General features: G+C 38.7%; 1 protein-coding gene across 1 annotated transcript; it reads right to left on the bottom strand.

The window, feature by feature from the left end:
• Nucleotides 1-128,731: 128,731 nt before the first annotated feature.
• On the bottom strand, nt 128,732-132,494 carry LOC116576939 (ATP-dependent RNA helicase DDX18-like). Its single transcript, XM_032319494.1, is given in 3 exon segments — nt 128,732-129,537; nt 129,540-129,662; nt 132,470-132,494. Coding segments are annotated over 3 exon segments (954 nt in total).
• Nucleotides 132,495-288,358: the final 155,864 nt, after the last annotated feature.

Raw genomic sequence — 288,358 nt, 5'->3', positions numbered from 1 at the left:
TATCTTCTCTGTTTAGTTTTCTTTCTCAGAAAAAAACATTTGAATGCAATCATATAATATGTAGCTTTTTAACATTATGTAATACATGCATCTGAGATTCATCCATGCCATTCCACCTGACAATAGCTCATTCTTTTTCATTACTGAGTAATATTCCACTGTATGGATGTACCTCAGTTGTTAATCCATTTATTTGTTGAAGGACATTTAGGTTGCTTCCAGTTTTTGGTGTTTCTGAGTAAAGCTGCTAAAACCATTCACGTACAGGTTTTTGAATGATCATAAATTTTCATTTCTCTTGATTAAATACTTAGAAGCACGATTACTGATTCCTATGGTAGGTATATGTTTAAATTTATTAAAAAAACTTCCAAAATGGTTTTGCCTTTTCATTTTGCACCCACACCAGCAATGCATAAGATTTTCAGTTACTCTTTATCTTCATTGCACTTGGGAATGTTAGGTGATTGTGTTTGTTTTGTTTCTTGCCATTATAATGGTTATGTAGTCATAGCACTTTGTGGTTTAATTTGAAGTAATCCTTGAGATTTTCTAGGTAGATGGTATGATCTGTGAAAAAGAGTTTTATTTCTTCCTTTTTGAAATCTGTATTCCTTTTATTTCTTTTTCTTGTGTTATTTCATTGGTCAGGATTTCCAGTGTAGTGATGAATAGGAGTAGAAAGTAAGTACATCCTTACCTTGTATCCAATTTTAGGGAGAAAGAATCTGGGTTTTCACAATCGACTAAAATAATAGCTTGTGTTCTTTCTCCTTGTGGGTGCTTTTTTTTCCTGTTTAGGAAGTCCTTTTCTGTCCTTAATAATGAATCTTTTAAGCCTTATCAAATGCTTTTTCACAACTATTAAGGTCATTAACTTTTTTGTTTGTTTGTTTAACTTTTATTCTGCTAATATAGACTTTTGTATGTCGAACTGGCTTTGCATTCCTAAGATAAATTTTATTTGGTAGAGTGACTTATAAATTTTCTATATACTGAATTCAGTTTGTGGTATTTTATTGAGGTTATTTCACCTATGTTCATGAGTATATTGATTTATGGTCTTTCTGGCTTTTAATATTTTTATCTAGTTTTGGTATCAAGGTAATGCTGGCATCATAAAATGTGTTGTACAGTGTTCCCTCCTTTCTCATTTACTTAAATATACTGTGCAATGTTTGTGTTATTTCCTAATGTTTGGGAGACTTTACTATCTGGGCCTAGAGTTTTCCTTATTGGATGATTTTAGCTATGAAACAAAATTAATTCCTCTCAATTCTGACATTGACTGGTGTGTCTAAGGTCAAGGTGTCAGCTTGGTAATAATTTCTTGAGGACCCTCTTCCTAGTTTACAATCAGAGCCTTCTTACTGTGTCCATACATGGTAGACGGTGCAAAGGATTTTTCTGGCACCTCTTCTATAAGAGTACGAATCCCATTAATGAGGGCACCGTCCTCATGACCTAACAACCTCCCCAGACTGTACCTACCTATACCATTACTTTTGGCAGTTAATATTCAACATGTGAATTTTGGGAAGACACAAACATTCAGATCATAGCAGGTATTATTTAGGTAATCTATGTATTCTCCAGTAAGTTTTGATAGTTTGTGTCGTTCACATGATTTATTAATTTTTTTTAAAGATTTTATTTATTTATTTGACAGAGAGAGATCGCAAGTAGACAGAGAGGCAGGCAGAGAGAGAGAGGGAAGCAGGCTCCTTGTTGAGATCCCTATGCGGGGCTCGATCCCAGGACCCTGAGATCATGACCTGAGCCAAAGACAGCGGCTTAACCCACTGAACCACCCAGGCACCCTAAGACTTAGACTCTTATAAAATTTGAGTTGAGTTGAGTAGGTGAAAAGCAGATCTCTGTTACTTACAGCTTCAAGTTAGAGAAGGCTACTGGGCAGGGCCACACAAAGACTTGTCCCTCGGGTGCAGGGTGACAGGAAACCAGAGCTGTGAGGGTCAGCTTCTGTATGGCCAGTGGAGCAGGATCAGGTTGGTTTCCTGGGTTCTGTGGACTGGGTCATTTGAACAACTTCATGGGATACTGGATATATTTTGTACTAGTTGTTTGGTATCGGACTCTGGTGATAAAGACAGGTGAACAGCAGTCGAAGGTATGAGAGCCTCGCAAGGAGGTGACTGGAGCATGGTCTCCATTGGCTGCAAGGAAGGAAATCAACCAGCCTCTAGCCAAGGCCTCAGACTGGGTCCAGACAGCATTTTATTTTAAAATATATGCAACCAATAAATCATGGAACATTACATCAAAAACTAATGATGGGGCGCCTGGGTTTCTCAGTGGTTAAAGCCTCTGCCTTCGGCTCGGATCATGATCCCAGGGTCCTGGGATTGAGTCCCACATTGGGCTCTCTGCTCAGCAGGGAGCCTGCTTCCTCCTCTCTCTGCCTGCCTCTCTGCCTACTTGGGATCTCCGTCTGTCAAATAAATAAATAAAATCTTAAAAAAAAACAAAAACAAAAAACAAAACTAATGATTGTCACTGTAGGGTGACTAACATAACATAATAAAAAATAAATAAATAAAAAATGCTCATCTCAATTAAAAAATATATATTGTTCCATTTAATCTAAGCTGTTGAATTTGTAGGCATAGTTGGCAGTATTTTTTATTGTCCTTTCAGTGTTTTCTGTAGATAAAAGTCTACAGTATATTATTTCATCTTTGAATCTTAATTTTTATATTTGTGTCTTTTTTCTTCTATTTCCTGATCATTCTGGGTAGGGTTTTATTAATTTTATTAGTTTTTAAAAAAAAATTCAGCTTTTCACTTCACTGATTTTTCTCGGTTATTTTTCTATTTTAAAATGAAAAAAAAAAAACCCACTTAATCTCTTCTATATTACTTCCTTCCTTCTACTTCTTTGGTTTTTATTTGCCGTGCTCTTCTCTAGTTTCTTAAGGTGGTGACTTAATTTTGTTTTTTGTTTTTTTTTTTTTTAATTTCAATGTTTTTTCCTAATGTAAATGAAGAAAAATATTCATGGATCTGCATTACTTTTTTTAATGTAAAATTATATTACCTAAGTAATTTCGAAAAATATTTAGCTTCTACCCCATAAAGAGAGAGGCTGCAGTTAAATGATGCCTCATTTAATAGATACTCAGACAAGAGAAAGCCAAATTCTAGCAACTAGGAGTGGATACCAAAGCAAAAAGGGAATCATATGAACCAGGGCTGCAGCAGCCTTGGCTATCTGGAATCCCATGGCTATCTGGAATCCTGTGGCTATCAGGAATGCTACAGCCCACTACGAGGTAGAAGATATGGGTTTGGAACCACAGAGCGAAGTTGATTCTGAGACTCCTACATAACCCAGAAGGCTGGGAGGAATGTAACCCTTATGAATTGGAAACAGGCAAAAGTTCATCCACTAGCACACGTTGGGACAGGAAATTTGCTGTCTGTCTGGACCTGGGTAAGGAAAAATTCTCCCATGAGAAATTAAAATTACGCCTGTTAATAAAATAAAGATGCTTGCCCTAAAAAGTATAGTCTATTAATAAAAATAAATTTTCCCAATATCCTATGTCCTTTGGGAATTGTAAATTAAAACAAAAATGAGATACCACAACTACACGCATATTAGAATAGCTAAAATCTAAAAACAACTACCAGCACCCAATGCCGCAGATAATGTCGGGCAGTCACAGTGCCCATTCTCTTCTGGTGAAAATGAAAGTGGTGCAGACACTTGGGGAGACAGTCTGGTGGTATCTTATAAAACCAAACATACTCACCGTACAATGCAGCAGTCACATGCTTCTTGGTATTTACCCAAGGGCGTTGAAAACTAATGTCCACAAAAGCCTGCATACAAATATTTGTAGCAGCTTTATTCGTATTTGCCCTTAAGTGGAAACAACCCAGTAGGTGAATGGATAATCAAATTGTGGTACAAACTATACAGAGGCACATTCTTTCTCAGTAAAAATAAATGAACTATTGAGCTATGAAAACACATGGAAGAACCTTGAATGCATATTGCTAAGTGGAAGAAGCTATTCTGAGTAGATTATATAATATGGGATCCCAAATATGAGACATTTTGGAAAGGGCAAAACTATGGAAAGAGTGAGAAGATCCATGGTTGCTAGGGATCCTGGGAGAGGGAGGAAAGGGATGAGTAAGTGAAGCACAGATAAACTCCTTCGGTGTGAAAATGGAACACTGCACACTTATCATTATGCATCTATCAAAACCCACAGAACTGTACAAAACCAAGAGTGAAACTTTATGCGAAGTATGGATTATAGGAAATGACAATGTACCAATACTGGTTCGCTAATTGTAACAAAAAATGTCACCCTGGTGTAAAATGTTAAAAATAAAGAAAATTGCATACAGGATTGGGGGTGGAGAATATATGAGACCTCTACAGAGAATCTGCTCAATTATTCTATAAATCTAAAACTGTACTAAAATTAAGGTCTATTAATTTTGTATCAGCTTAAGAGTAGACAGTTAAGAATAAAAATACAATGAGCATAGGCACATGAATTAGGGGAGTGAACTGGGCTTATGTGGATAAAAGTTAAGAAAGAGAAAAAAAAGAAACAAAAGAAGTATGGTAAATAGAAAATGCATGTAACACGACAGTTTAAAGGTCTGCAAGTGTATCAACAAGCACATCACCCACAAACAAAATAGCTCTTCTGTGAAAGGAGTAATTTTAAAACTGGAATAATAAAATGACCTAGCACTTTGAGAGGTTTTCCTTAAATATCTTGTTATAGTGAGATCAAAAAAAAAAAAAAAAAGATATGGAGAAAAACATCACTGGGAAATAAGAGGCAGAAGAAAGATGATATGTCACTATTAATATTGGAAAGTAGATTTGGGGGTAAGAGGAGAGTCATGACAACAAGAGTAAAAAAGCTATTTGCTAGGAACATAAAACAACATTAAATGTATATGTACCTAATAGTATAGACCCAAATGTATAAAGTGGTCATTGACAGAAGACCAAGGAGAAATTTAATTTGCAATTATGCATTCTGTTCTGTAAGAATAATTAAGTAAATCAGGCAAAAAGTAGATGATGGGGCAACTGGGTGGCTTATTTCGTTAAGTGTCTGCCTTCGGCTCAAATCATGATCCCGGGGTCCCAGAATGAGCCCCACCTCAGGCTCCCTGCTCCGCGGAGAGTCTGCTTCTCCCTCTCTCTCTGCCCTTCCCCCAACTCGTGCACACTCCCTCTCTCTCTCTCTTCCCAATAGATAAACAAAATCTTTAAAAAAATGATAGATTTCAACATTATAAATGATTGGCTTAATTGACTACACTACATTTGATCTTAGCCAAAAGGCCAAGAAGCGATTGGTTGGAGAACAAAACACAAGGCTTTTATAAAATACAAATTCTTTTCAAGAACAAATGGAACCATAGACAAATTGGCTATATACTATGTTATAAATATCCACATGTCAGTTTCATTCAGGTCAATGTTTTAACTGAAAAGTCCATACAATAGAAAGAGAATGATAGATTTAAAAATAGATTTTAGAAACTAGAAGTCCTGTTTTTTCAGTAATTTATGGTTCAGATATGAAATTATATTGATTATAATAAACATTAGAGAAATTTTAAGAAATTAACAAGTATTGGTTAAGATGTTGGTGAGAAATTCTCCCACTGCTGATTGGATATAAACTGGTAGAGCACTTTGTGGAATGAATAAACAATATATAAAAAAGATGAAGATACACATACCCTCTAAGACAACAAAGCCATTTTTAGGTTCATACACACAGAAAGTTTTATTCCTGTGTAAAAGGACACACGTATAATTTTTAAGCATTGTTTCTGATAGCAAAAAATACAAAACAATGAAATTTAGTTTATTAAGTAACGAACACATAAATAATCATGTATTTATAAAATGGAAAAGCATCAGTTGTCAAAATTAATGAGTTACCTAGATCAAGTTTATTTTTTTAGTCCTTGCCGGCCAAGGTAAGTTCAGGATATTGTATAGGTACTTATATAGTATGAGAAAACAAAACAAAACAAAACAAAACACACTGATTTCCATATTTTTTTATGAAATTCCAAGTATAGTAATAAAAATTAAGTATTTTATTTTATTTTGTAATACAGATCTACTAATGAGAAAAAAATAGGGTTCCCTTTTTGGGGCTAAAATTTCATCTAATTGAGGTTCAAAGTTAATGTTTCCTATCATCAAATTGATTGAAAATGTTCATAAAAAAAAAAAAAAACTTTTTTAGTTTGAAGGCAGCATAAAAACAGGGGCAGGATCAGGTTTTGGCCCCTGGGCCACCGTTTTCCAACCTCTGAACTAGATCGATGTATCAGCGTAATAGGGAACGTAAACACATCTTGGTATCATTTATGCAAGCTATTTTAAAAAAAAAAACATTGTTATTATTATTTACGGACATAGATAAATAGTAGAAGTATAAAAAAGCATGAACAGGAAGGGTATATACCAACTATAGGACAGGGTCGGAATGCAATATTTCAGGTTAAACTAAAGAATCCAACATTTGAGTACTAGTATGCCTTTCTGGGCTCCAGAAAATGGCCTGCTGGATAGACCCCCTGGGGCTGGCCACAGGAATTTAGAATTGGATGTATCCAAAAATAAATGGATCATTTCCCTCTCCCCCAACTCTTCCAAGACTTCCTGCCGAATTATTCTCTTCCTGACCCCGTAGAGATTTTCCTCAATAAATAAGAACACCATCTCTCAGTCCTCTTCAGTCTGTCCTTTTTCCCCCCAAATATTACTGTTCCCTCCCCAATTCCAGTCCTTTTCATTTTACATCATCCTTCTCTGTCTCCGTGTCTCTTCTGTCCCTTTCTCTCTTCTTCTGTCCTCTCTTGCTATTACTGTAAAAGCCTCATGACTTCTCCACCAGAGAAAGCTTTTGAAATCCAAATGGAATGGATCCAGCCATTCATTCCATTTTTTTTTTTTTTTTAATTCTCTGATGCCTCACCATTCTGGATAAGAAAAAATTCAAAGTCTTTAAAGACTTATTTCTGAATTCTGAGTATTTCTGAATTCATATTCTTAACTTTTAAATGTTAAAATCTTCACTTTTAAATCTTTTAATGCTTAATTTTAACCATTGCCCCCCCCACACCCCCCCCCCCCACACACACCTTTTCACAATCAGGGTTCCCAAACTACTAGGATGACAGCAGGACGCTGATAGGTAGGAGGCAACAGAAGGTTATTCAAGGAATAAGGAATGTGTTTTGTTTTGCAGAACCAGCAGTTCCAAACCAGGAGAAGCCCAACTAGGTGTTTCCCCTGAGAGCCCCTTACGTGAGCCAGTTTGAGCCAAACTGGAGCTGAGAACTTACTCTGCTCACCTGAAGTTTAACCTTTGGCTTATTTCAATACTAAGGTCTCCTCCTATGGGTAGAATTTTCTGCATTTTTTTTCTTTTTTTGAACATAGGATGTACACACTAACTTGTTGACGTGCTAAGGATGTACTACTGAACCAGAAATGCCTCTGCAAACTCCTTCCCTCCAGCCCCCGACACACTGACTAAAAGCTTCCTGGGTCACCTGGGTGGCTCAGTTAGTTAAGGGTCTGCCTTTGGCTCAGGTCATGATCCCAGGCTCCTGGGATGGAGACCTGCATCCGGCTCTCTGCTCCGTGGTGCACCTGCTTCTTCCTCTGCCTGCCACTCTCCCTGCTTGGGTTCTCTCTTTCTCTCTCTGACAAATAAATAAATAAATATTAAAAGAAAGAAAAATCTTCCTGTACGAACCCAATGGGGACACAGTGCTTTGAGAATGTTCTCCCTGTCTCCTTCCTTGTAAAAAGTAATAAGAAGTTACTTGCCTTCAGTACTTCCTTGGGCTGCTTTCAATTTGATGCACCCCTGTGGGGGCAGGGAAGAACCCCTGGAGTTTCATTACAATGCCCCTACCAATATTACATGTTAGGATTATTCCCCAATATGATTTCATTTATTTCAAATACCAGCATGTTTGTGTATTTGTTGACAAGGACAGTATTAAATACACTTGAAAAACATTTTTTTTTAAATATAAGAGCCATTTACATCTTTTAGTGTTAACAGCATACATAAATATCTTTTTGTTCTCACTGATACACGAGGAGTAGCTACACTGCAAATACTGTATTTGTTAAGTGCAAGTGATAGTATCTACTGCTACTTCTGACCCGTTCTATCCATGAGCATATGCTCTGGGTCGTGCCTGCTAATAAGAAGGGGATTCAGTGCTTTTGTGGAAGGGCAGCTTCTTCAGTTCCCATCCTTTTATCTCCTAAATCAAGACCTAGTTCAGGCAGTTGTTTCTGTTCTTTCTTTCTTTCTTTCTTTCTTTCTTCTTTTAAGATTTATTTATTTATTCTGGAGAGAGCTAGCCTGTGCTCCCATCTATGAGAAATGGAGGGGATGGGCAAAGAGAGAGGGAGAGAGACAATCCTCATTCGGACCCTGCCCTGAGCAGGGAGCCCCGTGTGGGTCTCCATTCTAGGACCCTGGGATCATGATCCGAGCGGAAATCAAGAGTCCGCCGCTGAACGGACTGAGCAGCCCTGGCACCCTTGTTTCTGTTCTTTCTGAGTTGGTGTCTTCTTCCCCGGACTTCTCTTGCATTGTTTCAAACAGCATACAAACATTCTGTAATGTTTTCTATCTAAAAACCAAGACAAAAAAGCATTCCAGAACTCTAATAGCTCAATATCTCTGTTCTGTGGAAGAGATTTTGCTACCCCCAAACATGTCTCTTTGGCATACTTTTACCTTGAGCTCATTCCTTTTAAGAAAGAGCAGAAGAGGAGAAGCTCTAAAAACCAAATTGAAGTTACCCTTTTGTAAGACATTTACATTTGGGAGAGTGTCTCTCTCTGTACCAGGAAGTGAAGAAGGACTAAATCTCTGGAAACTTCTCAATGGAGAAGACAAACAAATTAAGTCAACACAACATCCTCAATATTGTTTACTGTGCTTTGGCTGATAACCTCCCATATTCTGACCTCCCTCCCACTCCACACCCCTCCCCCCCACTTCTTTTGTCTTTATTTGTAGATGGTATTTAAGGGAATGTCTTGGGCCATTTTCTGATGATTACAAAGGTTTCCTGGGTATCATCCATGTATTCAAGAGATTTACATGCTACTAATCTTCTTGGGTTTTTCTCTTGTTAATCCATCTTTTATTGCAAAAGGTCTCAGCCAAGAACCTAGACGGGTAAAAGGAGACTTACTTTTCCTCCGCTATGTCCTACTTTATAGCAAAGTTCTTCCAAAATGTTTCCTATACCCTCCCTGTAATGCCTCCTTCACCTTGAGCGCGGCCCCCACTGAAATAGCTCTTTCCAAGGTTACCAGTGACCGTCACAAATGTAAATCCATCTCCTATTTCTTAAATACTTGACCATTCTCTCCTTCTTGGGTGGCCATTCCCTCCTCCTTGACACACCATCTCTACCTGATGCTTGGGAAACTCTTTCTTTCTTCCTTCCCAGCTTACCTTCTGACCCTGTGTTTACTTCGCTGTTTCGTTCTGTGCTCTCCAGACTTCTAAATGACAGAGTATGCCTTCCATCATCCACTCAGGCATCATACACGTGTAGCTGATCTCATACATGCTCATGGCTTTCCATCAAATCACTGATGACTTATAAATTTCCATCTCAAACCTGGCCCTCTCTCCTGGACTCCAGATAGTTCTAGAAACATGAACTTGATACCCCTACCTCTATGTCTGTGGGGCATCTCAGATGGAGCAGGTCCCAGCCCAACTCCATGTTGCTCCCTTTCATGGCTTCTCCTTCATTTGTCACCATATCTGTAAATAAGAGCTGTAACCTTCCCTTTGTACAGTCTTAAAGCCATGGAGACAACGTAACTTCTTTCCTACTTCACAAAACACACCTAATTCATTAATAAATCTTTTTGACTGTACCTCAAAGCATCCTATTTCTGATACCTGAGCAACCCCCTTACCATCACTGCTGCCATTCTGGTCCTTGCCATCATCACCCTCCCCCCAACCTCCCCCCACCACGTTATATAATTGAAGTACCCTTCTAGGGATTGTCCCTTTATCCCCACAGAGTCTGTTGGCCACACAGTACTTAGAGTCATCTACAGTCATAAGGTAAATCAGACTATGCCTCTCCTTTGCTCAAAATACTCCTTGCAGATCCTTGAACATATCAAGAACATTCCTTGTCCTGCCCTTTGTTTGGGGTGCTCTTTCCCATAATGTCTCCACAAGTAGTTCCTTCATTTCTTTCATGTCTCTGTTCCTTGAGCCCCTATGGACAGTACATACCTCTCTGCCCACAACATTCCTTATCCCCTTACTCTGCAAATCATCACCTCCTACCCAATGTAAGCACTGGAAGGTATATATTTTTTAAGTTATGTATTTGTTTACTGTTTACCTACCACCACCAGAATATAACCTCTCTGATTCTGGGGCTAATGTATTTCATTGACGGTTAGGTCCTCAGAACCTAGAATGACAGACCAGTTGATAGAAAGAGGCTGGCAGATTATTTTCTTTTTGAAAATGAATGAAGAGCAGATGAGTACATGACTGAACAGATTGGTTCTGATTAGCTTCTTGTTTTTGACTTTAGTATGTCTGTGATGGCTAATTTTATGTGTCAACTTTGCCTGAACTGTGTTTTCCAGATGTTCAAACACCATTCTAGTTGTTACAGTGAAAGCTTATCATTACTATTATTATTATTATTATTATTTTGGTGTGGTTACTGTTTAATTCAGTAGACTTTGAGAAATATAGCTTATCTTCCCTAATGTGTGTAGACATTTTCCAACCAGTTAAAGATGTTAACGCAAAAGACTGAGGTACCCGGAGGAAGAAAGAATACTGCCTCCAGGCTGTCTTTAGACTTGACAGCTGCAACATCAACTTTTTTCTGGGTCTTCAGTCTGCGGGTCTACCCTACAGATTTCAGACTTACCACCTCCACTAATATGTGAGCCAATTCCTTAAAAGCTCACACGTCTGCATACATGTCTACATACATGTCTATATACATGTCTACACACACATCTACATGCATGCATGCCTACACACATATACAGACACTCATGTATCTGTTGACTTTATTTCTCTGGAGAACATTAATTAATACAATGCCTGATAGAAACTTTTTTCTCAGGCAAAAGCATTTGTATCTCTAACATTTTTCTTCTGTTGATTCCTACAGTAAATGTAGATGTGATAGCAGTTGGCCTTATCTGGTTTTATGTTGTAGGCGCTGTTCTAAGATATTTACAGATATCAGCTCATTTAATGCCTTCTACAATCAGTGAGGAATATGCCCTTATCTGATTTTGAATAAGGAAACAGAGGCCCAGAGATGTCAATTGTCCCAGTGCTCAATCACACAGTTAATAAGTGGCGAAGGTAGAGTAGGGATTCATAGCAAGATAGTCTATCTGTGGCTTGTGGCCATTTTGCAAATCTTGGAGTGGTTTAAAGCAGTCATTGCAATCTGCCGGTCCGTCTATTTAAATATATTTCAACTGCGTATTTTCACAATGCCTTGCAATTATCTGAGAGTAAGAGGATGATGACACTTTGGCACTGTGGAACACACACCCTTGTCTTTGGATGCCTCTCGGACTGCACATGACAGGTGGCCATCTGCTACATACCGATACTGATCTATGTGTTATAACCGTAAGTGACACATGACATGGGGAGACACCCATATACAGCTGTATATTAAGTATTAGCAAACATTAATTTCTTCATTTGCAAATAAAAGGTAGGCATGAAGACAAGTTCTGTTTTCCTCCTATACTCGGGATTGGGCTGCTTACCACCACACCCCACTTTGAAGATACCTGCTGTGATCTTGGGGTTCTCTTTCTTTCTAACAGTGCACAGGGGTTTGAAGGATAGAGCAAAATGTGAAAATTAAAATTCTGCTTGTGAGGATTCAGTTGGACAGACAGATTCTAAACAGATAACAAAAGTGTGAAACAGTGTCACAGCATAGAGCAACACTCCTGTGGCCTTTTTCTGGATAAACAGTGGCCATGGAGCTCCTGAACCTTGCCTACAGGCACAGTCTACTGGGGAAGAAAGATTTCTACATGTTGCAGCACCTTTTTTTTTTTTTCCCTATACTTCTCTTGCAGAAATAATCTTGCAATCAGAATTAGATTTGAGGCTGAGTATGTCACTTTCCTCTAAAGCTTTTTAGTTTAGTGGGTAAATAATAATCACACTGGGTTATTTTTTACTATATACTCGATCCCCTAAAATAAAATAATAAAATGAGATAAAATAAAGTGAAATGAAATGAAGTGAAATAAAACAAAATAAAGTAAAAATGAGATTGTGAACGTTTTACTAAATTTACTTACTCTACAGATCATTTTAAAGTTTACTCCCAAAAAAGTAAATATATATATTTATATTTATATATTATGTTTATATATATGTATTTATATATATGTTTATATATATAAATATATTTGATATTTAAATGCTCAAACTAAACTAACTGGATACTAATAACTCTCCCACCCCAAACATTATGTATAAATACAATAATGGCTCTTAAAACTTAAAAGTAGTATAGAAATGTATTGTTTTCTTCACAGAGTCAAATACTCAAAGAAAATACAGACAAGAGGAGTATACAACAGCCAATTATATCGCCAAAGCTCAAACATTAAAATTAAAGCAGTCATATTTTTCTTTCTTACAACCACAACTCTGTTTGACACCTATTACCGTGACCATTTTTTAAAACTGCGAGACTGGAATGGGTTCACATTTCTCACACCTTTATCTGCTTCACGGCAGGTGTGAAGGAAAGAGTAGAAGACAAGTGTGTGGCTAAAACCGAACTCAATTTTGAATGTCAATTTTGAGAAGGGGAAATAGTGCAAAAATGAAGCTGATTCATTAAATTGAAACCACCTTTCCCCTTCCAATTAAAACCATCTCCTACCCTACACCTTTTTCAAAAGTTACCTGCTGTATTGCATGGATATGAAATGGTTGCTAAGAGTAAAGCAACATAGAATAAAGCATTAAAGCAAGAACATCACTGATTGGAATAGGAATTTTAATGCTTTGTTGTAGGAAAATAACTACAGGATATGCAAATCAGGTATCAAAAAGTTAATAAGCTTCCCCATTCTCCTACTTTTAAAGATAGAATCCATGGGTTATATAAGATTGATGAATCACTGAGCTCTACCTCTGAAACTAATAACACATTAATTAACTAATATTAATCTTAATAATGTTAATGTTAATTAAATTTAAGTAAAAAATTTTTAAAAAATAAATGTAGATAGAATCTGCCCATAAAGCAATCACAGTTGACCCTTGGACAACACAGGTTTGAACTGCACAGATCCACTTTATAAGCAAATTTTTTGAATACATACAGGAGAGTACTATAGGGGTGCTTGGGTGGCTCAGTTGGTTAAGAGACTGCCTTTGACTCAGGTCATGATCCTAGAGCCCTGGGATTGAGTCCCGCATCCAGCCCCCTGCTCAGCGAGGTGCCTGGTTCTCCCTCTGCCTTTCCCTCATGTTCTCTCTTGTGCTCTCTCAAATAGGTAAATGAATAAAATCTTTAAAAATAAATAAATAGGGCACCTGGGTGGCTCAATGGGTTAAGCCTCTGCCTTTGGCTCAGGTCATGATCTCATGGCCCTGGGATCGAGTTCCGCATCGGGCTCTCTGCTCTGGGGGGAGCCTGCTTCCTCCTCTCTCTCTGCCTGCCTCTCTGCCTACTTGTGATCTCTGTCTGTCAAATAAATAAATAAATTCTTAAAATAAATAAATAAAGGAGAGAACTATAAATGTATTTTCATGATGATATTCTTTCTTTCTTTTCTTTCCTTTTCTTTCTTCTTCCTTTTTAAGAGAAGGAGAGAGAGGAGAAAGGCAGAGGGAGAGAGATCTCAAGCATGTTCCATGTCCAATGTGGAGCCTGATGTGGGGCTCAATCTCACGACCCTGAGATCACAACCTGAACCAAAATCAATAGTTGGATGCTTAACCAACTGTGCACCCCCAGGTACCCCTTCCTTACAATTTTCCTAATAACATTACTTTTCTCTAGATTACGTTATGTAAGTGTATGGTATAGCATACATATAATGCATAAAATAAGTGTTAATCAATTGTTTATTCATCAGTAAGGCTTCTGGTCAAAAGTAGGAAATTAGGAGTTAAGTTTTGGGGGATTCAGAACTATACATGGATTTTCAATTTTCCGGGGTGGGGAGGGTGTCAAAGTCGCTAACCCCTGCTTAGTTTAAGGGCCAGCTATATTTCCATTTTGTTTTTAGATTTCAGAGAATCAGTGAAAGTACATATAAGAGCAGGGCCCATATGAACTTGTGTGTTTAAGTTGCATAATTAAAGAAAACTTTTCTTCCTTCAACCGTTCTACATATGATATTTAAACTAAGTTGCAAAGATACTAAATGCTGAAAAAATTCCTAAAAGCCAATATTGCACACATAATAACCATAAAATATATTTTTAAAATGTATTTTTTGTGTGTAACACAAAATAATGTATTACTGGAAGCTTACAGTGCGGGTTTTTTCACTCTTGAAATTTACTCTAAAATTTGCTGATTTCCTTATGAGCTAGGTCTTAAAATGAGTTCTTTTATGTCCAAGAATCACATACGTCATTCTTGAATTATCACGAATCAGTGCATTTCTGTTATAAAGAGGCTTTAGGACACGTAATACTCGAGGTAAAATCTTCCCTAAATGATACCAAAAGGACAGGCACAAAATTAACCAGTCATAGGTTGTTTATATGATAAACAAGTCATATAAGTAATTGAATAGTTTTAAACTTTGATACACTCACAAGCATTTGAAATTACTAAGTTATTTCAAAATTTTGATATGTTGATATATTAATTGATATATTAATCAACAATTTAAATGATTGCATACCCATTATGCATTATTTCCGCCCCCAACCAAAAACAAGGTACATGTGCATGGCTCATTCTGTCTACGTGGGAGCGCAGGGTTCATGAACAAGCTCTGAAAGAAAGGATTAAAACCAAACTCAGGTGGGAAACTAATAAGGTCATGAGTATTTGGACAGGAGAAGGAGAAAGACCGTTATTTAAAGGGTTATTCAAACAAGAAAAATAAACTATTTTGTTGTTGTTTACAACTTTAAAAATAAGTAATGTTCCTGTATTTAATCATGTTAATGCTAGGCTTGTTACCAGGATACATTTTGTGTGTGTGTGTGTGTGTGTGTGTGTGTGTAAAGAATTCAGTCTTTTATCTACCAAGCATATAATCTGCCTTCGACTCATGGATATGGACCAATTTATCTCTAAAACTTATTCTTGTCCCCTTGGTCAAAAGAATCTGTGATGTGGAAGGTTCTGGAAAATTTTCTTTGACAGAAGCCTGAGTATAGCATATTCAGTGCTGGGCAGGCAATGTGGATTGAAATGCTCCTCGTGGTGTAGTTCTGGCATTGGAATTTTAAGAGAGTGTCAATACCCTCACTCCGAACCAGGACTAAGTGAAAATTATATAAAATTGTCACATTGTGTATTGCAATGTAATGTAAAAGCATCTGAAACCTTGTAAAACTCTTACTTTTTTTTCCCCTGTGCAGCAGCAGTTTACTTGTAGAAAGAGACGTTGGATATATTCTAATACGTTTTGAAAACTGCAAATCTGGGTGAATAGCAGAAACCACGGCAGAGTTGACCCCGGAGGGATATAGCAGTGCCGGGGCTTAGTTGTCCTTGTTAAGGAAAAACGACACCTTGGCCTTATAATTATCTTATACCTTTTACTTTGATTTCCTGAGAAGTAGGTGAATTGATATGGAAGCCAGCTAGCTGAATGATTTAGTTGTCATTTATTTCACTGGGGCCAAAGGAAATACCAAAGATGACACAACGTTTTAAAAGGAGGCATTAGTTAGGTAGTTCCGAAGGTGCATTTCGCTTTCCGACAGTTGGCTGATACCAACCTAGTGATAATAAGACGTCTTTACAGAAACATAAATGTCAGTTCTGTGCCTGCTCGTAACCTGAGAAGATGGATGAAAAGGTAGCACACACATCCACACAATTTAAACCTGGTAAAGGAGCTTTGGACAGACTCCCTTGGTTTGTGGTTTCAGGATCCAGGGTACGGACCACTGAATGTTTCTTTGTGGGTGTTCAGGCCAGCAGAGGCTTATCTACAGACTCACATCCCCACCCTGTGGCTCTACTGGACCCATGATGCTGGATTAGAAAGATTCTTCTACCCGTGACTTTGAGCCCTATTTCAAAACAGGTCCCTTAGAGCAGCATGTTCAGTCGGTACCAGAAAAGGGACTTTTTTATTTAACTTAACTTCTGTAATGAAAAATCCCATGTCTTTCTAAACCTAATATTTCACCTAAATTATTCTTGAAACCATCCTGGAAGTGTAAAAAATAAGTCGTTCTACCCTAAGCAGGCCAAGCCTCACTAATGTGCATCCGACAGTAAGCATTTGTCCAAATGAGAAATAATTCAGATTTCATTTTGTGATGTTAACTTCTGCTTTCTCACTGAAAGGAACTGATGATGTGATAAAGCTAGGAACTGAAGCAAGTACCAAAGATACAGTAAAATAAGAGAGTGGAAAGAGAAAGATAGGACTTACGGAATATTGCTGTAAACCTTAAACTCTAGTTTGGTTCTTTATTTCATATCTGTCTTTCATAACAGTCATTTATTCCAAACACTTATAGCCAAAAGTATGACTAACGTCTTAATTATCAGAGTTCAAATGAATAACATTTATTTTAGTGTGATGTTTCCCATTATTCTTCATCTAGACAGAAGTCTTTTAGAGACTAATACATTGCAATGTGATTTAATTTTCAGAACTTCCTGACTTAATGCATCCCTTTATATGCCATTTGGTTAGTCTACCTATTTATCCCATCTGTATCCCTCCATTGTTTGTCACGGGGACTAGGAAGGTCTTCTCTTTTATCCTGACTTGGATCCAGAAGTAAAGAGTTTTAAAGTATATTTTTTGATGAAGTCTTATACCCCTAACATGATCTCCTGCTCCACAAATCTCCTACAGCAACCCAAGTCATTAAGATGCTTACCTGATGATAATCATGAATGAAGTGATTTTAGTAAAAACTGATACAGAGAGGAATTTGATGTGTTCAACAAGAATCTGTTATACAGTATGAGAGACACTTCCGTTTTTTTTTTTTTTTTAATTTTATTTCAAATCCTTAAGAAGAGAAGCGTAATGTAAATCTTAGATGAGCACTAAAACATATAGTATTTGACTTCGGCTCCCTTTCTTTCCCTTCTCCTTTCTTCTGTTACTCTTGGCCATTTCACTGCTCATTAGCACTATTGACTGAACCTTGACCAGAGGGAAGGGCAAGAGAGGGAAACTCAACCTGGTTATTTCTGCTCCTGCTATTGTAGCCTTAGGAGGAAAAAGTAGAGGGCAGATTGCTGTACCAAGGTGAAAAGAAGGTTCCGGAGCCTATCATGAGGTTGTATATCTTTGGATTCCTTCCTCCCAATATGTCTTCCTGAATAAGAAACAAGTTAGAGGCACCAGGGTGGCTCAGTTGGTTAAGAGTTTGGCTTTGGCTCAGGTCATGATCTCAGGGTCTTGGGATCAAGCCTCTTATGCTCCCAGCTCAGCATGGAAGCTACTTCTTCCTCTTCGTCTCCCTCTGCCCTTCCACCCCATTCATGCTCTCTCAAGTAAATAAAGTCTTTTTTTTTTTAAATAAAAGAAACAAGTTATACTCAAGCACTCACACATGTGACTTACATTCTGAGATAAACAGGAAGCTTCATTGGTTTGTTTGTCAATTACGAATGAAGCAGGAAGACGCAATCTAGCATTTATCGAATGCTTACATGGAATTCCCCTATAAGTAATCACATTGCCCCAATCCTCATTACTACTCAATGATAAGGGAAATGCCACCATACTCCAGAGTTTTCTTCTCACTTGCAAGTCATCCTTGAGACCTCTCTTCCTGTCATGTCCCTACCCGAGTGGACTGAGTCCATAATCAAGACTTACTGGCTTTTACCTTCTAAATACCTGTCACAAGTATCTATTTATTCCCAAACTCTTCACCCTGACCCTAGGCTAAAACTACCACCTGTTTTCCCAGTAGCCAATAGACTTCCTAACTCTGTGCCACCACGTGGACTTTCAAATCTTTAGGCTGGGACCACATCTGCTTTGGCCCCTCAAGATCTCATATAAGACCTGGTATTTAGTAGGGGTAAGAAAGTGACAGTGGCTATTGTTAATAAATTAAAGAATATAAGCAGATAAGATTATATTTTTAACACCTTAATTTCTTTATTTACTAACAACAACAACATACCCAGCCTACAAACACTTATTTTTCTGTACACAGACTGTGTGGAACATCACTGAAGGGCCACAGTGGACAGGACCACAGATCCTGAGACCTCTGGTTCCAAATACTACCACTAAGTATTACCTCTGCCCTAAAAACAAAAACAAAAACAAAAACAAAACTCTATTCTGATGTGCTTTGCCCAAAACTATTAAGTTGACCTAAAATGAATGGAGACAAGACTCTTTGGTCCCAGCAATAGGTCTCTATACCGAGTAGTGGATGACTGGCTCCCACTTCTTGGGGTCAGCCAGTTCTGGGAGCTCAGAGCACTTCTCCCATGGATAACGTGCAATCTTAAACAGATCATTTCAGCTCTCTGAGATTTGATTATTCTCTTGTCACATTAGAATAAAAATACATAACCTCCAAGGATTTTGTGAGGGTTGAAGACAGTATTTAGGAAGGGCCAAGCATAGAAGAGATGCCCAATACATTTTAGTTTGAATTTTCAAATAGCAATCTCTTTAAGCTATAAAATAATTTGTGCTGATCTTCCTGGCAAGAAAAAAAAAAAAAAAAAGTGCTGTTAGGGCACATTTTTAGTGTTTCCAAAGGCCATTTGCAACCATCCAAGAATCTGCTTAGATACTACCAAGAGGCTGGCAGTACAGCTACTATTAGTCCCATTTTTTTAAAAGAAGGATCTAGAGACCCAGGTAGTTGTATGACTTGTACAGGGTCACAGAGTAAGTTAATAATGAAACTTGGAAGGTGGCCTAGACTTTAGGATTTCAAATCTGTTTTTATCGCCTGCCCCCGCCCCTCCCCCAACCATTGTAAGAATTTAATTAATTTCTGAGAGGGTCAGACTGTGGGTGTGACTTTTTTTTTTTAATTTAAAGATTTTTATTTATTTATTTGACAGAGAGAGACCACAAGTAGGCAAAGAAGCAGGCAGAGAGAGAGGGGAAAGCAGGCTCCCTGCTGCGCAGAGAGTCTGATGCGGGGCTCAATCCCAGGACCCTGAGATCATGACCTGAGCCAAAGGCAGAGACTTAACCCACTGAGCCACCCAGTGCCCCTGTGGGTGAGACTTGTCCAACGTACCAAGGATTTTTGGAATTGTCAATAATAAGAATATTTTTAATTTTGAGAACTATTCTACTATTTTACTACCTGGTTAGTCCAGCTCTTCTGGTTGAGGCTTTGCTTGGTCCCACGTTTGTTTGTTCCTTTACTCATTAAAGGTTGTAGAGCCAAGGCATGATAAAGAGATGCAGGAACAGTGTGCTCCGCTGTCAGAGACTCTGCCGGCCTCCTTATGTCATAGCCAATAATAAACCTGCTGAAATGCCCAGCAGCCAAAGAGTGGGTGGAAGACCACCATTAGAGGCGCCCTCTCCCAGTGGAATCCCATGATACCACCTACCTCCTAGAGATGGGTGGTAAGCCTATGGCAGTGATAAAATAATTTGCCTTATACCAACTGCCCAACCCTATTATCATAGAAAGTCAAATGGAAAGAATCTCTAAAGAAAAGAAAACAAAACAAAACAAAAAAGAAAAGAAAAGAAAAAAAGAAACAACAACAACAAAAAAAGAGCTAGATAGAAATGAGATCCAGAAAATATTTCTGGGTGGTAGCATGTTGAAGTCCAGATGGAAATTTAGCATTAATTTGGCTAACGCTATTTTAGTCACAGCACATTTTCGACTATTTATTTTTATACTGAGCCTCTCCTAGTAAGGTGGGTATCGAATGGAAATTTTTTTTTCTAAGGTGGCATTTCAAATAATAACAATAATAATAAAATCCTGGATCAGGAGCCATTTTTCCATTAGATACGTAAAGAAGCACAGCAGGGACCTTGAATGGGCCTATATTTTTTGCTAATTTAATCTGTGCATATAAATGACATCTTTCCATGTCTTTTTTAAAGAAGCCTTGTTTTTCCATCACTTTAAATGATTGGCTCCAACTTGGAGATGCTTGTTTCTTGAGTGTTGCTACGCAGCTCCAAATGCGTTCCTTCTCACGTACATCGGGGGAGAAGGAGCGCGTAGTATGAGAGGAGGATTTTATCCATGCCACGGTTCCATATATAGAAAATTGATTTTCCAACCGTACCAAATGATAAAGTCCATCTTTGATATATTCCTGTCTCGCTGCTTTCCAGGTCTTAAGGCATCTGATCTCAGGTCAGCTCCCCTCGGAGTGTAATTCAGAACACAGTCCCTTCCCTTCGGAGATCCCATGCCACGGGGCACGGGTATGTTGTTTTTGGCTGGGACAGACCTTATGAAAGAAATTATTCTGCCGCCTCACTGACAGAGCTGGGCATGGGGTACTGAGAAATGGAGCCTCTCCCAGTGGCCCTTTGCCTGGAATTTGTCCTAAAAGCATGAAACTGAGCAGAATTTGTAGCAGACAGATGTGGATAATATATGCACCACCTTTCCATTCTGGTGTCTGTTTGCATGAGAATGAAAAACTGCAGGATTTCAAATGTGGCCTTAGGTGATGGTGCAGCGGTGAACTCTCCCAGAGACCGGGTGGCGGGTTTGACTGGGAAGGTTGCTGGGGGTGGATCCCCAGCCAAATCAAAAGGAAACTCCCTGTGGTGCCCTGTCTGCTGGCGCAAGTCTTTTCAGGGCTAATACCCTAAAAATTTTTAGTAGCCCATGAAAAGAAGATGTGATTTAAACAGAGACAGCCGTCCCTTCCAGGAGCTGGCCCCCACAGTTGCTTGTCCTGAAACTTTACCTGGAAACTGGGGATATTGAGCAGGTCACGGGCGTTTATTCAAAACCCTCCCTCTGCTGTGTAGTTCTAAAACGAGGGAGAAATGACTGGGTCAGCATGTTCACCTAGAATTATCGAAGGGTCCAAGAGTTTGTGACTTTGGTTCTGTTTTTATTTGGGGTGAGCTTCCAGGAGCAATTAGAGCAAAACAGAATCGTGTAGTGGAAAGGGCCCCCTCTTGGGTCATATGATTTCTAGTCTCGCCCTGCATGGATTTTGAGCAAACTATTCTACTTTGGTGGGACAGCAGTTCCCTCCTCTAGAAAAAGAGAGGATCTAAGTGATCTCTAGCTAATGTTTTGCTTTATAACATTCTAACATCACCGATGAAGATTGGCCCGTCGTAGCAAACTGAAGGTAAAGTAACTGAAAATCAGCCATTTGTCCTTGGATTGCCTGAGGATGAGTGATTTGAAAGAAATACACATTATGGATTATATTTTGATCACATGTTATTTAGTTTTTCTCCCTGGAGTTTGAGCTAGAGGTAAAGCCTGGAATTTGGGGTTGACCTCCAACTACCAGTACCCCTTCCTCTAAGCTAAGAACTGCTCTTCTTGTCTGAAGCATGGTCATGAGGTTAGCTCTTTGCTTGGAGCAGAAGTCAGCAAACTATGGCCCCCAGGAGGAATTTGGCTCAGACAACCTGTTTTGTAGGACCAAAAGTTAAAAATGCTATTTTCTTTGTTTTCAAATAGAAAAAAAAATAAAATAAATAAACCAACATGGAAAGATGAATGATATTTCAGAACATGTGAAAATCACATGAATTGAAGATTTCAGCATTCATAGGTTTTACTGGAACACAGTCGTGCCCATTTGCCTACAATTACCTGTGACTGCTTCCATGCTGTAATGACAGAACTGAGTGTTTGCAACGGAGACCGGGTGCTTATGAAGCCCAGAATATTTACCATCTAGCTTGTTACAGAAAACTATGCCAACCTGAGCTTCCAATAATGGAAATAGCCAGAGAACTATAAGTCAAGATGTGCAAAGGAGGAAGAAAACCCAAGAAGAACATGAAAAGGAAAATAATCATGATCACTAAATTATAATTTCAATAGTGTTAGCAGTATCTTTTTAGGGATGATACTATTAACGTTTTCAAAATATATTATTTTATTTGACCAGGCCCCAAATCATGAGGAAGTAATACAAGTAAGATGTTCTCCATTTTACAGAATGATAGCAAGGCCCAAAAAGATGCAAGGACTTGTCCAGTCACCCAGCAGGTTAACCATATGGCTAAGGATTAAAATCCAGTTTCCTTCAGACCAGTAGAGCTAACTCATACTGCATATGTCAAAGAAGGCTGATCTAAGGGGAAGGATCATTCTGGGAAAGTGAAATCAAAGCTTTTTGTAAGACTGAATTATGGGGTGCCTAGGTGGCTCAGTTGCTAAGTGCCTGCCTTTGGCTCAGGCCATGATCCCAGGGTCCTGGGATGGATCCCTGCATCAGACTCCCTGCTCTGCAGGAAGTCTGTTTCTCCCTCTCCCTCTCCCCCTGCTTGTACACCCTCCCTTGTTGTGTCTTTCTTTCTCAAGTAATAATTAAAATCTTAAAAAAAAAAAAAAAAGACTGAATTGTAATTCTTCCTAATAAATACATTTAAGACCCTTAAGACCCCGGGTTGGCCATATTATCTCATGTGTTGGTTCTATTAAAAGTAACAGGGGCACCTGGGTGGCTCAGTGGGTTAAGCCTCTGCCTTCGGCTCAGGTCATGATCTCAGGGTCCTGGGATTGAGTCCCGCATCAGGCTCTCTGCTTGGCAGGGAGCCTGCTTCTCTCTATCTATCTGTCTACTTCTGCCTACTTGTGATTTCTGTCTCTGTAAAACAAAACAAAACAAACAAAAAAAAAACTTAAAAAGAAAAGTAGCACACACACGCATAAATATATGTAAAACTTTTATTTGACATTGGGGAGTTGCATTTATCAAAAATCATGATCACACAAACTGTTTATTTTAGGCAACACTATATCCATCCCCCATAGAACTACTCAGGAATTTTATTAGAAGTAGCGTATTATATGTATCATCACTATATATAGTGTTATTATAGTTATATATATTTAATTTATATATTGATATGATCGGAAGGATTATGCATACCTAGGTCAACATAATGGAATATAGAATGCCATATTATTATTTATAAGATGGTATGAAACAGAAACTATAATCAAGTTAGATCTCAAGGTGTTTATCTTTTATTTTTTTTATCTCTTCTCTTAACCAAAGACCAAATTAAAAAACGAATGAAATAACCTACATAGATCTAATAAATTCCATGAATGCCTCAACTGGCACTCCCTGATCCGGACGTTTTTGTGAGGACGTAGCCAACAAATACAGCCACTGCCTCTCCCTCCCCAGCTGTCCCCATCAGCCCCAAGTGCAGAGCAGCTGATACAATTTAGTGGCACAGGAAGAGACAAACACGTGTGAAAGCCAACCCTGAAAGCCCATTGGATTCCACAGTGGAGACTTTTGTGATAAAGGGAACTTAGTTTTACAACTCAGTTGGGCGTGGGGTGGAGGTGGGGGTGGGGAGAAAAAGGAAAGGAGAAAAATCACCCAGGGTCTCCTTGGTTAAGTTATTTTGCAGATTTATTGAAACGTGCACGTGGTCGAAAATGACTTCCAGAAGTCAGAATCTCAGCTAAGCCATACTGTGGCTGGCGGCTCTCACGTGCAAACATGGCCTCGCGCTCTGAGGTAACGTGAGGTAACTGTTTACAGGCAGGGAACACTTGACAATGTGAATTGCAGGATGCCTCAGGCCCCGGGGCTGGCACAAGACTCCTGGGTCCTCCACTCTGATTAGAAATTTGTGAAATGGAACACGTCTTGCCAGGTCCACTCACATTTGGGTCAAGCCATTTCTACCAAGTAAAAAGAGGAAGAGAGTATCATGGAAACACACAGACACACGCATGCACACGTATGCACAAAGTGGGTCATAGGGGCCAATGCTGTGTCGACACAAGCTTGCCCGATGACCTCTTGTAACTGATCACGACACTGAAAGTGATCAAGTTTGGTTATACTCACTCCTGGCTCTTAATCAAATATGCTTTCCCTGTGGTCACTGTTTGCCGAGGAACAGAGAGCCATGCTTACTGATAGCCGGGAACACTTTATTAAATACTCATGTACTGATGAGTTTAAGCAGTTTCACTAATTCCTTGGCTTCCCAATATATAGCCCCAAAGTCAACAAACAGACATTATTATCCGAGCTATGCCGACAAGAATCCAAAAAAGCCCATGAATTTTGTTTAATGCATTTCACCACTTTGATTGAATTCACAGGTGGTTTAGTGTGAGTCTGGGTAGAAATAGACACAAATTTAATTCATCATCAAACAAACAAATGTCAATTTAACCAATCCAGTGGGGAAAAATGGAGCCAGGCCGTTGTTTGCTATAAGGCAGGAGATAACTTAGTACAAGGTCGTAATGCCTTTCTGGCGCTCTGTGATGCTGGAAATGATGTCTTCTTCTGGTGGAATTTCTTAGCATTTCATATAATACTCTTTTGTGAGTCAGATATTACCCAGGTAGAAGCATTTTGTGTTATTTTGCCTTCCCTATTAATTTATAATTTTCTCGAAGTAAGGGACCGTGATGCATTTTTGTATTACACACAGCAAAATGTCATCCACAGACTAGTTGCTCTAGAAATACGGAATGAAAATAAATTTAAAAAATTAATGATTGAGAGGCAAAGTCTCTCACATTTCTCTGGGCTTTTCTGTTGTTGCTAATTCATTCCACACATGCTCATAATAGATATATCCTGTGTTCCAGCCCTGGTCCTTGTCACTGAGGCACTAGAAATAGGAACAAGGTACACACTCCCTGCCCACAAGTAATGTAGGGGGAACATAGTATGAGAACAAACATTTTAATTTAATACGAAATACAGTATAACTTATTAGAGAGGTCAAAAAAAAAGTGTGGGGAGGAATCCAAGCTAAAGTGTCATTATTTTATTTATTAATCTACTCTTCATTTATTAAATGCATATGCCTTTTGGGGAGCCACTGCAAACACAGTACTATTGGTAAGGGATAATAGTACCTATCACACCTGTGTAGCATTTGCTCTGTGCTATAAGCTATTTTCAGTATGTTACAGGTATGAATTCAACTAAGTCCTCCCAAAAAATTGATGAGGCAGGTCTTACTATTTTCCCTATTTGCCCAATGAGAAAACTGAGGACAGAGAAATTAAGTAACTTCCCAGCTCTGTGTGGGAGCCCAAGAGACACACTGATCAAATAGTTTCCTTTAATGGGAGAAAAACCCCAAGGTACGATCCATGACTGTAGCAAGCTATATACCGACCAGTGGAGTATGAACTCTACACTGATATTTCAGGTTCTATTTTGGACATCAGCTTATCTCAAGCATATCCTAAACTGACCAGGACCTGTCAGGTCTAGGAAATGAGTATGTAATTTAGGATCTATAAATGTGACCATAATGATAGTGGAACCAGGCACAAAAGTACTTACATTAGAAAATAATTCAATATAATGCAAACCATGCTGGTCCTACACAAATCCGTGTCATCTATAATTAAAATAAAATATAGCTGTTAGCATAATATTTATAATTACAAAATGAGATGGGGAGAAAAGCCTAATATTCGGGGATGCAAGGTAAATTCTGTGGCTTAAGTGAATTTCTCAGAAAACTAACAACATTTTATCTCTTATATCAAAGAAGTTTCCAAATAAACTTATCTAGCTTATGAGAAGAATAATTTTCTTCCTTGACTGCTTTTTAGCAAAGAATAATCTGAAGACCCCAGTATAAACTTCAAAAGTCTCACAAAATTTTGTCTCTGCTGTAAAATAGAATAAGATAGCCAAGCTGAATTAATTTTATTTGTAATATGTACTCGGAGTATGGCACATATTCCAAAAAAATAGAAACTTGAGACTAATTCTTATTGAGTGTGTGTTTTGAATCCTGTGTAATAAATACATAAAGAAAATTTCCATGAGTTGTGAAAATCATTTTCTTCATTTCAACCAGGAGATTTGTTCTTTAAAATGATAATGTGGTGTTAAAAGTTTGATTGCAAAATGGCCTTGCTCTGGGGGCAGCTCCTGTGCTGCCTTGTGGTTTCTGCTGATATAAATTTGATATTTTACAAATGCAGAATATGAAATATATTCCTAACATGTGTTTCATACACTTATAATACACCCAAATGAAAAACAGCAGAGGCTGGGAACATTTCTTGGCTGTGTGCTTAATGCGCTGTATCTGGAACATGTTAAATGTTATTATAGAAATAATTGAAACATTTCACACAGGTTCATGTAGTGAATTTTGCATGTTAAACTCATACTTCTTCCTTCAGTTATAGAGGACGCTACAGCACTGATACAAATGTTTCCTGTAGAATCGGGAACACGGGTCTGTGGAGGGTTTTGTTGTCGTCGTTGCTTGTTTGTTTTTTAGAAACCCATGTTAAGTAAACTTGGGAAGTATTTCATACTCGATTTTGCCAACAGCTGCCTACCCCTGAAGAGATTCATGAGGAGAGGTTTTTCTTAAAGCGAATTATTGAGAAAACATAGACAGGATTTTACTTTCACAATTGAAAGTGACATCTTTTATTCCTCTTAACTTTATCCCTAATTTTCCTTCTTATTTCCTTGGTGAATTCTCTTTGTTTATGCTGGTAGCCGAGCCTTGTCTTTTCACTGATGAGCTCTAAATACTTAATCATCCAACTATAACTCCTTTAATTCTGTGTGCCGAATGTGGTCCATTTCTAATGAGATTCCCTCTTTCAACTTATTCAGGTTGAAAGCTTTTCAGTTCCTATGGAGAATTCAGGAAGGAATGGCCCTGAGAGTTCATCTTTTTTCTTTCTTTTTAACCTCAAGTTACATCGAGTGCGTGAGTAGATTGCTGGTAGCTACAAAAAGACTTAGTAAGTCTGAAGTTATTCAGTAATCATAGCAAATTATTTTGGGATATTAATCTTTTAGTTTGTTCTGTGAACTGAATGTAATAATTACTTATAAATCTATTAGTAGCTACTTAATATGTATTTTATTCATCGATCTAACAACAAACTACACTATTTGTTTACTGAATATTTGACTACTATCACTAAAGTACATTAGGGGCTTATGTATATTTCATTAATAGTGCCCGTTCTAGTGCAGTGATTCTCAAAGCAGGGTCCCTAGAGTAGCACCAACAGCAAGTCTCTGGAACTTGTCAGAAATGCAAATTCACAGGCCTTGCTCTAGACCTATAGAAGCAGAAACAAGAGCCTGGGAACCTCTGCTTAGACAAACCTTCCAGATGATTCTGAAGCATGATCCAGTTTGAGAACCATTGTTCTAGAAGGATCCATATATTTTACTGCCTACTAAGATAATGAAAATCCCTATTTTGCTAGAATCTTTGCCCAATTATAGGGTCAATTGCAGGCTGTAGAAGAAATATGCACATTAAAGTCAAATAAATATACCAGAAATCTATCATTTATTAGGCAATAGATAACCAATCTTAAGATGGTGGATAAACCAGGTGCCTGTGTGGCTCAGTGGGTTAAGCTGCTGCCTTCGACTCTGGTCATGATCTCGGGGTCCTGGGATCGGGTCCCACATCAGGCTTTCTGCATGGCAGGGAGCCTGCTTCCCTCTCTCTCTGCCTGCTTCTCTGTCTGCTTGTGATCTCTGTCTGTCAAATAAACAGATAAAATCTTTAAAAAAAAAAAAAAAGATTGTGGATAAACCTTGCTTTCTCGCATTCTCCCCAATGCCCCATCTTTCCTCTACCAAAATATACTCACATCTGCACACACACACACACACACAATCCCTAAAGAAGCCAAGTAAATATAAACTTTTTTTCATTTTTATTTTAGCAAAGAAATTACTTAAGACCATCATAGTTGAATTAATTTGTGTATGTGTAGAAATGTATAGTTTAACTCATGGAAAAATGATTTATTTGATTTTTAAAGATCCTGGAGAATAAAGCATTACATAAGTTTACCTAAATTTGTCCGTACATCTATCTGAAAATCGTCAATGGCAGTAGAATGTAGTATTGTGTGTGGTTTAAGAAATAGGGTTCTGAATCTGAGTTTTACCGGTTGTTAGTTTTGTGACTTACGGCACCTGACATAATCTGCCTGATTTTCAGTTTTTCTTCATTGTAAAATGGCAAAAATAATAAGACCTACACCATAGTATTATTTGGAAAAAAATAAACAAGATAGTGTACACCTAATGACGCACGTAGTACTTATTCAATAAACGTTAGGTATCATTACGCTGGATTTTCATGGCATGTGTTTCTTAAGGTCACATCCTCAACCTTACTTTATTTTCTTGATTAATGTGCTAAAACATTACCTTTGGAAACATACAGTGTAAAATTTCCTTTCCACTGAATTTTCAATAAATTATGAGCTCTCAATGTAATGATATGCGTTTACCTTAATGCCCTCCCTTTAAAAAAACTCCCCTTAACATTTATATTAATGAGTCTTTTCAGTAGTTATGAGTCTGGACTAATCTCTTCCAAAGAAGTTTCCTCATAAATTAGCATTAATTGATGTCCAGTTTTTGGAAAATGTTAGCACACGTTATTTATGGCACGTTCTGTTCGTGTGGCGCCTCTTAATGTGAAAAAAAAAAAAAAGAAGTTTTTCAAAAGAGGTTCAAATGCTGTTTCCTTTGCTTGCAAAATGGTGAAAGCCACGGCCTTTGCGTGTTTGGCAAACCCTGAGCAATATTTCTAGTTAAAGAGCATGCAGGCGATCTAAAGTCAAGGGTAAACGTGTGATCACTCTTGTACAGCAGTTCTTTCCACATTGACTTTGAGCCTGCAGGAGTTGTGGATCGTATCAAGATCAAGTGACTGAGGCACCTTCCTCAGACTTCAGTAAACATGCTTTCTATCTAAAATGCAGCAAACTTTCAAAAAGTTCGCCACCCTTCTCCACATCTTACGTTCAGAGAATGATACATACGCTCACAGATACTAAAAATACTTCGTTTTATTGTTGTGCATTTGTGTGTGCACACTTACACTGTTTGCACTCTAACAAAGTATCTACATAGACCAGAAAAGAAAAAAAAAAAAAAAAAGACATGACACCATGATTCCATTAAAAAAAAAAAAAATGGCTACAGTTTGGATATGCACTTGTAAATCTACAGGGAAAGCATGATGTAAGATTGTAAGCAGAAATGTTCCTAAAAGTTGGGAAGTTTTTTCTGCACATTAAACACCTTGAACTCATGGGTGCTGACCGACAGTTCACAGAGATGTGCTAGAAAACTGAACCTTAGGGATATGTGAAGTGGGTGGTTGGACTCCAGCACATAATAAATTCTTAATAAATTGTGCCTGTTGTTTTAATTTTTTTTTCTGGTCTTCAATTGTTAGTGATTTTTTTTTGTTTGTTTTGTCCTCTTTTCAAATCTACTGTGTGTTTGCTGATTTGGGGGTAACACAAAGCTTAAGTAGAGAAGATTCTCCCAATTAGAGACAAATCTGTTTTCCACGAGAAGAAAATCCGGAATTAGTCACTTCCTTTGATATAATCAGTCATGTAAATACAAACTTATACTGGCTTTTACTTAGGAAAGATAGAAGTCAACTAGGTATTTTCATGAAAATTCCGATCAACCAAAAAACACGGGGTGCTTTTTGCATCAAATTATAAGCCCTGATTGAGTAAATAAGTCAAATAAAAGAATATATTTTTAAGTTCCATTGTGAACCCTGTTTTAGAGTAATAAGTGTGTCTACAGATACAACCCTTTCTTCAAGGAATTTATACTTTTTTTGAGGAGATGCTATGCACCCACGGCAAATGAGACAACTAGAAACCCAAGAGACTCTGCAGTTTGCTGCCTTGTTGTACACAAGCTATTTAAGCATAGAAATTCATGTAACTAATATTTGGGGCATTCTACAACTCTTCAAGATTTGAGTCAGAAGAAGACAGGTCCCAGGAATAGGAGACCTTTCCCAGAGGGACAACTCACAGAAGATGGTCTAGAAGTCAAGGAGGAAAAGAAGTATTAAGAGATAGCAAATCAAGAATACTTAAGGAGAGAGAGAGAAGACAGTTGTTCCTGAGTTGAAAACCAAATGATTGGTTAGAAGGAGAGAAGCCAGACCCTCCAAGGGTTGTTGGTGGAGAAGCAGCAAGTGAGTGGGTCTGAGAAAGCACATGGCTGGGGGGAAGAGCAGATTTAAGAACAGGCTCCTGACATAATTTTTCAGAAGCTTAACTAAACACGGCTGTTAGCACATCTGAGAGGATATGGGCAGGTTTTAGACATAGTATAAGGAGGGGGTATTAAAAAAACAAAAAAAACAGCTTAATTGGTGGAAAAGATACAGTTCATGCGTCAAATTCTGTGAGCATCTAAGAAAACCAGGATAACATAGAGATTTTGTAGGCATAAAGACTTGGACTGGTGGTGTCCTCTGCTCCAATTTTCACCAGAAATGGGAACTTCATGAAACATTCTTTTTTTTTTTTTTTAAAGATTTTATTTGTTTATTTGACAGACAGAGATCACAGGTAGACAGAGAGGCAGGCAGAGAGAGAGAGAGGGAAGCAGGCTCCCTTCTGAGCAGAGAGCCCGATGCAGGACTCGATCCCAGGACCGTGAGATCATGACCTGAGCCGAAGGCAGCAGCTTAACCCACTGAGCCACCCAGGCGCCCCATGAAACATTCTTGATCTTCTGTTTTCTTATCTGTGGTATAGGGATAATAATACAAAATTCACAGAATTCTTCTGACTGGGAGCGATGGTAATACGCACTGTTACCACGAGATCTAACCCAAGCTGTGTTTTTAGTAAATAATACCTGTGGTTCCTATTTAGCTCAATTTCTTACCCAGTGCCTCAGCAGTCCCAGTAACGTGCACGTCAATTTGCATCATAACCAGGGCTTGAAGAGTAATGAGTTAGAATCATCATAGTTGTTCTTCTTTTTGTTTTAAACTAGAAGACTTCACTCCATCTATTAGAAAATCTTCCACTCTGTTAAAATATCCTCAGCCTACAGTTTTTCTGCACTGGTTCCAGGTTAACCATGGATAACCCATAACCCTAAAGTTTCTTTTGCACAACAGCATCCAGGTTCGCCTATGCTATCAAGGTTTCGCTACCCTTTGCTTCTGTAGGTGGAACATGCCTGTTGTCTCATTACTGGAGGGAACTCCGTGCCACTCTCTCTCCCTCTGAGAACCTATTCTATCTGAGAGAGGGAGTTTTCAACCAAGTGTGGTGTGATTTGACCCACACAGAATAGGTCTCAAGAGTTACCTCTCTTGCTCCTACAGAGTACCCTAGTAAAAGATAGTCCAAGTCACCAGATTTTGACAGCGACATCACAGATCTGTGAGAGCAGACAGTGATCTCAAAGCTCTTTCTAGGGGATAATCCATAAGTCAATTCTCCTGCTGACTGAACCATGTGAGTTTGCGTTCATTCCACGTACATGCAGAGCGAAAAGGCATTTCTCTCAAATTTACAGAGATTTGAGGAAAGTCAGAGATTCCCTTTTGCACCAAGTTCAGATAGTCCCAGACCCCTGACAGTTGATATGTGAACTCAGGTGGCTGTCTTTGGTTTAGTTGGGTTTTTCCTGGGGCCCAACCGTGCAGATGGCATTTACACCATTTCAGCATCTTCTGGGAAGTCAAATAATGAAGAATTCACTACTTAATAAGAGATTGTAGAGACAGGAGGGCTTCTAGAATGTTGTTTATATACTTCTGCTCTTTTAATTTATTTTCTCTGTGTTCCTGCTGCCTTCTCATTCCAGCGTCTGTTTTCCCTTTCGCTTTCATGACTAGCCATGCAAAAGGAATCCAGTAATTTCAAATTTTAGTAAACTGCACTTCAACAGTAAACAAGCAAAAGTGACCACATCAGTGTCATGTTCCCAATAAATATTAGAGTCTGACGTAGATTGGGTTTTCCCCTGACTGCTCTGGGGACTCTTGAAGTTCCAGTAATCAGTCTTTCCTATATTCTTTGACTTATTCACTAGATGTTCGGCACTCGACTTTGAGCGTGGGGATTGTACTCACCCTGAAATGACAGGGCTAAACGTTCAAGTAGAAATCTACAGCTGTAACCCACCTAGAGGAAACAGAGAAATCCATTCCAATGAATTGTATTCTCTATTATCAAATGTGAAAAATGTCAATAGAACAAAGTATACACAGTCGATTTCTCACAATCTGTTACCCCTCATGCTTAAGAATAAATTTTCTGTTAAGAAAATAATAAATAGAAGCGCCTGGATGGCTCAGTTGGTTAAGTGTCTGACTCTTGATTTTAGCTCAGGTCATGATCCCAGGGTCATGAAATCCAGCCCTGCATTGAGAGTTGAGAGCCTGTTTTACATTCTCTCTCTCTCTCTGCTCCTTCCCCATTTCTATAATAATAATAATAATAATAATAATAATAATAATAATATTGATTTATTCTGAAGAGTTTCAGAAAAGCTTCACATTAAAGATATCGATCTGGGATGCCTGGGTGGCTCAGTCGTTAAGCATCTGACTTCAGCTCATGTCATGATCCCTGGGTCCTAGGATCAAGCCCCACATCGGGCTCTCTGTTAAATAAATAAATAAAATCTTTAAAAAATTAAAAAAAATTAAAAGGTATTGATCTACTGGTAATGGAATTTTTTTTTTCTTCTGTAACTCTGATTGTTTTTTCAAAAGCTGAAAGCAAATTGCAGAAGAAAACACAGGCAGTTATGTCACCAGGAGAAGATGCAGGTACACTTGAAGATGATTTTGTATTTTCAATTCAAGATGTATGAAATCCATTACAATATCCAAGACCCAAATTTTTTTTTTCATCTTTAAAAAATATTTTTATTTTTTAAATAAACATATAATGTAGTATTTGTTTCATGGGCACAGGACTGTGATTCATCAGTCTTAACACCATTCACAGCACTCACCATAGTATACAACCTCCCCAATGTCCATCTACTATCCATGTTATCCCTCCCATCCCCCTCCCCTCCAGCAAGCCTCAATTGGTTTCCTGAGATTAAGAGTCTCTTATGGTTTGCCTCACTCTCTGGTTTCATTTTGTTTCATTTCCCCCTCCCTTCCCCTATGACCCTCTGTCTTGTTTCTCAAATTCCTCATATCAGTGAGATCTTATGACAATTGTCTTTTTCTTTTTTTTTTTAATTTTTTAAATTATTTTTTAAAGTTTTTTTTATATTTATTTTTTATTTTCAGCATAACAGTATTCATTATTTTTGCAACACACCCAGTGCTCCATGCAATCCGTGCCCTCTATAATACCCACCACCTTTGCGACAACATGGATGGAACTAGAGCGTATCATGCTTAGCGAAATAAGTCAAGCAGAGAAAGACAACTATCATATGATCTCCCTGATATGAGGAAGTGGTGATGCAACATGGGGGCTTAAGTGGGCAGGAGAAGAATAAATGAAACAAGATGGGATTGGGAGGGAGACAAACCATAAGTGACTCTTAATCTCACAAAACAAACTGAGGGTTGCTGGGGGGAGGGGGTTTGGGAGAAGGGGGTGGGATTATGGACATTGGGGAGGGTATGTCCAAGACCCAAATTTTTGATCCTTCTTCTTTTAAGAGATCTATCTCCCATGCTATTTAATATCCCTATTGCCTGGAGTCTAGATCAAGCCATAATGCCCAATTTAACAAAAATGTTAACATAAGGGAAAAACAAACAAACAAACAAATGACACTTTCTAAGTGTTTGCAGAGGACAGACTCCACAAGAATTTCACTGATAAGTATGATTACTCATTAGTCGGTGCTCCCTAAATAGCTTGCTTCCAAAACTTTGGAAAGTAGTTTCCCTTGGATTTGATGATTTCAGAGAAAGAGAACTGAACCACAGAGCAGATGGAACTGAAAAGAAATTAGGTAGGAAACACTCAAGTACGGAGTAAGGGAGGGGGGACTAGAAATCTCAGTCACGAGCCATTTTCAAAGTGGTGTTTTATTTCGTTAGGGATGCACAGTAACAGGAACAAGAGGCCAGTAATGTTACCAAGTAGGAACACTAGCAGACAAGCTGGAAGAGATAAAATGTAACTACAAATAAAATAGTGTATTAGCTACACATAGGTAAAGTTGGTTTTAAGAATGACGAAAAAGCGTCTTTTTAAAATCATCTGAACTTTTTATTCCCTAACCCAGAATATCAATTTTTAAGATGACACAAACCCAAACCCAATCCGTTCTCATAATACGGAAATCCAAATGAGTGCAAAACAAAGTAGCTTTTCACCCCACATTTACATTTTTATTTTTTATTCTAAAAAGCAACATCGCTAAGAGCAGGATGCCATGAACATACACGTTTTATGGATGGAGGAGTAAATGAGAGTAAACCAAATGCTATTTGCAGTAACGGCACGAGCAAGAGGACTTGAGAGACCTTTGGACCGTAGATGTATAAAATGTAATTTAACACACGATTCCTCCTACCTTTTCTGGGGTAGTCTCCCCACTCTGTGCTTGACAGCTTCCCAGGAGGAATTCCTTCTTGCAGCATTTCTAAGCCTACCCAGCATCCATTAATCAAGGCTGCTAAGGGTGATGGTTAAAGGCATGAGCTTTCCGGGGCGCCTGGGTGGCTCAGTGGGTTAAAGCCTCTGCCTTCAGCTCGGGTCGCGATCTCGGGGTCCTGGGATCGAGCCCCCCACGTTGGGCTCTCTGCTCAGCAGGGAACCTTCCTCCTCCTCTCTCTCTCTGCCTGCCTCTCTGCCTGCTTGTGATCTCTGTCTGTCAAATAAATAAATAAAATATTAAAAAAAAAAAAGGCATGAGCTTTCCAAATCCTGGTATCGCCATGTACAACTGTATGACCGTGGGCAACTTACCTTCTCTCTGCATGTTTATAAACTGGGATAAAATAGTACTTATTTCCTTCCCCCAGCCATAGTTATATGGATCAAATGAGACAATTCATTGCAAAGTTTAGAGAAATGTATGACTTATTTTAAGTCTTAAAGGACTTATTTACTGTTTGTCTTAGCCACATAACCTAGAAAAAGTACCCTAAAGTTTTTTGGCATTTATCTAATAATGTTCACTATTTGCAGAGTATTGTGCCCACAGTACGAGAAATGCAGAATTTCATACAGAAATTTTCTGTATTTAATTAATTTATTTATTTGAGAGAGAGCAAGTATGAACAGGGGAGCGGGGCTCAGATGGAGAAGGAGGGAGAGAATCTCAAGCAGGTTTCACGCTCAGCACGGAGTGTGAGGCAGGGCTGGATCTCACAATCCTGCGATCATGACCTGGTCCAAAATGAAGAGTCAGACACTTACCTCCTGAGCCATGCTGGTGCCCAAGAAAGTTTCTATAATTTAAAGCAGTTTTTTTCAATTTAGTAGAAAAAACAGAAAATGTCTGAAAAATCTGTAGGAAGGGACCGTTGATTGAAACTGCCAGCCAAAGTTTTTGGAGCCATGTAGGTATCATTTAAAGCAAGACCAGCCTCAAGTCCTGAAATTTACCAGGCACAACCCTGGTGCTCACTGAGCACCTTCCAACTGCCAGGCGCTGGGTTGGATGGTCAAGACACCATGTAAATAAGAAATGGGCTTCATCTCAACTTACTCACTTAGCCAAGCAGACAGATCTAGGGGCAAACATTCATTAACTCATTGACAGACAAACTAGAATCAGGACGTGTTCAAGGGAGGATGGAGAGAATTCTTCAAGGGGGGAGGGGAGAGGATCCCATTTCAAAGATGAAGATAGGCGACTTGATCCGGAGGAATGAGTGGAAGCAGTGTCAGGCCCCGTAGGCAGGTGAGCTCTGCAGACAATAGAGGCCAGAGTGCGGTGTGTTTAACACCTGTCAGTACCCCTGCCTGGCTCAGAGAAGGGGAGCAGGTGCAGGACACGAATCTGGGAACACAGAGCCATCGCAGTGACTATTCATAATTCACATTCCCAATCCCTGCAGGTGTGGGACACTGATGACAGGCGACTGGTAGAGGAATTATATCCGTGTGTCCCGTAGTGCCTAAGCCTCCATCGTGACCCCACCTTCCCTGGGAGCCATCAGTTGACTCTGTCTTTTCTGATCTTATTCAAATGGAGACCTTCTTGCTTCTTCAAAACACTTGTAGGAAAATAGAAATTATTATGAATAAAATTCTTCAAAATTATTCTCTTCTTCAAAAGAAGCGCTTGATGTGCTGTTCTTTTAAGCCACTTTAGTTTTGGCAAGACTTTTAGAGACGTTCGCCTTTAAAAAAAAATATGCTTTTCTTCCTAGAGGCACAATACTCAGACATGAGGAAATATCAGTCAAGAAGACAAAATAAACATGTAATTCAGAAAAGCCTTGAGCCAACTGTGTGTGTGTGTGTGAGAGAGAGAGAGAGAGAGACAGAGGGAGGGAGAGACAGAGAGACAGAGGAGGAGGAGGAGGAGGAAGAGGAGGTGAAGGTCGGGAAGGAAGAAAGAAGGAAGGATGGAGAGAAAGAAGGAAAGAAGGAGGGAGAGAGAAAATCTCCCTCAAGATTTCTGGTCCACTGTGTGGATTGTTCAGAATAATGATAGCCCCATTCTCTCCCAGACTATAGCAAAACAGTGTTAGTCATCTGACGGTCCCTCAAGGGATTGAGGGTTGGCAAATGATTGTTGCTTTAGGTTTGGCTTTGTGGTCTGACTCAAATTAAATCTATGCACCGTGCATGTCTCTAGTTATAATAGAATCCACCATGAGTGCTGTTTCCACACAGAACAAATAGCATCACTGATGTTGCCCAGAAATGGAAGAGCTGAGATGGGGTGGGAAACTGAATACGCAAGAAGTCTTTTTCCTCATTCCAGACAACTCTAAGTTCCATGTGATCATTTCTATTAAATTTTATGGCAGTCTTATCTATAAGGTAACTGTGCGCTTGAAAGACATTTTGGGGAGCTTTGGTGTAATGTAGGTAATAAAAACCTTAAAATCTATGGAGGCCACTGTCTGCCTTCACCAATCCCCTTAGAGGATTACTCATTTTCCTCAGAGAAAATCATCTATGTGGGGACACAGAGGGCACCTTGAACCTGAACAGATCACTGTCCTTGGTCAGAGGAGGAAGGAAGATTAATGCCAGTGAACACCAGCACATCCCACGATTAGAGGATCCTGTGTTACTGCACGGGGCTAACACATCAGTTCTGTTTTGGGGAAAACAGCACTTTAAAATACAGAGAGAATACAGGAAACAGCAGTGCTTAATGAAGAGAGAACAGAATTTAGAATCGATGAAACACAGGTTTACTTTTCAGTTCTGCGTGGGGGCCGTCACCTAATCACAAAGGCATATGTTAAAGATCAGGCAAAACTTAGGTCAAGTGTCTATCGGATCTCCTAACACATGGTTGGCCCAAAGTGCTAGCTGTTCTTCACACAAATAATGAAAAATTGTGATGCAGGATAAACCAAACTCCAATGCATAATTCCTTTTCCGTGCTGGAAAGTCAAGGAAAGATGGATTATGGGGAATACAGGAATCAATACAAAGGCGAGAGAATGACGCTCACGCAAAAGGCAATTTCAGCAAGGCCCAAGAAACTTGCAAAAACAAGGTCAGAGACAGGTCAGAGACGGTAGGTAAGCTGTAAGGACTGACCACCTTCCACTCCCCTACCCTGCACAAGAATCTGCAGTTGCCTAAAGGAGCTTGACTCCTGCGTGTGAAATGTCTTTCCTTCAAGTTTTATTTCAGTGGCAAGTGGGGCGACCTTGAGGGACCCCTTGGGTGTGTCAGGAAAGTGCTGGTAGTGCCTCTGACACACAGAGCGTGCAGTCCCTAAATTCAGGGCTTCCTAGCATGAAGTTGGCCATTCATTGGTTGTATGGTTTGGAAAATGTGATGGCGATTTAATTTTTCAAGCCCTCCCATTTTTACCTGTCAAATGAGGAGAATGAGTCATGTGATCTAAACTCCCAGGGAGTGCTAAGAGAAGATGACAGTGCTTTTAAGGATCGGGAAGGAAAAGGATGAAGCAGGTGGCATAGGAGTCTGTGTACAGCAGAACTGACAATGAACCAGCTATTAGTCAAGGGTAGCAGGCTGCTAACTACCCCCCCAACCTGTGCACCCACAGATAGTCTTATGGTGAGAAGCCCATCTTGTCATGTACATGGGATATACACATACCAGTACATAGCATACATTATGTGGCCCAGAGTCCTATCTGAATGTATAGAATGTGTTCAGTTGGTAGGAAAAAAAAAAAAAAAAAGAAAAAAGAAAATATTCCGATGTGTTTTGTTTAAAAGAGTTAGACGTTTCTCTTATTTATTTATTTTAATTCAAGAGAAAAGCAGCAAATTCAGCCAGACAGTAGCTGTGTCTTTTGGCTATAGAAATAATCTAATAGAAGCATCGCCTTTCAAAAGGAAGGTGGGGGGGAGGAGGAGAAGAAAGAAAAACCCATCTCAGACATTGGTAACGTCATCTCAGCCCCAAATATATTTCACTGCAGGTTTGTATTTTTTGGACTCGCTCAGCTTACAGTGATTTTTACCCTAAGTTCATGCCACCAGAGTTGGAATTCATAACACAAACATTGAGACCAGGCAGTGATTGACAGTCCTGACTCTGTTAATACCCCGTAGTAGGTCTTCTACCTTGGTCAGAAGTTAAGATTTATTTTGATAAGTTTTCTCCTGGTTTTGTAGACTAGGAACTGTATAATGAGGGTTATCCCATGACTATATACATGGTGTAAATTATCTGGATCCATAGCAAAATGGTAGACAGCCGCCTCCCCTGTGTACCAGAACCCACAGAGCCTAGAATTAGGTTTTTAATAAGTCATTACCTTCTTTAATGGGCAGGATGTAGATCTTGTTTTTGGGATGGAACCAGACAAGAAGTGATAATTAATGTAAGCTTCTCAATTAAGGAAGTTTCCTTGCAGGGGAATTAGGAAAAAAAAGAGAAAGAGAGAGAAAAGAAAGAAAAAGAAAACTTAATTTTTTCCTGTGGTCACAGTTGATTCCTTACCTTTGAAAGCACATTTTGACATCCTTTTCAAGAAGAGGGTTTTAGATAGACTTTGAATTAAGGCTGCCGAGATTTTTTAAGAACGGTTAATGAATGCGATGTTTCTCAAAGTGATGATTGAAGAGGCTTCCTTAGTAGAATATCTGGGTTTTTAGAACAGATTGTAATGTATAGCTGGGTGGAGAAAAGAGGCCATATCATGATTCTTGTAGTCAGAATATGCATTCATTTCTTTTTAACGTAGGGGTTCTAGTCTTTAGTAGTGTTTCCATCAAAAATGCAGTAAAGTTCTGCACGTGTGTCTATGTGTGTGTTCGACTTAGTCATAACTTAGTCCTTCGAGGAAATAACCAGTCTTTACTCTTTACTTCTCAGACATGTGTAACAGTCTATCGTGGAAGTATCCAGGGTCTGCTGAGGGGAGAGCCCAATGGTGGAAAAGGAAAGTGTTGCTGGGGCTTCTTCTGCAATTGTTGGGTATTTATCACAAAATGGACAGGCATGCTATGCTCGTGAGACCAAGAATGTGTCCTTAAAAAAAAAAAAAAAAAAGAATTATAAATGTGTTTAGACAAGATAATCTTCAAGATTTCAACCAATCCTGAGTTACAGGATTCTAAAGACTCAGTAAAAGAGACTCAAGAACACTTCATAGGTTTTATCAGCCTATCAGTCATCAGAATCCATTTCTTCATATAGAATCAAGCTAATAATCATTCAGTAGTTCTTTAAAAATATTTATATCGGCCCTCTGTTTATTTGTAGGCTCTGCATCAACTTCTGGGAGTATATCCCAAACATACGGAGCTTACAGTTTATGTGGGGACACCAAACATTATGAGCAACAAGTAAGAGCTACAGACTGTGGGAAGAACTATCAGCGACCCAGACGAAGTGTTATAAAAGAGAGTAAATGAGGGAGGCTAATGGAAAACCAAATAGTTCAGAGAAGGCTTTTCTAGAGAAGGTAAAAATGAGCCAACTCTGAGAAGATCTCAAAGCCTGCCATCCAAGGAGAAGCAGCGGCCAAGATGAGTTTCTGAGAGAGAAAAGGTGGGGCCAACTTGAACAAGAGACACATGAGACTAAAACCGAGCTTGCTGGCAGGGGAGTGGTCAGCAAGCACAGGTCCAGCCTAGAGACGCAGGCTGGACCCAAGTCACTCAGAGTTTTTTAGGCTGATGTAAGATTTTGAAAGAATATAATTTTAGTATCACAAGAGGCCTTTGAAGATTTTTGAATGAGGGATGATAGAATTTGATTCTCAGTTTTAAGTGTCACCCTAGATACAAGAGTAAGACTGGGAGTAAGGAGATTCCTAAGAGATTCTTATTTCCATTCCCTTTCAAATGATGGTGGTTTATTCTAAAACGCTAGCAGGGCATATGAAAATGAAAAGCAGATTTAGTACATATCAAAGAGATAGAATTAGCAGACTTTTGATTAGATGTAAGATTATCATTTAAATTTATGCTAATTGGGCACCTGGCAGGCTCCATAGGTAGAGAGCATGGGACCTTTAATCTCAGGGTTGTGAGTTCAAGCCCCACACTGGGTTAAAAGCTTACTGAAAGACAAAAACAAAACAAAACAAAAAAATAACAACAAATTAATATCAATTACTTAGTGCCCTAAACCAGGAGAAGTTTGATACTGGCTCATGTAAAGTTCAATCAGTGTAGAGAGGGGTAGGGCTAGGTTTGAGGAGCTATTCTTACCTTAGCCTTTCAAGGAAACAAATTGATAGAGACTCTAAGATTGTCAAAATAAGAATCTCTTATGACCCTGCCATTGCACTACTGGGTATTTACCCCAAAGATACAGATGTAGTGAAAAGAAGGGCCATCTATACCCCAATGTTTATAGCAGCAATGGCCACGGTCGCCAAACTGTGGAAAGAACCAAGATGCCTTTCAATGGACGAATGGATAAGGAAGATGTGGTCCATATACACTGTGGAGTATTATGCCTCCATCAGAAAGGACGAATACCCAAATTTTGTAGCAACATGGATGGGACTGGAAGAGATTATGCTGAGTGAAATAAGTCAAGCACAGAGAGTCAATTATCATATGGTTTCACTTATTTGTGGAGCATAACAAATATCATGGAGGACATGGGGAGATAGAGAGGAGAAGGGAGTTGGAGGAAATTGGAAGGGGAGGTGAACCATGAGAGACTATGGACTCTGAAAAACAATCTGAGGGTTTTGAAGGGGCAGGGGGTGGGAGGTCGGGGGTACCAGGTGGTGGGTATTATGGATGGCACGGATTGCATGGAGCACTGGGTGTGGTGCAAAAATAATGAATACTGTTATGCTGAAAATAAAAAATAAATTAAAAAAAAAAAGATACCTTACAAAATTACTATGGGCTTCAACATACAACTATGGAACAGGGAAAGAGAACCAAGAGAATGCATGCCCACTACTTAGCAACGTCATCCCCAAAGTGACATCCACCATTTTGCTCCCATCTCTTTGGTGGGAAATAGCCATTTGACTTTACCCAGATGCAAGTGCAGGTGAAAAATACAGTTCTTGGCTGCACAGTTGCTCCCACTGATAACTCCGCACTATAAATTGGGGTCATAAGCCATTTCTGCCGCAATGAAGAAATACCTATCATCATTTTCTGAGTTCTGTGTATTTAAAAAAAAAAATCAGGCAGAGAAATTTTGATTTAAATTCAGTTATGCCTGTGATATAAAGTTGTATAATTTTCAAATTGGAGAAGTTGTTTGTGTTAAAGAAGCACATTTTGAACACTTAGCCTGAAAAGGACTTCAAAATAATAATGCTCAATGCTGAGAACTTCTAGCTGTGTGATACCATAAAGCTATAATCCTTAACAAGCTAATTTGCCCATTTATTACCACAATTGTTTTATATCAGAATCTATTGCATAAATCCTAAGCCATCATAGTTGTTCAGTGAGAAATTTCCCACCATTTTAGTAGGCAAATTAGACTTCACCTCTCGTCACCAGGATATAGGTGTAGGTAAATATAAGTATTTACTGAGAATATTTCAACGCTCAATGTAATTGGTCCCTTATCCCCTCTCTCCATTGTCTGGTTAGATTACTTGGAAATAAACAGTGTAATTTCATCAGATTATAGCCAGCTAGCCACTGATGGAATTCTCCTTTGTTATTTCATTCATAATTTTATTTAAACATTGTTTCATGTGTTGAGTAGCCAATAAGCAATATAAGTATAGCAGTCCTCAAAAGGATAGTGGAAGGTTTATTCCTTACATTACCAATCTTAATATAGACATGATGCTTTTCAGTAATTTTTCTGTTGTCTCTTGGCTAGAGGTTTCACATATGCTAAGATTACTGTGATAAGATATTCATTGCATAAAAACTTAAATACACCTGTTGGGGTTTTTTGTTGTTGTTGTTGTTTGTTTGCTTTTTTTATTGCTTTTGTCAACCATAGTTAGGTTTTCTATCAGCTCCCAAAACATCTGAGCTGAGATAAATTATAATTCATTTCCTTAAAAGGAGTTTAAGTACTGCTAAAGCTAGGATGATGTAGTCCTAGAGTGACCTTGACTAATGTACAGTCTAGAGTTTCTACCTTCCTCTTTGGAAGGAAACAGAGAGAGTTGATTTATTTATTTGTTTTTCATACCAAGGTATTAAAGGTGTATAATATGTTTAAAATACTCTTCTTAGAACACATAAAAAAGAGGGCCCTTGTAATTAAATAAGGTAATGCATGCAAAGTACTTAGCTCAGTTACTGGGCTCTGTACGGTGAACTAGATCTGTTGTGATGCTAACATGGGTTTGTGCCATAAAGGGTTAATAACTGAGCTTGATTTGCTTCTTGGATTCTGAAGCCCCGGGTGGAATATATATATGAAGACGATCCCTTTCTCCTCCCTAAATCACTTTGAAATACTTTGGGGTTTAGGGAGGTAACAGTAAAGGTGCTTCTATGAAGACAATACTGCCATTAAGGACTGAATTTCTTGTCCACAAACAGTGCTGTTGGGGAAGTTAACTAAGTGGAAAAAAACCAGAAACCTATGAAAAGGAGCATTGTAAAAAGAAAAGGATCACTGTAGATTTTAGCTGTAAGTTATATTGTAGAATGGTTTCTACTTTCATATATACATAGCTATATATAATATATATTATATTTAACATACATACACATTATATATGCATATACTATATATTACATATATAAGATATATAATACATATGTAATATGTATGTATACATGAATGTAAATATATAGTATATTTACTGATTCTAAGAAATGAGAAAAATAGTCTCAAGTTTTCAGAGAAAAACACATCAATTTATTGTATTTTAAATGTAAGTACTTTCAAAATTTTTTAAAATTATGAAGTACACATAACATAAAATTTACCATCTTCACCATTTCTTTTCTTTTTTTTTAAGATTTTATTTCTTTATTTGGAAGAGGGTGAGAGTGAGAGAGATAGCACAAATGGGGTGAAGAGCAGAGACAGAAGCAGACTCCCCGCCAAGCAGGGAGCCTGATGCAGGGCTTGATCGTAGGACTCCGGGATCAAGACCCAAGCTGTGGGGCACCTGGATGGCTCAGTTGTTAAGCATCTGTCTTTGGCTCGGGTCATGATCCCGGGGTCCTGAGATCAAGTCCCACATCAGGCTCCCTGCTCAGTGGGGAGCCTGCCTCTTCCTCTCTCACTCCCCCTGCTTGTATTCCCTCTCTCTTGCTGTGTCTCTCTCTGTCAAATAAATAAGTAAAATCTTTGAAAAAGAGAACAAACAAACAAACAAACAAACAAAAAAGACCTGAGCTGAAGGAAGTTGCGTAATGGACTGAGCCACCCAGGGACCCCATTTCTAAACCTACAGTTCAATGCCATTTTTTTTTTAAGGTTTTATTTATTTATTTATTTATTTATTTATTTATTTATTTGAGGCAGGGAGGGTTGGAGGGAGAGGGACAGGCAGACTCTGCACCAGGCATGGAGCCCAAGGGAAGGCTTGATCCTACAACCCTGAGATCATGACCTCAGCTGACACCAAGACACTTAACCACCTGAGCCACCCGCACACCCCCAAGTATCTGCACATCGCTGTGGTACTGTCATCACAACCCACAGAACTGTTTTCATCTTGAGATATTGAAACTCTGTAGCCATCAAAGAGTAACTCACCATCGCTCGTTCTCCTATGCCCCTGGCAACCACCACTCTACTTTCTGTCTGTGAATTTGACTACACTAGGTACCTCATATAAAGGGGATAAAATAATATTCATCCTTTTGTGACTAGCTTATTCTGTTTACTATAATGTCTCCAAATTTTATTCAGGTTGTAGCAGATGTCAGGATTAACATCCTTTTTTTTTTTTTTTTAAACAAAATTAACTTCATTTTTAAGGCTGAATAGTGTTCCATTGTATGTGAACACCACCTTTCACCTATCAGTTCATCCACTGATGGGCACATGATTTGTTGCTACCTTTTTGGCTGTTGCAGATAATGCTACCATGAGCATGGGTCTATAAACATCTAGCCAAGTTCCTGCTTCCAGTTCTTCTGTGTAGCTCCCCTAAAGATGAGTTGCTAGATCAGGTAGTAATTCTATTTATTCAAATTCTTTTGAGGAACTGCAATGCTGTTTTCTACAGTAACCACCAAAGGTACAAGTCTCCAACTTCTCCGCATCTTCTCCAACACTAGTTATTTTCTTTTTTCTTTTTAATTATTTATTTATTTATTTGACAGAGAGAGATCACAAAGTAGGCAGAGAGGCAGAGAGAGAGAGAGGAGGAAGCAGGCTCCCTGATGAGCAGAGAGCCCGATGAGGGACTCGATCCCAGGACCCTGATATCATGACCTGAACTGAAGGCAGAGGCTTAACCCACTGAGCCACCCAGGCGCCCAAACGCTAGTTATTTTCTGTTTGATTTTAGCACAGCCATCCTCAAAGGTGTGAGGTGGTATCTCATGGTTTTGACTCACATTTCACTAAATGCAGAGTATTTTTTCATGTGCTCTTGGGTCATTTGCATATCTTCTTTGGAGAAATGTCTGTAGAAGCCCTTTGCCCATTTTTTAGTTGTTTTTTTTTTTTTGGCTCATTTTTGTTATTGAGCAATATAAATTCTTTGATATAATCTAGATATTGAAACCTTATTAGATATTTGATTTATAAATATTTACCTACCCATTCTATGGTCTCTTAACTCTGTTGATTGTGCCTATTAACACATGAAAGTTTACAATTTTGATGTAATCCAATTTACCTAATTTTTCTTTTCTTGCCTGTGCTTTTGGTGCCATAATTAAGAAATCACTGCTAATCTAATGTCATAAAGCTTTTTCAACATTTAAGTCTTTGATTTATTCTGACTTAATTTTTATACGTGACGTAAGGTCAAAACTTTTAAATCATTAACTTGGATTGGCATCTAAGATCACGTAATTCACAAATGGATTGAGTTTAAATACCATTTGATTTAATGCCTGAACTAACAAATTCTTTCTAAAATAGTCATAGAATATTTTTTTCAACTAAGGCTATCTTTGACTTTCCTTTCAAAATTCAACTGAAATGTTATCTATTCTGGAAGTATTCCAGAACACCTCCCTCTTCAACATACACTTATCTTGAATGGATTTAAGTGACTCATTTCTGAGCTCGTCCTAAAGTACTCACCATAATATACTATACTTTTAATTCTCTTTGCCTTTCAAGAATATTTTAGTCCATAAAGCAGAAATTATATCTTAACTTTCCTTGTATTCCCAATGTGTACTTGTCCAAAAAAATGAATCCAGAGGGTAATTTTCTAGCTTCCTTGCCTTATAAGAGGAACTATTCTTTTTTGGCTGAGTTAAATTACAGCAACATATTTTTCTTTACTACACTTAAAATATTGTTCTTAGTTTGGCCTTAGATCAAGTAAAGGTCATCTTTTATATAAGAGTCTTCTAATTATTTTGACATAACCATCATGGCCTTCCCCGATGCGGAATCTTCTGATCTAAAGCAAACTTCTTCAGATCCTTAACTGACCCTTAATCACTTCTTCATTCTGCTATGACTTTGTGTGTTGAGAGTTGGGGGTGGGGGTGATAAATCCATTTTCTTTGGAGTTTCTTATAGGAAAAATACAGGAACCAATGTAAAATTCTCATAAAAATTCCACAAACTATTCAGAATCCCTTCAGAAAATTAGTTCTGAATCAGGAGATGAGAAACTATACAGAAGATATACACGCAATTATTCTTAGTTTGAAAATGGGGCCAGGGCGAATTTTGCAGTTCGCACATCTCTCCCCCCAGGAATGTTTAGAGCACATCTCGACTCTGTCCATACCTCTTGGGTCACTCTGATCTTCTTTTTTTTTTTTTTTAAAGATTTTATTTATTTATTTGACAGAGAGAGATCACAAGTAGGCAGAGAGGCAGGCAGAGAGGCAGGCAGAGAGAGAGAGGAGGAAGCAGGCTCCCTGCTGAGCAGAGAGCCCAATGCAGGACTCGATCCCAGGACCCTGAGATCATGACCTGAGCCAAAGGCAGCAGCTTAACCCACTGAGCCACCCAGGTGCCCACCGATCTTCTATAGGTACACAAGCTTCTTTAGAATTGTCCTGCACTCTTCCCAAGAAATGAGCTCATTTTCCTGATAGAAATTGCTAAGATTTTTGCAAACACACACATAGAGACTCCTAGCCTTCTTGATTGCCTAAGTTAAAGGGTATCATAATATCAGATTCTTGTTTTTCATTTCCTCTCTTCTCAGTCTTTCCATGCCACCCCCCCCCCACATGTTTGTCTCTCTCTCTCTCCTTGATCCTTGAAGCAGGTTTGAACTGTATAGGTCCATCTCTACATGGAGTTTTTACACTACAGCACTGTAAATGCATTTTCTCTTCCTTATGATTTCCTTCGTGACTCTTTCCTTGAGCTTGCTCTATTGTAAGAGCGCAGTGTATAGAATGTGTGTACAAAATAGATGCCGATCGACTGTTTATGTTATCAGTTAGTCTTCAGTCAGCAGTAGGCTATTCAGTTTTGGGGGAGTCAAAAGTTATACACGGATTATGGACTGTGCGGGGGTTGGACCCTGCATTGCTCAAGCATCAGCTGTGCTCTTTGCGAATGAGATGTATACGTTAAGGAGCTCCAACTGAACTAAACCCGGCCCTCATATTTCATTCCCAGTTTTTATCCTACTGCTTTGGGAGTAAAAAATACTGAGTTCTAAGTTTGCAATGACAAATGTAGAATTCATCTCGAATTCATGTATGGGTGATATTTGCATGTTGATTTCCTTGCCTTCCTAATGGTTAAATTTCAAAGCACATCTTTCCTTTTATCTTCAGCTGAATGAGACATCAGAATAAGGGCCAGATAAAGGCGGAAGTCCTTTGTCTGAAACTTCCCAGGCCTGGCCAGCTGTGATGAAAACTGTCTGAAGTTTCACAGGCTTCTTGTCTGGCCTCAAGCTGCTGTTTGCCTCTTTTATTTGGGAGATTTTAAAGGAATATTGCATTCTAGCATACCATGTCACAAGGGACCACGGGAGTCCCATTCATGGTGGCATCTGAATGTATGTTAGATTAAATCACTTATTAGATAATACACCACTAATTACACAAGGGATATGTGCTGGCTCTTACTGTAATCATGTTAATTTCTAAGGTCAACCTAGTATTAGGTTATAGCACACTCTGAGCCCCACGGAGATTGTTTGTCCCTCTTACTGATACATCTAACCTTTAATTATGTTTAATTATCTGATATCCCTATATAGGGGATGAGATCATCTGTTTTGCTTTAGGTTGTGTATTTTTAAGTATAAAATCTGTTAGCAGAACCATCAACAAACAAGATGCTATCTGATGATAGAGGAGACGGGTGAACACACTGATTATATCAAATTACACGTTTAGTCCATTTTGAATAAGAAATAACGGTGGTTTGGTCTAAGCAGCAAGTAAATTCAGACAACATGATTTTAAAAAGTCAGACAATTATGTCAGAGAATGATATTGGCATAATTAAGACTCTAAAGTATTCCTTCATTTTTTTCCCTCACATTCTGTGTGTATATGTGTATATATATGTGTATGTATGTATATATATATATATAGGACATCTCTGGGAATAAAAAAAAAAATTCTGTGGTTATCTAAGCCTGTGGCATAATTTTTGTTGTCTAGCATTGTTTTAGAGAAAAAAACATTTATTATTCCAGAATACTTTTTTCTCTGAAATAGTGTAAGGGCGAGTACACATAATCCATCATCCAATATCTTGAATCCAAACAGGTCAGGAGAATTTGATAATTATACACAGAGGGTCTTGAACTATTTTGGATCAAGCTCCTTGAAGTGCTAGTCACTAAATCAGGCCGGCCCACTTCCTGGCACCCTTCTAAGCACCCAGTCTACTTAGCCTGACCTCGAGGCCTGGCACTCTGCCTCCAATCTAAGTTCCTCCTCCCTCAAGTCTGCCTCTTGTCCTGCACATCATACACCTGTCAACCTGCACTACTCAATTGCCCCAGAACCTCCTCTGTGCTTTTTCACGTCCCTGCCTTTGTTCGGGATGTCCGTCCAGCTGGAAAGCTCATCAACACCATCTCTGTTACAGTCCCCACTGTTCTGTGAGTCTAACCCAATTGTCTGGTCCTTCATGAAGTTTCCCATTAGCCCTCTTTTCTTTTCTTTACGTCATCATAGACTTGTTTGTGAGTCTCCCACAGCCATGATTTTGTGCTGCATCTTAGCTAGATCTTCTTAATAACCTAATAAATAACCTTGTCTATAAAGCCAGTGTTTTCTTAATAGGAGAATCTGCAGTACAGCCCATCTAGTGCCTTATAAATGTCAGAGGACAAAGGATGACAGTAGGCACCTGAGTCCAAAGATGATGCCAAATATTTTAGGTCTTTGTAATGGCAGCAACTCGCTCCCAATTTTTCTTTTTAATTTTTTATTTTTTATAAACATATATTTTTATCCCCAGGGGTACAGGTCTGTGAATCACCAGGTTTACACACTTCACAGCACTCACCAAAGCACATACCCTCCCCAATGTCCATAATCCCACCCCCTTCTCCCAACCCCCCTCCCCCCAGCAACCCTCAGTTTGTTTTGTGAGATTAAGAGTCACTTATGGTTTGTCTCCCTCCCAATTCCATCTTGTTTCATTGATTCTTCTTCTACCCACTTAAGCCCCCATGTTGCATCGCTCCCAATTTTTATTTCAGTTATCAGTTGCGGTTTAACAGACCAGCTCAAAACTGAGTGGCTTTGAAGAGTATTTGTTGTTTTTTATGACTCTGTGCTTTAACAACAGGGAGAGTTTTTCTGCTGACCGTTCCTGGGATCCCTCATGTGACTACAGTCGTTCATGGTTAGGCTAAGGCTGGGAGTTCCAAGATGGCGTTGGTCACAGATCTCTAAGCTGGGCTTCCTTGGTTTTCTTCCAGCCAACCTCTCATCATCCATTAGACTTGACTTAACTTCTTCACCTTATTGTGGTTTCAGGGTTCCACACAGAAATGGCCCAAGTGGTCTATCCTGTGAAGACCTGGGGTTTGGAATTCATACAACTTTACTTCAGCCACGTTATAACAGGCCAAAAAATTCACCAAGCAAATTAAGGGGAAGGTAAGATAAACTCCACTTCTTGATGCAAAGAGTTGCTATGTTCTCAAATTAACTTCTTTTTTAAAATTTTATTTTATTTTATTTTACTTATTTGACTCAGAGAAAGAGATCACAAGTAGGCAGAGAGGCAGGCAGAGAGAGGTGGGGAAGTAGGCTCCCTGCTGAGCAGAGAATCTGATATGGGAATTGATCCCAGGACCCTGAGATCATGACCTGAGCTGAAGGCAGAGGCTTAACCCACTGAGCCACCCAGACCCCCCTCAAATTAACTTCTTATTCTTGAATCCCTTCCACTTCCCCCCCTTTGCCCAAATTTGTAAGAGTTAACATTCTGCTGCTCCCAGAACTTCTCCTGCTAGCTCACCCAGTTAGCAGCCACTACTTCCACCACCAGTAATAATAATAAGCCCTTGACCCTTGCTCTGTTATACTCCAGTTCTTTACATACATCATCCGTATTCAAAAACTCCATTAAATACATATAATCATTAAACTAAAAAATATGAGATTTATACTTTTTAGGGAGCTGGGGTATATATCTGGACGTATCTGTAGAAAACTGTGTTGTCTCCACTCTCTCTAAGGGGATCTACAGAAGGATTTGGTCAAAAAATAAATATTTACTGAGCACGTGCAAGCACGAGGCAGAGAGAGTACGAAGCTTTAGTAGAATGTCTGGTCTGGCTCCAGGCTTCCCACTCATTCCTTGCCTTTCCTTGGCTCCTCTGTATGTCAAAAACCCAAACCCTTCCCTATAGAATCACCCAGCTGTCAACAAATGTTTCAATTTGTCACCTTTAAGCCAGAAAACTCAGAGTTTAAGATCTGTATGTTATTTTTTTCCTCTTCATCTTTTTCTTTCTTTTTTTTCCTTTCCTTTTTTTTTTCTTTAACTTAATTTTATTTTTCTAACCATGTGATTTATTTGTATTTAGGACTGGTATTTAAATTTAGGATTGATGTCTATGACAACATGTAATGCAGTTCAGTCTTCTGGGGGTTCGTTTTGTTGTTGCGGTTGCTTTCTTGCTGTTGTTTGTTTGTTTTGAATCAGTGTAATTAGGTGGCTGGACCATCTTCTAAGATGTCTTCAGACTCTAGGCTGCTACTTCCGGGACCCGTATTATGAACTGCTTCTATGAGTGGAAATGGGGAGGAGAACAGATGACCTATGCAAAGGGCCAGTGGTAAGTTAATGCACATAAGTGACAAAAGATAAAAAAAGAGGAATAAAGTGTCCACAGGAGAATTTTCTTCTCCCTCATCTCTCTCCTTTTCAGTCAAGGAATGAAAAAATCATTTAGGCATCTTTGGTATCAGCATCCTGATCTCTTTGGATTTGCTATTCTGTTCACTTGGATTTAATAAAGTCTTACATATCATTTTTCAAAAGGCACAGAAGAGGAAATATGGCAAAACGACAACCCTTCTAGGAAATTCACCTTAGACTCAAAATTTAAGATAAAACAAAGTGGAGACGCACAGAGTTTTCCAGTGGATTTGATTTGAATGTGAAGGCCCTTCAAAACAGTATTTTTTTCAATAGTTATTTGAGCACATGAAAAAGGAGAAGGGAAATGGTTTCCAAAATCTCCTTGTTTGACACCTTACACCCCTGCAGAAAAGACTCATGCAAAATGTAGTAGGAAATACCACGAATTCCATCTCCACATCCCTCTCCATCCAGTGGGTCCTGCTGTGGAGGTCTTAACTCTACCTGATGGGAAGAACACTCCAGAACACTGGGAGAAACAGAATAGGTTCTGCACAGCAGGGCCCACTGGAAGGCGGTGGAGATGAAATTCCCGTTATTTTACAATGTTCTTTGTATAACAGAAGGCTGATTTTTCTCAGTGAGTGTATCAGTCCCCCCCCATTCTACTATTCATATGTAAACACACATGCAACATCACCAAAATGGAAGAAAAGACTAAGTTTCTCTATATTTTGTCTATATTTTTTATATATTTATATTTTTTATATATTTCTTTATATTTTTTATTACCTTTTATAAGAAACAACTAGATAAAGGAGGGCTACCGGATAATAAAAACCAGAAAAGCTAAAGCCCTTTGTACCTTACAATAGTTCTACATGGTTGTTCCTAAAAATTGGTTTTATCCTCTTTCAATAAATAAGAGTATTCCATCCTATGGAAATGGCCATTCCATCTTATTGAAAACCATGGAAATACTTAGCAATGCGGCAATGTCTTGAAGAATGGGCAGGCTACCCTCATGGACACGCAAAATGGAAACATTTCATAGTGGAAAGAAAGGAAACAAGGATATAAACATCTTGTGGGCCCCAAGGAGAGGACGTGCAACGTAAACAGTTTTCCCTATTTCTCTCTCTGGGGATTTACAGGCTTTTTCCACTGCTTCATTTTGTGTATTGATTTTATTTTTGTCCTCAGAACGGCTTCCTCTCAGATGCCGGTTAGAGTCTCCGAAAGCTAATTTTAAATTCTCATAAAAGAGAATCTCATGGGTCTAACTTGGGCTAGATTTCTACTCTGGGTTCAAAGGAGTTATGGGTGCCTAATGCCCCTTCAAAAGAAATTGGGATGGAAGCTGGTCAGAGAAAAAAAGTATATATATATATATATATAATGTGTGTATATATATAATTAAAAATATATATAATTATATATATATAAATATATATATATAATGTGTATATATATAATTAAAATATATATAATTATATATATTTTTAATTATATATATACACATTATATATATATATATATATATATTTTTTTTTTTTTAAGGGAGCATAGAAAATGAAGGAAGTAATTGGTAGAGAGTGTCGTGGTTATCTCTGGTACATTCTACCTTTATATTTTCCCAGGTACATGTTTATTGCTAAATGACAAACTAATCCAATGCATAGAGCCTAAAAGAGAAGTGACATGCTTACTGTGTGTGCAGGAGTCAGGTGGTCGGTTCTGTGGCTCTGGGCCAGGCTTGGCTGATGTCACCTGGGCTTATTCGCACAGCTGCTGTCAGCTGGCAAGTTGGCTGGGAGCTCGCTGGTCTGGGATGGGCTCACCCCTCGCCTCCCCATGTTGCCCGTCAACTTCCAGCAGAGTACCTGTGCTAATGCTCAGGACAGATGGAAGGGTCTAACAGAGAGAGAAAAAGCACACAAAACCTCTTGAGGTCTAGTTTCAGAACTAGCATTATACTGTTTCTGAGCATTCTATTGGTTAAAATATGTCTCAAGTCCAGCCCCACTTCTTGGCTAAGGAAATAGACTCTTCCTCTTGGAAGAAATTCAGAGTCACATTTTGAAGGGAGGGGCTACAGGGAGGTCCTGAATTGGTATCACCATTGTAAGCATCTGGTACTTTTGTATCTTTATTTATCTCATCCACTTATCACTTAACCCAACCAACTCTCTCTTTTTGCCTTTCTATTCTTTTTTCAGAAAGGGCATGTCTTCTTGGACCCTCTTCAGGATGTTAAACATTTTCTAGTTTTTGTTTTTGTTTGGTTTTTTCCCCCTATTATCATGGTTCCTTTACTACATCATTTTCAGACACATGGTCTTCCTAAAATTTTCAGGGTGATATTTCTTTTATTTCATCCTACAGTATTCATACTTTTTTAAAAAAAATTTTTTTTAAATTTTATTTATTTATTTGAGAAAGAGAGAGTGAGTGTGAGAGAGAGGGAATTCAAGCAGGGAGAGTGGGAGAGGGAGAAGCCTGCTTCCTGCTGAAGACCCTGAGATCATGACCTGAACCAAAGGCAGATGCTTAACTGACTAAGCCATCCAGGCATCCTTAAAAACATGTTTCTTACTTCTTTACTTGTTTAAAATCATGGTATAAGACCTTCATAGTTGGGCTGCCTGAGTTTAAATCATAGCTTCACTACTTACCATCATATAATTAAATTCAGGAGAATGGGGATTTTTGTACCCACCTTCCTGAGTTTTATGAAGATTAGTAATTAACTATCTCTTAATGGGAGGCATAGTACCTGGTCCCATGGTAACTTCTTTGTAACTTTTATTATTATCATTACTTTCATCAGATGAACAAGAATGTACCAGACTCAACACTTTGACTGAATGGGCCGACCCTTTGCTTGTCATCTGTTTGCTGAACAAAATTTAACCTCAGGGATATAGCTGAAGACCTGGGAGATGTCCAGAACTCCTAACATCTCTGTGAACACTTAAAATCCACCTTGTGCTGTGCCTTCTCCTGAAATTTATTTGTGGGGTCTATGCTACCCAGGGGTTTAACATTTCACTGTCAGCCCACGCTTCCCTTGGTCCCCTCTCTCTTATTATACAAGTAGTTTTGGAGTTTCTGTTTCTAGGAGAACATACACGATGATTGGGCTGAGGAAGGAGGGAAGAGAGAAGAGCATCAGCTATAGTCATTCATGGTCCGTGTAGGTCCTGCTTCTCTGCCTGAGCCTGGGGGGCTGTGGATCAGGTTCTCTATCTCTCCAGCATCTCTTATTCTGTCAAGGCTGATCTGTTTCACGCGATGACACACACAAGGGCACTGATTGGTTAATACACTCAACTCTGCCTGACTTCCAATTATTGAAAATTCCTTCCAGATCCAGGCCTTGGGTTGTCTGTCAATCTTAGTTTATAAGGTCATAAATTTGCATCTTTTCTGTCTTTACATAGTTCTTTTAGTGGGAACTTGGGAGAAGCTTTGTACAGCGCTTCGAGACAAAGGCCATTTTAAAACCAGAAATTTTGTTCACCTAATTGCCAAGTTTATTTGGCTCTTGTTTTCATTCAACCTAAAAATTGCGATGTGAACATTATCCAAGAATAACTCCTCCTTAAGTAAACATGGTATGTTATTGAATAAGAAGCACATCGAATTTTAAACTAAGAATTCTAAGGTTTCCAGAAAATAAGTTACCTTCTCATGGAGGTTTTTTTTTGGGGGGGGGCGGTAGTAAGTGACTTGTGACCTCCAAATGAAAACAAATTCTAAGATCTAAATGGTGATAGTTGGGTATTATTTTTGTTTAAGAAGTTTAAATATTGTAGATATAAGATTCTTATAACACAAGGAATATTATTTAATATTTGCATATGTCTGTATTATGTTTTTTTTCTTTTCTTTCTTTCTTTTTTTTTTCTTTTTTTTTTTCTTTTTTTTGTTTTTGGAAGTAGAGTTTGAGTCAATAAGAGATGGAAAGATATTTCTTCCTGGATGAAAAATAAAATTTGAAAATAGGTATTTTGAACTTGTGCAGTTTTTATTTCCTAAATCTGTCACTAACCAGGGAATCATTTTGTGTGTGGTTGGCTGTTATTTATGAATAAGTTATATTTTATGAAATTTTAAATTTGCAAAATATTATTTGACATGTTTCTTTGGAATGCTCTTTATTCTGACCCCCCCCCCCACTTATCAAACAACTCATGAAGGGACAACTTTATCCACAAAAAAACCCATTTGTAAGATGTGTTCCTAAATTGTTTAAAGGAAAAGCTAACACCCTAATAGTTCCACCTGTTCATCTAAATAAGTGATAGAGTGCGGAGTCCTGCATGTTGAACAGATTACTTGGTGGTCCTGGTTACCAGTGTTTCTCCAGTGGCAAACAAATCACCTGGGAAAATTGATGTACCTACCTCTCAAAGGTATGTATTTGTTAAATCCGACTCAGACATGGGGCCATTTGCAGCAATGCAAACAAATGCTAACAAATTGATGAGTCTGATTAAATTCAGTGAGTAATTTAGCTGTATTTTAAAAAGCAATGGCATATAGCATCACAGACTAAAAATAACATTGTCATCAAAACGAAAACACTAACAACCAGCCAGTTTGACTGATTAGAAAATAAACTCCAACTTTTCACTGACTTGGTTCGGTTTTATGACGAACCCCTTTTTTATACCTATTGTGACGTATACAGCCAGTTAGTAGAACTCCATCTCTGTAACCGACATGGACAGGATCTAACAGATTCATTTCTGAAAGGGTCTAATCGTGTTTGTCTACTGGTAATAAAAGTGATTGTAAGAGTTTTGGAGTTTTGAGAAGTCCATTCTTGTGTTTCCCCATTTCGTTAATAGTTTCTCTGTGAATGCCAGGTTTATTATATTGTCTTGTGAGAGCATCTTCACGAGATCCCTATTAGGTAAGGTTAATACACTAATCTGTTCTCTCACATACACTCCCCCATCCCCAAATTGCTGATCCATTTTTCTGTATCTTCACACTTTGGATTCTCACTTAGAATTGTATTTGTCTGTCCCTTTGGTAATAATTATATTTAAAGTTTGTCTCCTATCTGAACCTTTACTCTCATTAATCACCTTGTCTGAACTGTTACTTTAATTCTCATACTTTGGTGTGTGTTATTCTGGGAATTATCCTAATTTTCACAGCTTTGGAAATATTTTAGATAGTACTTTGGTATTCAAACTTTTTTTTTTTTTTTTTTTTTTTTTTACACAGGGGTCATAGTTTCCAAACCAAAAGAAAAACCATTTTTATACTTGGGCAACCATACGTGTATTTCTCGGAACAATAGGGGAGGATTCTGAAGCTGGAATGTGTTGGGAAATCTATACTGTGTAGTCACCATAATTATAAGGTTTGGTCACCGAGAACAAGCGGCTGACTGACCAACAGGCTTGTAAACCATCATATTGCTTGCATTAGTTTCTGCTTGGAATCTGTTGATAGAGGCTACAGCTCCTGGAAGAAATGATTTAATGTGGATTCAATGTTAGAACAAAAAATAATTTTTGACCACCATCCCTGTGGAAAAAGTTATCCCAAAGTCTTGGCTCCCCCAGGTGCTGCTTCCACACTGTATTTCTGACAATACAGATGAAGAGATAAGAATAGTAACATAATTGGGGTACCTGGGGGTTCTGTCAGTTAAATGTCTGCCTTTGGCTTGGGTCATGATCTCAGTTCCTGGGATTGAGCCCCGTGTCGGGCTCCATGACCTGCAGGGAATCTGCTTCTCCCTTTCCTTGTCCTTCTGCCTTTCCCCCCAACCTTGCTTGTGCTCACTCAATCTCTCTCTCTCAAATAAAAAAAATCTTAAAAAAAAAATCATGTTAAATCAAAGGCAGGCACTTTTCAATCTAAAATACTCAAAGCAAGATAGCTTGGAAAGAATAACATTTTTCACACACACACACACACACACACACACACAGAGAGAGAGAGAGATAAAGAGAGAGACTGCAAAAACCTACTGTACCCCCTATCTTAGGGCCTTGGACTGTCATTTATGTCAGTATCATTGAATCTTCAAATCACGGGGAAGTGGTTTCTTTATGGTGGGCACTGGCTATGTGAAGCTAAGCTTCTTTAAGTTACAGAAAAATGAAATAGAAGTAATACATAATAGGACCATGGAATGATGACTTTGTCTCATTCTGGTCTAACAAATAAAGTGGTTTCTCTTGGAAAACAGTGTGGACAAAAAAAATCCAATTCCAGTGTGGACCATAATATTTTAGATGTATTGTTCTACAGAAAAGCAATACTAGTTAGATAAATTAGCATAAGGATTTGATTTCAGTCTCTCCCTGTTTTCATTTGTGTTTCTGGAATGCGGATGGTTCCATCTGATATTTTTGTTTTGGGGGGATATTAGCTTTTTCTCCTCAAGCCTCTTTTATATTCCTGGGGAGAAGGACATTTCACTTCCCTAAGCACCAAGTTTCAAGTGAGTACGAGAAAGTATGTACTATAAAATATGCAATGACTTAATTGATTAGGGAGGTGGTCTTTCCTTTTTCTTTTTTTTCTTTTCTTTTTTTTAATTTTTTAAAAATTTTTTCAATTTATTTATTTTCAGAAAAACAGTATTCATTATTTTTTCACCACACCCAGTGCTCCATGCAACACGTGCCCTCTGTAATACCCACCACCTGGTCTTTTCTATTCCTTTGCCAAAGAAAGCTCAGACTAAGAAATCTTATGTAACATCATGCATCAACAGCTCTACCCCATAATAACAGACCCAAACCTTTGTAACTTAGAAAGATGGTGTGAGAGAGCATTTGTCTCTTATATCTTGTCATCAATCTTTTCATCTCTATTAGAGTTGAATCTGGGGAGTTCATGGTTAAGTGGAAACTACAGATTTTCCATGGATCTCACTGAAGTTAATGAGTTTAATCTACTTTCTGTCAAACTTGAATCAAGTTGTTAATTAGGAGGTAAATTGGCCAATTTAATTTTCCCCTTTTTCCCCCCCTCCCCATTTTCTGATCTCTGGAATATAAATAATTATGGATTAGGCAAAAGGTCGAGAAGAGAGTTAAGGAAAGGGACTTGAATCTTTCAGGGACCATAATCTAAGACGTTGAATGAGCAAAAAATAAATTATCTTCTCCATTTTTTTCAGTGATGATCAAATTTCTCATAAAGACAAGCCCTCTTAAAAGGGAAACGACAAAAATCAAAGCTAAAAATCCGGAGAGCTTTGTTCTAATTTTCCAGAAATTAATTTTCTTTTCTTTTTTTTTTCATCTTCCAGATGCTTTACTTTTAGGTTTAATATATTTTTGTAATTTCCAACTTAATCTGTTCCAAATAGTTACAATGTGTAGGTCTGGGTAGCTAATTGCTTTTCTTGATTCCCTTTCAGGTTTTCAAACAATGTTTACAATTAATCACTTTTTTTTTTTTTTTTGCCGTCACTTGTTTGTTCTACTTCTTTGCCTTTAATGCCCCTTCCTTAGATGTCTCAGCCAAGAGCAGCATCATAGGGACACCAGCTTAACTCTCATGAATGCAAGCTGGTTTTCCAACCCATTAGTGCCCTCCACCAGTCAAGTGTTGGGCAGCTAGAAATGAAGAAGCAGAACTTTGGTTTACATACGTTGACATGAACGACTCAGTTGCACCCGTTATGAGAGTAACTGCTTAGCTCATGATGAGTGACTAGGTTATCCAACAAGAAACAGAGAACACAGAAATGGGCCCTCTCTGGGAGCAGGGTAGCAAGGTGCTGACAGCTTAATGAATGACTTGTCTGTTATGACAGTGGGACACCTTGCAATGCCAAGTGCAAATATTTGAAAGAATATGCAATGCAGGAAATGTATATACATTCTACATCGAGGACACTTAGATTGCCTGTATCACTAACAGATGGGCAGAGTTTGAGAAATCTTATTTTATAATGTGCAACATCACCTTTGTCAGATACACTTTGAGATGGAAAGAGAAATGGAGCATGACACTCAAAATAAAATGGGAATTCCACTCTACGTACTTTGGGACCGGGTGTCTTCGGGATAGATGAGATCAACATAGAATAGTACCCATAGTTTTTACAACTCTTACTCTGTTCTCATTTATGATTTAATCGTACACAGCACTAGGCACCATCTGAGATGAAATGGGTAAGGAGGGGGCGCCTGGGTGGCTCAGTGGGTTAAAGCCTCTGCCTTCAGCTCAGGTCATGATCTCAGGGTCCTGGGATCAAGTCCTGCATCGGGCATTCTGCTTGGTGGGGACCTGCTTTTTCCTCTCTCTCTCTCTGCCTGCCTCTCTGCCTACTTGTGATCTCTGTTGGTCAAATGAATAAATAAAATCTTAAAAAAAATAAATGGGCAAGGAGATCATTTTGAGAGATGCCTTGAAATAAAATTCAATAGTGAAAGCATGACTAAGGAGCTGACAGATCAGAGTCATAAGAGATTCCTTTCCTCTTTCTGATCAGGAGATTGCCTGCATCAATGCTGAAGAGCATGCAAATATCTGAGCTCACAAGAAATGGCATTATTTTTCAACAGACTCGTATTAGTGTTGTAACTCAGATAATATTCAATGAAACCAGTGTAGGTCGATGACTGGCTGAGGTCTTTGAATGGATCCCGCGACTCTCATCCATGCTTGCATACCTTCTTGTAAATGCATTGGTTGCCCATAATAGATAATCACGGAGACAAGAAATTAGATTCACCAACTGCAAAGATTAAGGGTCATTTTAACATCTGATGGGTGAAAGTGTACACAAGGTAGACTAGTGCGTGTGACATGTTTGATTAAAGAAAAAAAAAAAATCAGGGGATGGGCAACCCCCGAAACCTGTAGATACCCACATTGTTGAATTTCATTAATGCCAACTCATTAGCCAGATTAAAGCCATGGAGAAGCCTCCCTCTTGGCTCATTGTTACGTGCGTGCCCATTCATTATTCATCAGTTTTACTGGCAAATGGCTTAGTACCAGGTGCTTTGCTGAATGTTCTAGCTTAATGGCGTACTGCCTTCAGAGATGTACTGTATCAAAGCCCTAAAAGCAAACCTACAGATTGCTATTCTTAGCTTCCCATTCATTCTCTGGCAACTCTCCCAGCAACACTGGCTTCTGAGAGCCTCGCTAAGACGGCATTTCTTCCTAGCCACAAAACAATTCTGTAGGAATAAAGGGTCCAAGACAATAGGAACTCACATCAAGTTGGTGAAATACGGGTCCCCTGCAGCTGGCTAGACTGCTTTGTCTGTGTACCCAGGTCTCAAAATCTGGTGGAAACTACTTTGCTGAGGCAACAGAGTAATATATCTGGCTTTCAAATCATCAGAGCACCGTCATTTGGCCTAATGAATTGATCCAATTAGATAAGGAATCTCAATACTATTGAAGCATGGCTATTATAACTTACTACAAAATAGTATGTCCCTATAGTGCAGGCTACGTGGTCTGCTAAATGTTAATTTCTCTTAGACGGTTCTCAAAACTTTTTGATATATGACTCAGCTGCTTGTAAAAATGAATCTATAATTGAGCACATAAAAATTGTATGTGAAAAATGTGCCTCTGGGCTTTCTCACTATCTGTGCTTCTCAACTTCCCACAGAAACATATCCACGACGGCCCAACTTCCGCTCTCCCCACTGGAGCCATTCTGGATGCATCAATCCTCTATCCTTGTACGTTTATCTGATCAGCCTCTGAACACTGCTTATGGGCAACTACTTCTCCTTCAAAGGCACCCTTCATTTCCATTCTATATGCTTTCATTTCAGGTCAGGTCTTCATAATCAGTGAGTCATCAACATTATATATCATAGTTTCATTGAAAACCATGTCCCAAAACCCTAGTTGGAGAAGAATGTGTTAGAAGCCTCTTTCCTTTTGCAATTAAGCCAGTTGGGAATGTGAGCCATATAAATGTAAACTCTATGACAAGTGAGCAAGATGATGGTTCTTCCCTTGATGGAAGTCGGTTGACTCTCAAAATATGGCAGAAGCTTGGCGCTAGAAATGGAGGTGAGCCATGGAGGTATGTCAGAGACACCCTGAAACAGATGCCCCCACTCAGTGTCCTCATCTAGTAATAGAGGCTTATCTTTGAAAACTCTAGAAAGACTTGTTAAACATTTCAGCCCGAAAGGAAAAAAAAAATAAGAAGTATACGAACAAAGTCAAGTGATAGGCAATGCATTTGGTAACACGACAAGGAAAGAGCTGATTTTCTTAGGACAGAATACTCCACCAAGTCAGTCAGGGAAACCAAACATTCCAGTGGAAATATTGTCAAAGGACAGGAACAGATAGCTCCTAGAGCTCTAAAGAGAAATTAAATTAAATTTAAATGTGAAATGTTCAAGATTAAAAATAAAACTATATATTTTTAAGTAAATTAGGTTAGTAAAGATCAGAAAGTGTAAGATCAAAGAGAATGTGCAAAAATGCTTTCACATACATATATGGAGGGAATATAGACCCTTCCCCAGCACAATTTGTGAAAAGTCTTCAAATTCTACATGAGCATATTCTGATAAAGAATTTTATTCCTATGGTCTTGATTATAGATTAGAGGTATGCAGGTATGTAGGAGCAAGAAGGTATCTGTGTCATTGCCTAGGAAGGTAAAGGGCCCAGAATGATATTTAAGTGCAGTAAGAGAGGGGTCAGGGAACAAAGACTGGTAGTTTCATCCAGCGGAGTAATAGAGAACTACGGCTGTCACAAAAGAACAAGGAAGGTCTGTATGTTTCCATATGGACCGACTTCCAAGAGAAAGTGAAAATGGAGAGTGAAAGAGAATGTGTACAATAATCCAAGTTGTATGAAAAATAAAGGTTATACACACGTTGGCACAGACCCATATATTTTTTTAAAGATTTATTTATTTATTTATTTATTTAACAGAGAGAGACGGAGATCACAAGTAGGCAGAGAGACAGGCGGGGGGGGGGGGGGAATCAGGCTCCCTGCTGAGCAGAGAGCCCAATGCAGGGCTCGATCCCAGGACCTTGAGATCATGACCTGAACCGAAGGCACAGGCTTAACCCACTGAGCCACCTGGGCACCCCTGGCATAGGCCTATAGTCTCTGTAGATTTTTACATAAAACCGTTGTAGTAGTGATTGTGTTTGAGGTGTGGAAATAGGAGACTGAGAGTCATTGGCAGACAGAAAACATGATTGGCACTGAATATCTACTTGTTCTCTTAGGGTTTTTCAATTTTGGATAAATTAATCTTTTAAAAATAAAAATATGTATGTTATGTATATATAGAAATATATTATATATAATATGTACTCATTATATATAATATATAAGTATACCTAGCACATAAATAAAGTATATACATTATACACATATACACACACATACATACACACAACTATCTGGAATAATTCATCTAGGGATTAGGAAGAAAAGAGAAAATAATCTGATCAGAAAAAGGTACCACAAGATGGCTAATTTTCTACTCCCTCAAATCCAGCCAGTTGGAACATTTCTTTCAAAAACAAAACAGTCTCGGGATGCCTGGGTGGCTCAGTGGATTAAGCCTCTGTCTTTGTCTCAGGTCATGATCCCAGGGTCCTAGAATCAAGCCCCGCATTGGGCTCTCTGCTCAGCGGGAAGCCTGCTTCCCCCTCTCTCTCTGCCTGCCTCTCTGTCTAGTTGTGATCTCTGTCTGTCAAATAAATAAATAAAAAATCTTAAAACAAACAGACAAAAAACCAAGCAAACAAAACAGTCTCTAATTGATAGAAATGTAAGCTAGAGGAGATAATTGGTGTCCCTGGTCAGAGGGAACTTCTGTGGTTGATATATTCTGCCTCATCTTTGAAAACCCTGAGGTAAACAGGTAAGTGAGGTTTTGATTCTTTGCTTTTATTTTTTGTTATTATTTGGATGTGTTGGTTCCATCCGGCTCTTTTCCTATCCCGAAGGAAGATTTGTCCACTAATCTACTTCTCTTCTGCTGGTTTCCTGCTTGATTCAGTGAGCATTCCAATATTGCTGCATCACAAAAAGGAGTCAGATGGAATTCAAAGAGAGAGGGGCTGCCCTTCATAAATGCTACTGTGATTTCGGGGCGGCTGCATTCATCGGATGGCTAGCCTGAGTCAGTTCAACAAGCTGTCCCTAGAGTGATCCGAAGGGGCACATGCACCCGAATGTTTATAGCAGCAATGTCTACAATAGCCAAACTATGGAAAGAACGTAGATGTCCATCAACAGATGAATGGATAAAGAAGATGTGGTATATATACACAATGGAATACTATGCAGCCATCAAAAGAAATGAAATCTTGCCTTTTGCAATGACGTGGATGGAACTAGAGGGTATCATGCTTAGCGAAATAAGCCAAGCGGAGAAAGACAACTTTCATATGATCTCCCTGATATGAGGAAGTGGAGATGCAACGTGGGGGGTTGGGGGGTAAGAGAAAATAAATGAAACAAGATGGAATTGGGAGGGAAACAAACCATAAGTGTCTCTTAATCTCACAAAACAAACTGAGGGTTGCTGGGGGGAGGGGGGTTGGGAGAAGGGGAGTGGGGTTATGGACATTGGGGAGGGTATGTGCTATGGTGAGTGCTGTGAAGTGTGTAAACCTGGCAATTCACAGACCTGTACCCCTGGGGATAAAAATATATGTTTATAAAAAATTAAAAACTAAAAAAAAAAAAAAAGTTAAAAATAGAGCTACACTATGAGCCAGCAAAACAAACAAACAAACAAACAAAAAAAAACAAGCTGTCCCTAGAACATGGAAGCCCAATTTGTACAAAACCATACTTTTCAGGGTGTACTCTTCCGACCTTAGACCCTGAAGTGCTGTCCCAGAAAGCAATTAGTTCTCTTCTCTCTCTCTCTCATTCTCTCTTTCCCCCTCCCACGCTCCCTCCCTCTTTTTCAAAACTAGTTTGTACCAAATGCACATGACAGTCAGAATTTCCATACTATCTGGATATTCAACCAAATGACTTTCATGGCTCTTGTGATAAGTCATGGACCCAGAGTGCTCTGCCTTCCTTTATCTCTTCCTTCCTATATTCAGTTCCTTATTCGGATATAATACATAATGTGAAAAATGATCATCAGGCTCGTTTTAACCTCACCCCCCCGCAACCCACCGTAATTCATCTTCTTCCCAGTGAACTGCACACTTTAGAGCCCCCACGCCATTGATCCCAACTGACCTGCATTTTCAAGGTCAAGAGAAGGAGTTCTCCTTTATGTAATTGAAATACACCACAGCCTGGTAAGACGACTTCTCCCTTAGGCTCATCCTCTTTCAGGCCCCGGAAGCGCTGTAGCAAATGTCCTTGTCCTCACTACCCGCGTCAGTATTTCTTCAGGTCATTGTATCTGCAGTTAGCCCCCTCTCTTGTCCTCCAAACCTCCAAACCCCCAAGCCTTCATCCCTTTCCCCAAGCCCGGCTCTACTCACTTGCCTCACTTGACATCTTGCTCTTTGCTCCCTAACTTCTTCAACTTCCTGCCCTCTGTCCACACCATGAAGTGCATCTGTGTCCCTTCTTCCCTGTCTTGGAAGGACTGGATCCCCTTTGACACCCCAGACTTAGGTGCACACCTTTGCTTTCCATCCCATTCCTTTCTGAGTTCAAGAGGCCCTTCGGGACCTAGTTCCATTAGTAGAGTGTCTCATTCACGATGTCTCCTCTTCTGTGGCTCTTTTGCTTCTACTACTTAAACAAACAAATGAATGGGCCAAACCAAAACCACAATAATCAAACACATGGTTGGGGATGGAGGGGACATCTTTAATTTTTTGGTCTCCAATTTTTTGAGGCAGAAATCAAGCCTTCTCACTGTTTCCTCTGCTGGCTTATGCACAACATCCATTCCTTATCTGCTTTTATAAACCAGTGCTTGTCAACACTGAAAGCATTCCTGGATATCCCACGTGGGCAGGTCTGAGGTAGGGCCAGAATGTCTGCATTTCTTTCTTTCTTTCTTTCTTTCTTTCTTTCTTTCTTTCTTTCTTTCTTTCTTTCTTTCTTTCAAGATTTTACTTACTTATTTGACAGACAGAGAGAGATCACAAGTAGGCAGAGAGGCAGGCAGAGAGAGAGGGGGAAGCAGACTCCCTGCTGAGCAGAGAGCCCGCTGCGGTACTCGATCCCAGGACCCTGAGATCATGACCTGAGCCTAAGGCAGAGGCTTTAACCCACTGAGTCACCCAGGCCCCCCAGATGTCTGCATTTCTAAGAAGCTCCTGCTACTGCTGCTCCCCGGCTCACCCATGCTTCTGAAGACCAGAGATGCTTCCAACCCACTCGGTGGCATTTCAGGAGCCCATTTCAAAAGAAGGCGCACGATTATTTCTCACAGCTTTTCTCCAATGGCTTGGAGAGAGCAATCGAATCCTAGCATTGATAACGCAATCACCATCATCTCATTGATGTAGGTGTTATGTTAGGTTTATTGACCTATCTTATGTCATTGGTCTTTATAATACCTGGAGTCTAGATGAGGAAACTGGAGTTTAAAGAGGTTGGATGACTTGCTTGTGTGCCAACTTGACACAAAGGAGAAATGGTTCCAATCACCATGGTTTGAATAATCAGTGTCTATGCCTCTTGAAAGATTTTGAATTTATACTCCAGTTTCACTTTTGTTTATTACCTAACTTTCTTATCCTATTTTTAAAAATATTTATTTATTTATTTTAGGGCCCCTAAAATAAATCAGGGGAGGGGGCAAGAATCTCAAGCAAGAAGACTCCACACTGAGCACAGAGCCCAAAGCGGGGCTCCATCTTACCACCCTGAGATCACGACCTGAGCCAGAAAGTTAACCAACTGAGCCACCCAGGGACCCCTTTTCTTATCTTATTTTGTGTCTCTGCAGTAACATAACTGGGTGTTAGGAAGTAACTTTAGTCTTAAGAGAAAAAAAAATTATTTTCTATTTCTCTACAGAAAAGAAACACAAGGAATAGAGCATTTAATTTGGCAATCCCCTTATAAATAACAGTAAAATTTGGTCCTGAGATCAGACCCATGGGGTTTATAACATGTTTTTGCCTCCTAATTCATGACCAAATTATATAACTTCTCTTTACCTCAATTTTCTTGAAAAGACAGGGAAATATTACATTTTTTCTTCAAGATTGTGACAAAGATGAAATGAAATAAAGTCTCTTATAAAATAAGCTAGCACCTGGCAAATGATGAATGCATGTCAGGGAATTACTATTTGTATTATCATTACTGTTATTATTGCTATTATTATTATGGATTTTAAAAAATTTATTCCTGAGATGATGACGATGATTACCCTACTGAGACTGAAAGATATAATTCAGCCAAATGATTTGTCATTTTGGTTTGCTAGTTCTGTCCACAGCTGAGTCTGCAACAGTCCCCTGATGCTTGAAATTCTGCAGACCAATTTCTCCACCATCTCTTAATCCTCTCCAAGAAGATAGAGTAGTGAATGAATTGGCTTGATCTATCTCCTTAAGCTTTACTGTCATCAGCAAATTACCCTAAAGAATATTATAAATGGACTTTACAAATGAGAAATCATGACCTTGAATTACTTCCTTCCTCCTTCTATTCCCTCATTTCAAAAATTTACAAACCTACTACCCATCAACGTAGCTCTGTCAGACAAAATTTAATCAGGCATTTTGTTATTTAAAAACTCATTAGTAGCACTTGTAGTTTTGTTTGCTGGGATTACCCACTGACTTCAACCGTAAAAATTATTTAAAGGGGAAAACAAAACCAAACCAAACCACCTTGATCATCCTGCCATCGGAGGATTGTTATAGGATTAGGATATCAGGAGTCATGGATATTTTGAATCTCTGTGTTGCTTGTTGATTTCATTTCATAAATTGCCTGAATTAATATAACTGATGGACAGATATTTATTTTTCCATGTAACTGTATAAAGAGGGTTTATATATGTCCAAAATATTTTTTATACTTACATAGATATAAAATTTAGCAATGGTTCTATTGGCAAAGCAGAAAGGTGATTTCTTTATGCTGACACAGTTAAATAAGTTCATATTTTCTTGTAACAGATGATACATTTATAAAGCTGGGATTGACCTTTAAGGTAATGAAATAAAAGACTAATTTTTTTCTTTTTTTTCCATTCAGTGAGCTTTAGAAAGTTAAGTGTCTTGCCCACTGTCATGGAGGGACAGTTAGGACAAAACATAGCAGATCAATTTCTTTTTCACTGGAAGAAAGACACCTCTGAATGAATGCCTACAATTTAATTTGACTTCATTGTAGTGATCATCCACAGTTTGGGATAAAATTAACCAGCAAAGGAATGCATAATTACCATATGTCACTTGATTTTAACAAAGTTGTGGTTTATAGTATCGTTTTGCCAGAAACGTTTTGTTTACAACCTTCTTAGTTCACTTACAACTCCCTATACAAATATCTGCACAAGAAATAGAGCTCTGTCGTGACCGAGTCTACTCTGGTTCCGATTTCAAATGCTTCTGCCTATGTAAGTTTCCTCTGCATAAACACCATGGAGAGTGGAGGCTGTGCCTGGTTAAAGAGAGAAAGAAGATCATGTACATACACTCTTCTGCCCTCCAGATGCCTCAGGATAGTAATTGCATGGAATAAAGGAGAGAAAAGGAAATCCCACAAGAAAAAAGAGAAAGGGTTAAGACAAAATAATGTTAGAATGCTAGCAATCTTCTTACGATTGACTACTGCAGGTGCATTCTCCGGAGTGAGTCAAACAAGTGAGATCTGGCCTGGGAGACATCAGTTGACAACGAGGACTTCATCTGGAAAACAGAGGTTGATTACAAGTTTATATTGTGAATGTTTAGATTCCTGGCTTTCCACCTCACTAGCTCCCAGAACGCTGGCAGCAAGTTTGTATTAACTCAGTTCTGCTGGATCACAGAATACAAACAAAACAAAGCAAAGCAAACAGTGTTAGCATTTCAATTGAAATAGAGATTGAGATCAATAACATTTTTCTGTAAGAGGTCAGGTAGTAAATATGATAGAGTTTGCAAGTCATGGGTCATCTGTTGCATATTCTTCTTGGGAGGATGCTTACTTTTACCATCTTGTACAAACTGGAAAAGCTATTCTTAGCTAACTGGCTGAACAGAAATAGGCTGCAGGCCAGATGTGGCCCAGGTTTGAACTGTGGTTGGCCAACTCTTGGCACAGAGGGTCACACATGCCACGTATCCTACCGCCATGACAAATATTGCAAAAATATGACCAAAGGGTATATTCTACCTGAGAAGTATGGGTAAAATAAACTCCAGACATCTACCTGTGAACGCACCAGATATGAAGGCACTAAGTCCATAGGCAGCTCACTTCTTGGGTGAGCAATGACCAACAGCTGCTTCTTCCCTTGAGCCATCGTCCATGACTAGGCACCTGCTGGTAGAACACTGTGCCTGTGAAAGGCAGAGGGTATCTGCCAAAGTAAAGAGGAATCTATAGACATTTGAACAACCACAGACTGGCTACATTCATTCTAATTGAATGTAGAAAAATCTTAAATCAAAATGGATCCTCTTTACCCACTGGATGAAAACCATAAGATTTTTCTCTGTGCAATGGAGGGAATGAAGGGTAAGGCTTGTGTTTGGCTAGAAAGGCATAGAGAACTCTCTAGCAAACAGTATAAAACCACGGGGAAAGAGAGAAAAAAAGGAGGGAAGAGAAGCCACCCCGCCTTGACTGGAATAATGCAATCAGCTGGCAGGACTTTGAAATCTCTAGTATAGATGTATTAAAGAAGAGAGAAAAGTATGTACACAAGGAAGAAAAAGATGGATGGAAAATTCCAATAGAGAAAAGGAACTTTTTAAGAAAGCATCAAATGGAAACTCTAGAATTGAAGAAAAATCCTTACATTAAGAGCTTAACAACAGATTAGATACTGCATAAGAAAGAATCAATGACCTGAAGCACAGGTGAGTAGAAATGATCTACACTGAAGAGCAAGGAGAAAAATGTATTAACTACAACAACAACAACAAAACCCAAAACCAAAACACCAGAACCGATGTGAGAGACATAGGATAATAATAAACAGGGTGATAGAGATGTGATTGAAGATACAAAGGAAACAAGAAAGAAAAGGATCCAAGGGCGGTTTTGAAGTTGACTTTGGGATACCATATGATTTCACTCCTATGTGAAATCTAAAACAAAACAAGACAAAACACATGAATAAACAAACAAAAAGCAGAATCAGGCCTGTAACAGAGAACCACCTCATGGTTGCTGGAGGGAAGGGGTGGAGAGATGGACAAAATGGGAAATGTGGGAGACACAGGCTTTCAGTTATGGAATGAATAAGTCATGGGAATAAAAAAGCATATGGAATATAGTCAAAGACATTGTAAGAGTGTTGTACAGTGACAGATGGTAGCTACACTTGTGGTGAGCACAGAATAAGGCAGAGAACTTTTGAATCACTATGCTGTACACCTGAAACTAATGTAATATTGTGTGTCCACCATACTCTTTAAAAAAAAAAAAGAAAACTAAAATAAACATAATAATAAAATAGAGGGAGGAGTCAAGATGGCGGAGAAGCAGCAGGCTGAGACTGCTTCAGCTAGCCGGAGATCAGCTAGACAGCTTATCTAAAGATTGCAAACACCTGAAAATCCATCGGCAGATCGAAGAGAAGAAGAACAGCAATTCTGGAAACAGAAAAACAACCACTTTCTGAAAGGTAGGACCGGCGGAGAAGTGAATCCAAACCGACGGGAAGATAGACCCCGGAGGGAGGGGCCGGCTCCCGGCAAGCGGCGGAGCAACGGTGCACAAAATCAGGACTTTTAAAAGTCTGTTCCGCTGAGGGACATCGCTCCAGAGGCTAAACCGGGGCGAAGCCCACGCGGGTTCAGCGTGGCCTCAGGTCCCGCAGGGTCACAGAAGGAGCAGGGGTGTCTGAGTGTCGCAGACCTTGCGGGTATTGGAACGGGAAAGCCGGCTACAGAGACAGAGCCGACAGTAAGCTCACAGCTCGGTGTTACCTTGAACTGGTCGCAGGCTCGGAGAGCTCGGAGCGCGGCTGGAGGTCAGGCAGACGGGAGTAACTGGGCGCTGTTCTCTGAGGGCGCACTGAGGAGTGCGGCCCTGGGCTCTCGGCTCCTCCGGGCCGGAGACCAGGAGGCCGCCATTTGTATTCCCGTCCTCCAGAACTCTACGGAAAGCGCTCAGGGAACAAAAGCTCCTGAAAGCAAACCCGAGCGGATTACTCACCCCGGCCCCGGGTAAGGGCGGTGTAATTCCGCCTGGGGCAAAGACACTTGAGAATCACTACAACAGGCCCCTCCCCCAGAAGATCAACAAGAAATCCAGCCGAGACCAAGTTCACCTACCAAGGAGTGCGGTTTCAATACCAAGGAGAGCAGCAGAATTCGGAGGAGGAGAAAGCCAAGCACGGAACTCATGGCTTTTTCCCTGTGATTTTTTTTTAGTCTTGCAGTTAATTTAATTTTTTTCTTTTTCATTTTTTTTTTTTTTTTTCTCGCCTTCGGGTAAAATTTTTTTTTTAACTGTTACCTTTTTCTTTTTTAACGATTTTTTACTAGTTTATCTAATATATATATTTTTTCTTTTTTACATTTTTCTTAGGTGTTTTCCTTTTTTTTTATTCTTTTCTTTTCTTTTTTTTTTTTTTTTTTTTTTTTTTTTTTTTTTGTTCCTTTTTGAACCTCTTTTTATCCCCTTTCTCCCCCCTCACGATTTTGGATCTCTTCTAATTTGGTTAAAGCATTTTTTCCTGGGGTTGTTGCCACCCTTTTAGTATTTTACTTGCCCCTTCATATACTCTTATCTGGACAAAATGACAAGACGGAAAAATTCAACACAAAAAAAAGAACAAGAGGCAGTACCGAAGGCTAGGGACCTAATCAATACAGACATTGGTAATATGTCAGATCTAGAGTTCAGAATGACAATTCTCAAGGTTCTAGCCGGGCTCGAAAAAGGCATGGAAGATATTAGAGAAACCCTCTCGAGAGATATAAAAGCCCTTTCTGGAGAAATAAAAGAACTAAAATCTAACCAAGTTGAAATAAAAAAAGCTATTAATGAAGTGCAATCAAAAATGGAGGCTCTCACTGCTAGGATAAATGAGGCAGAAGAAAGAATTAGTGATATAGAAGACCAAATGACAGAGAATAAAGAAGCTGAGCAAAAGAGGGACAAACAGCTACTGGACCACGAGGGGAGAATTCGAGAGATAAGTGACACCATAAGACGAAACAACATTAGAATAATTGGGATTCCAGAAGAAGAAGAAAGAGAGAGGGGAGCAGAAGGTATACTGGAGAGAATTATTGAGGAGAATTTCCCCAATATGGCAAAGGGAACGAGCATCAAAATTCAGGAGGTTCAGAGAACGCCCCTCAAAATCAATAGGAATAGGCCCACACCCCGTCACCTAATAGTAAAATTTACAAGTCTCAGTGACAAAGAGAAAATCCTGAAAGCAGCCCGGGAAAAGAAGTCTGTAACATACAATGGTAAAAATATTAGATTGGCAGCTGACTTATCCACAGAGACCTGGCAGGCCAGAAAGAGCTGGCATGATATTTTCAGAGCACTAAACGAGAAAAACATGCAGCCAAGAATACTATATCCAGCTAGGCTATCATTGAAAATAGAAGGAGAGATTAAAAGCTTTCAGGACAAACAAAAACTGAAAGAATTTGCAAATAGCAAACCAGCTCTACAGGAAATATTGAAAGGGGTCCTCTAAGCAAAGAGAGAGCCTACAAGTGGTAGATCAGAAAGGAACAGAGACCATATACAGTAACAGTCACCTTACAGGCAATACAATGGCACTAAATTCATATCTCTCAATAGTTACCCTGAATGTTAATGGGCTAAATGCCCCTGTCAAAAGACACAGGGTATCAGAATGGATAAAAAAACAAAACCCATCTATATGTTGCCTCCAAGAAACTCATTTTAAGCCCGAAGACACCTCCAGATTTAAAGTGAGGGGGTGGAAAAGAATTTACCATGCTAATGGACATCAGAAGAAAGCAGGAGTGGCAATCCTTATATCAGATCAATTAGATTTTAAGCCAAAGACTATAATAAGAGATGAGGATGGACACTATATCATACTCAAAGGGTCTGTCCAACAAGAAGATTTAACAATTTTAAATATCTATGCCCCCAACGTGGGAGCAGCCAACTATATAAACCAATTAATAACAAAATCAAAGAAACACATCAACAATAATACAATAATAGTAGGGGACTTTAACACTCCCCTCACTGAAATGGACAGATCATCCAAGCAAAAGATCAGCAAGGAAATAAAGGCCTTAAACGACACACTGGACCAGATGGACATCACAGATATATTCAGAATATTTCATCCCAAAGCAACAGAATACACATTCTTCTCTAGTGCACATGGAACATTCTCCAGAATAGATCACATCCTCGGTCCTAAATCAGGACTCAACCGGTATCAAAAGATTGGGATCATTCCCTGCATATTTTCAGACCACAATGCTCTAAAGCTAGAACTCAACCACAAAAGGAAGTTTGGAAAGAACTCAAATACATGGAGACTAAACAGCATCCTTCTACAGAATGAATGGGTCAACCGGGAAATTAAAGAAGAATTGAAAAAAATCATGGAAACAAATGATAATGAAAATACAACGGTTCAAAATCTGTGGGACACAACAAAGGCAGTCCTGAGAGGAAAATATATAGCGGTACAAGCCTTTCTCAAGAAACAAGAAAGGTCTCAGGTACACAACCTAACCCTACACCTAAAGGAGCTGGAGAAAGAACAAGAAAGAAACCCTAAGCCCAGCAGGAGAAGAGAAATCATAAAGATCAGAGCAGAAATCAATGAAATAGAAACCAAAAAAACAATAGAACAAATCAACGAAACTAGGAGCTGGTTCTTTGAAAGAATTAATAAAATTGATAAACCCCTGGCCCGACTTATCAAAAAGAAAAGAGAAAGGACCCAAATAAATAAAATCATGAATGAAAGAGGAGAGATCACAACTAACACCAAAGAAATACAAACTATTATAAGAACATACTATGAGGAACTCTACGCCAACAAATTTGACAATCTGGAAGAAATGGATGCATTCCTAGAAACATATAAACTACCACAACTGAACCAGGAAGAAATAGAAAGCCTGAACAGACCCATAACCAGTAAGGAGATTGAAACAGTCATTAAAAATCTCCAAACAAACAAAAGCCCAGGGCCAGACGGCTTCCCGGGGGAATTCTACCAAACATTTAAAGAAGAACTAATTCCTATTCTCCTGAAACTGTTCCAAAAAATAGAAATGGAAGGAAAACTTCCAAACTCATTTTATGAGGCCAGCATCACCTTGATCCCAAAACCAGACAAGGATCCCACCAAAAAAGAGAGCTATAGACCGATATCCTTGATGAACACAGATGCGAAAATACTCAACAAAATACTAGCCAATAGGATTCAACAGTACATTAAAAAGATTATTCACCACGACCAAGTGGGATTTATTCCAGGGCTGCAAGGTTGGTTCAACATCCGCAAATCAGTCAATGTGATACAACACATCAATAAAAGAAAGAACAAGAACCATATGATACTCTCAATAGATGCTGAAAAAGCATTTGACAAAGTACAGCATCCCTTCCTGATCAAAACTCTTCAAAGTGTAGGGATAGAGGGCACATACCTCAATATCATCAAAGCCATCTATGAAAAACCCACCGCAAATATCATTCTCAATGGAGAAAAACTGAAAGCTTTTCCGCTAAGGTCAGGAACACGGCAGGGATGTCCATTATCACCACTGCTATTCAACATAGTACTAGAGGTCCTAGCCTCAGCAATCAGACAACAAAAGGAAATTAAAGGCATCCAAATCGGCAAAGAAGAAGTCAAATTATCACTCTTCGCAGATGATATGATACTATATGTGGAAAACCCAAAAGACTCCACTCCAAAACTGCTAGAACTTATACAGGAATTCAGTAAAGTGTCAGGATATAAAATCAATGCACAGAAATCAGTTGCATTTCTCTACACCAACAGCAAGACAGAAGAAAGAGAAATTAAGGAGTCAATCCCATTTACAATTGCACCCAAAACCATAAGATACCTAGGAATAAACCTAACCAAAGAGACACAGAATCTATACTCAGAAAACTATAAAGTACTCATGAAAGAAATTGAGGAAGACACAACGAAATGGAAAAATATTCCATGCTCCTGGATTGGAAGAATAAATATTGTGAAAATGTCTATGCTACCTAAAGCAATCTACACATTTAATGCAATTCCTATCAAAGTACCATCCATCTTTTTCAAAGAAATGGAACAAATAATGCTAAAATTTATATGGAACCAGAAAAGACCTCGAATAGCCAAAGGGATATTGAAAAAGAAAGCCAACGTTGGTGGCATCACAATTCCGGACTTCAAGCTCTATTACAAAGCTGTCGTCATCAAGACAGCATGGTACTGGCACAAAAACAGACACATAGATCAATGGAACAGAATAGAGAGCCCAGAAATAGACCCTCAACTCTATGGTCAACTAATCTTCGACAAAGCAGGAAAGAATGTCCAATGGCAAAAAGACAGCCTCTTCAATAAATGGTGCTGGGAAAATTGGACAGCCACATGCAGAAAAATGAAATTGGACCATTTCCTTACACCACACACAAAAATAGACTCAAAATGGATGAAGGACCTCAATGTGCGAAAGGAATCCATCAAAATCCTTGAGGAGAACACAGGCAGCAACCTCTTTGACCTCAACCGCAGCAACATCTTCCTAGGAACAATGCAAAAGGCAAGGGAAGCAAGGGCAAAAATGAACTATTGGGATTTCATCAAGATCAAAAGCTTTTGCACAGCAAAGGAAACGGTTAACAAAATCAAAAGACAACTGACAGAATGGGAGAAGATATTTGCAAATGACATATCAGATAAAGGACTAGTGTCCAGAATCTATAAAGAACTTAGCAAACTCAACACCCAAAGAACAAATAATCCAATCAAGAAATGGGCAGAGGACATGAACAGACATTTCTGCAAAGAAGACATCCAGATGGCCAACAGACACATGAAAAAGTGCTCCATATCACTCGGCATCAGGGAAATACAAATCAAAACCACAATGAGATATCACCTCACACCAGTCAGAATGGCTAAAATCAACAAGTCAGGAAATGACAGATGTTGGCGAGGATGCGGAGAAAGGGGAACCCTCCTACACTGTTGGTGGGAATGCAAGCTGGTGCAGCCACTCTGGAAAACAGCATGGAGGTTCCTCAAAATGTTGAAAATAGAACTGCCCTATGACCCAGCAATTGCACTATTGGGTATTTACCCTAAGGATACAAACGTAGTGATCCAAAGGGGCACGTGCACCCGAATGTTTATAGCAGCAATGTCCACAATAGCCAAACTATGGAAAGAACCTAGATGTCCATCAACAGATGAATGGATCAAGAAGATGTGGTATATATACACAATGGAATACTATGCAGCCATCAAAAGAAATGAAATCTTGCCATTTGCGACAACATGGATGGAACTAGAGCGTATCATGCTTAGCGAAATAAGTCAAGCAGAGAAAGACAACTATCATATGATCTCCTTGATAGGAGGAAGTGGTGATGCAACATGGGGGCTTAAGTGGGTAGGAGAAGGATAAAGGAAACAAGATGGGATTGGGAGGGAGACAAACCATAAGTGACTTTTAATCTCACAAAACAAACTGAGGGTTGCTGGGGGGAGGGGGTTAGGGAGAAGGGGGTGGGATTATGGACATTGGGGAGGGTATGTGCTTTGGTGAGTGCTGTGAAGTGTGTAAACCTGGTGATTCACAGACCTGTACCCCTGGGGATAGAGTATTATGCCTCCATCAGAAAGGATGAATACCCAACTTTTGTAGCAACATGGACGGGACTGGAAGAGATTATGCTGAGTGAAATAAGTCAAGCAGAGAGAGTCAATTATCATATGGTTTCACTTATTTGTGGAGCATAACAAATAGCATGGAGGACATGGGGACTTAGAGTGGAGAAGGGAGTTGGGGGAAATTGGAAGGGGAGGTGAACCATGAGAGACTATGGACTCTGAAAAACAATCTGAGGGTTTTGAAGGGACGGGGGGTGGGAGGTTGGGGTACCAGGTGGTGGGTATTATAGAGGGCACGGATTGCATGGAGCACGGGGTGTGGTGCAAAAATAATGAATACTGTTATGCTGGAAATAAAAAAAAAATAAAAAAAAAAAAAAAAAAAAAAACCTGGATATTAAATGTGGTAGTAAATGGAAGAGTGCAAGGTCAGCTGGAATGTGTTGGTAAATGTCGGCTATCGCTGTTCACCCACATCTCCCCAAATGAGGTGAGGCGTTTTACACCAGATAAATACTTATTTAACATGTGTTTTGGATAGGGATTAGGTGCTTTCCTTATGGTTCAGGGTTGCCTATACTTAGCTCAAAAGCAAACAAAGCACTGCCAATCCCATCTCATCCCATCCTGTGCATTATTATTTCTTCGGTGAGCCTGATTGAATTGAAGGCAAAACAAGCAGTTGTGGCTCCTGTGATTGTCAGTCTCCCATCATGTATTTCTTGTCCATCAGATTACAGCTTTAAAAAAAAAATAAAGGCATTTTGAAACAGAAAAAAAAAAAAAAAAAAAAAAAAAAAAACAAAACAAAAAAAAATAATAAAATAAAATAACTTGGTGTTGGTAGAGAATTTTCCGAAATGAATCAAAGTCTTCACATCAAATATCCAAGAAGCTTGGTGAACTCCAAGAATACAAAACAAAACAAAAGCACCTAAAGACATCACTATAAACCGGCTGAAAACAAATCTTAAGAGGAAGAACAGTATGGACATCTGGCTGGTTCAGTTGGTGGAGTGTGCATATCTTTAACTCAGGGTTGTGAGTTCAAGTTCCATGTAGAAATGACTTAGAAAAATAAAATCTTTTAAAAAAAGAGAGAGAAGAAAAGAAATAACAGTAAAATAAGCACAGTGCATTCAAGGAAATAATGCTCATATTGAACTGTAGCTCCTCAGCAGAAACAATGAAAGCAGGAAGATATGAAATAACATCTTTAAAGTATTCTAAGGAAAATAAGAGAAAATAATACAAAAAACAACAACAGACCAAACTCCCTGCCATTCTAGAATTATATACCAAAACAAAACAAAACAAAAGCCCTCAAAATGATGGTGAAATGAGGACTTTTTCAGAAAATAGAAACTAAGAGAGATAGAAATATCCCAAACGCGATTCTGCTTTTCTTTTAGAATAGCTTATCCTTCAATAAATTTCTGAATTTATGGCATTGAAACATTTGTTTGGTGGCTGGCAGGCTCAGTCAGCAGTATGTGAGATTCGTGATCTCAGGGTTATAAGTTCCAGCCCCCACCTGGGTGTACAGATTATTGAAAAATAAAATCTAAAAATAAAGATTGTTGTAAATAATGATTTTAAATGAAGAATAAACTTGTTAGGAGTGGTAAATCTAACACAACACAAGTAGTAAAATGTGAAAAATCTGGAAAAAAACTGAGTGGTAGCAAAGATTTAGAAGTAGCGTCTTTTATGAAGCCAAATGTTTATTCTTGTCAAAAAAGTGTATCTTTTCCATTATGTTAAGTGGGGTTTATAATAAAGAATTTCACTGGGTTGTGAATCCCACTGGGTAACCCTCTTCTTCCCCCTCACACACTGAATGCAAAGAACCAAAGAAGTATTTTGACCAGTTGGTATTCTAATGGATTCCGCGCATCTAAAACACCTGGGTTCTTTGGGAGAACTTGTGTTCCATTTTAATGGATAGAATTAACCAGGTAATTGCCTCTTGATCACAACATGAGACAAGTTTAAAACCTGGCCTCGGTCTTTACATAACTTGCTGTGGTTTCTTTCCAAATGGCCACTTACTACCTAGACTGTTTTAAGATGCCTCAATGTTTTCCATTCCTTAATGTCTCTACTCACCACACCTAGGAGAAACCATGTAAAGGCAGCCCAGTGAGAGACTTGAAGGGGGGTGTGGGATATGAGACTTTGGAGTCCTTTTGAGCTCCAGAGGCAGCTCAGGAGACCAGTTGCTGGAGTCCCTTCTTTTATTCTGTATTTTTTTTTTTTTTTTTTTTTTTTTTTTTTTGGTGGAAGAGACATGGGTTGGGTCTCCTCCAGCAGAAGGCAAACATCTGGAGTTGATCTTTCACAGTTTAGGAAAGAATTGTTGTCAGCAATTTGCAACCACTCATAAAAGTTTTATGGAAGATGAGCATTACCTCGAAAGTCTGACTAAAGCTCCTCATACCAACCTGAAAATGGGCTTTTCCTTCCTAATGAGACCTTGTTGACTGTTAGATGCACTGGCCTGGCTTTTGATGCAGTTTATATGAATTCTTTTGAGAAACTAAAGGCTGGAGGTCATTCACTGCTTGCGGCATGGAAGAGTGGCTGATTTTGCAGGAGATGACCCAGCAGCCACATACCTCCATACACTGCTATTCATGTTCTCGTCAAACCTCACCTTTGATGTGATGACACAGATATCATCTTCCAAAGATCGACCAGAGATGATCTCCTACTCCCCAGGAGAAAAGAACAGCATTCTATTTGGGCATCCTCAGCTACAAGCTTGTCTAATCTTCACACACCACCATCTCGAGCCTGTGGGACAAGGACTATCAACAGGGCTGGGCACTGGTAAAGCCAGCATCCCCTCTCGGGCTGATAATGAGGAGACGCATGAATTAGCCTTTTCAACCAACCTCATGGTGTCCAGCCAGAGCTTATCTTCAGTTTTAAGGAAGGAAAAGCTGAAGTTGGCTAAAAGCTTTTCTTTATTCTCTTTTCCCTTGATATCCTATAAGTCACCAGGGGAGCTGAATATTGCAAAATCCTGTCATGGAACAGCAGGCTGATAAACTGAAAAATAAAAACAGATGTGGAGCAGAGAAGGCTTCTGGACGTTTGTTTCTTGCTTTGGACTGGTTCAAGTACTGAAGCTCTTTAACCCTACTCCTACTCAGAAAAATCTAATATTTCCTCTGCCTCTGACTATCACAATCCTTGGATAATTCACATCTTTGGATAATCACCTCTCCCACATTGAAGTCAAAATAAAGTAATGGGAAAATGCAAAATAAAAATGCTAAGTGACATTTATTGCATGCGTATGTGCCAAACAGTCTGCAGGCAATCGTGCATTTAAGCACAGAGCGGGGCAGAGAGCTCAAACTCTAGAACTCAGTGATCCGGAGTCAAATCCTAGCATTAGCTCTTCATAGTTGGGCGATCTGGAGCAAGTTGTTCAGCTGGTTTGTGCCTCAGTTTTCTCACCAGTATAAGAGGACTAATAATACATGAATCTCCATCATTAAGCGTTAACACTTACACAGTGCTTGGAACAGTGTCTAGCACGTCGTAAAACCTCAGGACGCATGACGTATTAATCTTACTATAATGCAATGAAATAGGTAGTCTTATCCATCCTCGTCTTTCACAGGAAGAACTGAATCTCGGGGAGACTAAGCCACATGTGAAATATGCAACATTCACATCAAGCAAAGCCCCGGTCTGTTGGACGTTATACCCAAAGTAGTGAACCGGAATGCCGTGTAGTACAAGTTTCAAGGCAAAACCAAAATGGAGAACCCCACCGACCTAGGAACATCATGATGATTTATACATGTGTGTGGGCGATAAAGAGAATTCAGGCTCCAGTCTCCGATGTTTTCCATTCATAGATTTGGATACAAATACTATGGATTTCTTCAACTTTCGACTTATTTCATGGCAGGTACAACTTGTGTTATCGTTCTGGGATCTGAGCGATAGAAAAGACATCAGCTTTGCAGAGGGACTGATCTCTACCCTAAGAATGATAAAACACACACATTAGCTCATCACACGGATGAACTAACTGGAGAGGGTAGGCATGTATCTTTACCCTGTTTCACCTGAGGTTTATCACCTGGGACTGTACTGGCTGCAAGTGGCAGATGACTCAATTCATAATGAATGATGTGTAAAGTACTCATTATCTCCCATGGCAAGAATCCCCAAGAGAGAGCGTTTCCAGGTTGGGGTGATTCAGTAGCTCAAGGATGTTAATTCACTGACTCAGGGATTTCCATCCTGTCATCCCATCACCTGAGCGGATTGCCTTTTGGTCCCACTCTTGTCCTCATAGGATGGCTGTAGCATCAGCCCGATTTGTAACGTGGCCCATGATCTAAGCTAGCTTAGATACGTGACTCATTTCTGAATAGCATATGAAAGTGACACATATGGGGTGCCTGGGTGGCTCAGTGGGTTAAAGTCTCTGCCTTCGGCTCAGGTCATGATCCCAGGGTCCTGGGATCAAGCCCCACATCGGACTCTCTGCTCAGCAGAGAGCTGCTTCCTCCTCTCTCTCTGCCTGCCTCTCTGCCTACTTGTGATCTCTGTCTGTCAAAGAAATAAATAGAACCTTATATAAAAATAAATAAATAAATAAATAAAACCTTATAAAGAAATAAATAAAACCAAATAAATAAATAAAAAACCTTATCAATAAATAAAACCTTAAAAAAAAGAGAGAGAGAGAAAGTGACACATACAACTTTCAAAAGCAGCCTTCCTTTCTCCCTCTTCCTTCTTATACTTATTAGGGATGATAGAGTGGAAATCTGGAAAGAGCCTGGATTCCACATCAACGGATCTCCCATGTCAACACGAAATCGCCCACTATTACATAATAGGAAACGACATCGTCCTCTCCTTTAAGCAACTGCTACCTTGCTTCTCTTCTACTTGTGTCCCAGTCAATATCCTAATGATATTCCTGCTCATTTCCCTAACAACCTACACTCAACACAGCAACTGGAGTGATGGCTTAAGAATTAAATCAGTCCAGGGATGTGGCTTAGTGGGTTAAAGCCTCTGCCTTCAGCTCAGGTCATGATCCCAGAGTCCTGGGATCAAGCCCTTCATCAGGCTCTCTGCTCAGCGGGGAGCCTGCTTCCTCCTCCTCCTCTCTCTCTGCCTGGTTCTCTGCCTACTGTGATCTCTGTCTTCAAATAAATAAATAAAATCTTTAAAAAAAAAAAAATCAGTCCATTTCACTGTCCAGCAGCTACCAGTCTTCTCACTGCACTGATGCATTTCCTAGACCCTGCTTATGTTGATCCACATCTAGCAATTTTGACCTTCTTTTTGTCCCTAAAGGGAGAAAATCTTTATCCTCTCTCCAGGTCCCTATAGTTCCTATTATTTTTCTCTGACTTCTCTTCCCAAGGAGCTTTACATGGTCACCTTCTCACTCAGGACCGACCTCAGATACCGTCTCCTGAATGAGGTCTTTCTTTGAGCATCCTTTCTAAAGGACTCTTCATCACCACTCATAACGCTGCTTTATTTAATCAATCGTTCCTAACAGGATCTGAAATTTTCTTTTCTAATCTTTCAGTTACTTATTGGTGTGCTATGCTTTCTACCATTAAAATGGAACCTCCTACAAAGCTAAGACCTCATATACCTAGACACAATCACTTTTTTAAAAGCACAGCACTATGTAATTTGTATCAACCGCTTTTAGCTTAATTTTCTGGATCCATTTTTATGCTATTCCATAAGTATTCAGATTGCTTGAGGGTACCTGTTAGCTGGGGCCTTATTCTGTGAATAATTTTGTATTCTCCCTCTACATGTGATGAAGACTTCCAATAAACCACATTTAGATCCCTCTAGTAATCAGAAACTAAGAATTCTTAAATAAAATCATAAAGAAACTTAAAAGGATTAGTCACAAAAAAAAAAAGAAAAAAAAAAGAAAAAAAAAAGAGAAAAAAGCAGCTAATTGGGACAATAAACATCCAAAATGGTGTCTAATTTGGTTGAAAATAACCAGGGTCTACTGTCTGACCCTGGGAAAGATCGCTGAAGTGCTTGACTTCTGGCTTAATTTGCAACTCAATCTAAGGAAGATTGTTAAAATCTTCCCACGTTGGATGGACACTCTCTAATAAATGCTTCGCAAATCTCAAGGTACAACAGTTGCAAGTCAAAGCCTGGGAGCTTTCCTGTGTGTTTCCCTTTATCTTTAAAATTTTTAAAAAGGCTCTGCTTGTGGCACCCTTGTCTTGTTGGTGAAAAGAAACGCTCCCAGCAAGTGTTTGTGTGAAGGCAAAACAAGAGTTTGGAAAGGAAGAATGAAAAATCCACTTTGTCACTTATCTGCGTAATGACAATCTATCAGCTGTACTGATTTTCAAAATCGATTTTATGATTAACATAAATTTTAAACCAGCACATCTTGAAATGCTGCTTTTCTTTATTCAATTGTCTTTTGCAGGCTGTGTGACTGGCGACAGGGAGGCAAAGCGTCGATATTTGGATGAGGAAGATATGAAGGGATGTTCAATGTCGAGGAGATGTTTTTCCTTGGAAGTTTGACATACCTGCATGGGTCACATAATTCTGTAGAAGTTCTCTGCTAGCTTTCTAATGTTTCAAGCCTGTTTTCACTCTATTATTTTTTTTCTCTAAGTAGACTTAACCTTAGAAACCAAATAATGACATCCTTCCTAGAAGGAAAAAAAAAAAAGTTTCCTCAAATTACTCGAGCGGACTTCCGTCGATGTTTTATTTTCAATAAACCTTGAGGCAAATAGCCACTTTTGAACCTTGCACTTTGCCCCCTGAGTTTCACAACCTGGCGAAAGATCAATACCAGAGTCAAAAGTGTCAGCAAAAATGAAAATGATATGCACAAATTGTTATTTATACAAGTCTCCTGATTTTGTTTACTGAATTTAATATAAACTTTGTCTTTTGATTAAAAGCAAATGTTCAAGTTCTCTGCAGGGACCTGCTGTTCTAGATGATTATATCTTTAAAAAAAAAAAAAAAAAAAAAAAAGCAAAAACCTGCACAGGGCAAGAATTAACTGAAAAAGGCAGATCCCTAGCAGGAATTCCTTTGGTATTAAATAGCAGAAGATAATGACTAGGCCATGTGAGTATGGGGGCCAGAAAAAGAAAGAGAAGATCACAAAGCACATAATTTTTTACTTATGAAAGTCTTCTGAATTATATATCATTCAAAACAATTGGTGCAAAATACCAAAGTTAATAAAGATTGTCCTTTTGAATTAGCTTTTCTACTTCTATAAATTTATCAAAATAAGATAATCAAAGAAGCACACCAACACTGTCCTTGGTGATCACGGTCCTTTGTTTTTTATAGAAATTACAAAATTAAAAGTAAAAAAAAAAATAGGGCAACAAAGAAATGGTCATATTCATTTATTATAGAAAATAATTCTACTTGCAATATTTTATAGAATATTTAATTCAACGAGAAGATGTATTCGTGTATGTAAAAATAGCGAGGTACTAAAACTACGCATACAGTGTGATTCACCATTTGTCAAATCTATAAACTATATAGACATTAATGTATACAAATAAATGGCCTATTTCTCTGGTGTTGGGTCAACAGACAGTTTTCATTTTCCTTAGTAAAAGCTTTGATCTGAATGTTTTGAATATATATTGCTTTTATAATTACACAGTAATGGTTAAAACGGGTTCTACATTGTTAAGATACTGTCTAGACACAAAAAGAAAATCTATTGAATTTTTCAAGACCCTATATGTTTTACAGAGCCTAAGGAAGCAGATGGCAATGAATTCTAAATTCAATTGTTTCTTGCTCCTTTTTGTGATTTCCCACTACCAAGAGAATAAATCTCAACTCTTCAATCCAAAGAATTAATAAACACCTGTGACAAATTCTGTCCTGGCTCTAGATGTTGCTAAGAATTTCAGTAGTCTATAATTCTTGTCCTCAAGGAGTTTACAATCTTGCTCAGGAAAACAGACTTACTATTTGAAGTATTTACAGAATAATTAATGGACAATTTGTGTGGTCTTTGCCAATTGTGAGGTCAGTTTCCTGAGTTTATTCCTCTTCTCATATGATGCTAAAACATAAGAGAGTGGGAAGGATCTTGTGAATTATTTAACAAGAACAAATACAGTAAAGCCACAATTATTATTTTTTTTTTACTTCGTATTCACTGCAGCTCAAATTGTCATTTAAAACATGGAAGTGAAATACATATATCTCCTTTTGTTTATTTATTTATTTCAGTTGTCAGGGAATTAAAATTAAAACATCCAGGCTGTATCACTTAGCACACACCGAGGTATTCCAATGAAGACAAAGTATTAAATCAAATAAGGATTCAATCTCAGACTAGACACAATTTAAGCCCAACCTACTGTCCAATGTTTGCTGATTTATTTGTATGACAACAGCAATGTTGTGAGCCAGTGAAAAGAATGCCTTCTATAAGCAACTCTTCTGAATCCTGCCCTCAGTCTTATTGTCTATGTGTCATCTTCTCACGAGTTCTAACTTAAAAACAAAACAACACACAACAAATTGCATGGTGGAAAAAAAGATGGAAATAAAATAAAAATTAGTAGGAAAAAAAAAAGGTCAATATCTGTAAGTAATTAAATATCACATTGGTTCCTTGGAATTTAGCAGGCGAGAGATCATGTTTCACTCCATTAATTTGTTCTTTTTACTGCCCACTATGGGAAACAAGAATGGAAACCAGTCCCCAGATTTCCATCTTAAACTCATAGCATCCTTACCAGTAAGATAATCTTTCATTATTGATTTTTCGATCAATGATTGCAACTGCTCTGGTAATGATGTCAAGAAGAAAAGTTTCAAAATATAACCACCTTAAAACAATTGTGGGTTGACCAGTCGTATAGCTGGAGTGTAACACAAAAAGATTGCCTAATGACAATTTCAGAAAAAGATACCCCACGTGTTACTCTGCATAGAATTTCAAAGGGAATGATAGCATGTGTATCCAGCAACCAGTTACAAGTACATGAGTGCCTTTATTTGCTGAGTTGTCATATTTTACTTTTAGTGTACATATATGTAGGGAAGATTTACTGCCCCAATAATTTAATAGCTTAATATTTCTCTTTCTTTAACATTTTTATTTTTCTATGTGAGAAGTGGTAGTGTAATTATAAACATGCACCCATACACATATTTCACGAGCCTTTAACTTACATTTGATTAAACAGAAGTCACTTCCCATACTAAACAATAAGTCAGTTGCTCTACCAAACGGAAGGCTGAAAATCCGTTTCATTTATTTCATTTATATACTTATTTATTATTTATTATTTTTTTTAAAGATTCTATTTATTTATTTGACAGATCGAGAGAGATTACAAGTAGGCAGAGAGACAGGCAGAGAGAGAGGGGGAAGTAGACTCCCTGCTGAGCAGAGATTCCCAACACTGGGCTCGATCCCAGGACCCTGGGATCACAACCTGAGCCGAAGGCAGAGGATTTAACCCACTGAGCCACCCAGGCACCCTGTTTCATTTATTTTAAGTGAAATGGCCAACTGGATATTCCTAAGAGTGATATTAACGGATCACAAGCATTAGGTGGCTGGGCTGTCCAGAGAAAAGCTTTTCAGTTCTCTTGTGAATGCCTCACTTTTATAAACCAGAATCCAGTGCTCCTTTCCTTACAGAAACAGGCCAAAGGATATGCCATAGTCTAAAAAGATTTCTATACTTTTTTTTTATTCCACTTTCATTTGACCAAAGTCAGAATTGACTTTAGGAGGAAAAATGGAGTGCTAGAGATTAACCTTATGCAAATAAGCTGGAAGAGAGGGCCATGTCATGCCCACTGCAAGTACCTGTGGGTACCTAATTTTTCAGTATTGCTTTGCCTTTTACTGGTAAGAAAGTTGCTTGTAAAATAAACCACACACACAGTCGGAACTCACAATTGGAACATTTAAATGATTATTTGCTTCTCTTTCTACCAGCTTGTAAAACATTATTTTCTTATTCTTCCTTAAATAGCCTGTGCTAATTACATACCATGACCCTTGCCCTCCAAGTGCCTTCATTTATGGCAGCACATTCCTTTCCAGGGCAACACATTGGCTAGGTTTATAGGATGCGGCTACCAGGCCTTCCACCCCTGGCTTCTGCGTCCCTGGGTCAGAAGTCTAACTCACCACATACAACTCAGCAAAAGAATTCATTTCTTCATGAGGAGAACATAACTCACCCGACTCCAGGGGAATAGATGCAGAATGATGGGACTGATCTACCCTTTGGCATGCCAAGCGGATCAGTTAAGACATCCTTTTGCGATTTGTTTCTTCCCTCAAAGAGAGTGAGAAAAATAGCATTTTAACCTAGGAACCGGTAACCAAATTACCAATGTGGGGCCATTTCTAGGGGGGATTATAGAAACAACTCTTCAGCTGACTTCCTTAACAAGCTGCAGGATGGAAGTTTAGAAACTGTTCAGAAGTCCCCAGTCTCAGGTTGGTATTACTCCAAGTGGGCCAACAGGAGAGAAGATGGGAGAGGGGGCCCCTGTCAGTCGCAGAGAATCCAAGTAGAATGTTTTTAAGTTAATGCCATGCTTATCTTTCATTTTCTTCATACTGAATACAAATTTCAAGCTTTTGCTTATTAGGCATCTGGCCAGTTACTGAATTTGGCACCCCTCAATTTACAGTAAACATCTAAGTAGTAGGATTGATTCAGACAAATAGAGATTATTATTCAAACAGAACTGCACAACTGAATTATTCAGGGACAAACTCAGCATATCTATGCAGAGGGTATGTCATTTATTTTGGTTTATTTAGTTATTTATTTTTAAAAAGATTTACTTATTTATTTGTTTTAGAGAGAGAGGGAGAAAAAGAGAGCTGGGGCAGAAGGAGAGGGAAAGTGAGAATCCACAGAGTCCCAGCTGAGTGGTTGAGCATGAAGCCCGAGAGGAGGTTCCATCCCAGGACCCTGAGATCACAACCTGATTCAAAACGGAGAATTGTTTGCTCAGCCCACTGAGCCACCCAGGCACCTCCAGAGGGGCATATAATTTAAACCATTATTTCTGTCACTCAAATTCCGAAAATTGTATCCTAATTAGTTGTTTATTTCAGATTAAGCTGTCTAAGGAACTTGAACATTCAGATAATTACTTATAGCCCTTAATACATTTCTGGAACTGAATATATCTACAGCATAAGCTGAGCAGAGAGAAGCATGCAGGGCTTGATCCCAGGATCCTAGGATCATGATCTGAGCCAAAGGCAGATGCTTAACCAACTGAGCCACTCAGCCACATTGGCACTTTTCATGCACCTATGACTGAGAAAGAAACATATAGCAAAAATAGAATGAGTTTTGGCATCCTGTTGTGTTGATATGTGCTAATATATTAAAATTATATAATGTTTGTCATTTTAATAAAGTTTCTATTATAACTAGTACCTTTATTAAGAAAACAAGGATGTGAGAATTGACTTAAATTTAAATAATGAAGCTGTTTTATACAAAAATAATACAATTAATATAAAAGTATGTTCATGTAAGTATGTTAAAATCCAGGTTTATACACATAATAAATAAGCACCAGGTAATAATTCATTTACAAAAGGGTCTCTGTGGGAGCACCTGATTGGCTCAGTCGGTTAGACATCCAACTCTTTTTTTTTTTTTTTTAAGATTTTATTTATTTGACAGAGAGAGAGAGAAATCACAAGTAGTCAGAGAGGCAGGCAGAGAGAGAGAGGGGAGGAAGCAGGCTCCCTGCGGAACAGAGAGGTCGATGCGGGGCTCCATCCCAGGACCCTGGGATCATGACCTGAGCCGAAGGCAGAGGCTTTAACCAACTGAGCCACCCAGGCACCCCCGACATCCAACTCTTGATTTCAACTCGGGTCATGAATTCAGGGTCATGAGATCAAGCCCTGCATTGGGCTCTGTGCTCAATGGAGTATCTGCTTGAGATTCTATCCCTCTCCTTCTGCCCCCACCCCCACTCACACACGCACTCCCTCTCTCATTCTCTCTCAGATAAATACATAAATACATCTTTTTAAAAAAGGATCTCTAGGTGATTTCACTAAGTAGTTAATGTTTAATATATATTTTTATATATAGTTATGAATATATCTATATATATATATGGAATATTATACAACCTTAAAAAAGAATGAGATGGAGCCATTTACAACAGCATAGATGGACCTAGAGTGTATTAAGCCAATTGAAATAAGTCAGATGGAAAAGACAAATACCACATGATTTCACTCATGTGTGGCATCTAAAACAAAACAGAACAAATGAACCAACAAACAAAAAGCATAATCAGACCTACAAATACGGAGAAAAAATTCATGGTTGCCAGAGTGGAGCAGGTCGGGGGGATGGGCAAAGTGGTCAAAGAAGAGTAGGAGACACAGGCTTCCAGTTATGGAATGAATAATTCATGGGAATAAAAGGCCAACATAAGGAATATGCTCAATGATATTGTAATGGCATTGTATGGTGACAGGTGGTGGCTACTCTTGTGAGCCCAGCATAAGGCACAGAGAAGTTGAATCACTGGGTTGTATACCCGAAACTAAAGTAACATTGTATGTTAACTATATTGAAAAAGAAAAGAATTTTTAAAAAGTATATGTACATAGATACATGTGTATATTCTTTTTTTTATGTTTAATGATATTATTCATTTCCTTTTTTTAAATTTATTTTTTATTTATTTTCATCATAACAATAATCTTCGACAAAACAGGAAAAAACATACAGTGGAAAAAAGACAGTCTCTTCAATAAATGGTGCTGGGAAAACTGGGCAGCTATATGTAGAAGAATGAAACTGGACCATTCTCTTACACCGTACACAAAGATAAACTTAAAATGGATAATCCTTCAGAATCCTAGAGGAGAACATAGGCAGTAATCTCTTCGATATCAGCCACAGCAACTTCTTTCAAGATATGTCTCCAAAGGCAAAGGAAACAAAAGCGAAAATGAACTTTTGGGACTTCATGTGTGTATTCTTATATACAATTCACCACGATTTGATTTAGAAGTATATTTTCCACAAGGGACACTACATACCTGTTAAATATCTTCCTTAGGGCCTTTGATGCTGCCTTAAAATCTGTTTTCATAGATTGTAACATGTGATTGTAACATTGTAGCATGTGATGACCCTTCCTTGTATACTCCAAGGCATCTCCGATCGCCATCTCCTTGAGTATAGTAAGAAGGACAAACGTTAAAATTCTGGAATGCTGTTCTTCTTTATGATGGCTGGCGGTCCTTCTCCCCACCCATGTACGAGCAATGTGGGCTCTCAGAAAAGAGACCATTTACTTGCCCTGTTGTCAGCGCATCTGGAAGCCTTGTCAAAACAATACAATTTTACTTTGTAACTTTTTGACATTGGTATTTATTGCACCTGTCTTTGGGCATGATTTATGACCTGTCTGGTGAATATTTCTCCTCAAGTTGGAGTTTACAATATGAGATAAGTGAACCATTTAAAGGTCTGCATATGCTTCAGAACGGCAAACGGACATTTTGCATACACCCCTCACCTTCTCTCCTCCCTCTAAACTTCATCGTCACCACCTAAACAGCCACTGAGATACACCATTCATTCAGTTCCTTGGAGAAAGAAAGAAGAGAAGGATTATGTAAGACTTCATTTTGCAGGGGAATTATGTGTCGATTAATTCTAATGAGGGACAAGAAAATTCACTATAGGGAAGGCATCCAATGGAAAACATGTGTTTGTTGCCAGGAGGGCCCCATGACCCTTTGTCTTTGTAATGGTATCCTGGCTGGGACTCATCAGTGTTCCTCCCTATCACCAGAAAACACACTTCCCATTGGCAAAATTGCACATATTTTAAAGGCAGCCATTCTAATTAAATTGCTTAACTAGGCTGCAATCAAGAAAACTTTCTTTCCCTGACCATTCCCTCTGGGTCTTGGAACTGGGTCTTGATATTAATTGACTGTTGTTGAGCAAGTCTACTTAATCTCATAAAGGACACACTCTAGATATGTGTTTGTGTTCTATGTTTTTATAACAAAACATTTTAAACCCTTCAATTTTTATTCTATGAATTTCATATGAACATGATTTATTTGGGGGAATTTCTACAATTACTAATAAAATCTGACATTTTTCAAAAAAGTTTGAAATAGGTACACAGAATTTGTTTGTCTGTTTCCTTGGATCTGCAAACATTCTTTTTTGTAGAAACTCATGGAAAACACCATCCTCTTAAAATAACATTAAATGGCACTCATGTCCTTGTACAGGTGTGAATTTTTTTTCACTTAAAAGTTAAGGAAAAATTAAAATGTAAAGCTTTTATGTGATAAATTAGAGAGTTTTCTCTTTATCTGTATGCGATGTTCATATAAAATGTATATGTCTAACTTTAAATTAATAATGCTTTTGGATGCTTCTGAGATGTACATAAAAACTCATAATTGTTCACCATGTCATTGTTATTTCAGACCAGTGACAGTTGGCATCAGCTCCTACAAGTTCCCCTTACTTTAATAATCAGATAGCAAGTATACACTTTAATGTTTATTAATTGAATATACTTCAAAAACTCATTACAGAAGGCAGTAAATCATAAATAAGCTGATCTTCATTCGCTCAAATGATTGAGAACTCTGACACCATTTTTGTTTTTGTTTTTTAAGTAGGCTCCATGACTCAGGACTTGAACTCACCACCCTGAGATCAAGAACGGAACTGAGATTGAGAGTTGGATGCTTAACCCACTGAGCATTCAGGTGCCCCTCTGAGACCAGTTTTAAGTAAACAATCAGAATCTGAACTCCTCATGTTCCTTTACTGCTCATCTGTCCAACAGAGCCCTAAGTATTTTAACATTTTAACCCAGAAATGATAATGTAACCCGTTAATCATTTTTGTCGTACTCCTTTGAATCTTCTCAAACTTCTCCGTGATATTTATTTACCATGTCTGTTGTTGTGGGACCCCCCAAAAAAGGATAAATGTCTCAGGGTTGAGGGTCCATGGATGATTCTTACAGTTCCTGCATTCAACACTTAGGTAATAAACCAGACCTTGTTGCTCATGCCTCTCTCCGTCTCATTCAGTCCGACTCCCAGAATTTTCTCTGGACAGCTAAGCAAAGACTACTCCCAACCATCTTCTTTTGGTACAATTCTGTTTTACTCCTATGAAAACTTCTGCAACATCTTGTTTTTCAGGGACTTTTTTCTTGACAAATGCAAATGAGACAGGGACACATTTGTAAACCATAGTCCTTCTATCACTGCCGTGGAAGATATGCCAGGCATTCCACTGTCAACCCTTGCTGTTTTTCGTTAGCCCACCTCCAATCTGGAAAAAAATGAGAAGTCCCTCTCCACTCAGTGATACAATTTCCTTCTTGAACCTACTCATCCTTAACAAATTGGAGTCTGCCAATGGGTTGCCAAGCCAGTGACATCAGCACTGGCAGGACATTAAATCGAGATTAGAAATGGCCCCATGACATCATCCTCTTGTTCCTATCGAACAGATGGTTTCTGTATATTGTGCAATTTTAGATCATTATTCATGGTTTGGGTCAGTATAATTCAGGAAGCCAAAAAACTGCCAAGAAAAATTGACCTGGAACCAGTTCAAAGACTCAAAATTATTTTATTGATTAGATGCCTGAGTTTTCATTTTCCAGAAGGACATCATGAATCATCAATACATGATAATACCTGAGTCATTTTAGCATTTTTGATGTTTAGAACTTCAAAACAAGATAATCTCTGAAGGGTTAACCTTAAAGAAGCATGATAATGAGATATCTAAGGAACTTTGTTGGGTACAACTGAACCAGGGCCAGAAACTATTGACTGAGGCAAGTGGTTTGTTTGAACTGGATGGCTATTTATTTTCACCTTATACTTGTTGACTTCATATCCTCCCTTAAGCTCAGCCCAGAGACAGTGAAGAGGTACGTTTTCAGCGAGCCAGACAGGAAGCTATTTTGAAAGACCTTGTTCAGGCATTATACCAAAGCAAGAAGATAAAGCACAGATTTGGCGGGCTGAGGGCTTGGAGAACAAAATCATGTTCAAAACAAAACGAAACCTAAATGTGTTCACAGTAAGCTTTATAAGAGACCGCAAACGCGTATATTCTTTCCCAAAGGATCTGGAAGGAATTTCAGTAATCATGTGCTTTCTTTAGAATAAGTATTAGCTATTTTTGAAAGATATATCCCATTATATTATCACTGCCACAGGGCAAATCTCTTGCATGGGTCACTGCAACTTTGTTCCCCCCCCAAATCAGTGCTATGCCCAAACCTCTATCGATTTGAGTTTCCATCAACCATACTTCCTGCTGTTCCGCAGTTTCTGATTACATTACAAGTATCTTACTTAAAATTATTAAGACTCTTATTGCCATCCATTTCTTTGAGTATAAATTTTACATTAAGAAAATAAGATCTTTGACCCCTTCTGTGCAGGGAAATTGTGTTCTTCCAGTTTCCCTCAAAACTGATATTAGGGATAAATCTCATGATCTTTACGAAGGTGTTCAATTCTCATGGCTCTATTTACTTTATGTTCACTGGTATTTTTGCAACTAAGCCATGTAATATTATACCCATTTTGCAGATGGCTGTGATAACATAACAATGAACTGGAAAGGAAGATAAGAATTGTGATTACAATTTAATCATCCCACTGTAAAACTTTAAGTCTTTCTCTCTTGCTGTCTTTTGAAGTTCATTTCCAGGTCCTGTTAGATCAAAATGCTGCTGGTTATGGAAATCTTTGAAAGTAAGAATACAGTTTCTTTTTTTTTTTTTTAAGATTTTATTTATTTATTTGATATACAGAGATCACAAGTAGGCAGAGAGGCAGGCAGAGAGAGAGAGAGAGAGGAGGAAGCAGGCTCACTGCTGAGCAGAAACCCCAATGCAGGAGTCGAGCCCAGGACCCTGGGATCATGACCTGAGCTGAAGGCAGAGGCTTTAACCCACTGAGCCACCCAGGTGCCCAAGAATACATTTTCTTATAGGAATGTTGAAAATATATTTTATGCACTTACGTGAATGGAGCTGTAATCATAGATGATAATCAGCAATGTCTAATTTTTGTCACAGCATGACACATCACCTCACTCTAAGGTATTCCAATCAAAATATGCTGGTAACTTTGTCAAGGAAACAAACAATTTAATCATTTTGATAGTTCATCACCCATGCACCTGCCCCCCCGACCCCCGTCATGCCCAATGATATAAGCAATAACAGCATTACATAGAATTCACTTAAGTTCCAGATGAATTAAGTCTGAAAAAGAAGCAATTTTTTTTAAATGGTAGTAATGACTGGGGAGGAGTGTAGGAATTCTAGTGGCTTCTTTACATGCTCTTTTTCCAAAGGCTGCCCTAGCTAATGAGAATTCAGCATATGCTTACGAATAAATTTTCTTTTGTTCTTTCTTTCTCCTTCCTTTTTTAAATCATTTGTGGCAGAAAGGACACAGTTGGGCTGGCCTCATCTTTCAGCTCTGTCCCTCTCAACACCACAGGTTGTTGGAGTTACTGTTAGAAATGACACCAAAAAAATTATTTTTTCCTGGAATGTTCTGTTTGTGTCTCTGGAATATAGAGGTCTTGTGTGTTCATCCATGTCCTTCCTAAACCTTTAAAACACTTCCTTTCGGTTGTATTTAGGTGGATATGGGCGTGATGTTCCTTCCCCATGCTTCTGGAGGAGGCGAGTCCCCCGTGAAGCTACCTGCTTTGCGACTACAGATAGTCCCTGACTTCTGGTGGTTTGCTTTCACCATGATGCCAAAGCAATAAACATTCAGTAGAAAACCATACTTCAAATTTTGAACTTGGATCTGTTTCTGGTACTTGCTTTGGCAGCATATATACTAAAATTGAACCCATGAGTCTCCATGGATCTGCCTTTGAGCTGGCGAAGTGCGCCGCAGTCCTGTCCCCAGACGCTGGGCATCGCCGGCCACCCTCAGTCAGCCCCAGTGAGCATGCGCACAACCTCTCTGTCTGTAGCTTGCGGTCTAGGGCACAATTTCATGAGGTCCTTAACATTTTGTTATGAAGTAGGTTTTCTGTCAGATGGTTTTGCCTAACTGTAGACTCATGTAAGTGTTCAGAACATGTTTAAGGTAGAAGAGACCCTGATGTTGAGTAGGTCAGTAGTGTTAAGCACAGTTTTGACTCATGACACTTGCAACTTAGGATGGGTTTATTGGGACTTAATCCCACTGTAAGTCAGTGAAGGTGTGCATTTATAAACTCCCTAACTGCTATTTCCTAATGTTCATGTGTTTCCACTCACATGACATGGGCCTTTCAGTCTTCAAAACGTAAGGGACACTGCATGGACACAGAACTGTCTTCCTCGTTTCTGCAGAAGTCAGATCACGAAGAAAGGTTGTAGTAGCCCAGGAGAACAGAAACATATTCCTTAGTTGCTAATGTGTTTTGACCAAGAAACAGGTGAGAAAAGAAAGAAATACACCGAAGAGGTGTACCTGTGAAAGACTTGCTCAGGAAGCTTTGCTGGAGATGCTCTAAGGATGGAAAATTCTAGGCTCCAGGGTGGGTAGCTGTGTACACATGCTATTTTCACCCTGAGTCCTAACTGATAAGCTCTAGTCCGTCCTGCGTGCTGTCAGACTTCACATTTTGAGGCTTAAAAAGAAAAGGTTAATAGAGGAGTGTTTTATGTCACTGCTCCCATAGATCATTGAATAAATAAATCCAAACTGTAACACTTTCCTTCCAGGAGCCAAAGAAAGGCCCTGATATTTTGGAAAAAGCCTTGTTCACAGTCACATGTCTGTGGAGATTGAAGTATTCCTTGAACGGTCAAAGTAGATAAATATTTCATTACAGGAGGAAGCTTCTCAAAGATACCCTGCTTTCTATTCTATTCCAATCCATACTCAACATACAAAGAGATCAGGGGGGACAAAAGAAAGAAATAAAAGAAAAGAAAAGAAAAGAAAAGAAAAGAAAAGAAAAGAAAAGAAAAGAAAAGAAAACCGAAAAACCCCAAACCCAAACACCACCCAAACCCACTTCTCCCCCTTCCTCAACGACCAACTGCAGCCAAAACATGTCTGTGTGGAGGAACGTATCTGCAACCTCCAGGAGCTTTGATACAATCAAGGCCAGTGAGATGTGCCAGACCCTTTCCCTTTTTCCCAGATGGTGGAGTTCGCTACTTTCACATTTGGCTTTTAATGGACAAGCAAGGGAGCCTGCCAGGAAAGCAGCGAGCGAGCTAAGAAAACAAACAAACAAAGGCAATCACGCCCTGGACGTGGAGGCCAATGACAGGTATGATTGATCAGGTGTCCGGCTGGAAGCTGTCACCACCGAGTTGAGAGAAACAGGCAGAGCTTGGCGTGTTTCACGGGCCAAAGATTATCATGGGGTATTAGGTAGGTAGCATTCTTCAGCAAACAAAGAAATGGAAAGGATGCCATTGGCTTTGCCTGCGCCACACGCCTCACAGAGATGAGAAAACCATACTGCACACCACCGTATTCTTTTGTCTGGGCGTTTGTTTTCCAACGAAATACTTCTTCATGTTAAAATAAATGTACATTTTGACATACGATCACGTTAGCTGCGTGCAATTGAGAAGTATGCTTGGATCCAAAGACTTGCGTCCTAATTACGGCACAATTCCCTTGTTGCTTAAATGAGGAAAATAGAAATCCTGTCCACTCTACAGCATTGTCTTTAGAATCAGCGGCCATAATAGCATATTTCCTTGATTTTAACATGCCATGGATGCTAGCAAGGCTTGTAGACAGCTTTCCAATAAAGAATGCCATTTAGTATATTAAGGAAGCACATAGATCTTCAGAGTCATCCAATTATTTGAGAAATATCAAAATGTAAATAGAAGGTACACGTTGCAATCAAGGAAATGAGATACACATGAAAAACATTTTATAAGCCACATACGGTGCTGGAAAGATGTATTACCAACAATTAGGTCATAATGAAAACATGTTAAGGATATGACATTATTAATATCCTGCTTATTATAGTAGCTTTGAAGAACAGAAAGTCTTCACACACTCAAATTGAACTTGAATTTGCATATACTAACAGAGAAAATAATGAAAAAGACATCCCTGACGAGTTTTATTTCTTCTGAACGTAAGAAAACATCAGTTTAGCAGATACCTCCAAAAAATTTCAATCTGATTTCAATTTCACCAAAACAGACGCACACATCTTGCGGATAAATTATAGAACTCATGCAATCATATTCATTCCTTGTTTCTGACAAGCACAGAGTTTATATTGATGAGTGCAGAATATGTTTTCAAATCCTCAGGATCAAAAGAAGGTAATTCAGTGACACTGTGTGATTGACTGTGATGTTGGTTATTCTCTTGACCGAATTTGTCTAGTTTTTGCTTTTTAACTATAGATAAAAAAAATTGTCTCCCCAAATTTGTATGAACGAGGATTCACACAAATGATGTAAATTCTGTAACAAACCTCAGAGTTGTCAAGGTTTTGTACTGTTAGCCGTTTCTCCGGGAATCAAAAAATGACAGTGATATTAGGTGAGTGGTCATTTTAACTGCCACTTCATAGCTTTACAAATAAAATGGCTTCCTTATCAGTAGTTTGAGAGTCAGCACAGGCTTTTTGTAATATTTAACACACCCTAGCAAGTAGACAGCGTGGGTTTGGAGGAAGAAGCCCTAGATATGTGTTTCCTTAACTCTCTCTCCAGGGCATGGAGCAGGCTGAAAAATGCTTGTTTTATCTTGAATTTTGTCTCTGTCCTTTTATGGGATATAAGGAAATTATTGGAAGTGAAAGTTGAAGAAACAGTTCATCAATATCTTTTTTGCATGACCAAATTCTGATCTCTTGCCAAAATATTTGGTTACATATTGGTAAACTGGAGGCCATGGGTATATAAGAAAACTATTTCCATAGATCAGGGGTTTCCAAACTTGGCTCCTCCCCAGAATCACCTGAGACCGATGAAATCTAGCCAGAGTTTTTGGTCTACTCTGGAATATTCAGAGCAGGAGGTCTGGGAGGGTCCCAGGAAAATGTGTTTTTAAAGTTTCTCAGGTGATTCTAATTAGAAGTGGAGACTGCCGCCGTACAATTCAAATGAACTTTCTAGACTCATTAATAATGTAACAATATGGAAAAAATGTTATTTCTTTAGCAGGAGAATTTTTTTCTTAGTCTTTTATGTTACAAGTATATTTGATAAACCACTTGGCATGGGTGGAATAAATGCTCAAGGGAAATGTTTAAGGAACAAAAGATGGTCCTTGGCTACCTTCCAAGCTTTCGTCTTGCCAAATGGGGTACATAAACTAAGGGTAAGAGATGAATTATTATGGAAGAAAAAAGAGAATTTTTAAGGGATTTATACAGGAGGAAAGTAGGGGTAAAGGCAAAGGGTTCTTAGTTAAGGTAATTCAGCATCTGGTACCTAAATATTTACTAAACTTGGTAACTATTGGAGGTATTACTATTATTATCTCTAACGTGTATGGATAAGGCACATCAGTAATATATAAAGGCCTAAAGATCTAGTTTAGAAGTTAACATTGGCATTTACATTAATTAAAACTACAGTCTTCAAGGGGATTAAACCTAATAATGAGCAAAACTCAATGACTCTCAATTCCAGTGGCCCTTGACCCTGCACATAGGAGGCAAAGATAGAATAAAATAGAAGCGTTTTCTCTAGGTAATTTGTTTGAGCAGTCAAATGTCTTTCTCAATTCAAACTTGAATCACAACTACCCCAGGTACTCCAGAACAATAATGAATGAAAATGGCAGAAGACGTTTTACAAGGAGCGATTTCATGCTTGATTGTCTCCAGGAACCTAGAGTTAATGGTAGTTTAATAAAAGTTACATGAATGTCAAAGGATAGAACAACTGCCCCCCTTTTGATATTACTAATTTCCTTTCTTTTTTTTTTTTAATCCCAAGTGAAAGCTACTTCATTTTTAACCATCTAATTATATTTGGGGAATAAATTCTCTGCAGTTTTTAAACCTCCAATCCATAAACCGCTAACTAGATTTTAGGTTCTAGAAACCAGAAACTAGTACATTGAGAATATAATCCTCATAGAGCAAAGAATAATAAAAATTTTCACACTTTTACTGACCATTAATCAGAGTTATGTGGTTCTTTTCAGGGAAGAGGATGCTACCCATATTGATTATCTTGTGACTCTTGTCATTCACATACTTCAGATTCCTGGAAATATGATTATGGTGTTGTATATACACCTGTGAGTGAACAGAGCCTTTGTTGTTAAGACAAAATCAGGGAGCAAAAATATTGTCAAAATAGTGTTTTTCAAGGTGTATTTATTTTTATTTTTAATGGAACAAAATTATTCCCAGCTGTGCAATGTTCTCAGTACACCCATTACTTTTTAATGAATCTTACAATAAGATGATTAATTCTATACACTCAGAGGCTTTCGGTGAATGTTGTCGATTAAGCAATTACATTAATCCACTTCTGCTTATTTTTTTGGAAGCCCAGTGATGAAGGTAATTTTTCCCCCTTTGGAATAATCTCTCTAGAATTATTAGGCACGTGTGAAAGGAGTTTTACACACATTTCCAAGGACTACGCTTGTTATGATTAACCAATTTTAATCTGCAAACCACAATCAACCTGTTTTATTCCAACTGATAAAGTTCATGACATCATTTGGTTTCATTTTTCAGCCTAGGCATTGACATCATTCATTGGCATGAAAACATTTATCATAATATTTGGTTCTGGAATAAATGAAATAAAAACACAATAAGAAATGAGCAACTATTTGACTTAGACAGTGAAGCACGCACAGTTTTTATTTCCAAAAATGATGAAGAGTTTGTGGAAAATAGTACAAGTAAAGGCTCCAGAGTAAGTAGTAGAAAATGTTAGGAGAAGGAACATGGTTTAGAGTGAGGAAGTCTGTTTGGGTGTTGAATGGTTGCCTGTGTGGGTATACAGAACAGTCAAGATGTTCTGACAGGAAACAGTATGGAGATTCCTCAAAAATTTAAAAATAGAAATACCATGTAATCCAGTAATTCCACCTCTGGGTATTTACCTGAAGAAAACAAAAACACTAACTCAAAAAATATAAACATCCTTATGTTTATTGCAATTTTTTTTAATAATAGCTAATATATGGAAGGAATCTAAGTGTTCATGGTTAGATGACTGGATAAAGACGTGGCATATATATATATATATAATATATATATATATTTTATAGCTGTCAGATGTATACACACATATGGAAACAGATATATACGTGTGTGTATATATTATAGCTATAAAAAAGAATGAAATCTTGCAACAACATGGATGATTCTAGAAGGCATAATGCTAAGTGAAATAAGTAGGCAGAAAAAGACAAATGTCACATGAGTTCACTTACATGTGGAATCTAAAAACAAAACAAACAAAACCAGAAAAAGACTTGTTTTTTATTTTTTTTAAAGATTTTATTTATTTATTTGACAGAGAGAGATCACAAGTAGGCAGAGAGGCAGGCATAGAGAGAGAGAGAGGAGGAAGCAGGCTCCCTGCCGAGCAGAGAGCCCAATGCGGGACTTGATCCCAGGACCCTGAGATCATGACTTGAGACGAAGGCAGCAGCTTAACCCACTGAGCCACCCAGGCGCCCCTAAAAGACTTGTTAATAGAGAACAAGCTGGTGGATGCCAGATTGGAGGGGGAGTCGGGCAAAACAGGTGAAGGGGTTTAGGAGGTACATACTTCCCATTACACAATCAGTAAGTCATAGGAATGAAAAGTTCAGTATAGGGAATATAATCGATAATATGGTGAGAACTTTGTGTGGTAACAGATGGTAACTCTCGCCTTTCACGGTGACCAGTAGGTAATGTATGTAATTTTTGAATCACTATGTTGTACATCTGAAACTACTGATTCAATTAAAAAAAAAAAAGATGTTCTGATAGGATATCTGGATAGGACAGGCAAAAGGAGAGGACTCTGTCTTAAGTGGAGAGTCACCGGAACACGTGGGTGATAAGACATCACTTAATAATGGAGTTAAATAGCCTCCATATTTCTGGAGAAGCCAGATGTGCACTTGCAGCAACAGAGGATTGTAAAGTGATGGATGTAAGACAGGGGATTAGATTATTTGACGCCAACTTACACATTATTTTTTCTCCTCTTGCTGTAGAAGACCAAAGATGTAAATAGTTGGTTTCTTTCTGTACCTTGTTGTATTGAGCTGAATCATATGAAAGAGCCAATATTTGGTCATTTTCAACTAACTGCGATGGCTGTTTGTGTGGTTTAAAACAATAGAGACACAAGTAAGCCTGTAAGGTGGGTGTGGTGCCTTCTTACTTGGTTCTTCATGTTTCCTTGTCACTGTTACTATTACAGGATAAAATGTATTCATCTTTGAGAGTTTCTAGATTTTTCTGTTCTCCTTCTGATCATAGAGAACTGTCTAGACTGCTGTTTTTCTTGAGAAGGGTCTGGACTTCAGTAGTGGAGAGCTAGGAGGGAAGTGAGAAGCTCAAAACAGCAAAGCACTCCATGTGTAAAGGTTAGATGTCTTATTTCAGTGGAGTGGAAGAGTGAAGTGAAGTCACAGCCATGGTGTAGAAGGGAATTGGACTATTGAAGCAAAAATATATCTGATGCTCAGCAGTTCCACTGAAGATATAAAATACTCATTCCTTAGCTTAAACACAGAAGTGAGGGGGCACCTGGGTGGCTCAGTGGGGTTAAGCCTTTGCCTTTGGCGCAGGTCATGATCTCGGGGTCCTGGGATCAAGCCCCACGTCGGGCTCTCTGCTCAGTGGGGAGCTTGCTTCCTCCTCTCTCTGCCTGCCTCTCTGCCTACTTGTGATCTCTCTCTTCCTGTCAAATTAATAAAATCTTAAAAACAAAACAAACAAAGAAAAAATATCAGAAGTAAGGAATTTGAATGATACTGACTTCAAAGAATGCACTTACTAAATTTGAAAGGAGTTAAACTGTATATGCATGAAATTATTCCCTCCCCTTTGTCATATAATTTAAAATAATGTAAAATTAAATGTCCATTGTCTTATTTATATGATATGTCTATATCCCTGTAGGATTTTGTATTCAAAAATGCATATTACAATGGAGGGCTTAAACCTCAGATTGTGTATTGTCCTAATGATGGGTGATTTAGGGGGTTGTCATGAAAAATTTATGTAGTTTGCAATTACTTTTGGTTGCTTAGACTGAGTCCTTCTAACTGTGACACTGCTCTGGGACAAAGCTCCATAGGTTATGTGTGGCTTTACAAACATTGTATTTTCCCAACCAGAAAATATTAAGCATAATAGTCATTATATTCCTCACACATGTCTTCTTAATTGTTCTGCATCTACATCCACCTTGTAATCTTAATCTTCGTGGAATTGATGTAGCCATAGTGATTCCTTTACTTGTTATTCATATATGCTTTTCCTCATTCTTCAATATGGTTTTTTAAATCTATCTATCTGTCTATTTCTACTTAAGAAATTATAATGCTATGTTTAAGGCAATAGTAGCATGCTTGTATATGGAAAGGAAAAGGGAGCTAATTTTAACCTGAAACTCAGCAGACCAAACAATGGTCTGGGCTCCAACCATGAGCCTTCCATACCTCGGTTGATTTCATGAGGAATAGGCACTACATAGATTTGAACTTTGTTTTTTAACACACACTGAGGCAGCCAAACCCAAAGCAAAATAACCAACATTTCAAATCTGCACAGTGTTGCCTCATTCTCCAGAACATAGTTGGGCCCATCAATGTGTAAGTACGTGTGTGTGTGTGTGTGTGTGTGTGTGTGTGTGTGTGACATAAATAATCATACAATATATCTTTCCCTTCCTAAAGGCTTTGGGTTTTCTATTTCACATTAAATCCTCAAATTTGTTTCACACTTGCCATTTTAATAGTCTCCTAAAAGTGAGTATTTATGTTCTCTAATTTGAAAATAATAGAAATATTAAATGTAAGAAACAAATGGAGATAGTCAGTCACAGAGATGCTGTGCAACTGGAGTATCATGGGCCAGGCTGACATCAAATCATCACGCACTTGGATGTTTAAGACCTCTTGTATTGCAGACATTCTGTCATGGGTGTTGACATAAAACACAAAATGTTTAAATTCTCTCTCCCATTGGTCTTTCCATATCTCTTTTCCCCCAGATTTTCTTGTCACCAGGTGTATTAGTTTCTTAGGGCTATTGTAACAAATCACCACAAACTGGGGTGCGGGGGGGGGAGTGGTGCTTAAAACTACAGAAATTTATGCTCACACAGCTCCAGAGGCCAGAAGTCTGAAATCAGGTTTGGGAGAATGGCTTCGTTGGAAGGTTGTGTGGGAGGAATGGTTCCAGGCCTTTCTCCTGGCTTCTGGTGGCTGCTGTCAGGTCTTGGTGTTCCTGGGCTTGTAGGTGTATCGTCCCAATCTCTGACTCTGCTGTCTTTCGATTCTTCCCTCAATGTCTGTCTGTCATCTCATAGTTTATCCTTTCTGTCCATCTCTGTGTGTCCTCCCTTCTTCTTATGAGGACTCCTAGTCATCGGAAAAGGACCTACTCTAATCCAGTACAACCTCCTTTTAGCTAACTATATCTACAAAGACCCCATTTCCAATCAAAGTCACCTCCGAGGGTGTGTGCAGACCTGAATTTAGAGGGGATATGGTACCTTAATTATTTCCTATTTCTCCTTCCAAACTCATGATTAACCAGCTACAGTGAACCACCAGCTGTGTGTTGGGTAACTTTTTCTTTCCCTCACAAAGTGGATGGCCATGTTCACTGCCTGAAGTTCTACCATTGGTTTTCTCTCATCACTGCCTTGTGGGGCCATTCTTCCGTAGGGCTGTGGTGTAGCACCATCTGTTTTTGTCTTGTGCCCTCATCCTGAGCTGACAAGTTTATGAACAAAGAATAGCCTTTGTTTCTCTGGTCCAGTGAATATTCCAATCCTTACATATCTGCTCCAATCAGTATGGTGCCATTGAGTGAATGATAGAGTTCTGAAGGAAGACCAGAGAATGCAGTGCTCTTCAAACTGTGTTCTAAAACAGGCTAAGAGAGGTAATGTGTCTGTGAAGCAAGACTGAGGTGCTTATTGTTCCTTATCCCATGTGCATTTGAACTGTTTCTGAGCTTTCTGCTTGATAAGGATGAAAGAGAACACATTTACAAAACAAAAGGTTGCTGCAGGTACTTAAGTCCATTGTAATCTGCTCAAGCATTGGTATTATAGAGGAAGCATTTATTACAACCAGAATTCTTATTTGCTTAAGTAATGGCATTTCCCTGTCACCCAGAAGGACTGTCTGATTTTTTTTTTTTTACCTCTTTTGGTCATTAAGGGTAGTGCCAATATCCGTCTTCTTCCTCCTTGAGATACAGAATTGCATTGGACTTACCATCTTGGCCAAGCTTCGCACTTCGCACCCCCCATGGTAATGAATCTTACTAGACATGCCCCAAAACCAATGTAGATAATTTGTCAAATACCAATTATGTCTATTTAATTATGCCTTTGGGAGCTGTGGCTTGGTATTGGGTAGGTCCATGGATATTTTGGGCTCATTGCGATGTGCACGTCTGTGAGAATTCCGTGGGAAGCCATGATGAAGCTTCAACTTACTGGGTGTTAATGTCGTCTTAGACCCTCTGCCCAAAACTCCTTGAAATCCTTGAAATGCCTGATCATACATTGACAAAAGTGTTTTAATGACCTGGTGAGAGCCCAAATTCTTCTTCTGCCAATGGCTCCTGGATCCTCAGAGTGACTGGGCAACATATTTCCCTACCAGGTTCCTGGTCATCCATCCATCCTTTATTTTTTTATCGCGAAGTCTGAACAATACTTCTTTTGGTTCCCCATCTTCCTATTCTTATTGGAGATAGTGATTCCCATCTGCACAACCTTCTGTAGAACCCTAGATATCACTTTCACTTTGCTCTCATTATAATAATTGCACCCATCTTCCCTCTGGTGATTGAACAACCTCCCACCCCTTTTATTTTGACATTCCACCAGTCCCATTGCCATCAACAGTCAAATTGTCTAATAATATCTCCTTTTATCAGAGGACAGCGCCCTCTCTACAAAGGGTGGTCACCACTAAGTTTCTCATAATGGTGATGCTCCTATGTCTATGGAAAACTCAGTGTTTCCTCTACTTTCACACTACAATTTACTTCTGACACCAGTTGTGTGGGGTTTGCACCCATTGAACCCTTCTCTAACTCTAGTCAGGTGTATTACATTCAATCCAAATCTGACTCTATCTCCCTAGAGTAACTGTTAGATCCCACAAGTTAAGGACTCAGTATTATAAGATTGCCCCCTCCCCACGTCAGATTACTGTCAGAATTGGGAATGCTTTTATCTACTATTAATTTCTGTTTTCTCTGCATTTATATGGTTGTACACCAAAGACTTTAAGGTTGTGTTTTACCCCCATAAGTCAATATTGGTTGGTGATCTCCTTCCCCATTCCTATTTTATTGTTGCTAACCGGACATTGTAAATGTAGGGTTTTTTAGCTCCGTAATGATTATTTTATTTAAATCACCAGGAGTAATATTTTAGCCTTTGCCTGTATTCTTAGGAAGGAAAGGTGAATGCCTGGGAGAATTAGAAAGAGAATAGTATTCCCTTCCTGAACACAATTCAAAGGCTTGCTGAATCATTGAAGTAATATTAGAACCTGTGAAAACCCACTGGGCATCAGAAGGTGTTGAAGGGATAGGAAAGGAGTAATGGATTTGAAAGCTTTCTTCCCATCTGGAGAGTCCCCCAATGACCAGCCTAAAAGAGGACCAAGAAGAGAGAGGGCTCAAGTAATATTATGAGAGTAGCGTTTTCCACCTAAGTGCAGGAAACCACTGAGACAAAAGGCCCATAGCAGTAGTCACATGGCTGGGAGGCTTTTAAAAAACATGCTACTTTCCTCTGTTGTTTCCTTACAATATTAGTGCCCAATCTCTCCATTTATTTTTGTAAGGAAATAATTAAAGACACGGATTTTTAAAATAATGGCCTGTCACTTTTTTAAAAACATAGTTTGAAACTCTCTTCTACTGGCATTATTTCAATTCTTTGTGTCTTTCATGAAACAAAAGTATCGGTCTGGGCCCTGAAGAGGAGATTGGTTTACACCCTTTTAGAGAAAATATTGAAGGAAGGTCTGCCGGCTTATCTATTATTAGGAGATTTTTACATTTTACATGTGGTTACAAGGTTCAAGTTCACATTAAGTCAAACTATTCTTTCCTATACCGATTTTGATCTTTTTTTTTTTTCAAAGTGAAATTCATAGTTTAAGTTTCTTATCCCTGATCGTTTTTTTCCCTTTCTTTTTTGTTAAATATTAATCTTTGTTAACTGGTAACAGAGTAAATGCTGAGAATACTGAAAAATGATATAATTTTGCATCATGTGTTTATTTATTAGGATCTCTCATCCTTGGGGCTCCTCGGTGGTTCAGTCGGTTAAGTGTCCTGCTCTTGATTTTGGCTCAGGTCATGATTTCAGGGTGGTGAGACCGAGCCCAGGTTGGTTACATGCAATCCATGCCATGCCATCTCTTTCTCTCTGCTTCTGTGCCGACCCCCCAATCACATGCTTCTCTCTCTTTGGAAAAAAAAAAATTAAAAGATACAATCTTTTATTCTTTCTGGGATTTAACAATCTCTACAAACATGTATTTCTCGGCTGAAAACTATTATAGAATACAAATACATAGAAAAGTGTCCTCTCCCCAATAAAGTCACTACATTGAAGATAAAAATCCCATTAAAAGTTGGTGGTCATTGAAAATATCACTGTTGTGTGCAATACCAAGTCATGCAGTTTTAGAGAGAAAAAAATATGTCTAAACATTTCATTCAGAGATAAGACTTCACATTAAGTTGAAAAAAATAAATTTTCATATTATCTATGCTTCTTTCCATCTAAGTGCTGATCTCAAAGAACAGCAAAAACTATGGAGGGATTTGGTTTGGTTGCTTTACTTCTCAACAACAACAAAAAAACTAGCTTTTCGTCACCCGAATACATATTGACCCATTATTTTAGGAAGTATTTCTAAAACAAATATAAAATAAATTTTCCCTACTTTTTGGTATGTTTATTTTTGGCTTCTGAAGAGAAATTGGAGTCTTTCAAACGATACCTTCCCTCCATGAATATTTCATTTCATTTTTTCCTTCCTGCTGTTACTTTTTTTTTTTTTTTCTTGGCTTATAGTTTTTAGCACTTCGGTTGTGATGTGTCTGGGAGTGGATTTTTTTTTTTCTTTATCTTATTTTTATTTTTTTAGTTCATCCTGTTTGGGATGCAAGTGAACTCATCTCCCAGTTCACTTTTCCTGTCACTCGACAGGGTGCTGACAGAGCAGGCATGTGGATGGTAGTCTCCTGGCCTCACCTCATGCAATCAATCAGAAAAGAGCACATTTGAAGCTGAAAGATAATAGTTTCCTAAATGGCACACCCTGTCATGACTCTTTGGTGGCTTCTGGCTTATGGGCGAATGCTCGACTTCGTTTGGGACTATTATGCGTACCCTGCTGGTGACACAATTTTAAAAAGAATACACTATGAGTAAATAAAGACACAATAAATTAGAAAAAATGGTAGCGAATTTGGGCTGTTTTTAATGCAATTTACCTCTTACTGTGTTGGGTTGTTGAATTCAGTGCAATAGCCTGCTTGGAACTCCTTTTGAGTGGAGCACCATTATAACTTTCTAGTTAAGGACATGCTCCCAGGGAGATGGTCCACATTTGTCTTGGGCCATCATCTGTTCCCTCACATGGTTCCATAGGCCACAAAGGTGTACAAGCAAGGCCTTAAGGTGATGAACATGAAATTCATATATTGAAATGAATCCCCAATGTGATGGTAACTGGGGGTGGGGCTTTATGGAGGTAGTTAGGTCATAAGTCTCATGAATGACATGGGTGCCCTTATGAAAGAGATTCCAGAGAAATCCCTTGCAGCATATGAGGACATGGCGAAATAAAGGTTGTCTGAGAGCCAGGAAACAGGTTCTTGCCAGACAGGGAATCCACCAGCACCTTGATCTTGGACTTCCAGTCTCCAGAATAATAGAAAATAAATTTCTGTTGTTGATAAGCCACACAGTTTATGGCAATTTATTTTAGCAGCCCAGACAGGCTAGGATAGAAGGCTTGCCTACTCATGGGATAAAGGATGCTTTATTTTACTTCAGTATCAACAAATAAACATTAAGAAAGAGGAGAGGAAATATGACCTAGTTCTGGACCTTATTTGGAGAGCACCTGTTGGCACAAGAGCACCTCACTGGTAAGGCACATAAGAAAATGGAAGCTGTGAATACTTTATCCATTCATTTTCCCAATCATTGACTCACTTAACTGTCATGCACATATCTACAAACTTGACCATCTGAATGTGATCTGCTTTATCATCTAATGATGTCTCTTTTACCTCATTGCTTCATTATTATCCTTTTCTTTGTATGTATTCTTCTTTATGTAGGACAGATCCTGTTTCCAAGAGTCCAAAATCTCACACATTTCCTTAACACTCTGGAAGTAAATATCTATCTAAATAAGTCACAATTATTATTTCTCAAAGTATAATGCACAATAGAGCATGATTTCTGTGCTTCTAGGTCAGACCTTGTGCCTTTTGTCCTCTCAAACACAGGATGGAGGTTCCATCTCTGAGAACAGCCCCACCCCCACTGGCTGGTCCTCAACCTTCAGGTCTCCGCTCAGAGGTCACTTTTGATGAACGATCCTCAGAATCTCTTAGGTTGGCCATCTCTAGTTATTTTTTATTTTATCATCACCTCATTTTCTTCATTTTTTAAAGATTTTATTTATTTATTTGACAGAGAAAGATCACAAGAAGGCAGAGAGGCAGGCAGAGAGAGAGAGAGAGAGAGAGAGAGGCAGACTCCCTGCTGAGCAAAGAGCCCATTGCGGGTCTCAATCCCAGGACCTGAGATCATGACCTGAGCCGAAAGCAGCGGCTCAACCCACGGAGCCACCCAGGTCCCCCCCATTTTCTTCATTTTAACTATGACATTATGAAACAACCCTGATCATTTGTTACCTGTTTACTTTTGGTCTTCCTTCATGAGGCTACAAGTTCTGTGGACACACCAACCTTGTTTGTGCTCGTTCACCACTGAAGCCTTGCAAAATAAAGCTGGGCTCGTGGGAGGCATCCCAAACCCATTTTCTGGTGAAATTTAGTATAATATACTTTGCTGTGGAAAGCTTATCTCTTTGCCCAGCGAAGGTGTTTGTTAGGCAGAAATCCTCCCGGATCCTTACTCTCCTCAGACTTCTCTATAATCACATTGTTCCCGAAGCTCGGTAACTGACATCAACACACTTTGTTCTTAATTCTGGTTCTTGTTCTGTGTCGCTGATGAGGACGAGATGTGGGCAGGCAGAGTACACAGTGGAGTTGTGATGGGATCTTTTCTGTTTTGTTTCTTTGTGGATGAAGAGTTAGGTGTTGCCTAAAATCCCTTGAGGTGTCCACCGTGGGTGTGGTCCTCTCTCGTAGCTTATCACCCTGAAAAATATCTTCCCTATGTTTCTCTTCTGTCAGTTTCACCTTTGCGTGTCTGAAAGGGGATGTAGGCCTATATGTTGAAGCTGTTCCCCTACAACCCATCTGGCAGGCAAACCTGGGAGTTCAGCTGTTGCTTACAAAATTCAATCAAACAGAAATCCACAGTTTCTGACTTAAAACGTGTCCCAGACCTTTGCAGTAGCACCTGCTTGCTGAATGCCTTTTAGAGGAAGTTTTTCCTAATATTCTATGTCAACGTAAAAAAAATTAAACTAATTTTTAGCACTAAATCTTGATCTGTGTCTTCTTTCAGGATAAAACATCAGAAAGAATTGGGGTGATAATCTCTAATTCTACTTTTTAAAATCTGTGGATTCAAAACATAATTAGTTGATTAATTTGTTCAGATTTTAAATTGTGTGGGCATAATATTTTGGGGGGAGCAATGTGGTGGGTGGGATATGAAACCAACTAGCAAAATAGTAGTTGTTCTTTTCTTTTTTCTTCCTCGATTATCCTCAAATTTGACACAAATTAACCACTTCGCATTGTTCAGAAAGGATTTGTTTGTCAGCATTTCAGTTATAGGCAACAATCTATATATTCTTCTGAAACAATGTATGGTATATGTGTTCATGTGATCCGTGCACCTGAATTAGTACCATAACACTTGTTTGTGAAAAGGAAAACATAGTCTGTATTAAAGTATAAGAATATGACTATGCGTGCGCACACACATGCAGACATACCTATTATTACTAAGATCAAGTTAGTTCCCAGGTAAATCTATATGTAACTTTTCCAGCAGGCTTCCACTATAATAAAATCGTCAAGCCATTTTTCCTTAACAATTACTGACTCCGGCTATAAATCCCTAAACTGGTCAATAACCTATAACCCAGCGCCTCTCGAAATGGAATGTGGGATATTTATGTTCCCCCTGAGAACAGCTTGCATATAAAGTCCCAAACAGCAGTGTGCGCTGACCAGGACCACCTTTCTTGAGCAATAACACGAGCACAATGGTACTGGCTTCTTCCCTTCTGTCCTCCCCTCCCCCACCCATACTGTCAGAGGCCACTTTTCTCTGGAGGCTTGAATCACGCCCAACTTAACATATTAGGTGCTAGCTTAGCACACAACAGCACTAAACCACACGACAGCTCATTAACCTTTAGACTATAAAAAGAAGAAAAAAACTTGCAAAAATGTCAGCTTAACTTTCCATTTCAATAACAGGGTCTAGGGTTAACAAAGAAGAAAAATACAAACCCTGATTGTGTGGTCATTATTAGGGATCGTTCATTTCATAATTATTTGCTCTAAGTCATAAAGGAAAACACACTAAGAAAATTAGCTTCTCGTTGTATATTTTATTTCAAATTCATTATGTTGTGCTGTACAGAGATATATTAGACAGACATGTGGAGTGTGTGAAACTGAGTAATTCTTTTTCAACATACTCAAAACTTTTCCCAAAGAAATGAAGTTCTCATAAGACCTTTTTCCATTGTGTTGTTTTGGAATTTAACAAATACTTATGAAGCACTTATTATGTCCTAGGCACAACTTGGGAACATTGGAGAGTAGAACCGATTCAGGTTGGAGTTCCCATGGAGTTTGTATGTGTTTCAGTGTTTCCCATTGCTCCCTGCTCTACCCTAACATGTGCATATAGCTTTCCCTCCAGGATCAAGGTCAATCTCACAATATCCCAAATACTGGGATGAGTGATTCCCCTTGCGGTGTGTCTGACATACACCTTTCCTAAAATAAAATCAAAGTTTTGTATATTACAAGTTAAAGTATTTATGTTATCCGAGAAATGTAAAGATAAGCAGTTATGATTCAAGTGTCCAAATACTTCTGACTTGTTCTCTCCTGTGACATCATAGACTGGGGTAAGGGGTAAACACGTCTTCCAACAGAATGAGTGTGTCAGCTCCTCAACTCCAAAAATTTGTCAGGAAATGACACCTATCACACCGACTGAGGCTGTGTGTGTGTGTTGCATTATATATATTTGGAGAGACACAGAGCACTTACTATATATCAGGCACGGTATCAATTATTATCTTTGCAAAGGAAAAAAAAAACAGGTGAGTCAAGTAATTCTTAGTCAGCTGGGGAAGCCATAATTAAAGAGATAATATTCTTCATGTGTTGTCATGACAGACTTTGACACGTAATAGGTAAGGGAAGTCTTTCAAAAAAAAAAAAAATGATGCTCAGTCGGAATCTTTTTAAAAGATTCAGCTTGTCATTTTCTTTTGTCCTTATCACCTACTGTGTGTCAGGCTCTAGGCTGAAGGTTGGGCATTCTGTGATAAACGAGATAGGCACGGTCACTGTCTAAAACTAGTCAGCCTAAAACTTAGTTGAGGAAGTAAGATGCTAGCAGTGATGGGCATTTATATATGGAGTTCACCGTGCTGGGAGCAAGCTTTGACCAAGTGAGGCGTGGGCCGGGGGGCTTCCTGGCAGAGGGGACAATTTGAAGAAAGCATTGGAAATGATAGACCTGGACAGATTGGACAGATGAACTTCGGGGCTCATGTGTCACTGCAAAGCAAGAGATGCAGAGATTTCCTGTATCCTTGACAATATTCTCTCACACAGGTAAAAAGAACCAGAGTGGGGGCGTCCAAAGACCTGAGTTCTGGTTCCGGAGGAAGGATCTTGAGAAAATCAGTGCAGCCTTAGGGAGTGTAGGCACGAAAGGATGGTATTGGAAGAGATTCACACTTTTTTTTTTTAATTTTATTTATTTATTTGACAGAGACACATCAAGAGAGGGAACACAAGCAGGGGGAATGGGAGAAGGGGAAGCAGGCTTCCCACTGAGCAGGGAGGCCGATGCAGGGCTCGATCCCAGGAACCTGGGATCATGACCTGAGCTGAAGGCAGACACTTTACCCACTGAGCCACCAAACTGCCCCAATCTGAATATTCTTAATTTGACCCATCAGCTATGCCTCTCATTCCAACACACCGGATAAAACAAAAATGATGAAAATAGTCTTTATTGCCAACTTCAGATGGTTCCAAAAATAAAAGAGTTAATGTGAAAATAATTCAAATACTCACCAATGACTCATTGTTGGAAAATGATACAGCAAGAGATTAAGATTTCTATGGAGAAATTTAAATCTGGTTTGTGGAGAAGGTTAAAAAAGACTAACTCTCAAAACTCCAAAACATGTTCATATCTGTTGTGTCCTTCCTTGACTACTCAAAGTCTGTAAGCATAAAGATGATGACTTTTTTTCCAGGATAAAGAAAAAAGCATGTCCTTCAGAAAATTTATTACAATTTTGGGTTTTTTTTTGGTAACTGAAAGACAAAAAAAATAAGACTTGTATATATAAAATATCCTTGGAAGGGAAGATAAAATAGGATAATTTTGCCAGTTCTCCTGATAAGTTGTGTATTAGATGCAATCTTATTTGAGACTCAGAGGAATTTTACCTATAACTTTATATATTTTTACTAAATTGCATGTGGAAGAAATAAGGAATTTGAAATATCAAAGTTGATTCTAAAGGATAAATGATTAATGTGTGTTCATATAGATAAGAAATATAAAATGACCATTTGCCAAATATTTATGAATGGCTCTCTAAGCTTTCAGATTGCCTTTGAAATCAATATATTCAAAAGGGACTCTTTTGTTTGAAAATGACTTAAACTTTGTTAAGAAAATATTAAAATCCCAGGGAGGGGGAGAAATCAAACAAGAGATCAAGAAAAGATATACATTGCAGGGATGCCTGGGTGGCTCAGTTGGTTAAGTGTCTGCCTTCGGCTCAGGTCATGATCCCAGCATCCTGGGATCGAGTCCCCACATCAGGCTCTTTGCTCGGCAGGGAGCCTGCTTCTCCCTCTGCCTCTGCCTGCCGCTCTGTCTGCCTGTGCTTGCTCTCTCTCTCTGACAAATAATAAATAAAATCTTAAAAAAAAATATATATACATTGCAAATTTTGCCTCACTTACCAATAATGGTAAATGGCCTTAATAATGATGGGGCACTCTAGCCCCATTAAAGTGACAAATTAAAAAGTTAACTCCAACCAAGCAAGGTTACATTTATATGGTATGTTCCTATATTATTTGAAGAGTGTAACCTGGTATAGCCTTTTGGAAAGTAATTTGCCAGGATGAGGTATGGGTAACAGTAATGATCACCGTGATTTGAACATTCCAGGAGTGTTCCCTGATGAAATCATCTTTTTAAAAAATATTTTATTTATTTATTTGACAGAGAGAGACACAGCAAGAGAGGGAACACAAGCAGGGGGAGCAGCAGGCAGAGGGAGAAGCAGACTTCCTACCCAGTAGGGAGCCAAACATGTGGTTCAATCCCGGGACCCTGGGATCATGAGCCCAAGGCAGATGCTTAACGACAGAGCCACTCAGGCGCTCCCCCTGACGAAATAATCTAAAAGGGAAAAAGAAGTCATACACATGAAGGCATTGATTATGACATCCCTTGGAAACAAATGAGAATCGAGTTTGCAAAGGTAGGGTGACACTAAGGTAAGGTAAGGTGATATAATTAAAATACAGTGCAGAGCTTTTTACTCCATGAATTTTTATGTGAGCACTAATGGAATAATAACTAAAAGCCTTACTCACATGGAGATGAAGGCATAATTTAAGTGAAAAAGTAGAATGAAAATAATACATGGACTGTTAATGACACAGTGAGGTGCAGGGGCTCTGCGTGTATGTCTATCTGTTGTCTTCTCACGCACACCCATACACATCACACTACCCACACACTGGGATTGAAGCAACATTGTATATAATTGCACACTTGTATTCTCACCTGTACATGATGACAAGACACAATACATTTTTAAATACAACAGTTACGTTAGGGTTGTTAGTTCAATTTTGACTTTCTTCCTTCAAACGGTCATTTTGTTGAGCATTCCCCATCCTCATGTGCTGTTTGGAAACTTTCTGCATCCCCAGCTCCAGGGCACAGATCCTGATTATTCTAAGAATCCATGGTAATTGGCATGATACTTCCGGTACTTCCTGCATTTAATGGGCTCAGTCGTGGGCATGTGGCCTAGTCCTGGCCAAAAAAAAAAAAAAAAAAAAAAAGTCTTCTGGGTTTTAGTGGGGTGTTAGGGGATTTCCGTGGTAAGATTTCTTAATTTAAAAATGATGCCTATAGAGAGAATCTGTGTGTTGGTGATGACAGTACCTAGCCACACTAGATGGGTATAAAAGCAAAACCAAAACAACAAACAACAAACAAACCTCAAAAGACTGTGACTTAGAAACATAGCACTCTATGTCTTTCCCATAACATGGCTCACATCCTCATCCCATTGCCCAGGACCTGGTCACTCAGTTGCAAAGAAAACTAGGGGCTGAGGTTGCCCAGTGGAGTTTCTCACTGTCTGTGACTGTGTAAGAAGAGGACGTGTGTACTAGGGGGAAGACCCGTAGCCTCCTGCACAGCCTCCCTTAACTTCTGGAAGCTGTCAGGTCAAACAGTAATGCTGAGTGGTTGGGATTGCCTACTCTCCTAAGGCCTTGTTTTAGGATCAAGCCAGGAACCAGAAGACTTATCAGTTAAAGAAAGTGAGTTCTTGGTGATATTACTGGGCTTCCAGTGCCTGGAATGCTGGGGGATTGACATCTCTGTTTTTTATTTTAGTTATCGAAGATGTTTCCTATTTTTTAAAAGTCAGGTTTAAGTCAGAATTTCTTAACTGATTAAAGCATAGATTGTTTTTGTTTGTTGCTGTTTTTTGTTTTTGTTTTTTTTACAAAAAAGTGATGTGACTTTATAAAATTTGTTCTCAAATTTTCCTAAAGTTCTTTGGACCACATAATAGATCATTTGGTTAATTGTGCCCCTTATTCAGCATGTATCACTCCAGTACTTTTATAGCTCACTTGCCTGAATTAACAATTAATATTAATTTATTTCCTTTTTTTTTTTTTGGCTATCGAACTCCCCCCCCCAAAATTTTTTTTTATCTACAAACTCTTACTACAAAGCAAGTAGCCTATGGGAGGACATTTACTTTTTTGTTGTTTTTAATATTTAGAATGACAATATAAAGATTTTCATTTTTATGGGAAGTAAAAAAAAAAAAACAGAAAACAAAAAACAGAAGATGTAATGCATTTGGATAGAATACCACTAAAAGGTTGTAACTTATTGTCTCAAAGAAAATCTGCCTCTGTGGAGAAAAGTTTGACCCAAGGTCTGAGAAAGAAATATATAAGATAAGCTCTAAAACAAACAAAATAAAAATTTGTCTTAACAGAAATCAAGGATGCTCTCCAAAACTAGCGGGTTTTTGGAAAAAAGACTCAGAAATCAAACTGTACTTCAAGTAATAGAAACATTTTAGATATGTTTATATCCATGAGTTTGCAGGGATACTAAAAATATAACTTGTCTTTGGAGAAAAGCTAGAGAAATAAAAACTGGCAAATAAGGAAAAAGTCTCCAGTATTTGTCCTGACACTTCTATACAAATAGTACTTGGGGTAATAGTGACAAATTTTCATCTAGAAGTAATCCAGGAAACCAGGAACTCCATCAGGCACTGTGCTGTATTCAAGAACTCTGAGGTCAATATTTTTTTAAAAATATTTTATTTATTTGTTTGACAGAGAGAGATATCACAAGGAGGCGGAGAGGCAGGTAGAGAGAGAGAGGAGAAAGCAGGCTCCATGCTGAGCAGAGAGCCCAACGTAGGGACCCTGGATCATGACCTGAGCCGAAGGCAGAGGCTTTAACCCACTGAACCACCCAGGCGCCCCTCTGAGGTCGATATTAGCTAAATTTAAGATCTGTATTGCTCTTAGTTGCAAAAAAATAGAACTACAGTAGCTTTATTCATTTTTTAAAAATTTAAATTCAATTAGCCAACATACAGTACATCATTAGCTTCAGATGTAGTGTTCAGTGGTTTATCAGTTGCTTATAACTCCCAGTGGTCATCACAACACATGCCCTCCTTAATGTCCATCGCCCAGTTACCCCATCCCCCTTCCCACCTCCCCTCCAGCAACCCTCAGTTTGTTTCTCAGAGTCCAAAGTCTCTCATGGTTTGTCTCCCTCTCTGATTTCTTCTCATTGTGTTTTCCCTCCCTTCCCCTATGTTCCTCTGCACTATTCCTTATGTTCCACATGTGAGTGAGACCCCATGATAATTGTCTTTCTGTGATTGGCTTATTTCACTTAGCGTAATACCCTCCAGTTCCATCCACGTTGATGTAAATGGTACGCATTCGTCCTTTCTGATGGCTGAGTAATAGTCCATTCCTCTTTTTCCATTCATCTGTCAATGGACATCTCAGCTCCTTCCACAGTTTGGCTGTTGCGGACACTGCTGCTATGAACATTGGGGTGCATGTGCCCCTTCTTTTCATTACATCTGTATATTTGGGATAAATACCCCTTAAGCAAAGAGAAATCAAGTAGATCAGGGGCTGACCCAATTGATGTGAACAGGCTAGGAAATATACCAGACAGAGGCAGCCGAGAAGCAGGAGGCCATACCTAGTAGGAGAGACATTTTGGCCAGGTGCTATGACTACAAGACACTCTCCCTGATACCTCTGCATATGAATTGTAACCTGTTCTTCATCTTTGTCTTACTTGCTCAGAATCCAAATCCTGAGGAGTATCCGATTGGTTAAGCTTTGAGGTCATGTAGCCAGCCATATGTTGCTCCTGGAGGCTAGGGGAGAAAGCAGAGGGAGGCTCTGGTCCCTCCTGACTCTCTGGAACGGGGAAGGAAGTTCCTTATGCCAGGATAGAAGGGTCAGTGTGTTACTGTGGCAATTTAGTAATGGAATATCTATATATGTTTATATCAGTAATATATAATGTTAACATGTTATTTATTTATAAGTAAGTAAGCTGTATGTGATGTAGTAAAAGACAACAGGAGAAAAAGAAGGAACTATATACGTGCTACGGGCAAAGTCTGCCACATCTCTTAACTTTTCAGGGAAGACATTTTTAATACCTTTCAGATAGCCTCATAATTCAGGGGAATAAGTGAGGTCAGTAACGTAAATTAGTAGGGCCAGTGTTTAAGCTAACTCTTCATGACCACAAAATTCAGCTACCATGAGAATCCAGGAAGAAGAAATCATGTGCAATCAGTAGATCAGTGAAACAGATGGCATTTGTTTTAGACCTTGAACGCTGGGTACGTTCTGACATCTACTGTTGATGTCAAAGACAATCCCCGAGAGAGGGAATAACAGTAAGCAAGATTAGAGAAAGGAGTACAGTTTGGCAATAATGGAAAAGATATTGGACAGGCATTAAGGTGGAGCAAATGAAATCTTGGATGCTTTGAAGGTCAGTCTAGGAAAGAAATTCCGTCTTTAGTCTTGGGAGCATTAGTTGTTTTTTTTTTTTTTTTCTTACCTGAATGCATACTATTGCTACAACTGTACTTCAGGAACATTAATTTGATGACATTTCACTACATTACGAGTTGATATATGCTATTCTTATCAAAAGAATACAGCCATGCTTTCCTTTATACAAGGACACATAACAGGGTCCATTATTTTGGGTATTAAAGTAATCTTTGGATAAAAATATTCCTGTAGATGATTTTAATACAGACAGCCACCTTTAAATTTGTATTAAGGCAAAAATATCCCACATATGGCAAAATTGCTTTCTTCTCAACAGCTAATATTTTAGGTACATTAAAATGGATATTTTGAGCATACAACAACCTCAAAAGGTGCTTTGTGTTTAATGCCCATCCAGTAGTTACTGAGAGAATAAAAATGAAACCAAGGCAGAACAAATGACTTTAACAATGTCAAATTATAAAATTCGTGTCAAAGATAATAAAAGTCAGAGTTAGCTCTCCCGACTCTGACTCCAGCTCTGCCTTCTGCATTCACCAGGTGATTGCTGTCTTCTCTCCTGGCTTCGCTGGAGCAAAACCGTCTCACAGAAACTTCTGTAGGTAGCTGAGCCTTCTGTGTGTTGGAAACATTTACAGTTTTTAAAAAGTCCTTCATATTTATCTGGAATTCTCATGAAAATTGACAAGGCCACCATCTTGGAAACATCAAAGTTGATTTGTCTCCCAAAGCTGTATCTTGAGACGGGATTTCTAAGTTGTGAAATTATCAGTTGACCAGTTAGAGGTATTCCAAGGAGAGATGGCAAAAAAAAAAAATCATGTGAGATGATATGATTTTTTTACCTTCCTGTATAGAAAGAGCAGAGAGATTTATTTTTGAACCACTAGTTTCTTAAAACACACACACACACACACACAACAACAACAACAACAACAACTCAAAGTAAGGGTTAAAGGAGCATTTTAGGGCTTTTTACAGAAATCATCAGTAGGATCAGTCCACATGACTGATTCCTGCTTCAGTCCTATTTTTCTTTAAAAACAAAAGGAGAAATCAAATCATGCTTATTTTTCTTTGCTTTGCTTTCTGAAAGGGTTAAATAATTTCCTCCTCTTTGGCACATTTTTTTTTTCTTTTGTGTGTGAGGTTCCCCACTAACCATAGCTCTGTCCAAAAGGGAAATTAAAATGAAATACATCAGGCATGCTGGGACTTCACACTTCAGAGACTTACGAAGCAATATGGCCTGTTTAAATTGATTGTCACTTTAACTACCACAGCTACTCTTCAGGAAGGGGGCTTACGGTTTTACTGTTCTTAACGGGACCATATCCCTTTTCCAATGGCTTAATTTAGGTTGTGCTGAAATTCCTATTAAAATCAGAGTCATTAATATTTCATTAAAAATACCCATGATGTCAGAAGTGGCCATTCCAGGCCTGCCAAGTTACAAAGAAAACTACCCTTTCCCCCTAGGGTTGTGCTAACATCCTGATATCCAAACCTACATTTTACATTTTTTCCATCAACCTGAACAAAAAACAAAAAATGAGAGAGGGGATATATCAAGTGACGGCCGTCGTCTGGTGCCTTCAATGTTTTGATGTCTTCAGATGGTGAGATCGTAAAACCTGACTTCAAGGATGTAAAATTATCAACAGATCAGCAGTCTGACCATGTAGATATCTGTTTGGCACCAGAAAGCAGAGCGTTTGACAAACGGATATTGGGTCTCCCTGTGTCAAGGGCACTGAAAAAGATTTTATACAAAAAAAAATACCATAACCGAGGCCACCCTGTAATCACAGAGCTGCCAAAGGAATGGAGTCTATAAAATTTCAGTCATAACTAAAACTCATTGTCATGCGCACGGTCCTTTGGAGAAAACGTCTTGTTAGAGTGTGGTTTGAAGCGTTGATTTTTAGTATTTGCTTGTAGAGAGAAAATGAGAGCCAAAGTGGCCAGATGAAATGGGACGGATCTCTCACTCAGCCGATGGCGTGAGATTAATTTTAGGATTTCCTACGTAGGACACATTCTCCAAGCCTACCGGTGTAACTTCCCCTCCGTCTTTTTCCTGGCAAATACTTTCAATTTATCCTCAGAGCTCTCACACATGCCTTTCCCCCTGGTTTTTAAGACTCATCAAACTTTCAGAAATTGGAAAGCAAAAATTTTGCCTGTCACTGTACATCAATCTATTAAAAAAGCTCATTTAGCTCATCAAAACCTGTTTATTGCCAAACTAGGATTTGCCGGGGATAATTTAGTTTATATTTACTGAGACGGCAACTCCAGGTAATATATCCTTTTATATTAAAATTATGATCTTCTTATGAATATTAAAATTTGGAGATATGTCCTTTTTCCTTTTCCCCCACAATTTTAATGTATCATTCTTCAACATGTGTTACAACTTAACACATTTGGGGGTTCTTTTATTGAAAAATAATTTTAAACAATGCAAAACCTGTTGGATTATCTATTTTAGAACTGTTCCCACTTTGTGTTGGGCTGCAAATAAAGCTTCTTTCTCTTCAGACCTTTCACTGGTAGGACCAAGAAGGTAAATAAAGTTTTGTCACAGTACAGATGGAAACCATATTTTTTTACTTTTTTTAAAAAAGATTTTATTTATTTATTTGTCAGAGAGAGAGAGTGAGAACAAGTAGGGGAGCATCAGGCAGAGAGAGAAGCAGGCTCCTACTAAGCAAGGAGCCCAATGTGGGACTTGATTCCATGACCTAGCTGAAGACAGATGGTTAACCAACTGAGCTACCCAGGCATCCTGAAAAGAAACTTAAAAATATATATATTTATTTATTTGAGAGAGAGCGAGAGAGAGAGAGCATGCACTGGCGGAGGGACAGGGGGATGAGAGGGAGAAGGAGAGAAAGCAGACTCTGCTGCAGGGCTCCATCTCACAACCCTGAGATCTTGACCTGAGCCAAAATCAAGAGTCAGATACTTAGACAACTGAGTCAGCCAGGTGCTCTCTCTTTAAAAAAAAAAAAAAAAATTGAAAGAGAGAGAGAATATGCAGGGGGTGTGGGGGAGCAGAGGGAGAGGACCAAGTAGACTCCCTGCTGAGCACAGAGCCCTATACAATGCAATGGGGGCTCAACGTGTTGGGGGAGGGGTCTCGATCCCAGGACCCTGAGATGTAGGCAGATGTTTAACTGACTGAGGCACCTGCTGCCGCAGGAAAGCAAGTTGAATGTGTAGCTTCAGAAAGGGACAAAAGATAAAAAAAGAAAAAGAGAAAGAGAAAGAAACCCTTTGACTTCCATGTGCTCATTTCAAGATATCCTGATGCCAGATTTGAGGTTCTGCATCCCAGGTTTGGAATTTCCAATGTTAGTGTAAACAGAGCTGATGTACACTAAGACGAATATAGTTATTTCCTCTTGCTGGTCACTACTGTCACCTCCTACTTGTCATTCTTCATTTGAGTGTATTTAAAAGAAATAAAAAACCCTTTTTGTAACAACTGCAGTTCAAAAATCAATAAACCGTTTTTTTTTTTTTTTTTTTAAGATTTTATTTATTTATTTGACAGACAGAGATCACAGTAGGCAGAGAGGCAGGCAGAGAGAGAGAGAGGAGGAAGCAGGCTCCCTGCTGAGCAGACAGCCTGATGCGGGGCTTGATTCCAGGACCCTGGGATCATGACCCGAGCCGAAGGCAGAGGCTTTAACCCACTGAGCCACCCAGGCACCCCCAAAAACTGTTCTTTTCAAGAAACAAAAAACTGTCTTAATCTGCTCCTTGATTTCTAAATATTCCATTTTTCAATATGATAACGTTCTCTATAAAATTCTGTACAATTTCCTATTCTATAATACACTCCCTCCACCACCACCTGTGATCTCAGAGCGTATCGTGTGTCCCGCATAACATCCTGTGATTGCTCTCAGGACATTGGGATGTCTCTAGGTTGTCTCCCACTATATCCTCAGCACGTGCCAAGGGACCCAGCACACATTAGGTTTTTATTAGAGTTGGTTGCTCTCAGTAAACCTAATATAAGAGATTCAGAAAACAGAAGTCATGGATGACTTCCTTTACTGAGAAATGAACAAGACAGGTTTATTTCCAGTAAAGACCACAGAGTCACCAAAAATCTCCTACCAACAGAAATGTGCAAAGCATATTTATACCTAGGATGACTTTACAGAATGGAAACAGTGACAGATAAGGAAGAAATCTAAGTAAGGGTTGAGTTTGAATTCTTATAAAACATAAACAAACACCTTTTTTTCCTAGGTCCCCCATTATTGTCTTAATTGATTTAAGTTTCATTTGTAACTTCATCATTCCCTTGAAATTCCTTTTTCAAAGGTCAAGAACAATTGGTAGAAGACAAAGTTATATAACTGTACTTCAAATTAGAGTACTATGTTATCTGAGTATAAATCATTCATACTTTTAACTAGGGAATATTGCCCAAATTTTTCAGTACAGTTCTACCATTGCCCATATAATCTCTCATGCAGACCCCCAACACAACATCCTCATTTCATTCTCAGAAAATATGTAAGAAATTAGACATGTTAACTCTTCCAAATATTCCATAGGATTACCCTAAATTCGAAATTTGATTCAGAAATTTTCCACTGTACATAGATAATGAACTCTACATGTTCACGTATTCTGACATATCAGCCCAGAGAAGATAATTTCTAAAATTTAAAGCTTGGATTTTGCCAGTATGTATCTGAGCAAGGAGGGGTTGAATGTGATATTAGAACTTTCAGATTATTTAAGTAATACATGATGATTCCAGAAGAAAATACTTAGTACTAATAATCTAAAAAATAAATGATCAGGAATAATTAGAAATCTTACTGCCTACATACAGCTACTTTTAATATTAATGCAGAGCCTTCTCTAGGTTCTGAAGGGTGTGTGTGTGTGTGTGTGTGCGCGCTAATATACTTGTTTTCTCTTTCTGTTTTTAAAGTCTTCTTTTAAGATTCTATTTATTTATTTGGCAGAAAAAAAGAGAGAGCAAGAGCACACACAAGCAGGTAGAGGAAGAGGCAGAGGGAAAGGGAGAAGCAGACTCCTAGCTGAGCAGGGAGCCCGATGTAGGGCTCCATCCCAGGACCCTGGGATCATGACTTGAGCTGAAGACAGACAGACGTGTAACCAACTGGGCCACCCAGGCACCCCTTAAAGTCTTTTTTTAAGCAGTGAGAACAAACTATTAATACTACTTTGAAATCAGCAATTTAAAAATGTTAACTCTGTGTTACTACTTCAAAACAATTTAAAGATACAAACACACACAATACAAAAAAAAATAACAGTTAAGAGGCATTCTGTTGTATGAAATTAACTATAATTTATTCAATCTATTTTTGTTACATATTGTGTCGCTTCTGTAATCTTAACATGAGAAATAAAACTTTGATGAGCTATTCTGAGCTTCACTTTTGTCCATATGACCAATTACCTTTTTAATTTTAATTATTTATTTATTTATCATTATTATTATTACTTAAGGTGAGAGGGAGTGTGAGCAAGCAGGGAGGTTGGGAGTCATAGAAGGAAGGAGAGAGTTTTTTTTTAAAAGATTTTATTTATTTATTTGACAGACAGAGATCACAAGTAGGCAGAGAAGCAGGCAGAGAGAGAGGAGGAAGCAGGCTTCCCGCCAAGCAGAGAGCCCAATGCAGGGCTTGATCCTAGGACTCTGGGATCATGACCTGAGACGAAGGCAGAGGCTTAACCCAGTGAGCCACTCAGGCACCCCAGGAGAGAGAATCTTAAGCAGGTTTCCTGCTCAGCACAGATCTCGGTGTGGGGCTCGATCCCACAACCCTGAGATCATGACCTGAGCTGAAATCAAGAGTCAGATGCTTAACTGATTGAGCCACCCAGGTGCCCCCGATTACCTTTTGACTATAGGTTTTTTTAAAAGGACTGATAGATTGAATAATATCTATGTTTGATTTTTAAAGTTCCATAAGCACTCTTAGATTTACTTTCTGAAGATCTGAACAATTATGACATTCTTTCTTGGTAATGTCTTCATAATTCAAACATAGATCAAAGAGAAATTGTTCACATTGCTGATTTATTTCCTTTTAATCATTTCTTACTAGTTTAAAATGTTAAAAACTTGGATTTTTAGAAGATAGGGATTCATTTTTGACAATGTTTCCAACATTTTTGCTGAAAATAATCTAGTTTTCCCAAGTGAATAGGAATTGCATATTATCATTTGTAAAATATGAACATTACCAGAAAGTCTATTTGCAGACCCTATTATCTTCCACTGAGTCTTTTTCCCAGAACCAGTGGCAAAAGTATTTGACTCCTCATAGCATTGTAATGTATTTAGTAGTCTGAAATTTGTTTTTTAATTTTTTTCATGTTTGTTTCTTGCTTCTAAAAAAGAAGTGAGTCATATAGGTGTAAATGATGTGAAAATAACATCTGTGTGGAAAATATATCAATGAAACTTGAAAAAATATCACTTTTATAAGATCTGTATGCTTCAATTATCTGTACTAGTGAGACTTTGAGATAGGTATTTTTATATGAGGAAATTTAGAGAAGTTATGGTTGCCTATGAGCATAAAATTGGTAAAAAGCAGAAACAAGTTTTAAACTCAGATCTTACTAAGTTAAATATCAGACACTGGCTACCATGTCTCATATGTCTCTCTGGCACTGGAAATATTAATTTCTAGATGCCCATATCCAGAAAAAGAAAGCACTCTGGTTAAGAGTCATTTAGAAAAAAATGGAATAAGGAATGTATTTAAAAAAACAAAGCAATAATATTTACCAACTGAATTCTGAAGGAGAAGAGAACATAAAACAGAAGAAGAAGAAGAAGAAGCCAGCCCACATACTTTTCTGGTCCAAGCAGTGACTCAAAAGTAGACATGATGACTATCTGCAACTATTTGAATTATATAAACACTAGACGAATAGAACAAATGTTTAAAACAGAGGAAATTAAGTGACACAAAATAAAATTTAAAAATACGGTCTGAATAGAATTGGGGGGTGTATCTTGATGATATGTTTCCTTGTTTTTTTTTTCTGTTTTATAAATAGAAATTAAATAAAACCATAGTTTTCATAATTTTTAGATTTGAACATGTGGATGTTGGAGAATGTCTAAAACCTGCCAAATTGATGAACCAGCCAGCCAAACATCTCTTTATTTCTAAAATGGCAGGGCAAGAGTCCACGAAGATCCTAACTGGGATTGTTTTTCCTGTTGATGAAAGAGGAAATGCTCCTAAGTTTGAGAAGGACAATATACCAACAAATGCTCCATTTCATCTCTAAGGCCAAAGACATGCAGATAAATTTAGATTCATCTAAGAAAGGATTAGCACAAGGCATGATTGAACTGAAGTGAAGATACCAGGTCTAGACTCCTCTGCCTAATTTCTGGCAGTCTGTCCGTTTCATTGTACCTTCGCCAGGGCTTCTAATGAGTAGAACATCTGCTCAAGTATATTTTGTATTGTTGCAAAATCAAAGGGGATATACTGGAGGCAGAGATCACATTCAATGACGTTCCAGGTTAGATACAACTCTACATTTGCTAATAAAAGAAAGGAGAGAAAGAAGAGGGGGAAAAGGCATAGAGTACATAGCGCAGATAAAAACATAACTTAGCTTGGGACGCCTGGGTGGCTCAGTGGGTTAAGCCGCTGCCTTCGGCTCAGGTCATGATCTCGGGGTTTCGGGATCGAGTCCCGCATCGGGCTCTCTGCTCAGCGGGGAGCCTGCTTCCTCCTCTCTCTCTCTCTGCCTCTCTGCCTACTTGTCCTCTCTGTCAAATAAATAAATAAAATCTTTAAAAAAAAAAAAACATAACTTAGCTAAAATGATTTAGAACACATGGGAAATTATACTAAATACAGAATCTTTATATATATATATATATATATGTATTAATTTCCATCTTTACTGGGGTCCAATTGATGTATAAAATTGTAAGCCCTCTGAAATGTGCATCCTGGTGATCTGATATAAGTACACATTGTAAAAGGATTCCCCTCACCTGGTTAATTAACACATCCACCATCTTCTGTATTTACCCTTGTATGTGTGTGGTGAGAACATTTCCGTTCTATTCTCTTAACAAATCCAATGATACAATAGAGTGGAACCAATGATAGTCACCATGTTTTGCATTTGGTCCTCAGACCTTATCCATCTTATTGCTGACAATGTGTCCCCTTTTACGACTTCTCCCGATACCCCCTGCCCCCAGCCCCTGGCAATCACTTGTCCACTCTCAGCTCCTATAATCTTGACATTTCCTCTCTTTATTACTCAGAATCTTCATTTTAACACTTTCAGATTAAATCTTGCTTTCTTAAGATGCAGGTATTTCACAAGGGCATCGTTGTCTTCTAACAACTAATAAGTAACAATATGGTTTACTCCAGGAGTAGCACACTTTCTCTGCAGGGTTGTGTGTTATTTTGGATTTGAAGGACAGAAAAATCTCTATCATGATGATTCAACTTTGCTGTTATAGAGCGAAAGCAGTCACGGACAACAGGTTAAAAAAAAAAAAAAAGGACATGGTTGTGTTCTGAATAAAACTTTATTAACAAAATGATTCAGGCCAAATTCACCCACATAAGATGACATAGCCAACTATCCTGGTCTAGGGAATGACCTTTATTAATATATTATTTAGAGAATTGGAATCCACAAAACTTGATGATCAAAGGAGGGGGAAACTAGTATTCATTACATACTGACAAAACCAAGTAGTCAAATTTCACAATTTCAAACTGAGACTCAAAGAAATTGAATCACATACACATGGAAAAAGAGCCAGTGAATATTCGAAGGATTCTAACATGACTTGTAAAACTCCAAAATCTACTCTTTTGTAAATTCATCCTGTTACTCTTTTTTAAGTCATTGCCCCAAATCTAATAAACAAATCAGGAAGTAATTAAGCATGCCTACTTAAACATTTTGTTCAGGACTCAGAACAGTTCACAGAATTCAGTTCAAATGTGCCATTTTAAATGAAAATTTTCACGTGTACGAAAGAATACACATAATTTTTTTTTCCTCTCCTAAATATGTTTCCCAGTTTATTGCTCACCATTCACTTCTGTTTTGATATTTTTAAGATACCAACTTTTTAAACCTTATATATTCAAAAGATTTTATCATTTCTATGATGATTCCTTCCTTCTTCTGTTTTGTAGGGAAAGGCTTCCCTCATCGTGACCAGATAGATATTCACAAATAGTTTATTCTAAATCTGAAAAAAAAAAAAACCCAATGTATTCTTTAATAAACTTAAAATTTATTTTGATATATAATGTGAAATGAGAATCAAACTATTTGTTTCCCATAAGTAAGCACTAGTTGTGACTGTTGAATAAATTGTCCTTTTCCAAAGGATTTGAAAGGCCATCCTTATCCAAAATGACTTCTGTATACACTATTCGTAATCTTTCTTGGTAACCTCATTTTTCATTTTATTAATAAATAGGCTTTTTTTTTTTTTATAGCATCAAAACTTTCAGTTACTAGAGCTCTACATTAACCATCCCTCCTCTCTCTGAGCTTTACTCTTTTCACCTGTTTACTTTTCAAACTGTGTTCTAGATTTGAGTTGAATTATTTCCTCTTCTGCAATCCCTTTAACCTACATACAGAACAAATGCTTTCAGCGTAACCTCAAGTTGAAGTATGAGTGCTAAGATTGATATGCTTAGTCAGCTGAAGGGAAAACAAAATAGAGAAAGGTCAGTGCACTGGCTTTGTGGGAGACACCACCATGCTCCTTGCCCTGAATTGAAGTCAGTGTCCTGCATTGAGGTCCACTCTTCTGAACCGATGTCCTGTCCAGTCCCATAAGGATGAGACTTCCACCTTCTTGCTTCAGAGATTAGGAGGTCTTATGGATTGAAATTTGTCACTTGGAGTAGCTGAACAATTTTTTCTCTTTTTCTTACAATTTTTGTTTTCTGCTAAAGAATTAGAGCTAGGGGATTATACTCTGGTCTCCCCCAAGGTTACCATTTTGCCAGAGAGTAATGGGGTTCGAGTGGGGAGGTGAATGTGGACTATTCTTCCAGCTTTTGTGAATGTGCTTTATGTAGTTGATGGTTTTTCCAAAGAGAAAGAGAGCAAAAGAGCAAACTCAAAGGAGAATATCTTTCTATTCTTTGTCCAAATTACTGCTCATACTGCCACTCTAGTTCCACTAATTTGGAAAGGTAGCAGTACAATTTTTTAAAAGATTTTATTTATTTATTTGACAGAGAGAGAAAGATCATGAGTAGGCAGAGAGGCAGGCAGAGAGAGAGGGGGAAGCAGGCTTTTCGCTGAACAGAGAGCCCGATGCGGGCCTCGATCCCAGGACCCTGAGATCATGACCTGAGCCAAAGGCAGAGAGGCTTAACTCACTGAGCCACCCAGGTACCCCTAGCAGTACAATTTTTTTTTTCTTTTTGAAATATAAAATGGATGTAATTATTTAATGACACAGGAAAATAACATGAAACAAGCTGGTTACAAGCAGGGAGTTAAGGATGACTTCACTTCTGATAGAAAATTTTAAAGTACATATTCAAAACCTCTGATGGCAATGTATGAAAATACTGAGTCTTTACTCTCGCTCTGTGATTAAAGAGTCTTCCTTTTGTTTTCGTGTGTTTTTTGAGACATGATTATTTCTAAAAAAAAAAAAAAAAAAAAAAAAAAGTTACTGAATGTCTTAGGTGAAGCATTCTTAAGTGCCATGAGTCTAACAGTCAAGGCCTGAATCTGAGGACAGGTCTGGCCAGGGGACAACGGTCGAACCCAGAACACAGAGGATCACTTTTTTTCTTTTTCTTTTTTTTTGAACTACTGGGATGCTATTTGTATTAAGCCGTTTCCACCACATTTGATGTTCTTAGTGTATTTGTACTTAACAGGAGACTATGAATTTTAACTAGCACAACAGCAAAACAATGCCAACAACTTTGCTTTCAAATTGATCAAAATGTAATAACCATTTTATAGTTATAAAATGCACTGGAAATAAAACAAGACATACTAAACACTGTGGAAGTCAAGAATTCCTACAACAAAAACCCCATGTGATGAAACCCCCATCTTTGCTGCTCTTTTTGACTGCTGTTCATTTCCAATTTTCATCATAAACCTATTTTCATTTCACAGATCTGGAAGGGGCAATTTTTCCTCAAAAAATGTTCTGCCTCCCTGAATACTCATACCCTTCACAGTCCTAACATTTGTTGGAAACAGTGGGAACCTGAAATTTTTGAGCCTCATTTACACCAATATATGTGTAATAATCTGTTATTTTCCCTTTAATAACTTAACAAATATCTTTTTGCAAAAGGCACATAATGATGATACCGCTCATTCAACTTTGTTCCAAGTGGTTTGGATTTTGTTGAACCCTTCTAACTCTGCAGAGTATTCAGAGGTTGTTTCTTGGAACTTAACTATAGCTCTTGATCTCCCCTGAAAATGCTACTGTGGCTAGGAAGCACGTTACATTAAAGGAGGCGTTGGTTTTTGTATACTCCAGATTTTAAAGCAGTGAGCCTTTCCTATTTTTTTTTTCAAGAGCCCACAGGGTAGGTTATTTTTCATTTCTTTTTGGCTTTCTGGTAGCCAAAGCCACCGCCTCCTCCTCTCTTTATAAGCTTGCCGTCATTGCTGTTCACGTTCAGATCAACAAAAGGAGGCACTTTGAAACCAAACGAAAGAGCAACCTGAGGCAAATTTAAGTTATTAACATTGAAGATCTGTTTCAGAGAGTGGGAATCATATGCTCGAATGTAGGACTTACATGTTTCCTGGGCTGACTTATGAAGGAAATAGTTCTTTTCAATCAATTTTTCAAGCTGAGACTGAATGTCAGAAATTTGGGGCCAGGAAAACTGAAATTCACTTAATGGAACCTTGGATTGCTTCAGGTAATGAAGGAACCCCAATTCTTCAGGGTGTAAAATGAGCAAGGCATGCTCTCTCCTGTTTAGGCCTCTGGCTATTCTTCCCACACGATGAATATGTTCCTTGGGGTCACCTGGAGGGTCATACTGAACAATCCTGTCGACTTCAGGAATATCCAGCCCTCTCGCTGCCACGTCAGTACATAATAATATCCCTGAATCTGCGTTGCAGAACTGAAAGAATGTGGTTGTACGCTTATTTTGCTTCTGCCTTCCACGAATGGCCAAGACAGGCAAATCGATGTAGTTCGGCAACTCATAGTGGTATTTCACGGACTTACAGGATGAAAAGAAGACCATCAGTTTCTTCTTCTCGTTCTTCTTAAGGAATGTAAAGAGTAGGAGGAATCTCTTTTCCGAGGGAACAAAAACATAGCCGTGCTCAAGACCATCCACTGCTTCATTAGCTTTATTGTCATCAACACCAACATACAATGGCACCTTTTCAAAGAAATCCTTGCCAAGTCCTCAACTTTTCTAGTTTGTGTGGCAGAAAAGAGCATGGTTTCCCTGCGTGTTGGCAGAAGTTTAATAATTTGTTTTAATTCCTCTCCAAACCCAACATCTGATGCGGGGCTCAATCCCAGGACCCTGAGATCATGACTTGAGCCGAAGGCAGAGAGGCTTAACCCACTGAGCCACCCAGGCACCCCTAGCAGTACAATTTTTAAAAATATCTCACTTGGCTCTTTTCTGCTCCTGCTTAAGTGGGACATCTTTTGATTTGGTCCAATTTGTTCTACACCTTTATGTAGAATATAAAAAATAGCAAAAACTGATTTTTATTATTTATGTTTGGCTAAAGGCCTTTAGTTTGTTTCACCATCCATGATATCTTCTTTGTTACCATTACTTCATAAATCTTATTTTATTATTTTTGTAGAGGAGATTTTTACAAATCCAAATTTTCATACTATCTCGTATCTTCCAAGTTTCTGGATTGCATTTTTGATTTATAAGAGTTTTTATCTTTTAATAAAGGAGTTTTAACTCATTTATATTTATTGGCATCACCAATAATTTTGTTAGTTGGATATCAAGTTTTATTAATTTCACTCTTGTGGTTTTGTCTTTTTTACTTTTTCAGTATACGTATTTATCTCAAATTTTTGAACAAGTAACATTTTCCTTAATGTTAAAAATGCTCACCTTTTATTTTTTGGGAAACACACACACACATACACACACTTGAACTTAATATTTTCTCTTTACCAATGTCAGTGATAAAATTGTATTTGTTGGTCCCACCCTATTTAATACTAGCATATTTAGCATATTTTACAAATTAGCATATTTTATTTGCTTCTAAAAATCTCAGTACCTCACTTTTGGGGATATGATCTGGGTTCTTAGAACCTGCTTATGATCACCATTTAACATCACATATCTGTTCTTATGATAATTAGTTACACTTTTTTTTTTTAATTGGCTCCATGACCAGAGAGGAGCCCAACACAGGACGTGACCCTCAGATCAAGACCTGAGCTGAGATCAAGTGTCAAACACCGAATTGACTGAGCCACCTGGGCTCACCAACTAGTTGTTTTTTAAAAAATAATCATACTTTTTGTACTTGATTTCTCATAACTAGTTTACATGTTTTCTACTAATGTTATTTTAGAAACGCTCACTTTGAAGCTTTTGGTTTTGTTTTGTTTTTTGTTTTTTGTTTTTTGTTTTTTTTGATCCAGTTAGCTGAAGAACACCTCAATGAACACTTTTAGAGAAAGGACATGAGTACTCTTTCTTTTCATGTTTGACTCCTACTTCATGATTAAAATATCTGTTTGGAAATGAAAATCATTAATAATAATTCATTTCCTTCAAATCTCCCATCGCATTCTTGTGTTTAATGCTGACGAGGCATCTGAAGGCAGTCTGATTTCTTCTTCCTTTGCTGGTAATAAATTTTGTTTTATTTCCATTGTTTACTTGCCACTTTCAAGTTCTTTATTTTTTTAAGGTGGTTGGCATATACTGGACTATTTCAATTGATTTCCCCTGGTGTTGAGTTCATCTATGCATTCTGCAGACCCAGTTCCATTACTCAAGGATATTATTCTATTTTGATTATTATTTGTGCTCCTTATTCCCCAGTGTCTTCTCAAAATTAAGTCGAGTCTAATTCTATCTCTCCTTCTTGACTTTCGGTAATTTTTCCTTAGCACACCTCCTTTAAGCCACACTTACTTGGATCTTCTGCTGGGCAGCCAAAGCTAATAGGAACAGATAGAAAAGATATGCATTTTCATTACCACTTCAGCAATACAAAGTGTGGACAAGTTAGCATTTCCAGCAGTACCATTTTATCTCTGTGTGCTCGGGGAAGCTGCCTTGCTGGGGACAGCTATCAATAAAGTCTGTTCTGTTCTGCCTGCCTTCAGTCCCTGGGCACAATATGTCTATGCCTGATACCCTTTCTGGGGCCACTGCCTGAAATATCACTGACAACTTCTGCCTGATCAAGAAAAAACCTCACTGTCCACTGGATTTTCTGCCTGGTGTATCTCTTTCACAGATTGTTGCAAATGCTTCTGGTCCAGGATACAAAAGGAAACCCATTTGAAGCATTCAGTATCAATCCCAAGTCATATCTTGGCTGTAAGTCTTAGACTCATTCTTCCTGAATTTGGTACATTAGCAGGAATTTTACCAATACTTCTTCAATTTAATTTCTCCTAAACAGCTTTATCAGAAAGAAGATCTGAGATGTTCCTTTAATCTTATCATAACTTCATAAAAAATATTGGAGGAGATTTTTAGCATATGGATAGAATTTATCTCTCACCATACATCGGGGTTGTCCCATATAGAGTAATATAACTTTATGTATATTTCTTTCTTTGGATGTTTTGATCTACGTTTTAAACCTGGAATTATTTAGATACTTGTGCTCAAATTACTGACCTACCAAAACTCTTGACCCTAATAGTAATGAGCAAATCTTGTTTTTTCAATTAATAATGTGTCTGAGATTTTTTTAAAAAGAGACACTTGTGGAGTGCCTGGGTGGCTCAGGGGGGTTAAAGCCTCTGCCTTCGGCTCAGGTCATGATCTCAGGGTCCTGGGATCGAGGCCCACATTGGGCTTTCTGCTCAGCGGGGTGCCTGCTTCCCCTCTCTCTCTGTCTGCCTCTCTGCCTACTTGTGATCTCTGTCTGTCAAATAAATAAAAATCTTAAAAAAAAAAAAAGAGAGAGAGAGACACTTGCAAATAAATGTGTGTTTTTAAAAGGCCTTCCTGCTGTATCTTTATTTTTATTTTTTTTTTACTTCTTAATTTTTATTTTACATCCTCTGGGGCATGGCTCAGACCCTCCCTCCAGACTCAAGAACTTTAATGGTTCAGTGCTGTTGTCTGCTGAAAACTCACAGCGAGGTCTCACTCTCTCGGGCATTGCCCCCCGTGGAAGGGAGCTCCTCTAGACTTCCTTCAGGGGTGGTCCATATACCAGGACTGGCCTAATGCAGAGCCTGACCTCTTGCCTCCATTTGGGACATCTCTGAAGGACAGTGATAGATCAAGTGCTGATCTGATTGAATGGTGCTATAAATGTAAAATATGCCTCCGTCTTTGGGGACCAAATGTAAAATTTTCTCATTAATAATTTAAAAATGTTGGACCCCATATTAAAATGATAAATTCTAAACACATTAGGCTCTGTTAAGTATATTATTATAATTAATGTCACTTAGTTTTCATTATTATTTTTTTAATTGGGTCCTAAAATATTTAAAGCCACACATGTGGCTTTCATCTGTGGCTCACTTTTTTTTGGGGGGGGGGCTCATTTTTTCTTTCCATTAAGACAAGCTCTTGGTCGGAGAACTAGCAAAGCAGTTGGCATGTCTAGGATGGAATGAGAGCAAGAGAGAAAAGGAAAGAAAGCCAGACAGAGGGTTAATGACATTCTAGAGCAAGAAGAGCTCTGTAGGTGGTTGTAAAGATGTACCTCCTACCTCTGAAATTCAGAATAAAAAGCACTGCGAAGTCTGGGGTGGAGAATATTCTGACAAATTTTTAAAAGGTTGCTATATTGAGCCTGGGACAACAATGAAACAACAGTAAAGGCAGGAAATTTTGCTGAGAAAGCATTATATTAATTTAGGCAAAAGGCGATGGTGACTTCGGCCAGAGTAATAACAGAGCATTTCGTCCAGAGAGCAAACATAGAAAAAAGACGAAAAGTAGGAGAGAAGAGATAATAAAAACAAGGAACTCTGGAAGATTCAGGGAGGGGATGAAATAAATGAATAGTAATAATAATAATAATAAGTCAATTTCCCAGACTTGAAAATTAGTCTTCACTTTGAAAAAGGCACGAATTAAAACGGTAATCAGCCATAGATCTATTGTTGTGAGATTCAAATATAAAAGAATAAAATGGATACACTAAAAACTTGCAGGAGAAATAAACCAGACCACTGGCTAAGAATCTAAAATTAGATTTTTCAACAGAAACTTTGAATACAAATAGAATATTGATTACTAGTAGTATTTCAAGTGGAGAAGTAAAGAAAGGTTAATGGGTTTGCGTGAGGAGTAGAGAGCATCAGTCCAGACAGAAGGATACAAAGCTGTGGTGGTCCGGGGGAAGAGGAAGGGACGATGACTCTGAGGTGCTTTGTTGGGGACAGGAGGTGCAATTAGTAGAGTGCTGGGATCTTTACTTGGACACCAGGAAAAATGAGTGACGGGGTCAAAACACTTGTCAATGTCTTTTGGAACATTGAAAAATAGAAATAGGTACAAAGAGACTATAGGAAATTAAAAAAGTATTATGTAAGCAGTGAATTACATCAATAGCATCATATAAACACTGGCAACGGATTAAACCCCCAAATGATGATGAATTATATTGATATCATGGGAAAAGGGAAAACATGGATGAGTGTTCAACAAGGCCAAGCTCTTATTTAACTGTTACAGGAATTGGAGAATGTTTCAAACTGATAACTATCTACTAATACCAAGTTACATTACACAGAAACGTAATATTTACTGAATGTATTGGATGGATGGTAGATCAATAGATAGATAGATGAGGCAGATGGATAAAGGTGAACACCAAAAACAACAGAAAATATTTATCTCTTGCATAGCAGAATTAGGTGCTTGGAAGGAGAGTGATGGGAAAGTACTGATATTTCTTATATGCATTTGGTACTGTTGTTAACGTTATGTGATGGATTCGATTCTTGTTGTCAGTTCTTCACTCCTCTAGAGTAACTACAGCTATGACCGCAAAGCCTCCCACAGAGACACTTCCCTCAGCTTCTGCTATGGGGCTTGAACCTATGACTGTCTGAATTGCTTTTGGCGATGGAACTGCAGCCAACATCAAACACACACAGACACTTAGAACACACTTCTATGATTTGGTTTTCCCAAGCATGCCCAAAGTCCACCAGGAATAGAACAGGAAAGAAACCAGTGGGGTCAACTTGAACCCAACTCAAACCATGAAGCCCAAGACCAGCTGCTCCGGGTCAGGTTCTGTGGACCCACAGCTAACCCATGAGCAGGGAGATGAGTGGTATTCTGTCTAAACCCCGAAGAAATGCAATTAGTGGTATATGTCACCTTGAGCTTTGAGGTTGCTGAGTTAATCAAAAGTTAACGAATTCTCAACATTTATAGTATATATCCTCGAATAAATTCAAAAAAATATTTTTAAACTAATTAAAAACAACAGTAATAACAAAGAGGAACTCAGTGGAAAAGTTTGGATATCATACACTGGAATTCCTCTTTGTCTGCTAATGTCATCTTATACCTACCTGTTTACTCTAAGTTGATAGCCCTAAAATCTGTTTTTCTATTCTCGAGAAGCACAAATGACTTAGCATGAATTCCATGTTGGATCACTGTCCTCCAAGAGTCTAGACTCATCCATGAGACAGCATCTTTTGCTTGAATCAGTTTTTGTCCCCTTCTAAAAAAGCCACTCTAAATCTGAAAGCAAGCAATGCTTACCCTTTAAGACTTTCTCAATTCTTTCACTGCCTGCGTCTCAGTTTCCCTGTTCTGGGAGAATCGCTATCTGCTTCTATCATGTGTTCCCTGATACCCTTAAAGAAAGGAGAGTCGGTGTTGTTAGCTCAGAGCAGCATGAGATCACGAGTTGAAGAGGTCAGGGAAAGATTCATGGGCACAGATCATAAAGGGATTGAGTGGGTTTTGAAGAAAAGATAAGCTTTGGCTGCATAAAGCAGAGTACACAGGGGTCTCCTTTCTAGCTTGTGAAATAGAAAATCACTTTTAGGACCCCCAAAGGGAAATCAATGGCTTCCTCCCCCATGGAGAAACTTTCCTGTCTTAACTGGAACAACATAAATAACACTTCTATTATAAGAAAGGATCGGACCCTTATTAAGACCCATAAATCAATGGTTATTTTATTTTCACAAAGCAACCCCCAAATGTAATTTTAAAGTGAAAGCATATTTTAAGGGCATGTGGGTTTATATAATTTATATTTCTCCGTGTAAATATGGTACTGAGATATCTACTTACATTTGAATAATTATTGGGACAATACACTGTTTCGCTATGTATAAAAAGCCAGAGACAATGTGTAAAATATGGGGCTTTAAATTACTATCAGTTCATAAAAGTATCATACGTGAGTGTTGAAAAAGCTTTAGAGTCAGAAGGCAGGGATTGAAATCTAGCCTGTGTCTATTATAAATGGTGTAATTATGACTTTAGTTGTTGTTGTGGAAACACAATTCAAGGTTTTTTTTTTTAATTTATTTTGAGAGAGAGAAAGAAAAAGAGAGGGAGCATGAGTGAGGGGGAGGGGCAGAGGAAGAAGTAGACTCCCTGCTGAGCGAGGAGCCTGATATGGGGCTTGATCCCAGGACCTTGAGATCATGATATGAGCTGAAGGCAGATGCTTCACCGACTGAGCCACCCAGCCACCCTGGAAACCAAATTCAAATTACTAAGGAAGAGGAGAGAGAAAAGGGGATTTGAAGACTAAGCCCTGTAAGTGTCTGCTACATTATGATATTACCTTTGGATTATCCATGACTTTTTGTGTGTACTATAGGTATTCATACTCTCCGGGAGTTAACAGTCTTTAGAATACTGCTGGGAAAGATAAAATTATGTCTGTTTATTTCTGCTTAAATTTTACTCAAGATTTTAATGTGTTACTTTCTCGAAATAAAAAAGCCCATCCAGTTACCATTTAAAACAGATAAAAAATAACATATTTATTAACTATAACTATAAGAAGTCTTCGATTAAAGTGTGTGAAATAGGACCAATCTGACATTTAACTAGATAGTTTGGCTGGTTTTTTTTTTTTTCCTTCTTTATTTCATATTTTCACTCCCCACTGACCATGAAGTTTCCAATTATGAGGAAAGCCTTTCAATTAAGAAAACTCCAAAATCTACCTCAAAATGATTAAATTGTTGTCTTTATGTGTTCAAATAACTTAAGAGCTACACTTCAACGCCTCTTCATTCTCTACATCATCCCAGAATGTTGCCAGAATGACCATATCTTATAAGACGAAAAGACCACATCTATTCAGGGAAGGAAAAGCAGAAAAACTGCTAAGCTAGTTATTGGGAATAATAAAGGCAAAAGAAATAGAAACTATTCAGTTAAAGAATATATTTGTTAACTATGTGTATTCACATGGTCTAGAAGAATCTAACTGTCAGCCTTAAATATATCTTCAAAAGACAAAACCAACACAAATGTATACAGGGTCAAGTATGAAAGTACGTGCCTCATGACTGCAGTCAAATACTTAATTACCAGTCTAATTTCTGTAGTCTAGAATAATGGCAAGAGGGATCACACAGTTTAGAGCTGCAAGATTTAGAACATATTTCACTTTATGAATACTGTAGGGTGTCATAAAACGGCATCCATATAAATCAATTTCTTTTTTTTTTTTAAGATTTTATTTATTTATTTGACAGACGGGGATCACAAGTAGGCAGAGAGGCAGGCAGAGAGAGAATGGGAAGCAGGCTCCTTGCTGAGCAGAGAGCCCGACGCAGAGCTCGATCCCAGGACCCTGGGATCATGACCTGAGCTGAAGGCAGAGGCTTTAACCCACTGAGCCACCCAGGCGCCCCATAAATCAATTTCTTTAGAAAGAAAGATTACATTTTATTCAGGCATTTTGAAGCCTCGGAACACAAAGTGTTAGGGAAAAGTGCATCCATTTATACCTATACTCACACATGCTCCAGCAGAAAACATGCTATGTGTCCCGAATCCGTCCCAACAAATAAAGTTTATACAGATATTCTGCCAGTCTGATTCTGTGTGGCAAGGTCAATTGAAGGGGAAAGCTGAGATTCTTAAAGCTAATTAGTTTCCTGAAAATTCCCCATTCTCTCTTTCTCGGAGCCTCCTTTGAGTAAATCTCTCAGGGATCCAGCAAACAATGATGACATTAGGTGTATTCTGCTCATCAAGGTGGGGCGAAGTCCCAGGAAGGGTCCTTGATGCTGGTTTCTGATGGAAGTGATGGAGAGAAAGTCCTATCATCCTAATACAATAGTCACTCCCTCCCCACTGTGTATGTGCATTGTTTGCGTTATAGTATAAATGGTCCTGATCAGTGAATTCCATTGAGTCTTATATATAGTTTGCAAATACCAATTTTCATAGAGTCTATTTAGGGTGAGAGATGGCGGTGGGTTGGGGGGAGCGGTGGGAAGAAAGAGGACCTCGGAAACTGGTCCCAGTTGAAACTCAGAAACATAAAACTCTGTCTATTGAATTAGAATTGCCCAAAACTAAGGTCAAATTTCAGAAAAGGACAAGTGGAATTTGTAGTTTAAAACATTCAAAACATATATGTCCATATATATATATCTGTATATATATATATGGAGAGGAAGAGAAAGTCATAGACAGGTTAATTAGTAAATTCTGCAAAACCCTTAAGAAAGAAATAATATAGGGCACCTAGGTGGCTCAGCTGGTCAAGTGTTTGCCTTCCACTCAGGTCTGATCCTAGGTCATGGGATCAAGTCCTGCATCTGGGGCCCTGCTCAGCAAGGAGCCTGCTTCCCAGCCTTTCTCTCTCCTTCTGCCCCTCTCCCCTGCTTGTGCTCTCTCTCTCACTCTCAAATAAACAAATAAAATCTTTAAAAAAGAAAGAAAGAATATATATTATAGATGAAAATAAATAAAAGGGAGACCATACCTCACACCTTATGAGACTTTACCACATTTTATAAGCCCGGCAGCTGTCTTGATACTCAAGCCAAAAAAGATAATTATAAGAAAATAACAGATCAGTATCTCTTATAGACAGACACTCAACTTGTGTCACCCCAAAATTCACACTGAAGAGCTAACTCCCATGTGATGGCATGTAGAAATGGGGCATTTGAGAGGTAATTAGATTTAGGCTCATTGGGTTATGAAGGTTGGTTCGTGAGGCCTGATGTACAAATAAATGATTATTGTTTTCAGCCACTAACATTTGGAGTTATTTGCTACTCAAAAACTGGAATAAAGGAAGAATATCATGTTGCAAAGCTTCGAATACAAATGGTGCCCTACCTGGGGCACCATCAGGGCTTGCAAAGCCACGTCACTGTATCCTGAAGATTTTATTTTTGTGTATAGCCTTTCTCCTCTCATGTTTATAAAAAACAATTTGAGTGCCCTTACACTAACTCCCAGTGCATCAGGATGGTATATTAATATCATAATATAATCCCATCAGAATAATTTTCATTATCTTTTCTGAAATAACTCGAGAAAGCTCTTTCACTTCTTTCTACCTAGAATGGAATTCTTAGATCTCACGAGTTGTTGCCCATGTAGCTCAGAGTCCGTATCTACACCTACCTGGCTCAGAACACATACGTTTCAAGGTATTGTTGTGTCCCAACTGGGTTATTTAACAGGCTTGATGACACTTCTAAATTCTATCTTTTATGTTCACAGGACATAGAAACACGCTTGCAAATGGAATTCCTAGGAAAGCCTTGAATTTCCTAGAGTAAGTACACAGATTTAGCTCAATAATTATATTAGATAGGCCATATGGATTTGCACAGAGAAAAATTTTCCATAGGTAAGTATTCTACCCCAAAGCCCCAGACTGCCTTCTCACAAACATGTAAACAGGTATAAGAAGAAACACGAGAAAGTGTGAAATGTGAACTTAATGAAAGCTTATCTTTTTTCAAAACCAAAAGGAAAATTACTTCATTATTTATTTACTTCTAGTTTTTTGGGGTATTTTCCCCAAAAGGCATTTGAAGCTGCTGAAAAGTGAGGATTACGGTAAGGAAGGCCATCTTTTATCATAATTGTTTTGTGGGTTGTAATAAATCAAGTGTGTTCATAACAGACATGTTTTTAGTTTACCCCAAAACAAAAGCCATCAGACTGGTGATATTTAATTCATTAAAAGAAAGAATGTCAAAAATGAATAATGTCAACAGATATGGAACTATGAAATAGGTGAAGGTACAGGTAGAAACAAAGTTATAATACAATCAAGGAATGTGGAAAAAAAAAGCCTCTGGGGCAGCATTTTGAATACTTACCTTTTCATGTATCCATACTAATGGCTCAATGTCTCAGAAGTAGCCAGAAAGTCTTTAGCTACCTCTCATTTATGCCATATCAACATTTATGAGAAAGTGGGCTGCTCTTTTTAAGACATGTCAAACAGAGGCTGTGTTCACATAACAAAAACAAAGTAAATCTTAATACCAAAGCTTACAATATTTATTGGCAAATACCATTGACAATTCAACAAAGTATCTTTGATTGTAAAGTAATTCCTCTTTGCAGCGACACTTCCTGATGTTTCCGAGGATTTGGTTAATGATTCCATATTTCCGGGATCTTAACAGAAGTGAAGAGGGAAGATACCTAAACCTTGTTTTGCCCTAAAGCATTGAGGACATGTTTTATTTACAGGATTGTCATAGCTGTGCTTTCCTTTATAACCAACCTGACACCTCCAGGGAAAGAATTAGTGAACCTGAAGATGGGTAAATAGATACTAAACAGACAGAAATGCAAAATGTAGAAAGGGAAAAGCTATGTAGGTCATTCAAGAACTGTGGGACACGATCAGATGGCCTAACACACGCTCAAGGAAAGATCCAGAAGAGAGAGAAGGCAGGATGTGAAGAGATAACAACTGAGAATTATTCAAAGAGTATGGATTAAAAGGCAGAGATTATCTAAGTGGAAAAAAAAGTAAGACCCAACTCTATATCACCCATGAGAAAGCCACTGTAAGTATAAATCGCGGATGGTCTAAAGTAAAAGGAATCCCACCATAATCAAAACAAAGCTGGAATGGCTACTCATATCAGATACATCAGATTTCATGAAAGAAACATTACCAGAAATAATAAGGGAACATGACAAATTGGTAAGGATGTTTATTCATCAAGGACATAATTTAAACATGTATATTTCTCAAAACAGGTTTTCAAAATACATAATGCAAAAAACAAAAACAAAAACAAAATGATAGAACAGGAGAAAGAGGTGTGTCCACAATTATGTTGGAAACTTGAGTGTCCTCTTTCAGGATTTCATGACAAATTAGTCAGATGACCTATTAAGACACAGAGGTCCTGAATAGCACCATCAGCCAACTTGACCTCGCTGATGTCTGAGACCTTTCCACCCAATACAACACAGAATACACATTCAAGGGCACATGGACAGGCCATATTTTTGGCCACTAAACAAGGTGTAAAAGTCATGCAAAGCTTGTTTTCTGTCCACAGCACAATTAAACTAAACATCAACAATGGAAAGATATCTGGGAAATCCCAAATATTTGGAAATAAAATAATACACAGCTGAGGAACTGAAGGGTCAAAGACAAAATTGAAAGACCAATACATTTTTTTAATTTAAACCCAATTAGCCAACATAGAGTACATCATTAGTTTCATGTGTAGCATTCAATAATTCATCAGTTTTGTAGAACACCAAGTGCTCATCATATAATGTGCCCGCCTTAAGGAGAATGGCCATATACAATTACTGCGATGCAACTGATACAGTGTTTCATGTGCCCTTGTGGTTCACAGGCTGAGTCTGGCATCTCTTTGGCTCAGTCACACAGCATGACCTTCCCTTTCTGGTCTTTGATTTCCCTACCTCCATTTGGGATATCTGTGTCAATTGCTCAGAAATTCTTACAATGAGAAAAATGTGAAGGTGTGAGGAAGCTGGGACTCCACAGAGAGACTCATGAGGTCTGGAGGCAACAAATATCCGGTTCTAACCCTCAGGAAATAACAGCAAGGTAAACTCTACACAGTTATTCCAAAGGTCCGCAAATAAGATTGATATGCAGTGGGAAATTATTGCCATCTGGAAATGCAGGATTGATAACATGCCGTATGTCCCCTCTCAATTTCCTTCACATCATTCCTGTGTTTCCACTTTCATTCATTCAGATCGATTTCCCAAACAAACCTAGAGGCAAGCCATCTCCAAGGCTGTGTTTCTTGGAAGAATTCAGGGCAAGAAAAAAATTACAAATGTTTTCATTTTGTTAATTCTTTCATATATTGCCCTTCTTTGTTATTTCCAATAATGTTGCTAATATTGTGGCAAGCATCAATATACACATTATCTTGACCACACAAAAATATATACGGATGGATTCCTGGAACCAGTATGTTAGGTAAAAGGATTCACATATTGCAAGTTTAAATAAGTAATGCAAATTTTCTTTTAATGATTGGTACTACTTTCTCACCAGAGTTCTGGGAGTCACTCTTTATTGGAAATGTCCTTTCCTTCCAACACCATGGCAGATCGCCTGGTAGCAGAGACTAAATTCACTAGGTCATACCCCTGTATTAGCCTAGTATCTACTAGAAATATGTTCAAAGGTTGTGCAAAAACAAATACTATTTCTATGGAAAGAACAGGTAGAATGCAAGAATCAAGCATTCTAACTTCAAGGAAACCCACAAAAACAGAGCGGGCCAGTTAGTGGAGGGTCACAGTCCAAGTAATTGGCCAAGACATTTACGAACATTCTTAGTCTCCTGATATTCATGTAATTGAAATGTTCATTCAACAATTACAAACATACCAAATAATACAGAAAACAATAAAATGGCTTTGGAATTATGCACCTTCTTATGAGATAGTCTCATAGTTTAATCACCTAGTTTTTTTTTTAATTATTTATATGGGAATAGAGTAATACAGTAGTAGTATTTTCACAATATACTTGATGGGTGGGTAATTCTCTAAGAAAAATAAAGGCCATAAATAATGAAATTTATGAAGTCTCCATTGCTCCAAACTTTTCTATTGCAGAAAAGTAGTTAAAATCTTAGTTGCTGACTTTCCCCCGGGATAAAATTTTTACTGGAAAGGTGGTTGGACTATGGAAACATTTACCAGCTGCAGGTATAATGCTCTGTCTGTTGTCAGACTCACAATTTCATTGGTTTATTTCTGGAGGATTATTTAGATGGCTGTGGTCTTATATCCAGGCCCCAAGGAAAGAAAAAAAAAAAAAAAAAAGGAAAGAAAGAAACAGGAGTCTATGAGGTGTGCCTTCGCGCTACAGAATAGTGATTTGTTATGCATTTGTCTAAGTTAAATATAGAAGGCAGTCATCTTGCACAGTCCTGTATTATATTCTGCTCACTAAAAAAAGAAACACTTGTTTGGATAGTTGAAGGAGTCTCACTAAAAACCACAGCTCCCTTCTCCACTCCTGCATTTATTCCAAGTAGATTTGCAGCCCTTATGATGGTGCTTTCACCCATTAATCAATAAGAATTGAAACTTGTTTGACTCATGAATGCCACCATCATCTACTCAGATTTGTTATTATTTTAATGATGGTGATTTTGAATGTGACATTCCTATTAGAGTAGCAATTATGTGGAAGGGGAGGTAGCTGACTGTTGGCTCCCTTGGGTTATTAATCAATTGGTGGGCTGAGGGGCAAGAATTAATTAGGGATTACAAAAACCCTCCTTCGTTATATTAAATGGCTCATTGAAAACAAATAACCTCACCTGCATTAACTCTATGAGTTCAAAGATTAAAGAAACTGAATCGAATTCATTACAGGTGATTTTCAGTCCCCAAGCTGAGACCAATATAATGTTCAGAGGCGGTCTCCGTCTCAAAGAAAGCCCAGGACTTCAAATTATCGTGCTATTTCTAGTCCCCCCAGACATTTTCTAGATCCCACTGTTATGGTTTGATTCAAACTACCATGTTTTCAGGCATTGGCAGTATTTATAATGATGAAAGTGGGAAGAATCAGGTCTTGATATCTGTTTACTATTGTGAAATATTTGGTAATTTAAATCACTGATAGCAGAATTCGAAAGTTTTGCTGATTTCTGCGATATGGTGGGATATGTTACATTCTTGCATGTGCATATTTTTTATGGTTTTCAGGAGAAAAACCTGTATCCTGGACTAACTTGTCACAATTTTTTCTTAGAACAGATTGCAAATATATTGGTCTCACAAATCAAATATAGCACAGAATGCATTTTTGTGTAACACTGTACCTGCAATATTAAGAAAAAAAAATCACTCTCTTTTGTGTATCTTGTTTTATGGAAGATCCAAGAAAGCTCTGAGTGGGCCTGTCATTTCAGTTTTCTTTCTCTTCTTTTTTTTTAAATAAATGTTTATATATTCTGTCATAAAAACAATTTATAAAACATATTATCTTCATTATAGAATATAGAAATAGGATGACGAGTTAAACTTAAGTAATTTAAGACTTTATTTTATAATAAATTTAAGACTACAAATATATATATATATGTACACATACATGCAGACACACACGTGAAGTTATCTTTTGCAGAATTTCATCTCGATTTAAAAATTGATTTCACATTATGTAAAAATGTAAACATTGGCTTGTTTCCTTTAATTTTATATCATGAGTATGTTGTCATTACTTAAACATTTTTAAAAAATTACTTCAACATTGACTTAATTTTGAAATCCTCCTTTCTAGGCACTTTTCCCTTTTATTTTCCTGAAGCCAAATGAGCATGTTGAGATGTTAGATTTTTGGTGTGTTTCAGACCTGAGCCAACCGTATGATTTCTATCTCTAATTAACTCTATGATCATTGTCAAGTCTTAAATCTTGACCGAATTTCCCAGCCTCAGTTTCACGTTTGCAGAATGGGGATATCTTCTTTTTTAAAATGTTGTGAGGAGTCCTTGTAATATTATATACAAGCATTGAACATCGTATCTAGAATGCAGTGATTGCTCAATAAAATAAGCCATTACTGGTTGTATACCAAAACTTCTCAATGTTATCCACGAGGTCTCTAAGGTCTCAGCATTTGGTAACAAACTCCAGTGTCAAAGAAAACATGTTCTTTCTTCCACATATGTAAAAATCAGCAGGGCAGTAGGAGCATCTCATGATTGGACGGCACTGATGAGCATCTACTTCCATTTTGAAAAAATTACCCTGCAGATATTTTCTTTTAACAAAGTTGCATTTGGCCTTCAGCCAGCCCCCACTTTTTGCTGGTTCTCCAGTTACTGCTCTGGATTTGTCCACATTTCCTTGTCCTATTACATTCACCACTGAGAGCTGTCGCTACCCATGGCAAGGTAAGTCCCTCTCTGCAGAGATAGAATTACATGCCATACATTTTAAATGAAGGTTGTTTAATTACCTAGATCCCAAATATGCTTACTTGCCATATCTTTAAATAAAGTCTAGATATTCTGTTCTATACCTAACACACTTGACTCCGAGCTTTCTGTCTCCAAAGAAGGAATGGAGAAAAGTCTTTCAAAAACAAGTGGAATGGCCCCAAACGTTTTATTTATATTATTGCCTTTGTGTGATTTTAGGGCCCTAGCATCATCAATTATGGAGGTAAGTATTTAAAAATATCTGGCCATGTGGAAATAACCATGGACAAGTGCATAGACATTGACCTGCTAGAATGCTCAACATAAAATTGTTCATGAAATTAAAAGATTAAAGGCAACATACATCTCTAAAAACATTAGAGAAATTGAGCAATAATTTATGATTTTGCAGAACTTCATAAATGAATAATGCTATCAAAAAAGATTTCTTGAGGGAGAAATAAAATAGGAGTTGTAAAACAGATCTGTTCATTGTGGTCCAATTTTGTTAAAATAGGAAAGAATACGTATATAAATCCAAGGAATTTGTTTGCCAATTTATTTATTTTCCAATTTATTTGTTTTCCTTTTATCTGTACTTTAATATTATGTTCAGTCACAATGCATAACTTTTCTAATAGCTAAAACAGAAGTTTTTGTTTTGTTTTGTTTTATTTACTTTAAACACAGTGAATTGGAAATTCAACTTAATCTTGCCACATAAACTAGGTTTACGTCATCAGCACATTGCATGGACTCTGTCATTGTCAGGAATAAATATTTACATGACTCTTGAATTCTGTCTCTCTATCACTGGCAAACAGAGCTATTTGGATAAAGAATAATATAGGTCAATATTGAAAACCTTCTTCCTTTGTATGATAGGCAGAGTGATACCTCCTCCTGCCCCCAGAGCCTGTTAATATGTTATCTTCCATGGTGAAAGGGATTTCACACATGTGGTTAAGGTTTCGGTGGGGAGGCTCTCCTGGATTATCTAGGTGGTGCCATGTTATCACAGGAATCCTTGGAAGGGAGGCAAGAAGTCAAAGAAGGAGTAATGACAATGGAGACAGAGGTCAGAATGTCTGAAAGAGGCCATAAACCAAAGACGGTAGGTAGCCTCCAAAGCTAGAAAAGACAAGGAAATGGATTTTCCCCTGGAACCTCCAAAAGGCATGCAGCCTTCCCAGTTTCCTGATTTGAGGACTTTTGATCTCCAGAAATGTCAGAGAAAAAATTTGTATTGTTGTAAGTCACTAAGTTTACGGTCCTTACTTGTTACAGCAGCAACAGGAAGCTCTTACCCTTTGCAGGACAGCATTTGCTGCTGAATTGCTTGGCAATTCCAGGATAAAAGCAGGTCAGACATTCAGAAAGTACTCTCTGGCTTCTTTCTCTTTCACTCTCTAAGAGTGGCTTCACAAAGTTCCCTAAAAATAAGCATGCACCATTTCAGTCATTAAAAAAAAAGATAGTTTCAATGATCAAATGGTATAACAAAGAAGCCATGAATGCCCACGTTTGCAAGCAATGCAAAGGAGACGTGGGACTCCTATCTGGAAGGTGAACATGAACGGTCCCTCACCAGAGGTATCATTTCAGGCAAGGCTTCCCCGCGTTTCAGTCCGCTGGGTTCCAGCAGTTGAAAGCACCTACCACGAGAGCAGGTGAAAATGTGGTTATAAGCTCTGTGCTGACAGTTTTTCCTACTTTGAGAGTAGGAAAAAAGAAAGAGAGAAGAGAGAAAAAAGAAAGAAAAGAGAAAAAAGACAAGAGAGCAGAGCCACTCTTGTCCATGTGTTGCATGGGGGATGCTTTTCGCTTTGTACATCGTTACAGTGGAGCTGGGCACAGTTTCTAAATGCACCACAATAATATAAGGAAAAATTATTTTTTCTCTTCCATAACACAGTTATCCTCTTCAGTAACAGTTGTAATCACAGGCAATACCTAATCGGGGATGGATCTTGGAAAATGTGAAAAAGCACGTAGCAAAAATAAATCCCCTGTAACGCACGGTTAACATTTTACCTTTTCTCTCGCTCTCTCTCTCTCCACCTCGCTCTCTCTCCCTCCTTTCTTTTCTATTTATTCATACACTTCACCAACAAAACAAAACAAAAATAAACCGATCTCTGCTGTGGTGTCATACTGTGTTATACACCACTGTCCGTTCTATTGTCCGTCAGCCATTTCTTATTAGCTGCCAAGTCTCTGGTTCTCCAACTCTGGCATGTCCTACAACCAATTGGAGACCTCATTAGAGGCACACGACACGGGGCTCCGAACCCAGAGTTGCAGATTTAGTGGGTCTGGGGCAGGACCCCTAGCATTTCATTCTAACAGGCTCTCATGGGGGTGTGGATATTGCTGACTGGGGCCACGTTTTGAGAACCACCACTTTTTTCAGAAGATGAGTAGCTGCCATTGGAAGATACTGTACGCTCCTCTTATCTCTTCTATTTCCGATTATATTTAAGTGTTTACCATGCCCACTCAGTACATTTGGAGGTTTACGGGATGATACACGAATGTTCAGTAAGCACGCAAGAACAGACGTTGTTCAGAAAATTCAAGAACAAAGAAAATTTGCTTCCACTCTATGGATGGTTCTGGTGTTCGAGACATAATAAATAATTGACATAATTTGGCTCCAAGCGCCAACTAACTCTGCACGTATAAACTGAAATTTTATGTACGATGGTACTTGTTTCTCAAGGAATCCCATTTAAATACAATTTTCTAATCTTATGTGTTTTCCAGGTAGTTCCTGAAACCGGTCTTGTTTTTTTTTTTTTTAATTGAACTTTTTTTTTTTTTTTTTTTTTTTTAATGGATTAACTGAAAGGGCTGGCTGGAAGCCTTGGAATGTAGGAAACCCAAGCTGTTCTGGTTGCACCATCCAAATGTAAACAGCCTTCCTTGTCATTTGCTGGCATAGTGTTTGGGACACCGAGTTATTTCACTTTATTGAAATTTCTCTCATGAAAAATGCATGGAACAGGCTTCACTTCTGCCAAACCCTCATGTATTTGCCTCACTGGGTGCAGTGAAGATTTGTGTGTAAACATATGGAAAGCCCTTGTACTGTCTGAGTCAAGCATAGAACAAGAATTATTCTTACTGCCCATAGGAAAAAAGGGTAACATAGATAAACTTTGCACTGGCATCCACTTTCGTCTTAAACTCTTTCCAGAACATTCCTGCTTACCTGTGCTTCTGCCCAGGGTGACAAGGAACCCTCTTGTTGGCTTAAACCTGGACGGGACAAATGGAGATTTTTATGGCCCTAAGGTACAGTGACCTATTCCTTAAACTCAAAACGTAGGACAAATTATTCATGGACTCATCTCTGAATTGCAAATTTAGTGATTGGATATGTCTTATAAAGTCATAAATGGTAAATTAAGTTTGGTTATCTATTTAAAAATTAATCACCTTGACTGAATAAAGAAGATTATGTGAAATTAAAACTAAGGCATGAGACCTATGGCATAGAGAATAATATAGTAGCCTGTACTACTTTTGACATTTTGCAGCTAAAACTAATTGGTTAGAGTGAAAATGTGCAGCTATAGTCCTAGGGTTTTAACACAAAGCAAAACACAAGTCACAGAGATAATTTTTAAATTTTACTTAACACATACCTCCAACTACTCATGTAAATAAGCTCTGCGTTCTGATGCCCTGTCCATTCAGTCTGCCTATCTCCAATTAACATTGACATGACAATTAACTCATAGGGCATCCTATGGGTTTATCCTGTGGCTTTCTGTCACCCACAGCCTACAAGGGGTACATCACAAGTGCTGACAATACCAGATCTGGATGCAGACAGACCTGGGCCCAGACGAGAGCAGACGCTGGAGAGTTCCGTGCACACCCCGGGCTTGCCACTCGGTTTACATCTGTGCCAACAACCGTTGTTGCTCTCCTGGGAGCCAGCATCTGCGTCTCTTGGCCAAAGGTCAGTCCTCAGGCTCCGTCAACCTTTTATAAAGTGCGGTGCCCTTGGTGCAGCAACTTTCTTGGGAACATGTTAGAGATGATAAAAAGTCTTGAGTCCCACCGCACACCTACTGAATGAGAAAATACAGTTGAACAAGACGTCATGGTGCTTCTGCCGCTGCTGACATCTGAGAGCCACTGGACACAGAAACGCACTTACTCTGTGGACAAGGAGAGCCTCTTTACTTAGGATTTTTGTGGACCCTCTTGTCCTCCTGACAACTTTTTTTTTTTTTTAATGATCTTGAATTTTGTTTATTTATTTACTCCCTCTCCCCCTTACTTACTTACTTATTTATTGGTGGGTCTCTGTGGGACTTAACCAAATACCTGACTCTTAGGTATTTTATTTCCCCATCTCACTTCCTTAGTTCCCCACTGGTGTTTCCTGAGGAATACTCCTTAAGTACACAACAAAAGCAAACAAAAACAAAATTCCCAAAAAAAGACCATGAAACTAGCATAGTGTTATATGTTAATCATACCTCAATTCCCTTTTATGGGAATCCTTTGCTTTAGGGGACTCCAACTGAAGACACTTGCTTATTATAGTGTGCTATCCCCCTCAAATTACTCCATCTTTGGCGCCCGGGGTTCTGAGCTGAGAATACAGGTAACACCATCACTGGGTACTTCAAATGGTCTCGTGCCTGCTTCTGAGAGACAATAAGACCACTCGTGGGGCTCGGTCAGCGCTCACTGAGGTGCTATCCCTATCCCCTCCTCTGCTTTGATCTCAAACCCTGTCCTTTCTTTTGTTGGTATTTTTAGTATTATTGCCTTCAATTACCATCAGTATTCTCAGTAGAGTCAGAAATCGTACTTTGAAATGAAGATGGGTCATGATAACATGGACAGGACTGGAAGAGATTATGCTGAGTGAAATAAGTCAAGCAGAGAGAGTCAATTATCATTTGGTTTCACTTATTTGTGGAGCATAACAAATAGCATGGAGGACAAGGGGTCTTAGAGAGGAGAAGGGAGTTGGGGTAAATTGGAAGGGGAGGTGAACCATGAGAGACTATGGACTCTGAAAAACAATCTGAGGGGTTTGAAGTGGCAGGGGGGTGGGAGGTTGAGGTACCAGGTGGTGGGTATTAGAGAGGGCACGGATTGCATGGAGCACTGGGTGTGGTGCAAAAACAATGAATACTGTTATGCTGAAAATAAAATAAATTAAAAAAAAAAAAACTGGTCTGTGAAGCAGAGAGAGGTTGCCCTTTCTGTAAGAGGCACAGCCCCAAACGTTTGGTTTGATTCTTGATGCTTGGCATGGAGTAAAGCTTTGCTTGACCTTCAGAAATAAATAAATAAATAAATAAATAAATAAATAAATAAATAACTTTTTCTTGTGTGCAGAAATACAAACCACTACTGAATCCCAGTGTGTCATAGAGAAAGAAAGAAAAGGAGCAACCTTCTTGATCCTCAGAAGCTGGAAGCTGGCCTGGCACGCATACCTAGGCCACACCATTCTATCGAAACTCGCGATCTCACAGAATACCAGACTTAGCCCAGGGCATCCTGAGGCCCTGACGAAAGACATAAAACAAGGCCACATTACACCTCATATTTTTGCCTCAGTGCAGATTTTTAAAAATTCCTAGTGCCACCCACAAAATACCAAACACCACCCTTTCTTGGCTAAAATGATAGAGCAATCCCTCACCAACCAGAGATTTATTTTTGTTCTTGTCTCCCCTCTTTATAGGTAGATTTATTGAAAAAAAAAATCACATGGAGTTGTCCTGCCTTCTAGAAAGTGTTGCTTCTTCAGCCCTTCTGTGAGTCACCCAACTAAATCCTGTAATAAGTTCTTTCTAACACATTTTTCCTAAAACACCCCCATGTTTCCCCAAGCTCTGTCTTCTCCCTTCCTCCAATAAACCCACCTTGTGGAACTACTGCTGTGTTTCTGGATGGCTTTGTCTGAAGGGCATGGGCCCTACTGAGAAGACATAAGGATGCAAAGCTGTAACCCAGCAGTCTAGCCATGGAGAAGTCATGACGAGACACAGGGGAACTGGGAAGGCTTTTAGGTTTTTGTTTTTGTTTTTCCTAGTTATCATTTTATTTGTTTGTGTGCTGTGAACCCAGTCTTATTTATTGCTCAGGCTCCTTCTCCCAGAGCACCTACAGATCTTATGATCACCACTGGTAGTTGGAATAACAGAATTTTCAATGACATACAGGGCCCTTAGTATCATATGTAGGATGCTATTAAGACAATAGCTCCTCCCACCTCCTCTCTAGTGAAAACAATATTTAAATATTTAAAACAGCATTTAAATATTTCATAGGTGACACGAATTTCTAGGAAGTTAGAATCTGCACAGTCTGACAAAAATATAAGAGATAGATCATGACTAAGACGAAGAAGTGTATTCTTGTCTCAAAATGAATGAGGTAGACAAGTCTTTAGGGAGTCAGAGAAGGAGGAGAGAGAAGGATTGAGAGGGTTGATGGTCACAAGCCTGGAATACCAGATGAATAAAAGTTGGGGGGGTACTGCTGACTCTATTGTCGCGTAACTGGAACGAAGGAGACCGTTGACGTCCATGCTACCTCGGCACTCACCACCTCCACCTCTTCTTTATGTAAGTCTCCAAATACTCTCATCCTCATCTCCATTGTCACCTCCACTACCTATTCTAGCAACACCCTTACCACCCTCATTTCCACTGCTATCTCTAATCACCATGGCAACAACACCCTCCGTACCACCTCTACCAGCACCATGGTTCAGTGGAGAACAGCTCTTGTCCCCAACTCACATGCACCTCCACATGGCTCCCACAATAATTTCACAGCTTGCAAGTTGCTATTTTATAGTTTGATTGCAAAGGAGCCTCCATGTTCACAACAGCAATGGCCACGATAGTGAGACTGTGGAAGGAGCCAAAATGTGCATCAACAGATGAATAGATAAAGATGTGGTCCCGGGTGCCTGGGTGGCTCAGTGGGGACCTGGGCACCCTGATCTCAGGGACCTGGGATTGAGTTCCACATCAGGCTCTCTGCTCAACAGGGAGCCTGCTTCCTCCTCTCTCTCTCTGCCTGCCTCTCTGCCTACTTGTGATCTTTCTCTGTCAAATAACTAAATAAAATCTTAAAAAAAAAAGAAGATGTGGTCCATGTACACAATGGAATATTACTCAGCCATCAGAAAGGATGACTATTTACCATTTGCATCAACATGGATAGACATAGAGGGTATAATGCTGAGTGAAATAAGTCAATCAGAGAAAGACAATTATATGGTTTCACTCAGGTGTGGAATATAGGAAACAGCACAGAGGATCATAGGGGAAGGGAGGGAAAGCTGAATGGGAAGTCATCAAAGATAGAGAAAAGCCATGAGAGAGTCTTAACTATAGGAAACAAACTGAGGGCTGCCAAAGGAGAGGTGAGTGAGGGGATGGGGTAGCTGGGTGATGGGCATTAAGGAGAGCACATGATGTGATGAGCCCTGGGTGTATATGCAACTGATAAACTATTGAATACTACATCTGAAACTAATGATGTACTGTATGTTGGCTAATTGAATTTAAATTAAAAAAAAAAAAAGAAATGAGCCTAATATCAACCTTCTCCAGTTGCCTTTCTTTTATAGTTTAAATATCAGGGAAATAGAGTAGAAGAAATATTTGGAGTATATACTCTCATAACTCATACTGTTTCACTTCTGAAAATCATGATTGTGGAAATGTTAACTCTAACTAGTTAACTTAGATCTTCCCCCACACCCTTGCTCAGCTGTACATTAACTAGAAAAGCTAGGCAGGAAGAATGTGGGGATTTCATCTGCTAAATTCCAGGAATCCTCCCCCTGAGTCCCTGTGGTAAAATCAGTTTATTGACCTCTAATGTTGCCTTGTCCATTTATATGTCCATTCTCATCTACATTCTAGTTAAAATGATTAACTCTAGTTCATGTAGAAAAATGGAAATAAGTAGATAAATGCAAATATGTTCATGTTGACCATGTCTTCTAAGGCTCTTTATCCAGTAGTACAGTTGTACTGAGCTGCTTCTTGCCCAATTGTCCTGGTAACCAAATGTGAGCATTTCTAATATTGTTGGCAGGGCTAATTGTGCAGTTGGTGGTCATGGAAATAAATGATGTTAACTGGATGGGTCTGGGATTATGCCCATGGTGTTATTCTCATAAACACAATGCGCTAACCAACTGTTGCTTAGTCAAAGCCAACTGTAGAGTGAAGCCTTCTCCAAATTTCCTTTGCCCACCACGACAGACTTGGCTGGAGACCCACTTTCACGCTTGGTTAAGTTGGTGAAGGTTGGCCAAGTCAGTGTCTCACCACTGACCTTACCATTATGGCTTTGCCCTGCCCATGGCGGTCATCCCCAGTAAAAATATTCAGAGAGTCTTTTGTCATTTTCACGCTGTTGGTCTACCTCTTATGAGGTAGTGTCTCCAAGGTTAGAATTAAACACATATTAACTGAAAACTACATCAGGTGGAATCCACATTGTGAAATCATCATCTGGGTTAATAAATGTCTTCTGCAAGATTAATTGTGCTTTCTTTTGAGGCAAGGCAGAAACAGACACTTTGTCACTGTCACTGGTCTTTATACTATTTTAAAAAAGTATAAACTGACTATGCTGGCTTTTTAAATTATTAAACTTTTCATATAAACATATCAAAAGTTATGTATGTGAATAAATACATACATAGACTTTTTTTTCCTCCCCCTCCACCTCATTCACAGCTTATAGAATTCTGACCACACTGACTACCAATCTTTGGCAAAAAATAGGTTACTATAAGTACAAATATTTGGTATGTTAAATATGAGTTGGAATTAGATTCACTTTTAATGGCTCTATACCCAGGAAGAAGTTTATACTTGTAAGAAAATAAGCTTCAAAAAATATCTATGACTCTCCAAGGGAAATGGGACCATTTGCCTATAAATACACATATCGTCCCTATTTAAAAATAAATACCCTACGTATGGCTTGCCAAAACTCAAATCCTATCATTAGCAAGCAATTCTTATGAAGAAGCATTTCATTAAATTAATACATGGGAGAAGGCAATTAGGCATGTACTATACTTTAGGGAAGAAAAAATACATAAATAAATGCTTGGGAAGGGATGTTTTGCATCAAATGTTGTATATTCCAAGATTTTCCCCCAATATGAAAATAACTTTTACCACTTGGCTGATGAAAAACTGGACCTAAGTAAATGTGGCTAGACCCTGAACAGTTGTAGTCAACACATGGGTGGCAAAACCAGAAGCAAAACAAAACAAAACAAATAGTGGCCACTTAAGTTTTAAAGAAAAGTGGCATGTTGACTAAGTCAGGAAAATGATTTAAAACAAAATGAAAATATAAATAATAATTAAACATAATTATGTAAGGAAATAGGTAATTTACTATAAATAGAAGGTTTACCATTTTGGAAAAAAAAAATAAAAACATGATCAGGTATCAATGAATCCTTTATCTGAATTTCCTTTTCAAAGCATTTGTCAACCACATTGACTTTTTTTTTTTTTTTTTAGATTTTATTTATTTACTTGATAGACAGAGATTACAAGTAGTCAGAGAGGCAGGCAGATAGAGAGGAGGAAGCAGGTTCCCAGCTGAGCAGAGAGCCCGATCCGTGGCTTGATCCCAGAACCCTGAGACCATGACCTGAGCCGAAGGCAGAGGCTTTAACCCACTGAGCCACCCAGGCGCCCCCTACATTGACTTTTTATTGTACCTTTTGCCTTATTTTGTGCTTCTCCCGTGATGGTCACTTTTAATATAAAATTTCAAGTTCTGTCCTAGCAAACATTTTTGGTAATGTATCTTTGGTAATTTATTTCCCTGAAATTGCTCTTTTCTTTCTTTCTTTCTTTCTTTCTTTCTTTCTTTCTTTCTTTCTTTCTTTCTTTCATAAGACCCATTAGCTAGATGGTGGACCTCATGTACCCACTCTCTAATTTCCTTATTTTTCCTTTGTTATTGCTGATCATTTTTAATTTTGTTCTACTGACGCTTGACTCAAAATTATCTCCCCATCCAACCACATGTTTTTAAAAAGTGTAGTTCTCATCTTTTTAGTTGCAAAACCTCTTGGATTTTCTCTATTTCTTACATCCTGTTCTTGTACAGATATCCAGTGTTTTATAGTCTCTTATCAATTTAAGTTCCTAAGTTAGGTTTTCAAATTTTCTTCTAACCCCCTTGAGTTCTTTTCCAGTTATTTCTTTTCCTTTTTGGGTTTTGTTTTAATTCCAGTTAGTTAAAATACAGTGGATGTCCGCTTCAGGTGTACAGTACGGTGATTCAACACTTCCATACATCATCACCCAGTGCTCAGGGGCTCTCCCTCGTCCCCATCACCTGTTTCATCCCTCCTCACTCTCACCTCCCTTCTTCCAACTATTATCTCTCTGTCTCCGGTGTCCAGGCTTTCTTCCAGCATCTGATGAAAGATGCATTCCCATTATGTTTCAGGGTGAAACATCAAAAGGCTGATCGGAAGTTCAATGTTTGACAGAGTCTTATCAATTGGTGGGTTTTATTTTGTGGTAACTGGTATGGTTTTTGCTGTTTTATTGGAGGACTCCAAATAATAGAATCTTGTGTGTTTCTCCTTCTCTTTTTCTGTGTGTGTGTGAGAGAGTGTGTGTGTGTGTGTATGTGTGTGTGTATTTTCCTGGAAAGAATCAAAGAGCTTCTTGCCTATGTTTGCAAATAGATAGCCTGAATAACATATGCTTGAGTAAAGAGTCAGAAAGAGGCTGATAGTCTTCTGAACTGATGCATGAATTTTCATCTAACCCCCTGTTTTCAGATCAGCACCCCCCACTGACCATCAACCAGGGATGCTCCCCCAATCCAAAGCTTTCTTGGTTTCCTATCTCCAAAGAACAGATCTTCCTTCCCTCTTTTAGGGAGCAGATATAATATTGGGATCTGTTTCTTACACAGACTTGTATAGGTGCAAGTCCTTCTGTTTTTTTTTCTTTTTAAGATTTTATTTATTTATTTGACAGAGATCACAAGTTGGCAGAGAGGCAGGCAGAGAGAGAGAGAGAGAGAGAGGAGGAAGCAGGCTCCCCGCTGCGCAGAGTCCGATGCAGAGCTCGATCCAAGGACCCTGAGATCATGACCTGAGCCAAAGGCAGAGGCTTTAACCCACTGAGCCACCCAGGCACCCCAGTTCTTCTGTTTTTACTCCCTTGCCCTACTGTTGCTTTGCTATGTTGTGCCCAATTCCCAAGTCTTACCAAGTTCTGTGGCGTGAATTGGTTGATCTTCATTGGCATCTCATCCCACAAACATCCACATTCTCCTTAATTTTTTTTTTTTTAAATCAACCATCTGGTGACTATACTCCTGATCTCTTTCTCTCTTTTTTTTTTTTAAGATTTTATTTATTTATTTGAGAGAGAGACAGTGAGAGAGAGCATGAGTGAGGAGAAGGTCAGAGGGAGAAGCAGACTCCCCATGGAGCTGGGAGCCCGATGCGGGACTCGATCCCGGGACTCCGGGATCATGACCTGAGCCGAAGGCAGTCGTCCAACCAACTGAGCCACCCAGGCGTCCCCGATCTCTTTCTCTTTACAGAGGTATGCATCAGTTACCTAGTGCTAGGTAACAAAGGACCCTATGATCAGCTGATGAAAACAAGAAACATTTATTATACCTCCCAGGGACTGAGGCTCAGGAATCTGGGTATAGGTGGATGGTATTAGGGTGTATTTGTTGGGTGGTATTAGGGTGTATTTGTTGGGTGGTATTAGGTCAGGGGCTTTCATGGGATTGCTATCAAGCTTTCTACTAGTGCTGCCACCATCTAAAGGCTCACACAGGGCTGAAAAATCCATTCCAGAATCACTCATATAGTTGGTGGCAGACCTCTTTCTTCACTGGTTGTTGACCAGAAGGTTCAGATTCTCCCATGTGGATATGGATCTCTCCATTGGGTTGTTTATAATATGATAGTTTGTTTCCCCTGTGGTGAGGGATGAGACAAGAGAAAGGGGGAGGGAGAATCCTTGTTCTTTTATAACCTAATACCAGAAGTAACACTTCTGCCCTCTGATATTGGTCAAATGGACTGACCTCGGTATTATATGTGGGGATTACCCAGGTTATGAATACCAGAAGGCATAGGTCATTGTAAACTAGAGAGGGCAGCCTCCACAGCTCATGTCTTTTTTATTCATTTACTTTTATCTGTGGAGTTTTTGAGAAGAAGAAAATATAAATGTGAGTGTTCAGTTCACCATAGGTAAACAGAAATAGGTTGTAGTTTTTAAAAGCAAGACTTGAAGGAGACGAGGGACTTAGGTCATCGTAGGAGGAAGACTGCCACACTAAATGGTTCTTAGACTCAGGCCATCTCCACAATAGGAGGAGGAGAGAAAAAAAAAAAAGAAAGAAAGAAAGAAAGAAAAAAAAAGAAAAAAAAAACCTTGAAATACCAAGCAGTCAAAAATATAACCAAATTTATTCCATGCCAATTAAATTACTCATAGAAATTTGACAGTTATATCCACATACTACCTGCTATTCTAAAACCCTGACTAATACAGATGAAATTCTACCTGCAATTTCTGTTAAAGGAATGCTGAGCATTTAAACTGAATTTTCTGGGACTAGCTGTTTTCTGCATTTTTTGCTTTTTATGTTGTTAAGAAGAAAGCTTTGGCCAGAGGCAATGTTCTGGAATGAGAACATGATATACAGATGCTTTTTTTTCAATGGTATGAAAAGAATATGTTCTTAATAATGCAAAAATTGCAAATTGATTGGTTAAGTCAGTCTTTTAAAAGGTTGGGACTAAGGGTAACAGGAGGTATAATATTTGATGAAGCCCATTTGCAACCATTTCGTTTTAGCAGTGGGATGGGTGACTAATGTAATAAATGCAAAATAGAGGAATGGATTTTCTATAATCTTTCCACGATGACAAATGTTATGCTACCAAACTATCAACTCTTGAACCTCTAGTTTTTATGCATCTCATTTCCACTGATTTCCAAGAATTCAAATCACGTTCAATGAGTACCTCTGGCTGGCAAAATACCTCTAACAGTGTTTTACCATGTTTATTTTATGCACAAGTGGAAGAATACATTTATAGCTAAACTACCCAAATGACATAGTTTTTAGCAAAACTAGTTTGTATGGTTATCATCTGAAAATTTGTATTATTTAAAACATGGACATGCATCACTGCATGATTCTCCCAGGGTCTCCTAAAGCTGAAAACACAGATGTACTTGTATGGGGTACATTTCCACCAACAAGTTTATTATTATACTACTGTTCTTAATAGAACAAGTCTATTATTATACTACTGCTCTTAATAAATTAACAATCCCTTCACTAGTTGTACAACATTAGATAAATACACATGTGTAATTTATGCACATGTGGATTTTATGTTAACATAAATGTAGACATATGTGAAGTAGATGTGGTCACAGACTTACGTAGGCATAGAGAGGATATCTTGATTAATAACTAATGCATTTGTTCCAGGTAATTCTTAATGGTTCTCAGTTACTCATGATTTGCTTTAATTGCTTTAAGAAAAGGGAAAATAATACTTAGAATAAAAATTCTTTCTCAGTTTTAAATTTTAACATATAATTTTAGCAGCGTCTATAAGTTTAAAAAAAAGAAAAAAGCTATTGACTTATATGGATCATGACAGAGTAAAACATCTTCTAGTTATTCTCTAAACTTTGAGAGCAAAAGCTAGTGTTGTCAGGTGCCTGGGTGGCTCAGTTGGTTAAGTGACTGCCTTTGGCTCAGGTCATGATCCTGGAGTCCCAGGATTGAGTCCTGCATTGGGCTCCCAGCTCCATGGGGAGTCTGCTTCTCCCTCTGAACTTCTCCCCTCTCATGCTCTCTCTCTCTTTCTCAAATAAGTAAACAAAATCTTTAATAATAATAATTTAAAAAGCTAGTGTTGTCCTTACATTAAAAAAAAAAAGTATGTCAACATATCCCTATAAAAGAAAACTCTCCAATCATGCCTTGAAGAGGATATAAGAGAATAAGGTTGTTTTCCATGCAATGATGCTCTGAAAAGGGTCCCATCACCCTCAATCTTCTTGGGTTGAAACCCAGATTGAAATTTTATGGTTGAAGATAAATAGAACAATAGCCTTGCATTCTAAGATCTTTCTGAAGAGACGTTTTACCATGGAGCAAAATTTGTAATCTGGCCTGAGTGGAACAGTGAACATCTAGTGGATGCGGTGAGGGAAACTCCTCGCTAAGATTCCTACAGATTGAAGGATCACAGACAGGTCTGAGAATGCCAACAGATATAAAAGTTGTGTGAGGGGGACCACTGGGTGGCTTAGTCGGTTAAGCATCTGCCTTCCTCTCAGGTCATGATACCAGTGCCTGGGATCGAGTCCCACATCGGGCTCTCTGCCCAGCACAGCGTCTGCTTCTCCCTCTGTCTGCCACTCGCCCTGCTTGTGATCTCTCTCTCTCTCTATGACAAATGAATAAATAAAATATTTTTAAAAATTAAAATAATAATAATAATAATACTAAAGCGTGTGTAAGGCTAGGATGAGGAGGACACAGTAGACATGTAAACAACCTGAGGTGGACAGGTAATCTGGAACATGGTCAGCTGGTACCAGCTGATGACCAAGGAATCAGCTGCTGCTTTGATGGGCAACAGCTATGAATGGCTTCATTTTTGTGAGGTTCAATTTTCTCCTTTGCACTGTGAACCTGATAATAAATACTTGGTCGAGTTGAGGAAAAAAATCACATAAATTTACATAAATCACATAATGCTTACGTGACTCCTACAGTGGTTGTCATGCGGGAAGCTGTGGGAACTGTCACTGACTGTCAGTTCTTCCTTCTCATTCCTGCATGCGTGCAGTACTCGAAAACATGATTATAGTGTTGTGATACCGCAGTTGGTGGCTCTTGGCTTTTCAACAGGTTGACTAGAAACTGAGATACTGAAACCCCTGGGGAAGCCTTTACGATATGCTCCAGTCTCCACCATCCTATACCAAAGACCCCCACCAACTTCCATGATTTGTTTCCATTATTTCTGTTATTAACTAATAAGTTTCCGTTATTAGCGAATTTCCCATAAAAGCTTACCTGAAACATTTCTTCTGTTTATTTATTTTACATTTAATCCTTAGTGATAAATTATATTTTCTGTTTGTTTGTTTGTTTGTTTGTTTGTTTGTATTAAGAGAGAGAAAGAGAGAGCACCTGTGTGTGAATCAGGGGGAGGGGCAGAGGAAGAGCAAGAGAATCTTAAACAGGGCTCCATGCTGATGTGGGACTCAATCCCATGATCCTGAGATAGGGACCTGAGCCGAAACCAGGAGCCCGATGCTTAACCGACTGAGCCGCTCAGGTGCCCCAGTGATAAATTGTTGAAAACAAATTCGTTTTGTGTATATTTGTAAATCAGAAGTAAGATTTTATCAAGGGGTGATGACTCTTTCAGGCAGATCCTCAGAGGAGGGGAAGATAGTCAAATGATTAAGTGAAGAAGTATTAAAGAAGTATCTGTTACTCAGTCTTAGGGTGTTTATATTTTTTAGTCTTTTGAGGATTCACCGTGGGGAATGGTGGCTGTAACAATTTATATTCCTACCGACAGTACACAAGGATTATCTTTTCTCCACACCCTCAGCAACACTGTCACAGGGTCCAGCGATCCCACTTCCTGAGTGTGTCTAGAAAGGAAATGACATCAGTGTCTCAAAAAGGCATCTGCCCTGACTGCCACAGTCACTGCAGCAGTATTCATAATAGCTAAGGTCTGGGAAAGAAGCCTAAGTGTCCGTCAGTGGATGAATAGAATATACATATATATGGAATATATATATGTATATGGTATATATATATAAGAATGGAATATTAGTCAGCCATAAAAGAGAAAGAAATTCCACTATATGCAGCAACATGGATGAACCTGGAGGACATTATGCTAAGTGAAATAAGCCAGACACAGAAAGACAAATACCATAGAATCTCACTTTTATGTGGATTCTAAAAACATTGAAGTCTCCGAGGCAGAGAGTTTGACAGTGGTTGTCAGGGGCTGAGAAGTGAGGAAAATGGGGGCATGTTGCTCAAAAGGTGCACATTGTCAGTTATAAGATGCCTATGTTCTAGGGACTTAATGTATACCATGGTGGCCATAGTTAATGACTGTATCATATACTTGAAACTTGCTTTGAGTTCTCACCATTAAAGAAAAAAAAAGGTAGTTATGTGAGATGATAATGTGTTCATAGAATTGATGGTGGTAACCCCATTTCAAAATGGGTACATATATCATATAGTCATATTGTCCATCTTAAATACGCACAATTTTAATTTGTCAATTACACCTCAACAAATCTGGAGGGAAAAAGAAGCATCTATTTACAGAGATGTGGGTAGACTGAAAGGAGTCCTCAAGGAATGGCAAAATGCTCATTGACAAGCAAGACTATGCAGTTGTTGCCATCCAGACACGCGAGCAGGGCTTTACCTATACCTTGAGAGCTGTCGCCATAGCGAAGGGTCGCCTCTCAGAAGCTGCGGCAGTAGTAAAGAGCAGAGGCACCACCAATATTGTAGCCCAGCTGTGAAAAGCCAGAGAAATAAACATCCCTGTCTCTCTGTTTGCCCTCTCTTCGGTCTATGCTGCTGCCCATCGACCAAACCCAACCGGAAACTAAAGATCCAGGGAGCTCAGGTAAAGCAATGTTGCAGGAAAGGTATCCAGAGCAAAAAGGAGGAAAGGACAGAGAACAGAATCTAGGCACAGAGAGCAGAACCAGCCCAGTAACCAGGTTGTGGGTGTGGAAATTCTCTCCCTATTTTAAGAATCAGAGCATCTGACACATAGAATAGCTCATTCACAAAACCAGAAATAGACGATTCATCTAATAATTTCTAGGACATGGCTGTCCTCTGACTGGGATGTGCCGTTTGGCATTTTGCTTTGTGGCCTTTTAATGGATGGGTGTATCTCAGAAGATCCGTATAAATGCCTTTGGTCTGGGTGGTCAATGAAACATTTAATCCAAGACTCACAAAACTCATCATATTTGTTTCTAGAAAATGGACGTACTTTAAAAATCGTCCTCATTCACACGAAGATTTGAAACTTTTTGTTGGGTTTTCAAGTGTGTCTTCAAAATGTCGACAGAATGTTGGCAGAATCTCTTTTTCTATGTCCCCACCCCACTCACCCCCCAAAACTAGTTAATTCGTATGTAAGAATGGGTGGAATAATTTTAATATTATCAGAAAAATAAAAGGGTTCAATTTCATTTTAGTAAAACTAAGTTTAAAAAATATAGGCCGCAATTATTTGCTGTGTCCTATAGACGCTTGGATAGTTTTATGGCCTAAATATGTGAAGGAAAAATTAATAGTTCAAGAAGACATCCTGAAAGTATGTTATTTTTCTGCTGTATGTCTTGAGTGATTTACAATGTGTCACTTTCAGTGCAGTCCCCTGGTTAAAAAAAATAAAAAAGTCAAACCTGCAGTAGCCAAGTTACATAAAGACAGTGATTACGCAGGGGAAAGCCCTTAAGATAGGTATACCAACCCATTTTTTTTACCAGTATGATGCAGGATTTCTTTTACTTCTATTAGAGACAGGTTCATACCTTTTTAAAAGACCAAGCTGTGTTATATCAAATATTTATATTGTCTCTGCTTTGAGAAATGTGATTTGAGCCATACAAAGTTTTAATGTATATAGAAACAAAATTGGTTACATCATTAGGTACCAATATAATTTTACCATTCCCCAAGAATTTTTCTGAGCTGCGTTGTATTTATAATATTAGAACATTGAGGGGTGCCTGGGTGGATCAGTGTGTTAAAGCCTCTGCCTTCAGCTCAGGTCATGATCCCAGTGCCCCACATCGGGCTCTCTGCTCAGCGGGAAGCTCTCTCTCTGCCTGCTTCTCTGCCTACTTGTGATCTCTGTCTGTTAAATAAATAAATGAAATCTTAAATATATATATATATATATTAGAACATTGAGCTAGCTATGTGCTGGGGTTGAGGATGCTGGATCATGCTTTTCACTTTGATTTCAACACTTTCCAGTCTATTTCAATTCCTAGATCACAGAGTACTAATCTGTTATCTACAGCTAGAGATAAAACATCCCAAATCCTAATATCATTTAACTCTTCTATGCTGCGTTTCTAGGGAAAGATGGTACCCGCATGAACTGCTTATATGTGTCTATGAGTGATTTTTCTCTCATGATTTCAATCAGTTCAACACCTTTTGCGCATGTGCGAAATAGTTAACACTGATTCTACACTAAAATATACCTTCTATGACAGTTTTGGAAAATATTTGAATTCCACCGAGACTTGTTTAAAACCCTACAAAAATAATTACCTCTTATTAGAAACACTGGAGGAGTTTGGCTTTGGGGCAGAGATGAAGTGAGAGACTGAAATTCTGTAATAGGGTGAGGATTCAATAAAATGTTATCTCAAACTAACAGTCTCTGGCAACTTTTCTTTTCTTTCTGCAAATTCTGTCTGTGGCATTACTGCAATTAGGCCAAATAGGTGTCCTCTGCAATAATGATCAGGACGGTACAATGACAGATGGCACACCACTGGGACCCAAGGCACTGTCTGGAAAGGAGCGTGAAATTTCAACTCAGTCTCCCTTTGTCTGCTAAGGCTTCAGTGGTCTTGACTTTCCTCTTCCTCCGCCTTTTTTTTTTTTTTTTTTTTTAAACATATGCCATGATCGTCTAGGTCAGGAGGTGGCAAACTTTTTCTGGATAGCGCCAGACAGTAAATATTTTTGGCTCTGCAGCCAGTCTCTGTTGAAACTACTCAGTGCTGCTGCTGCTGAGTGAAAGCAGCCACAGAGTAATTGCTAAATGAAGGAGACTAGCTGTTTTCCAATAAAACTTTATTTACAAAAACAGGCAAAGTGCCATTCTGGCCTGCAGTCTGCAATGGCCAATTCCTGGTCCAAGTTCATTCTTACCTGACCTATTGAGGATGTCGAGAAACAACTTTTATTATGTGAGTCAGGAACGTCTTTTAATTAATTAATTAATTAGTTAATTAATGTCTAAAGATTTTATTTATTCATTTGAAAGAGAGACAGAGATAGTGAGCAACAGAGCAAGATGGTCGGGAGGAGAGGGAGAAACCAGCTCCCTGCTGAGCAGAGAACCCAATGTGGGACTTGATCCCAGGACCCTGAGATCATGAACTGAGCCTAAGGCAGATGCTTAACCCACTGAGCCACCCAGGTGCCCCTAAAACCTCTTTTAATTATCTTCTAAAACTAAAATAATGGATTTTGACTACATAGAAGCATATAAGAAGAGACCTAAGAGTGCTCTTCCTGTAGCATCTGTATAGTGGAAGAGACGTTGGAATGCTTCCTGGGTGTGTTCATTTGTGCCGCTGTTAAGCTTTGCCACCATCTTACACATTTGAAATGTCTGCTAAAAGTTTCTGGGTGTCTTGGATTTTTATCTCCCCTGACAGTACCAGTTACCAGTATTTTTGGATTGAGTTCCAAATCCCAAACCTGTTTCCATCACGGCAAAATCTGCAGACATTTGAATTTGGGTAATATTCAGGGTTTTTTGTATTTGGCCTTTGAAAGGGTTTACAACAATGCAACTTTTTGGTTGCTTTAAGTTGAGAAATAATTAACTCTATACTGCAACTTTTTGGTTGTTTTAACTTGAGAAATAGTTAACTCGATACTAGCTTTACTCTTCTCTGATGTGTCTGTTTTGCATGCATTGGAAAAGAGAATGGAAATCCTAGCCCAGCCATGACAAATTTCACTGTGCTGTGTGCTATGTGCCTATAGTTTCTAAACAGTGTTCTTAGTTGATCCTTGAGGATAACAAATTACTTTTACAAAGTACAAATGAGTTTTATATGTAATGTGCTTAGAAAAGTTCTTTGCATGCAGCATGTTAAACACATCCCTACCGATATGTTTAATGGGCTAAAGAAAAGTTGATATCTCATCGGATAACATTACCATGTGACAGCATCCTATTTTGGGATTAGAATATTTAAAAGTCAGAAATTTGTGGCATTATGCCACTAAAGAATCTGATTAAAGAGAACTTCAGTCCCTATCAGTTGTGAGCAAAATTAGAGACACAAATGAGGGATAAGACTTTTGACTTCTGGTATTGTAGGTGGCTCATGATGGTTCTCTGTTGACGGTGACTTTGACTGTAATATTGGGGAAGGTGTTCCAAACCCAGCTGTGAGTCACCTGTCAGTTAACTCACAAAGTCACCCAAAAGGAAAGCTTTGCCTACGAGGTGAAGTGCTCTCAGAGGAAACAGTTCCTTACTTATACGTACACTTGTGTAGCCTCATTCCAGAACCCTTCCTCACCACCACCCACCGAAATAAACAGACGCAGGTGACTCCGGGGTATTTTCGGGAGCGTGTGGGAATCATGACTTGTTCTCTTCCCGAGAGTGGACGAGGGACACCGACAGTTTGGATTAAAGGCAGTGCAAAGGCTGTCTGTGCCACGAAGTGTCCCATTCACAATTTTGACAAGGAATTTCCTCAGGGGTTACCGGTTGTTTTGTCCCTAATGCATTGCAGTTTACCTTTTTTGGCATTTATGTTTTGTAGGTAATTTTAAGCTGGAGAGTCTTGAAACCATTTGACTTGTGGAAGAAAATTGCTTGGAGCACTATGAAAATATCATTGAGACCATGTGGTTTTTAAACTCTTTTGCACTGGACTCTGTTTCCCAATTATTTCCAGCTGTGTCTAGCCACTAAGCGTACCTTCACAGTCTGACTTTTTTTTTTTTTTAAATAGTTGTGAAGTGCCATTATTCGTTTATTTGTTCAAGCGAATGTCTAATGTCGGGTAGAGGTGGATTCAGTTTTAGCGAGAGCTATCTCCACGCTTTCCCCTGAAACTTCATGCCTCCCTGTTTTTCCTGATTTTCTATTTCTGACAAGAGTAGGAAGTGAAAATAGAATGAAGACTCATGAATTCTTACTGCATTCATTCACTCTTTGACAATACAGGCAAGAGTAAAGTTTCTCTTACACTACCTGTGGAAAAAAGGATGCATTTTACAAATCAACGCCCATAGTTAAATAAGTGTATTAACATCCTGTTGGGATCATTACTTGCCCAAGTCATGACCAGGATCAATTCGCCAATGAGTCATATGCATGGATTCCTTACCTGACCTACAGATAAAATTGTTAATCAGTAATTTGGGTGGCTTACCCGTCCATCTATTTTCCTTTAAAGTCTTCTGAAACTTATACCTCTAACCTATTTTGCAGTGCTTTGAACCATTTCCCCTCCATCCTTGAATTGACTAAACATACCTTCACTCAATCCAATTCTGGCCAAGGTAATTCTCTTCGGTACACGAGCGAAATGTGTAACTATCGCGAGTACAGCATGGTGACCTATTCCCAGGGCTGATGTTGAAAATATTTAATGATGGGGAGAACATGGGCAATGACCAATCAGAAACAGATGCCCTGTCCAATCAAAAGGAACACCAGCCATAACCACCAGCACAACCCAACAGGTGCTTACCAGCTGCCAGTCAGCCTTGCTTGTTCCCAGGGGAGGTCCACAGCTGCTTTCAGACCAAGGAGATTAGCAAGGGACAGAGAATACACGTAATAATGTACCTTCTATCTGACTTCATTTTGTCAACATCTCTTTATATGTTACTTAGTCCTAGTTTAACTAACTATGGCGTTCCCATGAAACCCAGACCTTTTTATTAACTTCCTAATGCTAAGAAGAATTTGAGTCCTAATTGGATGCTGTGTAGTATTTCTGAGGGGGAAAAAGATTCTCCCTGATCCCAACTTATAACAGGTTGAGATATTTAGAGGCAAGGTGTGGAGACCTTTGTAATTATTGGCTCTAATTGGAATTAGGTCCTCAGCATGACTTTATCACTTTGTGTAAAGCTGGTTTCAGAAGTAACACAAACATCTAAAAACCGAGGCTTACAAAGGCATTCCAAAGAACATCATGGATCGTTTTAAAATTATCTCTGCTTCTGCTCCATTAGTGAAGATATTAGAGGTCTAGCCACATGAAAAGATACCCAGCATTAAGTACGTGAGTATATGCACGCAAGCTATTTATTTTTACACACATATGAGGGAAGCCTACACATAATTCCGTATGTTCTTTCTCTAAATTTAGTTTCAGTTCTAACAGAAAATTCTATATGGTGCAGAAAATAACATGTATCCCTAATGATAAATTTAGTAACCAAAAGTTGGCAGAACAGTAATGGATTCTGGAGGTCACTGCTCTCTTGCAACCACTAAAAACATGTTCTCTGTTATAAACATTTGAACAAGGTTTAAATTTGGTAGATTATTTATAAAATGAGAGTTTTACAGACATTCCTCTCTGACATCCTAGGAGAATGGTCATCTCTTCCATCTTCTGTATTCTAAGAGATGTATAATGTGCTAGAAGCGTGTCTCTTAAATGCCATGTACGCTGGGAAAGCATGAGCAAATCTCCTTTCTAGCCAGGCGTCCTGCAAACCCACGCATTCCACACATCCCAGTAAAATGACCCATTTATTCATTCTTTTGCTCATTCATGCCACAAAATTTTATTGAATGTCTTCACTGTGCCAGGGGAGCTTCATGCTCTTTTGAGGACTACGGTCTCACAGCCCTGTCTTCTAGAAGCCTATACTCAAGAGGCAAAGGCAAAATGCGTGTCAATAAAAATTAACGTACATGGAAATGTCTGCTGTGATAGCAATAAGCACAAGAAGCAATTCAAGTGCAGAGAAAGAGAAGCTAAATGTTTTAGGGAGGTGGGGAGGACAGCAGTTGTCTGCTGAGGGGTCCTGAGGAGATCATTCGGAAGTAATAAAAAATGGCCAGGAAAGCCTGGGTGGTGCAATCCCTTAAGCTTCTGACTCCTGGTTTCGGCTCGGGTGGTAATTGAGTCCCACCTGCCCTCGACACTCAGCCAGGAGTCTGCTTGAGATCCTCTCTCCCTCTCATAAATAAATAAATCTTTTTTTTAAAGATTTTATTTATTTATTTGACACAGAGAGAGATCACAAGCAGACAGAGAGGCAGGCAGAGAGAGGAGGGAAAGCAGGCTCCTGCTGAGCAGAGAGCCCGATGCGGGGCTCAATCCCGGGACCCTGGGATCATGACCTGAGCCAAAGGCAAAGGCTTTAACCCACTGAGCCACCCAGGCGCCAATAAATAAATAAATCTTAAAAAATTAAAATAAAAGAGCCAAGACATTGGATAAGTGAGAGCCTATCCTGCCACCTAAACAGACATAATTTAATATTTTGTTATACTTTAAAGGGAAAAGAAAGCCTCTGTGAAGTAGACTGAACACACACACACACACACGCACACACACACACACACACACACACAAATTAGCTTAAAGTCCAGGGATGCGTTATTTCCTTACACAGGATGCCATCAGTCACTTAGGCAGGACCAGCGCAAACGTGTGCCTTTCATGGAGAGCGTCCTTGGTTGTGTGCCCGCAATACGCACCCCCCTTTGGTCTCTTTCTCCTCCCTAATGTGTTCCTTCCCCTACTTCGTAGTCTTAGATGTCAAGATGCAAATTCAACCCACGGAGTTATCTTCCTTTATATTTAGTTGGCATGAAAATATTACCCCAGGGAAATTTCCCATTTCTCACTTCAATATTTTCATAAGCATTGGATGGCCTGGGAACATAGTCCCAATCCTGGAATCCCAAGTACGAACCACTTGGGTTTTGAGGAAAGAAGTAAGAGAAAAAATTGTCATGAGGACTGTACCCCGGTGCAAATATTACATTATAGGTTAATAAAAAAAAAAGATGTCATGATGATTTACTTATGATCGGTGTTTGTGTTTATGCGTGTGCACACACACACACATGATGAAACTATTCTGTGGTATCATACGTTTGTAAGGTATTTAACACACTCGTATATCTGACTGACTGTAATAGAAGGTTGTTGTTTTAATTATTACGACCCTCAGAGCTTAACATCATGCAAAATGACTTGAAAGTACTTTACACATAGAAAAAGCCCATTTCTTCCATTTTATTTCAGAGCTCCCGATTGTTTAAAAGAAAATTAAACACACACACACAAAAAAAAATCTCTGTCAAGTCCTCCCATTGGAGGGGCCTCCAATTCTTTTCTCTTCGGGTTATGCTGCACAATTTCAGCGAGCACTTTTTGGAAAATGAGGGAGCGGAAACTTTGAACACAGCGGAAGACAGACACAAAATGTCTCAAGCACTCTAATTGTTTTTCTGGGAAATTTAGTAATTATAGAGAAGTTCTGTTTATTTTAATAGCTTCTTATCACCACATGCAACTCACTTAATGACCACATTTTCTCAAGGGACTTCCATGACATCATTGAGTAGCCCCCGAGCTTCCTGATACTTTTAAATACTGTCACAGCCAATTTTCAGCATTGTGGAGGGTTGTGGGATTCCTGGGAAGACTCCCAAAGCTCCCTCACATACCACATGCATGTGCATGTACATCCATATGTGTACCATGTAGAGTATTTAAAAAGAGGACATGCAGCATGTAAAAATAAAACGTGCGCATTTCTCTGTAATTCTCAGGGCAGTGAGATGAAGGTTGGGATAGTTTGAAGTCACCACTGTATCTGGAGAGGCTAAGAGGAGACTCTGAATGAGGAACTTGAGCTGAGAAATGATACCAGTCACATGTTTTATCCGGTGCCTGGCAAAAGTTTGTCAAACAAGCGTGAATACGGGAATGAACGCTCGATTGATTGACGGTTGACTTCTCAGATGATGGGGAGCTGGGGAGATGTACACAGACCCTGATGAGTCTCTGTCCTTCCTGAGGACTGCTGTACAGGATGGCTTATCATATGTCTCTGGAGGTGGTGGTTCCATTTTTACCAATCATTTCTACCGTTCAAAGTCTTAATCCCAGGGCACTTGGGTGGTTCAGTCGGTTAAGCATCTGATTTCGGCTCAGGTCATGATCTCAGGGTCCTGGGATCAAGCCCCACAAGAGGATCTCCAGTTGGCTGGGAGTCTGTTTCTCCCTCTCTTGCTCCCTCTCCTTGTGCTCTCTCTTTCTTTAATAAATAAAATCTTAAACAAAAAAACAAACAAACAAACAAAAACCCTAGTTTTATCCCAAGAGAATAGTATCTCTCACGATGAGGACTTGTAGCACTGGGACCGACAGATTGGAGCCATTTGAAGGTTTGGGGCATGGAGAAACATTTTACTGCACTGAAATCCCAAAACACCTCTGGCTTCTTATTTCTCAACTTTGAGAGAATAACCCTAGATTCTCCTTAAGTAGATGACAATTTCTCTGTGCACAACAGAAGTCATTCCCTTTGCACTGGGGCTCTCCGTGTCCCCATGGCTCTTCATTCATGGGCTTTTACCTTGGTTCATGCCTGCCAATGCATCCTTTTCATGCAATGGAGAGATAGTGAAGTCAGCTCAGTGGCCGCCTGGGCGGTGGGTGTTGGGCTGAGAGGTCAATGCAGGTTGTAGCTTTGGAACCTTGACCCTGGGCACAATGTACAGCACAGCGTCAGTGATTTTCTCATTTCCACTGAAAGCACTGGGCTGCTTACGACGGGGATATCAAGTGTTACCACGGCTTGCTGCAGCTGTGAGCCATTATTTCCAGTGGCAGTGGAAATCCATTGAGAGATCTCCTGGGAGATTGTGCAAAATGGTGTGGTGGGTTTAATATTAACCCTTGCCACCGCTGTAGCTAAGACTTCCGGCAAAGACCAAATTTTACTGGTCAGCTGCTGCCAAGTTTTAGAAAAAACAGACTTCATCACACGCAAGCTCGAGTTTGAGATGGAAAGCAAGCGCCTTCTAATGCAACACTAGCCCCCTGGAAGCCTTTTGTCTCCATTTGACAGTTTCACACCCCACAATGTCTGTTTCAGAGAGGTCTAGAAAGCTTTCTAGGAGGGGAGAGCCTGTGATGGGGACTATAGCACAACTTTGACGATTCCAATGCCTTTTTCTTTTATAATTCAATATGTGCCTTAAAAAAATACAACACTTTATTACATTACCAGGGACACTTAACTTTTTATTTTTCCAGCTTTTTTTTTTTCTTGAGTTTTTCCCCCCTTACTTAATTTGAAATATCTCTATTATTTTGTTTCATTTATTGTTTGGAGAATGTTGCCATCTAGACACTCTGTTTACAGCTTTCTCTTTGAGGCACACATCTTTAAGTGAATAATAGAGTCCTCAAAACCACGCAAATATGACCAATGCAAGAATTGGTCTGCCAGTTCAGTGTGCCGATTGGAGGCCACGTGGTTCCATTTTGACACATTTTCTACAATCAATTAGTTGCAATTAATTAGCAGACACAGTCATATATCAAAAAGTGGATTTAAAGCAGGGTTTCTCAACTTTGGCATCGTGACATTTGGGGTGGGGTAATTCTTTGTTACAAAGGACTGTCCTATTCATTGCAGGATGCTTTGGAATATCCTTGGTCTCAACCCACTGGGGGCAGGGGTGGCATCAAAATGTCTCCCAACATTTCCAGCTGTCACTTGCGAGCAAAACCACCCAAGTTGGAGAACCACTGGCTTAGAACAAAGGGTCAGAAGGAAAGAACGTCACACCTCTCTTTAAACTACAAACAACATCCTCGTAGTATAGGATATTTTACACGGGCGTTCTAAATCCCTGATCGCAAAACCTTAATTGTTCTGATTTCTGCACGGTCTTCACTCTCTTTTTGGTCTCCTGTTGGTGGACTTCAAAGAAAAACATCCTGAGCTCTTTCCCTTACCCATTGACTGTTGAAATCTTCAGGTGGTTCCCAGCTTGGCTTTTCATTTTCACTTAGAATTAAAGCCTTCAACACCGTAACTCAGCTTCCAGCTGTGGGCTGACTATCTCAGCCCGGTGCTCTCCTGCCGGCTGCTATCCAGGGGAGCACCAGGCGGGGGCAGATGCAGGGCACAGGCTTCCCAGAACTCACCAGAAAGTTGGTACCCCTTCCTCAGCAACAGACACAGAAAGAGGCGGTCACCATCAGGGGGCACACCCTGTGGTCAGCAGCAGGAGACCTGGTCCCTGTCACTGTCTACTAGAAAAGCATTTCCATATGCTAATTCTCATTTTTGAGAGAACTCATCTTGGTTCCAGTCAGTCATGCAACTTTAAACCACGTGATCCTGGGGTCATAGGATCGAGACCCGCGTCAGGCTCCCTGCTCAGTGCGGAGCCTGCTTCTCCCTCTCCTTTTGCCTGTGGCTCCCTCTGCTCATGCGCTCTCTCTATTTCTCTCTCTCCCTGTCAAATAAATAAATACAATCTAAACAAATAAACAAATGTCAGATGCCCCTTTGAATGGGAGGTACTCCCACCAGGAGCCTTGCCTCTACCCAGTTTGAGATTGTTTGGGGAATCGAGTTCCTCAAAACTGCTTTCTGTAAGATCCTGTATTCCCACAAGAACATAACATTGTTAAACAGCAATTTCAGCTGAAAGTTAACAAGGTTTTAAGGTAGTTAAAAAACTGTGAAAGCCTGACTCCCAGTGTGAAACACAAAACCTGCGAAATTCAAACATGCAGGAACGCTTTCATTTACTCAGAGTATGATTAAGGCTGAAAATGTTTCTTTGTTTTTTCTTTTTTCTTTCTTTCTTTTTTTTTTTTTTTTAAATTTTGTTTTGTTTTGCTTTTAAATCCATAGGCTTGGATGTAAAGAAATGTAGAGTCGTTCAAGTTGCTATTTCTCTTTTTCTTTTTCGAATTATGAGCTGAAAATAGTTAATGTGTATAGAGTTAGGTGTATTTATTTGTGTATACTCTCTGTATACTCTCTTTGTGTTCTCTCTATGTATTTATACATATATATTATATTTTTATATTAAGTATAGCTTATGCGCTCACACGAATGAGAAGACCTCCTCGGCAGGATAAAGGAACACGTTATTTTTTTAAAGGAACATATGATTATGTTGTGATGGAATGAACATTCGTATTTGCATCAAAAAAGTAGGATTCAGTTCTCAGCTTGCTCTGAGAATAGTAACTACCACGATTTTATCAATATCTCAGCCAGTTCTCCGTTTTCTCATACCTAATGTTGGAATACTAATTCCCTCACGTTCTCTGCCTACTCCCCAATCCTAAAAGCCCTGTTAAAGCTGCAAGGTATATAAAATACACAGAAATATATATTTATATAGATCTACACCTAGATGAACTAAATATTTTAAAAATTTGTAAGGGCAACTGCTATATGAAATGAATTCTGTGTTCATTCTGTATAGAGTGTCATACAGTTATTTTATAAGCTGTGCAAAGGTTTTTATATCAGTGTGATAAAGTGAATCAACACAGAGCTCTTTGAAAACTAGGATTTATGGAAAGTGAGGTAGGGTGAGAAACAGAGCTTTTTCTACCACCAAGACATTCTCTTAATAGGAGCTTCTCCCAATTTCGTGAGATTTTTAAGTTTTGTGTACCTAGCATTCAAATTTATTTCTAAGAAGTATGATTTTGAATGATATAAAATACCTAATTTATCATTTGAGTTTCTTACAGTCACAGAAAAGGTATTTCAGAATGCTTGTGGGTAATTCATTACCCACCTATTAATGAAAACGGTATTTATTCCCTCTTTCCTTAACAAAAAGGATCAAAATAGTTTTATTATGCACAAAAGTATTCATCTGTAGCAAACAGTTATATGAAGGAAAAGATGGCAAACTTCACTTTTCTTTATTCATGTTATTAAAATATAGTCTTTAAAATAATTATCTCATCCCTAAAAACATGCAAATTTTTCCTTATCTTTTATGATTTTTTATAGCATTTGCTGTTTATTTAGACTTGTAGTGAATATAGTTTAAAAGATATAGAACTTTTAAATCAAAAGACTTAGAATTGGGGTCATAAAATCTTTTTTGACTTTGGAATCAATTTATTAAAGTTTCAAATAAATCCTTGCTCTACGAGAAAAGGTAAATAAGTTAAATGCCTATGATGTGATAGTAGTTATTTAAAATCACATAATCATAAAGTAAAGATCTGGGAAAGTTTTCAAAGCATATTAGGTGAAGTGAGAAACTTACAAAATTCTGTAGCTGGTATAATCCAATGTTATTAAATATATCTCTATAGACAATAACTCTCAAAGGCACATATGCAGGTGTGTATATATATATATATATTGGTATATGTGAAAAAATACTACACATCTAATGATGTGAAATGTATATGTATTTTACATACACATGTATGAAAACGATGAGTGGGAAAACACTACCACTCTGATCGTATACCCCTGGGAGATAGAAGTATGGGCAATTTTAATTTGATTTTATATTGGTGTCTCTATTTTCTAAATGCTCTGCAATTATTGTCGATTATTTTATAATCAGAAATTAATGGAGGTCTTAGATAAAATGCTGTAATCTTAAAAATTATGAAGAGAAAAATCCCAATTTATTTACAGCAGAATTAAAATCTGGAAAAATCCAGGTTGGAGATGTTAATTCCAGAACAAATTGAAATGTGAAGTAATATGTATTTCTTCCTCTAAGTGTGTGTTCTTTGAAGAATGTAATGTGAAAACTCAATTTGAAAGCAAAAAGGACACAAGAAAAGTGGTCTGACAAAGGGAATAAAGAAGAGAAAGTATTAAAAATGCTTCTTAAAGTCAGCTGCTTTGGTATATATTCCTTTTTCAAAGATTTTAATTGAGATTAATTTTTAATAGGCGTCCAAGTCATGGCAAAAAGGTTTCATTTTCAGTAGTAATGGACGTATTCTCTTCAAAGATCAAGGAATTTAAGGTATACGGAGAATCAGGCACATAAAATGATTATTTCTATTTCCGTGGGGTAAAATATTCCAATTTTTATGTTCAGTTTATTGGCAGAATACTTGGAGCTTTCTTTTTGTGTTTTGGAATTGTTTAAAATGTTACACAAGAGCATACAAACTGCCATTAAAAGAATAATATTTTAAAAGCAGCCCCGTGATGTTTCTTCAAGTTATGGAGATAATGAATATAAATGGTCTCATTTGAAAGGCTTCTGTTCGCTAACTGGTTTTTTGTTTATGCAATATTTTTATAGGATTAATGCTTAGGGGTTAAGTCAGAGATTCAGTTGGAATACTGGCCTTACAAGGTTTTGATTTTTTCTTTTTTTAATCATTAATGAATCCAAAAAGTAGAGCTGGAGAGGTGGGGCCACATACGGTGTCAATACACTTTAATTAAGTGTAATAATTCCCCTTTTCCTGAGGTAGCTGTGTTAAAACAGATTTCTCTTCAGAGATTTACCTTCTGGGGATCTGTTTTTCAGTGGGCCATCAGGTTCATCTGTGGAATTGCACTGCCCTCTGTCGGGGCACCGGGAAGCTTCAGGTGACTTCCCAACCTGAAGAGCAGAAATGTGTGGGGTTCCGTTTCTTAGTTTTGGGTATCTTCGGCTCTTATGATCAATCCTCTGAGCACAAAATAGTGTGAAGAATCATGAGGTTGAAGGAAGGCTGCTTCACTTCCTAACGGGCCATCTCCATTCAGAAGCATATGTTTAGATCTTGAAAATAAGCTTAGATTTGTATCACCTTCTATATATATGTCAATACAATGTATAAAGTTTACGAAAGCTTTTGCTTGCTAAGACAGAATGAAAGACTTTTCAAATAAATGTCTTTGAAGTATGGCAACATCATTTTATTTTTCCCCTCTGAGGAACCAGATAAAAAATATGGTAATTTAGGCAAATGGATTATAATAGCCCGGTATTATTATATTTTCATTTCTTAAGCTAACTATCCTAGAGACTAGCTTCTTTTAAGAATTAAAACTCGTTAATGTCTGCAATTCATTTTTTGAGTGGCTTTCACTGAATTAAGTTTCCCAACGCTGACCCTTGTTTCAGTGAGGAGCTCTGGAGATGGATGCCTTTGATCTTTAGAGCAGACGGTGGTCTGCACGCTTCTAGCACAAACCCTCCACAAATATACAATAAGAAGTGACCTGGAAAAGTCACCTCACCGAGGAGAAAAGAAGTGACCAGAGGTGGACTCCGAAAGCTCAACACTATCTGGCCGGAGGCATTGTTACCGATTGGATGTCAGTTTTTAATTCTTTGGATAGTGCTTTTCAGCTAGAATCTGAAAATCTCTCCTCCCTGTTCAACATCTGGTTTAGCAATTCCTAGAGAGACAAAACAGCCCTTTCTCTCTCATCCCATCTATTAAAATGTACCTAGGTCCTGAGACAGGAACGAATGACCATGTCAGAACTGAATAGTTCTCCTCCAGCGTTCTGCTAGAAATAAGTCCTAATGCCCTAAAACCAAAATATTACAGTAGGACAATCTTCGACAGTGCAATTGATGGGAAATTAGCTTGGTTTCCTGCTTGATCCCATGAAGTCATTTGTTACATCAAAATTCATGAAATATTATAATCAGTTCAATTTACTTTTTTATTTGAAGAACAAAATGATCATTTAAGTCTCTCGATTGGATCCCTCAGTGGATGTTAATATTTTAATTTATAATAAACTATTCCAAACAGTTTTTTCATAAAGCCTTTCTAAATGGTACTTAATATATTAAATATGCATGAGGACCTGAACTGGGATGCATTCGTCATGCCTCAGTGTTACAACACAGGAGTGGCCATTTATGAGGACACTTGTATTTTAACGGTAAAGAATTCTTTAAAAGTTAGTTACCATATGCCTCTTGTATCAGTGCAAAACTTCCTAAACTAATCAAAACTCTTTAGATAATATGAAATCTTGGTCTGAATGACTAATTTTACATCTATTTTTCTCCCCCACCCCATTTAACTGAAATACAACAAAACAGAACAAACAAAGAATAGCAAAAGTCTGTTTATGTCTGTGAGTTGTTACCTGCCATATATTCAAGGTTGACTCATGCTTCTTTCACTTACTGAGGCTGATATGCTTGAAGATAGACATAATTGAAATATCATATGCAAGTATCATCATTATTAGAAGAAAGAGATTCTGATGTATTTAGTGTTTTCTTTTTCTTTCTTTCTTTTTTTTTTTTTTTTTTTAAAGAAAGACTACAAACTAAGTTGTGAATCTCAATGTTGATTACTTTGTGTCTCCGCAAACGTATGCCTTGCCTCATACGGGTAAGGGTGTCAAAACATGGATTGAGACGTGGTCGATAGTCTTATATAAGTTGTAAGAATGTATCACCTTATGTGTGATTTTAAGCAAAGTATTTATTATTATAGGGATTATTCATTACTCTAAAGGTGATCAAATTGTTTTAAATACAAAAGTGTTATTGTTGAAAAATGTGTGAGATCAGTATTCATGAATATTCCAATTTTTTTTAATACAAACCCTGAAATTTATCTAAATCGTCTTTGTTTAAAATCAAACTTGCTGCCATCTGTCATTAAAGCATATTATTTGGTGACTTATGAAGCAGAGTAGGAAAAAAAATGGATTCATAAAAGGTCTAAGATCTCTGATAGTTATTAAAGAGAGAAGAAGAATCGCATATTTCTTTAATCTAGAGGTTGTCTTGCTACCTTGTTTCGGCAAGGGGTAGTCTCTATATAAAGCATGGTATTCTCTTACAACTGTATAGTCAAGATTTATGGGACCAAGGTGGAGCAGAGATGCCTGCATTTCTAATTTTTCAACACCTTTTAGGACTCTATTTTGTGTAACAATCAATTTGTGGACAGTTTTGATCAACCATTAAACGTGGAGAGCTAAATCTGAATGTAAGAGGTTTACCGTTGTCCCCACCCTCTCCTTCTTCTGTTCTAGAGAATTGTCGAAACATCTTCTACTGCTGTGACCTCCACCTGTATACTGAAGGTCCTTGATAATAACTCATCTCCTTGAGTGCTTACTCATACCTTTGAGAAGTTACTGGATATAGTGATTCAGAGTGCCACTAGTTCTTGCAAAAATTGGGAATTTCTCCTGGCAGGAAGATTGTGCTCTCTCTAGAACTGATCTAAGCCATTTTCTTCCTTCCTTCCTTCCTTTCTTTCTTTCTTTCTTTCTTTCTTTCAAGATTTTATTTATTTATTTAATAGAGAAAGAGATCACAAGTAGCAGAGAGGCAGGCAGAGGTCGGGGGAAGATGGATCCCTCCTGAGCAGAGAGCCTGAGGCAGGGCTTGATCCCAGGACCCTGAGATCATGACCTAAGCCGAAGGCAGAGGCTTAACCCACTGAGCCACCCAGGTGCCCCTGAATTGGGCCATTTTCTGTCTCTCCATCTTGGTCCTTCTTAGTCTCACAAGCACAAAATTCCAATATAGCCCCCGAGGTCCATGCTGTTTCCCACTTAAATTTTAAACAAAATAGATAATGCAAAAGTAATATAAAAACTCTTCTTCTTCCTTTTCAGTCAAGACAGATTAAGAGTTTCCTGAAGGAACTTCACGAAACAAATTTTTCGGTTTACTGTGTTTGAGCCATTGCATTTGGCCCTTTATAGACACCCTCTCCTATAATCCTGTCAGTAGTTCTGTGTCATCATTCTTTCCATCTCGCACATGAAGAACCTGAGATTCACGCAGAGGAAGTGATTTACCAAAGAAATCGTGCTGCAGTCTTCAGACTTTTTCTGCTGCGAACTTCTTACTGGGTTGTCTTCTACTTCCCCTACTTTCCTACCAAAATCTCTTCTCGCCTCTATATCAAAAATGCCTAAAATTTGCTAGGCAAAACTTTAGACCTTTAGAGGAAGGAATTTATCCCTTAGTAGAGATTTCCTCAGCAGTAAACTAGTTCTTATAAGGAGAATTCCAAGAAATAATTTCTGTCTAGCCAGGTTAAACATGGCGCCTTCCATCCTGACGTCTTCCCTCAGCCATATATATTGACACCAATGTCTCTGGACTATGAAGAAATTATCCTGAGTCTTGATGTCATGGCTACTTTATGACTAGTTTACTCTTCAGTTTCAAAAGACCTTCAAGTTGCCATATTTACCTTTATAGCTCTGGTATTCTTAGAAATCTTAACATTACTCTGAATCATTTCTGGTACTACATATAAATGAGTTATTACTCCATTCTGCATGAGATGCATTTAACCACTAGTGAATTCATGACTTTTTCTGCTAGCTTTTACCAGAGCCCTGGGTAGAGTGGGGCTGTCTACACAGAAATCTGATGAAAAGCATCATCTTGAACCTGTTGGTTTGGAAACAATTCTGCTTCCTGTTTCTAAGGCATCCTCTCTGGTTCTTTCTATGCTACCCAATAGCTTTCTATTTCCTGGTGGAGAGATGATCCTAATACTCAGTTCAACTGAAGAACAGCCATGAGTGGGGTTTGCTAAGTAATCAAGTGCCTTTGTTCCAACCCTGACTACTTCCCTTAGTGTTTTCATATATTCTCCTGAAGGAAGGATAAAGAATGACCCTTTTCCATAGGTCCCTGATGTCTACCCTCATGACACGTATGATCTAAATGATTAAATATGCATAATGCATAATTGTAATGACCCCAGTAGCAGAATATTATTTTACAAACTTTAATCCAATTTTAAAATTGGTTGGTATCAGACGGGACAGGCAACTATGTTTGCAGGGGCTGATTTCAAACAACATACTTAGAGTAATTTTTGAGAGTTGGGTATTATTCTAATATTCTCACCTCCATTTTTTTACATGGGCTTATATTGAAGGCCATTAATGAATGTTTTAACTTAAAAATTATTATAAAATCTGTTCTTACTTGGTAATACCTTAAAAGTCCTTGTAATTTAATAATGCACTGTGCAGGTTATAAAACCATAACTTGTGTAGCCCTCTGAGTGTCAGATGAGGGGTTCAAAGATACCTTTTCTAATACGCAGTAGCCCTATTTTATTGCCTTGTTGCTTATAAACACAATGAATCCATATAAAGGAAAGATAAAAGTGAAGCTGAAAACAGTATTCAGGTTCATAATTGAAGCAAAAAATAGCTTTCTCTAATGTTAAGATAAATGTTCATGAACCACATATGTGTTTTGCTAATTCATTTTTCAGGCAAATGCATCTTATGCCTAATATTATTGAATCGAGGTTCAGTAGGCAGATTCCCATGCTGAGAGACTGCCTTTTGCCGAGGAGATTTCTAATTAATTTATATCCTCGGTCATAAGTAAGATAAGAAAATGAGCAGAGGGAGAAGGAAAGAATATTGTTTCAGTCCTTATAAACAGGAGAGGTTATTACTTCCAAAAAAAGTTCTTCTACTCTACAACATATTTTCTACACTCTACCCTTGGTAGCTTGGTAGCAGCTTATTTGTGGACAAGCTACAGTCAATTATAGTAAATACAAAGCCATTGAGATGCTTTTCTAAACTCCCAGAGAAATCAGGAAGACCGTCCGCTAGCAAGAATAGCATCTTAATGAAAAGTAGCTGTTTATTTCCCCATGACTGTCAAGCGTGCATTAGTATTTACAAGAGAGATTTTTTTTTTTAAAGGGAGATCTCATTTTCTAAATGGTTTCCATGGTTTTATTTTGTTTGTTTTATATCTTCTTGGCACACGGATGAAATTATCTGAGAGTAGAGAGAACGGAGATGTAACAATCCAATAATCCTTTTCAGTGGAGAGTATTTAAAATTCAGAAACAATCCATGTTTAATTTGTTCCTCATTAGAACCAGAAGAGCAGAGAGGTGGGGCAAGGGAGCAGACTTAGGAGCGTTGCAGCTCCTTCTTAAACATCGTGGTATTTTTCTTGAAACAGAAGGTAGTAATCAATGAGAAGTTTTTCAATGTGGTTCAGCTCATATAATACTTTCCTGGTGTTAGTCTAACCACTATTGCTTTGCACCTTTTTTTTTTTTTTTTTTTAAACCTTGGTAGACTCTTTAAGGTCACATCTGTTAGGGCACATAATGGTTTTTAATCACACTTTTCTAAATGACTAGAACACAAGTATGTGAGGGGAGCAGCACTTAAACCGAACCCTGATCCCTGCTGTAGGATGCTTGGGTGGTGATTTTCTGGAGGATTGAATGCAGAATGGCAGAGACCCCGGTTGATTTACAGCTGAACAATCAAATGCAGGCAAACTCCCACTCTGAATAAGTCTCCTTTCCCAAAGGAGGATCACGGAGAACACACTTTCAATTTTGGGAAAGCAAGGAAGGCTAGAATAATATATTATCTTTATAGACCCTCCTCTTCAATTCCAAACAGCTCTAATGCAACTTAAGTCCACATCAGATCAGTTTCAACCAAATTATAATAAGTATTCATGGGGAAGTGCTTTTTTTTTTCTTTTTCTAAATTTGAATTAGGTGCTAAAAACAAAGTTTTCTTTTTCAACCTGTATTTAATCAGAACATTGATGACATGCTACTGACTTTTGAAGGATAGTTTGAAACAAAATCATATACTATATTATATGTTGCATACTATAGAGATACTTAATATCTAAGTGTACCACATACATTCTCAGTAGTCACTCATATTGTAGAGACATAGACAAAAAGAACTGACACTTATTAGAAACCCATTTCATTCAATAAATTAACGCTGTTCTAGGCAGCGAAGAAACATTAGAGATGCAGAGTAAGGACCGTGTTCTCATGGAACTTCTAATCTATCATTTACTTAGCTATCTATCTATCTACATTCCATTGGACCAGGAAATAAAAACAAACTACACAATTTTCAATGGTAAATGTGATAAGAAAAGGAACACTAAGTAATGGAATACGGAAAGAATAAGCTACTTCTGTTTATCTTTAGGGAGGATATTTTGAAGACAATAGCAAAACAAATCAACTTTGAGAAGATTTGAGGGTAAAAGTAAGAACAGAAGCTTTAGGGCAGAAATAACCACACTAGAGAAACAATACAAAAAGCCTTTGGGGCTGAACCATAATGAATAAGAGGAAGGGTATTGATCTGTGAATTATAATACTTGACAAAGAGCCCTGAAGGCCAGAGTGAGTTTATCACAAAGGGCACTGACTGCGTGAACAGGGCTCTACTCACTATTCAGCACTCTAGATTGTCATAATAGTTCTGTTTTAAGCAAGACAGCCTGAGGTCCCTCCAACCAAATTCATTTGTAGTTGATAGTATATTTCAGATCTAAAAAATCCAGACCACAGTATTTCCAAGAAGCCTGAGAATCTTCTTCTAAAGAAGAAATACACTACTCATGACAAAAGTAATCTTGGAAAAGTCATGCTTGTGTATTAATTCAATAAAGATTCAATAAAGATTTCAGTCACAGTAACAGTGTGCTACAAGAATGAAGAAAATACTTCCAGTCTTTAAGGAGTTCATGATAAACACATGTTATTTTTCCTATGTAAAGTTGAGGTCAAAAGAATAGAAAACTTGGTTTGATCTTTTTATTTCCTCCTTCTAAAGAGGAGGACTTTGACTGACTGACTGGACAAATGACCACAATCATAACATGTGACATTTGAAAATCCGAGAAGGGAATACTGATTCCTATTCGTATATGCCTCTGGCAATTACAGAGTATCAGTAAGTTATTCTGGCCATGCCAAGGAAAGAAATCCTGAATGACTAGAGTCATAAACTCAAATTAAATTCTGAAAGATTGTCCCAACGATTGGGTGCCAATTCAATGTGATGATTATTTATTTATGACCTATCATATGAAAGGCAGGTAGTATTCTGGGTAGAAGCGCTCTTGTTAACAAGCGCTCTTAGTAATAAAAGGGCATATGAGATTCAATCAGTTAACAGAGCAAGGAGAAGGAATTTCTGAAAGCCTAGCAGAAGGTGGAAAGAATGCAGGAAGGAGCCTTCCTGGAGGGAATGGACTTGAGCCTTAAACAAGAGGATTGTAAGTCAGACTCGCAGGCTTTGTGAGAACAGAGTGAACATGGGTAGCAGAAGAAAAATCACAGGCAGAGGGAACAGCAGAAGCGGTCATGGAGATGAGATGGTAGGACGTTTAAGGAAATGTATATAGATGTAAAATGAGTTTAAATCTTGCCATTTTTTACCTATTAAAGAAACCAACTGAACAACGTGATATAGTATTCTCTTTAGTCCAATGCACATATTCAAAAATCAATCATTTTTCCGGATTAACCATATAGATATTTAAAGGTCTATTTATTTTAAAGAGAGTGTGCATGAGCAAATGCATGGTGGGGGAGGGGCAGAGGGAAAGACTGAAAGAGAATCTCAAGCAGATTTCCCATTGACTGTGGAGCCCCACATGGGGCTCGATCCCTTGACCCTGAAATCACAACCTGAGCCCAAAACAAGAGTTGGATGCAAAACAAGAGTTGGAGCCACCCAGGCGCTCCCAAGATGATATATTTCCCCACTTGAGGAAGCCTTTTCCACAGTGCCAAGATGTATGACTATTGCAAGATTCCCTTTCCATTATTTATTTCAGTGTCCATTTGCACTTGTAGCAGACATTAAGCAGGAGAAACAAAGGAAATGAAACTTAGATCCATTTTCCTGATCCCTGGTTAATAGATTGACCTGGTGGGGATTTTGATCATCAGTTTAAATCCTATTATAAAATAACATGATAGATATTACAATCCCCTTAAAGACTCAGGGTCCTAAACAATCTTTTAAAAAATTCTCTAAAGAGTAGTTTTGTTTTTGAGAGATAATAAGTTACCTAGCCAGAAAAATGTAATGACTCATACTAATTACTTATTTTGGAAGGCTTAACATTTTACTAGTTGTGTAAATAGGAGGGAAGTCTTGTCCGTAGCTTTGGTCTTAAAGGCAAATACCTACTAGTTTTGGTGACAATTGATCTGAAATAGTACAGTAATTCTGATTATCTTATTTAAATCGACTGCAAAAGTCCTTCCTTTGTTGGGTTTCTTCAGCAGCAAGCCACCTATACAATGGGAACTTGCAATCTTTTCTTTTTTTAATTTTGAAGATAAAATTACTAATGGAAGAAAGAGAGGGATCCAAACCCTCAGCCAGTCAGTGGTTCTGTTTCCTATAAGATATGCAGTCTATTTAATTTAACACCATGCCCTTGTCTGGGCATATTCAAAATAATCCTGCATTTTGCCTAAATACATGGAAATATCTGCAAGAATCTAATTTATTAAAAAAAAAAATTCAAAAAGGGAGAAATGGGATATACTTGTTTAAAAGTGTGATTTGGTTTTTGAAATGAAGCCATATAATTTGTATGAAGGAAGCAGAAAAAAAGACACGAGTCCTTAACCAGGAAATCGAAGGTAGGTCCCCTTGAATGGAGTGATGTAAAGGGAAGGCAAGTGACAGATTAATGGCATCAGGAACAGCCCAGGTAGCAGGATTTATTTCCAAAATCTTATGGATGCCTTTTTCAACTGATACTCTTTAAATAACCTTTAATTTTTCTGCGTTAAAATCTCTATTATAACAGGGAAAATTGAGGAAGACACTTATTAAAAAGAAGCAGCAACACATGTGGTATTATTTTTACAGCCATTTGGTGTGTTGATACAAAGTAATGCATTTGAGTCAAACATCATCTGTGTGAGTAGTTAAAGTGAAAACCGATCTGACTTTGCACTGTGGCCCAACTGGCTGTCCGATTAGCAAAATGATTAGCCAGGCTAATATCAACAGACCTGTTCCTGTGTCAATGTGACAGTTACATCACCGCACAGATTTCAGCGTTCCCTGGGGTCTCGGACCATGATCCATATATCCTTGAAAGAAGCACCATTCACTGGGTTTCCATCAGAGGCACGAGTGTTTTTTTCTATCACTCAAAAATACTTCCACGTTTTCCCCCTCAAAGTTTGCAAGGTTTGGCTTTTTAAAATATATGATTGATTTAGCCCTATTCCAAATGATCCTGGAAGAGTTTGTAATAGAAGAGCTGGTTGTATAACAGATGACTTTGAACGTGAAGTCTGTCTTTGACTTGTTGCTACATTGAGTTAGTTTGATTAGAAACCATTTAAATACTGTTATTTGAATATACACCCTCAACTTAAAACTCTTAAATCCTATAAATGTATTTTAAAATAAATACTTGCAAACCATTTCCATATTGGTGTGATTGCCAAATGTGTATTTCTTGACAAGAGTATTCTCTTGATTTCCTGTATGTTTTCCAGACAATTGATGGGCTCAGAGACCACAAAGTTAGATAAAAACCCTCCTTTATTTGACCAGAGAAAGTAGAATTAAGATCTTCATGTGAAGAAAAAAAAAATAAGATCCATAAACCTTACTAATATCCAGCAGAAATTCTTAACCTGGGTCTTAGGATAGGCTCAGGTAGTTTCATAAGTCTCCCTAAAAGTTCATGCCCTATTGTGGGGGGGGGGTGTTTTTGTGTATGTATTTAAATGTATATTTTGGAGAGGTTGAGAGATGACGGTCTTTATCAAGTTCTCAAAATGATCTGAGGCTCACACAAGTTTAAACTATTGCTTTGGAGTGCTTAGTAGACAAAAGTTAAATCTCAAAGGAGAGGGCTCTGGGCACCCCCCATTTGGTCCTACAGATCCCCTATTTGCTCTTCCCCCACACTGCCCCTCTGCCTGGGAAACCAGTCTACAGGTACTGCACCAGTTGGCTCTCTTTTGGATTTATGTTAGAATTAGCCAACTGAGAATGATGGCAAGATATTCGAGGGAGAGAAAAGAGTGTATCAAGGTAGAGTTCTAGCCATCCTCTGGCTTCCTCTGCACGGAGTTTAACTTCCATTACTAATGGAAGTTGTAGCATTCCACCAAGGGGCACAGATCCTATCAGCTGCCCTGTTGTCACAGACTCTCCCTCACCACCCTTCTCCCCTTAGGTCTAGGAATGCTAATAAAATTATGACAAGCCCTGGTATACTATGTCATCATTTGAGGTCTTCCCACTCCGTGCCCACACCATTGTAAATAGCTACGGTGAGTGTGTCATCTCTTCTTTTCCAGTACTGCAACTGATAGATAGATGATCATTTTAATTACAAACTGCCCTCCATTTTTATTTTTTTGCTGAGGTGGTTCGAGTGGGTAAGAAGAAAGGCAATGTGATAGGAGAGAAAGGATGATCACATTGCAGTAATGGGTGATTATTACCTGGGGTGGAACACAGAAGTAGTTCTCAATGGACAGAACTTATTCTCTAAATGAAAAAGGGAGGGGGGAAGTATAGATTAATTTTATGGTACTAGAAGGACTTAAACAAATAATATTAAGAAAGCAAAAATGATTAGTAACTCCAAACAACCCCAAAAAGAATTTGTATGTCCTACAAAATGGTATTGATTTCCCATTTTTTACAGTAATAGTATTGAAACCTTGAATCATAATTACGAATGGAAAAATGTACAATACAATAGATCCATTGGGCTGTCCAACTTTAACCAAGTCTCACCAACTTAACCTTATATGGGTCCTAATTGGATGCCATAAGAGATAGATGCAAAAGCATGTTTCCGTGTGGTACTTAACCATGACATAAGCCTGCTTCCAAGTATATCATCAGTATGTCTATATAAGTGAATAAAAAATAGAAAAATGAAAGGTAAAAATAAATATTTCCTACAAGCATACTATTTCAAGATAAACACTTTCAATTCTATATCCATATACCTACACATACACATATATATCTTACCACCCATATAAATATGTGAATGCATAAATTTAGAAGATCAATAATTATTCTTCAACACACAAACTAATTGTCATATCTAACTCTTGTTAAATCTATGCGTGTCTATGAGTTGTATTTGATATTTAGTGGAGTTCTTCTAAAGAGTATGAAACTCACTGGGGTCTTTCAGAATCATACTTTGATATAAAACTTGCTCTTAGTAATTCCTCATTACTGCCTAACGTACTCCCATACAAAGTACTTATTTTTCCTGTCCTGGTTTCCTTTTAAAATGAGGCCAATGTTACCTACATCACAGTGTTTGTGAAGATTAAACAAGATCCTTGTCAAGTGCTTACTTACCATACTGTCTGGGACACAGTAAGTACTCAATAAATGCTAATTATTGTTATTAGAAATAAAAAATGACATAAAAAAATATAGAACTTGCTCTTAAAATGTTCTTTTCCAGTGGCCCCTGGGTGGCTCAGTCAGTTAAGCAGCTGCCTTCAGCTCTGGTCATGATCCCAGGGTCCTGGAATCAAGCCTCGCATTGGGCTCCCTGCTTAGCAGAAAGCCTTCTTCCTCTCCCTCTGCCTGCCACTTTGCCTACTTGTGCTCCCCACCTCTCTCTCTCTATCAAATAAATAAATAAATAAATAAAATCCTTTAAAAATGTTCTTTTTTATATCTTTAAATAATCCTTTTATTAGGAATCTTTATTGAGTTATATTGGTAAAACCATTATTCTGGATTTTAGGGTTGTGAGATATATACAGATGAAAATGGCAATGTTTCAAGCCATATATAATTTCCTTAAAGATTTTATTTTTAAGTAACCTCTACACCCAATGTGGGCTCATACTCAACCTTGAGACAGCCATGCATTCCCAGCCCGTATGTTCTTGCATCCATTCTTTATGGAGCTTGATAAATTAAACAGACTATCTTTTGGGGGCATGGGGGACTTAAAAGAACACATATATACGATCTCACAAATCTGTGGGTCAGTAGTCTACTAAGAAAGGATCTCACTCGACTAAAAATCAAGATGTCAACGGGACTGTCCTCCCTTCTGTGGAGATTAAGAGACAAATTGTATCTTTAATAAAGATTTCTGCAAGGGATTTATCAAACATCTTCTAAGAAGAGCTTAAATCATAAGGATTTGGATACGTGGAGTAATTACTTTGAAAAGTGACCTTGTTCGATGGGAATTTATTATTATGGATCAATTAAACCTATTTTTAGTGTCAATATGAAGGAAATAGGTTAGTATTTTTCTTCCTAAGATTTTCTTAAAATGGAGATACAGCCAACCATTTTGGTTTCCACCAAATATCTATATCACTCAGCTTTTATTTCTAGAATACCTTTTACATCTTTGCTACTTATTTTACCTAGTGACTATTCCACAAGATAGGCACTGGGAAGCATTTTTGCCCTTTGGGTTGATATATTACCTTTTCATATTACGTTCAGAAATATCCAGACAGCATTTTTACAGCATTGTTCCCCCCAACTTTAAACTTGATTGTTCTGTTTTACAAAATTTGCTGTCAAGTGTATTTAAATTCAAGCTAAATAAATAAGATGCTCCCTTGTTAGGCAAATAGAAAGGACAGGAATTGTTGTCTGTGTTAATCAAAACTATTCTTCTTCTTTTTTTTTTTAAGATTTATTTGACTAAGAAAGAGGGTGCATAAGTGGGGGCGGGGGTGGGGGGGAGTGGGAGAGGGAGAAGCAGGCTCCCCACTGAGCGGGGAGCAGGGATCTCAGGACCCTGGGATCATGACCTGAGTCGAAGGCAGAGGCTTAACCAACTGAGCCATCCAGTGCCCAATCAAAACTATTCTTGTACAAATTCTATTCAAATCATATCAGACACCGGCTGGTCAGTTTTCTGTTTACTGTTTTCTGTTACTGATCTATGTGCAAATATATGTGCTCACATAAAGTTAGATATCCTACCAGATGCATCTTAAGTCTTTTTAAAATAATATTTCCCCCTAAAGTAGTTTCCCTTTGGGCTAGGTCAGCAAAGATGATTCCTTATGCCTTAGCTTGCTGAGACAGGAATCAAAATATACCGACTCTAAGACTAGGCATAAGATAGAAATTGTCCATAATTCACTGCCTTGGTCTTATTTAGAAAGCAGTGGTATAATTCATTGTTAGGTAACAAAAAACTGCATTGCTTAAAATGTCTGGGATTTGAGTTCCCTCTACCCGACCCCCCCAACCCACCCCACAAAGTGACATTGACTGAGTCTCTCCATAAAGAGAATTAGGCTGTTGCTTCTAGTTCAAATGCAAACCCCTTCATTTCCTCTAATTTTATACAATGTAAATAAATACTCTGTGGTATTCAGAGGCTACTGGAAAACTCTGAATGCCTATCATGTGTTCTAAATAAGGCCCTCTTGAATAAAGAATTACCTTTGAGCTAAGGAAAGTAATAGTTGCTAAGCAGAAAGGTCAGCAAGAGCAAGTGGGCTTTTTCCTGTATTTGTCTGTGAGAATAAACATATGGAGGAAAATGTCCTTCTATAAAAGAATTCAAACAAAGCAAAAGTCTTCAGAAAATAGATTGCCATGGAAAGTTTATTTAAACTCAAGACTCCCGCATGGAATTATCCATGTTAGACTGCATTGAAGTGAATGAATAATTCCATTCCAATTTGGTCTACTTTCCTTTAATTTCTGTGCATAATGTTTAGAATATTTGTGCCCAGTAGAATATGAGACATTTCAACGTCAGCACACTGAGCCCAAGAAATAGGATGCCGAAGGAATGGACCCCCAACTTTAGTGCTGCTCAGACAGGTCCAAACTCCAATCAGTGTTGAAGGTGGGTAACATCTGAGGTTAAGAAACAACCAGAACAGGTAGAGTTCAAAGGTATAGCATTCATTAGACACTTATGAATTCTATAATTCAAATTCACAATTTCAGATTTGTTCCTGCAGGGAAACATTTTATGCAATTTCCACAGTATTTCACAAATACATGAAAAGCAATGGGGGAACAGGTCGGTTACTGATTAGATCAGGAATATCTAGCCGTTTATCTCCAGAAAAAAAGAAACAATTTCTTTTCCCGAGAGAGCAAACTTTACCCTTCCTTCTGTCGATCATTCTCAACAATCTGTATTACTTCTTTGTTCCTAACACGTGATACGGTCCTTTGTGAGTTTTGACCAACCATTATAATAAGGGCTCTCTGGGTAAATTTTCTGAATTTACACATAACAAATTAACCATAATTTCAAAATGTTGCAAACATCAAGCCCTACTAAAAATTAAAACCAAAAGGTAACCTATTGCCAGAATTCGTATTGATTTTCATGTTTTTAGAAGAGCTGAATTCTTTACAGTGATATACAGACACGATACCTAATGAGAAAGGTAGAAAAGGAAGGAAGGCAATTTAATTTCTTCCCTTTTCTTTTTCAAGACGGGGAATCTGGGCTTGTTAGGAAATAGGGATTCATCACTGACTTCTGTGGCCATCAGGGATCTGCTGGAAAGTAGGGGTGATAAACCAGTAACAACATATTTAAAATTGTAGTCACCGTAATTACAAAAGGAGAGAGACTGAATCAAGCAGATCCTAAAGCATGTTATTAAACTATATTAATTTTAAATGGGTGCTCCTCAAGTAAGAATATATGGACTGATCAATCACACAGAAGAGACAGCTCATAAATAATTCATGTAAATATCTGAATTTAGTTAATTTTTGGAGATGGAGTGACAAAATCTGGAGTGAAGGAAATGATTAACTAATAATCATATGGGATTTCAAAAATTTTGGACATGCTGTCAGACCATCACCAGATACCATATACCAAGATAAATTCTGCATTGATTTCACAATTAAGTATATAAAAGAACAACAACAACAACAAAAAAAAAAACCTTAAAAAAATGTAGCTAAATAGCTACTTGATCTTAGGATGAAGGAAGCCTCTGCCAGCTTTAAAACAAAGGGGGGATGCGCCTGGGTGGCTCAGTGGGTTAAGCCGCTGCCTTCGGCTCAGGTAGCCCCGCATCGGGCTCTCTGCTCAGCCAGGAGCCTGCTTCCTTCTCTCTCTCTCTGCCTGCCTCTCTGCCTGCTTGTGATCTCTCTCTGTCAAATAAATAAATAAAATCTTAAAAAAAAATAAAACAAAGGGGAAAAATATCACAATGAAGCTATTTGCATGTGTGAAAGTTTAAGGGCAGATGGTCAAACTTATCTTAATTAAATCAGAAAGTCAAACTATAGACTGCAGAAATATGTGCAATCTATAAAGCTTGCTGATACATACATAAAGGAAAATTACACCCCAATAGAATGAATAATGGAGAAAAGACATGCAAAGATATTTACAGGTGAAAATTCCCAAAAAAAAAAAAAAAGCATGAGGCACTAATGCCTAATACACAATGCATTTCTTTTCAATAAAATGGACAAATATTGAAGGCACTTTAGATGAGAGGTACATTCTCAAATACTTTTGGAAATATGCATTTAGGATGCCATTCTTTAAGTACTTAACTTCAAGTTGACCTATCAACTCTTTTTCTTAAGAAAATGAGCAGAGGGGCGCCTGGGTGGCTCAGTGGGTTAAGCCACTGCCTTCGGCTCAGGTCATGATCTCAGGGTCCTGGGATCGAGTCCCGCATCGGGCTCTCTGCTCGGCAGGGAGCCTGCTTCCCTCTCTCTCTCTCTCTCTGCCTGCCTCTCCATCTACTTGTGATTTCTCTCTGTCAAATAAATAAATAAAATCTTTAAAAAAAAAAAAAAAAAGAAAATGAGCAGAGATGTTGTCAAATATTCACGTAAAGGGAGGTTAGTAGCACAGCCTTCTCCATAACAGCACCACATGGACATAAAAATTGAAAATTAAAAACCTGGTTCAGTTTTAAAGATGGATTTGATGAAAAGTTATGTCGCTACTTTAAGGGCAAATTGAAGAATATTTGAATGCAAAGATGCAGGGGAGAGTTATTTCCTTATCACTTATGTTAAGCATCAAGCATCTTAAACATCATCAAGCCGTAGGCATCCTACGCCCTCTATCCTCCCCTCCCAGGCATTTGGGATTATTGGCTTATTAAAACAAGGTAGAATGTCACCTTCACAGGGACAGGGTCTTCCCTTATTATTATTATTTTTTGGCTTATTTTTGTTTGGTTTTGTTCTTTGTTGTTCCCCTCCCTCCCAGCCCCTCCACACAAAAACACAATTATCTTTTTTTTTTTTTTTGACAGAGAGAGATCACAAGTAGGCAGAGAGGCAGGCAGAGAGAGAGAGAGAGAGGAGGAGGCAGGCTCCCTGCTGAGCAGAGAGCCCAATGCAGGGCTCGATCCCAGGACCCTGAGATCATGACCTGAGCCGAAGGCAGCGGCTTAACCCACTGAGCCACCCAGGCGCCCAAACACAATTATCTTAACTCCAGCACCAGGACTTGGCCTGTGGTAGGCACTTATGATATCTGTAGAATGAATGAAGAAATGCATTCAGGACTAGTATAGGCAACATTTTGACCTTTAAGGGTGACATCAGATTATTTCAGTTTGCAAAAGATTGGACTTCTGGGTGCTTGTATTTGACAATTCAAAAGAAAAACATCCTTCTAGAAAAATGTTTTTTGAATAAATGATGATAGGATTTTGTATGTGTGTTTGTTTATGGAATGGCAATTGTCTAATAAAGTATATTTTCTACTGTTGACTTATAAAACATCTTTTATCCTTAGCGTAAAAAATGGAGCTATCCTTAAAAGCCTTCTATTCCTATCACTTCCTCCAACCCCTAATGTTTCATTTTTTAAAAATATAAAAGACCACAATACACAATAAAACGTTATATCTAATTTTAGATATTCTAGAATATTTAAGAGGATGTAGTGGTCTCCTATCCCAGATACTTATTTTGGGCAAATTCCAGCCTTCTCTTTGTCTTAAAGATATTATTTATTTATTTTAGAGGACGGAGGAAGAGAGAATGAATCCTCAAGCAGACTCCCTGCTGAACATAGAGCCCAACTCGGGGCCCCATCCCAGGACCCTGACATCTTGACATGACCTGAAATCAAGAGTCGGCTGCCCAACTGACTGAGCCACCCAGTAGCCACTCTGGTTTTCCCTTAATATGATCTTTTGTCAGCCAACTGTAGAGAATGATTTTTAAATCTTAAGCAAGCAAGCAGACAAGGAAACAAAAAGGCCACCTCAAGATACAGGTGCATACATTAATCTAACCCAAAGATCTCTGCTCATTTTAGTCTGACAAAGATGACTCAACTACAGATGTGATTTTTATAAGACATTATACAGCAAAATAAAATAAAATGAAGTAAGATAAGATAAAGTAAATGAAAACACCCTACTCCTGCCTGTTAGGATTTTCAAGTCGAACAATAGCTCAGCATCATTCATCATCAGGGAAATACAAATAAAAACACCACAATGAGATACCACCTCGCATGTGTCAGAATGGCTAAAATGAACAACGCAGGAAACAACAGATGTTGGCGAGGATGCGAAGAACCCCCTGTTGGTGGGGATACAAGCCGGTGCAGCTGCTGTGGAAAAACGTAGGGAGGTTCCTCAAAAACTTAAAAATAAAACTACCCTCTGATCCACCGATGGCACTGCAAGGTATTCACACAAAGACTACAAAAATACTAATTCAAAGAAATACATGCACTGATATTTATAGCAGCATCATCAACAAAGGCCACATTATGCAAAGAACCTAAATGTCCATCAGCTGATGGACAGATAAAGAAGATGTGGAATATACATACAATGGACTATCACTCAGCCATCAAAAAGAATGGGATCTTGTCCACTGGCAATGACATGCATAGAGCTAGAGAGTATTAAGCTGAAGGAAAGAAGTCAGTCAAATGAAGAGAAATACCATATGACTTCACTCATACGTAGAATTTAAGATGTAAAACAAATGATGCCCTTCAGCGGATGAATGGATAAGGAAGATGTGGTCCATATATACAATGGAGTATTATACCTCCATCAGAAAGGATGAATACCCAACTTTTGTATCAACACTGACAGGACTGGGGGAGATTATGCTGAGTGAAATAAGTCAAGCAGAGAAAGTCAATTATCATATGGTTTCGCTTATATGTGGAGCACAAGGAATAACATGGAGGACATTAGGAGATGGAGAGGAGAAGGCAGCTGGGGGAAATTGGAGAGGGAGATGAACCATGAGAGACTGTGGACTCTGAGAAACAATCTGAGTGTTTTGGAGGGGAGGGAGGGTGGGAAGTTGGATGAGCCTGGTGGTGGGTATTATGGAGGGCACGGATTGCATGGAACACTGGGTGTGGTGCATAAACAATGAATTCCGGAACACCGAAAAGAAATTTAAAAAACAAATAAAAATTTTTAAAAAAGAAATAAAACAAATGAACACAGGGAGGAAAAAAAAAAAAGGACTCTTAACTTTAGAGAACAAACTGATGGTTACCAGAAGGGAAGGGGAATGAGTGAAACAGGTGATGGGGATTAAATAAGTCTATGATGAGCACCGAATGCTGTGTGTAAGTGAAGAACCAGGAAGTTCTGCTCCTGAAACTAATTGTTACACTGTATGTTAACTAAGTGAAATTTAAATAAAAACTTGGAAAGAAAAAGAATAACAGTCAAACTCAAACCTGAGTAGGTACTCCAATAATGAAAAGAATGAAGGATAATTGAATGTAATAAAGTGTAGTTAAGGTGCCAAAATATTTTTTTTTAAAGATTTTATTTATTTATTTGACAGAGAGAGATTACAAGTAGGCAGAGAGGCAGACAGAGAGAGAAGAGGAAGCAGGCTCCCTGCTGAGCAGAGAGCCCGATGCGGGACTCGATCCCAGGACCCTGAGATCATGACCTGAGCCGAAGGCAGCGGCTTAACCCACTGAGCCACCCAGGCGCCCAAGGTGCCAAAATATTTTAGAGGTGAGAGTAAAACGGAATGAGACAAACCGGGGAGTCTTGGTGGCTCAGCTAGTTTAGTGTCTGCCTTCGGCTCAGGTCATGATCCCAGGGTCCTGCATCCGGCTTCCTGCTCAACGGGGAGTCTGCTTCTCTCTCTACCCTTCCTCCCTGCTCATGATCTCTCTCTCTCACACACACACACACTCTCCCTCAAATAAATATATAAAATCTTTAAACAACAACAACAACCAGAATGAGACAAACAGGGAGCGTCATGAAACCATGCATCTGCCCAAGCTGTCTTACTCCTGAACCATAGTTGGTATCCAAGCAGAGAAAGGGGGCAGGTTGTTGAGAGAAGGGAAAATAATGATTCTTAACCCAGACAGGAAGAAAAGTAAGTGGTGAAAACCAGTAGATATTACATGAACATGTTGTTTCTAAGCAACCACAAGCAGTTTGGGGTTGGGTCCAAGGAAGGTAAATAGATGAAAAAATTGGAAATCATCAAAGCCATTGTCTCCAAAGCTAGATCTTAGCTCAAACTTTATACTCCATAGGCTAGGAGAATCTGATAAGTTTTCAGGGGAGGCTTGACATGTTCACATCTAACTTGTTTAAAGAGATTAGTGGTAGGAATGTAGGTAAAGTTCTTTTCAGAGGTGCCAATGGGGACAGAGGGCAATTTAGGAGGAAGTTGTCTGTAGGAGTGATCCCTACCACCTGAACTAAGGATACAAATAAAATGAAGAAAGTGTCCATTTCTAGTATAAGAGATGTGCTCATGAAATTTACGGATCCTTCGTTTATATCCATCATACACTCAAGGACTTACACATCTCTCAGATGTGATTTTATACAACAAAGCATCCAAATAATTTTAACAGAGTCTTAAGGCATTAAAGTTTTTCTAGAGCTCCTCTTATTGAATAGAAAAGTCAGTATCGTTGAATAACTTCCTTTTTAAAGTGAAAATGAGATCAGCTGTTATATAAAGCAAATTCATTTGCAGCTTGTGTGTTTTACCTTGTTTTGTAGGAAGGTGCATCTTTCTGACACATCTACAGGTTTTTGATTCTAGAAGTAAAAGCATTTGAGCACCATTGATCATGGCTATGTCTTTGAAGAGATTTTTGCCCTGCTTATTAAGGTAGATATAAATCTATAGAGTGGATTATTTCTCTGTCCCTACCTTATGGGGTTTTGTCTATCAGTGTAAAACCAGACTCAGTGTTGGTATCTTAAATCCCTTCTTCACTTTTTCATTGTGCTGGATACCAGAGAGATTCCCATTGGCTTGACATATTGATGTTCCATGTTGAAAATCAGAGTCTTTAATAAATTTATCATCTTTCCATTTGATTGCAAGGTCATAACCCTAGTCTTTCCAGTGAGAATGAGAAGTATTGAAATAATGTGGGTAACAGAGATGTAGCCTGAGAATATTTGTCATTTATCTAAACTAGATGTCATTTATCTCTTTGTAGCTGGCAGGGGCAAAAACAGCCATGGTCTCTCCTAAATCCTGCTTCTGTCCTAGAGCAGGGACCATGTAGTATTTTAACGACTGAAATGGAAAAGACATTTAACTTAAGGCAGTGGATTTAATGATAAGGAAAGAGCTTGAATGTCCAGAATGTTGCACACATGTCACTTGCAACAATTGGCATGGTGATTGGATGTGCATCGAAAGACATGTATAGTTAGGCTTGATAAAATAAACAGTTCTCTGAACATTTGCCCAGACCTAGAAACCAAGCAGACCATATGCCTTCCTTTGGAGAGCTCATTTCTGCATTTGAACTTTCCCCCATACTAATGGAACGTTAAGAACTGTGGTTAACTCAAGATGAAAACTTAGAGTGGCTACCGCTTAGATAAAATGATTTTCTTGTGTTTTTTTATAATCACTTAATGAGCTGTGTCCCATGAGATCATATTGGAGATCCACAACAAGCTAAATGTAATAGCCACATGAAGCCTGTGCTTTTTATCAAGAATATTATTATTATTATTATTATTTTTTTTAAAAAGCTCCATTTGCTCCATTCACTTTCCTGCCCATCCCCAACTTGTTAGGGAAACACATCTGGCTCTATGTTTAAAACCAGAAACGGAAAGTTGTTTTGGTTTTCCTTAATAAAATCTTCACAAATTTGATTTTTAACATATAGAAGAGAGTTTTTCCATTAAGCTCTTTTTCCATTTAAGGAAGGCAGCCACATCGGCCACGCAAGAAATCTGTAATTGAAAACAAGGCTTCTCCAGTTTCTCCACTTGCTCATATACATGTTACGCTTCTTGATTATTGAATTTTTTTAAAAAACTTCTCTCGATGAGCTGTACTTGGTGTAATAGGATACAACTGGAAGCCTTGGTGTGAGGGTGAAGTCCTCCCTAAAAACGAAGGCAGGGACATTTAAATATGGTGGGAGGTGTCTGCTAATTTATAGAATTATAGGAGTCTTGGACTTGGAAGTGAAACTTCACATCTTTAATCATTTCTTTTTTTCTTTCCATTTGTTGTTCTGTTTTCTTTTCCTAGATGGACAGATTTTGAGGAAGAGTGTCTAGGATTTAGGAAAAGGCACTGGATTTGGATTCAGGAATGACATGGCGCCAGCTAACTGCTGCCGCCTGTCACGATGTACATGAGTTTGAGCTCCTCTCATCTATGATTTTATTTAATCATCTACGACAATCCTCTGTGGCACTTAATATACCTCCATTTTACAAGTAGATAAGATAAGTAAACCCCTGCAGACCTCAGAACCTGCCAGTGTAGGGACTGGTCAAGCTTCGGAACCCATGTTCTTTGCCACTTACATAGACAGGAGAAGCTCTTGCTGGCCCCACCTAACTCCCCACACTTGGTTGATTTTTTTTTTTTTTTAATTTCCCTGGGCTCTCTATTTGTTATTATATGCACACTGGCAACAATAATCTTTCTTTCCCAGGATGCCATGCACAACTGAATGACTTGACATGTGTGAAAATATTGCTGTGGGCTGAATGTTGGCCCTCCCCATGCCCCACTCCACCTCCTCGACCAAGTTTGTATGTTGAAACTTAATCTGCCATGTGATGCTATTTGGAAGTAGGAACCTTTGGAGATGGTAGGATCGTGAAGGCAGAGAGATGTGTGCCTTCTCTGAAACCCCAGCCAGACCACTTGCTTCTTCAGCCATGTGAGGTTACAGCAAGACCACCATCAACGATGAAGTTCTCATCACACACTCAGTCCTTCTACACCTTGATCTTGCACTTTCCAGACTCTCGGACTGTGAGGATCCACGTTTGCTGTTTCTAAGCTGCCCTTTTTACAGTATTTTTGTCACAGTCGCCTGAGAAGATTAAGACAAGCATGTAACAGAATGTTTTATAACACATGTAGGAAGTTAAGTAATGTTTGCTGAATTTAAAGAAATATGGAATATATCTCTGACTTGAAAAGACCAAAATTTGCTGAAGGGAGATGATGATTGTCACGGAACAGTCTACACAATTAATGCGGGGACGAGAAGTAAAGGTACATTTGGACCCGAATATCTAGGAAATAAGAAGAATGTGTACTTGCTCTCCTTTTGGCCCAAGAAAGTATTGATGTGCCCTGCAGAGACAGGAAAAGAAAGAGAGGCCCACTGTTTTTCACAATGTTTCTTTGATTTAATGGATGGGAAGGTGTCTTTCAACGTACGAAATGAATAGTGTCAGGCTTTAAAATGGATTAGTGACCCAGGAATTCAACAACTCGACACTATTTCATTTTGAAGAACAAAATTAGAAATTCCCATTAATATGGTCTTTGCAGACAGCAAAATATATAAAGAATACACAAGTAGAGTTTCATAATGAATTTACGATGTTTTCCTTTGCTGTACATTTTGGCCCTCTCTGAAAGCCACAGATGTGAACGTGGGTTATAATGGAGCTTAGAAGTTGAAGCTGAAGGAACAGGGGACGGGGGGAGAAGAATCATACCTGAAAATACAATACCATTGTAAACATAGATCGTTTTAAAGACCAGATGGGGGAAATGGAATCCAATAATAAACTATTATGCAAAACATCTAAAAACAAGTTAAAGATGTTAAAAACATCCAAAAATAACAATGGAAATTGATATTTGCCTGCCAAGAATGATTTTTTTTTTTGGTTAGGAATTAAATTTATATCACAACATTGCAGAAGGAAGACTCTGCGTGTTTGTGTCTACCCAAGGGTGTATGTATATGTGTGGGTAAGATTGTGTGTATATTAATTCTCATTAATGATTTACGTTAGAAAGGAACATCTTTATCTTATTTTATTTTTTTCAAATTTGTCTTTAAATTCTATTTAGTGAACATATAGTAGAATATTAGTTTCAGGAGTAGAATTTAGTAATTCATCACTTCCATACAACACCCAGTGCTCATCACAGCAGGTGTCCTAATACGCATCACTCGTCAGCCCATCCCCCACCCACCTTCCTCCATCAACTCCCAGTTTGTCCTGTCCTTAAGAGTCTCAAGGTTACAATCTCTCTCTCTCTCTCTCTCTCTCTCTCTCTGTCTTTTTTTTTTTTCTTTCCCAAAAGGAACATCTTTCCAAATAATCGGATTACTCAGCTAAACTATTATTCCTATTTGGATTTATTTTGTATCCTAAACTTAATATTTGAAATCATTATCCCTTAATGCTCTTAGCAACAAAAGATATTATAAGAGCCCTCATTTTTCTGCTGTTATGTGGGTTTAAAATTTTTACATTATCTTTTTCAAGATTTAAAACAAAAACCTGTGTTATTTTTTGATGTACAGTCCAAAAGCGAAAGCATTATGTAAAATAGGTTACTTCTCAACATCTTTTAGAAGATAGAGAAGGAACCCTCCTCATTTCCTCTTAGAACTACCTTTTAGTCCAGGAAGGAAATCACCGATTACTGTTTTACACAAATCGTTTGCTGGGAATTGAGTCCCCGCGGGGGAGAGTACGAGCTTAGTCACACTAGCCTGACATGGGGGACGCAGCCACCATAGACGGGGCCAAGCTATGGAGATCAGAATTGGGCATCTAGCTAAACGAAAGTATTAGAAAGGGTTCTACACACTTCAGCAACGTGTGAAATTCACCGCAGCCAGGGGGACGAGTGGAGCAAGAGGGAAGCTCCATTCAGGTAGAGAGAAGGGACCCAGTTAGGGCTGCCACGTTGCCTCGTTTCTTCCTGCCTTTGTGTTGGAGGTGACTCTGTGTCTACAAATGTGAATTATTGCACTAGGGGGCTAGACGGCTCCATGTAAGCTTTTGGTCCAATACGTGTAATTACCACATAATTATAAATTTTATGATTGTCTTACAGAGACTGATTTGGGTTTTGTAAAGCCTGAGGCCCATAACTTTTGGGGACTCTTTAAAAATATAAAAAATAGCAAGTACAAAACTAGATGTGAATATTAATGTGTAGTTACAATGAGAGAAATCACAAATCACAAATTTTAAAAGGCTCATAAATATTACAAAAACACCCCCAAAACTATTATGGCACATACTTCTATAATATTGCACACACATTTTGCCTCCCTACTCTTTGACAATTATAACCCTTCGAGATTTTTTTGGAATATTTTCTGTACAGAGAATAAAAAGATAATTCAGTCATCTATCTAGTATGGTTTATGATTTATTTCTCGGATAAGCTATAGACGTTTCTTTAAGTGTTACAGCTTTTGGGTGACATCCTGTAATTTTTAGGAATTCTGTCAAATTGTGGAAATGAGTTTTCTTTTATATGAGGGTCATGAGATGTGGAAGAACTTTCCACATGTTAGCTTCTGTGGAAATAAGAAACGTCATTTCTCTTCCATCAACGGTGTTCTCCCATTGCTGGGCACTGGAGGAAGTGTGCTGGTTATCTTCATGAGACAGCTGGCTTTGGACCCTACATCACTACCACTGATGAGTTGGCACAGTGGATAATAGATACATTCTTGGAGGATTTGAAGACCCTGGCACCTAGAAACTTGTAAATACACATAAAAGTGAATCTGCACTACAGAAATAGAGCCAATACACTAAAATTAAATGCAGATGCATCTCAAATCCCCTTTCCTCTCAACCAGATCTCTGAAACGTTCTCTTGGTCTCTCCAATGCTACCCATCAGGGGAACAGTGTCTACAATGGAAGGGTCATTGGAGTAGAGAAGATCACTGTCATAAACAAGTTCAATTCAAACAGGTTATTTCTAAAAATATTATAAATGCATATCACCATGCAAGGCCCCATGTAAGTAAGACTGAAACCCAAGCTTTATCTTTAGCTCCAGGATAATGCCTCCCCAATGGCAAACCAACAATGTCGGGACAGCAATGATGAGAAGGTAATAAGAAAATGGAATGAAAGAAGGCTGGAGAAATATTCAGGGATAATAAATTCATGATGACACCTGTACTGTGGTAGGGAATGAAAATTTCATTCCTATTATTTTATGGGGTAACAACTGAAAGGTGTTACTTTGAGAGGTGATGTGACCGAAACGGTCAGACTGTGGACCCATTTACCAACAGTCCTCTGTTTCCTCTTATTGTTATATAAAAAATGTATTTTTTTAAAAAGTTCACTTCACTTCCTATTTTACATAGTTTCATTCACTAACCCTAACTTAAAATATTCTTTGTTTGTTTATTATTTATTTTCAAGTAGGCTCCATGACAAGTGTGGAGCCCAATGTCAGGCTTGAACTCATGATCCTGAGATCAAAACCTGAACTGAGATCAAGAGTCAGCCATTCAACAAACTGAGGTACCCAGGCACCCTAAAAATATCTTCGGTTTTAAAAGTATGACTTAGGGGTGGCTGGGTGGCTCAGTTGGTTAAGCATCTGTCTTTGGCTCAAGTTATGATCTCAAGGTCCTGGAATCAAGTTCCTCATTGGGCTCCTTACCTGATGCTCCTTTAGGGAAACATGCTTCTCCATCTACCTCTACCTGTTATTCTGCATGCTCATGCTCTCTCTCTGTCTGTCAAATAAATAAATAAAATTTATAACAAATAAAAAAAAATAAAAGTATGACTTAAACTGCAGGGGTTCGGTCAGTCTGCTACCATATCTATGGATAAAATATGTTTTCAAGCTTCCATGGCATGTATTTTCCATAGAAATTAACCATAAAAGGAGCTCTAGTTGTGTAAATAACCAAATAAACCTTCATTCATCATGGGGTGATTTTCAGGAAGTGGCCACTACTATAGCAGTCTCAGTAATTGTTTGAGGTCATAATAATTTAGATATCAAGAGATGAAACATCAAGAGACTAAATAATAATTTAGACATCAAGTGTCTGATAATTCAGACATCTCGAGGGAGAGAAAGTGATTCGTGTATCACCTGGAGATATCTTCTTTCCTTTTTTGTAAAACTGCCCACAAAAGAGAAACATTGGTTTTCTTGTATTCCATGTTCAAAGAGCTTTTGTTACCATTGAATGTCTTCGATAAACTTTCTACAAATGGCTATCAGACACATGAAAAAGTGTTCATCATCACTAGCCATCAGGGAGATTCCAATTAAAACCACATTGAGATACCACCTTACACCACTTAGAATGGCCAAAATTAGCAAGACAGGAAACAACGTGTGTTGGAGGGGATGTGAAGAAAGGGGGACCCTTTTACACTGTTGGTGGAAATGCACATTGGTGCGGGCACTTTGGAGAACAGTGTGGAGATTCCTTAAGAAATTAAAAGTAGAGCTTCCCTATGACCCTGCAATTGCACGACTGGGTATTTACCCCAAAGATACAGATGTAGTGAAGAGAAGGAACATCTGTACCCCAATACTCATAGCAGCAATGGCCACGGTCGCCCAACTGTGGAAAGAACCAAGATGCCCTTCAACGGACAAATGGATAAGGAAGATGTGGTCCATATGCACTATGGAGTATTATGCCTCCATCAGAAAGGATGAATACCCAACTTTTGTAGCAACATGGATGGGACTGGAAGAGATTATGCTCAGTGAAATAAGTCAAGCAGGGAGAGTCAATTATCGTATGGTTTCACTTATTTGTGGAGCATAACAAATAACATGGAGGACATGGGGAGATGGAGAGGAGAAGGGAGTTGAGGGAAATTGGAAGGGGAGACAAACCATGAGAGACTGTGGGCTCTGAACAACAATCTGAGTATTTTGAAGGGGTGGGGGGTGGGAGGTTGGGGGAACCAGGTGGTGGATATTATGGAGGCCACATATTGCATGGAACACTGGGTGTGGTGCATAAACAATGAATTCTGTTGCACTGAAAAGAAATTAAATTTAAAAAATTAAAAAAAAAACTTTCTATGTTGGAATAATTTTAGATATATGGCACATTTGCAAGGACAAAACGGAGTTCCAGTATACCCATCACGTGGTTCAGACTCTCTTAATGCTAGCTTCCCACACTACCATTACATTTTTACCGAAACTAAGAAACCAACACTGATATGTTGCTATCTATCACTAAGCCACAGAATTTAGTTGAATTTCACCCCTACTTCCATTAATATTGTTTTTCTGTTCCAGAATCCAACTGACCATATCAAACGCATTTAGTTACTGCTTCTCCCTAGTTTCCTTTGACACTTGTTCAGTCTTCCTTTGTTTTCCACGATCTTGATATTTTTGAGAAGTACCAATAATGATTTTTTTTAGATTTCTGAAGACTTTGTTTTTAACTGGATTAAAAATTAGGATGTGGGAAAATGACCACTGATCTATACATTCACCTACTTGAGACATTTATGCAAAACGAATACAGTGGATCCAAGGCTGGGTGACTGTGGTCAAGGCAATTTAGGACCCACCAGAGGGAGAGACATTGTATGTTAAATGCCGCCAAGGGGTGCCTGGGGGGCTCAGTCGTTAAGCATCTGCCTTTGGCTCAGGTCATGATCCCAGGGTCCTGGGATGGAGCCCCACATCGGGTTCTCTGCTCAGTGGGAAGCCTGCTTCTCCCTCTCCCACTCCACCTGCTTGTGTTCCTCTCTCTCTGTGTCTGTCAAATAAATACAATCTTTAAAAAAAAAGCCACCTAGACTCAGGTGATTTTGGACAATATTTACAGCCAGAACACCAGGTACCTTGATGACAGTATAGACAAAGTTTTCCATTCGAATTCTCTATTTTAGTTTCTTACACAATTTGCTTCTAAGCCATACGCTCTTGAGCCTTTTCCAGTGATGTTGAGCTGTAGATTTTCCATTGTCTTGACCTTGAAAGGTCAAGTCTGAACACAAAAATATCATAGCCTAGGAGAAAACTGAAAAGTGTATGATTTGAAGTTGCATTGCTTGCAAAACTTCAGACATCCATGCTTGCCAAGAAAGGAATTTGAAGCATTGCCCTTCCGTTTCTAAAGAGAAGGGAAGCCAATACCTATAAGATATGTCTTTATTTACTCAAACATAAATCAAATGCTCCAGGAACTTGTGCAAGTAAATCGGATTCCATTTGTATGTTTTTCCTGACACATAAATCTAGCTGTATGCAGAATGGCATGAATAATGCAGGAACTGAGGTCCCAGAGTGAATAATCTTTCATTGAAAACCTGAGACTGATGGCTTACCTTACAGAAATGGACCTGGCACCATGGAGATAAATGCAAGAAAATGCATAAACAATCTGTGTGTATCTATTTTTCTCTTATTGGATTTTAATGTTCGTGAAAGGAGTGGTATTATTACTGACTACTTTACGCTGGGCACACTCCTCGCAATAAGCTAGAGAGATAGTTATTATTATTGTTGTTGTTATTACTATTATTATTATTACTATACTAAGGTGAAGAAGATGAAGGGATTTCTGTAACTTATCCCAGATCATACTCTTGGTCAAGGGCAGAGTCAGATCTAGTGGGTCTGACTCCTGAGGCATAAACATCACTAAACAAGTTCTTATCTCAAACTCAGGGTAGTCTTTGATTGCTTATGGTGATAGGGTGAAGTAATCTGACAGAAGGAAAAAAGAATAAAGAAAACACTGCGTATAAAAAAAAAATGTGTCATGTGTTCAGGTTACAAAACCCAGATGAGGAGCAAATCTACATAAACCAATATTCAGACCCCATTTATCATCACTCGTTTGGATAGTTCAGGAAGGGGAGACTTGACTTGGAACCGTAACTGCAGTCATGAAAGCCTTCATTCATTTATTAAAAATCTATCCACTGATTATCTCAGAACCAGGCAAATAGTAGGTTCTCAACAGGCTATGTTGAAGACAAGGATCTATATATACATTGGGCCAAAAGTAGTCTGGGGCCATTTGATATGTATATTGTGCTCCAACTGATAGAGATTGATTATTACCAAACCCTCCTCTTTTCTGGAAGTTAAGACATCTTCAGAGAGAAAAACCCAGCTTAGCTTTTTATTGTTGAGATTCCTAATCTATCAAAGAGCCAAATAAGAATTTGAAATAAAGACTAGAGTGACTAATAAATAAATATATTTTATTACTATTATTTACAAACAGTCCTGTGAAATTTACACATCCATATATACGTTATGTCCCGATAATATCATAAATCAGATATGAATACGATAAGTTCCTAAACGCAAAGAAATCATTTTGCACTGAAGAATTACTGTACGCTTGCTTTAGAGGGTAGACAAAAGTAGTGAGAATTATCTAGGAAATTAGGCAGAGGCCAAATGACTGCGACTAACTAGAAAGGTGATATGCATATGTCTAGTGATCTAGGCATCCTTTCACGAAAAATAAGGAATATTTCTAAAATATCTTTGTCTTAGATAAAAGTGAACAGTAGAGATGTAGTCTGGAAAAGGTAAATAAGATTTCTTAGCAGGCCGGAAGCACCAGGAACAGTTAGGAACAGTTAGATTATGGGATGAATCCTCCTGAATGGTCCTGAGTATCTCAGACTGGCTGGCATTGGGGGGAGAAGGAGGGTAGGAAGATGGGGCACGCATAAGACACAGCTGTATGTAATGTGATGTAAGCTTTGAGCATTTTACTACTGTGTCAGTTACTGGGAGAAACATATAGAGATCATGTGATACACACACACACACACACACACACACACACACACACAGGAATATAATGCAGCCCTAAAAAAGAAGGGAGTCTTGTCATTTGTGACAACATGGATGGGCCTTGAGGGCATTATGCTAAGTAAAAGAAGTCAGAGAAAGAAACACTGCTTTTACTTACATGTGGAACCAAAAAAGATAATAAAGGTGATATTTTATTTTTATCTCTATTTATATGTGTGATTATAGTGCTCATCATATATGTGTGGAATAATAGAGAAATATATGCACATAAATTAGGAATAAATCAATATAATCAGGGTGTTGTGGTGTGTGCTCATTTTTTTTTTAATCCGATGCAGGTAGAACAGCAATGACTTACACTATCAGGTTAGCCTCTGAATGGTCTGATGGAATATGTTTCTCCCTTTCCATGGATTAATATCCTGTAAGAATTAAATTTTTAGGGGCACCTGGGTGGTTCTATTGGTTGAGGGTCTTCCTTGGCTCAGGTGATGATCTCAGAGTCCTGGGATTGCACATTGGTGGGGGGGGGTCCCTGCTCAGTGGGGAGTCTGCTTCTCCCTCTCCCTCTGCCCTTCCTTCCTACTTGTGCACTCTCACTCTCTCTCTCTCAAATAAATAAAATATTTTTAAAAAGGATTAAGTATTTAAAGCACAAATCCATGTTGTTTTAAAGATATCACATACAGTAAGCATTCCCTGTGTTGATGGAGAATTGTCCAATATAATTAACCTCTTGTATCTGGCCATTCATCAAACATCTGGCTTCCCACCTTTGCTATACTTCTTTTCTGCTCCTGGAGGGATGGCATCTTCTGTCCTAGGTGACTAACATCCAACCCATGTTCAAAGCACAAGCCAAGGCCCCTTTCTCTCCCAAGACACTTCAGGCCAGTGCAGAATAAATGTACCTGTACTTATCCCTTCTATAGTAATCACCATTTATAGTAAATACTCAAAGTTTCTCACTTTATAGAACTTAAATATGATTCTTTCGCATTTGCCCTCCATTTCCAGCCCAATGATTAGAAAATATTTTTAAATGCGTGGCTGGATAAGTCAATCGCTTCCATTCAATCATCTTATACTTATATGTGTACATTGTATGTAAAAACCAGATTTTATTTTATATATATATTTTTTATATTTTTAAGAATCTACCTCAGCTAGGTTTCTATGAATGGAAACAAGTGCCAAAAACAGCTGCTGACCAATGCTCATGGATCCGACAGAGAACTAATGATGAGATACATTTGTAAGAATCTTATTTCCACAAATGGTAGGAATGCTGTAAAAAAGACTTGAAAAAACTGCGAGTTTGTGGGGTGCCTCAGTTTGTGGGGTGGCTCAGTGGGTTAAAGCCTCTGCCTTCGGTTCAGGTCATGATCCCAGGGTCCTGGAATCGAGCCCCGCATCAGGCTCCCTGCTCAGTAGGGAGCCTGCTTCCTCCTCTCTCTCTCTCTCTGCCTGCCTGCTTGTGATCTCTCTCTGTCAAATAAACACATCTTAAAAAATTGCGAGTTTGTGATTCTGAAATTGGTTTACTAGGAAGTCCTTTTTTAGGCTATATTTCATCTTCAGGGGGAAAAAAATTAGAGTACCATCTTGTGAAAGGTGGTGTTAACTTTGTGATACAAACCCATCTGGAGTGCAGAGGATGATTTGTGGGTGTCACTCCAAAATTGCTTTGGCATTATTTCAATGACTTCAAAAATGATCACTTGTCATTGTGTCTCTAAAGCATATCTGCCCCTCAGAATCTTTGTTATTAAGCCAGTCAGACTCTTATTTGCGGTGTTCCTTTTAAGACACTATGAAATAAATGTGTCATTAATAAATGCAGGGAAACATTGAGGTATTCTCTGGTTGCAACCTCTTTGTACGAGTAGAAATGCACAGAGATAACACGTTTTAATATTTCAACATCTGGTTGGTTATCTCTGTAAACCAAGATAAATTAGCACAGCAAGGGAATAAAATTAGTGTGCTTAAACCATCCTGGGATGATGTCACACTAAAAACCAAATTTTCTTTTTAGGGTTTAAAAGGTAATTAAAAGGTTATTTTCTGAGGCTTTGGTAACATTTTATCTAATGTGAAGCCAATGCGCTCCAGGTCATAGGCAGGCCAGGCTCAAATGAAGTCACAGAGACAAAAATGAAGATGGAGGTGAAGATTAAGTTAATTAGGATTTCTTAAGATAATATTTAATTTAATGAAGGATTTTAAGGCTGTAAGATCGTTTCCTCACATCACAAGTTATATCAAACATGCACATTTTCACATTCGGCGTAGGCTCTGTTGGCCAATGGGATCTTAAAGAATTCACAATATCCCAAAGACAGAATTAAGACCAGTTACAATAAGAATCTAAAGCATATTAGGGGCATGCAAATGGATTTGATTAATAATGAAATGCAGGGTGGCATTTCTGTAAGTATACAATTCAATGATTTTGGAAAGTCTCTGGCCTTGATCTCATTTGCCTGGAAATTGTGATTTGGTGCTGAACTATGTTTGCTAAGAAAAGAATACTTGAGGCAAAGAAGAAAAGAAACGTGTGTCACGGTGTGTGGGCATACGAGAACTTTGAGGAAGAAAAATAAGGATTAGAGAACCAACCTCTGAAACGATATAGGCCACAGTGCGCATAAAAGTAGGATTTATTTATAACTTCGAAAAATTGAAAAAAAGAAAAGCAAACGTTTTGGAATCTGGTAGCTTACTGCTTGAGATCTGGGGATTTTCATTTAGTCAGTAGTCCATATTTTGAAATGCAATGTTACATCTTTAAAGGCTAGTTGTGAGCAGCGGTGACGTTTCTAGCATGGAAGGAACTAGTATTGACATTGAAGTATCCTTGCAAACCTCTTTTTAGCATTTATTATTGTCCCATTTGCACAGCCGGTAACACTGAGACTCAGGGCGGGCTACCTGCCTGTTACCCAGCAGTTCAGGTTGGGAACAGAACTCAAATCCCGCTTCATCGAATTCCAAGACCAACACCAGACTGTTTTCCCAGTTTTAGACGGCCGTACCCTTGGGTGGCTGCCTTTGACTCGACCCTGAACTTGTGGCTGTTGTAGGCTGAGCAAGTGAAGAGAGCATTCGTGAAGACCTCCTTGCCCTTGGGTAGAACTGGACCCGCCTCCTCTCCACTCGCCTTGCACACCCACGCCCCCGGCTGCTCTGCCCTGTCCTATAGTCTGGGGGGCTTGTGGGAGGAGGAATCCCCCACATGTCCTTGCCTTCTGGCTTCTGATTTGGTTGGCCAACAAGAGAACAGGGAGAGGATTACCTGAACATTTCTTCCCTCCTCTATCTCTACTTCAGCCCCTATGACTATCTTTCCCTAAACTCTGGTTCTTTGGCAGGCTTCTCTTTCACTTCTCCCTGCCACTATTTTCACCAGATCCCACGGAACCCCTTGGGATCGTAAATTCCCTTGGGATGGACATGGTAAACCAACCCCATGTCGCTAGTTCTGGAAGTCTCAGCATCACTAAATAGTTCACTTGTCCCTGCCTACACATCTATAAATAACCCCTTCAGCAAATTCCCCTCAAAATTTCCATTGTGAGCAACCCGCTCCTTCCTTCTGGAACTCTGAGTGATACAATAACTATCAGAAGATTAAAAATCTCTGTAAATACTGGCTCTTAGATGGGATCCCTTGTTTTAAGTATTACAAAGCGACTCCAATATATATTAATCAAATTTTCATACATCTTTGGATCAGCTGAGTCATTCTTGCAGTTTGGGCGAGTTTGCCTGGGGCTGTTCTAGGAGGCCCTCACTGATAGTCCGATGCTTAGCTCAAGTCCAGGAGAAGTGATGAGGTGAGTAGGTTCCATATTCTCTCATCTTCCGGCAAGATGGCCAAGACTCAGTCACACGAGTGTGGTCACAGGCTTCCCAGATCCGAAGGTTCAAACACTTTTTGTGTCTCAAGTACATCAAGTATTGATGTACAAAGTTCCTTTGCCTAAATCCAGAGTCGTCGTGAGAGGGACCAAAACCGTGCTGCGGATACAGGGAGAATCATGATTTTGGCCACTTCTGCAAACAATCTACCACAGATATCCAGATTCACAATCATTGCTTATTTTAAAAACCATGCCATTTGAAATTTTCTTCCAGGTTTTGACCATAGGTTCTGTCTCCTGGTGTGAGTCCGTGAAACTTCGCTATTGCATAATGTTCTTAGAGGTCTCAGATGAAAGGTAAGGTATTTATTTGTTATTTTTTCCTAACTCTAATTAATAGCATATTTGACCAAAGTAAAAATACTAGGTTTTGGAATCTGAAACCTTTTCACAACAGGAAAGGATGTTAATTTTCTTTCCTTCTTTTTTTGAGAAGAAATATTCTAAATGAGTAAGAATGTTCTATGAGGAGAAATCCTCAGCACCCTAAATTCATAGCCAGTCTAGGAAATTCGCAATCAGTCTCTGTAGTCCTCTAAGAGGCCCGACAAGAGTTAACATTTAATAGGACTGAAAAGAAATATTCTTCCTCAGTCGCGTAATTCAGACAGCCTAGATTGGGGACTGGCAGAACAAAATGTCTCCAGTATGAAAGTCCTTTATGTTTTATTTTACTTACAAGTGGTGACAAACATCTTGAAAACAAATATCTTTCCAAAAAAAAATTCTGATGTAACAAAAAGCATTTTGTTTCAAATATATAGAATAAATCTTAGACATTTTGAGTGGTTTCCTGAACAAGAAGTATGGGAAATGCCAAAGACGGTTTTTCTAGGCATTTCCTTCAAGAGCAGAATTTGAAAGACTTGAAAGATTTTTGTTCTTGTTTCGGTTTACTTTTTAAACTACCGGCTCAGATACTGATGACAGGAATTTTTTCTTAGAGTCACCTTGAGGTTTATGGAGGATGGGTTATACTAACGTTACTGGTTACACACACCACATAGGAAGCTTGGTCAGGCAGCAGGCCCACACTCGCACATGCGCACACACGCACAGAGTGTGTTTGATCTGAAGATAAGCTAGATGGATTGTGGACTTTTTTTTTTTTACTTTTTAGAAATGTCTTTAGTGTTCAATCCGTTTTATGCTGCAGGTTAGGATTTCTGAGGAATGTGAGTAAAACCTAGGCTGCTGTCTGATAGAAGAATGATAAATTCATGCATTATAATTATTAACAAGTACAACAATTTTTTTTAAAGGTTTTATTTGACAGACAGAGATCACAGGTAGACAGAAAGGCAGACGGGGGTGGGGGTGGGGAGAGGCAGGCTCCCCGCTCAGCAGAAAACCGACCTGGGGCTCGATCCCAGGACCCTGAGATCATGACCTGAACCGAAGGCAGAGGCTTAACCCACTGAGCCACCCAGGCGCCCCCAAAATTTTTAAAAAATGATTTCTTCATGTTGATTGTGAGTGAATGGTCTCATCTTGAGCCTCCCATTCCTTGAACAGCACCAACCTGGTGACATTAAGTGCTGACAAATGCCTTAATTGAATACTGGGTCCATCATTTCTAGGAGAGGAGCTTTAGGGAAATCTTTTTTTGTTTCTTTGTTTGAGTTTCTGTTTCCTAACCTAGGCAATAGGAATATTTTTTAAATCCCTCCATTCAAGTGATTTTTAAGTAAGTAAACACTCATTTGGAGGTTTTAAAAAATGCATCTCTATACCTTAGTTAATATTTCGAATATATATATATACACATATATATGTATATATATATATATACATATATATGTATATATATGAAAACCTTTGTGTTGCAAGTATTACCTCATTTTAAAAATGTGATGAAGGTTAAGAAAAAACATGTGGTTGAGATCAGAGTTAATCAGTGACATAGTAGATGGAGAATTAGTCAAGGTCTTCAATCTGAAAGTCTAGAGATACTGTCCTTTTGTCTCAACTAAGGAGAAGCTTAGGGAAATGAAGAGAGAGAAAAATGAGAAGAAGAAAATTATAACATAATCCTTTTACTAGGATGTCAGCACCCCTAAATAGTCTTTTTTTTTTTTTTTTTGAGGAGGCACCCAGATTCTATATAGTCTTTTTGACTCAGCAGAGTGCATATACCCTGGTTGGAAAATAATCTTTATCATCTGGTCAAGGAAATTAGACAGAATTGTTCTTCAGTCTCTAAGTTTTCAAGGATACATGGAAAGGGTACATGCAAGGAAAAAAAATGAAGAAAAAAATAATCACAATAACCTGAAGGATACCTTGGCAGTCATCTGTTGGCTTGTTGTTAAGCAGAAGCATTTTTAAACATGAACTATCTCAGCCAGATGATGGATTATTTAGGAGAATTAGGTGGATCTTCAATTAGAAATCTTCCTTCATATGTGTTGTCTGTTGCATTGGAAAGCTCAGGATATACGTATATATATGTATTTGTATGTAAGTATGTATATACTTACATATATACATGTGGGTCTATACATGTGGGGCTATATACACATGCACACATGTACATATATATTCCCAAGCCAACAAGTTCAATAAGAACTAGGTGAACTCATGGGCTCTACAAGCTAAATTAAAACTATTTCTTGAATCATGGCATTTATAATTGTGTCCTAAATTTCTACATGTAATATATTGTGATTATATTTAATGAATATGATACAAAACATTTGAAAACTGAAAAGGGTATCAGAAGATTGTATATCTGAAGTAAAAGGTTAGTTGTGATAAGTTGGATGGAATATAATTCAACCCAAGCCATAATCTCATTTGAATTTACCTTATGGGCAATGAGAATCCATTTTTGTCATCAGGTCACTTGAGGTGAGGAACTTTAGAATGTTTTCAATGTTTTCCAGGATTTCTCCATCCCTGTTATTTTAGGCCAGACTATTTATTATTGTGGGGTCTGTCTTATGCATTCTAGAATATTTAACAACATCCCTAGATTCTACACACTCAACGCCAAGGCATCTTCCCTCCCTTCCCCATTGCGATAACCAGAAGTGTCTCCAGACATTGCCAAATGTCTCCTGAAAAGCTTAACACCACTCATGGGAGAACTGAGGATGACTGTATTCATTTGCTTCTCCTGTGACAATTTATAATAGACTTCATGCCTTTTAGCCCAATATAAACAATGTTGCATAACATTAGAATGATAACCTTAGAGTTTTAGGTGTGAGGAATAATAAAATACATCATAATTTTATGTTTTCTATAAATATACATATACATATATATATATATATACACGTATATATATGCACACACAAATATATAACCATTTACTGCATATTCACTATATGGAAGGAGCTTTGCAAACAGTTATTTTATTATTCAATAATTAGACTGTTTCTACTCTATTTTACAGAAGAATAAATAAAGCGTAACTTAGTCCCAAGTCACAAAGCTAGTTGACTGTTGTTTGACGTGAGTTCCTTTTAACTCTGAAATCCTGGTCTCCAACTATGGTCTCAGCTAGAAGAATAAGGATCGTTGGGGTATGAATACAGCTGGTTATTTTCTCTTACTCTTTTTTAAATCTGTCAATTTTAGATTAAATGATGCTATCTCTGCCAAGTTCTTGACCAGGAATCAAGGTGCCTCGTATTAACCATTTCTACTCCTTACCAACTCCGCGAGCAGAGACAAGTCACTTAGACTGCATTACTTGCAGAGTCTCAATGATCTTGAAAGAGATAAGTCAGAGCCTTCCCTTATTCTATTAAACAAAAGATCATGATGATAACTTCATATATAAGTGAATAAATATATATTTTGATAATCAAATGGCATAGTTTAGTTTATGGAGAATAATAGACATAAACGAACCCCACACAAATGCAAACAACTTCCAAATCCAAACTAAATATGGGTGCGAGACTTAATAACAGTCAGCAAGATGCCCTTAAAAGGTTATCCTTAATTTTGCAAAAATATTTGCAGTGTAAATTTTGGGCCAATAGGATATTGTTGGTATTTTTCAAAAAACCAATAAAATTATAGCCATAGGAATATTTTTTTAAGATCCATTTATTTATTTTATGGGGGTGGTGTGCAAAGGGCAAGGGAGAGAGAATCCCAGGCAGACTCCACACTGAGGACACAAGCCTGGCTGAGGACTCGATCCCATGACCCTGAGATCATGACCTGAGCTGAAACCAAGAGTCAGATGCTCAACCAACTGCATCACCCAAGTGGCCCTAACCATAGGAATATTTTATATGTCTATAACAACTTAGTGGTTCAGGAAATAAAACTTTATAAAAAATTCCAAAGAAAGTAGTTTTTTAGTCTTTAAAAAAATTATTGGAGTTGAGCAATATGTGTTCTCCACCCCCCGAATATCTCTAATCTATCTACAAAAAAGGTAAGAAATATAAATTAAAGCTCTTCACTTTTCAACTTTTTGCTTCATGCTTATTTTCCCTTTATTACATAACAATCACACTACTGAGCTATATAGAGTGAATAGTTCTTGGGAAATGGTAACACAGTGTTATTTAAGGTGCTACTTAAATTAGTCCGTGCAGAATAATCTATGCCTTCTTCATTAGTTATATGACTTGGAAAAAGTATATTCAGCCAGAATTGCCTGAGTTAGGACCTGTATTCCCAACTTACTATGTTGAAATCGACATTTCTAACTTGACTGAAGTATTACAAAAGAAATCGCCCCCTTCCATAACTCTAGTCCTCCTCCCATCAGTTTGCCCTGCAAATCTGTTTTTCACTGAGCACTGATGAAAGACATAGGTTTAAGGACAGAGTGTGAAACTCAAGGTAAAATTAACAGGCCAGAAAGGTGGTCTGTTTACAGATACACCTCAAGGATTTGGAATAGAACTCTGCAACTTTAGAAACATGTTACTTCTACTTGAAAGTATAAAATAATCTACCACCACCTTAAAATGCTTATTATGGAGTTATTTAAAAGTGAAAAACAAAACACCTGACCCTTTATTCATTAATCAACAAATCAGGTAGAGGGCAAAAGCATCCTGACTTCTCCATAATTCTCGAATTCCACGAGAGTTCATTAATTCTTCCACACTCCTCTGAGGAAGTGGTGGTCATGACTGAGCTCATGCACTTTTGGCTTTGTTGTAAAGGCACGTGTGTAAGCCATGGGATGTGTTTGTTAGTTCTGAACATAAAACATAAAACGTTGGCTGGTTTGAGATTCTGTTGCGATCATCCAACCAGTACCACTTAGAAACACGCTTGGCTTTGAAGGCAAGAAAAAAAAAATTGAATCTAAAAGATGGATTTGGAGCCAAATCATCAAGAATAAACGTGAGGACGTCATCCAAGGGCTATGCGCAAACCTATAAACATTGTGCATGGGTACCGTCTTATGTTCCCTGAGTTGCAATAAAATAATAACCAGATGTTGGCAAAACATTTCTGATCCTGGGTTGGCATTGAATGGAAAGATAAAAGAAAAGAAACAAACAACAAGAAAAGAATATGAAGAATTGAACAATGCCATCTTTAGTCTAAAATGGGGCCAGCCTAAAAGAACATTGTGCAGCCCATTCCAATTTGCCACTAGACACTTAAGAAAACAGTCAAATCAACAACAACAACAAAAGTAAATAGAAATGCCTATCATTAAAAATGAAGCCTGACAGCAAGACCATTATAAGGATTTAAGAGGAATTTCCATGAAATTCAGAATCTGTGTTGCTACATGGAGAATTACAACCAAGTCTAACAGTACAGAGAAAATCTGCAGGCTTAAAAGGATGAACAGATTTTACCCCCACATCCCGCACTGTTCTTTTTGATTCAGATATCTTCAATTTATGAAGAAATAGTTACACTAAAATTTTTTCCACGAAGTTTTATGTAGAGATGTCATCATTTCTGAAGAGTTTGTTATTTCAAGCAAAAGAACATATTATCAAAAAAAGCATTTTTCTTAGATTCATTGTTAATCTGTGGAGTAGAAATCAAAAGCTTTTGCAAGGATTTGTGTGATGGAGAAGAATTGTAGCTGGCAGCCGAGTATTTATAAATACTGGTAAATATAAATATTTTTAAAATAGTCTACAAAAAATATGTATCTGAGTATACCCACTGAGTCCTTCAGACCTGCCATGCCCAGTAGTGCTCAATGAAAGATGGTGGATGAAAAAAATAAAGGTAATAATCTATTCTGAATTGGACCACCTTCAAAGTCAGTTACAATGTATTAAAAGATCAAGTTTCAAGACCATCTGATACACCATTGTCTTCTACAACTGCCAGGTAAACAGGAAAATCTTCACTTGCAGAAGAGTGGGAATAATCAGCACTATCAGAAGAGACTTTGAAGGGTGCCTGGGTGGCTCAGTGGGTTAAGCCGCTGCCTTCGGCTCAGGTCATGATCCCAGGGTCCTGGGATCGAGTCCCGCACCCAGCTCTCTGCTCAGCAGGAAGCCTGCTTCCCTCTCTCTCTCTCTGCCTGGCTCTCCATCTACTTGTGATTTCTCTCTGTCAAATAAATAAATAAAATCTTTAAAAAAAAAAAAAAGAAGAGAGTTTGAAGATTCCCAACTTCTACCTCTTTATCCCTCGATAATAATAACAACAACAACAACAAAATAAAGAAAGAGGAAATCTGGCATTCCATTGGGGTCCTCAGCACAAGTGAGCTGGACAAGGAAGGAGCATCCAATAACAAAGGGAAAGGAAGCAACATCAGCAACAATGTTGCATACAAGTATACATGTGCACACACACACACACACACATAGACACCCTGCGGAACCCATGTCACAGGATGTATAATGGAGACATAAAGAGAGACCTTCAGAGAACAGGAGCTGTTCCTGGAATGAATATGTGTTACATATTTTAAGCCTAGACAGATAAAAACTTTCCTCGCTCCTCTGATTTATGTAGACAAAACTTTATCTTGATGATAAACATGGCTTCTGAAAACAAGAGACAACTAATTAGGCTTTAAACCATCAGATTTTATCATAGGTCATTGGAAACTTTGGACTACTTACTCCTACTGACTCCCTTCTCCTTCCCACTTACCTCTTTGACTACAGCTTTTGAAATTCTATTCACATCTTTCCTTCAGATGGTCTCTTCTTCATTCATAGGTCTCTTAATAGAAGAATGCCAATTTTCTTTTATAAATGAAGATTCTCAGCTCTTGGTATTTCTCTTCAATGTATAAAATGGCTCAGTAATTTGAATCACCACTTCCTAGCATAGTATTAGATCTTTCAGTAGTAGTGTAAAAATCTTTGGAAACTTTTTATGAGCTCCCTTTCTAGGTAGTTAATATTCTTGGAACTGTGCTTAATACCAAATTGTAACTGTATCAGAAGCTTTTCCACAGGAGAATTTGCACTCTGCTGATTCCTATTTTCTGTAATGATCAGTTCTCATTGACAGTGATTAAAACACAATCTAAGTATTTCTGGTTTCTTTATCTAACTTTTTCACGTAGTTGGAAGGTTTGTTCTTGTTGAGAATTTGTTCTTGTTGAGAATTATTTCAGCTTGTGACTCTATGGTACAGTAGATAATTTTCAGCAGAAGTGCTTCTTTGTGTTTTGGGTTTTTTTTTTTTTATTGACCTAAAGAGATGTTTCCTGCTATTAGAATACACATGGAAGCAACAGCTCTTTTCTTTCTCAAATTCAGTGTTATGTTTCTAATTTTTCTCAATATAGAGTTACTTAACTTGGTGCAAAGTAATCTGATACAAAATAACTGGTGTATTACAGTCTTCGTAGAAACACTAGTTGTTATATCAAGTCAACACAATTCAAGTTGTTACGGATGCTTGAAATTAGGTGGTAGAGAATATCCTGATACTCCTCAAGATGAAGTACATTATTAACTTTCTGGTTGAAATTCGCCGTGTGGACGAGGCAGTTATCCAGAAAGCTGTTCCATTTATGGTCCCACTTTACATTAAAACACCACATATCTGTTTGTATATCCATTTTTATCCATATTAAACATAGTAATTTTCATATGATCACCTTAGCTCAGAATTCATTAAGCAGCTGTAAGGCATGCCATGAAGAAATGGGCTTGACACCATAGAATCATAGTGTCCCAAAGGAAGTCCCCCTTGCTGTCACTCTCCGTGGTTTAGGCAGCACACTAATAACTTAAAATTGGGTCAACACCATATTAAACATGTGGATATGTAGTTCTTCATCTGAATGTTGATGAGATACTACTATTGCCTTCAAGATGCTCCCACTGCGTTAAACTGCCTTTTCAATTTTCTTTGCTACTCTCCTTCATACAGCTTTTTTTCCCAGCTCACCACATTGTCCTATCTTCTTATCCCTGGCTTGGTTGTCCTGGCTACCTAAAGTACCTTCATTCATTCAAAAAATATTCACTGAGGTCCCAGTGTGGGCTAGGCAGTGTTCTAGTTTGAGAAAAAGTGGTGAGGAAAACAATTAATGTTCCTGCTCTTAAGGATTTTTCTTTTGAGGGACGCCTGGGTGGTTTAGTTGGTAAAGCATCTGCTTTTGGCTTAGGTCATGATCCTGACGTCCTAGGATCGAAGCCCACATTGGACTGCTTCCCAGTGAAGTGTCTGTTTCTCCTCCTGGCCCTTTCCCCACTTGTTTTTTTCTCTCTCTCTCTCGAATAAATAAAAAAAAAATCAAAAGGATTTTTCTTTTGAGAAGAGGATATCAAAGAACTATGTGCACTGCCAGGTTTATTAAAACATTATTCATAATATCCAATATATGGAAACAACCTAAGTGCCATCAACAGATGAATGGGTAAAGAGATACTATATCTATCTATCCCTATGCAACATAGATAGATATGGATATACATATATAATATACATATGACTATATTATCTATACACTATATATGCATATAGATAGATATGAATAGGTATAGATATGCATATAGACATATATGCATATAGATAGGTATGAATATAGATGATATATACATATATAATAAATATAGAACTACACACACACACATAGTGGAATATTCCTCAGCCACGAAGATGAAGGAAAACCTACCAGTGGTAACAACCCAGATGGACCTCAAGGACATTATGCTAAGTGAGATAGGTCAGAGAAAGACAAACACTGTATCACTTATATGTGGAATCTAGAAAAACCAAAGTCATGCAAACAGAAAAATAGGGGTTACCAGGGCTGATGGTGGGGAATAGGAGAGAGATTGTTGGAAGGTACAAACTTGTAAGACAAGGAAGTCCTGGAGATGTAATGCACAGTAGAGAGAATGCGGACAATGTTGCATCATGTCATCAAACTTGCTAAGAGACTAGATCTTAGGAATTCCCCAGACGATAGGAAATGGTAATTAGATGACAGGATGGGGGTATTAACTATGGCTACGATTACAATCAATCTATAAGTATACACATGCGTCAAATCAACATGTTGTACGCTTCAAATTTATACAATGTTACGTGTCAAATATATTTCAATTAAAAAGAACTCAAATTCATGTACTCTGGAGAGGCCCTGCAAGGAAAATTCTGATCTAAGAGCATGAAGGGTTCATACACATCACAAATTTGCTTCCTACTCATGTTCCTCTCTCTTCTCTCTGGAATTCCTAGGTTTCCTTTGTGGCAGTGGAAGAGAGGAAAGTATAATTTTGCATGAGGGTAGCTTTCTTCCTGATTTAATTATTCTCGGGGCTGTCTGCCTCTTGACTGACATTTTCTTGCCTCCCTAATCCATTCTACCCCAACATGATGTGTTTTTTGTTCTGTTCTTGAAATGTATGCAAATCTTAAACCAATTTAAAACATCTTTTCTGATAATTAGCGAAGAACATTTAGCATTTGGTGTTTGACAGTTTATAAAGTCATTTTCTATGTGATCTAATTTAAACCTCCTAAACAGGCTTTGCAAGATTGGGATGGTAATTATTTGCATCTTCACAAGAAAAGAGAGATATGTTTAAATCCTTGCTTCTGGTTCTAAAACCAATATATAACACAGTCAGAATTTGCCTTTAGTCTTCTTTCTTTCTCTTTTTTTTCTTCTTTCTTTTCTCTCTCTACAATTGCAAGACACAGCAATTCATGGAAAATCAAATTGTTTATCTTCTGTAATAAAATGCAACAACTCTGGTCCTTACTTTCAAAAGAGAGATGGACATTACATCAGAAGACATGATTTAAATGTAATGAAACTTACTTGATTTGCCAGGCAGGAGCAGTGTAGTATGGTTTCGACTTCCTTTCGGTTTCTAAAAGCTAACCTACATCAGCTTCTTCTTAGCAATGTTTCTGTGATTCCCAAGGAGAATTTGAAAACCACCCACCCTTAATTGAGTGCTCTTTTCTTCATGTTTTAGAGATTCTCTGTTAAATTATGAAAAGAAAATCCTTTTAACATAACTATAAACAAAACTTGCTTTTGTCACTAGCACCCTGTAGAAACCAAAAATGAACATGAAATTACTCTGGGCACATGGCTACTTGCCAGTAATTATTCCATATGAGGTTTAATCAAGTTGATCTAGAAGATGAGGACCATGTATACACAGCTAAAAGGAAAGACATGGTTAAAATAATTATCTGGCATATTCCCACAGTGTAGACAGTCAGTCTGGCTCATTTGGACCAAAGAGTAATAACCTAGTGCACTCCTTTTTGCCAAAAAGAGTTATTTGGCAGATCACCTCAATGTGCCTCAACAGATGAACATAAAATCTACAAGATGCCAAAAGAGAAAGAAAACTGCCCTAGAGTATCAGAAAACCTACATATGGGGCAGCACAAGGGGAGGTTCAAAGGATGGGATGAGAATCGAAACAAATGCCTCAAAATTCTGTGACCCTTCCTGGGGCTTGAGTTATAATTCTAGAATTTCTTCATCTTCATTATGCATGGATCATGATTGCTTCATTAATTCTTCCCCTGAACCTTCTTATCTTTTCTTAGATATCCATTTTTTTGTTGTTGTTCCCGAGGACATGAAGGCCAGACTTCTCTATATTATCCAAGCCCTATGGTTTATTTGGTGATTAATCCAATGCACTAGATAATCCTACCCTACAATTTTCTTCAGTGTTGAGTATTGGGATAGGAAGAAAAAGAGACATTGACTGAGAACCATCAGGCTTGTTCCCGCATTAAGCATAATACAAACCTCACTATCCTATGCAGACAATGGATGCCCTTTTTTGTTTGTTATCCCGTTTGCTTTAATTTCTCCCTAGTGTTTTCTCAAATGAACCAACCTTGACCTACACCACACTGAGGTCCTCTGTAGAGAGAATACCATTATTTGTTCTAAACCCTAGATTTTTCCTTTCTGTTACCAAAATAGAAATGACGGCTATTCTTTTCTCTTTTTTGCTTTACTGATGTAGACAACATTTCTGAAAAAATCAATTAGGTTTTCTCTTGCTGTTTATTCTGGTGAAGCAAATTGATCCAAAGCCCAACGTCTGGAGGCAATTTGACCCGGTTCAAATGTTCCCTTCACTGCTTACTATCTGTGTGAGTTCACTTATCTGTCTTGGCCTCAATACTCTCATTTTCACAGAGTCTTTAATATATGGACTCCTATGGGGGTGCCTGGGTGGCTCAATAGGTTAAGGCCTCTGCCTTCAGATCAGGTCATGATCCCAGGGTCCTGGGATCAAGCCCTGCATCCAGATCTCTGCTCAGCGGGGAGCCTGCTTCCACCTCTCTCTGCCTGCCTCTCTGCCTACTTGTGATCTCTCTTTGTCAAATAAATAAATAAAATCTTTAAAAAAATATGGAGATTCCTATGAGGATTAAAAAAGATGCCATATGCAAAAGTGTATTGAGCACAATTTCATGGTAATCTGTCAATACTTGTTAACTATAGGAGACAGTGATGGTCAATAGGCATAAGATTTATGGTACAGCCTTAGGCAAATTACTTACTTAATCAAGATGTAGTGCTGACCTCATAGGTAGGTAGGTCTTGTAAAGATTGAATGAGCTGATTCACAGAAAGTGTGATGAGAACATTGTGTGGCCTAGGATATGTGCTCAATAAAATTAACTATCAAAAATACTATTTATTCATGCAGGATGAAAGAACTAAGATATAAGGAACATGAAATTCTACATTTGAAAGACTTGCTTAATTATAGATGACTTGGCACCAGTAGTGCATTTGAATATATAGTAAAATAAAACATAAATATAAACATCTCAACAAGGAAAACATTATCAGCAAACATACTGTGGGTCTCCTCCTCTCTGGAGTGAAAGGTAGAAGGTAATAAATGCTAATTAGCCACACTCTGCACATTCTACTCCCAGAAGCCGATTTTTGCTTGGCAATAGAGAAATGCACAAATGTAGAAATGCACCAAAGCCCACTTTTTTCATTTACGTTAACAGTGAAGTATGTGCCAACCCATATCCTGAAACACAGGATTTGTGCTGATACCAGATGAATTGGAACCCAGGAACCCAAAACTGCTTGGTTCAAAATATAAACTATCGCCGAGCACGTATATTTTTTTTTTTGTCCTTCAAAATAATTGTTTTCTGAATTTCCTTAACTGTCTACTCATCTTCCCTTATTCACCATAGATACTGTTGGAGCCCGGAACACATATAACACAAAAAATTAAAATCAACTCTTGAGAAAATTCAAACAGAAAGATCATCTAGCCATGTTAGTTACCCAGTAAGCACTTATTAAATATAGAATAAAAGAATGAGTGCAAGCAGGCTTTCGACCAAAAGTGGGGAAACATGGCAGGTTGGATGAATAAAATTGGGTTGATGTGATTACTTAGCTAATCAACAAGATCTCCAATTTCCTCTTTTGTTAGGGACCAAGCCACAGAATGAACACTATTAGCATTTCACAAAACAGGGCAAAGAAGAGCAACAGCTAATTTCAGTTTCTGTATTAAGGAAGCAAAGAGCCATTAATTCAAGTTACATGTGTGTTTACATATGAGGAATAAGTATGTGGGGGTAATGGCGTATGCAGAGGAAGTAAACATACTAACACATATGTTAACTTCTTTTGGAATGATGACAATGTCTAATAAAAATGGGTGTCTCTGGTTGGGTCAATATATTTTGGTTTGGGTGGGGTATTGACTGGAAGACACTCTGTCCCTTTGACTATGTACTAACTGTCAGAAGCGTAAAGTTTGTCCTGCATGCATGGGTTAGTGTGTCTCTACTTGACATATGAGATTAAACGATTAGGTATCTTTGCACTTCCAATATTATTTTAGTTTTCTTTTTAAATTTGCCTTAGAAAATTTATTTCTGCTTCTTTGTAGTCACAACGAAAGGTTAGTTATCACTGTATAAACAAAAGCCAACCAAATCATCCTGTTGAAATTCTGTTGGTTCCCACAGCTGTACATTTGTTGAGTGTTGTGAGCGTGACGACGTCAAGTGACGGTCACCCTAACCACACAGCCAGAACTCTCAGTTCTTCCTTTTAAGCACTTGGTTTTATATTCTTGGCATCACTGTGATATGACTGTCTATCTACCCAAATGCTTAAGGAAGCCTACTATAAACAAAATCCTTTTTAAAAGTAATCATTTTAGCTTTTTAAACAACTCTTGTGTATGGGATACCTGGGAAGCTCAGTTGGTTGATCATCAGACTCTTGGTCTTGGCTCAGGTCATAATCTCAGGGTCCTGGGATTGAGCCCCATATGGAGTCCCAGGCCCAGCACAGAGTCTCCTTGTCTCTCTCCCTCCCCCGTGCTCCTTCTCCTGCTCATGCTCTCTTTCTGTCAAATAAATAAATAAAATGTTAAAACAAAACAAAACTTTCGTTTACTCTCTGTCTCCTGATTGGACCCATACTGGTACACCTGTCTTGTGAGAGTCAAACGAAGCCGACTGGAATTCGATTCCCCTTGACCAGGGACTTCCATGTATCTTCTAGTCTCTACATGGAGTCACGGGTTCGGGCTGGGAAGCAAGGGTTTGGAAAGGCCAATGCCTGCAAGCTCTTGTTCCTGGTTCTGCTGACTTGGTTCAGTTTATGGATGGTTTGCCACTCTTGTGGGTGGCCAGGTGTTAAGTTATTGCCTCTCCTCTCCAAGTAGAACCTTTAGCACTCTGCCCTGTGACACTGTGCAGACCACATTTCTTTGACTCTGTTTTTCCTTCCTCCCTCCATTCGTTTATACATTCATTCCTCCCCTCCCCTCCTCTCTCCTTCCTTCCTTCCTTCCTTCCTTCCTTCCTTCCTTTTGGCCATCTGCCTTTCTCCTTGACATTATGCAGAAGATAAGAATAAATGGGGACGAGAAACCTAGGAGAGGAGCAGGAGACTTTCTTCTTCTGGTTTGTCCCCCTGTTGCCAAAAGCACCATTCCTGGGAATAGCACTTTATCCAGGCAAAGTCATCTGCTCCTGGATCACCACTTCTTCTAGCTTCTTGGATCTAGTTTCCAGCTTCATCAGGATTTCCCAGAACCAGCCCATCATGCCTCCTCAGAGGTGTTGTCCACCAGACAGCAACCTGCATACAGCTTCCAGTGTCTGAGTTGTCCCAGGAATTCCAGAGGTGCTAGGGTCCAGCACTGCCCTTTCCTCTGTATTTGGGGTCCCGGCCGGATGGTCTCCTCTGCCAAGCTTCTAGCGTTCAGAAATATTTGGTGATTTCTCCCCCTTGTTCCTGCATCTTGCCCACGATGACGTAACACTCTCCTCAACTTGACTGAACAGCTTTCTTCCTGACCATAAATCTCTGACCTCGTTTCTCAGAGAGCATTAACCTTAGAAAACTTGCAATGACAAATTCCTTTTTCTGTCCCCTTTGAGATGTGAGTCTTCTCCCAGTCTTTTATCAATTTTATACTCAGGAATGTCTTTTTCAAGAACCTGGGATCCATCCTTTGTGATGTAACCATCAAAGAAAAGAGTCCCTTTATGTCTCTGTCTCTGTTGGAGGCTGGGACACTAACTTGGATAAGTGACAACTGAGCAAACCCAGAAGGCTTAATGTCATTGTCCTTGTAGTGTTCTCTAGCATTCTTCCCTCACTCACTCTAACACCTAGAAACCCTCACACCTTTGGCTTCAGTGGATTTGTGCTCACTTCTGACCTGAAGCCTCTCTCCTGTGTTGCAGCAATCTGAATAAAATCTGTCTCACCAATTTTAACAAGTGTCTGGTGCCATTTTACTTTCGCAGCATTTTCTCACATGGTTACCCTCATGCTCCTCGTTTGCCCTTGTGATCCTCCAAACCCCTCATCAATTTCTTATATTAAATTCTCCCTATTAAAATAATCAATTTTCCTGATTGTAACCTGTTGGATATATTATGCTGTCCCTTTCCTTCTGTAAAAAGCACTCAGTACTTTTCTCTTATTTCTACTGAAGAGGAACCCTCTCCCCCCAGAAACATAAAACTGAACTGATCGCAAAAGACATATATTATATTATATTATATATGTGATAGACTTTTTAAATAGTGATGCCAACTACATAAAACTCAGTAGTTCTACCTCTGTGTTTTAAAAGTACGTTGGCCATTCCAACAAACCTGAGCGCTCGGATCTAATCACCACGCCCAGCTGGTTTCTCCTCTCCTTTTAGGAGAACAACTGGACACAGAGATAATGTTGCAGTTCAGCTCTTGGATTTGTGCTGTCCTTCACTTTCTATATTTTCATACCAAAATGACTAATCATTGTATTTGACTAAAGGAAAACAGACCCTTAGAAGAATTTGGGTGCCAGTTCTTAAGACTATGAACCCACACAAATAAATTCTTATTAATAAATTCACAGAACTATTTATATTATTATTATTATTATCATTATCATTACTTTTGCCTCATTCTGTTTTCACTATTTTTACTTTCTAGCCATTTGTAACAGGAGTGATGAACCAACTATTGTAGTTCTAAGCTGAGAGGTGGGGGAGAAAGTTTTCATGTTGGTATCTATCAGTATAGACAATACCTATCACTATATTTCTAAATCTGGCTGTAACAGAGTCTTGAACCAGGTGGTATAAAAAAAAGGTTTAAATGTTAAAAAAAAAAAAAGATTACTTTTTTAAAAAATTCAATTTATATTTTTTCTTAGCTCCTCTGATTCTTTGCTGTGATTTGAAACCTATGTAATTGGCTTGGAATCATCTTGGTGCAATTTAAAAGCAAAACTCTGCAGTTACAGAACACAAAAAGAAAGAAAGAGGAATTGAAAAGGAGTGTATTTATAACCTTGGTCATCAGTATCGTCAGAGTGTTTCTGTTTTAATAATTAATTAGCTTATCAGTTCAGAAATGTTGAAATGACTTTTGGAATCCCACGCTCTGAGGCTGTTGGCACCATACCTGTTTCCTGACTGCAGTTTCCTTAACTTTCCATTTAATTTTTTTTCCCCCCTTGAAACTAAAATCATTTAATGAAATCGGACACTTCAAGGCCACTGACTGATCTTCTGAGCAGGAGGTATGCAAAGGTGGCTAATTCCTTTAAATTACAGCCCCCGTCCAGGTTGGGAGACATCACTTGAAGTCAGACAAAGGGCAATGCAGTCAGGAATGCTAAGAGACATAACTAATAACAAGGGGGGGAGGAAAAAGAATAATATGAAAAAATCTGAAGGGAAAATAATTTCAACACACAGAAGAGAGAAGATCAGGAGGTGGGGGAAGGAAAAGTCACATGTGCGATTTTTCCCCCCACTTATTCTATTTCCTTTATGTTCCCTAGTTCAGGGCCGCTAGTAGAAGATTGATACATTTATTAATTCTCCATGCAGAAAGACAAACAGTGGGCTCGGTCCAGTGGGATGGAAACGTCTGGCCCCAGGTGTCCCTACGGAATCTTCCAAAGTTGCCTAATGGTCTTTGACCACACAGATCCAGTTCAGGAATACGGTATGCATTCTCTAAAATCTCATTTAGACTCATACATAAAATAAAATCATCCTGTCATTGCTCTGCTTTTCTCTGGTTCTTCTTTTTATTTCTTTTGGTTAATTTAAAATGCAGGGCTAAGGGGGAAAAAAAAAAAACAATTTAAAGGATATTCTAGATAGTCTTTGGAATATGAATTTTCTTTTTAAATTGCAAGAACATAGTAAAATAAACCATGTCTTTCTGCATAAAGTGATATTTAGAAACTACTTAAGCAAACATCCATGGAGAGATATTTTCATCTAATTTACATGTTTATTAGCTCAAGATTCGGCTTCGGGAAAGCCACAAATTTTGAGATCTATTTTATTAGGATTAATACTGGCTTTTTTTTTTTTTTAAGAGCAGGGTTCAAATTATTGTTTATTGGTGTAACCATCTTTTTTTTTTTAATCCCTCTCTCTCCTTTATTTTGGAGTTCAGCCTTGTTGTTTTCCATTCTTAGAACACATATTGGATCTTAGATGCTTAATAAGTATTAATAAATTTCTACATATTAGGTAAAGTATAAGTAGAATCATATTCATTTAGCAGCATTTCTCTTTTCTTTTGGTCCCAGTATGCTGAAAACAGCAGCAGCTAAAAGAGAGAGAAAAATAAAAATCACATGGTCTAAAGCTATTCTAATCTTAATTTTGGTTTTCAAAGTAAGTCAACTCAGGTCAATTTTTTGAGGCTTCTTTACATACATTTCTGTAATTTTCTCAGCACAAGATGAGGTTAACTGCTACTTTTGTATTATAGGGCACTCGGGTTTTGTGCAAATAAATATATTAGGAAATTATTAGAAATGAAAAAAATCACCACTTGAAAATCAATTTACATATCAGTGTGAAAAATAAACTGATTTAAGTTTGTGTTCTGGATAATGAACTGGAGAGGGTATTATATTACAAATGTGTTCAGTTATGTCTGTTTATGTTATTAAGTAGGATGAGATAAAGTATATATTGAAAAAATTGTTTAAAGGACAGAATACATCATTTTAAGTAATTAGGTCCATTTATCTTAAGTTTATGTTTCTTGGGGTTGGTTCCTGAAATAGACCATGAAATCAACCTATTTAAACAATTTGATTAAAAAAGAGAGAGATTTTCAAAATTTGTGGAACACAGAAAAGCTAACATAAAATTTCAGTTAACTACATTAAATACAAAATGGTAAAACTCTAATTCTATGGGTAAATTAATTTTGCTGTTTGTAATATTCTTAGTTTCAGATTTTGGTTAAAAAAATTAGTTTAAGGCAAATTAAAATATTTGGTGGATAAATGAGACTATATTTATATATAGGTACATAATCCTAATATTAAATATAATTATGTGTATATACTTTTATAAGTACAATTTTATGTGTATATACATTTACTTACATGGTTATATTTGCTAAATGTGAAATACGTATTCATAAAAATACTTCATGATGTTATCCACCCTCAAATACAGCTCTGTGAGAGAGTTCTGTACTGTACGTAAAGCCCTTAGACTTTAAGGATAAGTATTTTAAAAGTAAATAAATAAAAAAATGTTTTAAAGCTTGAATTCTAAACTTGTTCTCTGTCCCAAGTAGTTAAATATAAATATAGAGATTTTAATGGAATAAAAGCAAATATAGGTAATGTTTTAAAATAAATTTTAAGTGGAAAGTTCTTTTTAAGAATATCATTAAGTCAAATAACAGAAAAGGAATATTTATTATTCTAATTGAATTAAAATTTAACATTTTGTATAACAAAAAAACAAGCAAATAAACAAAGACCAAAAGTCAGGGTGACTCTTGAAAGACAAGCCAGCAAAAATATTTCCAACAGATGTGGTAATAAATTATTAATGCCTCTAAGTGTATAAAAATCAACCAGGAAGACAGAAATCAGTCTGCATTCCAATAATAAAATTACATTAAGATATGAATAGGCAATTCACAGAAAAATACACACTGCTAATAAAATTTCTCAAAAGAATCAAACTTGGAGTAAAGGAGCTATCTGAATTTAACAATGAGATATCATGTTTTATTCATCCAATTGGAAAGACCACAAAAAGTCATACCCAGCTGGACAAATTTAGAAAAAAAATACTCATTTACTTTTAACTATCAGTAGAAATTTAAAGTATCAAAATTTTGGTGAACCAACTTGTATTTATCGAATTATATAATGCACCTACATAGCAGGTCTTTCTAAGTCTAGCAACATTTAGAAACATAAAAACAAAAAGATATATATACAAATGTTTATTCCACCTTTGTGGTTTTGTTTGTTTGTTTTTTTACTTTTTTTAATTTCATTTCAGCATAACAGTATTCATTGTTTTTGTACCACACCCAGTGCTCCATGCAATACGTGCCCTCCCTAACACCCACCACCTGGTTCCCCCAACCTCCCACCCCCTGCCCCTTCAAAACCCTCAGGTTGTTTTTCAGAGTCCATAGTCTCTCATGGTTCACCTCCCCTTCCAATTTCCCTCAACTCCCTTCTCCTCTCCATCTCCTCATGTCCTCCATGTTATTTGTTATGCTCCACAAATAAGTGAAACCATATGATAATTGACTCTCTCTGCTTGACTTATTTCACTCAGCATAATCTCTTCCAGTCCCGTCCATGTTGCTACAAAAGCTGGGTATTCATCCTTTCTGATGGAGGCATAATACTCCATAGTGTATATGGACTACATCTTCCTTATCCATTCGTCCGTTGAAGGGCATCTTGGGTCTTTCCACAGTTTGGTGACTGTGGCCATCGCTGCTATGAACATTGGGGTACAGATGGCCCTTCTTTTCACTACATCTGTATCTTTGGGGTAAATACCCAGGAGTGAAATTGCAGGGTCATAGGGAAGTTCTATTTTTAATTTCTTGAGGAATCTCCACACTGTTCTCCAAAGAGGCTGCACCAACCTGCATTCCCACCAACAGTGTAAGAGGGTTCCCCTTTCTCCACATCCTCTCTAACACACATTGTTTCCTGTCCTGCTAATTTTGGCCATTCTAACTGGTGTAAGGTGGTATCTCAATGTGGTTTTAATTTGAACTTCCCTGATGGCTAGTGATGATGAACATTTTTTCATGTGTCTGATAGCCATTTGTATGACTTCATTGGAGAAGTGTCTGTTCATATCTTCTGCCCATTTTTTGATATGATTGTCTGTTTTGTGTGTGTTGAGTTTGAAGAGTTCTTTATAGATCCTGGATATCAAACTTTTGTCTGTACTGTCATTTGCAAATATCTTCTCCCATTCCGTGGTTGCCTCTTTGTTTTGTTGACTGTTTCCTTTGCTGTGCAGAAGCTTTTGATCTTGATGAAGTCCCAAAAGTTCATTTTCGCTTTTGTTTCCTTTGCCTTTGGAGACATATCTTGAAAGAAGTTGCTGTGGTTGATATCGAAGAGGTTACTGCTTATTTTCTCCTCTAGGATTCTGATGGATTCCTGTCTCACGTCCGATCAAAATTCACCAGTATTTTTCAAAGAGCTGGAGCAAATAATTCTGAAATTTGTATGGAATCAGAAGAGACCCCGAATTGCTAAGGAAATGTTGAAAAACAAAAATAAAACTGGCGGCATCACAGTACCTGATTTCAAGCTTTACTACAAAGCTGTGATCACCAAGACAGCATGGTACTGGCATAAAAACAGACACATAGACCAGTGGAACTGAGTAGAGAGCCCAGATATGGACCCTCAACTCTATGGTCAAATAATCTTCGACAAAACAGGAAAAAATATACAGTGGAAAAAATACAGTCTCTTCAATAAATAGTGCAGCTATATGTAGAAGAATGAAACTCAACCATTCTTTTACACCGTACACAAAGATAAACTCGAAATGGATAAAAGACCTCCACCTTTGTTTTTAAAAATAGTAAACTGGAAATGTTAGAGAGAATAACTTTAATAGAATACAATGCAGTCATTAAAAAGAATGAGCTAGTTCCATCTATAATAAAATAGAAAGTTGTATACTGTGTGTTATAATATACAATATGGTAAAACAAAGTGCATTATATGCCATGTTATACCATATTATATTTTTCAAATGTCGGATTTAAAATTTTGGTAAAGCATGTGCTTGAGTTGTTTGCATATGTTACTTATTATTGATGGGTTTATGAATAGAATTTCTGTGTATTTAAAAAAATATTTATGTATTTATTTTATAGCGAAATAGAGAGCACACACTCAAGTGCTAAAGGAGGGGCAGAGGCAGAAATAGAGAAAATCTCCAGAATAACTCCCCAATCAGTGGGGAGCCAAACCATGTGGGGCTCAATCCCAGGACCCTGAGATCATGACATCAGTTGAAACCAAGAGTCCTGATGCTTAACCAACTGAGCCGCTCAGGTGTCCCTAGAATTTCTGTATAATTTTTAATAGTATGCAATGAGCATGTTCTGCATTTACATTGATCTTTCATATATGAAAACAAATTTTGCATAAGGATTTTCATGTATATTCTCTTCTGGGTAATAGGGGTTCGTCATGAATGCTGAGAAGGTGCCCTGTGCTAACCAGTCTGCCAGTGTCCCCAGAATCTGATGCAGAACTCAGGGTGCTTCTTAGTTTAATTGCTATTCACAGTTCAATCCTGTTCAAAGCATAACGGGTAGGGTTGGGAGTCCATGATTGGCACTGAATATCTAACTCACTTTCTTATTTTTTCTTTCTCCATGTGTATCTCTTTAAGTCTGCAAGCTTAAAAAATGGGAATAGGTCTGTAAATAAATTGATACAGTCTGCTCTTACCTCTACGGCAGAGGGTAATATAGTCTTGAGGACTTAGATGCCAAGGAGATGTTTGAACCATACCACTTAAAAATGCCATGCCCGGATGCCCGGGTGGCTCAGTAGGTGAAGTGGCTGCCTTTGGCTCAGGTCATGATCCTAGGGTCCTGGAATGGAGTGCCAAGTGGGGAGCCTGCTTATCCCTCTCCCTCTTCCCTGCCTTTTCCCTTATTTGAGTTCTCTTTTTCTCTCTCTCTCTCTCTCTCAAATTAATAAATAAATTAACTCTTAGGGATTAAAAAAAAAAAAAAAAAAGAAAAGAATGCCCTGCCCCAGGCTCTCAGCCATATTCAGGAGAATACGCTCTGTTATCAAAGAACTTCCTCTGTTGCAATTAGTAGCATTGAGAATATCAAAGTTTTCGGAAAAGTGGGAGAATCCAGGCAGAAGCATAATGAATGTAAGAAAGACCATACTTATGAAAAATGGATTTCAAGGATTTGGAAGACATGTGGACTTCCGTCCAATCTCAGCTCTGCAGGTTATTAGCTCTAACATAACTAAATGAAGATATATTATTGTGTCTGGTCCTCAAATAATAATTCATGAATATCACCATGTTACTTAATACAAATTCATAAAGGTGACCTTGTGTGGACGGATGTAAGGTATTTAGCCTCACCTACACCTGGGAGGGAGGAGCTGACCCTATCTTGGTGTCCTGCTGTTCCTTGCCTTGGGCTTCTGCTTCATGTTAAAAGGCAGGAGTTTTTTTTTTCTTTTTCTTTTCTTTTTTTTTTTTTTTTTTACCATCATAACCATTTTTTTTTATTATTATCCTATATTGTATTATTTGTTTCAGGAGTACGGGTCTGTGATTCACCAGTCTTACACAATTCACAGCACTCACCATAGCACATACCTTCCCCAATGTCCATCACCCAGACACCCCATCCCTCCCACACCCCTCCCCGCCAGCAACCCTCAGTTTGTTTCCTGAGATTAAGAGCCTATAATGGTTTGTCTCCCTCTCTGGTTTCATCTTGTTTCATTTTCCCCTCCCTTCCCCTATGACTAAGTGAAATAAGTCAATTAGAGAAAGATAATTATCATAGGATTTCACCGATATGAGGAATTTGAGAAACAAGACAGAGAATCATAGACAGAGAAGATCTTTCAGTTGGGATATCACAGAGGGAATGGGGAATTGTAAGGAAAGAGCTAGACAAAAATCCCATTACTCTATCAGCCAAAATAGAGTAACTCAGCTTGGAGAACATGATAGTACCAGAGTGGAAACAGCATGAATTTCCAAATGCAGTCCGTCTGATTACATATGATAAGCCATGTGCTCTTGACTTGCTTCAAAGTCATTGTCTTCGTTTGTGAAAGAACATGCTTCCAACAGCAGTGACCAATGATAACCAAGATAAAGTAGCTTTATTTTTGAAACAGCAGAATCGTAGAAATACTTGTTTCTCTCCTCCCTTTTTACGAGCAATGTGTTATCAAGGTGTAGTTTTTGGCCCATCAGGTTTTTATGGATATGCTAACAGACCAAAGCAAAAACAAACAACAACAAAACCCCTAGAACGAAACAAAAAAACAAGTTTCTAGGTCAAGCAAGTCACCTTGTAAGCAAGTCTATCAAAACCTTATCAGACAAGAAAGGATCCAGATGGATCATGGGTTTATAAAACTAAGAAAAAAACTAATGAAAGCTGCCAATTTGGCAAAGTCTTCATTCTTCACCAAGAGCTTTTGTCTAGAGCTGCTGAGAGAAGTTAGACAAGATGGGTTTGGTTGTGATATGGAACTAGGTGCCTCAAAGAACTTTGCTTAGGTATGGCGTAAACCTGAATGATGAATTCAACAGCCATTTATTGACACCTGCTGAGAAAGTTAGATTAGAGGCTGACACATTCTTACTCTTGGCCAAGGGAAAGTGTTGCTACTGAATTCAGAAGGGAAACTGTGTGATCCCCTAACTTTTAGTATCTAAGTCTCAACTCTGACATGTCATAGAAAGCATTTATTTTCTCCAATTCTTAGGGCAGCAGCAGGGCTGTCTGTCTCTGGCATTTCCCTCAAACCTCCCCGCTCTGCCAGGAGGCTAGTCGGGCTACTCACTCACGCCCAACTTCAAACCTATCTCACCTCCATCATATAGAGTAAACCAGAACCTTCCTTCCTTGGGCTTCAGAATATGTACATTCAAGCGATGATGAACATCTGAAAAAAGTGTTCTCTCTCAGTTCTTAACCAGGCATCTTTGCATCTAGGAGCTTGCTTTAAATTAACGCAATCAATGTTTATTAAGCTCTCCGGTGTCATGGCGCCATTCCATCCACATGGATGGAACAGCTTGAGGGTTCTTTTTTGCTGAAACTCCCCTTTCTCTGCTGTGCGTATCATAGACAGAACCTCACCGTGCTCCTTGGCCTTGGGAACTTAATGCCATTTTCTCTCTTTCTTTCTTTCTTTCTCTTTCTTTCTTTCTTTCTTTCGATTTTATTTATTTATTTGACAGACAGAGATGACAAGCAAGCAGAGCAGCAGGCAGAGATAGAGGGAGAAGCAGGCTCCCCACTGAGCAGAGAGCCTGACGCAAGATTCAATCCCAGGACCCTGAGATCATGACCTGAGCTGAAGGCAGAGGCTTAATCTACTGAGCCACCCAGGCGCCCCTTAATGCCATTTTCTGAGTCACAGGACATTGACTGCCTTTCAGGTATGTTCACCACCACCACGATCACCACCTACCTGCTGTGTCCACTCGGCCGCCACACGGACCCCTACCTGATCCTTAGAACCTGTGGTCTTTTCACAGGCCATTCAAATGCTATTTCTACTGGCGCTTTCCTCCGACCAGAGAGCTCTTTCCCCAGATGTCACAGCCATCATCGCTCACATTCTGCAAGTCCATGTGTTAAAGTCATGTTGTGGAAATAAGACCTTCATAACCACCTCATTTAAAGTTACAAACCTGTTTCCCTCCTCCCTGTGTGTTTTGCTGCACATCAATTACTGTGTTGCAACCTGCTCTGTAACTGGGTTGTTTTATTTATTTTCTGCCTCTCCCCACTGGAATAGAAGGTGCGTGCGGGCAGGATTTTGTCTTTATCGCACAAAGACATGTTTCCAGTGCCTAGAGGTGTGCTTGGTACAGAGGTAGTTCATTAAGTACTTGTTGATTAATGAATAAACCATCATCAACCTTCTCTAGAAACATTACACATTTGGGTACGTAGGGTGGGTCCTATAGTCTTCATATGAGTTGAAATAGTTTTTAGGAGGTTTGACAGTAACTATCAAAGATATTAAAAGCTTCAAAAAATAAAAAAAGTCTCTGCTTGGAAGCCGTTTTTCTAACTTTCAGCACCAGGATAAAATCTACATTTGAAAAGAATGTAATCTTTCCAGAAAATCCTGGAGGTAAAATTCTCTGGGATTGGTCATTGATATAGAGGAGAATAGTCATAGAATGACCGCAAAATTATCTAAATAAAGAAAAAAAAATAGAAGGACGGTATCTTGACGTCTTCAAACCTCAAGATTTAGCAAAGGAATAAAAACAATATTTTAAAAAGTTGAAAATCAGGGCCATTTTAAATTTCCAAAAGTGTTGAGAAGCAGAAATCAATGAAGGCCCTCAAACACTGTGTGCTGTCTCAAGCGTGCTAATGTAAGTTTCCATGTTTTAAAACTTGGCAGGGAAATCCTTATAAAAATAAAAGTGACTCACTGTATATTCACTACAACTGGAACCTCTATAAGTTATGTTCCTGTCTCTAGGCCAGATCAGGGTGGCAATGAAAATATTTGGAGCCAGGCCTGGCACACAACTTTTGACATTTAGGTAAAATTCCCTGGGAAAAGAGTCATTTTAGGTTAACCTGAATCTGAAGCTTCATTATGTTAGAGACATAAGCATTCATTTTTGCAATTCTGCATTTGGTCTTCTTGCCAAATGTAGATGTGACTGGGGTCCACCTCTGGAGAGGTAAGATGTGCTGGTGAGAACATGAGAGGTCTTGTGCTGAATTTAACTGTCATGCTTAGGGTGATCGTCCGTCCCCATTTGCTGCTCTAAACTCCTGACTAAAGGGGAGAAAAAAAATATATATATATACACACACACACACCCCTTACTTTCTCTTTCCTCCTGACATTGTATATATATAACTTATTTTTATTATTTTATTATTTATTGTATTTAATTTATTTATAGTTTATTTATTTATATTATTTATTATTATTTTATAATAATTATATATATAATTATTATATATAATTATATATATATATATATATATATATATGGCCCAATGCTTTTCTATTTTTCTACCAAAAGGGTTCACTTAACACCATATTTAAAAACCTGAGGATGTGTATGTACCATTGCATGTGTGCCTATTTGTTTGCCTGGAATGGACACATTTTCCAAACTACAGATATGTCCCATCAATAAGGAGGTAGGGCCAAGATGATGGTGAAGGAATCCTTTTGGCAGCAAAGCGGTAGGCAAACGTCGTTAGCCCAGCCAGTTGGATGTCCCCACCAAAGGCTTTCCACCTTTGGTCACTCTCTTTAGATGCAGTTTTAGTCAGAACTCATTCCCAAAGGCTGCCGTGTAATTAAGACCCCAAAGCCGGTCATGGTGTTAAGAGTAGCAGTGCCAACCATGCTGGCAAGGGTCTTGGGATGATGGTTCTGGTGAAAACACACAAATCCTGTTCCCTCTCAGGATTCTGCTTAGGATTTGCCTCCCTCTGTCTCTGCCTAAACCTCTTTCTTCATTCAATCTCCCTGGCAATTAAGAGAGCTGCCTAAAACCTTTGCCATGATTTCCAGGTCCACTTACATTAATCAGAGCTGGATTTTGTTTGTAAGCAAATATTCAGGTGAGTACCGTATAAAAGGAATGTAACTTTCTCTGTGTTTGATGAGGATAAACTGTTTATATTGTCTCTATTAGGGGGAAAAAAAGTATATATATATATGAAATTTGGTAAGTCCTTATTTTCTCTTTCTCCCTGACAAACTTCCAACTTTCATATTCTTTGACTAGCTACTTGTACATTTTCTTGGTGTCATGATGACATTATATTACTCATATATTATATTTTACTCATATAAATTACTCATTTATTCATACTATTAACACTAATACTCATACTATTCTATTCTAATGGCTTCACTGTTCATCACCATTTTCCTTTTATCGTATCTTTCCCATCATTGGATTATTTATTTTATTTATGTTCAGTTGGCCAGAGTGTTTCTTTCAGGAAGGGTAATCGGGTGTTCTACATTCTGAGCCCTTGCGTTTCTGAAACTGTTTAAAGGATTCTACGATACCTAAGCAATAGTCTAACCAACATACCCATATGTTTCTAGGATTCTTCCCCACCTATTTTTGAAATTTATAAATACATATATTTGTTTTATATGTTTTTATATATGTGCATATACACACACATATGTTTCTGTAGCTTTCCATTATTTTTTCTTAGAATTTGCTATAATGCCTTTTGATAGGAAGGATCCCATTCATTTTCAGCTTGGAGATTTGCTTTTTCTTTTTCTTTTTCTTTTCTTCTTCTTTTTTTTTTTTTTTTTTAATTTGGGTTTTGCTTTTTTTTTTTTTTTTTTTGGGTTTTGCTTTTGCTTTGCACAGTCACTATTTCCTTCTCCATGAGTTCTGTCATTAGATCTTGTTATCTTTGTCTCTCGTTTTTATTTTCTAGTCTTCATCTCTTCATTCCTTCCCAGACTCTAACAGGGGATGTTCTTAGCTTCTTTTGTCTTCATTTCTCTGCAGAATCTATTCTTGATATGCTAACTGAGCTAATAGTTCCTATTCTGTTTCTCAGAAGCCTACTTTCAGCTGAATATTTCTTTCCCTGACTGCTCTGTCTAGCCTAGGAGACACAACTTTTGTGAAAAGTTGCATTTAACATTTTATAAAATTGGCTTTTATTCTTCAGATGAGTCCTTTTTTTTTTCCTTTTCTTTTCTACCCGGAAACATCTTTTCTCATGTAAATGGTTCTTCCATATTGGGTGATGAGGTGATGTCATAAATCATCTTGAATCTCTGTCCATAATGTTCAACCCAGGTAAAGGAGGACAGGAGAAAACATTAATTATTGGCCCTAGCTTTGTTTTGCCAAATTGCAAGGAGAATTGGGAGGAAGCAAGACAGGGGGGACATCCAAAGAAATAAGCTGTTTTTTGTTGTAAAAAAGATTTGTTTTCATTATTATATGGGCAACCTGGAGTTAGCTGGGAGAGAACTCCCCCTCGTTAATAGACCTTTAGTTAGGCATCTGGTCCAGCAGACCCTACAAATCACTTCCAAGCACATCTGTGGGACTGGGATCAGGGGCAGGGCCAGAAAGCTCTGGTGACTCCTCATGAACATGGAAATACAAATGTCTAAAATAAAAATTTTGGACAAACCCACTGGGTGGCTCAGTGGGTTAAGCCTCTGCCTTTGGCTCAGATCATGATCTCTGGGTCCTGGGATCAAGCCCTGCATTGGGCTCTCTGCTCAGCGAGGAGCCTGCTTACCCCTTTTTCTCTGCCTGCCTCTCTGCCTGCTTGTGATCTCTCTCTGTCAATTAAATAAATTAAAAAAAAAAAAAGGAAAGCTCATGGGTTATATATTCTTGGTTCAGTATCCAGGGCTTCCCTTTAGTCAAGGGACTGACTATATTAGCACTGATCAATCTCCATAAAGGGTAGCTTTAGGTGCATAAAAAAAAGAGATAAGTATTTCGATGATTCTGACTCTGTCCAACTCTGTTTTTGTTTTTGTTTTTAACAAACAAGTATAGAATTCTTTCGTTGTTGTTGCCTTAACAACAACTTATCTGGCAGGTACAATTGCTAATGGAAGTTTAGCGAATAGACCATTAGCGTTGGGAACCTGTGAAACTGAGTTTCCAAACTCCATCTTTTCAAGTCAGAGCTGTATAAAATACAACCTAGGAAAGTGTTCATCTAGGCTCCAGGGCATAATCTTTTCACCATTATTTTGGTGATGAAACAAAAGGCATTTCAGAAAGAGGGGGCCATATAGCAAAGTCTGGAGCTTGAAATCTCCATTGCTCGAACAAACATCGAGAAAAGACAACCATACGATCTGACGTAGCTCAGAATTGGGGATGTCACAACCAAAACATTCTGACAAAGCCTCATCATTCAGTAAGTCCTGGAAAAGACCGACATTGGGGAAGGTTGTTCGAGAAACAGAAAATATCTACCATAGAGAAATTTAACTACAAGGGGATGATGGAAATTTGGGGAAGAGACCACCACTGCTCCGGGGTTTAGATACCCGCATAAGGCATTGTTTGGATCTGAAATTTTAAAAGTGGACCCAGTGTACAGGAAGGAGCTCCCCATATGCTTCCTGTTGCGTTCATTGCCAGAAACATCACTGTCATTTCACTCGCTTGAGCCACATCTCATAGCCAGACCAGGCTCCTGCCCATCTAGACTCAAGGAAGGACCATGGACCCAAGACCGTGGGACCTAAAACTGAAGCCATGATTTTGAAGCACACACATAACACCTTAACAAGAAACATTTATTTCAGCTCAAAACGATTTTAAGTAAAGATAGCACCATCTTCTTATCTTTAAAAAATAAAATTATTTTAATAAAAAAGAATTTAATAACCGAATTGATTAGAACAACATCTCATTTATACCAATAAATGACCACGGGTTTTTCTACTGCGTTAAGCCTGAGTCAGTTAGAATGTCAGGAACCACAGTGCTTTTAGAAATGCCAAGGCTCCAACTTTAACTAAAGGTTACTAAGTGAAGTTGTTAAGTCTCCAAACATGGGATCCCCGTATCTTATCAGCCGTGACCGTTTCCCTGTTCCTCATGCTGAACCAGGGACTTTGTGAGCTATTGGATTTGCACAGTCCCTGTAACTGCCTTCCATCCATGTCACTGATTACAAAATCAACTTCCACGGATAAATGGTTGCATGCGTTCTAAGGTATTACTATAATGAGGAAATAAATCCATTAAAATTCTCAGTTTTAAGATTAGCCACTCAATTATTTCTTTTAAATCAGACCCCCAAGACTGTTTTGTTAAATTAGTTAAAATACTAACTCACCTTTAAGCATTACAAAACCTGTGGATACCACAATGTGGGATAGTACCCTATCTATACCTCTTCGCAACATTTTCATAATTAAAAGCAAACAGTTCTTCAATACTGTATGATCTCTTGTATATGCGGGATTGAAAACTAAACCAAAAACCAAGCTCCTGGATACAGAACACAGATTGCTGGCTGGGGTGGGGGGCATGGAGGGGGACGGGAAGAAAAGAGTAAAAGGGAATCAAAAGGTAAAAAAAAAAAATGATAGTAATAACAACAATAAGTAAAAAATTAAACAGTGATCAGTCCCTCATAGAAACAACTGGATCATTTTGGGAATGTTGGAGATGCTGCCTCACTCTTCCAAAGCTTAACTGGGCAAAGTTTCCATTTATAAGGTAATTATTCACGTGGCACTCCCGGGACACTTGAGCTCATTATTAGAATCATCTTGGAGATTTAAATTCCAAGAGTGTGTCCCCCAGATGAGTTGCTCTTGTGATACAAAGTCCCCGGATCAAAATTAAACCACGAACCGACTACGATTCATGATATTATCTGAATCTACACACTTTACTTAATTGCTTGGTTAAATGCTACCTCTTATTTGCTGTTTGATTCCATCTGAATTATTAGCCTTCTTGACATCTGGCCCGTGCTCTTGTCATATTGAATCGTTGACGTGTGTGCTTGCATTATTCGTCTTTGTCTGGCTTTATGAGTCTTACTAATGACTTACTAGTATGACTAATATCATACTAATGACATTTAAGGGCCTCCCAAGTCACCACCACGTTTTATTTCCTTGAAAAATATGGTCTGAAGAGACTGCTTTCAAAAAAAAAAAAAAGGGGACTTAGGAAAATCTCCATAGAAGATATGCTATAAATGAATGATTAGCAAGTGAACCCCAAAGCAACAGAATCCAGTGTCGAGCTTTCAGCTACTTAAATTCCTTTTAACCTAAATTACTGGTATGGAAAGTGATGTTGTATCCAACCCGAAAACCACCAAACCACAGGTGTTTAAGTAAGTCATGAACTTCTATTATTTTTCTATTCAAAGAGATTCTTTGGGGTCCTAGGAAAATACTAGGAAAAACATATAGCATGTCACCCGTATTTAGGTGGGACATTTTGGTGTTGGCGGCTCTTTTTCTCCATAAATCAATTTAAATTCTCGCTGGGAGTTTACACGCTAAATGTTCTTCATCACAGAAACCTTGAATCCTTCACACGTGCTCAACACATGCTCATCTTTGTCTGGCCTTCCCACCTGCGTACCCATCTGAGCTGCTCTGATTCTAGGAACCTGTAGCCAGGACCTTCTCCCTCACCCCAGCACTCTTCTTCCAGTCCACAGAAGGGTTTTCTTACTCCACCTCTTTCTCCTTTAGAGCCATCAGACCCGATCGGGGTTGAGGTCTACCAGACAATCAGACTCCCGAGACACGACAGGCTGCAGCCAGCACCCAGTGTATGTCGTCTTAAGAAAAGGCAACGACAAGCCCCAGTGAAGCACGCACAGAGACAGCACAGCTACTGGCTGCGTGGCTCCCGGGCACCATTTCCATTGCCTCCGCCGCCCTCCACTGAGGAGAGGTGTGATTGAAGGGGCCCTACTGGGGGCCGCAGATCTCCTTTGTTCGGGGAAGCCCTAAGCTCTTGGCCCCTTCAGCCTTCAATAGCTTTTCAGTCCTGCAGCTCCCTCAGGCTCGGGGGTGCCGAGCTCGTCCCATTCTCCGTGCAGCTGCATGTCATCAATACCTGCCACTTGTTACTTGATAAACAACCTCGACAAGGAACAAGGAGAGCTTCATCTGGAACATAAGTAATTGTGGCTCCTTAATCTTGGAAACTTGAGTCCGTGGGGCAAGGAGGATTTAATCAAGGGTCAAATTCCCAGGAATCTATTGATGACTCCTTTTCTTCCAGAAACATTCCTCGGGGGACTCTTTTATCTCGATTCCTAAAAACTGATACAATTTGTAGATGAGTCTATCTTCTGTTCCATCTCTCCTTGTTGTGGGTTTCCCCTTCCTCTCCCCAAGTATCCTTGCGTCCGCATTTGCTTCCAAATTCTGTTTGTCCACTTGCATGTTTTTTAATTTCTTCAATTTCTTCTCTTTGAGTCTCCTTTTTAAGAATCATAGGTGCATGGATTTTTTACAAAGGAACCTCAAGACGGGGGTTTATCCATCATCTCTGTTTTTACTCCCCCTATCTCTTCACTTCATATGGGGATTTGGATGACCACTCATAGAGGAACCCGGTACATACATGAGTCCCTTTGAAGTCAGGTCATGTGACCCTTTGCAGGGGTGTTTCTTGCAGGGGTGTTTCTCTCACTTTTGGGGGTGGGTCAAACCATGTGCTGCTTCCTGACCTCTGTGGTCCCCGAATGACTGACATTTACCTTGCTTATCTTCTCCCATCAAAAAAAGGGAAAACCAAAATCAGAAGGTTACAAGCACAGGGCAAGTAGGGTGAATGGTGTCCTCTAAACGTCACCATTCCATGTGATGTCTCTTTCCAATGGAAGCATCTGGACTCCTTGTTGCGTGAGATCCCTAAATCCCTGTCTAGAGGATTTGGGAAGGAACAGGGACCATCTCATGGGTTTGGAAGATCTCAAGTGTATGCTTTTAGATGGGCTAGAATGAGAAATATGATGTTCTTGGGTGCCAAATATGGGGGCATTTGTATATTAGCGGCCTTGGAGCCATCCTGGGTGAGCTAGCTCATCGCTGGGCTGTGTAGAGGAGAGCCGTTCAGGTCAACGCTCTAAGGTGTTCATTGCTAAAAATATGCTACACTCTCCAGGCATCACACCACCCTCATAAAGTCCCACAATCCTGGTCCCTGGTAAGCGCTGCCTTCTACATATCCTGGCAGTCAAACCGAATATAATTTAACCTGCATGCTCTGTGAGCAGGAAGTGGGGAAACCCACAATTGCTCTCCAGAAACTCTGTTAGTTGTCGAACAATTTAGTGCTTTAATGGTTGCATTTGCAGAATGATACAAATTCGTGGCAAAATGCTTTTGCAGGTAAGGAAGATTTGGTCCTGGATCAAATTAAATTATCTCGTGGTAAGGTAGAAATTTGAAATGTAACGACAACAACAGCCACCCAGAATTGCTACTTGCCATTAGAAACTAAACCTTAGGAGACTTCTGTCCCAATTAACTAATATTCCATGAAACACTGGAATAGACTTTGCTCATGTTTCCTTGCTCCTTTTCAACTCATGTGTTCAGTCAGTTCTGATGATGCATACTAAAATAGCAAATGTAGTAAGTTTGCCATAAGACTTCTTGGTTTGATTCTTTTTCCTATTCAGCCCATTTTATTTTTTTTAAGATTTATTTATTTGAGAGAGGGACAGAGAGAGATACAGGGAGGGAGCACAAGGGGAGGGGTAAGAGGAGAGGGAGAGAAACCTTTAAGCACACTACAACCCCCACCAACAGGGATCCTCATGTGGGGTTCGATGCTAGGACCCTGAGATCATGACTCAAGCAGAATTCAAGAGCCAACTATTCAACCCACTGAACCACCCAGGTGCCCCCTATTCAGCACACTTTAAAGTTTCCAAGTTTCTCCTAAAAACATTGTATTTTTGCATCTTCCCAGCTATCCTACAAGCCAAAGCAAGGCAACCACTCTTTGTGCCATGCAAGTGAGAAAAGTGATCCTCACGGGACAGACCCAGGAGCCAAAACTAAAGAGTTGCAAGCCACCGTCCAGATCTGCACATGCTCTGCCCGGTAGAGCGTTTGAACGTAGCACAGCTTCCTCCTGAAAAGAAAACGAGGAAAGACAAATGACCGGAATTTCCAATTTCTAAAGAGAAACACCAGTGATTAGAAGAATTCCAGCAAATATGAGGGATGGCCAAGAGACCCAGACCTGGTCTCAGAAACAGGAAAAAGAGAAAGGAAGTTCTGCAGGGCGGTAAGGTTTACTCTGTGCTGCACTTGAGTCTTGCCATTGTTTAATTGTTTTAGTCAAAGCCATTCATCTTCCCCGGGCATCGGATAAGCTGGGTGGTAAAACGAGAGATGTGTGATTCATGGGGACCCAGGGAGGGGCGTCACGAGTGAAATGAGGAGAGCTGGGAAATTCAGGGTTGTGAGACTTGCTGCCTCCATCTTCGCACAGGACTTAGCACTTTGTTTTTCATACGAAGTGAAAAAGAGGAACGCAGGCTTCCCCCTAAGCAGCCCTGGGTGGGGGGTTCCACATAAGGAAGCTGATCCCACTTTCACTCCAAGACCCATATCGGTTTCAAAGCCAGATGTTTTTTCTTCTCCTCCCAAGATCACAGATAATGTAGGGATATGGAATGGTCAGTAGCTGCTTCTCGAATCCTAAATTCATAGCCACTGCTGGAATAACCAGTTACAAGAGGAGTTAGAAGTTAAAAGAAGAAGACGAAGACGAAGATGAAGACGAAGACGAAGAAGAAGAAGAAATGCACAAAATTTCTTTCACTTGATTCCCCATCCCATACACATAAACCCTTCTGTGTGTTATTAAAATGACTGCAAAGCTCTGAGTTCCAACTCATGCAGATTTCCTCTCTGAAGACTGAAAAAATGACCTGCATTATTGTTAGGAAAGCTGAAACTGAGAAACTTCTAATTTCTTTCCTTATCAGAAATGGGGCAAATTAAATAAGTTACCTGAACCATTCCACTGGCTGTGCCCCTACCAACTCTGCCAAGATTATAAAAGGGGATCAGGTTTTCTTTAGGTGCATATGCACTGAGCCCCTTTCTTGGATCCCCTTGGGTCAGGGAAGTGATCTCATGCTCTAGTGTGAACACCCAGACACAATGTGGGGAGGCTGGAGGAGGAAATATGAAATCTAATTTTTTTTCCTGCCAGAGACTGAATTACCTGGGAAAGGCTATGTTCTTTCTTTATTTTTATTTGGGTAAGTGTTTTTAGAGAGCTGGGGAGGGGCAAAAGGAGAGAGAGAGAGAGAGAGAGAGAGAGAATCTTAAGCAGGCTCTATGGTCAGTGCGGAGCCCAACACAAGGCTCTACCTCATGACCCTGAGATCATGACCTGAGCCAAAATCAAGAGTCTGACACTGACTGAGCCACCCAGGCGCCCCAGAAAAGGCTATTTTTAAACCAGAGGAGACGAATATATCATTCAGCGGCAAGTTATAGTCCCCTCTCCAGGAATCTGATGCAGGGTTTCATAGTGCAACAGACCCTGGGGATATTTTCCTATCTGACAACCTCCAAGAAACTTTCTGAAAAAGATGTTCTCAAAGTAGACAGGCATAGAAGCTAAAAGAGGAAGGATGTTTGGAGACTGATTTGTAAAGTGTCAATACAAATGTGAATTTATAAGTGAATTTTATGTGAATCCTAATCCTTTATTTCCCTATATAATTGTGGAAATTCTGGTAAAGATTATTTGGAAATGGAAACGTTGGAATAGAGTGTTGGGTTGGAAGAGAAAGTAATTCCTTACAAGCTTCCCCCCAACAAAAACATTCAAGTATCTGAAACCTTAGGTCTTGTTCAATTACTCTTATTACTGATGCTATTTATTCCACTCCTAAAGATGGAAATGGATGAAATTTCTTAAATTAGGATCCACGAGTTAGATAGATCACTTATGTAAGTTTTTTTTTTTTTTCAGCAAATGAGCTAAAACCCTCTTAGAGCCACTGCCTGTTAAATCTGTACTACTCATTCCAATCCTAAGACTGCCATTGACGTCAGTAGAAATCCTTGATATGAAATAAAAATATTAAAAAAACAATAAGTATAAAGGACTCTGTGTGTTCGTGTTTATAGTAGGTACAGGGCTCTCTGCAAATTGGTGCACTTAAATAAAATGTGTGCTTTCACTTGTACAAATAGAGTTCACTTATAAGATGAATTAAGTACGATTAAGAAAAGAAACTTGCAGTAGCTATAAGTTCCTCCAGTTTTCCTTATTTTTTTTTTTCCCAGAGTATCTTCTCTACCCATGGAAACATTTTGCTCATAAAACTGCTCTCAAATATTTGTTTTAAGGTGGCCAAGGACTTCTACCTAATGATACAATGAAGTGTTTATACTGACAAATCCAAAGTCAAATGAGATCTTAGGACATGGCTCAGTTGTTAATGCATGATTCTTAGAGGAGAAATAATCTAAAATGACCTACATAATTAAAAATAATCTAAAAAGAACTTGAAATGGTACATGATTTGCTTCTGTTAGGAGGACAGAGAACCATCCCTTTCAGAGATACACGGTCCTTTCGTGAAATTGGTCACTGGAAAGGTAATCAGGGAGAGAAGCAGATTTTTAAACTGGTAGAAACTCGACATTGGTGAAAATTGAAAATTTTATTTGTTGTTGAAAGAATATGAAGGATATCTCATAATGTTAAATGTCAAAATTTCCCATGGTTGTCTAAGATTTATTTTTCTATAATCTTAATGAATTTAATGGTTTTTTTTTGTTTTGTTTTTGTTTTTTTTTTTTAAGATTTTATTTATTTGAGAGAGAGAGAACACAGAGGGAGAAGCAGACCCGGGCTCCATCCCAGGACCCTGAGACCATGACCCCAACAGAAGGCAGAGGCTTACCCAGCTGAGCCACCCAGAGGCCCCTGAACTTAAGGTTTTACTCTACATTCCTCCTGATATTAAGTGAAACGTCTGTTCCTATCTGTGTCACTGTATCAATGAAGACAAAGATACCACTCTCTACCTCACGCTAATGAAACGGGGAGTGTGGGCTGCATTCCGTGTGTTAGCGTATAGTGCACGTGCACTAATGAACGGGTAGGTTTTCTGGACATGGGCACAAAAGGCGTTTCCACATCTCTCTGAGGAGTAATCTGAAAATGTCAATAGACCCCAGGGCAATAGATTCTCACCATCATTTTGTCTCTGTAATCTGAACATTTCCAGGAAAAGTGCGTGTTTCTTTAAATAAAATGCCCAGGCAATTGTCTCCATTTCCCATCAGTGAAATGCAGTTGATTTAAGCCAAAGTGAGTGTCTGTACCCTTGAGTAAGGCTAACCAGAAAAGTTGGTAGCTAACCTGTTTCACATGTGGCAACCACAATTACATTTCATACCAGAGCTTGTTTGCTTTTTTTGCCTTCCCCAAATGGATTCCACGGTAGCTGGGAACTTGCAAAATTATTGCCAGTTATAACGAGAGGAAAAAAATACATTGCGTTGAACCTCATTACAGCGACAGCACTTGTATCAACAGGGGCTGGCATAAAATGGGAAAGTTGCCGAAACCCGTCAAGTGACGTCACTGTTTACAATAGGTGGTGGCAACTGTCGCCACTCCTGATTCCAGATCCCTGATGCTTCTTATGGATCCTGGTGCTGCGGTCTTCTGGCTGGAGAACAGGCTGTCAGCTTGGAAGACTGAGAGCCTAGCAGGCAGGCGTGCGCCCTGGGTGGGATGAAGCCAAAAGGCTGAGGTCAGAGCTGAGGGATTGGTGGGGAGACATAGGAAGGTACGTGGGTCTAGGCAGAGGGGCCAGATCCAGGGCCAAACAGATTAATAAGGGAGCACTGGTGAGCAGGAGTGAACGCTGATTCTAATTCAGAAACTTTGATTTATTCATGCCTTTATTCTTCAAGCATTTATTGAGTGCCCGGTATCTGTAAAGCACCGAGCTGGATATTGACACAGACCAGACCCGTGTTCCTGAGCCTCAGCCATTATGGACATCTCGAGCCAGATAATTCTTGGTTTGGGGGCAGAAGGGTTCCTCTGCACTGCAGGGTAGTCAACAGCCTCCCTGGCCACTGCTGTCAGTAGCAGCCCTTCTCCCTAGCTATGTCAACCAAAAAATGTCTCCGAACACTATTAAATGTCCCCGGGATGGGCAAAATCTTCCCCATTGAAGATCTTGGACTGGAGGGATAGAAAATACAATCCCTGTACCAGACACTCTACATTCTAGGAGAACATTACCTCTGGGGCTCTTGAACACTGGTGTTTGTGTGGGATTCTGGGCTTTCCATTACAATCTAGAAAGTTGTCTGATAAAACCAGGAAAATCCTTTTCCTCCGGGTAAATTTGAGGTGGTCACTCCCCAGATTTGACCGGATCGGGAGGTAGAACATTTGGAGATTCTCCTTCTCTCACGCTCACCTTGCATGAGGAGATTTCTGCATTTTCAGCTCTCAGAATGTTGTCCGACTGGGAAGAGGAAAATAACCCGCTCGAAATTATCAGCGGGCACGGAAGGCTGAACGCTGAGATGTTGAGTGTCCATGAAGTAGGCTTCCAGAACAGTGAGAAATCACGGAACTAACTGGAAACGAAAAGAGTAGGAAAAGGACGTGATTCCAGAAGAGCCATGCGATCCCATTCACGGTGGTAAGGGGCCACAGACCACAGAGAGAGGCGCATGTGGGAGAACAAGGAGAAATCGCTTTAGAAAGAGAAGCTCTTCGGTGAAGCCCGAGAAACTGAGCATGCGAGTTAATCAGAGCGCTTTGTTCATGTGCTTTTTAATTTTTAATTTTTTTTAATTTTTTTAAAGATTTTATTTATTTATTTGACAGACAGAGGTCACAAGTAGGCAGAGAAGAGATGGGGAAGCCCCGATGTGGGGCTCGATCCCAGGACCCTGAGATCATGACCCGAGCTGAAGGCAGAGGCTTTAACCCACTGAACCACCCAGGCGCCCCATCCATGTGCTTTTTTTGACTCAGGCAACGCTTTGTTCAGGACACACACTGCTGGAATTGAAGCTCAACCATTCGTCAAATCTCTGACATCAACTGCAAACAGTTCATTCAAAACCCAGGATCTCAGTGCTCAGAGCTCTGATGTATCTTTCATCCCAAAACGGGCCCGGCCGGACATCCTCCTTCTCACACCAGGCCCCCAGTTCAAGGCTAACGGTAACTGACCTTTGATGTAAACACATTTTGCAGGCTGTTTGTCGCAGCAAGAAGAACCGTGAGCTTCTGACGAGACGGTCCGTGTGCTGGGACAAGGGGAGCAGAACGCGCCGTGATGATTAATGAGAACGTGGAACTGCCATGCCCCAATTCCCAGGATGGTGACCGTTGAAAGAATGCAGTACGCAACGCTGTAAAACAGAACATTAAAGAAAGCACCGGGCTCCAATATACCTCTGGGAGGCAGGGAGGGGGGCGGTGGTGGGGTGGGTTCATTTGTTTTTATTTGCAGGTTTCATTCCAAAAGGTGATGTTTGCTGTGAGCTCCAGAAATAACTGGTGCAGAGGAGGAGATATGCCCCATGAAGCAGCGGTGCACTTCCCGGGCAGAACCCCGAGGAGATGTTTTGTCAGACTTCCAGACCTTGGTAAACAGCCCCCTGGATTCCCTGAGCTTGTTGTTCTTAAAAGTGGGCTGAAGGCTGATGAAAGCTCCCGGGTCAGTAGCCTCTGAAAACTGTAGTTTAACAGCAGGGAAGATACAGCAAGGACATCCTCCAGTGCAAAGATACCACCACCCCCTGCCCCTGCCCCACCTCTTCCAGGCACAACCTCCAGCCCAGCCACAGCCTTTGGCAATGGACCTCAGCTTTGATTTGCAGGATCCTAGGGGAAGAGAAAGTTATCCAAACTCCATGACACATTCATGCCAGACCCTTATTCCTATAAAAAGAGCACTGTTTGCCAGTGACCCTTAAGGTGTCTGATGAGGAGGAGGGAGCTGGGGAGCAGGAGTTCTCCTCCACGGAGAAATAAGCAAAATGGGAACAGAGAGGCCCCCGCAAGGGCGAATGTGGGTAACGGCGTTTCCAGCAAGACGGAGAGAGGTCCTTCGTCATCTTAAATGCTGACAACTTCCCAACGGGTTAAAATAATCCAACAGATCCTTTCTTACATGATCTTGTGAGCCGATTGCCGTCTTTCAGAGAAATGAACGATGAACGTCTCCTTTTCTCAAACACAGCTTAGTACTTCCGTGCCCTCCAAAAGCGGTGATAGAGTTTAATTGTGTGATTAAAAAGGCTTTATCTGCATTTCTTTTGCTCTTTTCTAAGCTAGAAACTTGAGTGTTAACAATATTTCTTGAATTTTAGAGTGTCTTCTTTCTAGTGCTTTCTTTTTCTTTCTGTTCTTCAGACTTAATGATCCGGGTCTACCAAGCTCATGGGTTGGGTAACTCTGCTCTTATTAACTTGACTCTTCAGTGTGATTTTAAAAAAATCCTAACTAAAAAAAAAAAAAAAAAAGAAAGAAAGAAAGAAAAGAAAAAGAAAAAGAAAAAGAAAAAATCCTAACTCCGTATCTAGAAGGCTATGGTTGGTATTATTTATATGGATTACTATATACCTTATTAATTTAGTGAGTGATGATGGATCACCACCATAGAAGAATTGTGGGGGACCTGCATTCTGGAAGTCCTCAACCTAGTAACGATCTGCACCATATGTGACTGCTCATGCTTGGCTCCAACATGCTGGCACGCAGGCAGCCCGCGCCCTGACGCAGGTGCACACAAGCCTTGAACCATCATTGTTGTCCTCTTCTTCATACTCCCTGTTTCTCAATGTGAGGAGGACAATGCCTGTCTGACCGGTGGATCAAAGTGTGGCTTGCTGGTTTCCAGTGCAATAGGCAAAGTTGCTTAAGATGGGATATCTGTAGAGAAAGACACATGTGAGGAATTCAAGTGGAGAAGGCATTTTTGTGAGTGATGCCTGCTGAAGCTATTCCCAGGAACCGACCCCTTAAAAATACCAGCCTGTTCTAAAATATTTCTAGGAGTCTGTTTTGTGTTTCATCAGACTCTTTTGGAACATCTTGAGTCAGACCCAACATGTAGATATAGATCTGAGTTAGCCCAACTGTAAAAATAATTGTGTCTTCTAGGAACCACGCCCCAGATGCCCATGCTTTAGTGGGAATGAGTTAAATCAGTTCTCCAACCATCAGATGAAATCAGCTGAACTTAGGGGATTGGTGTGAGTAGAGAGAGCAAGGGCATCTGTATGAAGAGTCACCATAACAGAGATGAGCACAAGAAACATGAATCATCTCCTTTAATACCCTTGAACGCTTAGCTTTTCATGCACCCCATAACTTCAGGGGTTTAGTCTTTCAAGCACTGTTGGTGAGATACTCAATTTGTTAAAAGCCATAGGCTGGAAAGGAGACCAGATAGAGCCAGAAAAGCACTGCTCAGCCTAGAGAGAATTTCTCTTGCTGACTTAAATAAGCAACTACTGAGTCAAAAAGATGGCTTAACTGCCTGAGAAATGTCATGAATTTTCTAACATGCTCAAAGTCCTAATCCCCTTAGCAAAAGTGAAAGTTTGGCTGAATTGATCCGCGAAAACATTGACACATAGATAACTTTTTCTTCCATTTTTCTCTAACTTTCAGCGTTTTTAAAATGCATTAACAATGCTCTGGTTTCTCTTCAGATCATATAAATCTTTCGCCTTTTACTAAAATGCATTAACATATTCATTGTCTTGAGGAAAGCAAGGTTAAATTATCTCTGGTCATGAATCTAGATGAGTCCCTCTATGAGAATTCAGGTAGCCATTCCATTATTGTTACTCTGTTTATCTATCATAAGTAATCTTAATGAAGACAGGATAGGAAGGTTGCTTTTACACTTGTTTTTGTTTTTTTTTAAGATTTTATTTATTTATTTTGACAGAGATCACAAGCAGGCAGAGAAGCAGGCAGAAAGGTAGGCAGGCAGAGAGAGAGGAGGAAGCAGTCTCCCTGCTGAGCAGAGAGCCCGATGCGGGGCTCGATCCTCGGACCCTGGGATCATGACCCAAGTCGAAGGCAGAGGCTTTAACCCACTGAGACACCCAGGTGCCTCTACACTTGAGTTTTACCTGGATTATTTTACTTACTTGTTCAATTCATTTGAAATTATTTACTGACCACCAACTAGGTACAATGTATTATGTATCAGGCTACATATACTGGAAAACAGTAATAAGCAGGATAGGAATCACTTAAGAGGTAGCAAATAGCAAGGAGTAGAGCACAACAGATCAGAGAAGTAAATGAGGCAAAGGCAAAATGTGGAGTAGATACCATATCAACAGAGAAAATGAACAGGTCAGCTTAATTGAGGTTAACCAAGGCAGGGTTTTTGGAAGGGGAAAATTGGGAGAAAGTAAGTGTAATAAAAGTAGTGATAGAGATATATAAATATACATGTGAATTTGTCCGATATTAGTGGAGGAGCTCCAGCGGAGAGATGAGGCTTACAGAATGGAACTAAGAAACACTTCGCTCTGAAAAATGTGTATTGGTAGAGCCAATAAATATTGCTGTAAGAGAATGAATGGAATATATGAATCTGAAAGCAAACCGATCATAGCAATTCAAGAAGTCGCCAATGGAAAATTTGCCCTCTCATTTAGTTAAAATGAAATTCTCAGAGGCATACATGAATATTACAATAGGCTTCGTTTTCTCTCAGCTCCTCTCCTGATACTTCCTGAAATTAGATTCTACAAAAGGAAATGAGTTACATGCCTGTTAAGAAAATTTCTGTTTGATTTATTTATGTTGATTAATCCTTTATTTTTGTTTACCAGTCTCTGATCCTAACACTGTACATCTCATAGGTCAATGCTATCACAAAAATCTATCAGAAAAAACAGAAGTCTCTTAAAATTTCATAAATATATGTATGTTACATTTATGCCAACTTTCCTTTCGTGGGAGTTCCTCAATTCACGAGCACTAGAATATTCGGTTAGCAAGGAAGGGGTTACATGAAGAGTCTCCCTTGTTACAAAATTTATGCATCAAGCAAAGGGCCTAATAATCCCAAAACATGGGTTCTTGTAAGAATGTCTAATGAGCAATTACCTTTCCATGTTATCAAGATAATGATGATTTACTGTAATTAATCTACATCGCTAATTCAAAGACCTTTAACCAGGATGGCATAAATTCAATTGAGGAGGAGAGTCGATCCTTATGGTACAGAAGTGGACAATGAAGAGTCTTGATCATAGAACCGAGATAAGATCATGTATTTTGAACACAAATTAAGAGAAAGGGAGCAGAATGCATTGTTAGCCATCCAACAGACTCTTTGAGTGAAAGGAATCCAAGTCATACTTCGGAAAATACAAAAGCTAAGCCCTGGATCTCACCTTAAAGAATCTACCCCTCTCTTAGACCAAAAGACATAATCAAGCCAGTGCCATGGGAGAAACACAGCGAGGTGGAGTTATTTTGGCCACTGGGTAAGGAGGAATGAATTCATTTGTACAATTTAAATGTGAGGAAAGGGATTGCTGAGTCTTGGTGGTCTGGGTGGGCTCGATGTATCTGGTATCCATTAAGATCCAAAATTTACTCGAACCTACGGATTAATTCTCCTGCAGGAACTGAGGCAAACCAAGAGCAGCTGAAAGTTAATCAAGCCGTGATCTCCCCCAATCCTTCTAATCACAGCCAGCTGTGGTTTCAAACCTTTGCACTAAGGTTCCCTGGGGCAGTTTTGCATGAGCCCTGGAGTGAGCACCCTCAACTTTTGAAGGGCAAGAAAGAAGTTAATAAAATAAAACTTAATGCCTTCAATCAAGGAACTGAAGAGTAGGACTTGGATGGTCCACAGCTTTCTGCGTATTAAGCTCTTCCTCTTTCCCAGCTGCCTGTCCCTGGAAGGCATAGGATTCCTTCTGAATGTATGCTGGGAATCCTTTATTTAAAAGAGTAAAGCAATTGGGAACAGTTGGCTGTTGGTCGATTGGGGAATCTCTCCTTGTCTAAGAAGTGTTTTTTTTTTTTTTTTTTTAAATAGTACCTAACTAAGTATTTAAAATGTTATTGATACAATAGTGGAATGTTTGAGTTTTACAATAAATGTCACCCAAATTAATATGAACATCATTACCCTAAGCTTAAGGCAGTCAAAAAAATATTTTGAGTACACATATCTGAGCCCAGGCGGTAAACGTTAATACTTCAACTACAAAGCCATGAAGTGTGCAAAGGTGCTTTCCACAAGGCTCGTAGTTCTGCAATTTTGCTTTTAGCTCATCGGCAATATGAATAAAAGATAGTGTGACAGATAAATGGTGTAATTACCTAGCTCTTTTTCCCACTGCCTCCCCCTTCCGTAAGGTCCGATACCTAAGCCTCCTTTCTGAGCCAATTCTCTTCCCCTGAAATTTATCTTTCTCTTTGCCACAGTTCAGCTCAGGAACTTGGACCTTCCCTCTCTGTTGACCAGATGATGAAACCATTTTTCCAGGTGTCTGTAATATTTCTAGATTTCTCTCTCCTTCAGGGTTATGCTTGGTCATTTTTGGCATACGTTGATGCTCTCTGGTGGAGATAGGAAAATATAAATGTCATTCATTGTCTGTTACCTTAAATGCTAGAAACCATAATCTGTCTGCTAGACTAGACTTCCCTCTATCATTAAAACACCCTGGAATTCACAAGAGCATCATGCAATTTAGGATTAAACTATAAAATGTAGCACTCATGGATGCATTGAGGTCTAAGCCTACTCATTATAAAAATATAGAATCGCTGTCATAAGCTTATTGATTCTGTTAACATACCGGAACTGCTCTGCAAGGTGGTGATTTGGGCACACATGTTTAATCTCCCTCTTTAACTCGCACACAAAGGAATATATTGAGTAGAGAGTACAGAATCTGATTTAGAAGTAAGGGAGTGTTGCCATCCATGTAGAGAAGTTTCAAAGAATGACTTGATCACATAAAAATATTAAAGGGGGGAATCAATGAATCATAATTCACTGGCTGTAAGGCAGCTGATTAAATTGAAATGACATGGAAGATACGACTCCAGGGGAACCACATAAAAATCTATCTGAAAGCCCCAAAATTTGTGGGGTGGGGGCCATGGCAGGATGTGGGTCCATTGGTCAGCCACAAATCCAGATCCTTGTCAGTATTTTGGGAAGTTCTTCAGCACAAGAGAATTGAGAAGGAAGGCAAGATCCCATAGGAAACTGACTCCTGCTTTTCATTTGATGCAGACAGAAGTGGTAGGCAAAGTAAACGCTGGGCTGCACCTGTTCTCAATCACAGACCCCAGACCTAACAGATAATGAGGGCACTTCCCCAAGAATCTTTGATCGCTGCAACCAACAAACAAAAAAGCCCTATGCAAGTTCCCAATACTTCACCAGTGGAGACACGTGGGGATGAGTAGAACAGAAAGTAACCAAACGTGCAGAAAAAGGGCAGGGTAAAACAGAACTGTCCAAGTCAGGATGACAGACTGACCACAGGTATTTGCTTAATTTTCTTCCCCAAATCCCACTGAAATAGCATTAAGGCTATCTAAAAAGAGTGAAGCCCCACAGTAGCAGTGGGGACAGAAGACAAAACGTGCTGTTGGTAATTTAAAATATTAAACACTTTCCTTTTTTCTGGTCAGCACAGAGAGAGTGGCGAGGCTGGGCAGCCCCAGGGATTGGAGTTCCCCTGGAGGACGGCAGCACGGGTGAGTCCCTTCCTCTCCTCCAGGCAAACGAAGCAGGTGTCTACTGCCTTTTCCCCGGCTCTTCTCTGGGTGAGGCAAAGCAAGTTTTGGGGATGGCCCGTGCTGTAGATTGAGCCTGGGAGAAATTCAGAGCAGAGACATATGTAGTTCTGTACCTCCCAGGAGATCAGTCGGGAAAATTCTCCCTCCAGCAGGGAAGGACACCAGAACAGTCTACCCCAAGGGGTCTTAGCTTCGTGTTGCAACTGTAATGAATTATCACATACCTAGTAGCATAAAATGATACAAATTTACTCTCCTACAGTTATTTTTTTTTCCTTTTTCTAAGATTTTATTAAAGGTCTTTATAGAGCAAAATCCAAATTCTAGGTGTAGCTGCCAAGGAGAAGGTGTTATGCCGTGGGTACCACTTGTGGCATGGGGGGAGGCTTTGGCTTCCCACCCTTCTGTTCTGTGACCTCAGTGGTGGGCAATATCTCATCTTTGGGTTCCATATGCTCACATGATCAGGCAGGGGCTTCCTAAGGCCAGCCTCACATCTTGGGTCCCAGGGAAGCACGATCTTCATGGTGATTCCCAGTACACCTAGAGGATGTCATGGTTAGAATCACGTTGCCTTGGTATCCCTCCCACCATAGGACAGAGCAGAAGGAAGAGAACAGTAAGTTATGTGACACTATCGAATAGTTCTGAAGATCAGAGGTTTTAAATGGGTTTCCCTGGGGGCGCCTGGGTGGCTCAGTGGGTTAAAGCCTCTGCCTTCAGCTCAGGTCATGATCCCGGGGTCCTGGGATCAAGTCCCACGTCGGGCTCTCTGCTCAGCGGGGAGCCTGCTTCCTCCTCTCTCTCTCTCTGCCTGCCTCTCTGCCTACCTGTGATCTCTCTCTCTCTGTCAAATAAATAAATAAAGTATTTAAAAAAAAAAATAAAAATAAATGGGTTTCCCTGGACTGAAATCAAGGCGTCGGCAGGCTCTGTTCCCTCTCCAGGCTCTAAGAGAGATTCCTTCCTTGCCTTTTCTAGTTCATGGAGGCTGACTGCTTTTTGGGGCTCATGGCCCCTTCCTCCTTCTTCAAAGTCAACAGCATAACATCTTTCAGCCTCTCTTAGATGCTAGCTTTTTGACTTAAAAGAACTCTTGTGATTATATTGGTTTGTCTCCAGATCATCTAAGAAAAGCTCCCTATCTCAAGATCCTTAACTTTATCACAACTTCAAAGTCCATTTTGCCATGTGAGGTAATATATTCATAGTTTCCAAGGATTAAAACGTGGACATCTTTGAGAGGGCATTTTTCGACCCCTCACACTGAACCTTTATCTGGGGGCTTAGAAACCGCCTTAGTTCTCTCTGTTCACATAAAATAAATGGACATCTGATTGTCAATAAGACGCATGATCTTTGAGGTAAACAAGATCTATGCACCAAAAGAAACTCAGTCAAGTTGTCTAAGCAGATATCATAGCTCATCACTCACATATTAATAATTTCAAGGCAGAAACAGTAAATTTATGTTGTAAGATTAATTTATTAATATATTGGAGTCCCACTAGATGCCAGGAGCAGGAGCTAAATGGGAAAACTAGGAGCATTGAGTCTCAGTATCATGTAAGTTATATTCTGTTAGGGTAAACAAAGAAAATAAATTGATTTATTCATTTGTTCCTTTAACAAATCTTCTTTGTGCCAAGGACGGCCCTAACATTAATATTTAATAACCAAACAAAATCCCTACCCTCATAAGTTTATATTCTAGTATAGGGAGACAGACATGTATCTTAATATGTAGACATATATGTAAAATGTTAAATATATTTTATATATGTATGGACATAAATTCTAATATATCAGGTGATGATCAGTGATGTGTAGAAAAATAGAGCAATATAAGAGGTATTTTAAACATTACATATAATTTATTAGTCCAATCTAGACAATTTTGGGAGGACTAGAAGATATTATTAACTGTTATGCCATGACAAGGGGCATAATCTGAGACTAGCCCAGGCGAATTGGAAAATAGGATCATTGTAGGTGTGTGTACACTTGTATGTATGTGTGTTTCTGGGGGCATGCGGTGAAGTGAGTGGAGGGTTTCATACACACAGTCAGAGATCTCACTGACTCACAGACACATGACTTCAGAGGTTTGAAAAGTAAGGAAAACAGGCTCTGTTACAATGTTATGCACCGTCTTAAAATAGGGTATTTTGTTTTGCTCTATTTTGAGAGAGAGTGCACACTCCGCATAGAGCTCAATGCGGGTCTCGATCTCACGACCTGAGAACTCGACCTGAGCTGGAATCAAGAGTTGGATACCTAACCATCTGAACCACCCAGGTGCTCCAAAATAAGCTGCTTTTTTTTTTTTAATACAGAGAGATTAAAGATTATTTTAAATTACAGTCAGAAAAAACCTTAAAGAGATGACATTTATGTTGAATCTGAATGACAAGAAACAGTCATGCAAATATCAAGAAAAAAAAAAATCCATGAGCTTCTCCTTCACGTTATGATGGCTAAGCTTCTATTGCATTAAGTCTCCTACAGATAATGGCTAGAAGCTCTGGACAAAATACAAGAGCAATTACCTGAATTCGCTGGAAAATAGCTAAACCGTGGCAGAAACTAGTGGGAACTGACACATGAAGGAAGGAAATGGACTGGAAGTTTTTTATCGTCACTGGTTCCAGTTTGAGGACATGTACCATTTGGGATCATGAGTGGAAGCTAGGGGGACAGCAGTGATGGCTTAACACTTCTACAGAAGCTTATAATGGGACACTGGGTGAGGTGCATAAACAATGAATTTTGGAATACCAAACAAACAAACAAAAAAAAGAATTAAATTAAAGTAAAAAAAAGAAAAAATAATAAAGTAAAAAAAAGAAAAAAAAAAGAAAACTTATAATGACTCCAGTTTGAAGAACCAAAGGATGAAGTTGGGATGTTTTCCAAGATGTACCAAATTCTGAATGTAAATCAAATGTGCCGTAATTTAGAGTGACAGGTGAAATGTAAAGAAAAATAACTTGTTCTTAGTGTTTGGGAGGTAGTTGCTTCCTTCTTTCCTTCTGTCTTGGCAGTGGAAACTACAGGTCACCCAGTTAAGAGATCACAGTTCCAGATTCTCTGCAAACATGTGTGGTTATGGTACTTAGCTCTGATTAATAGGGTGTAAGTCGTAGCAGTATCACAATGCCAAAAGGTGTCCTGAAAGGACACTTTCATGTACCCCTCCCAACACCTGGCCCGTCTTATGGGGGGCAAAGTGAGTATGATAATCAGATGCATTGGTACACGAATTGACCTACCTCTCTCTGGACTAGAAGAAATATACTCCTGTTAGTTATGACACTGCTATTGGGGGGGAGTGGCTCTTAACCACTCAAAAACAAAACCTCTGATAACATTTATTCTTAAATTATTCCCATGTGGGCTTGTATTAAATCAATTCTAAATGCTAAAGACAAAATTATTATTAATATTATGGTTACTATTGATATTTTTCTTCAGCGACCGTTGTGGTTTTGAAAATGCTGTGCTCCAGAGAACCTTAAGATTCTACAAAAGATGTTGCACATGATTCTGCAAACATGAGATTCAGCATTTTTGATATGCATGATTTACATGCTAACTTTCTTTAATACTGTTACAACACAGTATTTATATACAAAAAGAATTGCATTTTAGGAACATGTTGATTTGGGCCGTAGACTGAACATAAATATCATAAGATATCACTATTAGGATACTTTTTCTAAGATCTGAGGGTAGAGATTTAAGTCTGTTACCATATATGTTATGTCTGTTACCGTATATGACGTGGTTTAATAAATGAAGGTTTTCTGAATATTATGCAACCAAATAAAAATATGGGAGCAGGGGCACCTGGGTGGCTTAGTGGGTTAGGCCTCTGCCTTCGGCTCAGGTCATGGTCTCAGGGTCCTGGGATCAAGCCTTGCATCGGGCTCTCTGCTCAGCGGGCAGCCTGCTTCCTCCTATCTCTCTGCCTGCCTCTCTGCCTCCTTGTGATCTCTGTCTCTGTCAAATAAATAAATAAGATCCTTTAAAAAAAAATACGGGAGTAAATGGTACATTGACGTGTAAGTAAAATTTCCATTAAAGTCTTGAAGGTGTAATTTCAAAGATGTCCTTGTTTAACAAAGTAATATGCTTCCTGTGGAATGATTCAGTAATCATTGGAAGTTATAAATATTAAATTTATAAAATAAATATACTAATTATATAATAGTTTATTTATTTTCAAATATTAGGATTTCAAGGAAAATTATGTGTAAAATATGCTTCCTTGTGAAGAATTGGAAAATCATGAAGCTTGCATAAAATAATAAGTTTTAAATATTTAATAGTTGCTTACTAAAAAAAAATTCTGATGTAGAATGACTCTAAAAGATGACTTTTTAAGAGAAAATGTTTTTCTTTAATGCTGCAGTATTCATATGTTTGTTCATACATTAAACTTCAAAATTTAGCTTCATTTAAACCCACTTGAAATGAACAGAAAAGCTGAGTGTACATGTGAATGTAAGTATATTAAGTCATGTTGCCTATGCCAAATCTATAAAATATAGGGTAGTTACATTACATTACTTGTAACATGAATAAAAAGAGTAATTTGGATGATTTAGTTAACCTACTAAACATACAATATCTGTCTGCAAATTTTTCTAAAAAGTTGCCAAAACCTAGTTATGTCATTTATGGAATCCTATAATTATCTTCCAGATTCCCTTTCAAATAGCCTCTGGCTACATGCTTCACAATGACTGTTTCTATTTTGCACAGATGCCTATTAATAGTAGCCAAATTATCTTTTTTCCTCCACATATCAAAATCGCAAAGAAATCAGGGTTATCAACAGTGAGTCATCATCTCCTTGAAACTGAAGGGCTTGTCTTGATGGTAACAAAGTCCCTTTTAAATTGTTGGCAACTAGCTGCATTTTTAGTAAAGGGGAGTTAAAGCCATTACCCTAAATTACTTCCTCTTGGAAATGCTACAGTGTTATATTTTATATCATTTAAATCATACTGTGCAGCTGTAAGTGTATTATATTTTACAATTTGAAGTCATAGCTAGGCTAGCCACTTGATTTTGTCATTAATGCTCTATCTGAGCTTTCAGTGGAGAAGAGGGTGACGATGCTTCCAGGTAAATCCCTCCAGGCTAATCCAGTTTCTTGAATGTACCATTTGCTTCCTTCTGACCTAACCAATGCTGACCTTGATCTACGCTGGGATCATGACCTGAGCCGAAGGCAGCTGCTTAACCAACTGAAATAAAAAATCAAATCAAATATTCTCTAATCAAATATTCCCTAAGCTAGAAAGAATGGTACAAAAAAAAAAAAAAATGAAGCTCAGATTTCACCAGAAGTTCTTATTAAAATTGTGATTGGAGTGTGATCACATCTCATTGATTCTGAGGGTAAAAACAGAGGAGAAGCAGCCAGATTCCTCTAAAACATGAAATGCTTCTCCAGTGAAATGTAGCTAGAATGCTGTGCAGTGTGGCCCCAAAGGATGTTGTCTTCAGTGATCTATGAAGATTTGGCCTCCTGATTCTGTCCACTGGAAAAAGAGATCCATTTATGATCATTTTAAGAGTCTCACCTGCCCGATCACTCTTTTAAAATGGAAGAAAGCCATGGAGTAAGCAGAGTACAAAACTAATGACTGGCTGAAAAATGTTACATCTAGAAAGTGTAAGATTTTGGTGAACCTACTAGACCCCATGTGTAATGAAAGTGAAATAAAAAATCTTGAACAGCAGATGTTCGTTTTGGAAATTCCAGTCACTTCTCAATTTTCATCATTCTGGTGATTCATAACAAGATGTGGGAAATTCAGCAAAATCAAGTATTGTACGGACATGGGTGTGTCTTCCTTGTCCAAGACCCACACATGGAAACATAATGTCAACACAATACTTGGTTTTGCAGGACAATTATGAAGCAAGAGTCCAGATCTGTTTACTCAGATGTGTTTTAATGTCAGTTCACTTGACTTTTGACACTTGACCAAAAAAGGAAAAAAAAAAAAATCTTTGGTTTAATGGAAGCCACAGATATTAAAATCCAAAATGGTTTTTATTTTTCTGATCCTCGGGTGTTTGGGGCTAATTTATGAATCAGTCTGTAATGTCAAGTGGGTTAAAGCAGTGTTGTACTGAAATGTATACAGTTTGGTTATTTAGAGGGCATGCACACAAAATTCAAATCTCGTAAAACATTCTTTTATAATCTCTAGTGCGTGTCTGCCAGATATCTTACCATCACAGTCATTTGCAATACGGGAAAAGCAATTTAAAATGAAAAGTGGTCAGTGTAAATGTAATTGCATTACATTTAGGCAATATAATACTATGTTAAATTTGGGTGAGAAATGGAAAAATTCGAAAGTTAAAGAAACTGATTATGGCACTATATCTTGTAAACACATTGTATTTATTAATTTCCCATGGTTCTTTTAAGCATAGCTAAAAGAGGATTGTAAGTTTCCCCTCCCACTCCATGTACAAAAGTAATTTATATTCTATACCAGAATGCAGTTACTTTAGTGATGATATCCATTTGTGAGTAAATTCAGTTCATAGCAATTTAGACCTGCCCAGAGGTCTGATAGACATAAATAGGTTCTTATTAAAGAATCACCCCAGTTATAGTATAAAATAAATGTTTTAAGTAGGTAGTCTATATTCCAACGTTGCCAAAATATGCCTTTAATTTAAAAAAAAATTATCTTCCTGCAGAATGAGAAAGTCTGCTTCCATTTATTTCAAGCGACTGGAAGACAATGGAGCAGAAGGAAAAGTTTAACACTGGCATTGGAGTGTCTTGGAGCTAATCGTTTTTCACCAAACACACACATGTAGCAGCAAAACATCCTTAAAATGTAAAACATCTTGCTTTTTTTAATAACCCCTGGTGGTATGTTTTTACTTTAGCAATAATTGTATTTTCTTTTTTGCACATTTTATTTAACAACATTGCAGGGCTCGATAATCGGTTCCATGTGTTCAGGGTACCAGCAAAGTGCCTAACGGAGAAATAATTAACTTTATTGGGCTTCTGTTATTGGCAGACACAGCCTTACACCCTTACTTTTCATGGTGCTGAGCCACATATGAGCTGCAAAGAATTTGATGTCCTAAGTAATCACACAGCAACCTGAATTGAGAGCCAAGTTGTCATTAAAAAAATCATGATCGTGAGCTAGAAACAGAAGTTAAAGTCCATGACAAGATCCGAAGATAAGGTTCACTTTGGTTACAAGAAGTGCAATGATTAGTCCAGGGCGGGTAGCCAATGGTCGGTGAATGAGTCTGGACTCTTGCAGAGAAACATACAGCGGTGGGTGGAAGCCAGTCCCAGCTCTGTGATTGCAAGGCAAGCATGGCTCTTAGAGTTATAGGCATTGAAACAATGGTTAAATGCAGTTAAGTGCAAGGAGTAACATAGTTAGGTTTTATCAAACATTAACACTTGTACTGGAGAGTCCATAAAATTCTAATTGCCCTCTTCTGTGGAAAGCAGCCCCAAGAGGTTCTTTATGTACGAGGCAGCTCTGACTTATCCCAGGAGCACCATGAGAAAGGAACGCTGCTAGCATGGCAGCTTTTGATTGGTCAAGGAAATGAGGCCAAAGTTGCAGTCCCGATAAAGCGATTAGAGGTCAGATAGAACCATCAGATAGAAAAACCAGATAGAACAGATAAAACGATCTGCCCAGACTCATCCCCAAGCTCCACATTTCTTTGGACAAATGGAGCAGGACACATTCTCTTTTACAAGAAAGGAGAAGGGGTGGTGTACTGGGGGGTGGGATGGGGGGAGTATCTCCAGAGCGGGGTTGGAGAGGGAGAGATCCCAAATAAATCGGAGCTATGGGTCTGCTCCTCCACGAAACACACAATAAACCCAGAGTTAGAATTGTGGGCCCCCCGCGTAGGTTAACCTGCCTTTCCGTGTGCCCCTGTAATAGACCCCCATCGTTGGCAAGAAGCTAGATGGCTCTTTTGTGTTTGGTCCTCTTGAACCCCATTATGTGTTCAACTCATTCATCTGGATCTGAGAAAAGGGCTGATAATGAATGACACCTAAGATGAGATTATGGCATCTGAAGGAGAAACACTTTCGGAGAAAGCCTTGTTGAGAGGCGTTGCTCCAGTCCATCCTTAGCAGCAGGAAACAGAACAAAATAAAAGGCAACTCCAGAGAATGATTAGCTAGTAAAAGATTAGCAAGTAAAAGAGGAATAAAGAGGTGGTAAGGACACGTTTCTTTTTATTTTTGTTCTGGATTGTTCCCTCCTCAAGGGGCACAACCATCAGGGTACCATCGGCACGCCATCTATGTTTCAATGTTTTAAATCATGAATTTAAATCATGACATGCATAACCTATCCTACTATTTATGAAAGCATGACCCCACTGAACTCTGATACGCTTGGAGATGATCCAAGGATTATTGCTGCGAATGCTGAATTTAACATTCTTTTCCTATGTTAAGAAACACAACTGATGGATGAAATTATTTCAATTTTAGATTTTCTTTTCATGAGTTGGTCTTGAATAGTTAGTACCTGTCTTATCTATGTTAGACTCGAATACGTTGGGATCCCTCTTGCAAGATGATTATGTGTGTCATTTGTTTTCATGCTTACCATTTCAGTATTCCACAAGTGAGATTGCTCAGTTGTGACAACCAAGGAGGATAGGACTTAGACTGTCCCTCAGGAGAGAATCTATTGAGAGAAATATGGATGGTTGATAGCCTCCAGCTGCTTGGGATGGTGTCTTGGGATGGATGTCTTGGGATGGAGGACATGCTCCCTCTGGGCTTATCCCAGGTATCAGAGCACATTTGGAGTATTAGAGCTCAGACTTTCCTTTTTTTTTTTTTTTTTAAAGATTTTATTTATTTATTTGACAGACAGAGATCACAAGCAGGCAGAGGCAGGCAGAGAAAGAGAGAGAAAGAGAGAGAGAGGAGGAAACAGGCTCCCCGCTGAGCAGAGAGCCCGATGCGGGGCTTGATCTCAGGACCTTGGGATCATGACCTGAGCCGAAGGCAGAGGCTTTAACCCACTGAGCCACCCAGGCGCCCCTCCTTTTGAATGAAGGATTCTTCCTACAAACGGTCTTTCTTCTGGAGCTCCGCATCAGCCCAGCCAAGACTGTCAGAGCTCTCCTGCAGCGTGGGCTCCCTCCTCCCCTCCCACCCTCGACCCCCTCCCTCCTCCCTTCCGACCTTCCCTCTCTCCTTTCAAAGCCGTCAGACCTCTATCTGCCTTCTCCTTACCGCCTTCATTTTATCCTTCAAAGGTGTTTCTCCAATGACTGTGCTCATATCTAATTCCATTTTGATGTCTGTTCTTGGAGAACTCAAACTGATACTCTGATGCTCAGGTACTCTGTTTCATAATGTTAAGAAGTATCTTTCCAGGGGTGCCTGGGTGGCTCAGTCGGTTAAGTGTCCAACCCTTGATTTCAGCTCAGTGTCCAACCCTTGATTTCAGCTCAGGTCGTGATTGCAGAGTTGTGAGATTGAGCCCCCATCAGGCTCCGTGCTTGTCGTGGAAACTGCTTAAGATTCTCTTTCTCCCTCTGCCCCTTCCCCTCTTCTCTTTCCCTTTCTTTAAAATATAAATAAATAAATAAATAAATAAATAAATAAATAAAATATATATCTTTTTCCCTTCTACACCCTGGGTAAAAAGTATATTACCTATACTACCCAATCAAATATCACTTGAAAAAAAATCTAATGTCACAAATAAGCTCAAATGGACTGGTCCAGACTAATATACAACTTCTAAGGAATATGTTGTAGAAAAAATATAGAGAAATATATATATTTGTACCTGCAGGGCTAGAATCACACTACGGAGAGTTCTAGAGTGCACAGTTTAAGTAAAATCCTTCCTATTATATACCAAAATCAGACATATCTTTTAGACCTCAACCATCTCTGAACAAGCAATGCTTCCTTATTTGTGTGATGTATTCTATTCATGAAACTAGTAAGATGTTTTTTATGCTATGCATGTTTTCAAACATCACCATGGTTCTAGCTACATGCAGAATTGTACCACATCCTCAGGCATAGCATGGTGAATAAGCCATTAAATGTAGTTCAGAATGTTACCACCCATCTCTGCTGGGCGAAAAAGTCACCTACATCACCATGTTTGAAAATCATCTAAGTGGTTAAAGTCGGTCCTGGAACATAGTCTGGTGTTCCCTTTCTTTACCCACTAATACATTATTCCCCCCACCCCCGAAAGTGGATCTCATTAAGCACAACCTCTCTCCCAAACTCCCTCACCCTGTATCTGGAAAAATGATCTCACTCAGACTCCTGTGATCCCGAAACCAACTGATGAAATGCGCTCAATCTGTCTCAAAATGAAATGCCTAATCTAATTAAGCTAAAAATATTCTTAAATTCTCTGGGTCTTCTGTTCCAACCACCCAGAAGACATTTGGGTTTTTTGCAGCCCCAGGCAAACAAGAATCTTTTTTTATTCTCCGGGTCGTGTGAGAAGGGAAATTGATTTCATATTATATTTTTCACTTCATTGCTTCTGCCTCCCCTGTTGAGAGACCCTGTTAGATCTAAACAAAAGACATCACTTTTATGAACTGCCTATAACTCTAGGTCTTTGTTGGGTTATGGAAAAGTCTGCCAGTGTAGAAAGCTTGAATTCAGAGTGCTCAGTGAGGCTTACCCAATAGAGGCCAGCTCTGTAAATCATATCTGACAGCCTTTTGTTAAAGGACTTTCCCAACTCATGCTGCGGCACTCTGTATTGGTTGGAGTGGACAACCTCCCCTCCCCCACCCCACCCCCGCATCTCTTGCCCCTGCACCCTACCCATAGAGACTGGAACCCGTGATGATTTTTACGTGTGAAGATTTTTTTTTTTTTTTCCTGGTGCTGGCTGGCACTAACAGATCTAATTCTTGACTAGCTTAGGTACACTCTACTTTTTGAAAATAATTTGGAATGCCTCAAAGGTCTTCTCTCTCTCTTTCTCTTTCTCTCTGTGTAGTGATGTTATTACTGTAATTACCTTGGCATCTTGCTGATAAGAATTCAATAAAAGAAGGGAAATGAACTTCAAATGGCACTGCTTTGCAGGCGCTGTTTGTAACTTTTGATAGACAGCAAATGACGCCAAAAATAACGCTTGCCCTTTGAAAGACCAGAAAGCCACTTCCCCATGGCCACCTGCGTGAAATCTCAATCGTTGAGATGGTCAGTGGCTCAAGTTAGGGTACCACCATCTACTCTGAAATAGATCGAGAAATGAACATTGCTTCCTTGAAAGGCATCATTCTTGACAGCCAAGAAGAGAGTGCCTGTGCCTCTTCCTGGAAATTGGGGGAATAAGGTCATTATCAGATGTCTACCCTTACCCCAGCTCTACCTCTCACCCTTGAATTACTTTGTCTAGGAAAACAGATATTTGTATCTGTCAGATTGCCTTTTCATTTTATACTTTGGCAATCCCATTTTTGGAGTATGAAGAGCTGTGTCCCCGACCACCTTTCCTTCCCTACACAAGGCATAACTTTATATTAATGAGCAGCTTTAATCTTAATATTTATGTTGCTTTAGCATCAGGAAAGCCTTCATAAATGGCCGACATTCTCAGATGTTTTTATATACGTACAACTGTGAAATAGTTCAACTTGGTTTTCTCTAAGAGAGCCATTTAAGAAAAAAAAAATGTAAGGATGGAAATTGTAAACCCTGTGATCTTAGACCAATGTGGTAAAGATATTCAGACAGTTTCTCCAAAACATTTTGCTCTTATTGGAGAAAAACCATCAATACAGATGAAAGTTAGAAGGTAATATGATAAGGTGATTCATTCTTAGACAGACAGGAGAGCTACAGACATAATCCATGAGTGTGGTTTCTTGCACTGATGGCTCAATGTCTCTATCAAAAATCCTAAAGCAGTGGTTTATCTCTTTTTTGAGCTTTTTATGGAATAAAAGTTGTAACAGTAAAATTGTACAGAAGCTGAAAGCGTACATAACAGATCCTTCCAATGCCAGCTGGCTAGGAGTGAATCGTTTTAGAGTCTCTTTTTGAAGTGACAGTCCTGCATAAAAGGCTATTAAGGTGTTGTTTCCAAGAGAAGCCAAAAGGATCACTGGGGTAATTACCTCTATAAAGCAGGCAGAGAAATGCTATTATTAAGGGGAAAAAATGAGTATTTGAGTCTTATTTCTTTTTTTCCTATTCATTCTTGCTATCTTCACTAATCTAATAATACAGAAAATATTTACCTTTTCTTTTTTTCACTTCTAACAGGAATTGCACATCAGGGGCTGAATTCAGACCACTTCTAGTCCATCAAAATGACCACCCAAAATCAGGTCCCCCACATGGCTTGCTGCTCAAATAAAAGTTTTGGTACCCAGGAACTCGATTCTACATTTAGCATTTCTGACACTGGGTGAGCCCTTTAACCTCTTTAAGCTTTATGGGCTTTAAAAATCCAACCTGTCCTCTGTAACTCACAAGATTGTTACTGGAATCCAACAAGATAAATTACAAGGAGGTCATTGGTCACATGCCATGTAAATATCACCTGCTCCATCTATATAAAATACATTTTGGATTGTTTGATATCATAAATCACCACCAAATTTCTATTTTTAAACCACATTTTCTCCTTCCTCGTCTCTAGTAATGATCTGTAATTTTAATAGTCAGAAAGGGAATAAGAACTGAAATTAAAAAGGTGTGTTCTATGCTCTAAGTAAAATATGTTGAATAACAGTTTAAAGCAGCCTATGGACCAAACTCTTTCTGCTGCCTGTATTTGTAAATACAGTTTTATTGGACCAGAGCTACGCCTATTCATGAACGGATTGTCTATGGCTGCTTTCACACCCTAATAGCAGAGCTGAATAGTTGGGCCAGAGACCATACGGTTTCCAAGCCAAAAATTCTATCTAGTCTTTTACAGAAAATTTTGGCCAACCCTTGGCTTAAAGGGACAACATGGGAACAAAGCTGTTACATAAGAAATATCTATCAAATACTTTGTAGCTCTTTACTTTATAAATCTTGCTAAAGCTCCCGGGGTTTGGTGAGTCTATGTATTATGTTACACATGCGTGCACGCACACACACACACACACACACAAATGTGTGTTTGCCTGAAAATGTGCACCTTGTCTGACTACCAATTTGGTTACATTCAATGGCTTAAATATTCTGACACCCAGCCAGAATGATTCCATGGTGATAGTGAAAGCCGTGCTTGCTTCACAAACGAAACCAATTGCAGCTGTCATCCACTGTCACTTCGACTTAATTATTAATATAAAGACAATTGGTTTGGAGCACACAGAACATTGGAGATTTGAAGATAATTGTTATGAAATAATTCTGCCTCGAAAACTCGTAACAGTACATGATTTTTATTGTGAGCCTGTCAGTGCAAAAATCTGACTGTCAAACCCACTTTAAATATGGATACAAATAATAGGAGCTTTGCATGCGCCTTTGAATGGGTAAACCCAAGCAAGAAACAAACGCACACCTGCGGAAGGAGTGGGCAGATAACCTTTAAGTGTCTCACAGAGAGAGATGTTGCTTCTTTAAGTGAAAAGCTCAGAGCAAAAAAAAAAAAAAAAGAAAAAAGAAGAGGAGCTTTTTACAAGGGTAGAACTTTGCATAGTTATTTCAACGTTGAAGGATATCACCCTTGGCTTTCTTTTCTCAGCACAGATGTGCATCTGCGTCCCATCTGATCCGAATATGCGGCTTTCTTGGCACAGGTCTCTTTATCTCAACTGTGTGTTCTTCCTCTGGGCCAAACTCCAGTGTCACAGATGTGCAGAGAGAGAAAGGAAAGAGAGTATAAGGGATGCAAAAGTCTGAACTCAAATTTATCAACAGGTCCTTCTGGGTGCTGTTAATTTCCCTAAACTCCCACCTGTGCTCTCGCAAGTCTGATAGACAAATTTTGCCACAAATCTCCACTCTGTGACAGAATGCTTTTTAAGAAATAATGCCTTACGGAAATCATTCTTTAAGAAGTGGAACATGAGATAAACCATCCACAAATCCTTTATTTATTTACTTAGTCTGTGTAGACATGGCAAACACAATTCAAAATTCCATTTGCCTTGAAGTAAATTGAAAAACGGATAAAATCCCCAGAATCCTAACTTTTTTATACCACATCTTGACTCTAACCCCAGATGGCATCAAAGAACCATTCGCCAACTCTTCTGTCCTACCAGATGCATAGACTCAGACTAGCCGCTTTTTAGTTAAGGCTCATACAAATTTCACTTTTTCAATCTCTCACTTCCTTGGTAAAAATCTCCAAATGGCTCTTTTTTTTTTTTTTTTTAAACCCTGGGTTTCCTCAATGCATCAATTCGTGCTCTATTATATTGTCCTTTGTCCTTGGACAAACCTTTTATCATGGTTTCCGCTTCTTATTCTCTATGATAAGACTTGGCAATTTCTTTTCCTGTAAAGTGCCAGATAGCATCTCTCACAACTCAGCTCTGCATTTGCAGCACAAAAGTGTCCTAGACAGTATGCAAATGAGTAGGTGTGGCTCCGTTCCAATAAATTTACACAAACTGTCCTCGGCTGGATTTGGCTCCCAGGCATAGCCTGATGATTCTTGCAGTATCCTATTGTGGGTTTCTGAAGAGAGTGTATTTGCCCTGTGACTGTTTCTACCAAGTGATATTTTTCTTCACTCCGAAGAAATACTTTCCACGTTCATAAGACACGGGTGGCGATTAATTTTCTCTGCCGTTGTTTGAATGGATTGTCTTAATTTCACCACCAATTTTGAAGGAGATTTTCACTGAATGCAGAATTCTAGGTCAGCTTCCCCCCCCCTGCCACTTGAAAGACATTGTTTGATTGTTTTCTAGTGTCTTTTTTTTTTTCTTTTCAGTCTAGTGTCTTTTGACATCGAGAAATCGGTTGATGTCATATAATAAAATCAAATTTCCCTAGAGGTAATTTTTCTTTTCCTTTGGCAGATTTTTAAATTTCTCTTTGTCTTAGTTTTGAGTAGTATGGTTGTGATATACCAAGGTATGTTTCTCTTGGTATTTATTCTACTCGGTGTACACTGAACTCCTTAGATATGTAACTTGACCTTTTTTCTCCTGAGGGTGGGAAATTTCTTCCAAATATATATACCTATAATACACCTATAATATCATATTTTATATATTTTATATATTTATATATAAATATATATTTTTTCGGCCCTCTCTTTTTCTCCGTCCTAAATTGGTTTCCAGTCACTTGTGTGTAAAACTAGTTTTGATTTTTTATAATTTTATATTTTATATATTTATACATACATACATATATATATTTTTTTTTTCCTGCCCTTTCTTTTTCTCCTTCCTAATTTGGTTTCCAGTCACTTGTGTGTAAGACTAGTTTTTATTTTTGCACAGGCCACTGAGTCTCTGTTTATTTTCTTCTTCAACCTTGTTTCTTTCTGTTTCTTCCAAAGGCTTTTAAGCATTTTCTACCGATGTATCTTTAGGTTTACTAACACATCTGTAGTCAGTCTCCACACTATTCTTAAGCCACTCAGAGCTCATTTTGTTTTTCCTTTTAGATAGCAAAATCCCCCAGTTCCCACTTTGTTGTAGTTTGAGTTTCTCTGCTGAGATCTTTCATCTGTTGATTCATTAGAATTGCTCTTCCTTGGCGTCCTGAAGTTTGGAAAGAGTCCATCTGTTGACTAGAGCCCCTAGGATATTGTGTGATTCATTTACATTGACAACATCTTTTTGTTCATGTTTCCTGCACTTTCACATTTCTAGTAATATTTTTTTTTAATGATTTGCTTATTTATTTGAGAGAAAGAGAGAGCATGGATGGGGTGGGGGCGTGCAGAAGGACAGGGAGAGGCTCTCAAGCTGACTCCAAGCTGAGCAGGGAACCTTGATGCAGGGCGTGATCTCACAACATTGAGATCATGACCTGACCTGAAACCAAGAGTCCAACAGTGCCCCGAAGCGCCACCCAGGTGCCCCACATTTCTAGCAATTTTTATTATAATCTGCAGAATATGGTGATAGGTTAGGAAGAGTCTGGATTATGCCTTCTTTCATAAAATAATGGGGACATTTTTTGGTTTTGTTTTTATTTTTATTTTTTTTTATTTTTTCCCTTCTAGGCAAGATAAATTACTAGCAGATCCTTCCATTTTTCCCAAGGCTTAGTTTTACTATTTCTGAGGACTGAATAATTTCACTTTTGAACTAAGACCTAGGGCAGGGACTTTATTTTAAAAGGTAGTCCTTATCACGAAGCTGTGACTTTTCTGGGCTCTTTTTACCTGAATGCTTGAGTTTCTCAGAGAGGTTTCTCCAGGTTTACTGGGCCAAAATTCCATTTCCTGTTGTTGAAAAACCTTTGGTATCGCTGTTTTTCATCTCCGTAGGAAGCAATTTCGGCTGTACCTCCGAGTTGCTTGCCTTGTGTCCTCACACATTCTCTCAGCGGAGAGCTCACGCAGACTTCTGGACCCTCCTCTGAGGCAGCCCCTCATTTTCTAGGGTCTGCTTGGCAAATTCCAGTTATCTCAGCCGTCCTAAATTCTTATCTCTACGTCATCAGCTCAGAGACCTCTCTTCTCTATCTGTCCTTCAACTTGCCCTGCCAGGAAGTCTGGACATGTCCCCAGGCAAAACACCAGGGAATGTGTTTACCTTCTCTTAAGGTAGTTCCCTGAACCACCTATTGCCCAATGCTTGAAAACATTTCGTTTCTTTTTAATAACTTGTTTACCACGGTGGGGGTGGGGGGTGGTCGGGGAGAGGGAGGGCACGGATACATAGACAATCATGGATGGGAATTTAGTATCAAATTTTAAACTAATATTCATCCTAGGACAGCTGCAACTATACATGGTAAGTGGTCAGATATTTAAAAGAGCAAATACAAATTTAAAAGCAATTGTGACGAAGTGAGAAACCTCACCAGTATGCAAAAAAACCCCCAAAACCAAAAAAAAAAAACAAAAAACCCCAAAATCTCTAACTAAGAGTTTGATGAGTGTTTATGAGCAAGTTGAGTAATAAGAACTTGGAGTAAGTTCCTTGTGTTTGTATCTGCCAAAGGTAGCTAGCGTATATAACTGTCCTGGTGCAAGTATATTTCTAAGACATGATGGGGCATAGTTTGGATAGATAGGAGTTTAATTCCCAATGTAATTTCTTACAGTTATGAGAATTTAAGCAAGTTACTTATCCTCTGTGAATCTAAAACTGGAATGGTAGTAACTGCCTCATAGTAGTGTTAAAAGAATTAAATAAGATTATTTTTGTTAATTCCCTTAGCATTATTGACAGTAGCAAATGCTCAAGAAAATGTTAATTAATAATTATATTAGTAATGCCTGTTAATAGTAATAGCAACATACAACAAATAAAGTGAGAAATTGAATATTATTAACATGGCATTGTATAATCATGAGACCAGTCTCTTGAGTAATTTTTTACTCTGCTTTGATTCAATTCTACTTAACTGAATATATAATTATACCATAAACTATCAAAAACATTTTTTGATACTGTTTACATGCACAAAATGGAGTGGGAAAGAGTCAATGAGTGTAAACAATTAATATGAACCAGCCAGGAAAAGAAAGATTTTTATCAAAATATTATATTTCAAAAATATTTTTTCTTACATTTTGTCATTTTTTAAAAGTTTGTTTTATCTGCTCTAATGAGATAATGCTTCAGCTTAAACGATTCTCTCTAGCTTTCATATGGAAACACAGAAATTGAAGAAAAAATAAAAACATTTGGGATCCATTAATATGTCCTATCAGTCCATTTGAAACTTTTCCAGCTGTCATGTTGTTATTCTAATAACTTCCTGTGCTCAGTCTCTTTCTTTACAAATCTCAATTCTAATTAAAGCAGAACTTTATCACTGAGAATTCCTGAATTACAAGGGAATGTTGAATTTTATCAGAAGAGGGAAACACGGAAGGTTGCATAAACCAGTGAAAAACCATGTAATGGAATGTGCATGTTGTATTTTGAATATGTATGAATATATATTTTAATGATCTCTTTTAAAATGTGATTTCTGTTTGGGTTTTATTGAGAACACACTTAGCGCTAAAGAATAGTTAACTGGAACGTGTTCTATATTTTTGAGGATCAAATATTAAGAAGAAGTCAACTAAAATCTGTTGTGAAAAAAAAATCTGTTGAGAAAATGCTAAGTTACATACTAAATAAGTAGGATTCATACGAACTTTTCTAGAGATCTATTTGGTCACCAAAGGGTTAGTCTGGAGATTTTGCCAACATCAGGCTAACGCTGTACATTACTCTGGAAATATGTCTTCCAGAGATTTCTGGAAGTATGCAGTAGTTCCTTGGGCTTCAGTAATCTAATCTAAGTGTTAAGAGTTTAAAATCAAATGATGTACTTTTTATTTATTTACTTTTTTGTCTTTGTTCTCTCTTTGCAGACAAATCCTTTCTTTAAAAATAATCTCATCAACGATGTTGTTTTTTTTGTTTTTGTTTTTGTTTTTGTTTTTTTTCAAGCAACATCTTTGTTTTTGCCGGAGATCCAATTCGGTAAGAAATACTATCAAGGTTTCTGGAAAGTATGAATATATATCATGTAATAAATCAGGATGGAATCCTATTGCTAGCTTTTATTTACAAGTTTGAGAAGGACTGAGAGAAGGACAAGTTGAAGTTTGACACCATCAATAAGAACTGTAGGTGTTTGATGCTTCATTCACTGAATTGTAAATGTATTGTCTTATTAAATTACAGTAACAATATTAGTACTTCTTAACATTCGATCTCACATCGTGAAAGAACTCATTTTGGGAATTCTCAAAATAGTTTTGTGAGGCACACATTAAGCTCAATTTCCTCATCTGTAACATGCAGAATAAAAGAATTTATTCGTGTCACCCGAGACAATATTTGCACCAAATCACCTCGCCTTCTGATTCCACAACTTCTTTCTCCCCATCTCTATTTGTGTTTAACATAGCCATTTTTTCTTTTGTATGATATATAGCACTTACCATCAGGTTAATTATACAGTAGATTCTTAGGAAATATGTGTTCATTGATGCACTTCTTTTGATACACATAGAAAGGCTTTGAGACACAGATTTAATTGATCATGAACACATATTATTCAAGATTTCAACAACAAAAACAAAAGGATTGTTGAGTTTAGTGTGCCGCTGAAGAGATAAACACATAAGAGACTTACAATGAGTGTGATATGTACTTGGATATACAAACAAATACAAGGATACTTTGGTACCCCAGAGTACGGAGGCTTAATGCATCTTGGGGATGGGAAGGTTGATAAGGATGCTGAAGGAATGACATAAAAGAATGATGTAATGCATGGTTCTGTTGTAAATACAGATAAATGTGTTTTAAGAATGAGTCAGCTGGGCATTATTTAAGAGGCAAGGGGATAAATGCAAGATATAAAACTAGTAAACTTCCCATTACATATTATTAGCGAGTTTTGTTGATACACACATACACGGATTATACTTAGAACAAAAAAATGAAATATACAGACATGTTTGTAAAGACCATCACTGGATGGTGGGACTGGAGTGATTCTGATTTGTCAACATCTTAGAGGGTCTCTATCTGTGAAAGTCTGTATAGATTGCTTAAAAACTCAGGAGCAGGTGAGATAAAACAAGGTTAATCAGAATAGCAAGAGATGCTGATTAAGTTGCAGAACCGAAGTGATCAGAGGCAATAAAATAAAATAAAATAGAGGAAAGAAAACAGAGTGAAAGGGTTCAGTACATGCCAAGCCAAAACAGGCTGTATGATTCCAACTATTGGACATTCCAGAGAATGGGAAATGATGGAGATGGTAAAAAAGATCAGTGGTTGTCAAAGCTTCGGGTTGGGGGAATAAATGGGCAGAGCACAGAGGCAGTGAAAATATTCTGTGTGATACCATAATGATGGAGACATGTCCTTACACACTTGTCCAAACCCACAACATATACAACACTGAGAGTGAACGGTAACGTGAACTATGGACTCTGGGTGACTGTGATGGGTCAATGTAGGTTCATTAACTATACCAAATGTGCTACTTTTGTGGGGGATGATGATAACAGGAGAGCCTATGCACAGGTGGGGACAGGGTATTCTAGGAGATCTCCATACCTCCCTCTCAATTTGGCTGTGAATCTAACACTGCTCTAAAAATAAATAAATAAGGATGCCTGGGTAGCTCAGTGGGTTAAGCGTCAGCCTTCAGCTCAGGTCATGATCCCAGGGGTCCTCACCAGGGAGCCTGCTTCTCCCTCTGCCTGCTCCCCAGCTTCTGCTTGCTCTCTCTCTGACAAATAAATTAATAAAATCTTAAAAAATAAATAAGTAAATAAATGCATTAAATAAATAAATAAAATAAACATCCAGAAAACAGAAACACACTATGTAACACTTAGCGTAAGTGTAAAGAGCTATCTTCCCAAAAGAACTTGCTGGGTCTTCCCAAAGGCTTGTTCTTGCATTTCATTTAAGAAGGGAAAAATGTCAAGTCTCATTCCGCTTTCACAGTGATTAGGTCTTTCAAGCTGTCTTTGGACATGAGAAGCCTTCCTAAAACCCTCAGACCACAAATGTCAAACTTGGATTTCAAATTCGTGAATTCCCAGGTGTTTGGAAAATTTCTGAAGAGCAGAACTAACTCTGGAGTTTCAGAATTAGACCAAGTAGTTAATGAATAAATGGAATGATAGGCAAATATTCTTATACCTCAGAGAAACTCCTGTTAGAAATTCTTCATGGAGATGCCTATTAGTTAATGACGTCATATTCTTTTTTTTTTTTTTTTAAGATTTTATTTATTTATTTGACAGAGAGAGATCACAAGTAGGCAGAGAGAGTGGGGGGGGGGGTATCAGGCTCCCTGCTGAGCAGAGAGCCCGATGCGGGGCTCGATCCCAGGACTCTGAGATCATGACCTGAGCCAAAGGCAGATGCTTAACCCACTGAGCCACCCAGGTGCCTCTCATGTCGTATTCTTTAATGGATTTCTGCAAATAAGTGACTAAGAGAAGCGATGACTCCTTAACATGCATTCATGCATTTATTCATTGGTTCGACAAACATCTACTAGGCTTGTTTGTTTGTAAGGGGAAAGGAAAAACCAATGGGAAAAAAAAGAGAGAGAGAATATTAAAACAAAGAAAGTGATAAACACTAGTAGAAAACTTCTACAAAACAAAAGTGACTGAATGTCTCTGGAAAAATTAGGATGGTCTGGAATGGCGGAGATAAAGGATTTACACCAGAAGAGTGGAAAGATAGTTCTCTACTAAAACACAAAAACAAACAAACAGGAGAGAAAACAGGGGAGGTAAAGTGAATATTTACATGTTTTTATTAGGCTTGTTGGTGTTTCCAAAAAGCAACATGGAAGTCTGCTATACAAAAACTTTGTAGGGAATTAGCAGGCCCCTGTGAACAAGGAGGTAGAACAGTATTTTGGTCACAAGGTCAAAGCGGAGCTGGGAAGTCAGGTATAATTTTATGATGATCGAGTTACAACATTTGGGGGGAAATGGGCACATGAATCTTGTGGCTGAATTTTGAATCTAACTTGAAATGAGTTAATTCTTCAAAAAAGGCTAATAAGGCACTTAGAGGAATAAAAACACAATGATGACAAAAACTTCAAGGAAGTCCCAAGAGAGGGGGGAAAACACAAACAATACCAGCAGGTAAACCAGGGGCAAGAATAATGAAAAGAATGAAATGAAAAGAGTAAGAAGAAGAAATCCCTTTTGTACAACAGAAAACATTATTAAAGATGATAGGTGTAAGAGGTTTATCAAGTTTTTTGAGTAAGAGGCTGGTTAAGGTTGGACTATACTGTCTTGAAATTATTGAAAATAATCTTGATAAATGTCAACAGTTGATAGCCATAAAGGTCAAGGGACTGTATATCATCTATTTTTCTGTCAACTCCATTTAAATTTCACATCAATCTTGTGTTGTAGGCACTGACATTATTAATGTTACCTGCATTTTATAGATGAGGAAACCTACAGCACAGAGAGTTAATGGTTAATTAACTTGCCAAAACTTACGTAATTATTAAGTGACACAGCTAGAACTTTCAACTCCAAAACCTCCAAAAGGCAGGTTACCCTCTGAGTAAACACTCCCTACTCCCAACTGTCCCAACAAAAAATTCTATTATCTTCCATCCAGTGACCAGCACGACTAAACGTTATGCATGCCCCCTTATCTTTTGTATCATATATCACTTAATTCCGTGACATACCTCACATATAAACAGTGCCATACTTTGTAGGTATAGTTGTGTGTTAACAGTGTACTCCTAACATTCCCCAATATCCATGCTCTTCGACAAAAGGAGACTCTCTAATATTAATTGTAGAAAATATGTTGCAAGCGAGAGTGTTACTGGCTAGGACCTGTGAATTTTATCATACAGAAATCTCTGAGAAGTTATTGATCTCTGAGGAATTTAACTATTACATGGTTGAAAAGCAGAGAGAGGCATTTGGCCCCGAAATAGAAGTCTCTAAGTCACATTTACATAGGGAATAAATGAGAACAAGTCAAATGGATCCTAAGCTCATGTCCCTATGACAAATTTCTCAGATATTCATTTGCACTGGGTCCCATTATCCCCGTAGCTCTCAGCACGACCAGTAGTAGATTGAGTTTAAATGGAATTTGACAAAACCCATGTAATTATATTAGAAAATTAGTTCTACGCCATTTGATGAAAACCTCTATTTTAGTAATAAACGAAGACATAGGTTAAAACTCCCAACTCTAAGCCATAGGAGGGCAATATAAGTTATTTCCTGCTGTGCGCCAAAATGAACCATTTTTTATACTTAAAAAAAAAAAAATAGAAATAGCTAAGCTTTCGGTTCAGACAGAGGAGATGCATTCTTATAATTTCAATTAGCAATAACCCTGTAATAATAACAACCATAATAATTATATCTGTCTAATATTAATTTTGTATACCGACTGTGGGTCAGACCTTGAACTTTGCTGTCCAAATGCACGGTCCTTTGGAGCACTGGGCTTTCAGTTCTAATAGTTAAAAGAGACACGTGCTACCTCTGGTTTTAAAGCAAAGAAATGCAAAAATAGAGTGTCCAAAATAAAATCGACTTAAACTGAGGAAGTTAGTTGAATTGAGGGTCAAATCCACCAAAACTTAAGCTTATGACTTTAATCATGCATTTTATTTTCTCCTCACCTGTTAAGGAGCTTATAACCCCGACATACTAGAAATAGCCTCTCCAAGGAATGGGGCCAGGGATGGTGGGTCCATCTTGCCATCATCCATCCTGATACAATCTAGTCAAGAATAAGAGTCTTCTTTTTCTTTTTCTCCTCCTCCTCCTTTTTCTTCTTCCTCTTCCTCTTTTTCTTCTTCTTCCCAAACCCCCTCTCCTTTCTTTCCCTCTTTATTTTCTCCAGGCAAGTGTTTGATGCCAACCCTATTTACAAAGTTCAGCTTTGGGGTCATGAGAGTTTCGCTGCCCATAACGGACTGTTTTATGTTCCCGAGACTCACAGAACTTTTATGCCCTTCCTCCCTTTCTTCCGTGCTGTGTATCTTAACCTCATCGTCTTGACCTGCCCCTACTATTGTTCAGAATCACAGAGTGACGTCTGGACACAGCCAGCTCGAAATTCAGTTTATTACCTGAGTTTTCCTGCAGAAAAGCACTTGGCAATATTCTGGTGCGTTTCTGCTGCAGTGGGGATCTATTCAGTTAGTGCAATCGCCGTCTCCTTTTGAGCTAGCTAGATCTCTGGAGGGAAATAATAAGAGTTTTGGAGAGATGCCACTCTTCTGAGGTTTTGCTGTGATCGCACGAAGAAAGTAACGAAGGAAAAATCACTTAGTAGTCTTAAATATGATTATCCTGTTTTCTTTCTGACATAGCGCACACACACACATCAGTAAATCTGCGGTTTCGATCGATGCCCTTAAAAATAAATTAATAAAGAACCCCCCCTCCCCGGGAAGAATGCTCTGTACAGGACTCAAATCCAGAAAAAGCCTTTCTTAACTGGAGGTCAAAAACAGTCCAGCCCACAATTTCCGGCTGTGGATGTACTATACTCTAGGGCCATTAATGACTTCTGGGTACCAACTTGCTTTCAGTAGTAAAAACAAGAAAAAAAATAAAGACAATCTTTAAGGTACAAACAAGCTGTTTTGAATTTGTTTTTATGTCAGCTGTTTGGAACTTGGAACACGTTTTTCCCCATGGAAACAATGATGTAAATTGTGGTTAGGATCTTAAGACGGTCAACAAAAAGTCTATTTAACTAATAATGTATTTGAAATATAGCACCCATGGCATTAACCCCAGGTCCAGATCTTGGTGGCAAAAGGCCAGGGGGAGCCCACGGATGAAGAAAGATGGAAAAAATAGATTTCTCCCCTTTTAAAGATCCGATATCAAATCATCTGTAGGTATTTTAAGATGGAGGTTGCTGGTGGCGGTTTCTTTTAAGAAAAAGAACATGTTTGTGTGTTTTGGAGTTTTGAGAAAGAGGAAAACTTAGCATCGCACAAAATCACAGACCAGGAATGACCAGACCAAATGCACGGTATGGATTATTGGTCTGTCTACCTGGGAAAAACTCTTTGTGCGCGCTAGGTCTCGTCTGCTAAAATAGTCGGTTGGAATACCTATATACTTTTCTTGGGATCAGTGCTTCCAACTGCACTTTCTGGGGCACAGTATCTCCGTGTAAGCCCTGGGATGCGTATTGCCCATGGCCCTCGAGGAAGGTGCCTCTGCTTCACATTCTCATCAGAAAGGCGCACATGTGTCTGCACAAAGACTTTGAAATAGCTTTGTCTGTCTTCGGCATCATTTCATTTTCCTTCCTGTGCTCTTTCTAAACCCATCCCTGTTGGTTGCAGTTTCTGTTTCTTCCAACTCAAAAAGGCACCGGTACCTCATACACGGTAAACTTCTCCTGATTACCCCTCCTATCGCATGGTTACTCAGAAAACGTTCTTTATCCAAATTACCACTGGGTCTCCAAAAATGGCATCCACACATCCGTGAAGAGCTTCCTGGCAGGGGCATCTGCAGAACGGGAAAAGACTGGTTTTAGGAATGAACGCAGGTCTTGAGGAGCAAATGTCTTCTACCGTGTGTCCCCATTCAAGGTGTACGAAAAGGCCAGTTTCAAAAGAACAGCTAAAATACTGGATTCCTGACTTCATGGTGGCTAGAGATGATGAGTAACACTTACTAAAAAGCATTATCAATCGTCTAAGAGATAGCTGTATATTTTGACTTAGATGGCCCATTGCTAGGATGTAATCAGAGTTCTGATCACAGATTTAGGTAAAAGGGGTTCATCCAGGGTTGTTTAAATGTAGAACAGTAGGGGCGCCTGGGTGGCTCAGTTGGTTGAGGGTCTGCCTTTGGCTCAGGTCATGACCCCGGGATCCTGGGATCCAGCCTTGTGTCCAACCTGCTTCTCCCTCTGCCCCTTTCCTTACCCCTTCCTCTGCTCACCATGCTCTCTCTCTCTCTCCCTCTCAAATAAATAAATAAAATCTTTGAAAAAAAAAAAAGAGTTCAAATCTTCATACATTTTTAAAAATTGGATTCCTGGATCAATCAGTTAATCAATCAAACTGCAGATACCCATCATTTTGATATTGATCATAAATACCAATTACTCTTTCTTTTCCCTACTTTGCTGCATGAGGAGTTTACAGGGCTCTCAAAGCCTGAGTCGGGAAGTTTGTTTTACTAATGAGCCCTTAACGGTCAAAAGTCAATAATAAACTCTCGGAGCCTCGATTTATGAATTTTTGTCTCTGGAAAACAAGCTGCTGCAGAAAAACACACATTCAAACAGCGTCCCTGGATCCTGAAAGAAAGAGCAGCCCTCTTTCTGCCTCTGTCACTCGTCATCTTTAATAATGCAGGTGCTCGGTTCTTTCCCCCATCCCTATCGCCTAGAATAAAAATAAACACATAAAGACACACACAGTCGCCTTGTCATTGCAATGCTGGGCAACAAGCATTTCAACGGGGGTTTACGAGGCCATAAATTATTGTTCCCTGTCCTGGCAAGTAGCTTTTCTGAAAGGCCACATCCGGTCTTTGGGGCACGAGCTTTTATTATGCATTTCATATTGAAACAAAGGTCAAATTAATTGACCTTATCTATGTGAAAAACCAGCTGGTTGCCTAGAGAAATAAAATCTTTTACAGAGACTTTAGGGACAAGGAAACAACAGGAAAACTCAATCCAAGGGCAGCTGGTCTCTGCAGTTAAAAAGGGAGTAAGTTGGGAGGAATTTAATTTTTAAACGATAGGCTAAGAATCAACAATTACATTTTCTCGGAGGAACAGTAGAGCCAATAAGGCTTAGATTGTCATCTGTATCTACACATAATATTTCCTAATTTTCTTCATGTATATATACATTTTTGGGGGGAGGCAGTGACGTGATAAGCCTTCCATTTTGTGGCTGTAAGGACGAATGTTGCAACCCTTTCTATGTGGCCAACCAGATCATTCAGTGTCAGAAAGAAATCATTTTCTACCTAAAAGAATCAAAGTACCCGTATGATTTTATGTTCCCCCCAAAAATACAAAAATCAATGCTCTATGCCCTCTGAACCTCCTGTTGTTCTCTGTACCAGCCCAGAGACTGAAATTTTTACAGTCGAGACCTAATAGAATAGAAGGGAAGCTGATTTATTTTTCTAAAACATCTGTTCCTCCATTTTCTCCTCTGTTTAAATGGGATGTTAATTCGTGCATCTCATCATGTTTGGGGAAAATCAAAACAGCCCATGTAAATAAATATCTTGCACTTAGGTTCTGGCAATAAGCAACAAACATGTTAGCTTTTAGTATTACTTGTAAGAAAGAGGTCCAATAACGATTCAGAACCACAAAACGCAATCACCCCCACTTGGAACAAGCAAAAAAGTAAGTCTAGGTCTCCGATTTCTTAGTTTATTCCTTTACTCCTCCTCTTCTTAGTTTTTAGAGGCAAACACAGCCCTTGACACAGTTTCGTGTGAAAAATGGTTCAGAGTGCTGTGCTGGCGAACAGGCATTTTTGAAACTACAGACTATCTGACTCTAATATGTGAATTTGACTCAGATGTGAATTTAGCGAGTATAGGAAGAAATAAGGGACTGGCAGGACCCGAGACGTCCTCTCCCGACGTCTCTGATTTTAATTACCGAGCCAACGAATGACTCTTCGCCACGAAAAGAAATTATTTTGAATTTATCAAATGCAAAAGAAAAAAAAAATGGGCACCCTGGGATTGATGAATGAGACTTTCCTGCTGTCGCCAGGCCCACATCGGGTGGAGGCCTGCGGTACCATCCTGGATGGAACAGATTAAGCCACAAAATGCACATCTGCATGGTGAAAAAGTTAATGGCTGTGAAAAAGGGTTTGACCTTCCAGCCGAGGTCAGAAGCAGGGTGATTTACTGACTTTCGTAAACAGACTCGCAATGAGGTAAAATGAAATTTGGTTTCATTTCGACCCGTACCTAGAGAAAGAACAGCCATAAAGTTTGCAGTGCTCAGAGGTCCGTTCAAGGCCCGCTCGGAAAGCGAAGGATTTATAAGAACCCGCTAAATGTTCTCTTCAATCATCATTAGATCTTTTCTGTTTCATGCAACTCAGGATGCAATTTTAGACGTGGGGATGCAGAGGTAACGTGACTCCGTCACGTCACAAAAGGTTTTCTAAGAAAGAAGAAAGAGGTAAATGACCTCCGACGTCTGAACCCAGGGAGCATCTGAACACAGAAGATTGGACTGAGCCGTGTCCAGCCGGGAGAACCGATTCTCAGGTCTTCCCTAAATCCAGAGGCAAGGCCCCACATCAATTCATATGCAAGGCTGACTTAACACGATAAAGCCACGTGAATGAATATGCTTTTAAAATTCCTGCTGTTTGCTTAGGAGGTGGGATTTGAGGTTAAGGGGAAAGAGAAGTCAAAACAAAGGAAAAATGGGTCAGGATTCCTTAGAACCAAGCTCCTGAGTCACGAGCTACGTGTGGGGAGAAGAGGGAGAGATAACAGTGGGATGGTTCTGGGAAGAGTTTTCTTTCCATCTTTCTGGAGACATAATAACAAAACTTATCTCTGCTTTGGAGAAAGGGCTGATGGCACGTCTCCAGAAATCCACAGACCAACGAGGGCAGAGACATAATCGCACAGGAAATTCATGACTGGATCTTGGGCCTCAAGGCCCATCCGTTGACTTATCAGATCTGCTGGAGCCATTGATATCAGATCTGCTGGAGCGATTTCAGGCAGTCACAGTTGCTGGGATTTTAAAGGCATTTCTGTGAGTCTTGGAGGAGTGGCCGTGGGGTCCTTCACTGCACAGAAAGGCCGGTTTGGGGGCGGCTGGCCCATCAGATTCCAGCGGCCTCCACGTCTCCACGTTTCCTGGTGGAGAGCAGGAACGTGCGTGAGCTGCTTTGACTCCGCGGACCCCAGGAACCGCCAGTGAACCTGAAAGCCCCCACATCTGGCTACGGCTTGCCCTTGTTTGCTTTAAATTCTGCACACAGACGACCACCCTGGCTGCGAATTCAGGGATGGGCCAGCCTTCTTCTTCATGCCTGGCCAGGGGAGGTGGGGAATCCGCAGACTCACCTGGTCGGAGGGTGAGGTCCACTGCCTTTTCAACTCGACTTTGTTTTTGTTGGTTAGTTAGCTCCAAACCCCCTTTGGAAAGGGGTTTTCTGTGGCAGCAAGCACACATTCATCATCCTTTTTCCTTTGCTTATTCCTTCTCCATCAGGTCTAAACTGGGTCCTGGCAGGGATCCGGTCAGTGGTTTTCAGTGACGCGCCCCAACCCGTACCCCCACGGCATGGAAACTTCTAGGTAAGATGCCGCCAGTCACTGTTCACTTTCTGCAGATTTTGTTTAAATCTGTGGCCTTTCTTGTGGTCTCTCTTCCAGAAATTATCTTCTGTCGAGGAGAAAAAAAAAAATTAAATAGAAGAGCAACCGCTCCCAAGAGCTGAGACAATGATTAAGTACAAGGCGTCACCCTTAAGAATCCAGGTTTGGGAATGAGACAAACAAGGGTGGTGAAAGAGAACAGTGACCCGAAGGCTCTGGTAGTTAATAGTGAAAATAACAAACTAGTCATTTGTGTTTTCAGAAATGCATTCGTGTTTTGTTTAATGGCATACATACAAAATTGAAAAGGAGTCAGTCAGGAAATGGTCCTGAAAAAAAATCAAACCATGCAATGTTTACCTTTGTTTCTTTTCTTTCAAAGCAAAATTGTGATATTTTTTATTTTTAAAAATAATTTTATTTTTTATTTATTTATCTTTTTATGTGTGTGTGGGGAACTCAAAGTTCAGGGACACAGCATCGGGGAAAGTAGTTGAACAGTGAACAGTTTTATTGGAGTGTTTGGCTGTCCCCAAATTGGACATATTTCCAGGCACAAATGACAGGATGAAATGCTGTTTTCCCACTGATTTGTTATAAATGCATTTAAGTATATAACAAGTGATTAAGATTTTCTGCTGTATTAAGAAAACCCAAACAAGGAGTGCCTGGGTGGCTCGGTCGATTAAGCATCTACCTTCCGCTCAAGTCCTGCTCCTGGGGTCCTGGGATCGAGCCCCTCATCAGGCTCCCTGCTCAGCGGGGAGTCTGCCTCTCCCTCTCCCCCGTCCCTCCCCTGGCTTGTGCTCTCTCACTCCCTCTCTCTCAAATGGAATCTTTAAAAAAAGAAAGAAAAAGAAAGAAAACCCAAATAAAAATAGAGCCAATAGAGATAATTTCGATTCATACTTTCTTTTATATGTCAAAGACGTAGAAGATTAATGCGTACAGGCAAAGTCCAGATTATGTTGAGAAATCACCCACCATGGTGTCTATAGCCAGTCTCCTGGCGTATCACTCTTCTCCCTATGGAAGGGTCAGTAGGACTGTCCCCTGTCTTCCTTGTTGACATGGTGACCCCACAGAAGTCTACTGCTCTACTTCCACCCCCCCAGTCAGTCTTGACAGACCTCTTCCAAGGCATATCTTGTACCTTATCTTTCTGGATCATAAGTGTCCACTAGTCATTTTCCAGGTGGGTTTTTTTTTGTTTGTTTGTTTGTTTGTTTGTTTTTTTTTTTACCCAATACCTTATCTTACAATTGTCCAACATTTGGCAAAAAATTTGCTTCTCACTGTGGATGTTGATTAATGATGGCAGGGACATTGATACACAGAGTCCATTTCCCTTGAAGCCGGAAGGACTGAGTCAGAGAGTGGTCTGCCTTTCCAATAAAAGGCGTTCGAACTAAACCCAGAAGTCTGCAAACACTAAACGTCCTGCTTTATTAAGTGTAATTCCTGAAAATCCCGCATGTGGCAGTTCTGCTCCAAGTAACCTGGATAAAGATGAAATGAGTGGATTGGGCCATAAAGAGAAGGAGAGACTAAAGGGAATGTGTTAGATCAGTAACAAGGAAACCAAATGAACCTTTCTGAGACGCTCACGTTTCCAATGGATGCGGCCGGCCGTCCATGTGCTCAAGCATTGTCTAAATTTCAACTGCAGAAAATATGTGTACAAATACGTAGAACTAGACTCTATTGCTAGAAACAAATAGAGTTGCACGTTTAGCACTAAAAACGTCCGTGCCAACATAGTTATTTCTCAACGATTGATGGAAGGTTTTCTCTATTGAAAAGAACCAGTATAAGGGGTGCCCGTGTGGCTCAGTGGGTTAAACCTCTGCCTTTGGTTCAGGTCATGATCTCAGGGTCCTGGGATCGAGTCCCGCATCGGGCTGGCTGCTCAGCAGGGAGCCTGCTTTCCCCTCTCTCTCTGCCTGCCTCTCTGCCTGCTTGTGATCTCTCTCTCTCTGTCAAATGTATGAATAAAATCTTACAAAAAAAAAAAACTAATTTAGGTGATTATTATTATTATTATTTTCCAGTCTACGGATTTTCCTGACAACTGGAACAGGAATAAATTCTCAGACTTCTAGCATCTTTGAAGTTGAAAAGGCAGGTAAAGACACACTTTACACAGGACAGATACTAAAAGCTTTACAACTTTTCTGATAACTCAGAAAATGGACAAACCATTATTCGCATATTTCAGTAGTCAGCCTGTGACAAAATGCGGTACATGTCACCGAGTCAATAAATATCATTTGCCAAATTATGACTGAATCACTAGGTTTCCCTTTGCGTTAACTTGTGTCTAATATAATCTTTCTGGAAACCATCCTGCTTTCCTCTCACACCTGTATCAATCTTTCTGGAGAAAGTTTACACAGGGAACAGAGAATTTGATTGGCCTGGTATCCAAGTCATAACAGATACCCGGTTGCTCAAACTAATTTATTAATTAACTTCCAATTTATTAACTAATAAATTGGAAACTACAAAGCAAGCTTCTTTTTTTTTTTTTTGGAGATAGGAATCTACTTTAATTCCTTTTTTTGGGTTTGAAATTGCCTTCCTAGTTACGCTTTGCATTGGCCAATATTAGAAAATGCTTCTATTTCCTGAACGATTCAAGGTGTAAAAAGAAAGTGGCAGAAAGAATGCAGATTGGTCCTTTAAATGGTAGCATCCAGCTTAAATGGTCTGTCTGCAGGGAGACCTATCACCCACATGGAACCACAGAAGGAATGGTGCTGATCATTTTAGACTTCCGGGCCTTGGTAGGTTCAGACATCGCATGCTACACTTACGTCTGGGGAAAGATAGATGTCCGTTAATTCTCCAGATGTGCTATCAGTCCAACCGCACTTATATCCGCGTCTGGAAATGTTTAAATAAATGGCTGATCTTTTTTTTTTTTTTTTTTCCATTTTATTTCTGGGTATCTTAGTATCCCGGATTCCTGTCCACAGCCAGTTCGTATCTTTCTTGATCTCCATCACCATACTAGAGATTCCCCGTCCTACTACATATATAATAGTGACATATCACAGCATTTTTCAAATGTGGTTTGTTTTCAAAGGGTAGTTTTCGCTTCTGGATGAAGAATGAATTTTAACAGACGTGTTGATACTGCCACCTAGTGGGAGACGTGGAGAATACACCATTCTTCTGTGGAAAACTAAAAATAATTCCTGAATTCTCTATCATTCAATGAATTGGCAAATATTTCTCGAGTACTTTCCATAGGCTACACACAATAAGCAAAACATAATGGATAAAATTATCTCACTTTGTAAGTAAAAATAAGATAGCGAATTTAAAAATCCCCCAATAAACTTACTGAAATAGCTTACATATTTAATTTTTAATGAGCATTATACTTTTAGAACAATCTTATATTTTCAGGACAGCTGCAAAGATAATATAAGGGTTCCTGTATACACCTGATCCAGTTCCTCCTTATGCTAACATCCTACCTTTTCATGGTGTCTTTACCAAAACTAAGACATTAACTTTGTTACCTTATTAATAGCTCTGACTAGGGACTTTAGACTTTGTTTGGATTTCCCGAGGCTTTCTACTTACGTTCCTTTTCTGTTCCAGAATCCATTTCAGGACGTCCCCTAGCATTTCCTATCATGTCTCCTTAATCTATTCCAGTTGCTTCTTTTCAATATACCAAATTACGGCACCCTACTGCAATTGTTTTCATAGCAATAAAAAGAACAAGAAGAAAGTGAGTAGCACAAGTGTATCTGTGAGTCAACTCACTATTATAGTCTTATGACATTCTCGTCCAGATTTGAAAGATGCTAAGACTTGGGGAAATGGCAGTGTTTGGAAGAACAGAACAAGAATGTGCTGAGTCCATTGAAAAATAGGAATCTGGGAACAACATTTCCTTTGTTCTTTTCTGGTTGACCTTTGAGCATCTCTCCCATGTGACCAGTGCTACCCTGAGCTGCTAAGTGACCAAGCTGTTACTTAATGAAAACAAAACAAAACAAAACAACCCCCCCAAAAAACAAACAAACAAAAAGAAACACAATGAATTGGAGGAAGAAACAACAAATACCACATCTAAGATCAGAAGAGAGAGCTTCATGATTTAAAATATCAATATCCTTTCGGAGACCAGATGTAGGTCTGTACCTAGAGAGCCTAGATCTCCTTAGCCCACAGTGATTTACACCTCTCCAGTTCGTCGTGATCTACACCACTCAATTGCAAATAATAACTCCGAATCTGAAGTTATACCGATGTTGCAGGATAACTTTTTTTTTTTAATATGGTAAGTAAATTTTTTTTATTAATTTTTTATTTTTTATAAACATATATTTTTATCCCCAGGGGTACAGGTCTGTGAATCACCAGGTTTACACACTTCACAGCACTCACCAAAGCACATACCCTCCCCAATGTCCATAATGGGGCAGGATAACTTTTATATTTAACTCACAAATACCGGTTGTCAGACTGTCCACCCAGCCACTTTGTAATCACTCGTAACAAAGAATGATGTCTCAACCCTGGAAGACTCTTTTTTTTTTTTAATTAAAGATTTTATTTATTTATTTGACAGAGAGAGAGAGATCACAAGTAGGCAGAGAGAGATGGGGAAGCAGGATCTGCTGAGCAGAGAGCCCGATACAGGGCTTGATCCCAGGACACTGAGATCATGACCTGAGCCAAGGGCAGAGGCTTAACCCAATGAGCCTTCCAGCCTCCCCAACCCTAAGAGACTCTTACCTCTAGGAAACAAACTGAGGGTTGCTGGAGGGGGGGTGTGTGGGAAGATGGGGTGACTGGGGATGGGCATGAAAGAGGGCACATGATGGAACGAGCCTTTGGTGTTATATGCAATC

This window comes from Mustela erminea, chromosome 18, assembly GCF_009829155.1.
Source record: "Mustela erminea isolate mMusErm1 chromosome 18, mMusErm1.Pri, whole genome shotgun sequence".
Taxonomy (NCBI): domain Eukaryota; kingdom Metazoa; phylum Chordata; class Mammalia; order Carnivora; family Mustelidae; genus Mustela; species Mustela erminea.
This window is presented reverse-complemented; position numbering and strand designations above follow the sequence as displayed.